Source organism: Barbus barbus (assembly GCF_936440315.1).
Source record: "Barbus barbus genome assembly, chromosome: 28".
Classification (NCBI taxonomy): Eukaryota; Metazoa; Chordata; class Actinopteri; order Cypriniformes; family Cyprinidae; genus Barbus; species Barbus barbus.
Window position 1 is genome coordinate 4,192,707 of NC_136756.1, and position 288,358 is coordinate 4,481,064.

Genomic DNA, 288,358 nt, shown 5'->3' on the forward strand with positions numbered 1-288,358 from the left:
CAAAAGCAGCCTCTGTTGCTGTGACAGAACAGGACGAGGATAGACAAGTGGATACCACTGACACATCTGGAGGTTCTGCAGCAGTTGCCGCCACCTCTGGAGGTTCCACAGTGGTAAACTCCGGACCCAGGGAGAGTTCAGTAACGGTCTCTGTGACTGCAACACGACAGCCTGAGAGTACATTGCTGGGCGCCACCACCATACAAGGAGCTGAAGCGAGCACCGCCACTTTAGGAGGTTCTGCAGCATGTGCCACCACCTCTGAAGAAGCTGCAGCGAGTGCCATCGCTTTGGAGAGCACAGCAGCGAGTGTCACTACCCCAAGAGGTTCTGCAGCATCAGCCGCCACCTCTGGAGACATCACAGTGGACGTCGCCACCACGGGCAATTCTATGGTGGTGTACGCAGCCCAAATGCAACAAAGCGATCCCCATCATGGCAAGAGTGTCGAACAGGGGAATTAGTACTGGAGCAGGAGGGTTAAAGTAAGTGGGTTTGGGGATACCAGCTGCGCGTGCAGGCACCAGCGGTGCATCCCTCACACTGGAAACCAGACTGGGAAATCGAAGCACTGACCTTAAATATCTGGGTGTGACGGACAGGACGTCACAAGACTCTGGACGATCAGCTGTGATGTGACATGGTTCTGGATGGTCGGCGGAGACGTGACTTGCCTTGTGAAGATTAATTGTGACGTAGTGTGACTCTGGATGACCAGCCGAGATTCTGGAAGATCAACGGAGATGTGGCTTGACTTGTGATGATCAACGGTGGCTTGGCTTGACTCACGAAGATCAACTGCGGCCTGGCTTGACTCACGACAATTGACTGTGACTTGACCTGGCTCTTTAACATCAGCCGTGACTTGACCTGGCTCTTTAACATCAGCCGTGACTTGACCTGGCTCTATAACATCAGCCGTGACTTGACCTGGCTCGTGGTTGGCAGCTGTGACAGAACGGGATGATGTTGTGTCCGCCATTTTGTGAGTGTGCTCTGGTGCGTGTGTGTGTTCACGGTGTGTGTGTGTTCACTGCTGTGTGTGTGCACGATGGATGGGTTAAATGCAGAGCACGAATTCCGAGTATGGGTCACCATACTTGGCTGTATGTCACTTCACTTCACTTCACTTAATGGGCTCATTTAATCCAAAACGAAAAATGTCTTTCAATACGACCTCATCAAAGGGTGCCTTGTTGGATATCTCACAGCATTGAGTGACGTACTCCTCAATAGATGAACTCCCTTGTCTCAGGTCGAGCAGCTGGTCCAATAGATCCATTCCTGGCCAGGGTTCCTTCCTGCTGGATCCTTGTGTGGCTGAGTATTCTGTAACGGGGCGAACAAGACGCGAGACATGCGGATCCATGTGCAAACTTTTATTTATAAATGTAGTCAAGACACAGGCAAACAGATATGGCACGGGCAAGACACAAGAGAGATCCTAGGGCAAGCGTGGGTCGACGATCGGCGAACAATATCCAATAGGGCAAGGCAGAGAGATAATCCAGGTACACAAGCAATAATCCAAACGAGGTGCAAATAGAGTCCGAACTGTAAGGCAAAGGGTTAATCCAGGAAACACGGGCAGATATCAAAATATCAATATCAGATATCAAAACACTAGAAATGGCAAGGCTATAAAAATCACTGAGAGGGCTCCGTAGAGTAGCTATCGCTAGGATATACAAACAATACTCGGCATCCAGCAAGAGGAAGTCCATGGCTTATAAAGCCTGAGTGATTATTGTGATCAGCTGTGTAATCAGTGAAAACAGCTGTGTGTCATCAGTGCAATGAATGATGGGGATTGTAGTGAAGTGCAAGAGTCCATGCAGTGAGTGGGTGACCTCTGCTGGTGATTAACCGAAAATGCGTGGACCAGATTCATGACAACAATATTAACAATATTTACAATATTTAATCTCTACAATATTTATCAGCTCTGAATATCACCTTCACTTATATTACACTAATTAAATATTGTTTATGTGAAATAAGGCCTGTTGATCTGTTGATTCCTTGTGAGGTTCACGGCAGCATGTAAAGTAGATATATTGTGCAATACTATGTCTATTTAAAAAGTATGAATAATAATATACACATCTTACATAGCATTTGTATATTATTATACACATCTAATATTAAATACTATAGTTCCAGCATCATGGTGAATGTTTCAGTCAGAGACAGGCAGGGTCACTCTTTCTTTCTTTCTTTCTTTCTTTCTCTCTTCCTATTTCTTGCTGTTTCTTTAATTTCATAAACAAACCATGGTTTTCTTTAAGCTCCCCACACAAACCCACAGGCTAGCCATTCTGTAAAAATCAGTAGACAGCTTGTTATTTTGCAATGACTTGTAAATGGTTGACGAATGCTCCACAAATACGAGAAACGTCAGAGATGGAAAAGGTTAATAGACAGTTGAGGTTTTCATGTTTTTGTATAATGAAATTCAATTGGCTTCAAATGTATTTGTGTAGTGCTTAACAAATCGCTCCAAAGCAGCTTTACAAAGAACAGAATAGTGCCGTATAAACCCCCCAGTGAGCAAAGCAAAAAGCCACGATGACAGGGAAAACTCCAGATCCTCTCAATCTGCATGCATGCATACTTTACATATTACAGACTGCTCAAGAAAACAACGACATGTAGCATAGACAGCGCACAACATAAACGTGATACATTATACACAATGACAGCACTTCAGTGAAGGTCTAGCTGATCTTTAGTGTTATAGCTGTGGTAAGATCTCTCTAGCTGTGTGATGTGAGATCACTCTGCACTCGTGGATGGTGGCAAAAAAGAAATGGTGGACTATGGCTAGGCTCTTTGTCTATTCACGTCTCTGAGCTTTTAGTGCTATTCACAGTCTTGCCATTAAAAGCAGAGTGTACTATGAAGATGTTTGCTCATGATTCATTGTATCCTTCTGTGGTCGAGGGCTAAACAAAGATGTCTGACCTCTTTTCACTCGAAATGTTTATGAATGCTTATTATTTGCAGTCAGTGTTGGGGGTAACGCATTGCAAGTAACGCGAGTTACGTAATAATATTACGTTTTTCAAGTAACTAGTAAAGTAACGCATTACTCTTTCATTTACAAGAAAATATGAGTTAATTTTTTCCCATTTATTGACTGACAGTGCGCTGTGAACATGCTGTTACTGTAGTTGTAGAGTAAACGCGAATGTGCATTAATTCATCCCACTCGCAAAAAACAGATTTAGTATTCATCAAAATTATTTAAAACAGTGAAATGCAAACTCAGAATATGACGCAAACCTGCAATAATTAAATATGTTAAACAACACAAATGTATCTAATCCTATTTTATTAACCAATATCTTTGCTGCTGACCTTTGATGATCCAGTTCGATCATACTAATAAGCAAAAATGACTTTAGATAAACTAACAATTGTGCTTCATTGTGTTTTTATTGCTGAGGAGTGTTGAACCTTCTTCTCCTGCGTTCTACATTACAGACGTGAATTTACTCTTCCTTCAGCCTGAGGTTTATTCATGACACTTTTTGGTGTGAAAGGGCTTTTACATTTGCTATAATTAGAACTTCTTGTATTAAAAACAAATCAAGCCCTGCTCATATTAAAGAGTAACGCAAAAGTAACGTAACGCATTACTTTCCATAAAAAGTAGCTAAGTAACGTAATTAGTTACTTTTTTAAGGAGTAACGCAATATTGTAATGCATTACTTTTAAAAGTATCTTTCCCCAACACTGGTAGCAGTTGTGAATTGTTTGCGCAGATCATTAAGGGGCATATGAATCCTGTAGATTTGTTTTATCAGCAAAACTTAATTACGAGTCTCCCAAGCAGCTTCACATTTCACCAATGTTTCATATGCATCAGCATCAGGACATAAACTGAATAAGTTATCTTGTTTTTATGATAAAACCAGAAGAATCAGAAACTACTGTCATGCTACCATTGCAAACACACAGCCGATTCTGTCTGCCACATGTTCATGTACTCTCTCACACACACACTGTCTGAAACAACAGCTTGCCTAACGTGAATGCAGATAATTTTGTGGAAGTGGAATGATTGGGCCTTTGTTATTCTTAGCCAACATTGATCTAGGGTCTTTCCTTAAGAAAGAGTGGAAGGGTTCATAAAGACAGACTCAGTGGTGTGACAGCTGGCTGCACATCTGTCTGTGTATGTTTCTGAATAGGGGCATTACATTAGGGTTTTGTCACTCTTAAAGCGATATTGAGCTTTACTGAAGGTAAGCTGATTTGACTGTAATGCAGTGCAAGCACGGAGGCTGTAATGACAGGATGAAAGGGATTTGAGAGAATCGAGAGCTTTTTGTTGAACATTCACCCACCCACAGACTGAAAGAAAGACAAACACACTCATCTTCATTTATGTGCACATCAAATAAGAGAAACAACTAGATTTGCTCTGCTGCGCAGCAAGTCATCGGCACAATGCTACAGGCTCCAGGGAGCTCTTAAATGATGGGAAGATGCTCTGGCTTGTTGCTAGGGCATTGCTAGGGCGCTCTCTGTGGTTGCTTGATGACTCGAGACAAATTAACAATAGGTTAATTTTTGCATATTAACCTCAAATTTACTGCAAGGCTGAGAAGGCCTCCTGGTTGGATGTATTTCTCACTGTTCTTAGAAGTGCAGAGGACGTTTATTATCCGTGTTTTTGGGAAATTCACTTTAAGTGACAGGGTAAGCCTGACATTTCAGATTCTGGTATGAATCATACTTAAAACTAATCCGTTTGAACAGTCTGAGTTCAGGTCTAAATGGGTGAAATATATGGGGAATCACGTTTATTCAATCAGGTGTGGTAGATTTATATCACAGAAGACTCAATGCTGCATGAATGAGGTTTCAGTGAGAAATGTGAAGTGGAGGCATGCTTATTTAGTTAAAGGTTAGAAGTTTCTAACATTATTGCTCTGTCTCTGAAATCCTTCAACCCTTTGTTTTGGGAAGTGAGATTACTTTTAATCTGGCTCTAGATAAAGCTGTCTGTCAGATGCACGAGAGACATCTTGAACTTGTTTTTGGACAAAATAATATTTGAGTAACAGCATTCTCACACAAACACATAAGCTTGTGAACGTGCAATGAAAACCACTATGACTTTACTTTTATTACCTTCTGGTTATTTTTCATTTGGAAAATGGTCAGCAAGCCCCACTATTCATCCAGACTTATGAAACATATGAAGGATGTAGTTGAGCCTCCTGAAAGCAAAGACATGAAAATAGTGAGCCTAAAAGCTCCCAACTCAACAGTCTAGGAGCAAGTCTAAAAAATTTGCATTTCACTTCTAATTTTAGGGGCCAGTTTTACTAAACAGGGCAAATTAGTGCAAGGACGTAATTTCAAAACAGCACTGATGGGCATGGAAATTTCTGCGGGTGATTTATTAACAGCAAGCAAAGTAAAGAACACAGAACATCTCATTTACATATTGACCAATGCAATATACCAAGTGCAGCACAAATTGATTGATTGCATCAGTCTGTCCCTGTCTGTTGTGCTGCTGAGAGGTTTGCGATTGTAGCGCCATTTTTTTATTGAATCTTTACCTTACTTTCACTCTCTGTTGTTTAAAGTGATAATATAGAACTTAATTCCCACCATATTTCTGGTATTATCTATCAAACTAATCTGATCGTTCGCTTTTAAAACGGCGAGTGCAGCGCTTTAGCATTCGTTAGCTTGTTACTCACGGTTCCATTCGCATTTCTAGTTGCGCCTATTATTGTTTATTATTCTTTCTCACTCCGTTTTTATTTCTCTCTTGCTCCGTTTTTCAAGAGTTCATCAAACAACAGTGGTAAATGTTAAGTCAAGTTAGTATCATTCATCAGTCACGGTGAGTAATGGCTTCTTCTCCTGCTATTGTTGTTTGCACCACATGCCATATGTACAGTTTATCTATCTCTGTCAGCAGCGAGGGATTCACATGTGATAAATGCAGGGAAATAGTTAGGCTGATAGTGGTGTTGAAATTCTGCAGCAAAGCGATGATATCTCAGATCATCTAGTCTTGTGTAAACTCCATATAGCTAAAACTGTACTCCTTGTTACAAGTATGGTAGAAACAATCACTTCTACCACAAAAGACTGGTTTGTAAGTAATCTTCCTGATTTATCTCAATTCCTCAGCATATCCAACAGCACAGAAAAACTTGATGATGGAACAGAAACTACGGACTCTCTCTTTTCTAGCACTTTAGATACAGTTGCTCCTTTACGCTTAAGGAAGATCAAAGAAAACAGTCTGACTCCGTGGTATAATGAGCACACTCACACCCTAAAGAGAGCAGCCCGGAAAATGGAGCGCAGCTGGAGGGAAACAAAACTAGAGGTATTTCGTATAGCCTGGCGGGAAAATACCCCATCCTACAGAAAAAGCATTAAAAACTGCTAGATCTGATTACTTTTCGTCTCTTCTAGAAGAAAACAAACATAACCCCTGGTATTTATTCAATACAGTCACTAAATTAACGAAAAATAAAGCATCAACAGGTGTTGGCTTTTCCCAAAAGCACAGCAGTCTTATGAATTGGTCTTGTTGTTGTGCTATTCGCGTGTAGTTGGACACTCAAACATTTTAGTTTACTCGCTTCATTCGCGTGTGAAATTGTAGTGTTTCAAGTCCAGGCAAGCATGAAGAGTCAGATTCCAGAAGTTACAATTCAAAGATTTATTGGCATCAGCGGTCAACAGCAAACAGCCAGCATGCCACATGGTTGCACATATTCAACTGTTCTTCTACACCTTTTATAGGTACCAACTTAGTAACCCATAGTGCCCTCTTCTGGTGAATCAATAATACAAGAACACAACATATTCCCCCATTAGAAAATCATACATTCCTCCTGAATCCAAAATTTAAAGTTAACACAGTTCCATATTATTCACACTAAAGCAAATATTAATGAACAGCTTAGCTATGCAGCATAACTGATTCTAAATATACACAATATGGAACAATGCACTACTTTAATACTAGTTACTTTTTAAAACCAAGTAACATAATCCTGCAGGCAACGTGGAGGTCGTCTTACATGTGCTGAACCTCTTCCAGGAGCAGTTGAAGGATCTGTAGAAAGAGGAACTTGAATAGGTGAGTTCGATTGTTCATTTTTAAGCAACACTCCAGAGGTAGATGAGAGACCCGTATGAAGTTCATTTTTAGTGGAACATTCTATAGGTGCCAAGGTAGAAGATAGCTGAGACGCATGCCACTTTTTCCCATCTGACAAGTGGTAAGTACATGAACCAATCTGACGAGTGATTTGCAAAGGTTTTGAGAATTTTGGATGTCCTTTTGAAACATGAACTGGACTCTATATACGCACCCAATCTCCCTGTTTGCAGTTAGGGGTACGAGCTCTTCGTCTAGAGTCTTTATATGCTTTCATTTTTTTGTGACAGGAATACTTTGACTCACAACACTTTTGCTGGTTACAGGAGGAGGATGGATGTTCAGCCATGTATGCATTTTCCTACCACAGAATAACTCAAATGGAGAGTCCAGTGGCAGCATGCGGAGTAGCATGGTAAACTTGAAGAAACTGCGTTAATATTGGATTCCATTGCTTTCCAGACACAATAGCAGTTTGAATAGAGCTCGAGCACACAATGAAATCTTTCAATGGCACCATTTGCAGCTGGATGATAGACTGATGTACATATATGCTGAATATCTCTTTTTCAGAAACTCCGCAAACTCCACTGACCGGAATTGACATCCATTGTCTGACACAAGGTACTGAGTATTTCCAAATCAACTAAAAACAGATGTCAAGAACTTAAACACATTTTGAGTTGTGATCGAGGAAGTAAATGCCACTTCAGGCCACTTACTATGGTAGTAAATCAGAGTTATCATATAACGACAATCCCAAGTAGCAGTTTCAAACGGGCCCACGATGTCAACAGCTACTTTTTCCCATAGGCCAGAAGGATAAGGTACAGGTTGCAGATGTGCAGCAGAAACAAGAACTGTCTTATAAGAAGAGACACAAACATGACAGTTCTTGACCTTTTCCTTGACCAAAGAATCAATACCTGGCCACCAGTAGAGCTCCCGAAGGTGCTGCTTTGTACGCACAATTCCTTGATGGCCATCATGTGCCAGATTCACCCAGATGTGCCGTAGTGAAACGGGAACAAGAAGATGTGATCCTCTGAATACAAAGTTCTTTTGAACACTCAGTTCATCCCTTACTTGAAAATAGGGACGTAGATCTTTATTAACAGCCATTGATGAAGAAGGTCATCCACGATCAATTTGTGCACGTAACATTCAATTCTGGACATGATGCAGAGGCAGAAGCAAACTCAGTTGGAGTTACAGCAGGCATCTCAGAAGACTGAGAAAAATGCAACAAATTCAGGTTCTGCATTAGAAAGATCCTCTTCAGTGGCTGGCAAAGGCAATCGAGACAGACAGTCAGCAGTATGATTTTGTGAACCAGACCTGTAAACGACTTCATAGTTCAAACATAAGAGTCGTGCTGCCCAGCCTGCAATTCTCATTCCTGCACGATCCGTTCCTTTGGGAGATAGAAGCACTGTTAAAGCTTGAGGATCAGTACGCAAGAACAATTTTCGACCCCATAGATAGATTCTCCATTTTTCAACAGCCCAGACACATGCTAAGGCTTCTTTTTCAACTGTTGAATACTTGCGTTCAGCAGTTGACAAAGTTCTGGAAGCAAATGCAACAATGCGCTCAGTTTTATCTTCATGAACTTGAGCCAGTACAGCACCTAGTCCATAATTTGATGCATCAGTTGAAACCACCATGGGCAAATTAGGATCAAATAAAGCCAATGCAGAACTTTTAAGCAGCAACTCTTTCACAGTGTTGAAACTTTTCTGAGCTTCTTCCGACCAACTGATGTCAACTCCTTTCCTGATACAAGCACGCAATGGTTCTACCACAGTGGCAAAACTTGGAATAAACTTGCTGTATCATGATATTGACCCAAGAAATGAACGAAGCTAATGTGCATCTGTAGGAACTGGTGCATGAAGCATTGCATTAATATGATCCTCGTTTGGATGAACACCTTATGCGGACACTGTATGGCCCAGAAAACAAACTGGTCTTACTCAATTGGCATTTTGGAGCATTCAATTGAAGTCCTGCACTCTGTAAGAGTTGAACAACTTTGTTGAGCATGCAATCATGTTTACTCTGTGTCCGGCCCCAGACAATGATATCATCAAGATAATGGGCCACATTTGTCAATCCTTGCAGTATGAAATGCAGAAGGTGCCGAAGCTAGGCCAAATGGTACACGGCAAAACCTAAATAGGCCTTCATGTGTTATAAATGCTGTCAAATCACAGCTTTCTTCGTGTAATGGAAGTTGGAAGTAAGCACTCTCCAAGTCAGTTGTAGAGAAAACAGTTGCTACACATAGCTTAGACAACAATTCATCAATATGTGGCAGAGGATAACTGTCCATAATCACAGCTTTACTTGCTTCTCGTAGATCTATGCACATGCGAATGCCTCCTGATTTTTTTCTGCACTACTACAATTGGTGAAACCCAAGGTGATGCATCAATTTTCTCAATAACACTTAGGTCAAGAAGACGTTGAAGTTCTTCAGAAACAGCATTCCGAACAGACAATGATAAACATCTGAGTTTTTGACGTACAGGTGCAACATTAGAAGAGGTCTTTACCTTATGCAGGAAACCCTTTGCACATCACAGTTTAGCCACAGGCACTGAAGCAGAAAGCCCCATCACATGTGCAGGAGGTTGAGCAGATTTCAGCAGAATAGAAGATCCTCCAAAATGAAGATGCGGGCCATTAATTAAATCCACTCCTAGAAGAGCAGTGCCAGACTCAACAATAAAAATTGAAGTCTCACAGTTAACATCATTCTTGGTGACAGTAACAGGTAAGCATCCAAGCACTGGTATTGAATCACGGAAATAAGTCACCAATTTAACAGAAGGAGGCAGCAAGGAGTCTTTCTTAAAGTATGTCTCGTACACATTTTGCAGAATGGAAACAGAGGACCCAGAATCCACTATCAGCTCCACAGGTACAGAAGCAGAAGTGATTGTAGCAGTACACTTAATCTTATCAGTTAGCACATTATGCATGTATAAAATTTGAAGTTCAGGCAATTCAATTTCATGTACGGAGCGTGTTTGTTGTGAACGACATATTCTTGAAAAATGTCCAATCTTTTGACAATTATGGCATTTTTCTGAAGCAGCAGGGCATCTAGAAATATTTGCAAGATGTTTTGTTGATCCACAACAATAACATGCACAAACTGATGAAGTCATCTTCGAAGATTTAGAAGTCTTAAAAGTCTTAGAGGAACCAGAAGGCTTTGTAGATGCAGAATATTTAGATTTATACTGACCAACAGCTGCCATAGTCTTTCCTTGTATTGCTTGCACAGGCACCCACTTCTGGTCTGATATGGTTTTAACTTGTTCACCAGCAGCTTCAATTTGAGTAGCAAGTATCAAGATTTGGTCCAAACTCACATGTGGCTGCTAAATCTCGGAGTGAGGTTACATACTGTAAGGCTGTTTTACTAGGTACTTGAGTTCGCTTTCTAAAAGCATGCCGTTCTGCAATTACATTCCGTCGAGAAACAAAGTATGCTTGCAAAACCTCAATAGCTTCCTCCTTCGACTCTCCTTGATTCGGCAAAGTATAAAATAATCTCTGACCTTCTGTGCCCAAACAATGAAGAAATAGAGCTCTCTTTTGTACAGCAGGCCATTCTTCTCCAGATGCATTAACGGCCAGTAAATAATTCTTGAACATCTTCAGCTAAACATCATAAGGTAATGCAGGCTCACCAGGACATGGCAGGAAAGGCGTAGGAAATGAAGCAACTGCAGCCATCTTTCATTCATAAAGGTAAAGTCCTCGTCGCCAATTTTGTAGTGTTTCAAGTCCAGGTAAGCATGAAGAGTCAGATTCCAGAAGTTACAATACAAAGATGTATTGGCATCAGCGGTCAACAGCCAGCATGCCACATCGTTGCATGCATTCAGCTGTTCTTCTACACCTTTTATAGGTACCAACTTAGTAACCCATAGTGCCCTCTTCTGGTGAATCAATAATACAAGAACACAACAGAAATTCGCTTCATTAGCGTGTGAAATTCATTTCACAACAGACGCGAATTCGCGTCAGGGAGGGGCTTCTGCCAGGCGGCTCCAGTCTCGTTGCGAAATGGCTGACATATAAATAACTATTTTTTACTATACTATTGTGAGTGTATTTGCAATAGGATATAACAGTTCCGGGTGTCCACATACAGCAACAAATTATTTTGTCCTCCATTGTTGTTTCGGATTTCTCCCTCCGCTTGCTACGTCATAACACGTCACTACTTGAGCAAGCTCCTGATTGGTTAACGCTGCGCGAATATCCGCCAAACTTCAGATTTGCCCTGGGCACGGACTGATTATAGGCCCCCCCTTGAAATCTCGGTCATTTTCAAAGGTCAAATATCAATGGATTCTATCTACACTAAGTGAAAACAGCAGTATTTTTAGCGATATGTTATTTACACTAAGTGCAAATAGCTATAGATTATATTTACACTATGTTAAAATAGCAGGATTTTCTGCTATTTATACTATTTGTTGCAAAATAGTGGCAATTATCTGCACTTCAGTATTGTATTACATTATAAGACAGTATGCAATAATAACGTATTGAGTGCAAATTATAATTTTAATTCAGATTATTAAATGGATGCCACTTTATTGATAATAAAGCCCTCCCTACACCTACCCTAACTCTACCCGATACTTTATTTTCAACTTTTTGGTTATTTCTTTAATTTTTATTAAAAATAAATGCCTTTACGATGTGATATGAGATTTGAAAAGGGAGAAATAAAGTTCGGCAAAAGGTCAATTTTGACGTCATAATTCAGACAGGGGCCGGTCCTCGGGCCTGTTTTAGGTTTCTCCTTATTTTTATATTTTAGACATCCATCAATTAGTGATGAAAAATATTGCCGCGCTGGTGGAAACAACACGAGACTGTGCTGCGACTGAGAGCAGCTCGATGGTGTTTAGTGTCCCGCAGCAGCAGCAGGTGCGCAAGTGACTTCAGCGCAGCTGAATAGTTCTGCGTTCAAATGCACGCAATAGGCTAAAGCTTGCTGCAAAGCCCCAGCAAACATAACCATGAATGTGTCCGCGTGAAATATTAAGGGGATATTTGAATTATTTACTAATTATTTATTTACATTTAGTCTGTGTCGCAAGGATGAAGTTGCTGATCCTGACTCGCCGTCTCTTCATTAGACGCGCATTTAGAGAGAAATGCATCTTTATTGATTATGATCAAGATTATAATAAAAGAGTTTTTGTTTTAAATTTTTTTATTTCGTTAAGTAGTAATTTAAAGCTTTCTATAGATATATTTATCATGTCTGTGAGGCATGTATTCCCTCAGCTTCAGTTCATTTTTGTGAAGCGCTCCTGTTCAAGACGGCAGAAAGCGCATCATGTTTGTTTTCTTTGTTTTATAAAAAGTTTTGTTGATATTGTGAGTGCCCACAAATAAAAGTAGACCCTTTACAGTTCCGAATGATGTATTACTCTTACCTTTATCAGAAAAAAAATTATGTCGTAGGCTATTTTAATTTGTTTCCACTGAAAACAATGCAAGTGTTTGCGCTGGTGCCTCTATGTCCTGCAGAACGCGCTTCAGCTTCCACTCTCCGCACAAACTTAGATGTAGGCTAGCGCACATTATTATTATAGCGCAGGTTTAACGTTTAAACATTGTTATATGCTTGAACTGTTTTAGTATATCAATAGATTTTATTTTAGGCAAGTCGTGATGATTTGAGAAGGCTAAATTGATCAAACATATAGGCTATGATCAGCTCACTGTCTGCTGCTGGCCGCTTGGTCGTTACTTTAAAAAAACATAAATTTAGGATTTATTACTATATTTAACGAACAAAAATGCTCCAAACCTTTCTCTAAATTAACTTAATAAAAAAAACGAAACGAAAAACGAAATATAATAATTTTGCCATTACATACAAAACTGAACTATTTTAATAGCCGAAACAGTAGTATAAACTGTTTTGGGAGAAGGGGAAAAAAAGACGGGCTCATGCCGGTAATTCTGATAAGCTGTCGGACGTGGGCCGGGCTAGGGCCTAAATTTGAGGCCCGTGCAGGACTCTAGTCTCTGGCTGCCAGCGAAGTTGAGCGAACGCAGATTTTAATTTAGCAGCTGATGATGTGCCGCACTGATTGATCTAATTACATCGGTGTGATCGCTTATTAAATATAAACAATATTAGTCGGCTATTTTGTTTTGTCTTTTGGATGCATTCAAAATCCACTTGCCTCAAAAATCTGAGGGGGCACGATAGAAATCGCGTTCTGGGAGTAGCGGTATTCGGCTGGGCCCCCCTCTGGTCCGTGCGTTAATCCGTCCCTGCCCATAACACATGATGTACTCATTACATCATGAGAATGGCATCTACTCTAATATTTGTCTGTTTCTATTCTGTTTCTCAGTCCGTGTCCGGATCAGATGGTGGATCGGCGCCGGGAGATGATGTATGTGGCACCTGATCGTCGACGGAGGCCAGACACCTGGATGAGCCCCGGGGACATATCCCCAGTCACCGTAGCCACCCGATCTGGTCCGTAACCAGCCCAGATGGTCACTGCAGTCACCAGATCCAGTCCGTATCCAGATCAGATGGTGGATCAGCACCCAGAGTTCGCGCAAGTTGAAAAATCTGAACTTTGGCAGATATTCGCGCAGTGTTAACCAATCAGGAGCTTGCTCTATTAGTGACGTGATTACGATGTAGCGAGCGGAGGGATAAATCAGAAACAACAATGGAGGACAAAATCATTTGTTGCTGTATGTGGACACCCGGAGCTGTTATATCCTATTGCAGCCTCCTGGAAGAAGCCCCTCCCTGATGCGAATTCGCGTCTGTTGTGAAATGAATTTCACACGTGAATGAAGCGAGTAAATTAAAATGATCAAGCGTCCAACTACGCGCGAATAGCGCAAGTTGTGTCTAGTGTGAACGCACTGTTAGAAAAAGTTTTTTTTTTACTTTCACTTTCTGTATGACTGAAGTTAAGACATTCACCGGCATAACTATTGCGCAAAGTTTGCATGCTGCTTTTGTGATATCCATTGGCTCGCCTTCATGGTTTAAAACAGAAATATTTCCAATATTGTGACGTAACTGCAACCCCCCATGCATATGTATCTTAAACGCAGGGATACATGAAAGAGGAATGAAATCGGTATGCCACGCTGTCTGAAACACGTCTCTATTCTTGTGCGCGCTGTACTGGCACACACCCGAAGCGCGCACAAGAATAGAGACGTGTTCAGAGCCGGCGCCAGGGCACCTCCATCAGGGGGGCACTTTAATTTCTAGGGGGGGGGGCACAAATCACGTTGTGTGTGTGTGTGTGTGGGGGGGGGGGTGTCAATCTGTGATCACGTGCAGTTGCTGATGCTCGCTAAAGCCTGCAATTGCTTTCTTATGTGCTGTTTTATCGGTAGGAATTCTTCCACGGCCTGGTAGTGGGTCGCGACCCGTTGGTTGGGGACCTCTGATCTAAACCAACAACATGTATGTTAGACCCTATTCCATCTAAACCACTAAAAGAGCTACTTGCAGAAGTCATAGATCCTCTTTTGGCTATTATTAATTCATCACTGTCATTAGGATATGTCCCCAAAACCTCCAATTTGGCTGTTATTAAGCCTCTCATTAAACTTGACCCCAAAGATCTAGTTAATTCCAGACAGATCTCAAATCTCCCTTTTCTGTCAAAGATACTAGAAAAGGTAGTATCCTTAAAATTATATTCCTTTTTAGAGAAAAATGGTTTCTGTGAGGAATTCCAGTCAGGATTTAGACCGTATCATAGCACTGAAACTGCTCTCATTAGAGTTACAAATGACCTGCTTCTATCATCTGATCGTGGTTGTATCTCTTTATTACTTCTACTGGATCTTAGCTCTGCGTTCTACGCTATCGACCACAACATTCTTTTAAATAGATTAGAACACTTTTTTGGCATTCGTGGAAGTGCCTTAGCATAGTTCAAATCGTACTTATCTGACCACCATCAGTTCGTAGCAGTGAATTAAAAGGTATCATATCGATCACAAGTGCAGTATGGAGCACCTCAAGGCTCACTACTAGGGCCGTTAATTTTCATGCTTTACATGTTACCCTTGGGAGATATTATCAGGAGACATGGTGTTAGCTTTCACTGTTATGCTGATGATACTCAGCTCTATATTTCTTCACGGCCTGGTGAAATACACCAAATTGAGAAACTAATGGAATGCATAGTCGATATAAAAAACTGGATGACAAGTAACTTCTTACTGCTAAATTCTGAAAAAACAGAGGTGTTAATTAACAGACCTAAAAACCCCACATGTAATAGACTAGAACACTATCTAACACTTGACGGCTGCTCTGTCAATTCTTCTTCATCAGTTAGGAACCTAGGTGTGCTGTTTGATAGCAATCTTTCATTTGAAAGCCATGTTTCTAGAATCTGTAAAACTGCGTTTTTTCATCTCAAAAACATCTAAATTGCGACCTATGCTCTCAATGTCAAATGCAGAAATGCTAATGCATGCGTTTATGACCTCAAGGTTAGACTATTGTAACGCTTTACTGATACTTTTAAGTGCTTTGACACAATCTGTATTGTTAAAAGCGCTATATAAATAAAGGTGACTTGACTTGACTACTGGGTGGTTGTTCTGCACGCTTGATCAACAAACTACAGCTGGTCCAAAATGCAGCAGCTAGAGTCCTTACTAGAACCAGGAAGTATGACCATATTAGCCCGGTTCTGTCAACACTGCACTGACTCCCTATCAAACATCCTATAGATTTTAAAATCTTGTTAATTTCTTATAGAGCCCTGAATGGCTTAGCTTCCAGCTCCCTCCTCTCCACCGGATCCCGTCTGTCCACCAGCTCCACCGGGCTCCCTCGTCCCTCCGGCTCCACCTTGGTCAGTCATCCTCCTACCTTCACCTCGGGACTACACTCCTTTGGCTGCGCCTCATCCCTTTGTCCCTCCGGCTCCGTTGGGCTCCTCCTTCCCTTCTGCTCCACCTCAGTCCTCTGTCGCTCTGGCTCCGCTGCGGCCATCCGGATCTCCGCCTGCACCTTGGTCGCCGAAGCCATCTGCTTCGCCTTGGACCTCCGGATCTTCGGCGTCACCCTGGCTCTTTGGCTCTCAGTCGCCGCCTCGGGCTCCACCTCCACCTGCTCCGCCGCCGCCGATTGGCTACCTGGAGTCATCAGCCTGCTTTCCACCATGACTCCTCCCTCTGTCGGCTCCACCGGGGGCCGCCATAAGGACTGCGGCCTGGGTTTTGTCTGGCTCCTCCTACTCCAGCTCTCTCCAGCCTCCGTCTTGGCTCCTCCCTCCGTCCACGCCTCCGTGGCCCTCGTCATGGCCATCCAAGCCCTCAGTCCTGCCATGGCCACCGGACCCCCTGATCCACCCTGGATCCCGGTCCTGCATTGGCCTCCAGGGCGCCCTACCCAGTAGAACTGTTGCGGTGCCAGACATGCCATCTGGGAGGGAGGAGTAATATTAGGAGTTTGGACTTTGGTTCTATATTTTTCTGGATTTTCTATCTGTTCCTGGGTTTCCTTATTTGTTTTTTTTCCTGTTTTCCTGGTAGTGGCTAATAGGGATCCAAATAAACAAATAAACTATGAATCTTTTAGGGGGAATTAAAGGGATAGTAAAATGTAGGTGACTTTGTTTCTTCAGTAGAACACAAACAAAGAGTTTTAACTCAAACCGTTGCAATCTGTCAGTCATATAATGATATAAGATATAAATATCGCTTTTTATTTTTCCTCTTTCCTACTACTTGTTTCACTTGTGTTTCAGTTTTTATAACCATTTCTTACTATGTGTAAGTCGTTGTTGTTGTTTTAAAACATGTGCTTGGCTCAGTGTTGATGTCTGTAAAGTTTGTTTATTCAGTTTTAGCTTTATTTAATTTTTGTTATTTTAGTACTTCATACTATATGGAAATTAAATAATATATATATATATATATATATATATGTATGTACATGTGTGTGGCTGTACATACACATGTAGTTGTTTTTTGGTGTTTGGCTTAGTGTTGTGTTAGAAGCATTATTATACTCATACCTTTTGTTGTTTTAATATTTTGAATTGCTTTTAGCTTTTTTTTTTCATTTAAATGTTTAGTATTGAAATGTTGTTGTATGTATTTGTCAATTTTAATTTCTTTATTTTCTTAAATTTGTGTGTATATAGTATTTACAGAGTTTTGACTTTTAGTTTGTTACTTTTTCTTATTTGTAAGTCGCTTTGGATAAAAGCGTCTGCTAAATGACTAAAAGTAAAAGTAAAGTATATAATGGCAGTCAGTGGGACCCACGGCTTTGAGTCAAAAAAACATGCACAGACAAAACGTGCTCTGGCATAGTAGCGTGGCGTGGAAGCGATCTGTCGCGTGTATACGTCACTGATTGTTTAGATCGCTTCCTCGCATGCGTCTACTATGCCAGAGCATGTTGATGCGTCACGCGCCGGCTGTTGTGAACGCGCTCAGGACAGTTGGACATTGCGGAGGTAAAAAAATTATATAAATACTGTTCAGTTTCTTGCACAGGCCGATTGTTTCATGTCTTAAGATCTCAATATATCGTCACGAGCCACAGGGTTTAATTTAAAAGTGTTTTTTTTTTTTCGCGCAAAGCCGTGAGTCTCATTGACCGCCATTATATGACTGACAGATTGCAACGGTTTGAGTTAAATCTCTACGTTTGTGTTCTACTGAAGAAACAAAGTCACCTACATCTTACTATCCCTTTAATTCCCCCTAAAATATTCATAGTTTATTTGGATCCCCATTAGCCACTACCAAGGTAGTGGTTATTCTTCCTGGGGTTCAATAAGTAAAAAAATACAAAGTTACATTAATCCATAACAATAAAAGTCAATTTAATATATAATTAATTTTTGCACTTTTGTTCTGATGGTGTTGTCAAGTAAACACAGACAAACAGAAAACCAATTCACCTTAGATATACTCCTCTTTTTAATTCTGATAGTCATGTATTCTGCCCTTGCCATCAGAGTGAATGTCTGCTGGCTCACATACTTACACTGTGATGAAGACTGAGAAGTGAGTAGACCAGCATGACTCACATCAAATCCATCGGCCAGCAGCTTTAACCATTACAGTATTGATCTCTTCTAGCCCTTGCCCACTGATTTAAGAGTCTTTTCTCCAGAGACGGCTCTCTTTGTTTTGAGAGTAACTTTAAAATCCCTCAGGGTAAGTGAATCACAAGGCAGTCTGAACCAAAGGGATCCTTATGTATACATTACCATCTGTCTTGTTTCTCTGAATATTGCTTAATCGGTTCCAAAACAAGGGTCAATGCTATGTATTTAAATGTGAAACCGCAAGGGACCTAACGTAGGGTCCTTGTTGATTTCTTGTTCATTGTTCATGCAGTGTTCATGACAATAATGATTTCCAGTCCAGAAAATTATGTGACTGTAAGTGTATGAAAATTGTTTTAGAAAGAACAAAATGTTAAAGAAGTTTCATGAATACTTGGCATGATTTTCTTCCAACTGTTGCATACTAGTTGCTGTGGACAATTAGGACAATTGTTATATTGCTCCCTGCTCTTAATGCATTGTTTACTTGATATTTTCAACCTTGTATGAGTCCATCAGTTGTCCTTAGTGTGAAAAGATGGATCTCAAAATCATTGTGAGGGGTTTGAATGTGCAGAATATGCTGGAAAACCAAGAAATGTGTAGCACAAGAATAGCATGTAACTGCTCAGCACCTAAACTTAACATATACCTTACTAACTGTTAATATGCTGCAAATGAGGAGTTTATTGAGGCAAAAGTCATATTTAATAGTAAGAATTGGATCTTAAAATCTTAGTACAGTTAGTCTGACTTATTTTGAACCAAATCAATTGGCAAAAAGTCAGACTAACTGAAATAAACCTGGCTTACTTGGTAAACTTGTTTTATGAAACAGACCCCTGCTTTGCCTGAGTTCTAGTTCCTTGTTTGTTTCCATGGATGTTAATTTGTTCCTCACCTGTTCCTAGTTCTGTTAATTATTTTGCTTGTGTATTTAAGGCCTGAGTTCCTTCTCTCCGTTGTTCGGTTTCGTAATATTATAAGTGGGTGCATTTCTCCTGTGAGTCTCCAGCATGTTTATTGTCAGATTGTGAAATACAGACTTGAAGTTTATTCTCCAATGACATGCACCACCATAATGTGACATTATTAAGATTGACTAGAAAAATATGCATTTATTTATTTATTTGTCCCTATTTGGTTTTTATTTAAAGGGATATTTCACCCCAAAATAAAAATTGGGTCCTTTACTCAACCTCATGTAATTCTAAACCTGCATGTCTTTCTTTTTTCTACGGAACACAAATTAAGATATTTTTGGATGAATTATCCCCCTTAAATTGTGTGAAACTTAGTTAGCAGTTCTAGAAGTGTCTGCATTCATCTACATCTGCAGAATGTACAATAATCAAATGTAGGGGTATTATGCACTGTGTGAGTAATTATCACATACTTTTCCCATCATCATGGAAACTCTAAGGCTTCACCCAGTTGCCTGCTTCTGCTATGAACTAAAAGTTTTGTATACATTTTTAGTGCCACCCAGTTTTATATCAAGCTGATGTAAAGCTGCTTTGACACACTTTGCATTGTTAAAAGCGCTATACAAATAATAGTGACTTGACTTGACTTGACTACTGGTCTTTCTTACCAAATTATTTTAATGTATTATCTTAATTATAAATTAGTTTGCAGTGCAAACAGTTAGACTTAGTTGACACTGCAGGTCTTAATGCTCAGATTGGATTTTTTGCACTATTGTGCACATTGTCATTTAAATGCGACTGCCATCAGTCTCATGTGTGAACCGTATACGGCCCTGAAGTGACCCGCATGCGCAGAAGAAGACGTGACGTCAGATGCAGCGCATTGTGTTTGCGGAAATAAAAATGGATGCTGCTTGTGTTAGTGTGTGTTTAGCAATTTTTAAGTTAATATGTAATCGGAGCCTAAGTAACGAAGTGATATTATCGTCTATTGTCTGCCATTGTGATTTTAATCTTGCCGCATCCTCCAGCGCAGAATTGTGACGTCTGTCGCATTTCAATGATGTAAAAATTGCATGAAATGCGACATGGGCGTTCAGACTGAAGTCGCATTGCAAAACATTGGATATATATATCCAATTTAGGACCACATATGAAAGTGGCCTGGGCCTGATTTGAAAAAATCGGATTTGTGCTGTACAGACTGTCATAAGAAAATCAGATATGGGTCACATTTGGGCAAAAAAGTCGTATTTGGGCCACTTTAGCCTGCAGTGTGAACTAAGTCTTATACTCTCTACTGCACTTTGTTATTCTTCTCGTTATTTCCCTACAGCAGGCAATAAACCAGAAGTTTCCATGCTTAAAAATAAGGTGGATAGAGAGTAATGTTGTTCCCTTTTTCATGATTTACCCTGGGGAAAGACTGCATTAAAAGACATTTAATGAAAACGGGATGAATAACCCCATTAAGACCGCAGGTGGCAGAGAAGATTGACATTGGTGCATTTCACTGTCTGTGCTCACATCAAGTGTTTCCTCATTCTGGGTGCGCTTAGAATAACACCCTGCCACCAAGGATTATCAGCGGTCACATTCAACCTTGTTTCCTTAAGATAAATCATGCCAGGTTCTTCAAACATTACTGGTTGTAATAGTTATAGTGCGTATCTGGTCACTGGCACGTGTTGTGTTTTGGGTGATAGCTCACAGCATGGGATAGTGGTGTGCTGATGCCACAAGTAGGCGGCTTCTCTAGCTTAACCAAGATATTCTTGGTCAACGGGATTCCTGCACTAGAAAGACCATGCTGAGCAACCTGCCTTACAAGCTGAAAGTTTATGGTCCACCAGCTAGACCAGCCGCTGACTAGCACTCAACAACATGAAGAAGCATGGGCCAAACTGGTAACATGACAAACTAGAACCTTAACACTGGTTACTTTTGGAAAAGACCATCTCTAATACTCATTATTTACATGTCAATACAAAATTATAGAATGGTATATAACTGTATATAATTTTGCATTGACGTGTAAATAATGAGCAAATCTATTAATTACTATTATTATTATTATTAATTCTTCTGAAGATCTGAATGTATTACTAGTGACATCCAAGACAACAGGTTCAAAGAGTCTTCTGGGGAACAGCGGTTCATTGTCTTTCATCTGAATCCATTTCTTAGGCTTTATTATTTCTTGGTATCCAGACAGACCCAAGCAAGGTTAAATCAGTTTCTGAATGGCTTGTGTCTGACAAACAAGGTTCTCCAGAGATTCCTTGGTTTCAGCTTATTTCTACAAAAGTTCAAATGAGACTATGGTCATCTAGCTGGTCCTCTCACTGCCCTCATGAAGTTCATAAAGTACTGAACCTGTTCCTGAGAACTATCCCACTAACAACGTGTCTTGATCTCACTTGTGCTTCATTCTCCACTTCATTTCCCTCACTGTTTTTTCAATTTCTCCTCTCCTGTTTTACACCCAGATCACTGTAGTGACTGTACCATACTGAGTCGTATTACTGTCACACAGACATACCAGAAAGTAAAGTTGATATTTTGTTGACTGTTCAAGCACTGTGGCTTAAGTGTCCAAATATGTTTTGGGACCAACAATATATTTGTGAAACAGACTGAAGTGATATTTTACCTTTTTTAGATGTAATAATTTTTTTATTTGGATATTTCTCCACCTGTAGAGGATTTGGGGTAACTTGTGGGTGCAGAGATGAGTCTTATAGATTTACAGTGAAATATTTTACAGAGCACCTTACAGAGAAATATCTCCACTGACATCCATTGCAGACCCAGTTGCAATCTTCTAAGGATGATAACAGTGCAAGTGCTGGAAACAAGCAGAGAGGTGAGCAGTACTACACAATCATTCCCAGAGTTCACTGAGAGTCCATCATGCCTTGTACACAAGCATCAGCACTTTGGATCAGCAAAACACAGATGAGTGCCAGTCTTCAACTCCAAATGAGAGTTTGATGTTCATATGCCATGATCACATCACTGTCTCTTCATTAGAAAGCTTCAAGTACTCTATGCATGTAGGCAATATTTGAGGGGCAGGAAGTGAGTATCTGGTGCTGGTTTATTGCTCATTAGTGAGAAGCTGCTCTGAAACATCGTCCACTGCGGAGGAATTTGCAGGTTACTGACAGATACAGCTCAATTGTTTAGGGTCACTGACTGTCACACTGCGCCTTAGGTTACATCTTTTTTAGCACAGACATACAGGTCCTTCTCAAAAAATTAGCATATTGTGATAAAGTTAATTATTTTCTGTAATGTACTGATAAACATTAGACTTTCATATATTTTAGATTCATTACAACACAACTGAAGTAGTTCAAGCCTTTTATTGTTTTAATATTGATGATTTTGGCATACAGCTCATGAAAACCCAAAATTCCTATCTCAAAAAATTAGCATATTTCATCCGACCAATAAAAGAATGACCATTATGTTCATTTATGCACTTAATACTTGGTCGGGAATCCTTTTGCAGAAATGACTGCTTCAATGCGGCGTGGCATGGAGGCAATCAGCCTGTGGCACTGCTGAGGTGTTATGGAGGCCCAGGATGCTTCGATAGCGGCCTTAAGCAGGGCACCCTTCCTGGGTGGGACTCATGGTAGAAACACATAAGTTGCTTTCATGTTTCCTAATGAATTAATTATTCCTCGGCTGGGATTGTGTAGAGCTCTTTGAAGCTGCACTGAAACTGCATTTTGGACTTTCAAATCATTGGCCACCATTGAAGTCCACTATAGGGAGAAAATTCCTGCAATGTTTTCCTCAAAAAACTTCATTTTTTTGTGACTTTCATGTTTTTTCTGGATCCTTTAAGTTACACCAGTGTTCTTCATTATTAATAAACATGTTCCACAAAGTTTGACAACATTCAAAATAAGCAGTATGTCCCTGAAAATGCCAGTCTGAGTCAAAATGTTGTCCAATGTTCCAAACAGGGTGCGTAACATTATTACTGCCATTTTGTAGTTGTTATATTTACTATTATGGAACAATGTTATTTAAAGTTTTCCATTCACATATGTAAATATATAAAAGCCTCCAGAGAAATATAGGACAGTCCAGTGACTGTAAGTGGGCATTGATTGGATCTGTTGAATTGATCCCTATACTGACCACTCACACATCCACATTCTTGAGCACTTAAGTGCTTTACAAATAAATGTAGAATTCTCACTCGAATTATAAAGTTATTCTGCATACATATCGCCAAATTTAAAAGAACAACAACACTTACAATGCATTAAAAAGCTTTGTTCTTTATTATTTCATGCAGTTTGATGTCTTACTACAATAGTATAATCCACTGATTAATTCAGGAATGTTTAGTGAGGAGGCAGGAAATCCATTCATCATTTCATTGGTGGACAGAACTATGGATCGGGCCCACAGCTAGCCATGTTTATAGATTAGTGTTGGTGCAGCTCAACATGAAGGGTGTTTTAATTGGCCGAGACTGATTGAGGACTTACCTAAATGACTGAGAGATGATTGGAATTAGACTGGGAATTCAGCAAACGTTGCAATGCCGTCAGTGCTGAAGGTCAGCTTCTTTCATTCTCCCTATTAGCTCATATCACGCCTCACCACTGATCGCAAAACAGTGAATTAACCGACCACAGCGCTCGCTTTAGCCTGGGGAGCATATTTCATTAAACTGTATCACAGTACTAACAAAGCCATCATACAGCCAATTTAGTCTCTTTGGAGCAATTCATTAGTGACTTTTCAACATGTTTCATTGAGAAAAAAAATGCAATAAAATTGTTGCTAACCAACACTTACAGAAGTGTTAATCAGCATATGTGAGATTAGCAGAAGGAAAAAGAAGGGTTTAAACCAGTTATATGCCAGTATAAGGCACTTGAGCAATCACTTATTTGGGACTCTTTAGTGGCATAAATGGTGACATGGTTAATTACGCCTTTCAATATGCACTATGTAGGAAGTTAAAAAATGTTCAACAAACCTGATATTTGACAGATTAATGTGACAAATGAAGTGTATTGTTATATTTTCAGCTCGGTTTTGGCTTAATTAGATCAGGTCTGTGTCTATAAGACTGCCAAAGCATGAGAAATTACATTGTCACTCCAAACATCTCTTTGTTTTGCTTTGTCTGCCTCTGATTATGAATGTGAATCTGAGATTTGAGATCTGAGAACTTTTTTTTCTCATTTTGGGAATAAAATGTTCAGTATGTGTGTTTCCCAGTATAAAACTTGCTTCTGATACTTATGGCAGTGTCCATACTAAACCTAAGTTTGAGAGAACAAAGACCACTAATTTAGAAACTATTTCAGTGAGACATCTACTTGAACAAAATGTTATTTTAAAGTTTTACAATAACAGCTGCAATTGATCATTCCCAATGGTATTGGAATGCCCTAACAAATAAATGCAATTATTACACCTAAATGAGAAGTAAAATATTTGGGTTGTGTTTTGGACAGTAATTTGACAGGAGAAAATATGGCTGCTTTAGCTCACTGAAAAAATTGTAATCTAATAAAATCGATTCGGCTTTCTATAACGGTATTTCAAAGAAATTAAAAAAATAAATTACAGACTGCTCAAAATAAATTTGGTGAAATAAAACAAACAGTAAACTATACTACTGTATTTGTCACATAAGCATTTAAAACCATAAATCATTTATCAGTGCGCCTGACAATCTAAGACAGAAACCAGTTACAGTATCAAAACTCACAGTTAGCCGAGCCAATTAAGAAGAGACAAAGGATGACCTTTTAAAATCAATGTTTGCTCACACTTTTTAATTGGCATGGAGTGACATGATTAATAGAATCCACTTGACCAATCGAAGGTATTCTGTCCTAAATCAAGATCTTTTGGGATGTATAACAATCAATCCTATTGTTAAATGCACTCTACAACTATAAATGAATGACATTTAACAATGAATGCGTATGAAATCAAAAATCTAATTAGAAATTTGCTGAGTACACTTCCCATTTATCTGACCCTTGTTTTGTGACTTCATATTCATTCGAATAAATATGTCTCTGCCTCAGACGGGTCGCTCATGCAAACAAAAACATGAAAGTCACCAGCTCCAGTCTGATTGACTGGCTGATGTTTAACTCCCTGCAAGGTGCTTAGCTTTAGCAAAGACTATAGAATACCCAAGATGTGTCACTCCTGTAGTTTTGAATGGAGGAAAAATGCAAGGCTCAATATGGCTGCTCAACCGCAGGAAGGCCTGCCTTCTGACTGAAAGAGCCAATGGCTAATCGGTAAAATCAGTGCATCACTGTAGCTGCAGTTAGAAGTCCCGGTTGCCATAGAAACAGTCAGCGCTCTGAGACGTGCGCTCAGGACTGAGCATGGCGCACTGGCTGGTCTAGCCTGAGAAATACGCTTTCTATAACGCTATTTGAGCAAAAGAAACAACATTTATGATACAGTTGTTGTCAGATTTCTTTAATCATAAGAGAAGACTTAAGAAAATAGTACAATAAATATTTGCTTGCATTGCCCATCCTAGCCTCAGTTCATGTTGTGGTTGTGTTGTGAAATGCTTTGTAAGAACATTGAAGTGAATTAAACAATTCAATACTCTATTCCTAAGATGATCCCTACACCTCTTGTTCATTTACTGTATATTGGCTTACTGTACCAGCAGAATTCAGACTTAAGTTAATTTCATCTTTCAATAACTTTCAGTTTATTTTCTTAAAATATGTGATCCAAAAAAAAAAAAAAAAGTTTGTGGACATTAAAAATTGGGGTAGGTTAAATCAATGTTTTTATAACATTATGTTTAAGGTGACAGTTCCATTACGCCTAGACATATTAATTAATTTTCTTTCTGTGATGTATGACTTTTCATTGTCTTGTAACTCGTGTTCTGTACACTCATTTCGGAATCAGAAATTGTTCGACATGATTTTCTTCACAACTCCTCTTTTCTGCAACCTATTCGCCAAGGCTGATTACAATCTTATTGTGGTGTTTTTTTATTATGATGTGCTAATTATTTCCTTATTTCTTTATTTTGATGTGCTCGGAGAAGGAAGTAGAAGTAGAACCATTGGCCTATAGATCACATGTGTCAAGCATCCCTTACGAAAAAGAAGTTTATTCAAGTGTGCTATCAGTATACTTCTTTTAAACTAAAAATAGGAAAGTATACTTTGTCTACTTTTCATGTACTTCTCAGAAACGGGCTTTATGTACTTCTTAGAAATATACTTAAAATGGCATTTAAGTATACCTGACTTATACTTAGAAAAAGTCTAAATATATTTAAGCTATACTTGTGCTCCTGGAATTCATGTTTTCATTGTTATATGGTAGGGAGCGCTAGTACACATCTTACAGAATTTCCATAAAAGTGAAGAAGAAACCGAAACAACAGATGGGTCCACATGTAATCTAACACGATCATCTGACATAAAACAGCATCAAATCTGTGTAATGTTATGGAATAAAATGTCACCAATGAAGAGGTAATAATGACTGTCAAGCTTTGGGGTGTAGATCGACTCCATCTACGTTTTGATTATCATTCTGAATCCAATTCATAGTATTTTTCAGCTTTTTGTTCAAAATGTTTATTTCTTTCTTTTTTTTATTTATGAAACTTACCCACATTCAAGTATTTAAAAGACGAATGCATGAAGCTAGAATAAAATGTTTTTGTTTACAAGCAGATACTCTGCATTATACCTATATTGGTATTTTGTATGTTCAGATATTCATAAAACAAAATATATACAAATTAATACATAAATAGGGACATAGTAGTATACTTAAAGTATGATGTAAAGTTCACTTTAAAAAAAAATCTTACGAGTATACTTGCAGTATAAAAACTACTAAGCTAGTAGTTTACTGAGACTATACTTCAAAGTGTACTAAAAATGCTACTACAAGTATTTAATTAGTAAAATATCAGTATACCTATAAGTTCACTTTTATTATAGATGCAGTCCAAGCTAAAAACTTTAATGTAAACTAGTTGTGTACTCAAAGTTTACTACTGTTATACTTAAAATATACTTAAAATTATAATTTTATATACTAGAAAGTGGGCCAATTTAGTCCCAAGGAGTATTGAAATAGTACACTTAAAAGTATACTACTAGTACGCTGATATTTGTATACTTACTACATAAAGTATACTTAAAAATATACTTAAACTTTACTTAAGTATACTTAATAAAATAAACTTGAAGTATACTACTTTTTGGTAAGGGATGTGATGCAACCATCTTTAACTCACATTTAATTTCTTGAGAAAGAAACATCTTTCATGCACTTAAGATTTACTGAACAGCTAGATGAAGGCTACAGGATTAAAAAATAAAGTAAACAAATCAATGGGGAAGTCATGGCCTAATGGTTAGAGTCGGACTCGTACTCCAAAGGTTGCGGGTTCGAGTCTCGGGCCGGCAGGGATTGTAGGTGGGGGGAGTGAATGTCCAGCGCTCTCTCCACCCTCAATACCACGACTGAGGTGCCCTTGAGCAAGGCACTGAACCCCCAACTGCTCCCCGGGCGCTGCAGCATAAATGGCTGCCCACTGCTCCGGGTGTGTGTTCACTACTGGTGTGTGTTCACTACTGGTGTGTGTTCACTGCTGTGTGTGTGCACGTTGGTTAGGTTAAATGCAGACATGAATTCCGAGTATGGGTCACCATACTTGGCAGTATGTCACTTCACTTCACTTCAATCCACTTAGTTTAACTAAGCGATAAAAGTGTTTGCTAAATGCATACTTGTAAATAAATGTAAAACGTGTCAACCAAAATGACTTAGAACTTAAGGGCTGATATTGTGATAATCACATCATATGTATTTTTACACTGGATATACTCCAACATGTGTCATGTGCAAGCAGACTTATTTGAATGTGTAAAAGCTATGTGTGTCTCAGCCAAACAGACGTTATAAAAACGTCCTGCATAAATGATCGCACGACAAAAAATTCAGTCACCTGGATACAGGAGGTGTGCACATTTCCTCTTTCTCCTCTCTCCCCTGCATCACAGTCTTAAATGTAAATGTCCATTAAGAAACAGCATAGCTGTGTTACAAAGTACTCTTATCTGTCATATGACTATTTCTGGAAAAATGTTAAGTGCTAAGATTCTCTATATTTCCGTAATGAATGTAGGCTACAACACTAAGCTATTGGTTCTGTTTGGAAACTCAAGGTTTGTTAGCACAGCTGCAGGAATCCTCTTTAGAGTGTTCAAAGTTTGCAGCAGGGCTCATGTGTTCACAAATGCTATGTAAATGAGGTTACGGCCTCGGACAGTGTGCCTCTGAGGTACCGTCGTCAAGTATGCTAATAAGAAACAAGCAGCATTTGGCCTCATTGGCATGCTGGTCATCGTGGTGTTGTCACAACTAGTATATGCGAGGGGGTCCTGACCTTTTCAGCCCACAGCCGCTGTAAACACGAACCGAATACTGAGGTAAACCTGGGCAAACTCTTTAGAAAAATGCAAAATAAGAAACTTAACGAGGTGATGTGGAGAGGCAAAGCCTAATAAAAGTAACAACACATAGAATTATCATGGAACAGACAAGGAAACACATCTTGATTTCAGTTACTTGTGTCATATCACACGTAACTAACTCTTCAGTAATGGACTTGCATTTTCAGTGTATATTTAAAAGTGTGGTTGTGTATCTGTGTGGGCCAGATCTTATTCTGGAAAGCCCAGGATGATTAGTATGTCTAAATAATTATAAGTCTCTCGTACCTTAATGAACCACTACAGGTCTGAAAGAACTGTTTGTCAGGAAAACTGTATGACAACCTATTGTTACACCTCCAGTGGATCTGTAAAGAGTCTTTGTGTTCTTTGTTGACTTAATACATGCATCTGGGAGCCCAGAGATGACTGTAACATGGGCTGAGTTGTAACATAATTAGTTTAACCACTTTAAACTTATGGAACCACTATCCCGAGGTGAAAGTTTTACACAGAAGTCTCTCCTTTTACATATTTAATGAAAAAATTACAGAAAATGGGACAGTGTGTGTGGCAACATTTGACACAGCTATAAAAGGGGACGCATATGCTGTCTGATGTGTTTTCTTTAAGTTGTAGCTTATGTTTTATTAATTTGTTCAATAAATTATCTTTTCCTCTCTCTGTTGTATCATGATTTCAGGGGGAAACAAAAAGATGTGTAAACATGGGAAAATCAGCATAACAAAGCTGATTGGTTCATGGCATCATAAGAACGAAGGGTCTCAAACCTCCATGACGGACTATCCAAAGAAAACCATGATAACCAGACAATCTCTCTTTCCCTGGTCTGTATTACCCTGTGAACCGGGGCCTCTTTTGGCTCTAAAATTTGTTTATAATTGAATTTACTTTGGTAACATATTTTGTATGCAACCCTGTTTCAGCATAATTAAAATTGGAACAGTCTGTAAGTTGACTGTATTTCTCAAACTCAATCATTCAACAAGCTGTTGTGAGAAAATTAATCAAAATTAATCATATGTTTTATTTAATTTATGCAAACCTCCATTTGGTCACAAACTAGTCCTTACGCAGTGATTGCTTAATTTAGGATTAATAACGTTCCTGCTACCCTTTCATTTTTAATTATTTATTTATTTATTTTTCATTTCTTAAGAAGGTATTAATGGTTCTGCTCTGTTCAGGGCATTTGGCGCTTTATTAGCTTACATTTGCAACTGTTTTATGTCACACCACGGTCTGTCCAGCAGAGGGACACTGAGAGCACAAGAATGTCTCAGGTTACGTATGTAACCATGGTGACCAGGCTCTGAATATGATGTGTAATCAGTCAAACAAGGGCGAGGCGTCACGGGCGGGGTGACGTCACGACCAGGAAGCATATAAGCACGTACGGCGGAGCCGGCTTCAGCTTCAAGTCATGAAGCAAGCGCTGGCAGGGATGCCGGAAGTGTGGCAACGCGACGCAGCGTCTCGTTCCCTTCAGGGAACCATGGTTACATACGTAACCTGAGACGTTCCCTTCCAGGAACTTCAAGCTGCGTCGAAACGCATATGGGAACGAGATACCAACGCCGCCAGACTGACAAGTCCCTGCCTGGTGTCAGGACGAAAGGACAGAGGAGCCGGGAGTGGCTCGGATGTCGAGGTCATAGAACCTAACGAAAGTCAAGGGCGTGGACCACCCAGCTGCGTTGCAGATGTCCTGCATGGAACACCTGCCCAGAAGGCCTTGGAGGCCGCCACACCTCGGGTTGAGTGCGCTCTGACTCCCACCGGCGGGGGGAGCTCAGAGGCCTCGTATGCCAAAGCCATGGTACCCACAATCCACCTACTAAGAGAGGGCTTCGTAGCAGGAAGACCCCTCCTAGGCGGACCATAGCACACGGGCAGCTGGTCCGACTTTCTCCAGAGGGAGGACCTGTAGATGTATGGGTCCAGTGCTCGCACTGGACACACACGGTTGTGCTTCTCCTGGTCTGGCTCCCCGAAGGGAGGAGGACAGAAGGCCTGCAGTACGACCGGCTGTGGAACGACCAACGGGACCTTCGGAACACTCGGAACATGCCCGTCTCACACTCGCCAGCCAGATCAGCCTGCGAGCCCTACGAGTGCAGCCGCCGCTCTGCCTCGGCAGCAGCGGGACCGGCACCGCGTGGGGAGCTCGCGAAGGCTCCCTTCTCGAAGAGAGCCCTCCGGGTGCGGAGACCGATTCTGCGTGCTCCGCACCCAGGCAGACCACGCACAAATCGTGTGTGTCCTCGCTCGTGATATAGCGAGGGCAAGGATGCACACACGACTCAAAACGTGGTCTGAAAGCTTCACCCCTGAGCTTGCCCTTGGCTTTGGCATGATACTGAATGCTTTCCACTTAAAACTAGGACAAACAACAGTAAATAAGACTGACACACACAGAGCGCTTCGCTGAATGACAAAAAGCTGAAGCCGGCTCCGCCGCACGTGCTTATATGCTTCCTGGTCGTGACGTCACCCCGCCCATGACGCCTCGCCCTTGTTTGACTGATTACACATCATATTCAGAGCCTGGTCACGCTGAATGCGTTCCCATATGCGTTTCGACGCAGCTCGAAGTTCCTGGAAGGGAACTTCCAAAGCTTCCTCCTGATTCCCTGTTGGTTGTTGGTTTAGTGATATCACCTGTGTCTGGCTGGTTAGAGTGTGTGTGTGTGTGTGTGTGTGTGTGTGTGTGTGTGTGTGTGTGTGTGTGCGTGTGCGTATATAAGGCATGCATTTGTTATAAGTATCAGAAGCATTTGTTTGTCTTGAAGTTCTTTTTTTAAAAAAGGTCTCTGGTGAATTCCTATTCTCTTGTGACCATGCTTGGATTACTTTGAAAGACTTTTATCCAGATTATTTGACCTGCTTTTTGACTTGAATTATTTTTTTAGTTATTGGACATGTTTTTCTGCATCAAGTCATTGTGGATCTGTACCCTTTTCAGCCCTTTTGATGCTTGACTTTTTGTGTTTATTCAAGAAGGACTGTTTCTTTTCCTCAAATCCTGTCTCTTGTGATTCTCTGAAAATTTGGGTCATCCCTGCTCTATAGTGTAGTGGTTAGTGCACTGAGCTTCCTGCAACACACCTTGGGTTCGAACCTTGGCAGTGACAGCAAGACTGATAGACTCTGCAGAGGTGGAACAGATCTGTGGAGCCATTAGCAAACAGGGAGTCTTGTTTGGATCACATGAGACACAGCTTCAGAGGCTGACAAATGCTGTGAACCAGATCGGGGAGTCTCTGCAACAACTCCAAGCATGCTTGCCTCAAGAACTTGTGGAATTACTAGCCCCAGACCCTCCACCACTAGTTGCACCAATGTTCCAGGAACCCAAGATCCCAGCTCCTCAGTGTTACGATGGGAAGCCTGGTTTCCTGACTCAAGTTTATCTTGTTTTTGAACTCCAACATTCTACCTTTGCATCTGAGAAGCAAGACGGCTACTAGACCTATGTCAGGGGGATCAATTCATGGTTATGCCATTATCCCTGGATGCCACAGCAATGGCTGCTCCGGGTATGTGTTCACAGTGTGTTGGTTCATTACTCACTGCCATGTGTGTGTACACTTGGATGGGTGAAATGCACAGCACAAATTCCAAATATGGGACACCTTACTTGGCCTCACGTCACATCCTTTCCTTTTCCTTTTGAATTCTGTAGTTACTCTGGCATCTGAGAGATGGGATGAGATGGGAAGCTCTTGTCTCAACCTTTGACTGTGGCCTTTCTGAGGATGTGAAGGATGAACTAGCCAGTAAAGACTGGGGTTCAAGTCTTGAAGAACTCCTAACCTTGGCCATCATATTGATAACCGTGTTCACTAAAGGAGAAGAGAATGTCACACTTTTTGCCCATCTTAGCCAACAGACAGATGAAGAACCAAAGTAGCTGGGAAGGAGAGATAGAAAGCCTAAGGAGAGATAGAGAGACATGAGACAGGGTTTTTGTTTCTAGGCCGCAAGGTTATTTTCGTAAACGAAAACTGAAACTTAAGAGTAAAACTATTGGTCAAAAAACATTTTTGTAAACTGAAATAAAATTAAAATTTCTAAATAAATGAAAAACTAAACGAAACTAACAAAAGTTACTGATAAACTAACAAAAATAAATTAATAATTAGCAAAAATAAATGATTGTGTTGGTGATTTAATAAGCTCTCATTCTGTGTTAGAAAATCGGTTCTGTGGTTGTTTAGGGAAATAGATGGCGCTTCATGCACGTGAGCTGCGTCCTAAGCGGCAATTCATAGAGAATGCATTTTTGCATTTAAAAAACAAGACGCGGGCTATGAAATGGGAAATAACGCTAAAATATGAAATGGGAAATAATAATAATTCACACCTTACAGCGCACGAACATTTAAAAGCGAGCCTGACGTGCGAGAACAACCTGAGAGTGAGTTAACAGACACAGAATTAAATTTTTTGGATGAGCTGACTTTAGTGAACAGTCATTTTGTCACACTTTGTGATTACTATGGTAACGTCTGCCTCGAGTCCATGACATGAGCACCGCCTTGACTGTATAAAACTCATCCAAAATGAGAGTAAAACTGGGATTGATTGCGTTGCTCATCTGAAGCACGTTAAGCATTCGTCCCCTGTACTTTAATTTGGGGACTTTCCAACATAAACACTATGGAAGCAGAATAATGACAATAGTTTTTGAAACAAAGCATGCTGAATTCCACAAATAAAAAAAAAGATGCATTGTAATTAACAGTGCTTGCGTTTTAATTCATTGTATTTCCAGGACTTGCATTTTTAGGTCCTGAAATTGAACATAGTTATAATAATAATAATAATAATAAACTTTATTTTCTATAGCGCCTTTAAATGAAGATCTCAAAGCACTTTACAACAACAGATAAAACCATACACAGTAAAAAAAAAAAAAAAAAAACACTACAAATAAAACAATATAAAAATAATACGTTACTCTTTTGAGTAATACAAATGTTTAATTAAAAGCTACCCTAAAAAAATGAGTTTTAAGGCGAGATTTAATAGTGCTAAGAGTTTTAGCTTGCCTTATCTCAATCGGTAAAGAATTACACAGTTTTGGAGCTAATGAAGAAAAAGCCCTATTGGCATTGGACGTAGTCTGGCAATATTTCTAAGATGAAAAAAAGATGTTTTAACAGTGCTCTGAACATGTGGTTCAAAACTTAGATTGGAATCGAAAATAACCCCCAAACTCTTTAGTTTTGTTTTAAACTCCATAATTGAACCATCAACGGACAAAGTAACCGACCCAGCTTTTTTTAAAACAAAGACAAAGTATTGAAATACTAATGTAACTTATATGATAGCAAAATATAATTTAAAATAAAGGTCATTCATGAGACAATGTTCTTTTTTCTTTTACACAGGACTTTAATAAGTTTAATGAATGTTTATGTACATTTAATAAATATACTATATGATTATAGGCAATCATTTATGTATACATTTCATTATTTAACAAACCTGTACATTCCTAAGTTATATTTATACATGTACAAATTCATAATTTCAAGTGTAGCTTGATATTTGTTTTTTGTATCATGTCTATGATCTTCGTTACTTGATTTATATTTGATAAATCTTTTTAAATCAAATACAAAATAATTAAAAATTTAAGTGTTTTATTTAAATAAGTACTAAAATGATATATACATTTATATAATAATTGATTTACCTTGCTAAAAGCGGCATCCACCTCCGACTTCCGGATATTAGCGGCAGCTGACGTCAGCTGCCAGTGGCAGCTACTTCCTGCTGCCAGCTGCCGATTTCTCGCTGAACCCCTACTGGACAAAAAGTCTTTTGTTAATGCAGAATCTTTTTTCTGTTAAAAGCAGTTGTTTATTTAAGCTGTGAATATTTCAATTCAAAATATTTCACACACATTTTCTTAATTAAAAATTCAATAATTCATATTCACCTTCCAGAATTCACTTCCAAAATATTCAGTCTGTTTAAAAATACAATGTATGATATTCGACAGGCAAATTTCGGTCATTTTATTTCACTTTCCAAATTCGCTACCACAAATTTAGTGGTTAAAATTCAGCAGAAAATTCAGCATTGCACATCCGGGACCCGCAGGAATAGCAGTAGAGCACCGATGCATGATCTCCAGCTGATGTCAGCCGCTCCCCAGCAGGTGGTGCAAGCGGCTGTTGATGAAGGACATATGTGGATCAAGTCATTCACTTACAAAAACTGATTTGCAGAAATGGAGCAAGTCCATAGTAAAAATTTTGATTATCGGGACCAGTATAAACATGTGGAAAGCTGATTGTTTGTATGTTTAATTAAACATCTTTGCTGTTTCCCGTAGCCTACATGTAAGCAGATTTCTCTACCGCAAAGGAGATTATAATGCTCTTTTACCCAGCGCTGAAGTACAGAAATAACATTACATCTCAGAAAGACATATATTGCTTTCGGTTGCTTAGTTTCTGTAACTTTGTATCATGGCTTGTGTGATGCTGTGCTGTAATACTGGGGTTCCCCTCTGTAGGATATCAGAGACTGAATCAGACAAAGTTAAGATGCGATAAGAGCATTGAAACATGAGGAGCTGGCATTCCACCGAGAAGCCCAGGACAATGTCATAAATCTGTCCAAATCCTGGCTCCAACTAGTCTGAAGCAAACTAACCAGCAAGCCTCTTTCACAGAATAGCTTACAACCTTGAGACAAAATAACACTTATTGATAATTCCAATTCAGGAAGGAGACAAGAGAAAATAATGAGCTACAGACTCTCTTGGGCAGGTCTCCACACATAGAAGACAGACCAAACCAAGATTCCTTTGTCTGAAGAACATGCCTTCGTTCTCCATAGAACTACACAAAGACTTTATTTTTCATATGCACATAAAATCATCCTAAAAGGACATTTCTATGCAGAACCCCATATTATGTTTTTAACCCACATATTAGACTATCCATGTTTTAATCACTCATTGTGTGTCTTGCTTTTAATAAGTATTGAATAGCTTAAGCCTTAAAGGGTAATATTCATGCTAGGTATGTATGAGTTTGAAAATTCATGCTTTAAATATTTATTCTAATCAATTCTTTGTCAAATGCATCATAGCCTTGTTATAGAAATCATGTTCAAAAGTATACTTTGCAAGAGCCCGTAAAGTTCGGACCTCTGACTGAACAGATAACATTGTTGCTTTATTGATCTGGTGGAGGAACAGAGCAACACCCCAAGCAAGGACAGTATCTAATTGGTCAAGATGTCCAGATGGGACGTTCTGAAAGCCGAGTTTAAAAACTCAGGACACCATCAAACTTTCTCTTACTCTCTTAGTCACTCTCTTACTCTTCTTCTCTTTTGCCACCGCATTTTGACGCTGCTCTTTGAGCGTGCTCTGGCCCACATGCCAGCTGCTACCATAATGAGAAGAAAGCCACCTAGTCTCATTACCTCCTTTTATTTTTATTTTTATTCTTTTACTTTAGTTTCTTTTCTTTCCGTGGAGTTTTGTGTTCTAATGTAAGTTTGCTACAAAGTCCAGCTCCGACTCCCTCTCAAAAACCGCGAACCTAGTATGGAGGGTTTTGAGACAGAAGTTTTTGCAGAATTTGCTTCAGACAATCGGCACACCCAGGGGCGTTTCCCAAAGCGTCTTAGCTTAGGCAGTGTTGAGTGAATCTATGAAAGAGAACAGCGCAGCACCGGACTTTGAACTTGCTTGCTATTGTGGATTATTAAAGACCATTTGCATCTATCTTTGCCTTCTTTGTGCATTGATCTCACCGTAGCGTGACAGATAACACCATATTGAGCAACTATAGACCATTGTCAAATCTTCCTTTTTATAGGCAAAATGATTGAAAAGTTAGTTTTTAACCAGCTGAACAAATACTTAAACTTAAACTTAAATAAATACCTGGACAATTTTCAGTCTGATTTCCGAGTGCATCACACCACAGAGACAGTGCTCATTAAGATAATAAATGATATTCACTTTAATTCTGATTCTGGCAAATTATCAGTGCTGGTACTACTAGATCTTAGTGCTGCATTTGACACTGTTGATCATAACATACTTCTAGAGAGACTGTAAAACTGGGTCGGGCTCTATGGGATGGTACTCAAATGGTTCAGGTCATTCTCAGAAGGGAGAGGTTATTATGTGAGAATAGGAGAGCATAAGTCTAAGTAGACGTCCATGACATGCTGAGTCCCACAAGGCTCAATTCTTGCACCGCTCTTGTTTAGCCTGTATATGCTCCCACTAAGTCAAATAATGGGAAAGACCCAAATTGCCTATCACAGTTATGCTGATGAGACCCAGATTTACCTAGCCTTATCTCCAAATGACTATAGCCCCATTGACTCCCTCTGCCAATGCATTGATGAAATTAACAGTTGGATATGCCAGAACTTTCTTCAGATAAACATGGAGAAAACTGAAGTCATTGCATTTGGAAATAAAGATGAAGTTCTCAAGGTGAAAGCATACCATGACTCTAGGGGTCAAACAACTAAAAATCAAGTCAAAAATCTTGGGGATGATTCTGGACACAGACCTTAGTTTCAGTAGTCATGTCAAAGCAGTAACTAAATCAGCATACTATCATCTCAAAAACATTGCAAGAATTAGATGTTTTGTTTCCAGTCAAGATTTGGAGAAACTTGTTCATGCCTTTATCACCAGCAGGGTGGACTATTGTAATGGTCTCCTCACCGGCCTTCCCAAGAAGACTATTAGACCAGTGCAGCTCATCCAGAACACTGCTGTCAGGATTCTGACTAGAACCAGAAAATATGAGCATATCACACCAGTCCTCAGGTCCTTACACTGGCTTCCAGTTATATTTAGGATTGATTTTAAAGTACTTTTACTCGTTTATAAATCACTCAATGGCCTAGGACCTAAATACACTGCAGATATGCTCATTGAATATAAACATAACAGACCACTCAGATCATTAGGATTGAGTCAGTTAGAAATACCAAGGGTTCACACAAAAAAAGCTATTATGCCGCCCGCAGTTGGAATCAGCTTCCAGAACAGATCAGATGTGCTAAACATTAGCCACATTTAAATCCAGTTTTTAAATTCCTTGTTTTATTGTTGTGATTATTTATTTAATGATTATTTTACTTCCTTTTATGTAAAGCACTTTGAATTATCATTGTGTGTGAAATGTGCTATATAAATGAACTTGCCTTCCTGCCTGCCTAATGTTGCAGCTGGTAAAGCTGTAGTAAACTGTAAGTTAATGTTATATACTTTACATTCTGCTTGGTCGGCTAATCTATAAAAAATATAAAAATGTATTTTTGGATAAAATTTTGTATTAATTACCTGAATTCTTAGATAGTCTGAGTTACAGGTTATTAATTTAATACAACCATATATATTTGGCACTTTATTGACAAAAAAACGACTTACTTTGCAAATGTTGGTCAGAAGTTAGTCAGTGAATGTTATCATCTTCTCCAGGAAGTCTCCGGGGATCTTGATGTTTATTGATCAATTCTTTGTTGTTAATAGGGAGAATCAAGGAAGCGATACGAGCACTGATTGGCCATAGCATACGATTCTTGGTTGCAGCCGGGAATGTGATTGGCTGTCATAACCAAGAATAACCACGATCTACAGGTGGCATGAAGAGCTTTCTATAACACACTCTGGGTTTGATATTTGATATAGCTAGAAAATGACAAACATAATACAAGTCAAACGTTTTGTTAACAGAAAAAAACAAACCTCAAATAATTGTTAATTATGTTTACGTAAAAATATAAATAATATATTAAATAATCATCTTAAATCTTAATCTTCTGTCACATCATCAGTAAACAATGCCACTGGAAGCCATGCATGCTCACACCATCTCACAGCTCCATGTTTCACAGATGATGCTGTGTGTTTTGATCATGAGCTTTTCCAAGCCTTCTCCAGACTTCTTTCTTCCCGTCATTCTGGTACAGGTTGTTCTTAATTTAAGCATCCAAAGAATGCTTTTCCAGAAGTGCTCTGGCTTTTTCAGATGTTTTTTAGAAGTCTAATCTGGGCTTGTTTGCAGCTTGTGGTGAAGCCTCTGTATTTAATCTGGTGAAGTCTTCTCTTCAGAATGTCCCAAACTGTTGATTTGGCTCCTAGTGTTCCTGCTCTCTCTCTCTGATGGATCTGCTTTGTTTTTGAAGCCTAACAGTCCTCTGTTTCTCTTGTATGGAGAGATCATTTGACCGCATGATGTGGTTCACAGCAACAGCTTCCAAATACAAACAATACACACAGAATCAACTCCAGACCTTTTAGCTGCTTAATTGATGTAGAAATAACGAAGGAATCTGTCCATGAAACAGCTTTTGAGTCAACTGTCCAATTACTTATGGTCCCTTGAAAAAGGGGTTAGGTACATATTAAAGAGTTGTAATTCCTTAACCTTTCCTCCAGTTTTGATGGGAATACCCTTAAATTAAGGCTCAGAGTCTGCACTTTAAGTCCATATTCATTATATAACTGTGACTTGAATATGTTTTGGTCAGCAGCTAAAATAACAGAAATTGTGCCTGTGTCCAAATAAATGGACCTGACTATAGTTTGAGGTAGACAAGCAACATTTTTTGAAGTATATGCTGACTGTTTTTTGATAATATTTCTTTTCCATCAATTTGAAGCTCTCTTATGTAATCTTTCTGTAAAAAGTGTGTCTGCGTGTCCATTGCTTCCTTTTGAAAATGAACAACAATAGTCAATAGTCAATCAATAGTCATGCAATGCTTAACTTTCCGTAATAAATATTTTCAAGCACAAGACTCAAATCTAAAACCTAACATATTTTCTCATTGCCTAAGCAAATCTTTAATGCAGCACTTATGCTCAGCAGATAAAAAAAAAGGGATGAGCACAGACAATCCTAGAAACTCAGGTGGATTTTAAAACCTCAGAAATGTTGGAAAATTTCTTGAAAAAATAAATAAACATGAGCAAACAATTTAAAAACATCAGTCTCTGTGTGTGTGTGTGTGTGTGTGTGTGTGTGTGTATGTGTGCTTGTGAGTCACTTTCACAGAGTGTCAGATGTCTTATAAACTGTCCCATTATGAGGCGATCACAGATTTGGATGTTGACTGTTAATTGCAGATTTTAGAGAGGAAGAGTTGAAATAAGATGTAGAATTGTCTAGGGTTAGCATAGACTCTCTTTGTGCGTGCTACAATTAGACTGTGAAGTGACAGACATTGTATAAGCTTCTGAGAGGCACTCAATTACGTTTCAAAAGCATGTGTGGATGCTTGACTGGGATTTCAGCCTAGTATGAAGACACTGAAGGGTTGAGTTACATAAACACAGCGCAAAGGCTGGATACATATGAGGCCTGATATGTGTGTGTGTGTGTGTGGTGAAGAGTGGACGAGGTGAGGAGAGCGCGGCAGAAGGCTTGACTCTCCAGTGATGTGCGGTGTGGTGCAGCCCGCTGCTCCCTGGGTACCCAGGTTTGCCTGAGCAGGCGGCCCAATCAGAGCCTCCCATTTGTGGGGATCGATGGCGCTCCGCACCCCTCATACTCACCCCCACCAGCCTCTCCTCCATTAAAGCCAAGTAGGCGGCAAGGAAACTGTAATTGGAGAGAGCCACAGGGAGCGTGTGTGTGTGTGTGTGTGTGTGTGTAGACTCAATAAGATAGAGAGCCATCCGTAAACACTAATGTTTTCCATTATGTGTCTGCTGTTGCAGAGAAAAACAGCCTGTTGTAGCCATGTGTGTGTGTGTGTGTGTTTAGATGTTCATGGATATGTGTATAATAAATTCTTGAGACAGGCTACAGAAGTGAAAATTGAAATGGAAGTTTGTGTAACAAGGAATTATTCTAGATTACATAAGTGGGCACCGCACAGAAATACAGGTGAACATCTACATTGCTTATTTTTGTTCACAAAATGCTTATCATTTGAATGTTTTAACACAGATACAAAATAATTTTTACTCTAATGGATAAACGAATAGAGAGCACAAGATAATTTTGTATGATATTTCTAACAACTAATAAGACATACTTAAATGAAATGAGTTATCTAAAATCTATGTGTGATGCTCTTTGTATAATGTGTTTGCTGGTGTTTGTAAATGTATTTGTTTGTCCAAGCAGTAGTAGCCAGGCAGTTTTTGTTGATCTCTCTCTCTCTCTCTTTCTCTCTTTCTATCCCTCTGTGTTTGCAGTGACATCTGTTTGAGTGTTTCTTTTCAGGCTTTTTAGGTTCAATAGTGGAGAGTGACACAGTTGTTTACTTGCTTTTAATGGACAGGTATGATACTTTCAGCTAAATTTTAACACAAACTAAGTGAAAGAACGAAAAACAGAAACCTGTTTACAGCTGAGCGAACAAAAAAACACACACAAAAAAGCAAAAATGGCACAGTTCTATTGAAGCATAGAGGTATAAAAGAGAAGAAAAGGATGGAGCAAAAATTCAGTGGAGACACTGGAAGGACATCCCTTGCATGCACTCCAGACCTCTAATTTACTATCTTAAGACTGAGTAATTACCAACTGACTGGTCTTATCAGTCAGGAAATACATTCGGCATGCTTTAATTTCATTTTGTGTCAAAGCAAAATATTTGTTATGAACAGTGACACACAACCATACTGTATCTTAATACTGTTGCCATCTTTCAAATATTGTGTTCAGATCATAATATTCGCTTGATTAGAGTACAGAGAATGTAGCAACTGCATTTTATTAACAAGCAACAAACAAATAGGCAAATATCATATAAATTCAACCTTATGGAGGAAACTTTGTCACCAATATGTATTTAGAAGGCAATAAGGTTGGTATGAGGATTACAACTTTATCTAATCATTGTCACAAAATAAATATTACTAACACATTAGAATATACTGTTCTCTCATTAATGAATAGCTACACAGGAATAAACAAGTAATGTAGTATGTAACATTCTAGTAACAACTATTAAGTAACAAGAAACTAAGAAATTATTAAGTAGCACTCAGCTGAATAAGTTAGTTCGCAATTAGCTAATCAGTAACTACTATTTTACTATATAACTACTATCATGCCTCCAGAGAACTACTAAGAAATTATATACTGTTTCAAAATTCATTTTTAAACTAATCAATAACTAATGCAGGACAAATTATTTTGGTTGTATCAACTGTTTTATTTAACATTTAACCACTTACAGTATAACAGTATATGTTAATAATTGGTACATTTTATCAGTCTTCTTATTATTTACTGACAATGGATCATTTTAAAGAAATGACCATAATCCTGCATTCCTCTGTACTTCACACTGTACTCTGTATTCAGCAGTAGTAATGACTTGTGTTACCAAATCCATCAGAGGTAATTACTATCCAAAACCTTACAAAAACCTCAAAAGCTTACAGTGACTTCAGTCATTACTAGGGAATTATCATGCTTTTCACTTTAGAATACTGTTCCAAATAATTAGTAATTGCTTCTGAAGGATTTGGTAATACTTGAGTAATTACTAGTGGGTTACCATGGCCACTTTAGAAGTAATTATGCAGTATTTGTTGTTAGGAAATAAATGAACTATTAAAATGTTAATATTGTAGCTCTCATTTGTTCCTGTGTAGTTATAAACATTTGGGAACACTTTAAAATACTGTGCTGTCATAAATGAATTTCACATGGTCCCCAGGACTGCCTGAGCACCTATTTTTAATTTATTGTATTAATGTGCAGATGAGGGCTTTAGGTGAGAACATCTCATTCCCGCGTACATGAAGACATAATAAGGGCCTGTTTGCTTTATTTATTCAAAATTCATACCAATTGTACTTTTAATATAATATAATTAAATATTTATTACGCCCCCCCCCCTCCCACACACACACACACACACTTCAAAATGCAGTTTAACCTGTCCAAGGTTCAAACATAAATACTTGTTCAGTGTCTTCATATATTGCAATGATGATACTGCCATCTTCTGGACAATTCTCTATTACCCCAGATTACAATAAACTTAAATGTTTGGGAATGTTTTTTTTTTTTACAATACTGAATGAAGAAAATACATTACAGAACTTAACAATGGGAATTGAATTGCCTTTTTCTGTAAAGCATGGATTCAACAAGCTTTTTTAAAATGAATTTTGTTACATCAGCAAGACATCATGTTATGATGTAAATCTTAAACAGCTGGGGATAAAATAAAATACCCATCTTACTGTCTCAACCATATAAATGCTCAAAGTTGACTTCAAACATGTCAGTGCATGGTAGTACTAAGGACATCATATTTTAATGTTTTTAAATTAGATATGAATTTGAATCAATATTGTTTAAATGAGTACTCCTGAGATCAAAATAGTTGCTGAAATGACCAAAGTTTGCAAAGTACATGGCACTGTGTCTTAAGCTATATAAACTCTGCAGAAACAGAAACATCCCTTTTTCTGAATATTGTATTTTAAAGACAATTTCAATAAAGATCATTTTTAAAGGTTTAAACAATGTTTCAATGTTTGTTCAACTAATGATAAACAATGAATGAATATGTATCTGTTGTTGTTAGGAAACTAACTGTTTACAGGAGGTAAAGTGAATCAACTTCGCTAAGAGCTTGATTGACAGGCGATCTGACCAATCAGAACTGGATATCATGCACCGCCGCTGCTATCCGCCATCTTGCCCAACAGCTATGGCCTGTCTCCATAGAGACACATGTTAAAACGGGGTAAAAAAAGATAGACTGAATTGAAACTTTCAACGACAGACACAGTGGGCGTGGCGTCAAGCCTCGGAGAGGTTTTTATTAAACAATATATTAAAATAAAGTGTCCAAAAGGGGGAAAAGTGTCCAAAATAAACAGGGATCTGGTGTCCTCGTCGTGCTGCGGGGCTGTGCAGGAGGGCAGTGTTCAGGAGGGAAGGGTCCAGGGAAGGGGCGGAGTCCGGTGGCCGCACGCGCTCCCCTCTCGGGGCCGGGAGCGAGTGGCGGCGGCGTCTCTTGCGCGGCTTCGTCCATCTTCGGGCATCCCGGCGCTTCTGGGGGATTCGGCGGCCCGGCATCCTGGCCCGTCAGCCGCCTAACGGGTGCGGCAGTCCTCCTCGACGCTCCCTTCCTGGACCCACGAGGACACCAGCGTGCATGCACGGGAAGAGACCGGTCTCACGAGGAGAGGCGCGTTCGGCATTTAACGGCGGCGGTGATGAGGCTCTATTCACGTCAGGTGCGCCTCATCACACGCCGCCAGCCCTGGCTGTTTCAGCGCCCCTCCTCTCTCACACACCCACTCCTGTCGGGAGCCTGGTGAAGGGCGGCGAATATGGGACGGGGTGGTGATGATGGACAGGGGGGAGGCAGCCGACTCGTCACATTCCCCCACCCCAAGCGACATCCCCGTCCTAGGGTCGCCGCCCACTCAGGAGTGCTACCTTCCTCAACCAGGCTCCAGCGGTCGGAGTGGGCGGGGCAGGGATTCCTCTCCGGGCAACGCTCCCTCTCGCACCGCGCCGGAACCGGGACAGAGAAACCGGGTATTAGTTGTCAGCCTCAACCAGCCACAGGGTAAATGACCAATAGAAAGAACGTCACTTACCCCTTCGGTGGCTGGGAGGCTGTCCCCGTCGTTCCTCTGTCCCCGTGCGGGTTCCACGGCTTTTTGCGAGCGAGAGGGGATGACGTCATCAGATGTTGCCCAACTGCGCTGTCTAGGCTCCGCCTGCCCGCATTCTCCACCACTGTGGCGGGAGGAGCCAACGACAGACACAGTGGGCGTGGCGTCAAGCCTCGGAGAGGTTTTTATTAAACAATATATTAAAATAAAGTGTCCAAAAGGGGGAAAAGTGTCCAAAATAAACAGGGATCTGGTGTCCTCGTCGTGCTGCGGGGCTGTGCAGGAGGGCAGTGTTCAGGAGGGAAGGGTCCAGGGAAGGGGCGGAGTCCGGTGGCCGCACGCGCTCCCCTCTCGGGGCCGGGAGCGAGTGGCGGCGGCGTCTCTTGCACGGCTTCGTCCATCTTCGGGCATCCCGGCGCTTCTGGGGGATTCGGCGGCCCGGCATCCTGGCCCGTTAGCCGCCTAACGGGTGCGGCAGTCCTCCTCGACGCTCCCTTCCTGGACCCACGAGGACACCAGCGTGCATGCACGGGAAGAGACCGGTCTCACGAGGAGAGGCGCGTTCGGCATTTAACGGCGGCGGTGATGAGGCTCTATTCACGTCAGGTGCGCCTCATCACACGCCGCCAGCCCTGGCTGTTTCAGCGCCCCTCCTCTCTCACACACCCACTCCTGTCGGGAGCCTGGTGAAGGGCGGCGAATATGGGACGGGGTGGTGATGATGGACAAGGGGGAGGCAGCCGACTCGTCACAATATCTAAATATAAATATGTGCAGAAGGTTAAGCTGTGCTGTTGTTGGTTTCCACAGTAACGGCAATAAGCTAAGGTATTCCTTTAAATACTTGTTTTGCGTACCAGAAAATCTGTCATGTTTGGCACTGTATGCATGGCTTGCAGCGCTTAGGTTAATATTGAGTGTTAAATTATAAAATAATATGTTAAAACATGTGCTCTTATCATTCTGTGGACAGAATCCTGTGAACTTCGTCCTGATCAGGAGCTTTATATGCACATGTGTGCTCATCTGTTTTCAATGCGTTAACCTCACACTGCTTCATGTCATCTTCCCACTCATTAAACTGACATTTGTGGCCAAGGTAATAAATGGCAATGTCTGTCATGTAAGATACATAAGACAGTGATTGAGGAAGACAAGAAGGACAGTTGATCATTCTCGCAAAGGCAAACCATGTTTAACAACAGCTGCAAAGGATTGTCTTCAGTTATGACTATCCCAGAGAGGAGAGAGATAATGCTATGGGGAATGCCTCTGCGTGACAGTGTCTGAAACGTGTGCAACTACTCCAATTTTGGTTGGTACCATGTCACTCATTGGACGGTGTACCGTGCAAGCTATAAAGGATACCTGCCACAAAGCAGTGTCAGCTTCTGATTGGCTGAAGCAACTAACCTGAGACGTTCCCATTCTAGGGAATCCCACTGCATCCAAAGATGACACTATGGGGGACAAAATACCCTCTGCACCAGATCAAAAAGTGCTGTCCTTATGTGAAACTGGCACAATCTTAGCGCCCAAGCGCTAGACTTTAGAATCTAATAAATGTGTCTGGGGAAGACCACCACACAGCTTCAAGAACATCTTGGAGGGAGACCCCTGACAATAAAGCTTTCGAAGTGGCTATACTCCTAGTAGAATGGGCTCTCACCAAGAGAGGGGAGGGCTTATTTGCATTTTATAGGCAACGGAAATCACCTCCATGACCCATTTACTAGAGGTCTACTTAGAAGCTGGAGACCCAAAGCATATCAATAACTGGTCTGACTTCTGCCATTTAGACATTCCCTAAACATAAATCTCAAGGTCCTTTAATGGGCATGGTAAGTTCAGTCGCTCTTTGTCCACCAGTGCATAAAGAGAATGATGGAAGGCCTACAGAATCATGGATCATTTGCTATACAAAGGTACCTTATGTGCATAGCCCAGTCTAGGGTGTAGAAATACTTTGACGCTTAGACTTAGGACTTAGGTCCGCCTGTGCCGTGAGGCCCATTGGGCGGAAAGTTTCCACCAACTTGATCGATCGGCCACAATGTTTTCAGCTTTTTTTTTTTTTCATGAAGGTACAATGCCAAGTTGTTCATGGTCGACCTTGTTTTCTCTTGCCGTGAGGTGGTTTCCACATAAGTGTGGTTCTTACGTGTCTAGAAGGTGGTCGACTTTGACGCTAACCAGGGGCAAACTTTAGGCAGGAGGAGGCAACAGACAGGGCCTGCAAATGTCCTACTCTTTTTAAAGAAGTGACAACCAGCAAGAACGCTATCTTGAAGGAAAAAGAAAATCTCTGAAACAGAGTCTAGAGGTGCCAGAGAGAGATTATCTAAAACCACAGCAAGATCCCAGGCCGAGACTCCAGTATTAGCTATAGGCCTCATCCTTCGAGTGCCACAAAGGAAACAGGTTACTAACTGATGTACTCCCAATGATCCATCACCTAACAGTGCATACAAGACAGCTATGGCCACTACGTGGACCAGAGATTCTCAGCTCTTGCACTAGAGGTCCATTTTCCTGCACAGTTTAGCTCCAACCTTAATCAAACACAGCTGAACAAGATAATTAAGGTACTCAGGATCACTAGAAAGTTACAGGCAGGTGAACTTGAACCTATAAATCTAAATGAGAAATGTATCACTGTAAATTGTATCAACATGAAAGCAATACCATTGTAGGTTTTACTAAGCATATGAAAGGTCACAGTAATGTTCCAAACTGCTGTTTTACCTGTGGTGTACCTGACTGTTCCCGTGCATTTACAAAATTTGCAGCTTTTAAGTCTCATCTATATAGAGACCATAAAGGTTATCAGAAGTCTCGTAAAGGTGCCAGATTTGACCAAATAGACACAACACTGATTTGCCAGATTGGATATTGTCATTTCACATGTACAACTCTGAATGACTTAATTAGGCATTTAAAAGGCCATATTGATGAGGGCAGGGAAATAAAATGCCCCTTTAAGAGTTGTGAGAGGACATTTAGTGTAAAATCCACATTTGCATCTCATATCTCAAGAACACACAAAAACAGTCCACCTGAGCTTCTAAATGAAGCTGTTTTTGCAAACCCACCACAACATGTGTGTCAGCCCTGTACATCTCAAGATGAGAGTGAGGGGCCTGAGCCATGTGAGGTCTTTGAAAGTGTAGATGAAGATTTTTTTCTGAAGAATTTGACTTTGTTTATTTGAAACTGCAAGCAAAGCTTCTTTTACCTTCATCTGTAATTCAGACCATCATTGAGGAAGTCCAAGGAATTCATGATCTGGCCCAGGCAAGCGTCTACTCAAATCTTAAGGACAAATTGTCAGAACTTGGGGTGTCTAGTGACGCAATAAGTAATGTTATTGAAGACCTCAAAAAGAATGACTTACTTAAGGCAGGCAATTTTATGTTGCGTACAGATCAATGTCACAAGACAGTCTTTAAAAATTCCTTCAATTACGTGGCGCCAATGCCTTTGTATTTGGGTACCAATGACTCTGGGAAAGAATGCTTTGCCCAGTACGTGCCTATAAAGGAAACTCTTAATGCCCTTTTTGAATCAGAGGATTTCAAAAAGCAATATGAACTTTCTCATTCTCGACTACCGAACAAAGATGTGTTTGAGGACATTTGGGATGGACATAATATTGCCAATAATGCCTCATTTAAAACAGACAAATCATCTATGGCCTTTATTCTCTATCAAGATGCTTTTGAGGTTGTAAATCCTTTAGGATCAGGTCGAAAAAAACACAAGATTTTGGCAGTATATTTGACACTTGGTGACATTTTACCATACAACAGGTCCAATGTTGATCAGATGCAGCTTGTTCTTCTCTACAGGGAACAAGATTTTAAGAATTTTGGACAGGATGTTGTTTTTAATCAATTGATTAAAGACCTAAAAGACCTAGAGGAGTGTGGCATTGCACTGAAGGATGGTAAAGTTATTAAAGGGACTCTGTGTGCAATAGCAGGAGACAATCTGGGGTCACACAGTATTGGTGGCTTCCAGGAGAACTTTAGCAGGAGTACTTTTTTTTGTAGATTTTGTGACATAGACAGACAGACATTTGAGTGTAGTCCATGGTCTGCTGGTTCAAAAAGAACAAAGCTGTCATATCAGCAGCACATTGAAGACCTAAGAGAAAGCAACAGAGAATCTGTGTGTGGAATAAAATTTGACTCCGTATTCAACCAGCTGCTTTACTTTCATATCTGCCAGCCTGGTCTCCCACCTTGTCTAGGTCATGACCTTTTTGAGGGTGTTGTTTCCTGTGACTTGGCATTATGCATCAACTACCTGGTAAACAAAGAGAAGCATTTCACATATGAAGAACTGAATAGAAGGATAAATCAGTTTACTTACCTTGGAAATGAAGCAGATGACAAACCTCCAGAGTTTTGTCCAAATAGTGATAAGTTAAGTGGGCATGCAGTGCAAAATTGGTGTCTGTTGAGAGTCCTCCCTTTGTTGATTGGAGACAGGATAAAAAAAAACAACCGAAAATAGTGTGTGGAAGTTGATTTTGCTCCTAAGAGAAATAGTTGTGCATGTGTGTTCACCAGCTATTACTCCTGACCAGATTGCTTATTTGGGTGTCCTCATCGAAGAATACATCCAGTCTAGAGTGGAGTTATTTCCAGAGTTTAACCTTAAACCAAAACACCACTATCTTTGTCACTATCCAGAGCTTATAATCCAATTTGGACCTCTGATCCGTCTTTGGACTCTGAGATTTGAAAGTAAGCACACTTACTTCAAACAGTGTGCAAGAAAATTGCACAACTTTAAAAACCTGTGTGCTACTTTAGCAGAGAGACATCAGCTCTTACAAGCATACTTTAGTGCTGGGACTCTTTTTCCACCTGTAGTTCAGGTGGGAAGAGGAGATGCATTTTATGCTGGTGACTACAATGAGAGCATTAAGGCAGCAACTTTAGCATTTAATTTCACTCATGACTCCATTGTAGCTGCAAATGAAGTCATCTACAAAGGCACCAAGTACAAAAAAAACATGTATGTTGCACTAAAACAAGACGAAGAAGGTCTACACATGGGTGAGATTAAACTGATTTTAATTCATTGTAATGATTCCGTCTACTTTGTTGTGAGGAGGCAGCAGGCTGTGGAGCTTGTTGATTTGGGTATCCATTTTCTAACAGAGACAGCTCAAGATTCAATCTACATGTGTGTAAAGCAAGAGAATCTCCTTGATTATTATCCATTGGCGCAGTACAAGATGAATGACATACCAGTGATTATTTTTCATCACTCTCTCCCAGATTTGTAGAAACATGTCCGCATTAGGGGAGGATGTACAAGATGCTGTGTTGGCAGTCCTACCTGGGCTGCAAGAGGAGAAACTACTGTCTCTCCTGAACAAGTTGGCAAGCATAGGAGTTGAGTCCAAATCTGACCTGCAGTTAGTTAAAGAGGACGATCTGCCTGATCACATCACGCTAATACAGTGTCGCCGCCTCCTCAATGCTTGGAATGTAGAAGGTATGTCATGGTCATCTTCCTCATCATTACTGTAGTACTTGACATAAAAGAGTAAAAAGAAGACTTCACTGACAATTTATAATTTTCTCACCTGTATACTGACTCAAACTCTTACAACTTTTGCTTTTTTTGTGAAACATTAACAAATACATTGATGGAGATGTGTGACTTTGTTCATACAATGTATGTCAATGTCGTCCAACACTTCCAAAAGGCGTCATAAAGATATGAGGGGGTATAATTAACGTTTTCTGATGTAATATTATCATTTTTGAGTAAAATGCAACTTTTATTCAGTATAAATCTTGACCTAAATGGTCTCATTGGCATGATTATGATTTGAAGTTTGATTACACGTCCTTGATTATGTTGGATTATGAATTATCTTCATGCTGCCATTACGTTCCTTTTTGGAGCCTGAGAGTTTAGGACCTTAAAGGGATCGTTCACCCATTAATGAAAATTCTGACATCATTTACTCATTTACATGAGTTTCTCTCTTCTGTTGAACACAAAAGATGATATTTTGAATAATGTTGGTAACCAGATAGTTGACAGTAGCCATTGACTTCCATAATAGGAAAACAAATACTATGTAAGTAAATGGCTACCGCCAACTGTCTGGTTACCAACATTATTCAAAATATCATCTTTTGAGTTCAACAGAAGAGAGAAACTCATACAGGTTTGGAACAACATGAGGGTGAGTAAATGATGTCAGAGTTTTCATTTTTTTTAGTGAACTGTCCCTTTAAGCAAGGACCCTACCGACTTGCATTGTATGGATGTAAACATCACAATTACAAAAAAATATGTGTTCTGCAGAAGACATTAAGTTGCATTTGAGACAACATAAGGGTAAATAATGAGAGAATCATTTTTGAATACTTTTTATCTTTGGTAACAACTTCAGTGTTAATTGTGTGTGGATGCTGAGTTGTATCAGGCTTTTTTTTTTTTTCTTCAGACCAAACAAGTTGTGTCAAAGTAACACCTCTAGAATCCACACAAATAGTCTTTGATACCACAATGAAGGACTTTCCATCATCAAATTCTAGTTCCTCTTCCACACCAAGTGTCTCAAGCACAGACAGTTCCAGTACAACTGTGGACTTAAGTGTATGGCCGGAAAACTTTGAAGTTCCCTGGAACAGGATGCCTTCTGGTATTAAAACAGCCATTGCGCTGGGAAAACGCCCCACAGCTAAAGATCGCAGAGAAATGATAAGAATTGTTGTGGATGAGATGAGACTGACAGAGTTAAATCCATCAAAATCACAGTGCTTGATTGTCGCGAAAAAGATCGTTAAACAGTATTCACAAAGCTTTGCTGATGTCCTGGTAGATGGCACAAGAATAGGGACTGGCTATGGATCTCTTTTGACTCAACTAAAAACAAGAGTGGAGCATGTTAATCGTGGCTGCTTGTTGTCAAGACGCAGGACACAGAAAAAGACCTCAAATTCATCAGGAGAAGACATTGCCCCAGGACCTGCAGACCAGTATGGTTGTGTGAGATGGCAGCCTGAGTGTCCGCAAGAAGAATCTGAGGAGAGTCTCCAAGAAAAACAAAAAGAAATGAAAGACCTCTACAGTACTGAGGGGCCAGCTGGGGCAGAGAGAGGACATCTCAGTCAGTTAATGAAGGCAACATACTACCTACAACGGAAATCCATCAATGCCTGCCCACCACCATCGATTGCTGATTTGAAAAATGACTGGCCTTATCTTTTCACGCCCAAAGAATTGTACAACCACTTTAAATCTCTTACAAACATAACCATTCTAGAGAAACTTGAGAAGTCTATGGAAGAAAAGGGAAAGATGATACTTCAGTTCTTCAGACAAATGCCAGCAGGGACTAATACAGATGAGATGCAACGCATACTTATGAAGTATGATGACAGTGGAGCATCCTGCTTAATCCCATGTGTGGTCCTTCTGCTTCTGTCACACTTCAAAGAAAAACCTGAAGCACTCTTTCTTCAGACCGATGTAAGTCATATACAGTGCTTTTCTATTATAACATTTTGTTGTGGGGTTATATTTTGTTCTCATATACTGCATTTAATTACATTTACAATTTTTTCCTTTTATTTTTTTTTTCTTGTAAATGTCAGCAACAGCAGCTGATGTGGAAAAAAGTTCTACACTTCCAGACTCTCCGAGACTGATTGTCTTAGGTACGTTCCAAAATCTTTAAATTACTTAATACATTTTGCCTGTTGTATTTCAGCATACATTTTTATAAAGTGTTTCTTATATTTATTATTTTTAGGTGAAATTCTCACTGCAACCCAGTGGATGCTGAGTATTGAGGGTCAAGTGGTTATGAATCCACACCCCAATTTTATGGCTGGATTTGCTGCTTTGTTTACAGCTTACTACAACTTTAATCTGGTGTACCAGCACGAGGTATCCTGCACACTTGAATTTGTTCAAAGTGTGGCGGGAGGAGCCAACGACAGACACAGTGGGCGTGGCGTCAAGCCTCGGAGAGGTTTTTATTAAACAATATATTAAAATAAAGTGTCCAAAGGGGGAAAAGTGTCCAAAATAAACAGGGATCTGGTGTCCTCGTCGTGCTGCGGGGCTGTGCAGGAGGGCAGTGTTCAGGAGGGAAGGGTCCAGGGAAGGGGCGGAGTCCGGTGGCCGCACGCGCTCCCCTCTCGGGGCCGGGAGCGAGTGGCGGCGGCGTCTCTTGCGCGGCTTCGTCCATCTTCGGGCATCCCGGCGCTTCTGGGGGATTCGGCGGCCCGGCATCCTGGCCCGTCAGCCGCCTAACGGGTGCGGCAGTCCTCCTCGACGCTCCCTTCCTGGACCCACGAGGACACCAGCGTGCATGCACGGGAAGAGACCGGTCTCACGAGGAGAGGCGCGTTCGGCATTTAACGGCGGCGGTGATGAGGCTCTATTCACGTCAGGTGCGCCTCATCACACGCCGCCAGCCCTGGCTGTTTCAGCGCCCCTCCTCTCTCACACACCCACTCCTGTCGGGAGCCTGGTGAAGGGCGGCGAATATGGGACGGGGTGGTGATGATGGACAGGGGGGAGGCAGCCGACTCGTCACATTCCCCCACCCCAAGCGACATCCCCGTCCTAGGGTCGCCGCCCACTCAGGAGTGCTACCTTCCTCAACCAGGCTCCAGCGGTCGGAGTGGGCGGGGCAGGGATTCCTCTCCGGGCAACGCTCCCTCTCGCACCGCGCCGGAACCGGGACAGAGAAACCGGGTATTAGTTGTCAGCCTCAACCAGCCACAGGGTAAATGACCAATAGAAAGAACGTCACTTACCCCTTCGGTGGCTGGGAGGCTGTCCCCGTCGTTCCTCTGTCCCCGTGCGGGTTCCACGGCTTTTTGCGAGCGAGAGGGGATGACGTCATCAGATGTTGCCCAACTGCGCTGTCTAGGCTCCGCCTGCCCGCATTCTCCACCACTGTGGCGGGAGGAGCCAACGACAGACACAGTGGGCGTGGCGTCAAGCCTCGGAGAGGTTTTTATTAAACAATATATTAAAATAAAGTGTCCAAAAGGGGGAAAAGTGTCCAAAATAAACAGGGATCTGGTGTCCTCGTCGTGCTGCGGGGCTGTGCAGGAGGGCAGTGTTCAGGAGGGAAGGGTCCAGGGAAGGGGCGGAGTCCGGTGGCCGCACGCGCTCCCCTCTCGGGGCCGGGAGCGAGTGGCGGCGGCGTCTCTTGCACGGCTTCGTCCATCTTCGGGCATCCCGGCGCTTCTGGGGGATTCGGCGGCCCGGCATCCTGGCCCGTTAGCCGCCTAACGGGTGCGGCAGTCCTCCTCGACGCTCCCTTCCTGGACCCACGAGGACACCAGCGTGCATGCACGGGAAGAGACCGGTCTCACGAGGAGAGGCGCGTTCGGCATTTAACGGCGGCGGTGATGAGGCTCTATTCACGTCAGGTGCGCCTCATCACACGCCGCCAGCCCTGGCTGTTTCAGCGCCCCTCCTCTCTCACACACCCACTCCTGTCGGGAGCCTGGTGAAGGGCGGCGAATATGGGACGGGGTGGTGATGATGGACAAGGGGGAGGCAGCCGACTCGTCACAATATCTAAATATAAATATGTGCAGAAGGTTAAGCTGTGCTGTTGTTGGTTTCCACAGTAACGGCAATAAGCTAAGGTATTCCTTTAAATACTTGTTTTGCGTACCAGAAAATCTGTCATGTTTGGCACTGTATGCATGGCTTGCAGCGCTTAGGTTAATATTGAGTGTTAAATTATAAAATAATATGTTAAAACATGTGCTCTTATCATTCTGTGGACAGAATCCTGTGAACTTCGTCCTGATCAGGAGCTTTATATGCACATGTGTGCTCATCTGTTTTCAATGCGTTAACCTCACACTGCTTCATGTCATCTTCCCACTCATTAAACTGACATTTGTGGCCAAGGTAATAAATGGCAATGTCTGTCATGTAAGATACATAAGACAGTGATTGAGGAAGACAAGAAGGACAGTTGATCATTCTCGCAAAGGCAAACCATGTTTAACAACAGCTGCAAAGGATTGTCTTCAGTTATGACTATCCCAGAGAGGAGAGAGATAATGCTATGGGGAATGCCTCTGCGTGACAGTGTCTGAAACGTGTGCAACTACTCCAATTTTGGTTGGTACCATGTCACTCATTGGACGGTGTACCGTGCAAGCTATAAAGGATACCTGCCACAAAGCAGTGTCAGCTTCTGATTGGCTGAAGCAACTAACCTGAGACGTTCCCATTCTAGGGAATCCCACTGCATCCAAAGATGACACTATGGGGGACAAAATACCCTCTGCACCAGATCAAAAAGTGCTGTCCTTATGTGAAACTGGCACAATCTTAGCGCCCAAGCGCTAGACTTTAGAATCTAATAAATGTGTCTGGGGAAGACCACCACACAGCTTCAAGAACATCTTGGAGGGAGACCCCTGACAATAAAGCTTTCGAAGTGGCTATACTCCTAGTAGAATGGGCTCTCACCAAGAGAGGGGAGGGCTTATTTGCATTTTATAGGCAACGGAAATCACCTCCATGACCCATTTACTAGAGGTCTACTTAGAAGCTGGAGACCCAAAGCATATCAATAACTGGTCTGACTTCTGCCATTTAGACATTCCCTAAACATAAATCTCAAGGTCCTTTAATGGGCATGGTAAGTTCAGTCGCTCTTTGTCCACCAGTGCATAAAGAGAATGATGGAAGGCCTACAGAATCATGGATCATTTGCTATACAAAGGTACCTTATGTGCATAGCCCAGTCTAGGGTGTAGAAATACTTTGACGCTTAGACTTAGGACTTAGGTCCGCCTGTGCCGTGAGGCCCATTGGGCGGAAAGTTTCCACCAACTTGATCGATCGGCCACAATGTTTTCAGCTTTTTTTTTTTTTCATGAAGGTACAATGCCAAGTTGTTCATGGTCGACCTTGTTTTCTCTTGCCGTGAGGTGGTTTCCACATAAGTGTGGTTCTTACGTGTCTAGAAGGTGGTCGACTTTGACGCTAACCAGGGGCAAACTTTAGGCAGGAGGAGGCAACAGACAGGGCCTGCAAATGTCCTACTCTTTTTAAAGAAGTGACAACCAGCAAGAACGCTATCTTGAAGGAAAAAGAAAATCTCTGAAACAGAGTCTAGAGGTGCCAGAGAGAGATTATCTAAAACCACAGCAAGATCCCAGGCCGAGACTCCAGTATTAGCTATAGGCCTCATCCTTCGAGTGCCACAAAGGAAACAGGTTACTAACTGATGTACTCCCAATGATCCATCACCTAACAGTGCATACAAGACAGCTATGGCCACTACGTGGACCAGAGATTCTCAGCTCTTGCACTAGAGGTCCATTTTCCTGCACAGTTTAGCTCCAACCTTAATCAAACACAGCTGAACAAGATAATTAAGGTACTCAGGATCACTAGAAAGTTACAGGCAGGTGAACTTGAACCTATAAATCTAAATGAGAAATGTATCACTGTAAATTGTATCAACATGAAAGCAATACCATTGTAGGTTTTACTAAGCATATGAAAGGTCACAGTAATGTTCCAAACTGCTGTTTTACCTGTGGTGTACCTGACTGTTCCCGTGCATTTACAAAATTTGCAGCTTTTAAGTCTCATCTATATAGAGACCATAAAGGTTATCAGAAGTCTCGTAAAGGTGCCAGATTTGACCAAATAGACACAACACTGATTTGCCAGATTGGATATTGTCATTTCACATGTACAACTCTGAATGACTTAATTAGGCATTTAAAAGGCCATATTGATGAGGGCAGGGAAATAAAATGCCCCTTTAAGAGTTGTGAGAGGACATTTAGTGTAAAATCCACATTTGCATCTCATATCTCAAGAACACACAAAAACAGTCCACCTGAGCTTCTAAATGAAGCTGTTTTTGCAAACCCACCACAACATGTGTGTCAGCCCTGTACATCTCAAGATGAGAGTGAGGGGCCTGAGCCATGTGAGGTCTTTGAAAGTGTAGATGAAGATTTTTTTCTGAAGAATTTGACTTTGTTTATTTGAAACTGCAAGCAAAGCTTCTTTTACCTTCATCTGTAATTCAGACCATCATTGAGGAAGTCCAAGGAATTCATGATCTGGCCCAGGCAAGCGTCTACTCAAATCTTAAGGACAAATTGTCAGAACTTGGGGTGTCTAGTGACGCAATAAGTAATGTTATTGAAGACCTCAAAAAGAATGACTTACTTAAGGCAGGCAATTTTATGTTGCGTACAGATCAATGTCACAAGACAGTCTTTAAAAATTCCTTCAATTACGTGGCGCCAATGCCTTTGTATTTGGGTACCAATGACTCTGGGAAAGAATGCTTTGCCCAGTACGTGCCTATAAAGGAAACTCTTAATGCCCTTTTTGAATCAGAGGATTTCAAAAAGCAATATGAACTTTCTCATTCTCGACTACCGAACAAAGATGTGTTTGAGGACATTTGGGATGGACATAATATTGCCAATAATGCCTCATTTAAAACAGACAAATCATCTATGGCCTTTATTCTCTATCAAGATGCTTTTGAGGTTGTAAATCCTTTAGGATCAGGTCGAAAAAAACACAAGATTTTGGCAGTATATTTGACACTTGGTGACATTTTACCATACAACAGGTCCAATGTTGATCAGATGCAGCTTGTTCTTCTCTACAGGGAACAAGATTTTAAGAATTTTGGACAGGATGTTGTTTTTAATCAATTGATTAAAGACCTAAAAGACCTAGAGGAGTGTGGCATTGCACTGAAGGATGGTAAAGTTATTAAAGGGACTCTGTGTGCAATAGCAGGAGACAATCTGGGGTCACACAGTATTGGTGGCTTCCAGGAGAACTTTAGCAGGAGTACTTTTTTTTGTAGATTTTGTGACATAGACAGACAGACATTTGAGTGTAGTCCATGGTCTGCTGGTTCAAAAAGAACAAAGCTGTCATATCAGCAGCACATTGAAGACCTAAGAGAAAGCAACAGAGAATCTGTGTGTGGAATAAAATTTGACTCCGTATTCAACCAGCTGCTTTACTTTCATATCTGCCAGCCTGGTCTCCCACCTTGTCTAGGTCATGACCTTTTTGAGGGTGTTGTTTCCTGTGACTTGGCATTATGCATCAACTACCTGGTAAACAAAGAGAAGCATTTCACATATGAAGAACTGAATAGAAGGATAAATCAGTTTACTTACCTTGGAAATGAAGCAGATGACAAACCTCCAGAGTTTTGTCCAAATAGTGATAAGTTAAGTGGGCATGCAGTGCAAAATTGGTGTCTGTTGAGAGTCCTCCCTTTGTTGATTGGAGACAGGATAAAAAAAAACAACCGAAAATAGTGTGTGGAAGTTGATTTTGCTCCTAAGAGAAATAGTTGTGCATGTGTGTTCACCAGCTATTACTCCTGACCAGATTGCTTATTTGGGTGTCCTCATCGAAGAATACATCCAGTCTAGAGTGGAGTTATTTCCAGAGTTTAACCTTAAACCAAAACACCACTATCTTTGTCACTATCCAGAGCTTATAATCCAATTTGGACCTCTGATCCGTCTTTGGACTCTGAGATTTGAAAGTAAGCACACTTACTTCAAACAGTGTGCAAGAAAATTGCACAACTTTAAAAACCTGTGTGCTACTTTAGCAGAGAGACATCAGCTCTTACAAGCATACTTTAGTGCTGGGACTCTTTTTCCACCTGTAGTTCAGGTGGGAAGAGGAGATGCATTTTATGCTGGTGACTACAATGAGAGCATTAAGGCAGCAACTTTAGCATTTAATTTCACTCATGACTCCATTGTAGCTGCAAATGAAGTCATCTACAAAGGCACCAAGTACAAAAAAAACATGTATGTTGCACTAAAACAAGACGAAGAAGGTCTACACATGGGTGAGATTAAACTGATTTTAATTCATTGTAATGATTCCGTCTACTTTGTTGTGAGGAGGCAGCAGGCTGTGGAGCTTGTTGATTTGGGTATCCATTTTCTAACAGAGACAGCTCAAGATTCAATCTACATGTGTGTAAAGCAAGAGAATCTCCTTGATTATTATCCATTGGCGCAGTACAAGATGAATGACATACCAGTGATTATTTTTCATCACTCTCTCCCAGATTTGTAGAAACATGTCCGCATTAGGGGAGGATGTACAAGATGCTGTGTTGGCAGTCCTACCTGGGCTGCAAGAGGAGAAACTACTGTCTCTCCTGAACAAGTTGGCAAGCATAGGAGTTGAGTCCAAATCTGACCTGCAGTTAGTTAAAGAGGACGATCTGCCTGATCACATCACGCTAATACAGTGTCGCCGCCTCCTCAATGCTTGGAATGTAGAAGGTATGTCATGGTCATCTTCCTCATCATTACTGTAGTACTTGACATAAAAGAGTAAAAAGAAGACTTCACTGACAATTTATAATTTTCTCACCTGTATACTGACTCAAACTCTTACAACTTTTGCTTTTTTTGTGAAACATTAACAAATACATTGATGGAGATGTGTGACTTTGTTCATACAATGTATGTCAATGTCGTCCAACACTTCCAAAAGGCGTCATAAAGATATGAGGGGGTATAATTAACGTTTTCTGATGTAATATTATCATTTTTGAGTAAAATGCAACTTTTATTCAGTATAAATCTTGACCTAAATGGTCTCATTGGCATGATTATGATTTGAAGTTTGATTACACGTCCTTGATTATGTTGGATTATGAATTATCTTCATGCTGCCATTACGTTCCTTTTTGGAGCCTGAGAGTTTAGGACCTTAAAGGGATCGTTCACCCATTAATGAAAATTCTGACATCATTTACTCATTTACATGAGTTTCTCTCTTCTGTTGAACACAAAAGATGATATTTTGAATAATGTTGGTAACCAGATAGTTGACAGTAGCCATTGACTTCCATAATAGGAAAACAAATACTATGTAAGTAAATGGCTACCGCCAACTGTCTGGTTACCAACATTATTCAAAATATCATCTTTTGAGTTCAACAGAAGAGAGAAACTCATACAGGTTTGGAACAACATGAGGGTGAGTAAATGATGTCAGAGTTTTCATTTTTTTTAGTGAACTGTCCCTTTAAGCAAGGACCCTACCGACTTGCATTGTATGGATGTAAACATCACAATTACAAAAAAATATGTGTTCTGCAGAAGACATTAAGTTGCATTTGAGACAACATAAGGGTAAATAATGAGAGAATCATTTTTGAATACTTTTTATCTTTGGTAACAACTTCAGTGTTAATTGTGTGTGGATGCTGAGTTGTATCAGGCTTTTTTTTTTTTTCTTCAGACCAAACAAGTTGTGTCAAAGTAACACCTCTAGAATCCACACAAATAGTCTTTGATACCACAATGAAGGACTTTCCATCATCAAATTCTAGTTCCTCTTCCACACCAAGTGTCTCAAGCACAGACAGTTCCAGTACAACTGTGGACTTAAGTGTATGGCCGGAAAACTTTGAAGTTCCCTGGAACAGGATGCCTTCTGGTATTAAAACAGCCATTGCGCTGGGAAAACGCCCCACAGCTAAAGATCGCAGAGAAATGATAAGAATTGTTGTGGATGAGATGAGACTGACAGAGTTAAATCCATCAAAATCACAGTGCTTGATTGTCGCGAAAAAGATCGTTAAACAGTATTCACAAAGCTTTGCTGATGTCCTGGTAGATGGCACAAGAATAGGGACTGGCTATGGATCTCTTTTGACTCAACTAAAAACAAGAGTGGAGCATGTTAATCGTGGCTGCTTGTTGTCAAGACGCAGGACACAGAAAAAGACCTCAAATTCATCAGGAGAAGACATTGCCCCAGGACCTGCAGACCAGTATGGTTGTGTGAGATGGCAGCCTGAGTGTCCGCAAGAAGAATCTGAGGAGAGTCTCCAAGAAAAACAAAAAGAAATGAAAGACCTCTACAGTACTGAGGGGCCAGCTGGGGCAGAGAGAGGACATCTCAGTCAGTTAATGAAGGCAACATACTACCTACAACGGAAATCCATCAATGCCTGCCCACCACCATCGATTGCTGATTTGAAAAATGACTGGCCTTATCTTTTCACGCCCAAAGAATTGTACAACCACTTTAAATCTCTTACAAACATAACCATTCTAGAGAAACTTGAGAAGTCTATGGAAGAAAAGGGAAAGATGATACTTCAGTTCTTCAGACAAATGCCAGCAGGGACTAATACAGATGAGATGCAACGCATACTTATGAAGTATGATGACAGTGGAGCATCCTGCTTAATCCCATGTGTGGTCCTTCTGCTTCTGTCACACTTCAAAGAAAAACCTGAAGCACTCTTTCTTCAGACCGATGTAAGTCATATACAGTGCTTTTCTATTATAACATTTTGTTGTGGGGTTATATTTTGTTCTCATATACTGCATTTAATTACATTTACAATTTTTTCCTTTTATTTTTTTTTTCTTGTAAATGTCAGCAACAGCAGCTGATGTGGAAAAAAGTTCTACACTTCCAGACTCTCCGAGACTGATTGTCTTAGGTACGTTCCAAAATCTTTAAATTACTTAATACATTTTGCCTGTTGTATTTCAGCATACATTTTTATAAAGTGTTTCTTATATTTATTATTTTTAGGTGAAATTCTCACTGCAACCCAGTGGATGCTGAGTATTGAGGGTCAAGTGGTTATGAATCCACACCCCAATTTTATGGCTGGATTTGCTGCTTTGTTTACAGCTTACTACAACTTTAATCTGGTGTACCAGCACGAGGTATCCTGCACACTTGAATTTGTTCAAAGTGTGGCGGGAGGAGCCAACGACAGACACAGTGGGCGTGGCGTCAAGCCTCGGAGAGGTTTTTATTAAACAATATATTAAAATAAAGTGTCCAAAGGGGGAAAAGTGTCCAAAATAAACAGGGATCTGGTGTCCTCGTCGTGCTGCGGGGCTGTGCAGGAGGGCAGTGTTCAGGAGGGAAGGGTCCAGGGAAGGGGCGGAGTCCGGTGGCCGCACGCGCTCCCCTCTCGGGGCCGGGAGCGAGTGGCGGCGGCGTCTCTTGCGCGGCTTCGTCCATCTTCGGGCATCCCGGCGCTTCTGGGGGATTCGGCGGCCCGGCATCCTGGCCCGTCAGCCGCCTAACGGGTGCGGCAGTCCTCCTCGACGCTCCCTTCCTGGACCCACGAGGACACCAGCGTGCATGCACGGGGGAGAGACCGGTCTCCCGAGGAGAGGCGTGTTTGGCATTTTACGGCGGCGGTGATGAGGCTCTATTCACGTCAGGTGCGCCTCATCACACGCCGCCAGCCCTGGCTGTTTCAGCGCCCCTCCTCTCTCACACACCCACTCCTGTCGGGAGCCTGGTGAAGGGCGGCGAATATGGGACGGGGTGGTGATGATGGACAGGGGGGAGGCAGCCGACTCGTCACATTCCCCCCCCCCAAGCGACATCCCCGTCCGAGGGTCGCCGCCCACGCAGGAGTGCTACCTTCCTCAACCAGGCTCCAGCGGTCGGAGTGGGCGGGGCAGGGATTCCTCTCCGGGCAACTCTCCCTCTCGCACCGCGCCGGAACCGGGACAGAGAAACCGGGTATTAGTTGTCAGCCTCAACCAGCCACAGGGTAAATGACCAATAGAAAGAACGTCACTTACCCCTTCGGTGGCTGGGAGGCTGTCCCCGTCGTTCCTCTGTCCCCGTGCGGGTTCCACGGCTTTTTGCGAGCGAGAGGGGATGACGTCATCAGATGTTGCCCAACTGCGCTGTCTAGGCTCCGCCTGCCCGCATTCTCCACCACTGTGGCGGGAGGAGCCAACGACAGACACAGTGGGCGTGGCGTCAAGCCTCGGAGAGGTTTTTATTAAACAATATATTAAAATAAAGTGTCCAAAGGGGGAAAAGTGTCCAAAATAAACAGGGATCTGGTGTCCTCGTCGTGCTGCGGGGCTGTGCAGGAGGGCAGTGTTCAGGAGGGAAGGGTCCAGGGAAGGGGCGGAGTCCGGTGGCCGCACGCGCTCCCCTCTCGGGGCCGGGAGCGAGTGGCGGCGGCGTCTCTTGCGCGGCTTCGTCCATCTTCTGGCATCCCGGCGCTTCTGGGGGATTCGGCGGCCCGGCATCCTGGCCCGTCAGCCGCCTAACGGGTGCGGCAGTCCTCCTCGACGCTCCCTTCCTGGACCCACGAGGACACCAGCGTGCATGCACGGGGGAGAGACCGGTCTCCCGAGGAGAGGCGCGTTCGGCATTTTACGGCGGCGGTGATGAGGCTCTATTCACGTCAGGTGCGCCTCATCACACGCCGCCAGCCCTGGCTGTTTCAGCGCCCCTCCTCTCTCACACACCCACTCCTGTCGGGAGCCTGGTGAAGGGCGGCGAATATGGGACGGGGTGGTGATGATGGACAGGGGGGAGGCAGCCGACTCGTCACAAAAGGTAACAGTTTACTTAAATATAAATGTGTATATGTTAAAGGATTTGTTCACCCAAAAATTTAATTTCTGTCATTAATTAACTACTGACATTCGTTCATTTTTGGAACACAAATTAAGATATTTTTGATGAAATACGTGAGGTTTCTGAACCACACATAGGCAGCAAAATCATTGCAACTTTCAAAGTCCAGAAAGGCAGTTAAGACATTGTTAAAATAGACCATGTGACTACAGTGGATCAACTTTAATGTTATGAAGCCACGATAATACTTGCAACAAAACCCCAAAATAACGACTTTATTCAACAATCTCTTCTCTTCTGTGTCAGTCTCTGACGCTGTTAATGTAGTAAACACAGTGCAGCGCTTCCAGGTTCTACGTTAGAACAAAAATATTCTCATCACTTCATAACATTAAGGTTGATTCACTGTAGTTACATGGACTATTTTAATGATGTTTTTACTACCTTTCTGGGATTTGAAAGTTGTAATGACGTTGTGGTCTATGTGTGGTTCAGAAACCTCTCTGATTTCATCAAAAACATCTTAATGTGTGTTCCTGAAAATGAATGAAGGTCAGTAGTTAATTAATGACAGATTAATGAGTAATTAATTACCGAAATGTCATTTTGAGGTGAACTAACCCTTTATAATACATTAGTAGTGCAGCGAATGCTTATTGTAAAGTGGTATATTTTCATTAGTCTGCACATGATCCTAAAGCTTCTGCTTGTGTTTTTCTGACTGATTTTTGTGCAGATGCTTTGTTGGAATCAACCCATCCACTGGTACCAAGACAGTCAAAAAAAGTGGAAAGGCCTCAGAGAAGAGGAACAATACAGTCAATCCTCATGTGTCTACTCTTCTCAGAAAGCTAATGGACTTTGAGTGGTTAAGCATGTAAGTTGTCAAATGTATAATTATTTAAAAAAAAAAACTACAGGAGGAGATGTCTATAAAATGACACTTAATTCTATATAATCTTGTTCAGTAAGATCTTGTTCTCCTGTTCAACTTAAAATGTAAAAAAGTACTTTACATTAAAGTTGTATTGTGTTGTTTAGCACAAACATTTATACAAAAAATAATTGAAAAAAAGCAGAAATGTGAGTTTTAACAGATGCGAGTTAACCATAATGCCATTCTGTTGATTGAGCTTAAAGGGACAGTTCACCCAAAAATGGAAATTCCGTCATCATTTTGTTTACTCATCCTCAATTTGTTCCAAACCTGTATGAGTTTCTTTCTTCTGCTGAACAGAAAAAGATATTTTGAAGAATGTCGGTAATCAAACAGTTGAGGGTAGCCATTTACTTTCAATTGTCTGGTTACCAAAATTCTTTAAAATATCATATTTTGTGTTCAACAGAAGAAAGAAACTCATACAGGTTTGGAACAAATTGAGGATGAGTAAACAAAATGATGACAGATTTTTCATTTTTGGATGAACTGTCCCTTTAACTTTTATTGAACCCAGAATCTTGCTTTTAAGTCATTTTAAGTCTACAAGTTATTTGTAGTCATTTTGTGACTGATTTTGAAAATATTTTTTGTACTTAAAAGTAAAATTGTTCTTATTCTTGTCTTGCAGTAATTATTTTAATAAATATTTTTCTACAACAGCTCTGACTTTGTGCTTGTTTTTTAAATGTTTATTTGAATGCATTTACATCAATATAATGGTAAATAATAGAGTACAGTTTACATTTAAAATGATTCTTTTCAGCTTTTTAAATGTAAAACTATTACAGCATCTTCTTGAATTTTGTGGGTATTTACAGGATTTTATTGCCAACTTTATTGCCAGGTAAATACTGTACTTTAGTGAAATTACAAAAAAATGCTGTAAAATATAATACAAGTTTAAATCAACCTTACTGTAAAAAAACTACAAATTACTGTATTTCATATACAACAATTAACTGTAAATTGCTTTACAGTATTAAACTGTAATTAATTTTACAGCAATTACCAACATTTTTACAGGATTTTATTGGCAACTTTTTTGCCAGTAAATTCCTGTAAATTCTACAGGACATTTTTTACAGTGTATCTAGAGGTAAAACCTTCACCTCAGGGTGGTGCTTTGGAACAGGGAGAGTTCTTAAATCAAGAAACCAGGGGGGTGGAAGGAGGAAAGAATGATTTGACAAGAGCTCAGCATAGTGACCCAGAATTGAGTTTGATGTTAAAATTGAAGACTCAGAAAGGTAACCAACAGGAAGTTATGAATGCCTACCCATCCCTTAAGAAGTACGCCTTAGTCTGGGAGCAGATAGAGGTTCAGGGGCAGAGGTTGGGGAGGGTGTTGCCTTCTAAAATTGGTCTGAGTGCAAAAACTCAAGTTATTATTCCACAGTCTATGGTGCCAGACATTTTGAGGTTGCTGCATAATATAACTACGGGAGGCCATTTGGGAGTGCAAAAGCTACAAGAAAAGGTGAGGGGTCGATTTTATTGGCCAGGATGGTATAAGGATGTGAAATGATGGTGTCAGGAATGTCCTGAATGTGTGGTTCATAAGCAAACGGTCTGGTTCCCCGGGCCCCTCTTATTGCGTCTGTAACATCTCGTCCTTATGAACGAAAGATGGACCATCGTAATCCTTGAACCACACAGGAGGTTTTCGTGTTCGTAGGGGACGGCCCCGCTCTGTAATAGATATAGCTGGCCCCCTCAGCAACAGTAGATCCAGCAGGTAAGGGAGGCTCTCTCACTATAACCGGAGACACAGGGGGGCAACAGATGTCCACAACTGGAGCTTCTGCCAAAGCAGAAGGCAGCTCAGCCTCAAAAAGCTGCGATGTTTGAGAGCCCCCGATAGCAGCCGACAGCCCAGGTGAAGCAGGATTGCCTGTGCTGGTTATTACACTTAGGGCATGTGATTGATGCTTGGAGTTTCTAATCAAGTGTGCTTTGCATGAGATGTCACCATATTTATAGTTTGCTGTGAATTTGGAATGATTATTTGGTTCCCTTTTAAATGTGTGTTCATGGTTTAATGAATTAATATGACCAGTATATGTAATCAGGATATTTAAGTGAGACAATGCCATATGGCTGCTATTGTTGCTAATAAAAAGTGTAATTCTTTGTAATTCTTGTTTTGGAGTGTGTTTTGTGTGCTCCTCCCGGACCAGACCGGGTTAGAATTAAAGGTGAAGTGAAGTGAAGAGAAGTGAAGTGAAGTGAAGTGAAATGAAGTGAAGTGACATACTGCCAAGTATGGTGACCCATACTCGGAATTCGTGCTCTGCATTTAACCCATCCAAAGTGCACACACACAGCAGTGAACACACACACACACACACACAGCAGTGAACACACACACACCGTGAACACACACCCGGAGCAGTGGGCAGCCATTTATGCTGCGGCGCCCAGGGAGCAGTTGGGGGTTCGGTGCCTTGCTCAAGGGCACCTCAGTCGTGGTATTGAGGATGGAGACAGCGCTGGACATTCACTCCCCCCACCTACAATCCCTGCCGGCCTGAGACTCGAACCCGCAACCTTTGTATTACGAGTCCGACTCTTTAACCATTGGGCCACGACTTCCCCAAGGTGGTGGCAGCTTAGGTCTTAATCCGCAATAAAGCTCGCCAGTGGCCCCTAGTGGTGGCTGAATTGATTACAATATATACTCCTTGTCGAAAGGGAACAATTGCAGCAAAAATGTCCATTGTTGCAACATCCAAACACAGACCACAATGTTGGCATAAATATGCATTAAGCATGTATAGAAAAGTCCTCCTACAAAACACAAAATGCCTCGAGTGGTTCATCTGCATTAAATCTAACATATTCGAGAAGCACAACAATCATCTTTTACAAATAAATAAACAAACATCTTACTTACAGTTGAGCATGAAACATAATGTTTCCCAACCAGGACTTTAGTTTATTTGACCAAGGAGATCGGATATGCTTCCATGGCGGTAGCCATGCTCCTTTACTCTACTGCTCGATTGCTTCTTTATCTAAGCACAGAGGTTAGCCACTACCCCTAGTGGTGAGGAGTGTATTAACTGCTTAAAAAAAACTAAGTAAAGAACAGTGTTAGGTAAATTGTTCCAGAGTTTGGGTGCTAAATAGGAAAAGGATCTGCCGCCCGCAGCCGATTTTGATATTCTAGGTATTATCAAACGGCCAGAGTTTTGAGCATGCAGTGGATGTGGAGGACTATAATGTAATAAGCGCTCGCTCAAGTACTGAGGAGTTAAGCCATTCAGGGCTTTATAAGTAATTAACAAGACACTAAACGAGGAAAGGAACAGGAAGTCCAAATAAGGGCATAAGGAAACACAGGGAGCACGTGGAGGGACGTTAATTTCCCCACCGACGGCGGCGGGCATGTGTTGGCCACGGGCGGCTGTCTTGCGTTGGCCGTGAATGGCGGCGGTCTTGACTAAGCTGTGGACGGCGGCTCTGAGCTGAGGAGGATGGAGCTGCTTCGGAGGCAGGGGGGATTTTTGGGGTTGGGCAGGTGGTAGGAGCCGTTGGAGAGGTATGCGGAGGTTCTCGGCGTGGGGTGAGCTGAGCTCAGGGATCGCAGGAGACAAAGAAAAACACAGAATGACAATTCAACAGCAGACCCCAGACACAGGAAACACAGGGCTTAAGAACTGGGAGGAAATTAGATAAAACACACACACCTGGAATTCAATGAACTAATAATGACACTAAATGAGGAAAGGAACAGGAAGTCCAAATAAGGGCATAAGGAAACACAGGGAGCACGTGGAAACACAAGACACAGGGAAACAATGTCTGACAGACCCAGGGTGGAACACCCTTTTCAGCAATTAAATAGTCAGACTGATAGCCCTGAAAACAACACACTGACATCTATAATGTACATAAGCATTAAACAAAAGAAGAGCATTTTAGTTAAACCCACAGAATAAAGTGTATAGACAAAGAGGCAGTGATCAACCATATCAAAAGCCTCAGAACGAACAATGAAAATTGCACCTGTGGCTTGGCCTTTTCGTAGCATGAAGACACATCATTAGTGAATTTTAGAAGAGCAGTGGTGATAGACAAGTTAGGTCTGAAAGCAGGCTGGAATGGGGATATTAAATAAATTAATATACTGTGATAATACTGTATGATAAAAAATACGTTTAGAAATGGCAATAGAACAGATAATAGAAATTTGGAAATAGTTATTCACATCAAATTCACCACATTTGAAAAGAGGTGTAATTCTTATACATTTCCATTTAAGGGAAATTGAACAGGTAGAAAGAGACAGGTTAAATAAATCTGCAAGGGAATGCATTAAAACACGTGTAGGAGATTTAACAAATTTAGCTTCCAGGCCATCTGGAGAGATAGATATACTATATATAGATATGATCTACTTAGGCTTACAATGCTTTTGGGAAACAGCCAAAATTAAAATCAAAACTTAAAAGGTGAAAATCATCTTGGCAACTGAACTAGAGCTGGGCAAACTAAAAACTAAAATCCTGTGCACATAGTGCCATCTAGTGTCCAGAAGAGTCAGTTCAGGCTGGAGTCTTACAGGCAGGTTGTAACAAAAACACTCTTTGTACTTGAAACTAATTTACACAGTTCAGGGACTTTGCTTTTCACAAAGGTCAAAACTATAATCCTAAAAAGAAATAGCAATGGACTTAACTGAAAGAAAGCATATTCATGTAGATTATACATTTGTAGTATTGATCTCTTTCTCTCTCTCTCTCTCTCTCTCTCTCTCGCTCTCTCTCTCTCACACACACACACACACACACACAAATGTACTATTGTCACTGGCCTACAGTCTTAGTGGGTTGACTGTTGGTTAGTGTCAGTCAGATCACCAGTATGATGCGTCTCCACCCTCAGTTTACTTCAAATGTTCAAGCTGCCATCATTGCACCAGAGAGAGGGAATGGCATTACTTACTGTATGTGAGTAACTTCTTGTGTTTTTCTTCTTCAGTATAATTGCCCTTATGGAAAATTAACAATGAATAATCATCATTACCTATTAGATTTTATTTTGGGCACTGCATTAGAAGTGTCACAATTTAATTTAAGGTCGGAATTGAATATGTAGGAATAATTGATGATGGGCTGTTGAATTACTCGAAAATAATGCACAAATAATGAGTTGGTAATGCAGGTGTGCATTATTTTCTAATAATTCAAGGGAGTCAATTATTCTGCCTGACTTTATATTAGGTGGCCTTAACTACTATGTCATTTGCTACGATATATTGTGCACTTACATGTATTCACATTGCACTTATATTTAAAAAAGAAATACCTGCATGTAATTACATTTATAATTACCCTGTTGACACATCCCTTACACCTACCCACCCTTAAACCTACCAAAACCACCAAACCTAAACCCCATACCTGTATCCCACCTAGCAACAACAGTGTTGTGCAATACAATATCAACACAGTAAATACAGTGTACTTATTTTTTGATGTAAGTACATAGTAGTTAAGGCCTCTTAATATAAAGTGGGACCAATTATTCTGCTTATACTATGGTTACGACACCTAAAATATTGTGCGAGAGGGAACGGGAGAAAGAGAGTATGTGCTTTCCGTACATAATAAAATGTAATTTTGTGGCAGAAACATGGAAATAATTTGTTATTTTTACTATATGCATTTGCTTGGTTGGTGTCATTGTTGGTTTCGGTTATTTTGCTGCAAGGACTTTTGAAATAATTGAAACTGTTTGACAAAGTGATATGGACATGTAATGCAGTTTAGACCTGCCTGGAAATACTTTAGCCGTGCGTTTCCCTGAAAATAATTGCACGTTTGTCAGCCAATCAGATTCAAGCATTCAGCAGACCTGTAGTATAAAAGCTAATATCATGCATCTAAAGTGGTCTGGCAGAAATATGTTTTGTGTTAAGTATCAATAATCAAAAAATCAAACAAATAATAATAACAAAAAAAAACAACAACTTTGCAATTGGTAGTTGTTCACAAAATGAAATTCAAGCATTATACAGGCCACTAAATGTGTAGATGCACAGACAGTCTCACAGAAGAAGAGCACGTGTAGGACAATCCATAAGTGCAGTACCACCCTCCTCTCCTCTCTAGAATGCACTGGATCTCTGCCTACAGAGGTGCTGTCACACTGCGCTCATTGATGTTATTCAGCTCCAAACAATGGCACTCTCACACAGCAGTGAATGGCTGATGCAATGCTCTGTGTGTGGGTTAGCTTTGGCCTACACTGACGGGACCGAAGGTTTCAGGGGATAGAAAATATCATTAGCTTAGTATAAAAAACTTACTACAAAAAACAAACAAACAAACACGCAGAAATTGTGCATTGCAAGATCTACTGTGTAAGTCTGAATGTGTTCTGAACATATCAGTGAACTGTTTTCTGCTTCACTCCTGTCTCTTTCTCAAAGTTTACCAGCACCTTAAAATGACCTCTTCTATATCGGACTGATGGTAAGTTCATTTTTCTCTCCTGCTCCATTTACTGTGAAATATAATCCCAATACAGAGATTTTTTTATCCAATATATTATGTTGCATTGTACCACATCAATTAAGAAGCATATTTTAAGGAGTTTGTCTTTTGTCTGACACATATAAGACATGAGATCCCTCAGTAATTTTAAACATTTACTAATACTAAACTAAACTACTTGTACATCTGCTTTTACGCTCAACTTAGTACAGCTCAGACGTTTGCGGTAACAGAAAAAAAAAAAAAAAAAAAAAAAAAAATATATATATATATATATATATATATATATATATATCTATATATATATATATATATTTTTTTTTTTTTTTTTTTTTTTTGTGAATCTCGGCTAATAAATAAAATGTGCTTGTTCTGGTCTTCTCATTAACAGTGCTCTTCATTTACTGATCATAAACAACCAGGGGTGCGTTTTTCAAAAGCATTGTTAGCTAACTATGGCCGTTAGCTCCATTGAACTCTATTGGTAGCGACGGAACTTGCGACCATCATTGCTTTTGGGAAGCTCACCCCAGACTGATACATTACAAATGCTGATGTGTCAGTGATAATGGCATTAAATTAATATTAAAGTCAAATTGGTTCAACATCACCTTTGCACCCGCCCGTTTTCGTGTTGAAACTATGCTGATCTCATTAATCCGAGAGCTGTTGATTCTACATCACTGTAGTTGAATCAGCATTGAAATCAATGGTAATGATAATGCTCATGTTGTATGTCACGTTAATGTTATGTTAATATAAATGTTAATCTCAGTTGTATTTTCAACATTCTTTAAACAAAACTGGTCTAGAATTGACATTGCTTTGTAACATTAATCGAGTTACATTACTACTGATTTATTGATTTCTATTTTGATCTATTGCTCACTATTACATTTTCATGCGGACACTCATTTTAAGTGGTGTTTAGGGAACTATATTGGTATCTAGAGCAAACTGAAAACATACATCACCAGAAACTAACGTGGCACACTTTTTAAAAATGGAAATATGTAAAAAAAATCTCAGTGCATGCAGTCCATTGATGGTACATTCCCTTAATAGACTAAAGCCCGGCTCACACTGTGCGATTTTGGCCACGATTTGTTCGTCTGAGACAAATTTTGAAAATCCTAAAATCCTAAAAGATTCCTATAATCCTAGGCTAAAATCGGTTGTCTAGATCGCTGGTTTGACATGTTCACCGACAGCCGATTAATGGCCGTTGCGATCATTTTTTTCCTCCGATTAAATTCTGGCAGTGTCAGAAGATTTCAGACACTTTCCTGCAGTGTGACATCTCCTACGACGACCGTCAAACCAAGAACCAATAGGAGCACTGAACTTGATGACGCAATTAGCGAGACAACTTCAAACCATTCATTATTTGTAAAAACTATATATGTACAAAGTAAAGTTTACTTAAAGTTTATTTATTAAGGGGCAGGATGTTTAAACTCGAATAACAAAATGACCTCAAGTTCGCTCTGTAGAACTGGAAGTCCATAAAGTCCTCTTTTGCCCAGCCATGACTTGCTCCACACACGTCGTCTATTTCGTGTTTTTTTTTTAACATTAAGGCATGTAATTAATAAAACTAACGCTACATGTTGCTGTTGTTTGCTAGCTACCATTATAGCGAGAGAATGCGGGTCACGTATTGATGACGTAAGACTCCGGACAAGTCTTCTTGAGTACGTCTGTTTTTGTCGCGTCTTGACTGTCGTACAGTCTGACATTAAGACAACTGAGATCCTACAGTCTGACATGGGGATCATGTTCGTACAGTGTGACAAGCAACAATCGCAAAAGACTATTAAAAATCGCACAGTGTGAGCCCAGCTTAAGCTGAGAACAAACCGCAAACTTTCTTTAAGGAGTCATATGAAGCGATTTCACGTTTTCCTTTCTCTTTGGAGTGTTACAAGCTGTTTGTGCACAGATAAGATCCCTGAAGTTGCAAAGACTAAAGTCTGAAAACCAAAGAGATATTCTTTATAAAATTTAAGACTCGTCCACGCCCCCCTAAAACGGCTCATTTAAACATGTCCCCACATGTCTACATCACGGTGTGGGAGGATTTGCATAACACCGCCCAAACGTATACACAATGAAAGAAGGTGTAACTATTATTCTCTCTGTAGTATTGTTGCTGCCGCCGGCACCATGTTCTGGAGACGCTGTGTTTCGTCGTGAAAGAGAAAGTACTTAGTTTGGGCTTCCAAAAGAGGACACAACTAGAAATCAGTGGTTAAGTTGTATTTACAACACTGTTACTTTATTTACTTACTTACTTTTAGTCATTTAGCAGACGCTTTTATCCAAAGCGACTTACAAATAAGAAAAAGTTACTAAAACTAATAGTTAACACTCTGTAAATACTCTACATTATTACATCTATGTTCCAGAACAGTTCAACCCAGATATTAGAGTGTGTGCAGTGCATTTTATGGAGGACTATTTCCTGATCCTGGAAGAGTAGCCTACAATGCTGGCTGCTCAAAGGCTGTTTCTATAAAGTGGGGCAATTCCAACTTTGCAAGGACAGTCTGGTGCTTCTGACTCACAGCCTGTAAGTATGTTTTCATATTTAAAGGATTTGTCGCTGTCTATTCAAATGCGAGTTTTGAGCAGTGTAGAGTAGTGCTCGTTGTTTGTCGTTTCTCTGATCACAAATGCAGACATGAAGTGTGTTCAACTTGAAGCGGCGCTGCACAGAATGATCAGTGTATGACATCAAAGTAAGGATCCATCTGCTCGTGGTACTTTGATGTCATACACTGATCATTCTGTGCAGCGCCGCTTCAAGTCAAACACACCTATGCAACGCGACGCGTTAAAAGACAGTATAAGTCATTAGAATCAGTAATTATGTCCCCTCTGGATGCAACAAATGCCTCGTTTATGATGGGTTTTATTGTTTTAGTCTCACCGCGCCGGGACACGGCATCACAGTACTAACATTTCTGTCACACGCTTGAGGTATTCGGCCAATCACAACGCACTGGATAGCTGGCCAACCAGAGCACTCCTCACTTCTCAGAACGATGAGCTTTATAAAAAACAACGCGTTTCAGAAAGGCGGAGCATAGAGGAGCAACAATAATGTACAGTACGTGTAAAATAATGTGTTTTTTTTAACCTTAAACCGCATAAACAGATTGCATTACACCAAATACACAAAATAATGTTCTTTTAGCAACCTCATATGACCCCTTTAACATGACCAGTTCTCTTTTACTTGTCTACATTTTGACCCACAGATCCAGTAATGATTTTAGACAAACTGAATGCCAGATATCTTGTAGTGTTTGTGGTTCAGTCTCAGTGGTTTATAACTCCTAATAAGAGCAGTGCATCACAACGGTTACACTGAATTAAAAAGTCAGGTCCCACTTTATATTAAGTGGACTTAACTACTATGTAATTACATTTAAAGTAATCATTTGATACAATGCACTTATTGTGTGCATACATGTTTTTACTTTGTACTTATATTTTTAAAAATACCTATATGTACTTACATCTGTAATTAAATTCTGTCATTACATTTATAATTACACTGTTGACCCATCCCTTACCACCAAACCTGTCCCTAACCTCACCCACATCCCACCTCATTACCAGCAAAAGAGTTTTGCAATACAATATAAACACAATTTACATTGTACTTATTTTTTGATGCAAGTACATAGAAATTAAGGCCACCTAATATAAAATGTGACCAAAAGTCACCCAGAATGCAGTAGTGGGCATGAATATGTGTGTGACCTCTGCAGCTATCATGAGGAGAGGAGGCGGTCTGCAGGAGCGCCAGCTGACAGCAGAAAGGCCAGAAGAGCTTTCTAGAGGAATACCACATCGTATTTGCACACACACACCTGTGGCGGCAGAGACGCTGCTCATCATCTCATCAGTCCTACACACCACCGAGCACACGCAACCAGTGAGTAACCTCTGTGTTTGTGTGTGTGTGTGTGTGTATGTGTGCGCGTGCATGTGTGTGTCTGTGTGTGTGTGTGTAGTGATTTTTTTTTTTCATAGAACATCCCCTTACCATTTACAATTTTACTATTTTGTGCATGAGCTGTCCAAAACAAACAATTTCAGACCTTTTTCCAAACCAGTTTTAGCAGTGAGATCAATAGATTCACCACGCTCTCCCAGCTAGTCCTGTGTTCAAAAATGACAAAGATTTGTCTGCACTATAAAAAAAGTATTTGTATTTAAATTAAAGTAGGAGACAAAAATCAACAGATGTTTCAGCTATCTGCCTCCATCAGTAACAATTCTGTTTTTCAATGATTATATAGAAAACGACAGACATCGGGTGATCATAATCAGTCCACATACTCCAGTTAAACATCTGAAACAAATTACTGGGAACAATAAAACATCAGGAAAAAAATTTATGATCTACAAATAAACGTTAAGTGATTTACAAAAATTCATTAAATTCTCAAATAGTTTGAATGAGATCCATGAATAAATAGTTTAATAATAATAATAAAAAAAGAAATAGAAACAAAGTGAAGTTTGTAAATAAATACATACGTACGTACATTTACGGTCACAAAAACAATTAATGTGTGACTCTCTTCCTGTACATTTGTGGATTTTGATCTATAAGACATGCACACAAACATAGGTAAACTCCACCCACTGTCTACACAAACCAATCAGACAACAGCTGTGATGAGATGACCAATCACAGCTGTCATGTTTTGTTTGAGGACAGACTCGTTTTGCACCCATGGCCTTGAAAATAACTGCATTTTGTGGGAACATATTCATTCAACTTGATCTGATCTGAAGTGCTGTTTGTGTGGTTAAAACAGCCTGTTTAATGCTTCTTTATGTTTTCATAAAAATCAGCAAATCATTTGTGTATCATAATCGATTTACTTTACTTTACTTACTTTTCTTTTGTCATTTAGCAGACGCTTTTGTCCAAAGCGACTTACAAATAAGAAAAAGTAACTAAAACTAAAAGTTACAACTCAATACTAGATACCCACATATTTAAGAAAATAAAGAAATTAAATAAATTTGACATGCATATAACAACATTTTCAATAATAAACATATAAATGAAAAAACTACAATAAAAAGCGATACTTCTATCCCTTGCCGGTGTCCCTGCCCGGTGGAGTCGCACGGTAGAGTTGATGGTCTTTACACTCTTCGGTCTTCACATGACGACTGCCGCGGTATAATAAACTTTTTTATACCAATCCAACAAATCACCATTTCAATTCCTGTTTATCAACTAAAAATGGCCAAGCAAGTGCACACACTGACAAGATACCATACAGTACGAGACCAAATGCCATTTCAGCACCTCTCAACACAGAACTTTATTTAGAATTAGGAAAGAATTCTAAACCCATATAGTTTTTTTTTTTAAGTTTAGTTTATTTGCCATTCTATACATGTAGGCACATGAGAACATATGCTTCTGTGAAGCCCAGAATTCCTGTTTAATAGCAGAATTATATTAATAGCGACCATAATCCTGAAGGGAGAGCAGAGAATCAGGAGTCCTGATGTGAAGAAAAGCTGATCATTGTGTCTGAGCACCAGAGGGCTCTCTGCAACACACACCACAGCCTCTTTCTCAGGAAAATGGGCTCTTATTATAGCAAGTATAAAGAGTTTTGTTATGCCACACTCTACTGTGTTTTGTTTTTTAGACACAAGTTGCTGCTGCATTAGGACATGGTGGTCTGGATCATTAATGATAAAACTCAGAGCTTACTTGTATTTAATTAATATGAGCTGCATCATTTATTAGAAGATCAAACTCAATGTTTTTTGTGAGCTCAGGTTTGATAACTGATACAATCTGGATGTTAAAGGGATATTTTACTGATATGACTGATATGAGTGTTTGTGTGAGTCCTGTGTTTTCTCACCTGAAGTGTATGAGGCTGTAGGAGTCCTGTTTGTCATGAATCAGATGAATGATGTTGACTTCACAGCAGACCTCTAGTGGACAGTCAGTGTGGCGTACTGTAAATACAGTGTGGATTACAGGAGAACTGCATGGGTTTATCGGCCCTTTAGTTCATGTTTGGACAGTATGTGTTTTTGATTAATTGTGCTGTGAGTATATGATTTGTCATTTATCAAAATAAAAACATATAGAGCCCACTTTATTGGTATTTTAATAATGTCGACTTATGCTAAACTTTATTCTTGTACACGCAGACATTGTGTTAAGCAGTATACATAATATATTGAAAGAAAAGTGTTTCTGTTGCTACATTAAAATGTCTGAAATGTCTGTGTATTTGACATAAACTGTCAGACATTCTCATCAGTTAAATCCAGCCACATATATTCACTTGCATCAGAAGCAATGACTGAAGTGCTGTTAGGAACAGTGATTGTTACGTGGAAGGAAATTATGACATTTTGCATTAGATAATGGCTTTTTAGAGGAAAACATTGCTTGGCAGATGTTTTTTTGATATCGCCAGCTTGTAGGAAAAGTAATATCTGGTTATTTGGAGTTGTGGCAGTGACCCACATGTGAGTCCTTCCTGTGGTTTTTTTCTATCTCATCCCAATACACACACAAATCCAAATCTGTTTTATGACCACACATATACACCCATGGAATATAATAGAGCAGACCTCTGGTCCAGACCTGATGTACTTTATTTCGCATGTGCATCAGTTAGTGTGAGACTAAATCATTCCTTGTTGTTTTGTTACATCATGACTAAACACAGTGTACTTCAGCTCACATTTAACTCTTTTTTTTTTCTTCATTTCTACATTTCTTCTCTCTTTTCATTTTTATTTTGCATTTATTTTGTCCTTCTGTCAGCATCTGATGCTGGTCTCTGTGGAAATGGAGCGATGTGTGATCAGGGGACAGTCTAAATGGACACAAGTGTCCGAGTCTGAACGAGTCAACAACATCCACACTGTTTGTTACGTTCAGAAGCTGTAAAGCTGTAGCATTGCTCGTATTGACTTTACTTTACAAAAGAAAGCTTCTAAAGGTGTTGTTAGACCTGAATGCGCCCTGTTGCATGCTGTTTTCGCCATGCTTCATAAAATGCAACTATAGCATTGATCATTGAAAGCGTGAGAAATATTCAGTTACAGAACCGCAGAGCACTTCCTGTTTCCTGTGTGAGATGCCACTAACAGCTATTGTTGGAGCTGCTCTCCTCTGCGTGTGATCTGTGTGTCTTATGACGAGCCAGTAAATCACTCATTGGTTTTTCTGTATGCATGAGTTTGTGCACATGTGTAAACTTTGAACTGCACATTTAATGAATATTCATGACTAATTATTTATGTAGGCCATCGCTCTCATCCAGGTCACATCATCTCTGTATATTTGACCCAAAAGCAGAGAGAGATTGTACTCGGTGTTCTTGCTTTGCTTTGAGGTCATCGAAGAAGGGTCATTCTGTGGCACTTCCCACAACATAGAGCTGGAAACTAAGGAAAGAAGCTGAAGAAAGAGGTCAACATAGTTTTGGCGATTGATCATCAGACTAAATACCCCCCCCCCCTGCAGGTGTTGGACTGAAGCAGCTAATATTAATTTCCACTGATGAGGGGCAGGACTGGGTTTCCATCCAAAGTTGCGAATTTAACTTATGCGCAAAATTGGAATATGGCATAAAACATTTGCGAACCAGCACTGTTTCCATCGAACGAGTCAAAGAGAACAAAATCGCCACTTCCTGGTAAACTGGCACTAAATAGCCTATAGAAAACTAGGATAAGCTACTGAATATAATATTTTTCATATGAAAAAGTAATTGCGCCTCAGAGCGAGCAGACGAAACATAATAAATGCAGTCATTGCTTTCGGAGGTGGATGCTGCTGTTTGTGAACACAGTCGTGTAAGACAATTATACAGAAATACTTTGATGACAGACTTTGCGCAGGCTTTTCAGAACGACCATAACAACATTTCAGATGCTGTGGAATGAGACCGGTCCGCTGCTAGTCAAGTTATCCCATCTCATAGCGCAAAGTCACATGACTTTTTTGATGCGCATGCAGGAAGTTATTCGCAAAATGCATTTCCATCCCCCATTATTCGCATTAAGCCTTTTTCGAACAAGTCAAAAACCACCTCAAGCAAGCGTAAAAGCTTTTTTGCAAATTAAGGGATTATTATTCGAAATGTGGTGTTTCCATCACTTGTTTCTCATGCAATACTTCAAAATGTGCATTAAAACAGGGTGATGGAGACTACTGATAGATTTCAGCTGGAGTCTTGGCTTTCCATGCCTTTTTGCACCTCCCTTTCTTCATGTGTTCAATACCATTTTATTACACATAACTTAATTTCTGAACTTATTTGTTTTGTTTTCTTTGTATGTATGGATTGCTTGGGATGTTACAGATATCTGGTGAAAATTTCAAGTCAACAGCACTTTTAGAAATATATTTACTGAGAAAAATGTTGACGTGTTCAATACTTATTTTACCCGCTGTACATCTCAAAAGCTTACAATGACCTCATCCGATATTAGAGTTGTCATGCTTTTCACTTTAGAATACTGATCCAAGTTATTAGTAGTTCCTTTTAGAATTTGGTCATATTTGAGTCATTACTAGTGGGTTATGATCTTCACTTTAGAATTAATTATACATTATGCATATTTCACATTAATTATAAACTTGGATACAGTAGTTCTTAGAAGTTCTCCAGAATATGAATAAAAATAATAGTTATTGATTGGCTAATAGTGAAGTACCAGTTTTAATTGAGCACTGTTACTTACTAAATCGTTAATCAGAGTTTCTTGTTAGGTAATAGTAGTTACTAGAATGTTAATAGTCGTTTGTAGCTGTGTAGTTATTCAATAACGATGGAAGAATATTATAAAGTGTTACCGTTTTTTCTGCTGCACAAACTGTGTTTTCTATCCTCTTACTCGAACCCTTCACCTAAACCTCCCCTCACACACAACTACAGGAGTTTGTTGAATGTAGAATGTTTTGGTTTACGAGGACACAGGAAGTGCAAACCTCATAAACCATGTTGATATTGCAATACTCATTATGTGATTCTACCCATAATCCTGATAAAGCATGTATTCAAGCGCACACTCAGATCACAGATACAATGGTTTTACACAGAAGTGATCCCACACCTTCCCCACTCCGCACTAAAGATTCACATCTGATATCAGTTCATATAAAGGGTGATTTTTATGAGCCGTTCAGATAGTGAGGACCATTCTGAGGAGTCACCGTCTGAACAGTGTTAGTAAGGAGTGTGATGGGCTCTCTGTGAGGAACTCATCTCCCTCTAGTGGCTGTTTGGTGTCCTTCACAGCTCACGGTTTGCCAGTGTCCTGCTGAAGACGTCTGTGTATGAGAGTGTGATGTCTGATTGATTTATCCATGAGGATGTGAAGGCATGTTTAAGGATTCAGTGACAGTATTGAGTGCATTATATTTTTGCTTTGTCCATGTGTCCAGCCTAGAAGTTTAAGTTAGTATTTTCAAATAATATCAGTGACTCCAAAACAGGAAGTGTTGACTGAAGTGTTTATGAAAGGTAGTCTACCTGACCTTTGCATTTATTCAAATATATATTGTGTATATTCATGTGGTGAGTAAGAGATCTGTATGAATCATTTTTAACCCTTTCATCCTTTATGGTATGTTGGATTGTTTTAGACACCCGTGTGAACTTAAACATCTGAATGCATCAGAAAAGTGAAGTTAGTTCGGAGAAAAGCTTGTGCAGCATTTGTGTGCACATGACATTTTGATATTTCTCTATACAATGCAATGACATTCAGACATTTTTAAGTGTGACTTCATTGTCTAAATACTAGCAGCCATTGCATTTCTTTAAAGAAATCATTGTTTCATCAGACGATATGTTTCCTTACCACTGGGATGCAGTGCTGTTTCTGTCAGTTTTGTTTTTAACTGCTCAAACCAGTTTGCCTCTTTTTTTACTGATCTTGTATGACTGTGGGTTAATTTTAGCTCAGGATGTTCTGTGGTCTGCTGAGAACAGTGTGTCTTTATGCTTAAAATACTCAAGTCTCTGAGATGAGACAGCAGAATATTCCATAACAAACTCTAGATCCAGACACACAAGACATTGTTTTGGTTTAATGATTAGGGAATGTGCCGTTTTCAGCTTCCTGGATTAAGATAACAGTAGAGCATGTCCAAAAACAAAACAAAAAACTGAATCATATGTTGCACTAAATGCCTTTTTTTTTTAACTAAAAGCCACTATTTTTAGAGCCACTGATTATGAGTACTGACTCAATCTGAGCCAGAGCTGTGGCAGTGGAAGTTTATAATCGTGTTTGTTTGTGTTGTGAATGAGCATATTTGAGTCATTAATGGATCCAATTTAGGGTGAAGACACTAACAAAGAGTGATGTTATGTAAGATGCACTCTGATAACCTTCTGTACAGAGAGAACTGACACATTCTGGATCTTTCTGGCCTGTCTTCAGTGTGCCTGGCAGCTTGGGACAATCGTCCAACTCCGGTGTGTGTGTGTGTCCTAGAGGCATTCAGAATGAACTGGTCCTGTCAGTGAGCAGGAACTCCAGGTGAATCCCAGCAGCTGGGTGACATCATCTCTTTTGTGAATAATGCATCTCTTTGTTATGCGAGGAATGTGGTTTGTGCGCGCGCATGTGTGCACACTTTCTCTCAGTCAGCTGTCGCTGTGAATCTGCATGTTTATAGAGTGAGGAATGTGTCTGTATTAATGTTGATTTAAACTGAAGCCAAGCGTCACTGTTGGTGCTGCTCATACTTAACCAGTGTTGTGGAGTAAGCTACATGTAACAGAATTACATTTATTTAATTTAATTTTACTTTATTTTAAGGTGTCCTTGTTACAGTGTAATTATACATTTAAGTACTGAGTAATATTAATTACTTAATGTACTTACTATATGGTAGGGTTAGGATTAGGGTTTGGTTTAGGGTTACTTGCATGCAATTACGAATAATTTATTGTTATTATAATTGTAAGCACATGTAATGTGTAACAAGGACACCTTAAAATAAAGTGTTACTCAAAATAAATGTAGCTGTAACTGAAAAATGTGTAGTTAGGTTACAATTACTTTTTGTAGTGATTGATTGATTGCAGTGACTGCTCTAAAATATGAGACACCAATGCTTCAGGAGTTTAGGACACAGAATAGGGCTCATCTTTCTTAGATAACTGTTTTATTTAAACAGTTATCTAAGGAAGTCGTGTTATCTGGGAACAGTTATCTGGGAAGTCGTGGCCTAATGGTTAGAGAGTAGGACTCGTAATCCAAAGGTTGCGGGTTCGAGTCTCGGGCCGGCAGGGATTGTAGGTGGGGGGAGTGAATGTCCAGCGCTCTCTCCACCCTCAATACCACGACTGAGGTGCCCTTGAGCAAGGCACCGAACCCCCAACTGCTCCCCGGGCACCGCAGCATAAATGGCTGCCCACTGCTCCGGGTGTGTGTTCACGGTGTGTGTGTGTGTGTTCACTGCTGTGTGTGTGCACTTTGGATGGGTAAATGCAGAGCACAAATTCCAAGTATGAGTCACCATACTTGGCCGTATGTCATGTCACTTTCACTTCTTTACTGTTTGGGTTTTATGTATATGCTTTATTTTCAAATTAATTTATTTGTTTTTTTGTTTGTTTTTTTGCCAAGGCATTGTTTCCTGTCATAGCTGTGCAAAGATTTGAAATCAAAAACAGTATCATTATCTATTAATGAGTATCTATTAAACTGGAACCCGAATTCTGGAAATTAAGGACATTTTTTTTTTTTTTTTTAATAAAATGAAAACTAAACGACTTTCAGATCACATGAGCCGATATTTTATACACAATAGAACATAGAGAACATAACAAATGTTTAAACTGAGAAATTTTATCCACAAAATGAGCTCATTTCAGATTTGATGCTTGATACAGGTCTCAAAAAAGTTGGGACGGTTCAACAAAGGGCTGAAAAAGCTATACATTTTGAAAAGATTCAGCTGGGAGAACATCTAGCAATTAATTAAGTTAATTGACATCAGGTCTGTAACATGATTAGCTATAAAATGGATGTCTTAGAGAGGCAGAGTCTCTCAGAACTAAAGATGGGCAGAGGCTCTCCGATCTGTGAAAGAGTGCCTAAAAAGATTGTGAAATACTTTAAAAACAATGTTCCTCAACTTCAAATTGCAAAGGCTTTGCAAATATCATCATCTACAGTGCATGACATCAAAAGATTCAGAAAAACTGGAGAAATCTCTGTGCGTAAGGGACAAGGCCGAAGTCCTTTGTTGGATGCCCATGGTCTTCGGGCCCTCAGACGACACTGCATCACTCATCGGCATGATTCAGTCATTGACAATACTAAATGGGCCCAGGAATACTTCCAGAAATCACTGTCGGTAAACACAATCTGCCATGCCATCTGCAGATGCCATCTAGAGCTCTATCATGAAAAAAGGAAGCCATATGTGAACATGGTCCTGAAGCGTCGTCGTGTCCTGTGTGGTAAGGCTCATTTAAAATTGACTATTTCAAAGTGGAAAAGTGTTCTATGGTCAGACAAGTGCAAATTTGACATTCTTGTTGACATTCACGAACGCTGTGGCTAAAGAGGAGGGAGACCTTCCAGCGTGTCATCAGCATTCAGTTCAAAAGCCAGCATCTCTGATGGTATGGGAGTACATAAGTGCATACGGTATGGGCAGCTTGTATGTTTTGGAAGACACTATGAATGCTGAAATGTATATAAAGATTTTAGAGCAACATATGTTCCCCTCCAGACGACGTCTATTTCAGGGAAGGCCTTGTGTATTTCAGCAGGACAATGCAAAACCACATACTGCCGCTATTACAACAGCATGGCTTCGTAGTAGAAGTCAAGTCAAGTCAAGTTTGCTTTATTGTCAATTCTTCCACATGTACGGCGCATACATACAGAGAATTGAAATTGCGTTACTCTCAGACCCTTGGTGCATACAGTTAACATTTAAAACACTGACAGTAGACGTTCAAATACAGATAAATACAGTTTAAACATATGTACATACAACTATACAGATATACAAATGAGGACATTGTAGAAAAATAAAGAAAGAGATAGATAAAGTGGCATAAGGCACATGGCAGAATAGATAGAGTGCAAACCAGTTAAATAAAACAAAACTGTGCAGATATATGTGTAGTGCAAGAAGAGCTTATCAGTCTGTTAAAGTGACAAGAGAACAGTCTTTTTATCAGACTATCAGAAGAGGTAGTTTGCAGTCAATGCTGGATGAGGTAGTGATCAGTCCATTGCTGCACAAGTGACAGGTGCTGATCACAGTTTTTAAGTGGGTGGGGGGAGCTGGGGGGGTCGTAGTATCAGTGTTCAGTGTTGCATGGGGTAAAAGGGGGGGGGGGGGGGGGGGCAAGGACGTGAGGGAGTTCAGCTTCCCGACAGCCTGATGTATGAAGCTGTCCTTCAGTCTGCTGGTCCTCGCCTGGAGACTCCGCAGTCTCCTCCCTGATGACAGCAGACTGAAGAAGCTGTGTGTTGGGTGGGATCACCTGCAATGCGGAGGGCTTTGCGGGTGAGACGGGTGCTGTAAATATCCTGGAGGGAGGGGAGAGAGACATCAACGATCTTCTCAGCTGCTCTCACTATGCGTTGAAGTGACTTGCGGCAGGATGCGTTGCAAGCACCATACCACACAGTGATGCAGCTAGTTAGGATGCTCTCGATGGTGCCTCTGTAGAAGGTGTACATGATGAGGGCCGGGGCTCTGGCTCTTCTAAGTTTGCGGAGGAAGTAGAGACGCTGCTGTGCTTTCTTGGCCAGTGCTACAGTGTTGTTAGTCCAGGAGAGGTCCTCTGTGATGTGCACACCCAGGAACTTGGTGCTGCTCTCTCTCTCCACAGTCGCACCATTGATGGTCAGAGGGGCATGCTGAGTGTGTACTCTCCTGAAGTCAACAACAATCTCCTTCGTCTTCTCCACATTCAGAGAGAGATTGTTGTCACTGCACCACCTGGCCAGGCGGCTCACCTCGCTCCTGTAGTTTGTCTCATCTATGTTGCTAATGAGACCCACCACAGTCGTGTCATCCGCAAACTTAATGAAAAGGTTGGAGTTGTGTGACGGTGTGCAGTCGTGGGTCAGCAGAGTGAAGAGGAAGGGGCTCAGCACACATCCTTGGGTACTTCTTCTGGACTGGAATGATGGTGGTAGCTTTGAAGCATGTGGGGACAACAGCCTGATTTAGTGAGATGTTGAAGATGTCTGTGAAGACATCAGTGAGTTCCACTGCACAGTCTCTCAGTACACGCCCAGGAATGTTGTCAGGACCCGGAGCTTTGCGTGTATTGATCCTGCTGAGGGATCTCCTCACACTGTCCGGGGACAGCGTCATCACCTGGTCGCCGGGAGGAGGTGGAGTCTTCTGTGCAGTGGTGCTGTTTTGTGCCTCAAAGCGAGCAAAGAAGGCATTCAGCTCGTTCAGCAGGGGGATGGTGCTGTCACAGGTCTGTGGTGGGGGCTTGTAGTCCGTAATGGTCTGTATCCCCTGCCACAGGCTCCGAGTGTCTCTGCTGTCACTGAAACGATGGGCTATCCTCCTGGAGTACTGTCTCTTGGCCTCTCTGATGCTGCGGGAAAGGTTGGCGTTCTGAGCCTTCAGAAGTCTGTAGACCTCCCCTGTCATCCACGGCTTCTGGTTGGCCCTGACAGTGATAGACTTTGTGACCGTTACATCATCAATGCACTTGGTGATGTAGGCAGTGACAGTCTCTGAATACTCTTGGAGGTCTGTAGTGTTGTTGTATGTGGCAGCCTGTTTAAACATATTCCAGTCAGTGGTGTCAAAAGTGCCTCTGACGACCCTTCCGGCCACACTTGTATCTGTTTGTGTATTGGGTGCTGAATTGACCTGCCTGCAGTCCGCATCATTAAATGAAAAACACATCAAAGACGACCACAAACTCTTCAGCAGCTGGAAACCTATATCAGGCAAGAATGGGACCAAATTCCAACACCAAAACTCCAGAAATTCATAACCTCGATGCCTAGACGTCTTCAAACTGTTTTGAAAAGAAGAGGAGATGCTACACCATGGTAAACATGCCCCCGTCCTAACTATTTTGAGACCTATAGTAGGCATCAAATTTGAAATGAGCTCATTTTGTGCATAAAGTTTTCTAATTTCTCAGTTTAAACATTAGTTATGTTATCTATGTTCTATTGTGAATAAAATATTGGCTCATAAGGTTTGAAATTCTTTTAGTTTTCATTTTATTCAAATTTAAAAAAACGTCCCAACATTTCCGGAATTCAGGTTGTATATCTTGTTATGATTTAACCTCAGAATGACCTATGAAGTAAAAAGAAGTGCTGAAGTCTGATTTTAAGGTGGCTGTGCGTTCAAATTGAATTATTATAATCTTAATTTAAGTGATGGAGGATTTTTGAAAGTCTGACAGTAATCAGTGTTGAGTGCTACAGTAAGGTTAACCCTGCCTGCTTTACAGGTTTTTAAAAAAAAACTGTTTAGAATTTTTTTTTTTAGAAATTTAAATTTAGAAAAGGATTAAAGCAGTAATCAAACGTAATCAGTTACATTACTTTAATAAAGTAGTTGAAATAGTTACAGTATACTTATTACATTTTAAAGGGGAAGTCGTGGCCTAATGGTTAGAGAGTCGGACTCGTAATCCAAAGGTTGCGGGTTCGAGTCTCGGGTTCGAGTCTCAGGCCGGCAGGAATTGTAGGTGGGGGGAGTGAATGTCCAGCGCTGTCTCCACCCTCAATACCACGACTGAGGTGCCCTTGAGCAAGGCACCGAACCCCCAACTGCTCCCCGGGCGCCGCAGCATAAATGGCTGCCCACTGCTCCAGGTGTGTGTTCACAGTGTGTGTGTGTGTGTTCACTGCTGTGTGTGTGTGTGTGTGTGTGTTCACTGCTGTGTGTGTGCACGATGGATGGGTTAAATGCAGAGCACGAATTCCGAGTATGGGTCACCATACTTGGCAGTATGTCACTTCACTTCACTTCACTTCACTTCACTTAAATAGGGTAACTTGTCATCTGTAAACGATTAATTTTCCAAAATAACCTTCCCAACACTGTAAACTTAGTGATTGGTAACTAATCTTGAACGTAAGTATTAAAATTAATACATGCTACAGACATGAAGGATCCCTCAAATCATGCAACTTGTTGAAAATCGCTGTGCTTTTAAAAGCGGTCTGGTTTATTGCTAAAGATCACAAAATAAAGAACCGAGATATGGAGGTTCAAAGCTAGTTGGAAGCATGTGCTGTGCTTCATTCACTGAAAACAGTACTCACTGCCTGAATGAGGCCTACTGTTATATAAGCCAGCTCTCGCCTAAACCACAGCTTTATCATGCTCTCTCGCTTCCATTGAGAGGAGTTTTGGCAGTTTCTTGTCTGCCCCTCTTATGCACCCCATTTCACTTCTGCACGCACACACACACACTCTCATACACACACACAAACACACACTCACACACTCTCTCTCCCTCACACACAGTAGTGTCAGGCAGCAGTTGTGTGGATCTGCAGTGTTCATGATCAGTTTGTATGCACTGAAGGCAAAGCCAGTCATTAGTCTGGACACAGTGGATGGTTATGATTGGTTTTAGGGTCTCTGTCTGTGATTGGTTGAGGTTGGTAGGTCACCATAATTCATTGGCTAAGCTCTTGAAGCCCTTTAAACCCGTGAATGAATTTCCTCATTAGTTGTCCAACAGTGTATTTCTGGCCAAAAGAGTCCCGTCGAGACAAAACCCTTCTCATGGGCTCTGGCTCTCTGCTTCTTTCTCAAACACAGTAACTGTTCACGCTGAGCTTTTGGGGTTTTCATTGCCTGTGCGAACTCCCAACACTTGCTTTCTCAACTCTGATGTTTCCACTGCAGCTCGACGGTGAGTTTTTCAGAGCGCTGTAAGAGCCCAGGCCCACACGGGCTGAATTACTCCTCATCGTCTTTGCTTTAAGAACATGAACACTTTATTTTCTCTGTTGTTCATCATGTTGTAATGGAACAGCACTGATGATCTGGACTCAAATCAAAACTCAACACACCCGAGTGAATGAACGCCTTGTGAATGTCTGCCGGCTCAATGATTTCTCCAATGGACATCATTCTCAACCTGATAACGCCAGACTCCTCTCCGTCCACCTCCCCAACCAACACCGTAAGTTCAGTGTGTGTGTGTGTGTTGTTAGAAAACTCCTACATTTGGCTGAATTACACTTATATTACACTTAAATATAAGTGTAATATTACTCTTTAAATGTGCATCAGTACTCTTATAGAGTTTTTGATATGTACATATTATAAGAAATCCGTATTTGACCTATTTTATGGTTTGTATGTTGGTTTGTTTTCGCTCAAAAGCCATGATTTGCAGTGCCGTCTCAAACCTGTATGACTGACTTTCTTCTGTGGACTGTTGTTTATCATGTTTAAGCTGCTTTTTTTCCATGAAAATGAATGGGGACTGAGCCTGATAAGACCCAAAGACAATAAAAACATCCTCCATATGACTTCTGAAGACATTTGATAACTTTGGGGAAAAACCAGAATAGACCAAAATAACAGACCAGTGTGTAATGCGTTGTTCACCGTAAACTGGCACATAAATCTCATTCATGTTCTCAGATTTAATATATATATATATATGTGGGGATTCAAGTTACATTTCCAAGTCATATACAGTCTTGGAATGACATACCAGTTTAAGTGAATGATGACAGAATTTGCGTTTCTTGGTAAGAAGAGTATCAGACACATTGGCATGAATCTGGTCAAAAGCTTATTAGAGACTTTCACAAATGCTGTTTTGACATAATTACTCATGAAAGGCCCTCTTGTAGTTCTTGACCCAAGATAACCAGGGATTTGTTGAGTTTCACAACAGTAAAACTAGTACTTCCAAAACTAGCACTTGTGTGCACTCAACAGTACAGTTAGATGTCTTTAGTTTGAAAGTATACAGTTTTAGCATGTGTTGTTCTTGTGTGTGTGTGTGTGAGTGTGTGTGTGTGTGTGTGTGTGTGTGTGCATGTTTATGTGGTTTATGAGGACACAAATTTGTATAATGACATGGGTATGACAGAGGTATTACAATATGAAGGTGGTTTATGAGGACACTGCCTATGTCCCCGTAATTCAAAAGGCTTAAAAACATACTAAATGGTGTTTTTTTGAAAATCTAAAAATGCAGAAAGTCTCCTGTGAGGGCTAAGTTTAGGTGTAGGGTTGGTGTAGGGCAATAGCACACACAGTTTGTTCAGTATAAAAACCATTACGCCTATGGAGAGTCCCCATAAACCACAAAAACCAACATGTGTGTGTGTGAGTGTGTGTGTGTGTCTGTATATGAGCTCAGGTTAACATGTTCAGTTATGTAATTGTCCACTGCTGATGAATAAGGCATTGTTAGTGGCTCCAGTCTCCCTTAAAGCAACAGTAAAGAGGATTTCCACTTTTCTGAAACTGGCCTTTGTGTAAATATGAAGGTATTTTACTGCCATAAAAAGAACAGAAATAGAAATGTAATATATATATATAATTGTTTATGATATGTTTATTGTGTAATTCAGTGTATTGCAAGTCCAAGTCCATTATAACCCCAGCTAACAGGGAACGCTCTCACAACTTTTTAAATGTTTGCTATTTTAATGTTATGACACAATGTTATTAAAGTAATGTTCATTTTCTTATAACCTTATTAATGTTTGATATACATTGTTATGCTGTTGAAAGAAAAGGTTCTCAGAACAACATTCTCAGAACGTCCTTATTTGTACTTGAATATTCTAACAAATGTTTTTGTAACCTTTCTAACATTCTGATCGCAACAAGAAAACTGGACATTTTAACTTTAATTGCGTTTTTGAAAACAGTTGGCAGCCACCACCAGCGTTTTTTTGTGGATTTTCACTAAAATGTCATGGCCCCCAGAATATTTTGTTGTATGAATATCTGATCATGCCATATATTAATCAGAGCCTCTACTTTAAAAAAAAATAAAAAAATCAGTTTTATTCTAGCTTCAAGCATTCTTTTGTTTTTGTTTTTTTTATTAATACTTGAATGTAGGTAGGTTTCATTAAAAAGTAAGATTTTGAGCAAAAAGCTGAGTAAATCACATTTTTATCTGGATGATATTCAGTAATATTATCAAAGCAAAGATGCAGATGTCTTCCATCAGTATCCCTAAGCTTGCACAGGCCTTTACCACTCTCTGGATCGATATTTCACTCTGTAACATTAGGCAACTTTCATTTATATGCGGTTAGTGTTGATGATTGCATTGTTTTTCATGTGTATGCTTACATATGAGATCGAAAATTGGGGAAGAAAATTTTACGAAAAATTCATGTAACTTTAAGTAACATTATAATCATGGCAAGAAAACTGGAAACAATGTTACCACAGTATCTGGGATGGACTCTTATGTCAGTCTTGTCATATAAGACTATTTGTTCATTTGTGAACGTGTGATGTCTTAAAATGCTGCCTATATATATATATATATATATATATACACACTGTGTTTGGTGTTTAGAGAGATTTCTTCCTTCAAGAGGTAATGTAATACAGCCCTGCATTGTCTTGTGTTTTGCTGGAAGCCCAGACCTGTGGCTCTGCTCGATTCCCTTGTGATATCTGATCAGGGGCATGTGGATCTGCTGTGTTAACTACATTTGTAAGGCAGCAAAAGCATTAGTCATCGCTTGATCAGACATTAGAATGAGGAAGACATTTGATTTATTGACATGAGTGATCAGATCACAAGTGAACAGGGGAATACACGTGATAGGCTAGTATTGCATTTTTGGTGAAATGCCAACCTGTCAATCAGTCACGTCACTGGTTCCAGGTCCAAAAGCTCTATCAGATGCCAAAAACAGTATTCATGATGTATCAGTTCGTTTTTGATCAAGAACCACCACTTAGACAGAAAGAGAGCGTCTGAGAAGCGACCTGATGTGAAGTTTGAGGGCAGGTTATGTCAGAATCACATGTCATGCCTACTTCTGTTTGAATTCTTAAACTTTTTGAAGTTTTTCTGCCGTGACCCTCACAAACTAAGTTCTTCCTCTGAAGCACTCACTGTGTCAGTCTCTGAAGCTGTTAACATGGCTTTGACTGGTAAAGACCTGTCCAGTCTTCCAGAAGTCACATGTATGCAGTCAGCATGACCGCAGAGGTTCTTCTTTCCCTATCTCCTTCCTTCAGATGTGAGTTTTTCTCGCACCACCCCCGACAGTCAGTTCCTGAATACACACCAGCAGGGCTTTAAGCCTGGTGCAGAACTCGTTTTTCTGGGCCTTTTCTGTGGTTTTGGAAAGTTTCAGGAACTAGCACAAGCCAACAAATTCTGGAGAAACGGAAGAAGTGTGAATCAGCAGAATTGAAACACTCATAACTGCTTGAATCACTGCTCCCTGCGTCACAATTCTGCAGATTCGACCAAAGCCAGCAGAAAAGCCAGCAGACCGTGTTGTTTTGGATAGTTAGGTGTGTTCTTGCTGTTGTATAAGAAGTGTGTTGCTGATGTGTTTTACATGTGGCCCAGGATTGCTGTTACATACTCTGTTAATAAAGGTGACTTGACTTAAATAGAGCACATTTAAGAGTGTGCTTCTGGAAGCAAAAAGCTTTTTTTTTTTTTTTTGCTTTATTATGACTATAAAATCTAAACCTTTCATGGCAGACCATCATCTCTGAGGGTTTTGGCATATGATTCCCTAGCTTCATAAAAAGTAATCCCCTACGGCCCTAACAGATACTAACCAGTCTATCAGTAGTTCTAGTTCTAGTGTCCTCTAAAACTCAGCAGTCCATGTGTTTATTTATTGGATAAGGAGCGATATATTCAGTGTAATAATGTTTAGTCAGCCAGACGTTATTGTAAAATCTTCTTCAGGGTTACACAAGACTTGATCATCCCTTTGGGTTTATTTTCTCATAATGACCGGCTGACTGTACAGTATTCCTTATATAATATAGTATGACTGTAATGCATATGAGCAACTGAATTGCTAAATGTTTACTGTTTGTTTGCCTGCGGTGGGCTTTGTGGCTCCAAACTGGCAGAACCGGTCAGTTGCTCTCTGTTTGTGGGTTTGTCCTTAATCACCCTTGAGACGCCGCCCGTCCTGACCGCTTTATCTCTGCCGATTACAGACCTCATAAACACCGTGAGCTGGATTTGTGCTGGACTGTAAACAGATAGTGTTGCCACAGACTAAGAAATCCGCTGCTGTCTGGTTAAACAAGTGCATTAAATCGTGGACTTGTGTCAATATAACCTTTATGCAACGCAACTTCATAATGTTGTTTTTAGGAAGTAGATTGTATAAGTACAGCTTATACTGTGGTGGGCTAATTCATAGTTAATAAAAAAAAGAAACAAAAGAAAGAAAATTGTCAAAATAGCAGATCTTTTTTTAACCATCCATGCCTTTTTTATTCCATTTTTATTCAAAGATTAAAAAAAAGAAATGTATTTGTATGTTTGGCCTGGTGTTCATGTGTTTCTACTTTAATATAATGACAACCTAAAAGCTTTATTTTTTTTTATTAATGGACATGAAAAAATTCTGAAAAATACACTGAGCTTAATTGGATTGACTTAAAAAAAAAAGTCAAATGAAAAAAATACAAATGTTTTTGGTTTATTTTGAACATGATCAAAAGTGATGTTGCTCATTTCTAGAATTGCATGCATTCTATTTAAACTGAATTGTTGAAATATCAGTGAATTCATTTTCCTGTAGCTATATTTTCCTGTATTGTATATCAGTCAATCTACTATTTCTATAATGAGCATACACTGTTTTAGCTGCTAAAATCCACTGTAAGCTAAATGTCATATATTTAGGGCAGAGTGGTATGAACAGGTCCGAATGATTCGTTGAATGAATGGATCTATGTTCAGTTCAGGCCAGAGCAGATGATTGGCACATGTTCATAGTTCAATTCAAGAATCAGTTCGAGCCATTCCCTGAAGAGTTTCGGGGTGACGTCATGTTTAAAGCTCCACGCGGCGGTGGGAGGAGCTTGAGAGCGAGGTCAGCTTTTCAAAACAACTTTGTGAAGTTCAGAGAGAGAGAAACCGGCAGAAAGTGTAAATGAAGAGGCGCTTGGAGGCGAGAGCTCGGTCTAATAATGCACTGGGAGCAGCTGCTGCGACAGAGGAACGGGAAGGTGAGTGGACGGATATATGAACCGGTCAATGTGTTTCTGGCTGAGATCATTGTGTCACTGGTGTGTCATTCTGCTTCATTGCACCCGTGTTCTGCAATGTTTCCCTTCACGTCCGCTTGACTCACGTTGAGGAACAATGTTCGCAGGCTTCCGATTTTCTCTGCACCGTCAATATAAAATGTAACTTTTTATCGGTATAAAAAAATACAATATTCCATTATCTTGTGGTGTGATACTTATCAGCCCATTAATTAATATTTATTCAAAAAGTTATAAATGTGGTTAAGGTGCTGTATTTAGTGTTGTTTAATGGGAGTTATTATAGCTCATATATGGGTCAGATTAAACACTGCTGTCAGACAGACCTAGACTATATGATCAGACTGTACTGACCTCAATACTCAGCTCATTCTGTCTGAACGGATTGATTAACCATGAGGTGGACACATACTGTACAGGCAGTCATGTAATATTCCAGTGTGAGATATGAGTGTCTGTGTCTTGATTTTCCCTGTAAGAAGTGTTAAACAAGTTCAGTTGTGATGAAATATTAAGACCAAGCAGTTTTCAGCAAATGTACTGTGAATGTGTACGTAATTAACAAAAACAAGGCACTTTAAATGTGCCTCTTAAAATGAAAGTGTGTGTGTGTGTGTGTGTGTGTGTGCGTGCGTGCGCGGTTTTGTGACAAATGAGGACATGTGTATAATGAGACGGGTATTAAAAGGTGAAGGTGACTTTTCAGGACATTGCCCCATGTCCCCACTTTTCAAAACGCTTATAAATCATACAGAGTGAGTTTCTGGGGGGAAAGTAGAAATGAACAGTCTCCTGTGAGGGCTAAGTTTAGGTGTAGGGAAATAGCACATACAGTTTGTACAGTATAAAAACCATTACACCTATGAGATGTGTGTGTGTGTGTGTGTGTGTGTGTGTGTGTGTTTGTGTACATGTTTATGCTACATTGTGGGGAACAAATGTCCCGACAAGCATAGTAAAAGCTGAAATTTGACATTGTGGGGGCCGGCCTGCGGTCCACACGAGGGAAACAATTCTTAAAAATAGATACTATATATATATAAATAGTATATATATATATATATATATATATATATATATATTTGGCCTGCGGTCCACACGAGGGAAACAATTCTTAAAAATAGATACTATATATATATAAATAGTATATATATATATATATATATATATATATATATTTCAAGTTGTCTGAAAGTGTAACAATGCAAACATGTTTTTTTTTGTAAGGGGTAGGTTTAGGGTTAGGGAATAGAAAATATTGTTTGGTCAGTATAAAAGTGATAGAAGTCTATGGAAAGCCCCCACAATTCACAGAAACCTAATGTGTGTGTGTGTGTGTGTGTGATTGAGATATTGACCTTTAATTGCCTCTGTCTGCAAGCATGCCAATTGCAGAAGCAGGCGATTGCTTCATTGTGTCAGCACAAAGTCACGGAAAGACCTATTTTCCAAGAAGTGACATGAGTTTTCTCTTGTTTGTCCCTCCCTCGGCCTGCTCCTGACCTGTTTCTCCAGATCGAGAGGCTGGAGGGCGGTCTGGCCCAGGCGTGCGGGGCTGATGGTTCGCTGCTGGGCTCGGAGGACGCCGGTCTCGACCCCCAGCGCACACGGCAGGCCATCGCACAGCTGCAGCAGAAGATCCTGAAGCTCACGGAGCAGCTGCGCATCGAGCAGGCGGCCCGCGACGAGAATGTGGCCGAATACCTCAAACTGGCCAGCAATGCCAGCGACAAACAGCAGAGCTCCCGCATCAAACAGGTACAACACCTGCTGACTGTCATCATCACCATGTCCACATGTGATCTAAAATCAAAAGAAGGGAACTACAAATGATTTTGAACATGAAAATGAAACTTATTTTTGTACCATTAATACATATACAGTGGAGGCCAAAATGATTAGAACACTAGTATGTTCAGCAGCTAAAAAATGGTTTGAAGTCAGTTATTTCTATCTTTTGCTGTAATGTGTCAGTAGGAAATATCAGTTTACATTTCCAAACATTCATTTAGCCATTAATTGAAGAAACAGAACAAACTGAGAAGAAGAACTGCGTCTCCAAGACGCTTCAAGAAACCTCCTGCAAAGCTACAGTGCTGTTAAAAGCTTTAGGCACTTGTGTAAAAATGCTGTCAAATGAGGATGCTGTCAGAAATAGATTTTCTTTATTAACTTCTATTAACTAAATGAAATCAACATTTGAAAGAAGATATTTTGAAAGAATCAACATTAAAGCAGCTTTTGTCCTCGGTGCACTTGAGCAGTTTCTCAGGAGCTTTACAGGAGGTTTCTTGAAGCGTCTTGGAGACACAGTTCTTCTGGATTTAGTCTGTTTCAGTTTGTTCTGTTTCTTCATGATCTGGATGATGATCAGATCAGATCTCAAAAATCTCACTGGATTATTACAATTAATGGCTAAATGAATGTTTCCTTCTGACACACTACAGCAACAGATATAAACAACTGACTTAAAACCAGTTTTTAGCTGCTGAAGCCCGATAAAAGCAATGCATTCTGGTTAGGAAATTTGTCCAACTTTGATTGGCACTGCAGCGACCTTACGATCACATATGCCATCAAAGTACCACAAGAGCAAAACGAGATCAGCCGCAGAGGTCAGGCACTGCAGTTGCTCAACTTCGGCTGCGAAAGCCTTAATGACGACCTTGATGATCTCTTTACTCCTTTGCAACCAGCAGATCTCGCCAGTTGGTGGCAGGCTAGTGTAGTTCATCTCCAGCTAGCCTATTTAGTGTGCTTAAACTCCGCCCCTACAAGCTCAGGCTCATCTGAGTGCCACGCCCACATCTCAGAATCAGAATGAGCTTTATTGGCCAAGTATGTTTACACATACAAGGAATTTGTTGTAGTGACAGAAGCTCCACAGTGCAACAGAAAGACAGCAACAGGACAGGACACAGGTAATAAAATAATAATATACAAATATCCAATAACAATAGAGCATCTATCTATTAGAGGGGCATGATTCTGGATAAAATGAGAATCATGTTTTTATAGTGATCAATAGAGATCACAATTCTGAACTAAACTAAATATTATTGCCACAGTCTATTTAAAGTGTTTAATTTTGAATAAATGATTAAACATTTTATTATATATGTATATTTAAAATATAATATATTTAATACACCAATTAGTAATATTAAAATGATGAAAAAGGGGTTTGAATGAATGACTCAATGACTCACTCATGAATACTTAATTTGTTTCATTACTGGATGATCAGTGTTTTTGAACAAATCTCATGACAAATACATTTTTTAACAGTCCCTTGTCTCCATCTAGTGGATTGAACAATGTAATAGACACAAATGCTCTAATGTTAATGTATGAGTTATATAAGCTTTCATCCCGGCATTTCTGTGCTAATATGAATAACTGTAAGCGAGAAATAACACTGTGTAGTTGAAAAGACTGTTTGTGAAGCAGTTTTTTACTCAAACATGGTAACTCTCTGCTCTCTCTGTGTCAGCGGCAGCACAAACACACATTTGAATGTTGCAGTATGTTTTTATTCATAGGTTTAATAGACACGAGCGAATCGTTGTCATTTAAAAATGGGATCACATTGGTGCTTGAATCTAGAACGCGATTTTTAAAAATGATTAATCGTGCAGCTGTACTACCTTTTCGGTTGTGTAGTCTGCATGGAGATCATTTCTGAAACGCAGCGAAACGCCAGTATAGGCGAGGATCTAAACGCCATTTTAAAATGAAAACACACTAGTGTAAACAGGGCCTTAATCTCCTTCCTCGCTCATGTCTTGATCTACTCCCTCCCTCGCTCTTCCACACACTTCTACATTGCCTCCATCCTCAGGTGTTTGAGAAGAAGAACCAGAAGTCTGCGACGAGCATTGCCCAGCTTCAGCGCAAGCTGGAGCATTACCACCGGCGTCTGCGCGAGGCGGAGCACAGCGGTGTGCAGCGGCAGCCCAAAGACGTGCTGCGCGACATGCAGCAGGGCCTGAGGGACGTGGGGGCCCGGGTCATCACGGGCCTCAGCGAGGGGGTGGTGGACAGCCTGCACTCAGCCGCCGGGGCTGTGGCCTCCAAACCGCGCGAGATCGCCTCGCTCATCCGCCACCGCTTCGGCAGCGCAGACAACATCAGTGTGCTGAGAGACGGGCCGGAGGAGCCTGAGGACGGAGCCGCCGCCGCCGCACACCTGCAGTCCAGCCCCAAGTTCGGCAGCGACGAGGACTGTTCCAGCGCCACCTCGGGATCCAACAGTGTGACGGGGGCCCCTGGGGGCCCACCCAGCTCCAGAGGGAACACGCTGGAGCGGGGCCACAGCGGTAGCCTGGACATGCTGATGCAGGAGCTGCAGGAGCTGCGAGACACGCAGACACGTCTGGAGGAGACGCTGGAGAGTGTGAGGAGCGGATATATGAAGGAGTGCAGGCTAGTGATGCAGGCGCTGCAGGAGGAGAGGTTCAGGTACACACACACAAATCACAGTACATACAGTCTAGAGCAGAGCTTCTCTTATAGGTTTGCTTCAGGACCTAAATCATACTGGACATGCAGTAGCAATCCAGCACTGCACCACAAAAATCAACCCTAATGTCCTTATAATCAAACAGACAAATGTATGCAGACTGTAAATATGAAATATGAAAATAAAAAGTGTGATGTGCTTGATTTTGAAAAAGAGTTAGACTATTGAAAGTACATGAAATAATTCAGTTCGGCACTCACTGTCTGACAGATAGCTTTCTGAGCACTTTTAGTACAGTAGTTTATTGCTGACATTATGTTTGGACTGTAGAGTTAGAATAGAACTGATGCTTTTGCCTATTTTCTCCTAAAGTTTTTTGGCCACAGGTGCCTGACATTAGGGGTATTCTGAATACATAGGCCTACATAAGTCAAGTCAAGTCACCATTATTTATATAACGCTTTTTACAATGCAGATTGTGTCTAAGCAGCTTTACAGTTTTAAACAGGGAAATGGTGTGTTGAAATATTGTGCCGTTCTCCTATGGCCAGACGAAACCAGCAGTTTAATTCTAGGCTGCAACAAAGGCAGATTGTGCAGAGAACTCATCTGGTTCCCGTGGACTATATTGCAATAAGAGCTTGCTCAAATACTGAGGTGCTAAACCATTCAGGGATTTATAGGTAATTAGCAAGATTTTAAAATGTATATGGTGTGTAATAGGGAGCCAGTGCAGTGTTGACAGAAACGGGCTAATGTGGTCATAATTCCTGGTTCTAGTAAGAGTTCTACATTTTTGACCAGCTGGAGTTTGTTTATTAAGCGTGCAGAACCACCACCCAATAAAGCATTACAATAATCTAACTTTGAGGTCATGAGCGCATGAATTAATGTTTTTGCTTTTGCTGTTGACAGCATAGGTCGTAATTTAGATATATTTTTGAGATGGAAGAATGAAGTTTTACAAATGCTAGAAATGTGGCTTTCAAAGGATAGATTGCTATCAAATAGCATGATAACTGATGACGAAGAATTAACAGAACAGCCATCAAGTATTAGACAGTGTTCTATGTTATTACATACAGAGGTTTTAGGTCCAATAATTAATACCACTGTTTTTTTTTTTTTAGAATTTAGCAGTAAGAAATTACTAGTCATCCAGTTTTGTATATCAACTATGCATTCCGTTAGTTTTGCAAATTGGTATGTTTCGTCAGGCCACGAAGAAATATAGAGCTGAGTATCATCAGCATAAGAGTAAAAGCTAACCCTGTGTTTCCTGATATTTCCCAAGGGTAACATGTAAAGTGTGAAAAGCAATGGTCCTAATACTGAGCCTTGAGGTACTCCATACTGCACTTGTGATCGATATGATACCTCTTCATCCACTGCTACGAACTGATGGCGGTCAGATAAGTACGATTTGAACCATGCTAATGCACTTCCACTAATGCCAACAAAGTGTTCTAGTCTATTAAAAAGAATGGTGTGGGTGATAGTGTCGAACGCAGCGCTAAGATCCAGTAGAACTAATAAAGAGATATAACCACTATCAGATGATAGAAGCATTTGTAACTCTATTGAGAGCAGTCTCAGTACTATGATACGGTCTAAATCCTGACTGGAATTCCTCACATATACTATTTATCTCTAAGAAGGAACATAGTTGTGATGATACTAACTTTTTCTAGTATCTTTGACAGAAAAGGGAGATTCGAGATTGGTTTGTAATTAATTCATTATTTGGGGCTAATTTGTGGTTTTATAATGAGAGGCCAGCCAGTTTGAAGATTTTTGGGACATATCCTAATGACAATGATGAATTAATAATATTCAGAAGAGGATCTATGACTTCTGTATGCACCTCTTTTAGTAGCTTAGATGGAATAGGGTCTGACATGTTTTTTGTTTAGATGATTCAAAAAGTTTATGCAATTCTTCCTTTCCTATAGAAGAGAATAAGTGGAATTGTTCCTCATCAGCTGATGTGATACTGTGGCTGACGGCTGCATGGTTAAAATTTTATCTCTAAAAGTATCGATCTTGGAACAAAAGTAATTCATAAAATCATTACTACTGTGCTATTGGGAAATGTTTGCACCTGCTGATGTTATATTTTTGTGCATTTAGCCACTGTATTGCATAAATACTTGGGGTTGTGTTTGTTTTCTTCTAAATTAGATCAGATCTAGCAGTTTTTAAGGCTTTTCTGTAGGAGAAAGTACTTTCCCACCAAGCTATACGAAATACCTCTAGTTTTATTTTCCTCCAGCTGCGCTCCATTTTCCGTGCTGCTCTCTTTAGGGTGCGAGTGTGCTCATTATACCACGGAGTCAGACTGTTTTCTTTGATCTTCCTTAAGCGTAAAGGAGCAACTGTATCTAAAGTGCTAGAAAAGAGAGAGCCCATAGTTTCTGTTACATCATCAAGTTTTTCTGCGCTGTTGGATATGCTAGAGTATGATTTAGACAATGAGTAGGTCCTGAAACATGTTGTCTAACCCCAATAGAGTTCAGAATGTCTATGAATGCTGATCCTAATGCATCTTTTTCATTATTGACATGGATATTAAAATCGCCAACAATTAAGACTTTATCTGCAGCCAGTACTAACTCAGATAGAAAGTCAACAAATTCTTTAATAAAGTCTGTATGGTGCCCTGGTGGCCTGTATACAGTAGCCAGTACAAACATCACAGGGGATTTATCAATAGCACGTGTTTATCTAGATAATGTTATACACAGCACCATAACTTCAAACGAGTTATACTTAAAGCCTGCCCTCCGAGAAATACTGAGAATATTGCTATAAATTGTAGCAACACCTCCCCCTTTACCTTTTGGACGTGGCTCATTTTTACAGCAGTAATCTTGGGGGTGTGGACTCATTTAAAGTAATGTATTCATCTGGTTTTAGCCATGTTTCTGTCAAACAGAGCAAATCTAGATTATCATCATTGATCAAATCATTTACAAAAAGTGCTTTTGTAGAAAGGGACCTGATATTAAGTACTAGAAATACTAGAGCACTTTCATCAGGTTTCTCAGTGGGTGCGTCACTGAGTGGGGAGAACCTGTTTGATGTTTTGATTGGAACGGAAGAGCGGTGTTTTGACCCACGACTAGGCCGCCTTACAGTCACCCAGTTGCCCTGCTGTGACCGGAACCGAACAATGTACAGGACTCCCTGAGCTAGTCACATCTAGAAATCTTCTCTGTCAGCCTAACTATTTCCCTGCATTTATCACATGTGAATCCCTCGCTGCTGACAGAGACAGATAAACTGTACATGTGGCAAGCAGTGCAGGTGACAATGCAAGGAGAAGCCATTACTCACCGTGATTGTAGAATAATTCTCACTCAACACAGTTGTTTGACGGACTCTGAAAAAATGGAGCGAGAAAGAAAAGTAATAGAGTGAGAAAGAGAGAAAAAATAAGTGGTATTAAATGCGAATGGGGATGCGATTGACCATTGTTAACTCGCTGCTAATGAGCAGCGCTAGCAGTTAAAATTAAAAGATTAAAGGCTGGGGGTGAGAGATACAATTTAAATTTTTAATCCTGCCATTTATATAAATCATTCAACCATGTCTGCGATACATACTATATAGCAAATGTGATCTGTGTGATTATACAGCTCTAATCTGCTAAATGCAACTAAAAGCAATTACTATATCAAGATATTAGAAACATTAATATCATTATTTCATGTAAAGCTGGTCTGAAACAATGTGTATTGTGAAAGCGCTACACAAATAGGTTTGACCTGAGTAAATCATGTACTGTCCATGTTAGTTATTCATCTAATATTTTGATTTGGCATTTTCCCTGCTCTTCATGACTGTATTAGAAACAGATTTGTGGGCCTGAAATAGACTCAGATTAGGCTTTTTCCTCTTAAATGGTAAACGTTTCAGAAGAAGAGAGAGAATGCGAGTTCACAGTGAGAGAAATGAATGGACAAACATATTTCTGCCCTAAATGTTCAGACTGCGGTCAAGCATTTTTTTCTGTTGGCTTGTAATAACGGAAGCACAGAAATAGCTGAAAACCATGCTGTCAAACTAATGGATCAGTGAAGTTTTGCGGTCGATAAAGGAATAGATCAAACAAATTGCATATATATATATATATATATATATATATATATATTTATACATGCATTAATCAGTGCTCATGCTTTAAGATTACATGGTCAAATCTGGCCTTTCTTGAATCTGAACAGGGGATTTCTGAGCCTGTATCATATTTTGTTGAATCTTACAGCTGTAATCACTAAGAATGGTTATTGTATGGAAAAGAGATTTGTGCCTTTGGAATGGTGTGAGGAGGGGATAAATGACAGAACTCTTGTTTTCTTCCATTAAGTGCATTTAAGCTGAGTGTTAAAGCTGTTTGAAACTCATCCATTAGTCAACAGTTTGTGGATTTGTCTCTGGACTCTTCAGACCAGTGAAGCTCCATCACACTTTGAGACGAATACGTGTACATGAATAAAGACTAAAACATCAACGAGGTCTCGTTCCCTCACATAAACACACTCTCCTGCAGAATCACGCTTGTGTTTGTCTAGCACAGGAAGTGACTGTGTTTCTTGTGTTGTGTTTCTATAGGTGTGAGCGCTTAGAGGAACAAGTCAACGATCTGACGGAGCTCCACCAGAATGAGATCCTGATCCTGAAGCAAGAGCTGGCCAGCATGGAGGAGAAGATCGCTTACCAGTCCAACGAGAGGGCCCGAGACCTGCAGGTGTGTGTCTGTGTGTGTGTTTAACATATGACCCCAGAGGTCAAATGGATACTAGCTAGACACTGCTTGACTTACACTAGCTAGTGGGTGTGAACTGCCACATAAATGTTTCTTCATCAGGTTTGTAGAAATGTGTCTCTGCATCACTGTCTCAGCAATGGATGCTCTGCAGTGAATGGGTGCCGTCAGAATGAGAGTCCAAACAGCTGATAAAAACATCACAATAATCCACACCACTCCAGTCCATCAGTTAACATCTGGAGAAAACAAAAGTTGAAACAAATCCATCATCAAGACGCTTTTAACTAAAATGCAATATAATAGTATTAAAAATATATAATCCATAATAACGCTTCCTCCAGAGCATCCATTGCTGAGACACTGATGCAGAGACACATTTCTACAAACCTGATGAAGAAACAAACTCATCCTAATCTTGGATGAACTGAGGGGAAGGGCATTTTCACCACATTTCATTTTTTGGGGTGAACTATTCCTACTTTTGTCAGTGAGTCCAAAGTGTTAGTGTGAGACTGACCTGCGGTGTGTGTGTGTGTGCATCAGGAGGCTCTGGAAGCGTGTCAGACGCGCATCTCTAAGATGGAGCTGCAGCAGCAGCAGCAGCAGGTGGTTCAGCTGGAGGGCCTGGAGAACGCCACGGCTCGTACCCTCATCGGCAAGCTCATCAACGTGCTGCTGGCCCTCATGGCTGTGCTGCTGGTCTTCGTCTCCACTGTCGCCAACTGCGTGGTCCCGCTGATGAAGACGCGCAGCCGCTCCGTCTCCTCGCTGCTGGTCTTCCTGCTGCTGGCCGTGCTCTGGAGGAACTGGGACGCTTTCTCAGGACACACCTCTCGCCTCCTGCACGTGCCTTGATGAGCCACGGGACAACTGCTGCTTTCAGACCATTTTGCACAGTGTTTCGAATGCCTTGGGTGCATTGCTCTTGAATGAGGTTAATATTAATATCATTTGTATTTCTAATATGATTTTAGTTGAATGTAGCATTCTGCATTAGCTCACACAAAAATGAAAATTCTGTCATCATTTCCTCAGTGTTGTGAGTAAACACTCTTATGCTGGTGTTTCTTGTTGAACACAAAGGGATACATTTCCAGCTCTTTTCATGCAACTCTTTGTGTGCAATGATAGTGATTCAACATTTGAATGAACAGAAACTGTGAACTGTTAGGGCATGGAAAAGAGCTGTTCTGTAACAACATCTTCTGTGTTCAGTGAAAGAACAGCATTGCATGTGTAATAGATAATGAACTTGAATGTTTGGATGACGCGCTCGCTCTGAATATTTTCAAGAAGTCAAAGGATGTTGGTTGTTTACTAGCATTATCTGATGTAAAACACTTTTAAATGAAGTATTAATTTATTGAATATTGCACCGCCTTACTGGACCTGTGACAAACAGCAGAGAAAGACACTGCTACTGCTTATTCATAATGTCTATAATATCAAAATACAGTATTTCTGATGTTGTGTTTGATATTATGATGGAGAGGGGTTTTTTTGGTGATCTGTAGGTTAGTTTGTCTACTGTAGTGGTGGATGGGGACTGTTCTTATGAATTGAGACCGCTGTGTGTGTTTGATCATGAGCTCGACTCAAGCTGACCAAATCTACTCACCCCTCGACTCATGTGTCGTTCAGATTCTTATGAATTATCACTCGTCTAACTGTACAATAATGTTTACTAGTTCTCAGTCATTTAATGATCCTCAGGGGAAAGTCCTCTGCTGAAGCCGTATTATGCTGCCTGTGTGTGTGTGTGTGTGTGTGTGTGTGTGAGAGAGAGAGATATTTTAAACCATTCTAGTGCCTTCACATCTCTTGATAACTTTTGTAATAAAGATCATTTCTGACTAGAGCTTTAGTGTGAATGAGCTTCATTCTAATACATAGAAATGTAACTTTAATTACAATTTAACATGTCAGTCTTCGTTTCAGCAAACTGAAGAAAGTTTCAGAAAACATTAAGTTATGAGAACACAAAATAGATGTAGGGATTTCCTTTTATTTTAACAGACTTCTATTTTATTATGCATAGAATAAAAGTAAAACTCTCTCACTAGCTGAGAATAACTGTCAGAAAAAAAAATGAATGGGCTTGTTGTATGATTATTTTGGCTTGTTACAGACAAGAGGGACAAATTATCAATGCTTTTTAAATGTAATTGTTTTATGATTATCTGTTGTCACATTTTTAAAACAATATAGATAAAAACGGGAACAATTAAGTCCCATTCAAATAAAGAGATTTTCCAGAAGGCCTGTGCATAGTCCACATAATGTCCATCTGCATTTAGGACAGCATCAGATCCAGACCGTCGCCAGCGAAGGACCTTCTGTTATCTCCATAGTCGTAGCGGATCTCTTCGCCGGTCTGAATGTCCCGTGTGGCCATGAAAAGTATGACCGGTTCATCCTCCACAAAGTGCAGTCTAGGACTGAGATTGGCGCGTTTGGCAGAGTGTTTAATTTGTCTGCCAAACATAGTTTTGTTTGGATGGCAGTCGCAGCGCTCCTCATGAGCGTCCAAACACATGCCCTGTCCATTCTCGTTGGTAAAGAAAAACAAATGTCCAGCTTGTGCCTCGTTGTTCTGATGGATCTCCAGTCCCTCATCCCTGGAGATCAGCCGGCCGTGGAAGTCACAGATCACCTCTCCGCAATCAAACGGCCTGATGGTGACCACACTGAGACCCTTGCCTTCTCTGTCCATCAGCTGCAGGCCTTTCCAGCACTGCCTGCGGATCATCTGACGGATTGATTTACTGTCTGTCGGTGCTTGGATGCTTCGTGGAGGCTTCCAGCCCTTCATAATTTCAGCAGCATCTGGCACATTCTCCATCCATCCCTGCTTCTCAATCCAGCTGTGTACTTTGCTCTTGGATGGCCGAGATGGCCCAAAGTTATCCGTAGAAACAAGATGATTACCTGTGCATGTGACTTCCAAAAGTGGGCGCTTATAGCAATGTGGAAGTCTTGATGGAAATTTTTTCACACCGTGACTAGGCTTTAGCATTTGTCTTGGCAAATAAATTTTAGACTGCGTGGTCAAAACATTTAGCTTATTCCAGGACAACAATGCTGAGATTCATTAGGCTCAAATTGTGGAAGTGTGGGTCAGGGAGCACACATAAATCATTTTCACACTTTTTGATAATATCTCATGTACTAGGAGCAAAGCAGAGGACCTACTACCGAGCCTTGTGGCACACCATACTTAACTTTTTTCTTTCAAGTGCACAAACATTTGAGAACAAAAAAAATATTATTTGGCATGCAGCTTTAGTTAATCTAATTAAAAAGTAAGTAAGGTGGTTGTTTTTAGTACAAACTATAATGTTGTGCACTAAATTCTAGTAAACAGATGATATAAAGATTATGACTTAAGTTACGAGTTTCAAGCAAGTGGCAGCCCCAAAATGCACATTATTTTAAGTAGTACGTCATGTGGGTTACAGATATCTTTCAAATAAAAACGTTTTGAAGTATACATTTGGGACACAAACGTGCCAAAGCTGATGTAATACTCAAATATAGAATATGAGTTTTGTATATCTGAATGAACAACTTACCGAGTACAAGACGCTGACGGAGTTTCTTTTGATTGGCGCACCAAAGCGAGAGGCAATGGCTCTCATATTTCCTTGAGATATGCATTCGTTCAGCTTTTTCTGGAGGCACTGCATGCACCGTTACTGGATGCGACATCTTCAGCAAGCAAAAAGCTGCGTTCGCATTCATCCATATGGGCTCAGGCTCTTCATCTGGACTAAAGAAACAAAGGCGCACATCTCAGTAAGGATACCTGAATGATTGAGAACAGGGTGCATAACATGCAATAAAGCAGCAGCAGGACTGGACTGAGGCTTCTCCTCAGTGTCTGTGCAGTAGGTGATGTACCTTAAGAGATTCTCCTCATTGGTCAAATCATAGTTTTGCATGGCAGTGTGTACAAAAGATCTGGCCATATTACTGGTGATGCCTGAGAGACAATACCTGCAAACCAGAATGAAAGATGGTTTTACAAATGAAGAAAAATAAATAAAGGTTTTTCTTTTCAGTGCACTCACTCATCATGCAGCTTCTTTAGATCTTCAGATGGATTGTCAATTGGATTTCCTGAAGAAGATACGAAGAATTTCTCAGTTTTATCTAAATGGCATCTTGTGTGCCTCCTCTGGATCGTCGCTGAACGCAGATATTCGTTGTAAATATCAAACCACTGCAAGATGGACAGAAGAGAATGTTGTGAGGTGCTGACAGATCCAAGCAGCTCCATTTTAATATAATTTATTATTAATCGTACCTCTTCCTCCTCCTCTGACAGGACAAAGAAGGCATTGCATTCTTTTACTTCCACCATGGTCCGTTCACCATTTCCCTCAATGTATGTCCTCTGCAGCCAATCAGAAACCTGCAAAAAAGACAAATAATCTCTCAGTCAGTCAGTAAAACGGACCAGATTTAACTGACCGTTTCACAACATTACCTACAACCATGTGGGTCAATGATGTCATTGGTTACAATGTCAAAAACACACAAAATTCTCTCAAAATGAAACATCTGACTTCTAAACATATTTTACATTTCTAATTTGAGTCTCTTAGTTATTTATCGTAAGTATGTGTGGACCATTTTATGTTTTATGTCACCTCACCTGTAGGACATTTCTTAACATTCATGCTATGCATTTGTCATTTGTTTTCAATTTCTGGTATAAGTGTGTAAGTCTATGTACAGGAGGTCATTGTCACTCACAGTCATATTTTTCACCACTTCTGGCTCTTGGAGGAACCACAGCATCACTAAGGCCTCCAGAAAATACAGCACCAGAAGCTCGTGTTCTCTCGTCATTTCTCCGATATCACCTATCATATCTTCAGCAATGACATTCAAGAAATCATCTTTGGCAGACTGCAAGATCCGCCAGCACTGGTCTGCTGAAAGAACCCTGTAGGAGACAAGTGAAGGAGATTAGCTCTGAGAAGAAGAGTGGGACTCATGAGATCCAGGATTTAACACTCAGAAACATGAATGAATGTGTGTGTGTGTGTGTGTGTGTGTACACTGGTGTTCTCTATGAGGACCAAATGTCCCCACAATAATGGTAATACCAGTAAATTTTGTCCTTGTGGGGACATTTTTTGGTCCCCATGAGGAAAGAAGCTTTTAAATCACACAGAATGAATGTAAACGTGCCTGTAGTTGTGTGAGTGCTAGGTTTAGATCTAGGGTTAGAGTAAGAGGATAGAAAATATGGGTTGTACAGTAGAAAAACCATTGCACCTATGGAGAGTCTACATGTGGTTCTTTTCCCCCTAGAACTAGCTGCCATCCAGTGCAATAAAAGACATTTCGCTAACAGATGGAAACACTGAACTAAAAGGGCTTGAAACGGTAAACATATACAATGTTGTTTACTAATCACTATTCATTTATTTCGTACAGTCCTTTCTTTAGGTTTGTGGTTTATCTGTAAAAAAATATTTTTTTAATAAAAATAGACTGCTGTATGTATGAACAGGGAGCTTTTCAATTATAGTGTTCAAACAAATATTACAAAGACCAGAAACCATACGTCATGTGATTTGAATCATTTGCTCTGGATTGTAGGAGTAGTCTGTAGTTTACCAATATTGTTTAATTCAAATGCTTTTAAATGACAATAAATGCCATGTTTTGTAATGGACTCAGATGTAATAAACCGTTTCAGTGGAAACTATCAAGACAACAAAAGTAAAGTGCTTACCTCCCAGAAGCCATTTCAACGTCCAAATATCTCCAAATGTGGATTTTCCAGAAAGAAGAGAAGTCTGAGAGTTTGTTGAGGTGTGTCAACAAACAAGTTGTACAGTTTTGCTCGTGTTGATGCTTCCATATTTTACAGGAAAACAAAAAAGTAAAATATGCTTTGAAAAGTATACATTAAGCTAAAGATTTGCAGTGTGATTCTCTTAGTAATGAGTAAAGATGACAGACTGATCAGAGCTATTAACGCTTCATCACCATTTCTCCTCCAGCATTAGATTGATATAGATGAACACAGTGATCCAGACCGGGGGTTAAGGTGCAAACTGCTGCTTCTCTGCTGATTATCTGTTACAGCACAACTCAAACATATGAAAGTGGACACATATGCACTTTAAATTGTACTGTAATAAAATGTAAAAAGAAACCTGGATATAATTAAATAAAGAGAGGAGGGAGATTGTGCAGGGATCAAATGCCCTGTGGATGGATTTCACTGGTGAGTAAGTTCAGGTATATTACACTGGGCTTTGAGTGCTGAATATGTAGTATGTAATATAAAGAACCTCATGATCCAGTAGCTTTAAACATTTTGCTTTCTTCTCGTGACTATCAGCTAGGGCTGAGGTTTAGGTTTGCGTAGTTTTGTTTGGTCTGAATCTTGATAAAGCATTAACCTTGAAAACAGTTCACTTGCTTCTATTTTAAATAAAACTTTAAGGAATAAGGAGTAGCATTTTTCCTTGGAATTAAAGATAAAAACTATAAAACTGAGTAATTAGAAACGCCCCAAAATAATACTTGAATTCAACACTTAATTATAATAACTCAGACACTTTACAGCCCTGTCTACCATTAAAACAGATTTTTGATTTTAATTTAATTTTAAAGGCACATGACCAAAACACATACACTCAGAATAGCTTTATGGAAATCATTGTCTTTGTCCTAAATGACCCTATCCTGCTGATAAAACACAGTAGAACATGTAATAGATTTAATGGTTGTAATGGGAACTGTATTGGTTTTAATGGAGACTATAATGGTGTCTACTGGTATGTGATGGATTCTGTTGGTGGGATGTTAAATCCTATTGGGAAAATGACCAAAACACACTACAAAAAGGAATTTTGTAATGGTTTTACTTGAAAAAGCTGGTTCATAATGGTATTTTAATGGAAACCACTGGAATTTCTGTGACGGTTTCTATTGTTTTTTTAGCAGGGTAAATGAGCACTTGTACCAGGAAGGTGTATGTCATTATGTTGTAAATAATTAACGAAAGTTTGACAACTCTCCGTGTTTAAACTTGACTAAAACACAGTTTATTATGTAAGTGACTAATGCTCCACATTATATATTGCTTTTAAATATACAGTGCTTACAAAGTTACTTTAAGAACAGTTCCGGTCTTAATTTAACATGATGGTATTTTAGAAAATAACCATCAAAAATCAACCTCCACTGTCTCTATGGTATAGGCTATCTGACATGTGAAAATAAATGTTTCATAACAATAATAAGGCTTATATAATAATGATAAGAATCCAATGGCCGTTACCGCTGAGAATAACAAAAATGACACGGGTAGAAGTGAAATATGGGATGATTTATTGTGGAAATGTGCCTATAGCTGTTCTGGAAATAATGTGGCAATGCAGATGATCTCACAAGTGCTAAAATAGACTGATTTATGCAAGATATGGTGTTTATTTTCTTCTGAAACGGGGCCTGTGTTGTCCAGGGTCCGTGATGAACTGATCTGATCGGTCTGGTCCAGCAGATGGAGATATTAGATCAGACAGACACAGAGACTCAAGGAATCTTTATCTGAGAAACACAATAACTTTACGATCTTCTGCTTTAGGCCTTTTTTCTTCTTCTTCTAAACATTCAAGTGAAAGCTGAGTGAATGTTATAATTAATCTAGATATTCTATAGTCATTATTCAACACGTACTATATTACAAATATGTCATAACTTTTCTTTGAGATTGATTTTAAATGCTCTTCGACAAGTTTTTTTTTATCCCTAAAGTTATTTATATTAATATTAATATTGTGACTTGTGTTACATTTCTTTAATGAGTCTTGATGTTTTGTCAGAGTTGCACAGCGCGCGCGTGATCGGACCGGAAGCAGCTGCTCCGCCGGAAGGTGTCTGTCTTCCTTTTACAGCACAGCTTGATTTCTCCGTCTGAACTCTGTCGGGGTTGATTCAGAGTCGTTTCCTGAACAGCATCATGTAGAAGAACTAACTTCAGCGAGTTTTATTCACTCAATCAGCAGTTCATCGTGAAAACGACATCGACTCTTAAAACTGCGATCTTTAGGCAAGTGTTTTCTAAAATAGGACTTGCAATGGTGATGCCCCCCCCCCCCCCCACCCCTATGATAAACTTGCACACCTTAGTTTGCGAGTGCAATAATCATGAAAAGATCCCGGTCTCCTCACATCCACCCGAGCACAATATCAGGAGTTTCTGTTTCTATTTATTTATCGCAGAAATGGACTTTGGCGTGCATATGATACGCAGTGGGAATGATTAGGGGCATGTATGCACGACAAAACTGTGTATTAATGCACGCCAACAAATCCTGTGCACGCGAAAATTGCGTATTATATGCACACCGATAATGTCCATTTCTGCGTATAAATAGCACGCCACATAAAAACAGAAGATGGCGCTATTAATACGCATTTTCATGAGACCGGGCACGTGAGAACACCCATATGAGGAGCACATCCTGTTGGTTGATTTATTTGCACTGAATCTCTGTTGAGTGTATTCGTGCCGCTGTTCAGGAATATCCGGGTCTGAGATGATGATCGGTGGCGCTGGGCGGAGCCTACATGAATATTCATGAGCTTCCTGTATCAGTGCAGTCCAGCATCATCCGCGCAGAAAGTTTCACTAATGTCATTATGCTTCAGCGACAGTGGCGATCTAGCTCATTTAGCCTTTGTTTTTCTTAGCTTTTGAAGTTTTGTTCATATGAGCACAATGTTTTGCTTGTTCAGCTGGTAATAACAGAGTGTAGTATCATTTCACATGATTTAAGCAGCTAAAGTAACGCCACACATTAATTTACACAGTTACTGCTATAAAGAAATGAAGTTATAATGCTGAATACATTAAAGACATCAAATGATTTGGTGTTAAGGTTTATGTAGAAATGTGTATGTGGACAAGACGTATAAAGTTAAAGACTTTAAATAGGGCCTTGACATCCCAGAACTTATATTGTTTAGATTGCATGTGACTCTAATTTAACTTTCGATCTTAAAGGAAAAAATCCAGTCTCTTATAGTGTAATAGAACAACAGACAAACCAGCAGTGTGCACCACTCATCTAGCCATTCACTCAATACAATACAATACAATACAGTACAGTACAATACAGTAGAGGAGGGGTAGGTTATATTGTCTTTTCTACACGTTTGTGATTAAAACTAGCACCAAAATAACCTGCTGTCTTTATTGTATTCATAAATGCTAAACAGCCACATAATGACTTTATCTTTTATCATCACACCATGTTTCTAACCATTTGTAACACTGTGTTAAGACTGTTTATATTGTAATTTAAATATATTACAAAAACATGACTTTATTACTAAAGTTGTGTTGATGTTATATAAGCTACCAACTGAGCAAACAATAAGAAACACCCCAGAATGATCACAACTGAAACGTTATTATGTCAACAACAGCAAAGATACATTTATATCAGTTATTAACAGTTTTAAATGTTGTCAAAATAAACTAGGTACACTCTTAAAACAGATGTGTTAAAAACAACACAACCTGTGTTATATCTTAACACACCCGTGTGTCTAGTTAAGGACAACACATTTTGTGTTACTTTTAACTCAACCAGTGTGTTATTCTTCTTTACACATTCAGTGTGTTAAAATATTTAACACACTAATGTGTCATTGATAACACAATTTGTGTCATAGATGTGCTATTTTTTTACCAGTTACAATGAATGCAATACAAAAAAACTACTTTTTTCTTTCAAATATATACATATTTATTAAAACTTCACTTCTGAATTTTCACAAAGGCAATATTCACATGTCATTTGAATTTCATAAAGATTTTTAAACAATTTTATATCTTGGATTTACAAAAAGGTTTTCTTTGTTAGAAATCATGTGAAGTGGTTTTACATCAGCAGCATTGCTTAAATTAATGACTTTATATTCATTTGTTCTTTGGACAGCATATGCATACAAGTGTGGGTGAAAATACAGTTGAGATAGAACTAAGAAAAACTACAACCCTTTCTTTTTCACATTGTGGAACTATGTGTAAAACGTCACCAAAGAGACGCTCTTCTCTTAAGTCACGGTTTAAAGCAATTACACAACCAGTTTGAAAAGTGTGACCGAACGCATTAACAGAGTGAGAAACGAGAACAGTGCTACATGTGTCAAGTTCATAGCCAAAGCTTGAGGATATCTGCTGTACAATTTGTGATTTCTAAAATGTGAGCCATCACAGTAATCACGCAATTTGTCGTCACTTTTGGTTGAATCCACAAAGAGCTTTTGCATTTGTTCATTGTCAAAAAGAAACTTCAGAGTATCAATAATAGATATGTACTGACATGTATCTGCTATTAACACTTGAGTTAATGTACCTTGCTTTCTTGCAGTATCACCTCTGTTTCCAAGGAAGATTTCTATTGGCTTGATGAAAGAGTGGTTTGCTGCAAAATATTTGGTCATTTTGTAGGGGGTATCAACTTCCTCAAACATGTCGTCCTCTTTCAAATTCATCCATCAAAGTCTGCAATTCATCACTGGGTATAGAGTAACGATTAAGCAGAGATGTGGTTTTCTCTTGCAAACAGTCCAGGGTTTCGCAGAGCAGTTCTTTTGTGCATGTGATGCTTCTTTGCACATCAGTCAGAGTACAATTTGAAGAGGAGTACATTTTTGCAACAAATGCTGCTGCACAGCTTTGGTAGTCAGAGGTGCTGCAAGTACTGGAGCCATCAAAATTAGTTTCTGGAATATCAACAGCAGCAGAGCAAGATGGAGCTGGAAAGTCCTCACTCGTGCTGGTGTCACGGTCTTGTTCTAAATGTAATGGGTTTGCAACCTGAGCATGCTCTCTATTGAGATGTTTAGTATAAGAATTGAAGTTATGGTATGTTCGTTGGCAATTGTTTTGACTACAAACAATTGTATAATCCTGTCCATCAGAAAGTGCATGGACATGCCTAAGATGAATTATGAGTTTCCGGACGTCTTTTGAAGTTGATTTTTTACACCTTGGACATATGTACATGGTGGTACAATTTAGGATAGTGCTTGAAGCTTCGAAATAAGCTCCACAACTTTGGATCTCTTCCCACCAGAGAAAGGAATGTCATATACATTTTCAAGGAAATTAAAGACCGATGCAAGTTGGACAGGATATTGTACATTGCAAACCCAATACGTTTTGAACAGCTTGTCAATGGCACACGTCAGACTGTTATCGTTGAGTGGAATGGTGACTTTGTCATTCTCGGCCACAATGATGTATTGCGCTGTAGAACTGCGGGCTCCTAAACAGACAATGTGGGGTTGATGGTTTTCCACCATTGTCTGGGAATGATCCAGGAGGCTGGAGATGCTGGTTCCAGCCTGTAAACATAAAAGTAAATTTTTTAAAAGCTATTATTAAAACAATTCAAGTGACTGAAGGTTTTCTTAAAGGGATAGTTCACCCAAAAATTTGAATTCTGTCAGTAATTACTCACCCTCATGTCGTTCCAAAACCGTAAGACCTTCTATTATCTTCGGAACACAAATTAAGATATTTTTTATGAAATCTGAGAACTGTCTGACTCTTCATAAACAGCAACAGAAACAAAACTGACACAAAACTGAAATGTTCCCAAATGCAGAAACGTAGAAAGGACATCAGTAAAATTGTCTGTGACATCAGTGATTCATCTGTAATTTTACAAATTCAACAACTTTTTCCTCCTCATTCCATCTGCTGCCTGTATGCCGCCATTGTGAAGAGAGTATCATGACGCATGTACTTGCTTCCGCTTGATGTAAACAAGGCATGCATTTGCTGTCCTCTGCTCATAAACAAAACACGACGAGTGCTTTGTTTACATGGACAGGAAAGCCTGTGCATACGTCGTGATACTCTCTCCAAAACTGCAGCACACCACGGCAGATGATAAAGAGAAGAGTTGTTGAATAAAGCTGTTATTTTTGTTTTCTTTGAGCACAAATGTATCATAGCTTCATATCAGCACAACTGAACCCCTGATGTCACATGGACTCTTTTACCTATATCCTACATTTCTGTGCTTGGGAACATTTCAGGTGTGTTGCTGTTTATGGAGGGTCCGAAAGCTTTTGAATTTCATCAAAAATATCTTAATTTGTGTTTGCAAAGTTGAATGAAGGTGTTACGGGTTTGGAACGACATGAGGGTGAATAATTACTGACTAAGTAATAAAACTTTTTTGGATGAACTATCTCTTTAATTCATTTGCATTCATTGAACTGAAGGCCAGGGATATTTTCTTATTTATGTTCAAAAGAAAATAGGAATGCACAATATTATCACTTCACTGTTTTGTATCACTGCATATCATTTGACAATGCACATACAGAATGATGTGTTTAGTGTGATAGCGTGCAGTGACAACAGCAGCAACAGCCTCCCTTTGGTACTAATGTTCATTCGGTAAGGCGTTTTTTTTTTTGTTTAGTGGCCGCTGTTGGTCTATTTATAACAAAATAAAAAGTAAAATGCACAAATAACCTTAAGATACTTAGCCAAAGTGAGCTAAAAAAATACTGACAAAAACCTAATATTGTGCATCCCTAAAAGAAAACAAAATGAAAACAGTATAGTTTTATGTAAATTAGAGAGTCATGTAATTAAGTAACATCACAAAGTGCTTGCACAGAAAACTAACAAACTAAAACAAACATATTAGGGCAATCAAGCTGCTTACCGGCTTAATGTCCAAGAGGTAAGAAAGGGCTGACTTTGTACTGCATTTGGCCCAACCTTTGCTCCTTCCGGACGCAGTGGGGGGCAGCAGTGTAGTAAGAATTTGAAGAGCTCTGTAACATGACTCTGTAGTATAATAAAAAAAATATATATATATATATATATAATGGCATTTTTCAAATGGCTGAAATAATGGCAGACTTTGATCTCCAACTTTGCCTTCAGAGAACTAGTAAAACTAATGGTGTCCACTGAAAGAAAAACAACGGTTTGACAGAACAAGCAAAGTAGCCTACCTTCACTCTCATTATCAGTTGGCATGACCAGAGGATCTTTCACTGTGGACATCTTTTGCAACTTCGGAACAATATTTCCTTCCCATTTTCGAAGAAAGAGGTCAGCCTTCCCAGGAAACATTTTTCCAAACTCAGTGTCAAGCTACAACATAGGATACAATACACAATTACAACACTACCGTGTTTTCTCAGTATGTTCACAAATGATCAAATCTAAGTTTATGCAATCATAACAGTAAAAACAAAAACTACTATACTTCAGTTTTATGATTTGAATTAAACTGATTGAAGTAAAAAATGGTGGAGCTTGATTTCAGTGCACCTTACAATCTCTAGCTTGCAGCAGACTAATGGTTGGAGGGGAGTGGTTAAAGGATGTTTAAAGGACTTTATTTTATACTTTATTTTAATTAAATTGCATAGAATTTTTCATCACAAGATTAGTAATGTGCACTAACAAAGTATATAAAAAAAACATTTTGAATTCATCTGGACTTTAAATGTTAATATTTAGCAGCCTTGTCCCTGTACTGACAAGTCTATTTATACCTAGCTAGAAGAAAAAAACACAAAACACAAGATGCAAAACACAAGATGTTCTTACCAAGTATGGCATGTCTACAAATCGAGGATATTGTTCAAAAATCTCTTGCACTGTTGGGGACGTGTTTGCAATCCATAACCTGCGATTACTGTATGTTTTCTCCATGCCCAATTTGATGGTATTGAGGTTTTCTGGAGATGGTTTCATCCTTTTGATCACAGTCATCCACTCCTGAGTGGAGTCCTCCTCCCCTTCAGCATATGTTATATCCAAAGTAAAAAAGGCAAAGAAAAACACCAATCTGTTATATACATATACTGATTACACATACATTCATAATGTAAAATGTAGTTAACAAACAGTGTTATAATGAATATTTATTACAAAAACAGCTAACAAAAGCTAGATAAACCTTCAAGATATAAACCTAAACACATCCTTTTTGAGATAAAGACATGCGAATGTCGAAGTCAATCAAATGTTAAACGTTACAGTAATACATCATAGTATTATTTAAAGACATTTAACAAGACATCAATACATTATGTTGTTTAATGAAAGAAAGGCGACGGATAGCAGTGAAAGTGATAGGAGTTAGCTGCTAGCTGCTACCGCTTTGTCAAACTCATTAACGACAATCCTGCCATGGCCGCAGCGTTTTATCGGACGTCATATAATTGGCAACAAATCAAGCAAAGAAAAACATAAAACTCGTTAAAAATAAGTTCTCTCCAGAAAGCGAGGAACAAACTTACCAAAATGTAAAGAAATAATAATGTGTGAAGCATTAACTATCTGACGCCGTTTTCGCCCTGTTCAACACCGCCTCTCGTGACTACTGAAAAGAGGCTGCTAACTAAACGCACATTTGACCGTCTAAAAAATTCACATTAAACATATATATGACAGTTTCTAATAATTAAAAATAATAAATCCAAATACCTGACATGTGCATCCAAGTCACCCATGGATGGAGATAGAGGCGCGAAATTGCTTAACGGCTTGCGGAGTGACGTAGCAGCAATGTGATTGGATGATAGTTAACACATGTTGTGTTGGACACACTGTGTTGTTTCTCTCTTTCTCTCTCTCTCTCTCTTTTACACATGATCAACTTAAAATTACACAAAATGTGTTAAAATAGCCATAACACAAAAAATGTGTTATTAATTAACACATCCTTTTTGAGAGTGTACATAAACACAAATGTTTGTTGGCTCAGTAAGTTGGAGTGTATCCTCAGACACATCAACAAATGAATAGGTGTAATAATTAAACATAACATACGACACAATCTACAAACTATTGTGCCTAAATTAACAGTAGCCTGAATACCGGCTGAACTTCATCACACTTTGAAGCATGTCTTATTCTGACACAGTCAATATTTTCAGTGGCGCTTTAACACGAAACAGGAAACTCATTAATATTCATGTAAGCTCCGCCCAGCGTCTCCGACACTGAATATTTCAGAACACCGGCGCTAGCTATAGGCAGAGCAGATGGTTGTCAAGGGCCTCGGGCCTCGGGGAGGGGCCTCCATAACTGTAACATCCCCTATAGGCCAGTCCACCAGTCAAGACCGGCAGGAATACTAGTCTAGTTGTTCATTGGATATTGTAGAACTGTCACTCATCTGCAATTAAACCAGTTAATGTTACAGTTTCAAAGCATCTTTCAGGTGCTGCGAAGTGTGAACTATGTGAAAGGCTAATCAGGCACGCAAAGAAGTATAGCTCCTAATGCAGGTGTGTGAGTTGTTGGCATATATTTGGAGTGATTGCAATATATTTTAAATATAAACTTGTTCTGTCCATCAGCGTAATGGAATCGATCACTGAGTGCTTTATTATGAGTTTAAAGGAGCGCGTGCAATGAATGACATGCCTACAAAAGTAAAAGCAGAGAAGTTTGTATTCAACACAAATTCAAAGTAAACACACTAGAACATCTTTTAATGGTTCAAATAAAGGATCTGCGGTGTATCGGCTGATGATTAGGATTACAGTGCTTTCAGTTTCAACTAAATCACTTGTTCTGCTTCGCAGCGATCATGTCGTTCTGTTCCACTTGATCTGTGTAGGCCTATATAGCTGTATGTCACATTTAGGGTAACAATGCAATACATAATATCATATTATTGATATGAATAATATGACAGTATCTGTCAATATTGATTAAATGGGAGCCCATGCCCAGCTATAGGAAATAAATAATAAAAGCACTTACTGAAGTGGTATTCTGGAACTGTGATTAAATTAAATACAACAGCATAATAATAATAATAATAACATCTTCATCAAACAAAAAAGAGATTACCTTAGATAAAGTTTGATGAATATGTACATACAGTACCGGTCAAAAGTTTGGAGCCATTACTATTGTTAATGTTTTTGAGAGAAATTTCTTCTGCTCATCAAGCCTGCATTTATTTGATCAAAAACTGTAATATTCAGCAAGGATGTGTTAAATAGATAAAGTGATAGTAAAGACTTGTATTGTTATAAAAGATTTATATTTCAATTTTTTAATAATCAAAAAATCCTGAAAAAACGTATCACAGATTATAAAATAAGCATTAAGCACTGTTTCTAACATGGATAATAAATCAGCATATTAGAATGAAAAATCAGTTTTGCATCACAGAAATATATGTTAAAGTATAGTAAAATAGACAATCATTATTTTAAATTGTAAAAATATTTCACAATATTATTTTTTTCTTCTATATTTTTGATCAAATAGGCTAAATCCAGGCTTGATGAGCATAAGAGATTTCTTTCAAAAACATTTAAAATAGCAATTTTCCACATTTTTGTACTGTATAAGTATAAATATACAACATTTAAAGTTAAATAAAAAGGTTAGGAATCATATTTGTTTCGGGGCCTCCACATGATTTTTGCCTAGGGCCTCCTAATGTCTAGAGCCGGCCCTGAGTGCATTGCACTAGTAGCCCTGTCCTCTGTTTGTCCAGGACTTCATGCTCAGAATGACATCATTTCATGTCATCTGTCAGCATACTCAAATGGAAACTGTTTATAAACTTTATTTCATTGTAAACATACTTAGTTTTTACAACCGTTAAACATAAAAAAAAAAAAAAAAGTTACTAATTTATTGGGATAGTTAATTGGGCCTGTCACTTATTCTGTTTGTGGTAATTGTGTATTAGAAATGCTTAGAAACGAGAGCCCCATACAGCCCTGCCACATGTGTGAGAGAATACAGTCTCAGAGAGCACAGTGGGTGGAGAGGCATGTTATGCATATAGTTTTTCATACTCAATTATTCTGAGTTCTGTGACCTGTGAAATATGTATGAGAGCACACACACACACACACACGCTGGAGTCTGTGAATGGTGTCGCGCACATATGGCAGCACTTGAGCTTGTCTTGCTCTGCCGTATGCTGTGGATCACAGGACTCAGGCTGGATCTGCGTGACTAATTGGAAAGATAAAGGAACATGAGGACCAGATGAAAGTTCAATAACTCACTTACACACAGACTGCTATGCTCTACTTACAATACAACCACACACTCTCAAAGCTGTCCTTTGACGATGTTAAAACATGTTTTAAGCCAAGCTTGAGAAGCTTTTAGAATCAAATAAACCCCAGAGGTTCTGTTTGACAGATGAACCTGGAAAGATACACACATGCTTGACTGTGTGAGTAAGCTCATCTCATTACACTTTATATCAGGATAATTATATTTTACACTGTAAAAAGTGATAAGTTGACTTAACTTAAAAAAATTGAGGAAACCCATGCCTTAAAATGATCAAGTAAATAATAATTTAAAAAATTAAGTTAAGTGAATTGTAAGGTTCAAATAACTTATTTTTAAGTCAGCTTATCACTTTTTACAGTGTATATATCTTAACTCAAACATCACCCAAACCTGCATAAAGCATCAGATTTAAATAGAAAAACATGATCTGGCCAATTCATGAGCCATTTAATGAGTTCCAGTACACTGGTCTGTGTTCAACAGGTTTCAGTATATTAGTGAAACTCACAAGTTTAGTCAAACCTGTACACACACACACACGCGCACACACACACACACACATATACACACACACACGCACACACACACAGACAGACAGACACACACGCACACACAGACGCACACACAGACGCACACACAGACAGACACACAGACAGACAGACACACACACACACACACACACACACACATACACACACACACACGCACACACACACACACACACACACACACACACAATAAAATCAGAAGCAGTTGTGATATCTGTGTTACAGCTGATTTGCAGTCATTTCTTGACAGTCGATCGTCTCTGTGACTGCTGTGCTTTTGCTGTACATTGAACATAACATTGAAATGGCAGTTTTACCATCAACTATATGCACTTCACAGGTGCTTGATTATTATCCATTATTGAAGAGCACAATTAAACCATGTGAAGCCCAAACAGAGAATATGTACGAATGATCCTTGACACCGCAAACAAATATCATGCAGTTTTCTTGTGGAGGATTTCTTTTTTTTGTTGTTGTTGGTGCTCATTAACAATATTACTTTTACTTTACTTTTACTTTTAGTCATTTAGCAGACGCTTTTATCCAAAGCGACTTACACAGAAAAAGTAAGTAAAACTAAAAGTTAATAACAATTTGCAATAAAATAACAAAGTTAACAATATTATAAGTATGCTGTTCTAATATAGCTAACAGTATTCTTTAAACTAACTCATCATAAATAGATCTGACCCTGGAGCACTAAAGCAGTCATCAGTAACACAGGTATATTTGTAGCAATAGCCAAAATTATACATTTCTCTTTTATGCCAAAAATCATTAGGATATTAAGATCATGTTCCATGAAGATATTTAGTCAATTTCCTACTGTAAATATATCAAAACTTCATTTTTGATTAGTAATATGCATTGCTAAGAACTTCATTTGAACAACTTTAAAGGAGATTTTCTCAATATTTAGATTTTTTTGCTCCCTCAGATTCCAGATTTTCTAATAGTTGTATCTCAGACAAATATTGTCCGATCCTAACAAACCATACATCAATGGAAAGATTATTTATTCAGATGATGTATAAATCTCTTTTTTTTTTAAATGACTTGTTTTGTGGTCCAGGGTCGCATATGATAATCAATTTAGTAGCCTGTTTCAACACTGTGTCATGCTGTTTCCCCGCTTTTTAGAATCAATTATATAGCGAGCAAAAGCCTTTCTGGAGCCCATAAACACTCTGTCATCCAGCTTCATGAGAGCGTCACCGCCCATCCAAACTCACTTCAGAGGAAGGACTTTTCAAACGGACTCAAGTTCTGATGAACACAGGCGCGTCGCGGTGAATTCTCTAAAGTAGCAGTAAAGTACCTAACATTTGCAACATATATTTTTCAGCTGATTAGCACACGTTACACGGCGAGGCAGCGGGTGTTTCCAGAGAGACGCGGATTTCTATAAGGAAGCGGAGGCTCGTCGTCACGTCATTCGTCAGGAAACGGTATTTCCTCCCGGTGAGCTGCGCTCTTTTCCGCTGGCTCAATGCGCCTCTCCGTCCAGAACCCGCGGAAGCCAGCCAGAAGGAAAAATGTCTCCTTCTCCAGCGGACAGACGCTCTCTGCGGCTCTTAGCGGCGGCTTTCGCCGTGTTCCTAACGGCTCTCCAAGCGCGCACGGCCAGCGCACTCCAGATCCAACAGGCGTTCGCATCTCCCAGCCGCACCAATAACTTCGTGGTGGACTCGGTGTCGCGGCGCGTTTACCTGGCCGCGGTCAACAGCCTGTACCAGCTGGACGCCACGCTCGCCAGGGAGGTGGAGACGCGCACGGGACCGGTGCTGGACAACCCGCTGTGCCACGCGCCGCAGCTGCCGCAGGCGACGTGCGAGTACCAGAAGACGCTCACCGACAACCACAACAAGCTGCTTGCGCTGGACCGCGCGCAGGGCGTGCTGCTGGCCTGCGGATCGGTGTTCCAGGGCTTCTGCGAGCTGCGCAGCATGGACAACGTGTCCCGGGTGGCCGTCCGGTTTCCGCAGGACGGCGCCACCGTGTTCCCCAGCATGCTCAACATCGCGGCCAACCACGAGAACGCGAGCACCGTGGGGCTCGTCTTCCGGAGTCACGGCGGCGCGGCGCGGCTGCTGGTGGCAGCGACCTACACGGGCGTGGGGAGCGAGTATTTCCCCAAGAATCACAGCAAAGAGGATCTGCGCTTCGAGAATACGCCCGAGATCGCCATCCGCTCGCTGGACACCGCGAACCTCGGCCGGCTCTTCACCTACGACATCAACCCCTCCGAGGACAACGTGTTTAAGATTAAGCAGGAGGTCAAGCAGAAGAACAAGCTCAGCTTTGTGCGCGCCTTCGTGCACAAGAGCTACTCGTACATCGCCATCAACAACGACGCGAACGCGGGTGTGAAGGAGAGCCAGCCCAACAGCATCCTGGCGCGCATCTGTCTGGACACGGACGCGCCGCGCAGGTCCGCGGAGAGCCGCAAGCTCACCGAGTCCTACATCCAGATGGGCCTCCAGTGCGGCTCCAGCGGGAACATCTACAGCCACCTGCTCTCCATCTACCCCGCGGACATCAGTAGCAGCGGCGGTGCGGAGCCCCATCTGTTCGGGGTGTTCGCCCAGGCTGGCGGCCGGGCGGCCGTGTGCGCCTTCCGCGTGCTGGAGGTGGAGGAGAGGATCCGTCAAGGCCGCCGCAACTGCTCCAGCGGGCCCAACAGCAACGTACAGGTGCTGGACAGCGTCATCCAGGGCTCCGGGGCCGAGTGCGAGCACAAAGGGGCCATCAAGGTGAGAGAGCGCGCTACAGGAGCCTCCGAGACTCAGTTATGATAACACGAAGATTAACGCCTGAGCACTGCGTCTGCTCTGAAAACACGCCGAAGTCACCGATTATGCTTGAATGCACATGAGCATAATTACGAGTATAATTTACGTGGAATATTTGCGCTTTTAAAAATTAATTGCAGAACCACTTCAAATTGTAAAAAAACAAACAAAAAAAAAACTGTAAGACTAAAAAGGGGACTAGAAATCGCGGCCAGTTCCAGCACATTAATTAAACCTTCATTTCTTATGGATTTGAACGTAAATGTCTTGACTGAATGGCCTTTAAATATCAAGGGTCAGTCAAAAAGTTCCTAAACTTAATAACTGCCCCAAAGGCCGTCAGGGACATCATGTGTTTCATTTGCCTCGCGTAATCGATATGATCAAGTTATTACCCGATCTCATGAATGTGCGTTTCAATGGCACGAATTTCTGATTCTATTTAGCGTACGCAGAAACGGACTTTGGCGTGCATATGATACGCAGCTGGTAGGTGTAGGGGTGGGGGGTAGGTGCGTATTATATGCACGCCAAAGTCCGTTTCTGCGTATAAATAGCACGTCAAATAAAAAATGATAATTCGTGCTGCTGATACGCATTTTCATGAGACCAGGCTTACGCTCAGACTGTAGTGTGGGGTTTTCTGAAACCCCTTCTGGAAAATGCAACTAAAACCAACTTCTGCACATTTTTATCTGGGTTATAAAACTAATTCTACAAAATTATAGTCGTATTTAAATCGCAGCCAGCATTTTTTTCTGTTAACTTTAAAACACTGTCTACATTTATCAAGTAAAACACAATTATTTTACATTTAGGAGGATATCGTAATAAGCTTAAAAGCTTTCATTTGTGCTTCATCTCAAATTTAGTTTAGTTCATCCTGTTTAACATGTTGAACTAATGAGTTATGAATGATCACTAATAGAGTAAAACAGAGCTGCCAGAGTTAAATGTGCTGAGACACTGATATTACACATTAATGTGAATGATTTCTGAAGTGGATGATGTGTAGAGCTGAACCGAAAGCTTTGTCCTGAATGTCTTTGTGTTTTTTGTTATTTAGTTAGTTCACTAGTGAGTGTGATTGTATTACAGCCTGATGATATACTGTGAACTCAAGACTGCGGTTAAGATCAACATATTCCAGCTAGTTTTAAATGTATGGCTGGCTGATACTGTACATGCACATCTGAGGTGAATTTCATGTAATATGAAAAATCTTTATTATTTTCAGCAAACGGCCATGAAGCAGATTCTGGAGCAGCTCGTTTCTGAAAACATGCTGTTTTTATTATGTGAATATGAAGTTTTATAAGAAGCACATGCACGTCTGGTGTTTATTCAGTGTAGCTGTTGTGCTGTTGTCTTTGTTCTCGTGCAGCTCTTTTTACGTTACTCAGTCTTTCTCATAAGGCCACGCTCAGGCCTCCTCGAGCCCTGCTTTGATTGGAGTCTAACACCATCACAGCACGACTGGGTTTGGGTTATGAGCAGCGTAACACTGCTCTGCTCAGTGTGTCTGATAGATTGCAGTCTGCAGGAGCGCAGGAGGTCACGGCGCTCAGGGGGAGAAACTCGTGAGAAAACTCCTCCGCCGAATTCTTTCTCTCCCCCGCTTGAGTTCCCGTCACCCTGCCATGAACCTCTCGCTCTGCTCAGAAAAACACACGTGTGAACGCGACTTTAATGAAGAACCCGTCGGATTCAACAATAGCTTCATCAGCGTGTTAGAGGTTAAAGACAGCTGCATTCTTCATCGGTTCTGATCATTCTCAGCATAATTGCTTGTTAGTGGGGTTAGATGTGGCAGGCACTGCTGTTGTTCATTTTTAGGGTTATGGATCTGAATAACCCCTGACCCTCAGTAATCAGACCCTTGCTACAGGCGGTTTCTGTGCAGTGCTGTTACTGTCTAAGCCACTTACAAAGCGTAGTGAACGGGTACGAACATCATGAAGAGCCATAGACATGAGGATACCACAGTTAATGTCACTCACTTCTGTGCATTCTGTGTTCCAGCTTCAGGAGGAGCAGCTGAACTGTGGGGCCGCTCACCTGCAGCACCCGCTGGCCCTGAGGAGGCCCCTGAGGGCCCGACCCATCTACGAGGCACCGGGCCTCAGCTCTATTGCCGTGGACAACGTCCACAACCGCACCGTCGTGTTCCTGGGGACCAGCAGGGGCCGGCTGCGAAAGGTGAGGCACACATGCATAATCAGTGTTATACCAAACACCAGAAATGTGTGAAGCTACACACTCAGCCGGGTCGTGGGAACATTAGGCAGTGATTTCAATGTCAAAAGTCAAAGTTTATTTATAAAGCACTTTTAAAAAACAACAAGCATTTGCCAAAGTGCTGTACAAGTGCACTCAGTGTAAACGCATAAAAACAAACATAAGACGTAAGACCAAACCCTTGTGTCAGGCTCAGCTCTACAGGAACACATTGAATCACAGTCTCTGTTCAACCACAATAAATACCTCTCGTTTCTTGCACAAAACTATCATAGACTGTGACCTACTGATGAAAAACAGTAAGAATGATTGCAGCCGGTGATTGAGAGGCTATCAGGAGTGGTCTGAAGTCTGTTGTTGAAGTCAGGGAATGTTTGATGTGCTTGGTAAAGTTGACATGAAACAGAAGTTGTGATCATCTTTTCTTCGCTGTTGTGATGGATATCTGAGTGAAATGGCTTGATTTTCTCCATTGGGATTGGATTGGATGGTTGTGGTTTGCTAATTGCTGTGATCTCCTGTGAGTGATAGGCTGCTGGAGGAATTATTGTTCAGTTATTGTGGATTATTGTCACATGTGACCCTGCAGCACAAAAGCAGTCATGAGTAGCACAGGTATATTTGTAGCAATAGACAACAATACATTGTATGAGTCACAATTATACATTTCTCTTTTATGACAAAAATCATTAGGATATTAAGATCATGTTCCATGAAGATATTTAGTAAATGTCCTACTGTAAATATATCAAAACTTAATTTTTGATTAGTAATATGCATTGCTAAGAACTTCATTTGAACAACTTTAAAGGAGATTTTCTCAATATTTAGATTTTTTTGCTCCCTCAGATTCCAGATTTTCAAATAGTTGTATCTCAGCCAGATATTGTCCTATCATAACAAACCATACATCAATGGAAAGATTATTTATTCAACTTTCAGATTATGTATCAATCTCAGTTTCCAGAAATGTACCCTTCTGACTGGTTTTGTGCTCCAGGGAGGGGAAGTTAATGTTTTGATTCAAGATTATAAAGACACGTTAATTTAAAACACACACACACACACACACACACACACACACACACACACACACACACACACACACACACACACACAAAGATGTGCATGGATAAATCAATATTCCTTTTAAAAATGAAAGTTTTACATTTTGATTTCATTGGGGACTTTAAGTCTGGCATCACACGTCACCATTTCTGAGTCCAAATGCTGTACGAGATCCTAAAAGCAAACAACAGACAGTGCTAAATAATATACACTCAACGCCAACAGATATTAAAGCTAACACAAATACCTGAATAAAAATGTAATAAACTTTCTAAATAACGGTGTGGATGATTAGTCAACTAGTCTACCATACTGACGCATCCCTAATATAACAGTACACCATATGAAGTCTCTTAAAGATGTGTGTTTCATAACTGCAATGCTGTGATGAGAGGATCTGCTGTGAAAACACACAGCATCCATGTTACAGCACATAGAAACACACCGCTTCAAATATTTGATCATATGCTCTTATGATCAGGGTGTTTGCCCTGAACACAAACCCTGTGTAAAGCATTCCTGGTGGTTCAGGCCACATGTCCTGCTGCTGTCTGTCTTCTTTTGTCTGTGTGTGTCTGTGTGTGTGTGTGTGTGTGTGTGTGTGTGTGTTTGTTGTGCTTCTTTAAACAGAGGGTCAGTTGTAAAGGGCTTCCAGCCGTATGAGATGAGCTCTGTTATCATGAGCCTCTTTCCCACTACAGGAACTAGTGTCCTCTCAGCGTCTGTTTACATGAAGCGCTCAGGTTTTGTGCTACTTAAAACTTGTTCTACTTTTGTGGTCTAGGGTCACATATATCAGAGCGCCCTGATATTAGAAGATGCCTAACTACACTGTAAAAAGTGATAAGTTGACTTAACTTAAAAAAATTGAGGAAACCCCTTGCCTTAAAATTATCAAGTAAATAATAATTAAAAAAATTATGTGAATTGCCAGGTTCACTTAACTTATTTTTTTTAAATTATTATTTACTTGATAATTTTAAGGCAAGGGGTTTCCTCAATTTTTTTAAGTTAAGTCAACTTATCACTTTTTACAGTGTATAGAGATATATATATAAGTACACATGAGTCAGTCAACAGAAATCATCTTTCTAGAGTCAGTTCTAAAATCAATGGATATTACACACTTTCTGTTTCCTGGAACTTTTTTGTGCAATTTAAGTAAATGTTCTGTTAAAGAAGTGTTTGTGTATATTCATCGTTTTTGTTTTAATCTCATCTGTCACTTCAGATAAAAGTATCTATGAAACGCATGAATGTAAGTGGCTTATTGCCATTATATCAGCCGTAGTCAGCTGCTCTTCAGATGGAGTGTGAGCATCAGTCTTTTAAAAAAGCCAGAAACCTAAACACACGTTTGCTTTTCAGCCATGAGGACTGTCCATTGACTGCTACTGTTTGTACGTATGATATTTAGTCCTGTCCTTTGCCTTTCTGCTTTTTAATGTTGTCAGTACATTAAAAAGCATTACATTTTTAATGTAAAGCATTATTTAGTGTGTTTATGGCTGCTGAATTCAGTCAGGGACGTTTGCTCCTCACACTGTAGGAGAAACATGAGCCACACAGTTACTCACTCTGGCTAAAGATTATTCATGTGCACACGGCCTTAGAAAACATCTGCGAGACTCAAACGTCTGAACAAAGGAGCTGTAATTAGGGCCAGATTCCAGGAAGGTGTGTCAGTTGCTCAGATCCTGCTCTTTGAGAGTGTTTCATTCACATAGATAAGGAGGATCTGGCTGCGGGGGTCTCGTGTGAAGAGCTCAGAAAAGGCTTTTTGTTTCCCTGCCAAAACACAGGGACGATGTCTGCTCACAAATGTGTGTTTGTGTGTGTGTGTGTGTGTGTGTTTGAGAGAGTGTAAACTAACACACCTACACCCAATCTACACAGCACTACTGATGGTGAGGCAGTGATAACGTTATTTATGGTGGTATAAACCATATATTATGGTGGTTTATACAGTTTATAGTTTTATATTGTATTGTTAATGATATATTGTTATTGGTACACTGTTGTTACACCATGTAATGTCACGGTACAGTAATATCATGGTGCGTTCTGGTAGTTTTACATGTTTATTTAGTGTTTATTTGTATAATGACACAGGTATGACACGGGTATTAAAAGGTGAGGGTGACTTTTCAGGACATTTCCCCATGTCCCCACTTTTCAAAACGCTTATAAATCATACAGAGTGAGTTTCTGGGGGGAAAGTAGAAATGAACAGTCTCCTGTGAGGGCCAAGTTTAGGTGTAGGGAAATAGCACATACAGTTTGTACAGTATAAAAACCATTACACCTATGAGATGTCCCCACTTTTCACAAAAACAAACGTGTGTGTGTGTGTGTGTTTGTGTGTGTGTGTGTGTGTCTGGGTGTGTGCGTGCGTGTGTGTGCACTTGTGCATGTGAGTGAGTGAGTGAGTGTGCGTGCGTGCGTGAGTGCGTGTGTGTGTCGTGTGGGTGGTTCGATGCTGCGGCTGATGGTTTCAGGAGTGTGTAATGTGATTTGGGACGGTGAGATAAGCTTATTTAGAGATCTGTGTTAGTAGCGTCTAATTCAGTTAGAGCTCAACCTCTGCTTACCCGTCTGTCTTTCTTTCGTTCTGTCTGTCTGTTAATCTGTTCATATATACAGTTCTAGCACTCACATTCATGTTTGTAGCAGCTGCACTGTACAGAATAAAGTAAGCTTTGTTTTAACTTCCACTGGCCTTTTAGTAAGGACACACACACACACAGTGTGTTAGGCTAAATCCACATTATTCTGGATTCATATCTTCTGAAATGAGACCAATATTTTTTTTAATCAAATGTAAATTTACGTTCCAGTCAGTTTAAAGCCAAGTATGAATCTTAGTGTTTTTAAGCATTTTAGTTTTATTACAGTATAATAGTTCAAGGCAGTAACAATTTAAACGCTTTATTTGTGGACTTATTTTCAGCAGATGTTTTTTTAATAATGAACTTTGAACTATTTTTGAATATTTCTGATCATCAGTTATGAAAGCTCTGTAAATATTGGAGATTTACCTTAAATTTCAGCAAGCTGATTACTCACTAACTCCCACAGATCATGTTTTCAGGTCTTTTCGAATCTTATTTTGACGTAACAAAGTGGTTATATCTAAGTGTGCGAGTTGTTTACTAACTTTTTAAAGTCAGTCTTCACATGAACACAAGAGGCTTGATTTAGCTGATCATAACCAGTCAAATCCAATCATATCACGATGGAGGCATTGCCTCCTGTCACGTGACGTTCCCCTATTCATTCTCAATTACCCCCCACTAAACCCAGCGCAGGCTTTAGGGGTCTGTTAAAACTCAATGGGCTGAGGGGAGGCACGACAGACGCAGACTCCTGCTGTAACTTCACCACCTGGACACTCTTTAGAAAGAGTTTTATTTTGTAGTATTGGTGTTGTTATATTTTTGTTTACTACAAATTTTTTTCTCATCTAATTTTTATGAAGAGACACTTTATGAGGAAACACTTAAATCATATTTGGTGCATATGATTTAAGCATTTTCAGACGTGTCATTGTGGATGAGCAACTTTTGGAAACACTTAAAAACACTAGTGTGGACGGACAACATAATCAAAACAAAAATATGATATGAAATCATGGACAGACAAGAACACACTCTTCATTCACTCCTCTCATAATGGTGTCTATTATGGCCATTTTTTACATAGAATATGTAGATTTTGAGGCCAGGAGTTGATTTTTAAAAGGGGTGTGTGGGATCCTTTTGCACTTTGAGCTAAAAAAACATACTCAAACTCTGTCCATTGTTTCATCCATCCAGACAGACAGCTCTTGAGTGCAGTCGAGGTGAATGCAGTGTGTGTATGTATGTGTGTGTGTGTCTGTCTGTCTGTCTGTGAGTGTGTGTGTGTCTGAAACTTGTCTACATTTGCAATTAGCACTTTGTCTCCGAAGGTTGATTTTGGCGATGATGAGAAATGTTTCACACCCACCGACTGTTCTCCTGCTCTTTTCTCAACATTCAGAAGATGCTAATTATGGTGAATTATGATACCATATTATTATCACACTCTTCCTCTCATCTGCTGCCTCCTCATTTAAAGCTAGGTGTCGTGGAGAGGCAGTGAGGAAGAACAGATCGCTCTGAAATAGAAACAGCACTGTGAGATACAGTATATACTGAACACAGTCGTGATACACCTTATACAGCAGCAGAAGCACATGTGACAGTCACATGCTGTCCAGTCATCATCATCATGGAAATAAAACTTTTTAGTTCAGTTAGTGTAGTGTTGTAATTTATCTGTCAACCCAATCAGATAATGAGTCAAGAGAAAGATGCGGCCCATTGGAAGTGGAGGGTCATGTGGTGTGTATTGCATTGCATGTGTTGAATCATGTGTTTCTCTACAGCTGTCTCTGCTGGCTAACCTGTCCGTGGCTAATCAGTGGTCACTAAAACTCGCAGCTAACGAACCCGTTCACCACATCATGACATTCGACCCAAGCGACCACAACTACCTGTACCTGATGACCACACACCACGTGAGTACTGCGACCTGCGAGAACCGAATGCATGCATAAATAATATCACTCAATATCAACAAGACAATATCAACATTCTAAGGATATTTTAAGCTGTTTGTGTCATGTGTGTGATCAGATGCTCTGTTTATCACGTTCAGCCGTGAGTGAGTTTGGCATGCGAGGTGATGAGAGAGCTGTGAAACTCAGCATATGACTGTGTGTTAGTCTGATGCTCACGAGCGTGTGTGTGTGTGTGTGTGTGTGCTCAGCTCCTGCGGGTCCAGGTGTCTGCGTGTGGACAGTACAGCTCCTGCAGCGAGTGTGTGAGCGCTGGCGATGCCCACTGCGGCTGGTGCACACTGGAGAGCAGGTAAAGCACTCGCTCTCGAACAGAGAAATAAAGCAATGATTTTCCAGGATCACGTCTTAATTAGCAGACTATATGGTACTCATGTGGTACTTTCTCATCATTTTTGAGCTCACATGCATCCATCTCCAACAGCATCTTTCATGTTTGAGAGCAGAAAGAAAGTCAAAGGTTTTTGGAGAAGCAGCCCTTTTGGGATTTAGTGACCGTCAAGCAAAGAATGACAAAATGGCATGAGTGGAATTTGTTGAGCTGAGTTTTTCAGAGCTTGAGATGTTTTGGGCTGGATTTCCTGTGGAGTTTATTTTTGTTCAAGGGTTTTCCTGAATGTCTGGAATTGACATCAAAAGTCACTGGGTGAAAGGCTCAGACGAAGCAGCGTAGATGTTCTCTGCTTCACTCAGTTCTAGCATCTATATGTGCTAATTGTTCTCATGATAGTGGCTCTTTCAGGGGAAAATGTCAAACTGCACTGAGAGACTTTTCATCCCATCTGTGCGAGAGAGAGTCTGCATACATGATAAGGCCAATACTCTATTTTATTGCAACTGCATTTTTTTAAATAAAAGTTTCTGTTGTAATTCGTATTTGATTAGTCAGCCTAACTAATTGGACGATTGGATTACAGTTGAAGAATTTCACATCCATTCAACAAAAAACAAAATATCTGTTCAGACTAAACTTTGTATCTGGATGTATCTGTAATTTCATCGCGGTCTCTTTAAGCTGCTCTTGTATCTTACTGTCCTCTCTGACTCTCTGTTTTCTCCGGCTGAGAGTCTGTCTGGACTCAACATCAGATCTGTATCTCATTGAGCAATAAAGTACAGTAGACAGACCTTCATGATGTTCAGGCCCTTTACTCCCTAACAGTCCCCATTATAAAAGGCGAGGAGCTCAGTTAATGATGTTTTATATGCGTGTTCAGTGGGTCTTTAGGAGCAAAAGTGGTCAATAATATATACAGTATGATGATTTCATCCAAAGTGTCATGGTGAGCGGTTCATTCTGTGGATACTGAAACCATGACCTTTACTACTGCTGTTTATGATTTATGGATTATAATTTCAGATTGAGCATGAAATCTTTTACTGAAATAGCTTGTATTGCTTTTAACATTCAACAAACGGAATATGATGTGTTTTTTTTATTAATGAATAATGCAATATATGAAAATAATAATTGGAAAATGTGTGAAATCTTGTGTATCCACAAGTCAGAGTTCACCAAACCTAAACTAACAGAAACCTGAGCTTATGTGTCTGTGTGTAAGTGTGTGTTTGATGTGTGTGTTGTGCCGCAGGTGTTCGGTTCAGAAGGACTGCTCCAGGGGGACTCTGGGCCGCTCGTGGATCAGCACAGGGGACGGAGTCCAGCAGTGTCCCTCCATGACCATCACACCCTCAGAGATCAGCCGCTTCGCTCACATGAGGGTACAACACACACACGTGCACACACACACGCTGTGGTCAGTGCTCACTTTATGAGCATGTTTGTGCACTGAACTGATTTGCATAATTCATTGCAAGCGAAACAACAGAGACAAACTGTGCAAATAAACAACACTATAAACGAGATGCAACCTATTCTTAGTCAACTCACAGACAACCAGCCCAGAGTTTGTGAAAGCATCTCAGCAGAACACTGACTCTGATCCTTCACTTCATCTGTAGCTCCTGCAGTACATCAGATTCTAGCTCAGATTGCAGGCTGTTCATTGTAAGTGTTACTCTTAAATGTGAAAGATCTTATGTGAAGGATATTTGAGGTAATTAGTTTCTGTCCTGGATGAATCTCTCGCTGCCAGAGGAAAGGACTCTTCAGCCCAAACAGGAAACAGGAAACAGACAGCAATGTCAGGAAGTCTGCCATCCTGACAACAATAGAGCTCAATGTGGCGTGTGATAGCAGAGATGAGTGTGTGAAGAGAGAGGAGTCCTGTTACTCTCAGAGTCTGCTGGCTTACAGTTACTGATGAATGTCAAGAAAAACAGTCTGGGTCATTTTTCACCCTAAAATCCAAAGAACAACAAGGTATTATATTTGTATAAACAAAATTAAGCTTTTTTGTTTCTAATTATTATTTAAGTTAAGCACACAGATTTCCTCTTCCTGTCTTCTGGTTTTGGGGTGAGCTGTGGCTGTGTGTTTTGTTTGGTTGACACTGATGCAGAGGCAGTGTGTGTGTGTGTGTGTGTGTGTGTGTGCCTGGTATTCACTATGTAAATCTGTAGTTTTTTGAAAATATAAAAAACCAGAAAGTTTCATGTGAGGTGTAGGGCGATAGAAAATACAGTTTGTAAGGTATAAAAACCATTATGCCTATGGAATGGCCCCAAAAAACATGGACACATGTCTTGACACACACACTCACACAACGTGTGTGTGAGTGTGTGTCAAGTCAAGTCACCATTATTTCTATAGTGTTTTTTACAATGCTGATTGTGTCAAAGCAGCTTTACAGTATTAAATAGGGAAATAGTTTTCCGTTCTCCTCCGGCCAGACAAAACCAGCAGTTTAATTCTAGGCTGCAGCAAAGTCAGATTGAGCAGAGGACTCTGGTTCCTGTGGTCTTGTGCTGAGGACCGTTTAGCAGATGAGGTCTTCGGAGGGAATCTGTCTCTGGGGCTCATCTAGTTGTCCTGGTCTCTGCTGACGTTCAGGGCTGTAGAGTTCATCTCTAGGTGCTGGTCCACCATCTGGGTTGGATACAGCCTGGATCTGGTGGCTACGGTAACCTCGGAATAAGAAAGAAACAGACTAATATTAGCGTCGATGCCATTTTTCTTACGATGTAACAAGTACATTAGATGTTATGGGAAGTGTTCCCATTCCGGATTACCTAATTAATGCTGCCTAACAATCCTTTAACAGATTTGAATATTACAAATGTCTTAGTGTGTTATGTGTAAGCCAGGTTAAACAGATGGGTTTTTAATCTAGATTTAAACTGACAGAGTGTGTCTGCCTCTCGAACTGTGTTAGGTAGATTGTTCCAGAGTTTGGGAGCTAAATAGGAAAAGGATCTGCCATCCGCAGTTGATTTTGATATTCTAGGTATCATCAAATCGCCAGAGTTTTGAGATCGTAGCAGACGCGAAGGAATATAATGCAATAAGAGCTTGCTCAAATACTGAGTATTAAATACTAAGTACACTGTCAAGTATTAGACAGTGTTCTAGGTTATTACATGCAGAGGATTTCAGTCCTATAATTAACACCTCTGTTTTTTCAGAAGTTAATTGTAAGAAATTACTCGTCATCCAGATTTTTATATCGCCTATGCATTCCATTTTTCAAATTGGTATGTTTCACCGGGCCACAAAGAAATATAGAGCTGAGTATCATCAGCATAACAGTTAAAGCTAACACCATGTCTCCTGATAATATCTCCCATGAGTAAAATGTAAAGTGTGAAAAGTAACGGTCCTAGTACTGAGCCTTGAGGTACTCCATACTGCACTTGTGATCGATATGATACCTCTTCATTCACTGCCAGGAATTGATGGCGGTCAGATAAGTACGATTTGATGTGATGTGTGTGTAGCATGTACAGTGGTAGCATGTGCTAATCATCTGCTCCTTTCAGCACGTGGGGATCCTGATCAATGGCAGTGTGCCGGATCTTCAGGGTCTGGAGGTGGAGTGTGATTATGGCGTGGGAATCACCACAAATGCCACTGTACATCTAGACTACGGCACAACACAAATCCAGACCTGCCCTCTGCCACCCCCACACATGTATCCCACAATCCCCTTCGGCACAGGTACATACACAAACAGAGCTTGCTCTGAATCTTTGCTAAATAATTCCAGCTGTATGTTATTGTATAAATGTACTGAATGTTTCTAAGGCTGTCAAAGGCAAAAAGCAGCCAGAAACACATAATGTGCGATCTTTGTCATGTATTTTGCTAGAAGATGCTGAGACATCATTAAAAGTTCAGCCCACAATATGTTTAGTGTCTTATATGTAGTGTAGAATGATTTGTCTGTGTTTAGATCATGTCACGATCCAGGTGAACATCAAGGTTAATGGTGTTCCTGTGGTTTCTGGAAATTTCACCATTTATGAGTGTGAACGAACAGGAGAAATCCACCTCAAAACTGCGTGAGTTAACACAGACACACTCTCTCACACACCCCACTGACTCTCTCTCTCTCTCACACACACACACACACGCACACACACACAGACACACACACACACTTGTATTCCTATCATTATGGGTTCATTCCATAGGTGTAATGGTTTTAATACTGTACAAACTGTATTTTCTATCCTCTTTCTTACTCTAACCCTACACCTAAACCTACCCCTCACACATTCTCAAAACACTTAATTCTGTGTGATTTATAAGCATTTTTCCTCATGGGGACATAAAAAATATCCACACAAGGTCAAAATCTACTGGCATTTTATATTACATAACTTTATGATGATATTTTGTTTTGGATAATCCTGTGACTGAAAGGTACTTCATCTCTTTTTTCTCTTTTTATTTGGAACTTGACAAGATTATTCATGAACTAGTGGATCTTAGTTTACATCTGTGAAGCGTACCATTATATTCCACACTAATCCATATTCTGTGGTGTAGTAAAGGAATAGTAAAGTCTGTGCCACATTTCTGCTGTCACAGCACACATGCTGTTATCATAAAGCACAGTCTTCAGATGGAAAGAGCGGTGTAAAAGTGCAGCGTGCCTGTCAGGTACGTGTCAGTTCATTTACATCTGCTCATCTGTGAAGGTGATAATAAGCTCAGGGCCACAGGAGAGGCAGCGCAATGTATAACTTCACATCTGTAACAGCATCTTCCGCATGTTAACATAGTTTAAATAATTTGCACCAGTCCACACTCTTCACACTGATCTATATATGACTCTCAAAGGCTAAACCGAGCCAGATTCTCCACCGCCAACACCCGAGTACAACCCACAACAGAGACTCTTAGAATGACAATCTCTGGTCAGATTTCAGATTTTTTACTTTACAAAATCATACTATTATAACACAAAGATTTATTTATGCAAAACACACACACACACACACACACACACACACACTCTCTCTCGCTCTCTCTCTCACACACACACACACACACACTGGGCAGCTATCCTTGTAGAGACTCTCCATAGGTGTAATGGTTTTTATAATGTACAAACTGTATTTTCTATCGCCTTACACCAACCCTACACCTAAACCTACCCCTTACAGGAAACTTTCTGCATTTTTAGATTTTCAAAAAACTTTATTCCGAATTATTTATAAGCTTGTTTCCTCATGGGGACCTAAAAAATGTCCACACAAGGTCAAAATTTACTTGTATTACTATCCTTGTGGGGATATTTGGACCCCATTATGTGATAAATACCAGGTACACACACAGAGACTCACTGATACACACACACACACTGTGGCCCCCCAGAGAGACTCTCAATCAGACATCAGTCACACCATCATGAGAGATACAGTCTCTGACCGCAGTAACACCCCACTGACTCTCTCTCTCACACACACACACACACACACACACACAGAGAGAGCAGTGCTGGAGTTTATCTTAAACAAACACAATGCCTCGTTCAGTCTGTGATAACGGTGTGATGAATGCTGGGGTAATTGTGTGGCTCCGCTGACGCTCATCAGTGTTTGTGAGGATGAGAAGACTCTCAGCACTGTTTCACACAGTTATTTCTGATCTCTGGTCTGTTTCACACGTGCACACGTTTACCGAGAGACGGTCAGTAAGCAGTCTTGCTTCAGTGCTTCAGACAGTTGTCTGTTTTTTTTCAAACACATGTAAAGTGTTGGGAAGGTTACTTTGGAAAAGTAATCAATTACAGATTACAAGTTACCCTATTTAAAATGTAATAAGTAACTATTTCAGTTACTTTATTCTAGCAATTTTTTTCAACTGATTAACAGTTGAAAACATTCAATAGAAAATAAGAAAAGTAATAAAGTAATCCAGCACAGCCACCACAAAATCAGACTGTGGCACCAATTTTTACTTTGAGACTGTTCTGAGGTTAAATGCAGATTTAAAATCATAAGCTATAGTTGAATAGCTATGATACTGTTTTTTTTTTTCTTTTTTAAATCCAATCTTTGCATAATTATGCAAACAATCTAACAATGCTCTGGGAAAAAAACAGTTAATCTTAAAAAAATTTAAGCATTACAGTTACATGTATTTAGTAATTAAATGACATAATTATTTTACATGTAACTAGTACTAGTTGAACACACTTCTGCAGTTCTAAAGCAGAGCTCTAATTTGTAAGGTTTAACAGGGGTGTGATATAAAAAATAATTAAGAAGCAATGCTGTAAGAACACATTTTTACCTCCACATGGACACATGGACTGCTTTCTCTTAGTTTTTTTTTTTGTTTTTTTTTACGATGACTAGGATCTGCTTCTCAGTACTTGTGTCACTCTTTCAGTGAGCACAACAGCAGCTGTGTGGCTGAACTGTGCATCGTTTATCATTGTTTTGACAAAATACATTCAGTGACATTTTTCAAATCACATGCATTCATTTCTCTCTCCGAAACACAAAAATTACCAAAACTCAGTGGACCTACAGGCAGCTTTGTGCCTTTACATATGTAAAATAAACTGCTGAAAGCCTAAACATAACACAAAATTGAATAAGACAGCATTTCTACAGCAATGCCATATTGAAATATATTCCATATGTAAACAATGAAATACTATCAAAACCATTCAGTGTAGCTGAACACCTGCTAAAGCTGTTTCTATACTGAGAAATAGTGAAAAATGTGCCCTTGAGATTGAAAAAGTTGTAAATGATGTTCAGAATGCTGCTATTCATCAAAAAGCCAGGTAACACAAGCTGATTTCATGATAGTGTGCAAATATTGTCCAAGTTGGCTATTTCATATGAATTCATGCACTCTGACTCATATATGTAAACACTGAGAGTGAAGGTGAACCCTGATGAGTGTGTGTGTGTGTGTGTGTGTGTGTGTGTGTGTGTGTGTGACCTGCAGGTGCACAAGCTGTCTGAGCACGGCCTGGCGCTGTTACTGGGACCCACGGCTCAATCTGTGTGTTTCCAGCAAAGAAAACATTTTGCACGACCTTCTGGAGGTGAGAGGCGCTGCGTCACACACTCACACCTGCTCATTACAGCACCATACACTGGGTTCACAAATATGTCACAAATATGATTTAAGTGTCATATGGGACAGAGATACAGTAGCTTCAGGTTTTAGAGAGCTTATCCCAAGGTAAGGCCAGAGAAGGCAGTATAGATTAATTTTCTGTCCAAACCCTCGAGCGGCGCCCATCCGCACCTCATTATAGATGTGACACATGAATAATGTGTCCTCAGCAGAGAACGCATTCCCAGCATGCACCATAGTGTAGAGCCATGTGGACCATGTGTAACCACACCAACCCAGGACCTCCACATCCAGCATCTTCACCTCCAAGATCGTCTGAGACCAGCCACCCGGACAGCTGCTGCAACAATCGGTTGTGAGGCCGGTTGGATGTACTTCCAAATTCTCTGAAACACCTTTGGAGACGGCTTATGGTAGAGAAATGAACATTCAATTCACGGGCAACAGCTCTGGTGAACATTCCTGCAGTCAGCATGCCAATTGCAAGCTCCCTCAAAACTTGCGACATCTGTGGCATTGTGCTGTGTGATAAAACTACACATTTAAGAGTGGCCTTTTATTGTGGCCAGCCTAAGGCACACCTGTGCAATAATCATGCGGTCTAATCAGCATCTTGATATGCCACACCTGTGAGGTGGATGGATTATCTCGGCAAAGGAAAAGTGCTCACTAACACAGATTTAGACAGATTTGTGAACAATATTTGAGAGAAATATGTGTTTTGTGTACATAGAAAAAGTCTTAGATCTTTGAGTTCAGCTCATGAAAAATGGGGACATTTATAATTTTGTTCAGTATATATATATATATATATATATATACTGTGGTGTAACTGCTGAAGAAACATCTCTAGTTGCCTAGATCTTGATATGCAACTATAGATGGCCATATGTAACCCTCATAACCATGAATTTTTCAGACGTTTAACAGTTTAGTTTCAATAATTGTTATGGCTGGAAAGAAGAGGAAGTTTAGAGACGTTAATGTTAAAGTTTGTTTATCAGCACAAAAGAATGATTTCAAAACAGCTGCATGTTTCTCTCATTTTGACCTTGAAAATAACACACATTGCTGAATTGTGCAGCGTAAAAAACAGACTGCTGGGAAATGTGGCGATTCAAGAGACATTTTGGTCGACACGTAGCAGAAAAAAAGAAGATTTTTTGTGTTTTTCTCATATGCTAACACTTCATCTTTTCATAAAAACACACTGAGGCGCAGAATGTGGTGTGATTGTGCTTGTACAGCCATAAATAACTGATGTTTGCATTTTAACTGTGCCCACCCTTCCTCTGGTGTTGACATGTTCCCTCATACACACACACACACACACACACACACATTGCAGACTGCTTGCATTCATAGGTCTCTAAATACCGCTCACTATTGTTTAGTTGAATCTCATTTGTTCTCACCTCTTGTTTCTGTCCCAGAATTCCTCGTCCTGTCCCAGGATGCTGGCCTATGATGTTCCTCCACTGCCCTCTGGAAGCACTCATGTCTTCTCCCTGGAGCTCAAGAACATAGAGCATGTAGGACTTGAGTGTCTATTCACACACACACACACACACACTCTTGCAGATGTGGTTTATGGGGACTCTCCATAGGCATAATGGTTTTTATACTGTACAGACTGTATTTTCTATCCTCTTACCCTAACCCTACACCTAACCCTAACACTCTTACACAACTACAGGCATTTGTTGAATTTCATAAAACACAGTTTAGTATGTTTTTAAGACTTTTGGTTTACTGGGACGCATGTTTACATTGTAGTACCAATGTCATTATGTACATTTGTGTCTTCATAAACCATATAAACCAGAACACACACACACACACACACAGACAGATGTGGCCCCTGTCAGGGCTCTGTCTCAGTATTGATGGGCTGTGGGTTGTGGCTCTTTTGACCCTGTTCACTCACTCTTCAAACAGTCTGTATAAAATAGCATGGTGTTTGAAGAGCCTGTGCTGAGTGGATGTTGTTTGTAAAGGCTGGAATACTCTACATCTGCAACGCAATCCAGGCAAACAAGAGAAAAACATGTTCACAGACGTTCACTCTGTATTCCCCAGTAGACTTCCACTGGAAGTGTGTTACTCTCAGAGTGTTTTGTGCCGATTCTTGCAAACTGAGGGATGACCCTGTTGAAAAAACAGCATGCTGGTTAGGTGTGTTTTGAAGCATGGCAGCTGGTTTGAGCTGGTTTAAGCTGGTCCTTATTTGGTCATGAGCTGGTTTAAGATGGTCCTAAGCTGGTCATGAGCTGGTTTGAGCTGGTCTAAGCATCTAGCTCCTTCTCAGGACCAGTTTAAACCAGCTCGAACCAGCTGTCATGCTTCAAAACACACCTAACTAGCATATGCTGGGTGTTTTTTCAACAGGGGAATGTGTTTTCTGTGGTAGATCAGCCGTTCCAATTGTGTTCTTCTGTGCATCAGAAATGAGGTAGGAATGACAAGACATGCTCTTCTGCAAGCTGTAGAGTAATGTAGTCACCTTTCACAGACCTGAAGTAGCCAGTAGTCCCAGATCAGGTCAGCAGGTCAGAAGCACACGTCTTTGATTGAGCTAACAGCTAAACGCTGAATCTCACACAGACTGTTGTGCTGTGGCTAATGAAGGCCTCGCAGCGCTTCCTCTCTGTGTGGGTCTGCATTATGGCTTCCAGATGTGTGTGTGCGGGTCTTCATCATGACGTCTGAGTGTATTCTGAGCACAGTGTGGGAATGACTCTAGAGGGGAAGAGGGGTTTCTGAGCTCTGTGCTGGAGGATCAGGAGTGTGATGTGATGGTGTGGTTTGTGAGGACACACTCAGAGATCTGTCTGATCTGATCTTGTGATGTTGTCTGCGCATGCCTTGAGTCCCTCGGGACGCTCTTTTGGGATTGGACATAGCTGTGGCTCCGCTCGTCACGCTCTGTGTGTGTGTGTGTGCAGGGCACGGAGCTGGACTGTGATTTGGGTGATGGGCAGCTGTACAGAGCGCAGTGGCTGGACGGGCTGGCAGTGAACTGCAGTGGGGTGACCGTAAGTTCATGTCTGATTGACTCGCTCTCACACCGACAGAGCAGCTCCAGTCTCATTCACTCCTTAACACATCATACAGCAGGTTTCCTCAACTGCATCTGTGATTTACGGATGAATAAAAGTGTGTCATTGGTTTGTGCAGCTAAAATCTACAATGTGGAGTGAGATATTACACCTGAATCTGCGGAGAAGAGGAACCAGCACATATATAGACAGTCCAAAGGCAATGACAGGTATCAGCTCACACACACACACACATACTGATAACAGATGGTTCGCTGGTGTCCTTAAGAATGTGTGAGAAATCCGTGTAGTAATCACATTAATGCTGAGCATGTGCCTCATCACCATCAGACTGTCTGCTGCTGACACTGACTCATCACAACACACACACACACACACACACACACACACACACATACACACACACTGTTTGAATGGGGGCATTCCATAGACTTCTATGGCTTTATATACAGCTAGCTACAAACCTTTTTTTCTGTTATAGTTTTTGTCAACATCAGCTAATCAACATCAAGATTTTAAGTTAAAAATGTATATGTAGGTATATTGTAATAAATGTTTTAAGAGTAGAATAAAAGATTTGTTTTATTTTAGAATAAAAATTTGATCAAAGTACATTTAACAAGAAAATACTATTTCAGTACTTCAAAGTTTGGCATGCAGTTTAATGTGTCAATTACCATTTCTTAGCTATTGTGAAATTTACTAGCACTTTCTGAATGAAAATTGTCTGCACCATTTTTTAGTGTTTGAGGGAATGTGTAAATTTTAAGTAGTGATTTTATATATTTTTTAGTTTTTCACCATTAATGTAATTACCTTTGTCTTCACTAGTTGACTTGAGTGGTCCTGCAGTGTGATGAATGAATGAACTCATTGTGTAATAATGTGTAATAATGCACATGTAATAACTGAATTTCATTCAAAGAGAAATTTCAGTACATGCTGTTTTTGTTCATTAATGGTTAAAGTTTTCATATGTGTTGTTTGAGAGTTCACTGCTTATTTCTTATATCAGTGACACAGTTGTTGACTGTTAGAGTGAGTAGTCCAGTGAGCAGCAGCGATGACGCTGGTGTTTTAACACAGATATGATCAAACACACAGACTGATCTGCAGGCCTGTAGTGTGTTGATGCCTGTGTCCCCAGTTCACCCGCAGGCTGCCCTGCCTGACCCTGACCGGGTTAAAGCACTGCTTCAGAGGACAGATGTGTAACGTGTGTGTGTGTGTGTGTGTGTGCAGTGGAGATGTACAGCTGCAGCGCGGGCAACAGCGACTGCTCTCAGTGTTGGGGCCGTCAGATGCAGGGCCACATGTGTGTCTGGTGTGATAACAGCTGTCAGCAGCAGGACCAGTGCCACGCCATCACCACACGCTGCCCGGACCCACACATACAGAAGGTACCGCACACACACACACACACACACACACACACACACGCACACACACACACACACACACACGCACACTCACACACACTCACACACACACACGCACACACGCACACGCACACACACACACGCACACACACACGCACACACACACACGCCCACACACGCACACACACACGCACACACACACACACACACATACACACACACGCACACTCACACACACTCACACACACACGCACACACGCACACACACACACACACACACGCACACACACACACGCACACACACACGCGCACACACACACGCACACACACACACGCACACACACACGCACACACACACACGCCCACACACGCACACACACACGCACACACACACACACACACACACGCACACACACACACACACACGCACACTCACACACTCACACACACTCACACACACACGCACACACACACACGCACACACGCACACTCACACACACTCACACACAGACGCACACACGCACACACACACACACACACGCACACACACACACGCACACACACACGCACACACACACACGCCCACACACGCACACACACACGCACACACACACACACACACGCACACACACACAACACCCTAACCAGGTTTCCATCCAAGGATTTTTTTGCGAAAAAATATTTAGCGCTTTAAAATATTTACAATATAGCTGATGGAAATGCCAATTATCGATTAAATTTCTCATGTGTCGACAAAATCTTTTTCCGTTTAACTTTAGCGCATAAATTCCATATCCATACTTCAAATGTTACAAAAATTTATTTGGAAACAGTTTTTGTCGAGAAAAGGAGCTTTAACGCAAATAAATGTGGAGTCACATGACAGAATTAGCCTATAGACAGCTCGTGTTCATGTGTTGCTCATGTTAAAGCACCTTTCCCTGTAGTTCAAAAGCATATTAAATCATATTCATATTATTCAAATGTATCTCAAATTATTTTACACATGGTAAGAAAAAGACGATACCTCTCAAACATACTTATCTTAGTTTGGTGTTAGCAGGCTAGCCTATGTTTACAGGATGATTATTAGTGTTTTTTACAGTGCACTGTTCAGGTTAAATAGCCTGTAGTGCTTTCAGCTTGACCACCATAACCCGTGATATTATGCCAAGCACAGTTGTTTTACATGAGCGTGAAGTACAAAAGTTTAAATTAATTCCTTTTGGCTTCTTAGCTTCTTATATTTTTTATTCTTGCTTTGTTCGGAGTTCTTTCTACCGTTAAATTAGTTGTGGAGTGAGGAGAAATAAAATATTTGTTTCATGTTTCTTCAATATTTTTGGCTGACAGTATTTTATTATGACATGAACAGGCTGTGTTTAACTGCGCGAGGCGCCGGCACGATCGCTTGTGTATTTTTATTGTTTTTTTTTTTCCTTGTAAAAGTGGAAACTTGCATTGTTGCAGTTTTTTTTTTTTTTTTTTTTTGTTAATTCATTAATTATTTAGAAAAATATATTTTGCATATGGGCCTGTTTCTGTTATGTATAATAGCTTATGTTTTCCTCCGTTCACAGAAGCAGGTCACGTTCATGTAGTTTATCCTGCTTTTTGCGAGTATAAAATGAATGAGATGATAAAATGAGTATATTTGTAATGGGTCAAGCCACCTATCAAATTAAATTTAATTTAATTGTAATTTAACAATCTTGTCGGTTAACGGTTAATATGACGGTCGGTTAGGAGAAATAAAATAACTGGAATGAACATTCATATTTCCTATAAACGTTAATCAGAAAAATGCTAATAATACAACTGCAACTGTTTATGATCATTGCTTGATCTATCTAGTCTATAACAAAGTACAAAAAAAAAAAAAACTTAATAAAACACTTAATAATAATTATTTTATGTAGGCCTATACAATTTAATATAGGCTTTTTTTGTTTGTTTGTTTCAAATGGATGAAGAACAGCTAGTCTAGCCTATAATTTACGCAAAAGGATAAATTATGCATGGAAACAACTCAAGGGCAATATTTTTTTGCGATACACCAAAACGTATGCGACAATTAGTTTTTTAGGGATGACGTCACGACGCACACCATTTTATCGGTGAAAGGCCAGTCGAATGGAAACAGGCTGTAGACAGCAAAGTTTTTTTTAACGCACATTTCTCTGTCGATAACAAAACAGCACACAATCTGGATGGAAACTTGGTTAGTAAGGTTAGACAGAGACTTTAACTCCTATTTCTCAGACGTTTCTTCTGTTGAGATAGCTCTCTCTAAATGAAAATCCGGTCATTGTTTATTCACCCTGACATTCTTCTGAAGCTGTACAAGCTTCTTTTGTTTTCTGGGCAGGAAACAAAGCATGCTACATTATTTAGACAAAGACAGGAGGTCCGTGGCTTTAGAACAACACCGATATGAATGGAACGGTTCCTTAAACTCCTCTAGAGTTTTAACAATGTGTTCAAGTCTGCTCAGATTCATCAATACGAAAGTGTGCAGAGAGAAGTTAGAGTCAGCTGTAAAATAAACATTTATCTTGTTATCTGAGCTGTGAGATCCATATTACTTCTGCAATAAATTGCTGTCTAATGTACTTTAGTCTTTTTTATGTTGGTGAGTTACGTGACACACATCAAATACACAGTTTTACATTTCCGCTGTATTAGTCTTTTATAATATTGTTCCACAACCAGCTAACGAGTTAGAAACACGGAAGGGATCAGTTTGGGTTTGACATAAACAAACATGATTTAATAAGACAGTATAAGAGGTAAATATGCTGTAGTGCTTTTCCCTGAGGATTGATCACCACACACACGTGAAACTTGAGCTTGTGTTGGCTTCCTTCATGTGTTACAGGAGTGCTCAGATAGCGTGTGTGTGTGAGCTCGGTAACTGTGGCTGTCCTAGCATTCCCTCAGGCTCATGTCTGCAGTTGAATGTGTTTAAGAACAGCGTGTGATTTGTGTGCTCTGCTCACACATTCTCTGTCTGTCTCTGTGTCTCGCTTCGCTGAGGGTGTAAATGAAGGGAGCAGCAGGTAAAATGAAGTGAAGCGGGACTCATTACACTCCGAGTGCTAATGATGCTCGCGGGACTGTTTACAGGCCGTCACAGATCTCACACATGCGTCTTTCCATATCCTACTTCAACGGCTTTCACTCTTTTTTAAGCAATACTGTCTTTGTGAGGAAACTTTTCAGTGCACCACTACCCAGAATTCCCTCTCCTCTGATAATATGACGGGCAGGACATTTCTTATTGAAACTAGTGGTCAACCGACACTTCTTTCTTGCTGATAACAATATCTCAAAATGAGATGAATTTAATGAACATGTATGTGATGCAATATTTAATTAAATATTTGCAAGCAAAATTTGTGGCTCTGACACATGACGAGTAGCTGAAAAACATGTTGTTGCTTCTGTAAACACCTCTATTTAACATTAAAAAGCAATGTCTAATGCCAACGATAGAGCAGCTTCTGCTTCTGTGGTTGAGTTGAGTAGTCCAGTCACGGTCCTCCTGTCAACAGCACAGGTTTGGCGCTGTTCATTTCAGATTCAGATTTATTCTTTATTGTCCCCAAGAAAGAGGAAACTTGTTTCCACAGACTGTACCCGAGCTGTAGTAGACAGAATACACACATAAGTGATACACACATATTTCCACCAAATACAAATCTCCAGAGTCAGTGCACATGATACACGTATACTGCACCAGATGTGCGTCAGCAGTCCTACACGCATAGTAGCACCAACAAAACTATATAACTTTTAAATTACACACTCCCCAGTTTCTGTGAATTTAACTTTCTAATAGCAGAGGGTACAAAACCTTCTATGAATGTCCGTGACATGATGGTCCAAATTAGTTTGTTGTCTAAGATAATGCCAAGGTACCTAAACAATTTCTACTGACTGGCCATTGATGAGTATTTCCATTTCCTTTTCCTGTTTGTCCCTCTTCAGCTCCTCCTGCCTCACTTCCTGTCGTCTCTCTCTGCTGACACTGCAGATGAAAGTGACCCAAAAAAAAACAAAAGTGTGTCTCTGTCATTCTTTCCTCTTTACTCACACTTCATTTATAAGCCACAGCACTGACCTGCACAGATACACAGAAACCTCATCTACTAAACAGCAACAATGTAGAGCAGTCGGTCACAACAAGCACATTTTCTGTGCATAAACTGGAATATTTGCATACTTTACAGCATCATTAATGTACATTTGATCTGCAGTGTTGGGAAGGTTACTTTGGAAATGTAACAGGTTACAGATTACAAGTTACCCTATCTGAAATCTAATAAATAGTGTAACTATTTCAATTGCTTTATTAAAGTAATGTAACTAATTACATTTGATAATTTTTTTGATTACTTTTTTAAATTTGTAACAAATGTTTTCAACTGTTGGTCATTTTCAAACAAGTAAAGCAGGCCGGGTTAAACTTACAGCTCAACACTGATTAATGACAGACTTTCAGAATCCTTCATCATTTTATTTAAGATTATAATAATGTGTGTGAAAATATTCAGATGTAAACCCCTTTGTAATTGCTAACATTCTCATAAGTGTGTGCGTGTGTGTGAGCGTGAGCGTGTGTGTGTGAGTGTGTGTCCGTGTGTGTGTGTGTGTGTGTTTTAGGTGTACAGATTGTTTATGAGTGAAGCTGTTTAGTCTGAAATCTGGATGACTTACCCAAACCTAATGAACATATAAACATGTTAGGTTTATGATAACTGCTCTGCCAGGATTTCAGAATAAACCGTGAGCTGATCTTCCCACTCACTCCTGCAGTGTCTCTTGCTCTCTTCTGTGAAACTGGCTGACCTGTAAGCGTGCTGGGCTGTTGGTTGTTTTCTCTGTTGATTTAGTGTCTCAGTCAGTGTGTGTTGTGTTGATGTGCAGGTCGAGCCGCTGTCGGGGCCGCTGACCGGCGGGACGCTGCTCACCGTGCAGGGCAGGAACCTCGGACACAGCACCACTCAGCTCAACGTCTCCATCGGCCATGTGCCCTGCAGAGTACTGCCACTATACTACACTGTCTCAGTCAGGTACAGGACACAGATCACACACTCACACCCTTCATTAGCTCCACGTGTGTGCACTGCATATCTACAGACACACACTACCTGCTGTTTAACCATGTTTAGACATTTCCTGCACTGAATGACAAATACATCACTGCACAGGGGTGCGTTTCCCAAAAGCATCGTTAGCTAACTATGGTTGTTAATTCCATTGAACTCTATTGGTAATGACGGAACTTGCGATCATAGCTGTTTTTGGGAAGCGCAACCCAGATCGTCATTTGGATGTGATTAACAGTTCAGACTGATATAATGTTGATTATAATGAGTTCATCTCCAAGTTGAAAAATCCAGCATATGCTGGTTAGGTATGTTTTGAAGCATGGCTGCTGGTTTGAGCTGGTCCTGTCATGAGCTGGTCCTAAACTGGTCATGAGCTGGTTTGAGCTGGTTCTTAGCTGGTCATGTGCTGGCCCTAAGCTGGTCCTGAGGAGGTTTAGGACCAGCTTAAACCAGCTCATGACCAGTTTAGGACCAGCTCAAATCAGCAGCCATGCTTTAAAACATACCTAACCAGCATATGCTGGATTTTTCAACAGGGCTGTGCTTCAGGTTTTACACTGGACACTGTTTATTGTGCAAAAGTACACAAAACTGATTAATTTAGCCTAAACTGTGATGTAGGCGGAAACCGTGTTTATCCTTGTTGCAGGTGAGCTATATTTAGTGTCATCTGGGTTGTTTTGTAATTGTATTTATGGTTTTTGGGGGCATCACATAGCTAATTATCCAAGCTTCACCAAATGACAGATGAGTTTATGGCTCGTGATCCAGCAGTTTGTGTGTGTGGCTACAGGTTGGTTTGTGAGACTGGTGCATCGTGGGAACAGACGAGCAATCATGTGACAGTGAGCGTGGCCGGGAACGCTGTGGGCGTTTCAAAGGACATCTTCTCCTTTGTGGTACGTGTAAATCTTTTGTTCTCTGATTTCCATTTCACACCCTCAGAGTGATGATCTTCTCCTGCATTCGCTCTTTTGTCTTCATCCTGATTTATTTTCCCATCACACCCTATACTGTGTGTTAGACCACCCTCTCATGAGGGATATCATGCTGATGCTGATGATACTGACAGATCTCTATACTTTCGCCAAACGTTTGGTTGCTGATTGAGAGGAGGGATGGCGCGCTCTCGAGATCAGCCGGATTCGCTGCAGTGGGACTCATGATGGGCTTTGCTTTGTTTTGTCTGAGGGAGTTTCTGGGCCAATGTCATTTTCACATGACATTGAGAGATACGGTGGCACATGTGGTTTGTTTTATAACTTAATGTGAAGGAACAGATTGTGATTTGGAGCCACTGAGCAGATCCACACTGAGTCTTCAGACTGATTTTAGCAGGAAACCTGTGGACTGGCGGCTGGTGGAAAATTTTCTAGACAGGGCGCCACATCCAACAATTTTAACATAAATCCCAGTATGATTTATTCCAGTATAACAAAAGGAAAAAATATTAAAACTTGAAAAATTAAAAAAAAAAAAAAAAAACAATTTCAAGATTAAGTTTGAGGATGATTCTCACAAAATTATATTTTCTGCAAGAATTTGTCCAAACAAATAAAAAAAATAATAATTTCCATAATTCGCAATTTATGTATACAGTGCAACAGCAAAAACTATGAGGGAAAAATAAATCTTACATTTGTTTAGATAATTTTCTATAACTACAAGTCAAGCTGAGTACAAAACAGAACCACACGGAGATGCCAACACACCAGTTGCCTTAATCTGACTGTATAGAAATAAATATGGATTCATTCAGAATTACTGAACAGAGCAAAACACAAATTAAAAAAGTCAAAGAAAACATTCTGAATTTGTCGAATGTGGTGATCTGAAGGCAGCTGGACATTATCAGTGAACAGTTCCTCTGTCAGAGTGAGTGTTGATATGTATATAAACACCACCGACCATCGCAAACTCCTATAAAAACACGCTTCTTCAGTGAGTGTCCATTATAAAACACTTGCCAGACATGCGATCATACTGAAATGTGCCCATGCAAAAAGCTATCAGAGAGCGCACAAACACGGTCCGTTTGTACATTAATAATAATGGATTTGTACGTCTAAAATCATACGATTGCTGCGTGTCACTGTAATTGTCTTTACCTCCATTACAATTGTCATCCATCTAAACTTTACTGGTTTGCTTTATTCAGCCCATACAGACTAGTCCTGACTTCATATTTCTTATTAATAGAGGTATGTTTGTTCCCACCAATCGCTGCACAAGTTAAGGTTACGTTCCCTCCCAGAACTCATAGAGATTGCACTCCAGTGCCTGCAGTTAAAAAAAAAAATCTTTGTATGGAAGTCTATGAGAACAGTCGGGGTGATTCTTGGCCAGAAAGAGATTGCCCAAAAAGGGACAGTACTCCACAAAATGACTCAACTCTGATTGGACTATATATACAGAGGCACAACAAACAGCATAGAATAGTGACAGCTGTGGCTGAATGTGATATAACTTTGGTGGTGCATCGCCCTGTCGCCCTAATGAAGACATCGCCCGTGCCTGAGGAATCTGGTGGAAAATTGGTAAATGTATTAAAGAGATCTGAGTATAGCCTGGGGACGATTGAGCTTAAACTGCTAGCTGTCCTTTGGACAGTAACTGGTTTTTAGCAGGTCAACCTGTCACCTTCTTACAAAACAGCTTGAGCACTTTCAGCCATTAGGAGCAGCTAGTTTCTTACTGGTCCAACATATTCAGTCAGCTTCAACCAGTTCATTCCTAGCTTGCATCAACAAGAAACCAGCCACCATGTTCCAAAACTCAGCTGGCAGCTCGAGGAAACTCACAACGGGTCAGACCCCAAGCTCCCCTAAAGACTAAAGACTCTGAGGCTACCCAAGACTGGTTTTGGTGTGAAATGGAGCTAGGACAGGGCTGGAAAACAGGATCAGAAATGGTTAAGAGGAAAGGCAGGAAGAGGGATGTGAATGTGGACTCCTCCAAAGCTCCTTCCTCAAACCTTTCACCGCTTCAGTCGCTGAGCTCAGGAAACATCTGGCTGAACAACACACACTCACACACACTTACGCTTTAATACGCTCCTCTTGACCCTCAGCTAGCCGCTAACCCCCCAGGATGTGATGTCATGTGGTCTGTGTGTGCTGTATATGTTCACATGTGTAGCGCTTACATTCACTCTACATGCCACATTACTTCTCAGTGACATGCTAGTTTAAACTAACCTTCCAGAACCGTTTATGTTTCTTGATGTGATCAAAGCTGCTGGTCTCTGACTTTATCAACACAGCTCGCACTGGTTAAAACATACTGAAATGTGCTCGCTAAGCTACAGCATTCAATATGAAAGCCTTCCTGATGGAAAATCCAGCTAAAGCCTGCTTGAAGTGAAATGTAACAGTGGGCTTGTAGCTGTTCCATGCTGGTTTAGTTGCTGGTAGATCTTCAGCCTGTCACAACAGCTGTATTTTGGAAAATAGTAGCTGATTTGTTGCTGCTCTGCCAGCTCTTTCCAGCGTGACGCTCAGTCAGATCTCAGACAGGATTGAACCATAGTTTATTTTTAACACTTTAAAGCAGGGATGCACGATATTATCAGAATTGATCAGAATCGGCCGATAATGGCTTAAAATGTAAACATCAGCATCGGCCAATTTGAAAACATTATGCAGATATGCCTTGCTGATAAGATGGATAGATCACATGTGCTCAGGGTGTTAAAGTGTGATAGTGACTTGTGTTTCTGAATAAATAAAGTGCTACCTATGTCATAAATTCCAAATTTAATATATACAGATTTAGTCATTAATATGTAATATATTTTTTCAAATGGATTATGAAAACATATACAATGTATGTACTCTTATTAAAAAACAATTTGTTTATAGTTTCCGCACAGGAGAGACTTGCTGTTTTAAAACAAAGCAAAATATATATCAGCATCGGCTAGTGGCCAAAATGATTTGAAAAATATCGGCAAAAATCTAATATCGTGCATCCCTACTTTAAAGAAGTTTTTGTTCTCTGTCCTCCATTTCACAGGAGCCCAGACTGCTGGAGTTCACGCCGCAGCAGGGTCCGCTCGCTGGAGGAACCAGACTCACCATCCATGGCCAGTTCCTGGACGCTGGATCCACAGTCAACGTCAAGATCAACGGGACTCAGAACTGCACCATCTCCATGTGAGCATGTGTTTGTGTTTTATTGATATATCACGCATATCTGCTGCTCATCACGTCTCTCGTATGCTTCCGCAGGCTGTCCAGTGAAGTCATTAAGTGTGTGATGCCTCCAGCCGAACTGGCCGTCGCTGAGAACGTCTCGGTGTGTGTGGTGTATGACGGCCGGCCGTGCCTCAGCACTTCACCCAGCTTCACATTCACCTACGAGAAAAACCCAACTATCAGTTACATCAGACCCAACAAAAGCTTCCTCAGGTACTGTATGTACACAGCCCCTGCTGAAAAAAACAGCATATGCTGGTTAGGTATGTTTTGAAGCATGGAAGCTAGTCCTGAGCTGGTTATAAGCTGGTTATCAGCTGGTCCTAAGCAACTAGCTCCTGCTAAATGTCCTTGCACACTGAGTCCGAAATTTTCGTATGCCAAAAATGCTGAAAATTTAACCTGGTCCTATGACGGACGAAAGTTTCGGAGGCAGTGTGCAAATGTAATTGACACAACGTGAGGTCATATTTATTTTTTTCCGTGCGAAAATTTCGGAAGACAATTTTGGACTCAGTGTGCAGTGACCTTAAGGACCAACTTAAACCAGTTCAAACCAGCTGCCATGCTTCAAAATATATCTAATCAACATATGCTGTTTTTCAACAGGAACATAAGTGAACGCACACAGGACAGCAATAGTCAAGTGCTGCTCTTTAGAAACATTTATAACATGGTCTGTCTGAATACTCAATTCTGATTGGCTGGCAGGTATGCATTAAAACCATTTAATGCACAAGTAGTTCCAAGTCAGTTTAATCACTGTTCCATATTAATGCGCTGCTTTAATTGCTGCACACAAACCCACACACATCGATCGCACAGAAACACACTCACACACACACACACACACACAGAGAGAAGGAGAGATAGGGGTTGAAGCTTGCAGATTGCGCTGCGCACATAAAGAAACTTGGCAGCACTGCTCTGTGACTTTTATTAATAAAACAGCCTAGATATTAGATCGCTACATTATATTCCTTAGCAACGAGGTGGTAAAAGCACTGTTTTTGAAGCAAGTAAACACAGCTTCATTATTTATAGAGATACACACAGCCGCAAGTCAAGTCACCTTTATTTCTATAGCGCTTTTAACAATACAGATTGTGTCAAAGCAGCTTTACAGTATCAAATAGTTCATCAGAATTCAGTGATGTCATCATTCAGCTCAGTTCAGTTCTAATAGTATCTGTGCAATCAAGTCGACGATATCACTGGAAATTAAGTATCCCCAACTGAGCAAGCTAGAGGAACCAAAACTCCATTATATAGAATGGAGAAAAATACTTTGGGGGGCCAGTTCTCCTGGCCAGTTGAACCAGCAGGTTGTTCCATGCTGCAGCAAAGTTAGGTTGTGCAGAGGACTCTAATTAATAAAAATAAATGCTCTAATTCATTCAAATAAATGTGATCTTACTGCATTATTTCATCTCTGATTCTGATTTGAAGCGGGCAGAATGCTAGAGCTAACGAGCTGTAACTGAAGAAATTATCCTTCCGGTCAAATATTGTGCTATGAACATTAACAGCTTTAACTTGTCAGTGCTGGCAAATGACCATGGTATAAGCAGCATAATGCACTATATTATGTCATGGATTAAAATCGTTTAATGCAGAGCTAGCCGTGCATTATCCCTTACATATTGCATACAGTGCACAATACTGCCTACATGCAGCAGAATCAGTAGTATGCTAGTATGCATACTACACAGAGCCTTCGTAATGTAATTGTGATGTGATGGTGTTGCAGCGGTGGTCGCAGTATCTCCGTCACCGGGTACGGCTTCAATCTGGTGCAGTCTGTCAGGATGGAGGTGTCTGGAGTCGGACAGACGGTCAGAAACAATGCTTTGTTCATAGGATAGAGATCAAAGTGCTGATGTGTGTGTGATATTTCAGTCTGTGTGCTCGTTCATACGAATGTCATTTCCGCAGAGCTGCTCCTGTGTGTCATCTACCCTGATCGTTTGTCAGTCTCCTGCCGCCAATCAATCCCAGCAGGCCATGGCTCGCTTCTACCTCAACGAGGTGCTGTACAGAGGAGAGGACTCGTCTCCATCAGGACGAGGGCTGGACGAGGACGAGGAGCCTCACGCTGATACCTTTCACTTTGACTACGTGGAGGATCCGCAGTTCTATACGGCCAACAAAGAGAAACTCATCAAACATCATCCTGGAGAGCCTCTTATCCTCATTATCAATGTGAGTGAGTGAGTGTGTGTCGATCATCCAGACCAGGCATCCTCAAATCTGGCCCACTCCTGCAGAGTTTAGTTCTAAGCCTAATCAAACACACCTGAGCTGCTAATCAGAGTCTTCAAGATCATTAGAGAATCACAGGTAGGTGAGTTTGATCAGGGTTGGAGCTAAACTCTGCAGCAGATTGGCCCTCCAGGGAAAGATCTGAGGAACCCTGATCTAGACCTAGATGGCATCTTAAAGGAATAATTCAAACAAAAATGAAAATATACAGTCCTTCTGGTGATTCTCTGATAGTGTAGATGAGTTTGTTTTTCATTGGAACAGATTTGGGGAAATTTCATCATTGCTCAGCAATGGATGCTCTGCAGTGAATGGGTGCCGTCAGAATGAGTCTGATAAAAACATCACAATAATCCACACCACTTCAGTCCATCAATTAACATCTTGAGAAGACAAAAGCTGAAACAAATCATTGAGCTGTTTTTAACTAAAATACGAGTTCATAATCCATAATAACTCATCCTCCAGTGAAAAAGTGTTCTGGTCTGAATCAGGAGAGAAATCTGCACAGATTTGGACTGGACTGGATTTTGACGTGAGAGACAATAGAAGATGCACTTTATCACTGGAGGAAGCGTTATTATGGATTATAGACTCGTATTTGAGTTAAAAACGTCTTAATGCTGGATTAGTTTGAGCTTTTGTCTTCTCCAGATGTTAACTGATGGACTGGAGTGGTGTGGATTATTGTGATGTTTTTATCAGCTGTTTGGACTCTCATTCTGACAGCACCCATTCACTGCAGAGCATCCATTGCTGAGACACTGATGCAAAGACACATTTCTACAAACCTGATGAAGAAACACACTCATCCTGATCTTGGATGGCCTACATCCATTTCCAGCAAATGTTCATTTTGGCTCAACTAATCTTTTAAAGGGGTCATATGATGCTATTTTAAAGATCATTATTTTGTGTATTTGTTGTAAAATAATATGTTGACATGCTGTAATGTTAAAAAAAAACATTACTTTTCAAATACTGTACATTCACGAGTTCGCCCTTGCGTATGATGAACAGATTCAAGGTTTATGCGTATTTGGCGTGCTGTCCGGGGAGAGGGCTCCGAGCTCTGTAAATTACTCCCGAACCCGGGGCACTCCCCCTGTCCGGGGAGAGGGGTCCGAGCTCGGCATTTAGCCCAGACCCAGAGCGCTCCCCCCGAGCTCCTCCCCACGCTGGAGTAGGAGCGGGCTGATGGTGAGGAGTTGGGGTGGAGGAGGGATGCTAAAAACTGTAGAGAGAATGAAGGTAAGATGGCTTGGTCTATTTATAGAAGTTCCCTCTCGGCTGATAGGATAGACTGAGTGATTGCTGATGGTGAATTGGCCGTGTTAATTATCTGCGCGTGCTCCTCCTGAAATTTGTTAATAAAACATCACTTCACGAGTTCGCCCTTGCGTATAATGAACAGAGTCAAGGTTTATGCGTATTTGGCGTGCTGTCCGGGGAGAGGGCTCCGAGCTCTGTAAATTACTCCCGAAACCGGGGCACTCCCCCTGTCCGGGGAGAGGGGTCCGAGCTCGGCATTTAGCCCAGACCCAGAGCGCTCCCCCCAAAGATGCGATTAGCACGGGACAGCAGCCGGAGTGGGGCATTGATAACCCCCCGAAATTTGCAAGGCTTCAAGATGGAGAGGCGCTGGACGTCGCTTGGAGTGGAATTGTTGCGGTGGTATCTGGAAAGAGAATGCATCTGAAAGAGAATGTGGCTTCCGCGGAAGCGGGCACTGCTGTGGCATCTGAAAGAGAATGTGGCTGCTGCGGAAGCGCCACGGCTGCGGCATCTGAAAAGAGAATGTGGCTTCTGCGGAAGCGGGCACTGCTGTGGCATCTGAAAAGAGAATGTGGCTTCCACGGAAGCGGGCACTGCTGCGGCATCTGAAAAGAGAATGTGGCTTCTGCGGAAACGGGCACTGTTGCGGCATCTGAAAAGGAATGTGGCTTCTGCGGAAGCGGGCACTGCTGTGGCATCTGAAAAGAGAATGTGGCTTCCGCGGAAGCGGGCACTGCTGCGGCATCTGAAAAGAGAATGTGGCTTCTGCGGAAACGGGCACTGCTGCGGCGTCTGAAAAGGAATGTGGCTTCTGCGGAAGCGGGCACTGTTGCGGCATCTGAAAAGAGAATGTGGCTTCTGCGGAAACGGGCACTGCTGCGGCGTCTGAAAAGGAATGTGGCTTCTGCGGAAGCTGGCACTGCTGTGGCATCTGAAAAGAGAATGTGGCTTCTGCAGAAGCAGGCACTGCTGCGGCGTCTGAAAAGGAATGTGGCTTCTGCAGAAGCAGGCACTGCTGCGGCGGTATCGAATGTTCCGGGCACTGCAACAGCAATATCGAATTGAGCAGGGCACTGCGGTGGCAGGATCAAATTAGCGGGACACTGCGGCGGCAGGATCAGATTATACGGGGCACTGCGGCAGCATTATCAAATGGGGCACTGCAGCAGCATTATCAAATGAGCAGGGCACTGCGGTGGCACTGGCAATATTGAATTACGCGGGGCACCCTAGCGGTGGTATTAAATGGGCAGGGCACTGCAGTGGCAGTATCAAATTTCACTAAACTGATCAGTGTTAGATGGCTTCCTTGTGAAAATTATTGGTCCTGATATAGCTCTTGAAGGCGTCCGATGACCATTGACCGAGAGCTTGAATCAGCTGTTGGATATGAATAGATGGTACTGGGTGAACCTGCTTGGAGGAAGGAACTTAGTAACGTGTCAAGGAGAGGTTTGAAGGATATGTGATAGGGATGCGAGTTGGCGATGGGTCCGCCTCCGGAGCCAGCACTTAGAATTTCTGTGAGAATCTGAGACTTGATGGTATTGGCATACGGGGTGGTTCTGGAGCTGCAACATTCAGTGGGGTGGGTAGTGGGACTGCAGTGAGTGAATGAAGTGTACTGGGGTTTAGATTGCAGAGAAGGGTTAAAAGGAAGATAGGGAGGGGCCGAAACCGTTTGCGGAGGCAGCCTCACGCACGGATTAGCCTTTGGTGCTTAGGGAAGCATGTAGGAGGAGGTAGAAGGAAATGAGGGAGAAGGCCAGTAAGCTTGCATTGCTGGCTGATGATGCCCTACTTGGATGTCTGTAGCAGGGGCTGCCTGCCGTTGATAGAAGGAAGGGAGTGCAAAGGATAGGAGTTTGGGAAGCTAAACCAGCGGCATTGCATGAGGTGCTGTAGTTGAAGGCGCCGCAGTGATTTATTGAGAAGAGGAGAGAGGCAATGCAGTGTGAGGAGCGGCCGAGTCTGGGGCGTAACCCATGCTTGCTGATGGCCTGCTGCGTCTTGAATCTCGAGGGGAGTCGGAACTTGATCTGGAAAAAGACAATGTTATTTGAAAGAAGTAGGGAGCTATGGGGGAAAGGAGCATGGGACACACCTGACAGCAGAGTAGGGCTGTCAGAAATGGCTGAAAAACAAAATTGAATTTCCCACCTAAATAATATCAATATTCGAGTTCTATTCAAATTTGAAAGGCATAATTTCAGTTAGGGGGAAAAGCTTTAGGCTTCTCTCCTGAGGCCACGGGAAGGTGCATAGAGCAAAATATTACTAATGCACGTTTATTAAAGCAATAAAACAACAGGACTATCTGTAAAAAGGTGCATAATCTTTATGAACCGAATATAAATCAAGTTGCTTAAACAATTGTGAACCAACAGCATCATGTATGCATGGTTTGATATAAGGAGACGAGAGCCAGTTAGACATTTACATGGCTTTCTAAACATGCTTCTCTCTTGCGAGTCTGAAAGTGAGGTCACTCTAGAAAATGTGCAAAATATGCATTCTGTGTGCCACTGATAAGGCTGCCTGACACGCCTAAAATTCGAATGCATCGTTTGTATTCGAATGAGGATTTTTATTTTGAACTAATTTATTTCGCAACCCTGCAGCAGAGGCAGCCTTACTTTTCAATAGGCCTCTGGGCTAGTGTCTGCCATGGGAGCTAGAGGCGACTGAAAAGCAAAAGGGGTCATTAGAAAAGCCCGAGATGTGAGGGCAAGCGAAGGCAGCCTCACGCTTCCTTCAGCTATTGTAGACCACGGGAGTGGGGTTTTTGACATCCTGAAAAGTCTGCGCAGCCTGCGGAGGCAGACTCACGCTAGCGTGCAATGGGAGCTGGAGGCCACTCAAAAGGAAAAGGATTTGGAGTAACGGGAGGAAAGGACTGAGGTGTGAGGGCATGTGTTGCAAGCATTTGTGCTCGTTTCAGCTTCTGCAGCTGTAGGCCGTGGAGGCTTGTGATATTCGGAGAAAAATAGCTGGAGAGCCTGTGCAGCCTGCACAGCTAGCGAAGGCAGACTCAAGCTAGCGTGTGCTGTGGGAGCTGGAGACCACTGAAAAAGAAGGAGGGGTTAGAAGTAGCAGGAGAAAATATGACGGCTTTTAACAACTTTTTAAAAAAGTTTTAAAATTATCAAAATACATGTTTTTCCTCTTAACCACATGGAAGGAAGAAAGTATTGAAACAGCTGGCCAGCCAAGCCATACATCGGTTGGTAGAGACTTGAAGAGGGGTGCCTAGTAGTATGCACAACACATGCAAAGTGGGTTGCATTTGTTCAATAATGGCATGAATGGTTCTTTATGATACACCTTAGCTGTTAGTTTGCACCTATAATTGTTCATTTAGGTACAATGATTTTCTAAGAATTAAGTTCAGACAATCTTTTACACCTTATCCGTCTATCGGAGTAATGTGCAATTTAAAATACATGTAAAATGCTAGTGAAAATGAATACAGAAAATAAATAATTTCCTTGCGTGATCTGCGCAGTTTGCGTCATGGTTACTGAAATGACATCAACGTCCATAATGTCATCACATCAACAAATGACTTGCCTTCACACAAAAGTTTGTTTGCAACACGGCCTGCGCCACTACCGGAGGCAGCGTCGCGCTGACTGCTACGAGAGCTGGAGGTCCGGCTACATACGGCACTGCGGCCGGAAGAACTGCGGAGAAAAGAAGAGCCGAGTGAGGTTTTGCTCGTTTGAGGCCTGCCACTGCGACCCAATGCTCTAGGAGAGCCGGGTCTTGTATGGGACGATGATGGTGGAGAGTGGGGCAAGATCGGGGCTTTGCTCGATCTATTGGCCGCCTTTGCGCCTGGAGTGGATTTAGGAGTGAGGTTGGCTGATTTGCAGTGTAACGAACGGATCGCACGTATCCGCTTGTTTGCCCTCTGCGAGAATGATTCGTCAGAATAAATCAGCGTTTGCTTCAGGCTTAAATACGGACTTCGATCGGAGGATATATTGGAATGACCGAATGAGACGAGGATGTCGGTTGAGGCGAGGTTAAACCTCGGCATTGTGGAGAGCGTGGCTGGTCGAGCAGAGCACCTGCTGCGATGAAGCCTGGTGCTCGGCGGTGGTGACTGACGGAAAGGGAGTGAGCCTAGAGCTTGCAGATTGCGATGGAGGATACGAAAATCTCCGGTCCAGGTTTTTCATTCTCCAGAAAAAGATGCGTCTGTGATATGATAGCAAAGGAAAAACCGAATGCTAAAAACTGTAGAGAGAATGAAGGTAAGATGGCTTGGTCTATTTATAGAAGTTCTCTCTCGGCTGATAGGATAAACTGAGTGATTGCTGATGGTGAATTGGCCGTGTTAATTATCTGCGCGTGCTCCTCCCGAAATTTGTTAATAAAACATCACTTATTGTAGGTCCTCTATGCCCCGTCTCTCTCAAACGAGCCATTTTCTACAAAGCCCCTCCTTCCAACAAGCGCAGTCTGCTCTGATTGGCCAGCTGGCACAGTGCATTGTGATTGGCCAAACACCACAAGCACGAGTCGGAAATGTAACGCCGCTTTCCATAATCGTGAGCTTTAGCTTTCAAAGTAAATATAATGTTGTTAGTTTTACCATCAGTTCAAGCCCAAGAGGGGAACAGAGTCACGTGACAGACACAGTGCTGAAGCTCGTATGTGTTTGCACACAAGCCGCGGTTAAGAGTGTGTGATGTGTGATGTGATGTGACCCTGTCTCTCTCACACACACAACATGTTACTCTACACTGCGCAAAACTCCGCATTTGAACAGTCAATAGCAAATACTTAAACTAATAACAAAGCATACTTACAGTCGCTGTTTCAGTTGCCAGATTGTCATAGTAAAGTCAGAATTTACCCTTTTTTTCAGAAATAGCCTTCGTGCACAGCCAGTCTTGTACTCTACTAGGTTCACAAAAAGGTCGTCCATAAAATGCGTTGCACAAATTCGAACATTTGTGTTGTGCTGTTCTGTTGTAAACAAATCTTAACCAATGGTTTCTAATTGCATCTACTTTCGGAAAGCCAAGTAAAGTGCTTTTGCTTTCACCTAGAAACACACAGCGTCTCCCTGACACGGCTGCATCAACACTACTGCGGTTACTGAAACCACTCCTTCTTTCTTTGTGTGAACTTTTGGGCGGCATTACGCAAATATTTCCACATCGTGACGTAGACATGTGAGGCGTGTTTGAACGAGGCGTTTTAGTCCGGGTCTGGATCTGCCTTCTCTTTTAGATAGAATAAATCCTTTTGTGGGAGACTTTGAGCTTTGTAACTCTGCAGATCTTATACATGCACAAACAGCTACATAACACACTAAAGAAAAGGAAAACAAGAAATCATATCATATGACCCCTTTAAGGCACCATTGATTCACCGCTGTGTTCTAGAAGGTAGTTAGTCTTCCTTGTTCATTAAACTTCATCTGTGAACCAATAATGGTTCATAATACCATTATTGCTTTACAGATAAAATTTAGTGAACAAATCCATACAAGACGGATGATGAATGCTGATTATAAATACACTAGGGCTGAGAATAATAGTAACGGTCTGCACCTATCCTACGGTCTGCAATGACAAGAGCAGCTGACCATTTCTCTATCACACACACACACACAGAGGTGTAAGTGTTGGGGAAGTCCAGATCTGTGTAGCGGGATGTTATGTATTTCTGAGGGTCAGACAGGAAGTACCTAACAGGCACAGAAGAGCCAGGGAGTTTTATTTTCATTTTCTCCTAAAGAATTGGAGAGGAAGCAAGGAAGGAAGGAAGGAAGGACAAAGATGTGAAGTCAGTGTCCCTGTGTTTGCTATCAAAGTATGTGGCTAATTATCACAGGATGTTTAGTTGTTCATATTTGAACATATTTATACGCTGTGTCCTAAACAGCTGTGATGAGCGATGTTCTGTCAATCACATGGTTTTTATTTCCACTGTGAAATACTGGACAGAGTCCTCATCACATACAGTATCTGTATATTTAAGATCATGAAACGTAACATGTTTGTGTGCTGGTGTGTCAGAAAGGGCTGAGCGAGCTGGACCTAACACTGCAGGAATACTCTGTGACGATTGGCTCAGACCTCTGTGCGATCACCTTCCACAACGAGCAGCTGTTCCACTGCACCATCAACAGATCCCTGAGCGCCAGCACCGGAGAACTGCCCGTCACCGTGAGTCCACACACACACACACACACACACACTCACTCACTCGCGCACACACACACACACACACTCACTCGTGCACACACAGACACACACACACAAGCACGCACTCACTCACTCACTCACTCGCGCACACACACAAACACACACACACACACTCACTCGTGCACACACTCGTGCACACACAGACACACACACACACACACACAAGCACGCACTCACTCAGTCACTCGCGCACACACACACACTCACTCACTCGTGCACACACACACACACACACGCTTACAGCTTGTTTCAAACGTGTTTTAAAACAATGCCCAAGAACTGCACAGAATCATAAAAGATAAAAACAAAAAAATATAGATTACAAAAAACAACAATCTTACAGAAGAATAAAACAGAAGAAGTGAATGACACTTCATAGCTTGTGTTTTCTGAAATACGTTTAAATGAGCTCTCTCAGTAACATTTACACACTCGTGATAACTTGAATGTTTCCCTCTGTATAAGTGCACTATTGCTTTAATATACTCAAACTTTAATATTACATATATATAGAATTTGTTTAATAAATTCTATAACAGAAATGAACATGAAGCATGTTTAAATGCATTGAGTATTGTTCAGTGTTCATGGTGATAATTATGTTACTGATGTTAACATATACAGATACTTATTGATTGTAAGTATCAGCACTGATGCTGATTTACACCGTTACACGTTTCAAAGAGGTTCATCTTCACGCCTCACTGTGACCTACAGACTGTGACTGAACCCTGAATGTCTTTATTTGTGCCTCACACGCAACACCACACACACACACACACACACCCTCATCACCCATATCAGTGCGCTGTATCTGACGCTAATCACGCTGCCAGCGTAACAAGACTCTATCTGCCAGATCACAGACCGCACTCCAAAACAAGACCACGCACTGGAATGTGCTGGTCAAGACACCAAAACAAGCGTTAATCAAGCCCTCATTTCACCAGTGAAATCCCCTGCTCTTTGTTTGGTCTGACTCTGAAAGAGCAGCAGCTATATTTAACACGCTGCGGTCTGAAGGCCGTGACACAGCTAATGGAGCAGAGAGAGCACTGAACGTCTGAAGAAACACAAGTCTTGAGGCCCAGTCAAGCATTCAGAGCGCTTTGTCATGAGGAACACTGTTTCATGGGAACGAGGGGATGGCTGTACTTATGCACTGTGTTTAGGCAAGATGTATAGACATGCATACTGCCAGTATTATTAACAGGACTAATGTGGGTTAGGAAGTGAGCATGCAAAATCTGCCATCATTTACTCACTGTCATTTCCATCCACGTCTATATGAAGACGCTATGGAGCACAAGTTTTTTAATTAACTTCTAAATTATACAATTTTTATTTGTTGTTCAAATATATCATTTACAAAGTGGCTGTCATAACTTGTTTCATAAAAAAATTATTTAAACATACATTAAATAATTAAAGGGGTCATTCGATGCAAAATTCACTTTTACATGTTGTTTGAACATAAATGTGTGTTGGCAGTGTTTGTACACATCCACCCTACAATGATAAAAATCCACTCAGTGTTTTTTTTTAATCCCTATAAATAATATCCCCTTTCTCAAATCAAGCTGTTCTCTGAACATGCACATTTGAGCGTCTTCTTTTCCTTTAAATAGCGGTTGGCAAATGTACTGGAAAGCAAATGTGACCTGTTCTGGCAAAATGAGTCGGAATGAGCAAATTTTCAAAAATGAGTTCTTTTTATTTTCACATTCTACATTAAAACTCCTTGAAAATGATATATGACTTGTTGGAATTGGACAAAAAGTGACTGAGCTACGGCGCTTGAAGGCAATAGAGTCAGCAAAGTTGATTTAGAGAAAAATTGAGTTAAAGTTTTCTGAAGATTCCAAAATCACCAAGCAACGTTGCATATTTTCCTCCAATTCTTTCCTTAATAATAATTACTATATTATTAATCACAATATAGCTATTTTTATTTTATCTTTGTTATTAAAAATAAGAACAATGGCCAAATAAACAGCAGTTAAATCAAGAGCTGCGAATGATTCCGTCTTTTCTTTTAATGTTTGATTAACTTTGAGACAGATCTATATTAAGACCTACTGTAATGCATACACATCAGATTTTCCCCCAACCATTAACTAAACATTCATGTAAGACATAACAGATTATGTTTGTGTGAATCTCGCCAAGAAATATTTAGCAATAATGTACTTTATAGGGAGATTGCACACTTGCGGAGAGCTTTGCAAATGTCAGTCAGCGTGATCGTTTTGTTTTCATCAGCATGGGTTTGAAAATCATATTTCACTGGTTTGGACTCATGTCATCACGAATTCGGTATGAATATTCACAAAGCTGGAATGCTGTGCTGTGCTTTGCAACAATAGACCTACAAGATGAGAAGCAGCAGCAGTTGCCCAGAAGTGAGTGGAGAAAAGGTACTCTGGACAGCATATCTACTCGGGTTGTTCCCCCTCCGTACAGATTGTGTTCCGCGTTCCTCTCGGTAAATCGCATTCCGGGCGGTCCCCCCAGTAGAAATCGCGATCGCGTTCCCCTCGGTGGAAATCGCATTTTCCTCCATCGTTGGGCCCTTGGAATTGTCCTAAACCAACCCCCCCCCCCCCCCCCCCCCCCCCCTTAACTGGTTTAATGAATTCATTTTTTGTGAAAACCTCAAATTCAACCAAAACTTACATTTTCACTTTTGCCTGTAGCTCAAAATTAGACGGTGTGCATTCACACCCATGTTGCCAGCACAGGTCACAAATACAGCCACCTACTGCACGTCACCAGCATTACAGCTGATGACTGAGAAGGATCTGGCTGAGAAGAGCCGATACCGATCAGTAAAAAAAAATGCTTGATCGGCTCGGGACAGCCCTACTTTGATTTGCTGGCGATCTTCACTTCCAGCATGGCTGTTCTTTCTACAGCACCATTCAGTCATAACAGATCCTTTTGCACTGAAAACCTGCTTTTATTTCATAATCATTTCATTGGATTATTGGATCATAGAGGTTTTGATTACTGGGAATACAAGTGATGAGCAGCATGTATCATAAAACTGACTCAAACACCATATCGGCACTGGCTATCTGTGAACAAAGCTCTGTAGAATGATCAGAAACAGAAGATATATTCCGTCTGGCATCGTGCGTGTGTGTGTGTGTTTGAGGAGCTCAGTGAGACGTGAGTTTGATGTTGTGTGTTGCAGGTGCGTGTGGGTCATTTCCAGAAGGTGATAGCGATGGTGCAGATGGGTGGAGGCAGCGAGCTGGCCATCGTCGTCTCCATCGTGGTGTGCTGTGTGCTGTTGCTGCTGTGCACTGTGGGTACGTCTATCCTCATACATCACTCATCAGACAGCACAGGTGTGGCGCTCCGCGTCAGAGCCCTGTACTCTCAGGTGATCTGTGGATCAGCTCAGATCTGCTGGAGATCACGATCATCTGAAAGAGAGAGTTTCAGATCAGCGCCTCACTCTGCTGGTGACTGTCATGTGCTTTGTACTGGTTTTTAATGCAAAAGAGAAGCATGTCCACTACTGATCTCTTGGACTGTTTGGAAGCTTTTGTGTGTGTGTGTGCGTGTTTCCAGCACGAATAACATCTGTCTGTGTGTGTGTGTGTTCAGCACTGGTGGTTTACTGCACTAAGAGCCGCAGGGCAGAGAGGTATTGGCAGAAGACTCTATTACAGATGGAGGAGATGGAGTCACAGATCCGCGAGGAGATACGCAAAGGTAACACACAGAAACACGCACACACAAGCGCACACGCAGACACACACACTCACGAGCACACACACACACACTCTCTCTCTCTCTCTCTCTCTCACTCTCTCACACGCACACACAGACACACACACACACTCTGCAGTGATGGACTGTCAGTTTTAATAGTTGTAATCCCAGCGGAGCAGCACACGTCTCTCACACACTCTTAAAGATCACGTGATGTGTGTGTGTTTATGTCCATGTGTGAGTCTGACAGCAGGAAATGATCACATACTCAGAGTGTGTCATAAATCAGTGTTATTACATTCGTCTGTCCTTTAGCCACCCTGTTCTCTTTTGAGTTGTGTAGACAAGATCTGGATAGATAGTTGATCCGTCTCTGTCTGCACACCTTCACATTGCTGCTGCTCCACATGGCTTTCTTTCTTCTAGTTAACTTAAAAATCAATATGCAATGAATAGTCTGCGGAGTAGCTTTTATGCAGAGTGGCTTTACATTGCATAAACATTTTATAGATATTTTTGGGAATGAAACCATTGGAACACACAATAACATGACCACAAAAATAACAGACTGAAACTGAAGGCATGACTGACCTGTCCTCCACAGCACAGCATTCATGCACACAAATATTCAGAGCGGGCACGATCGCTCACGTGACACTCAAATTCTTATCAAGTTTTTGCCCTTTATGGAGTTTCATGTTTATGTTTATGTTGTTTCTTCTGAGTCATGCCGGTTTGGTGCGACGTGAGTAACTGATGGCAGAGTTTGCAGCTTTATATGAACTGTTTGTGTATTTCTGGATATTATATTGTGCCCTGTGAAGACTTTAATCAGAACATCTGTACAGTAATGAAGTGTGATCATGTGAATCTGGGGTGAACAGCATGTCCAGTTAAAGCAGTAAACACACATGGGTTTGGGTTGAAGTGTGTGATTGTTCTTGTAGTTGGGGGTGTTTGGTGGTGAATGTGACTCAGAGGAGCTCAGCTTTCTGGACTGCAACATCTCACCATCACCAGCTCTCTCTCGCTCGCTGCTTCTCTTTTCCTCTTGTTTTATTCTTGGTTTCCTTGGTAATTGAATCCCTGAATATACACAAACATCCTGTGTTGAAACAATAAGAGGATGTCTCACTTCCTGTTATCCCAGCAGGACTTTCCCCACAGCACTGATCTGACATCAGCTCCACTTGTGTCCTGAAGACTGGAGACCAATGAGCAGCGCTGCTCTCAGATCAGTGGAAAACTGAAGACACACACACACACACACACACACACGCACAGACAGCGCTAGTTCCAGAATTAGTGTGTGACATTTCACCACAAATCACTGCTTCACATAGACTGTAGTGGTATATATGGTTTATGAGTATGAAATTATACAAATGTGTATAATGACATGGTTATTACAACATAAACATGGTTTATGAGGTTTACACTTCCTGTGTCTCTGTAAACCAAAAAGCTTAAAAAAAAAAAAACATACTAAATGCTGTAGTTTTATAGCATTTGCCTATAGTTTTGTGTGAGGGGTAGGTTTAGGGTAAGGGGATAGTAAATACAGTGTGTGTGTGTATGTGTGTGTGTGTGTTTGTCCAAAATCATTTAAAAACCAGCTGCTTCATATTAACACTATAAATCGTGATATTGTCACAGTGAATGAGAGTCTGAGCTGAAACTCAATCACTGTGAGAATGCCTGTATCCTCATTCAGATGGCAAAGTAAACATGTCTGTATACATGTCACATCCTCAACGGGAAAATCACTTCATGCATGAAATAAAGAGCAGGTTTTTGTGTAGGAGTTGATGTTAGTGGTTTGGTCCACTGTGTGATGACAGTCGTGTGTGTGTGTTTGTGTGTGTGTCAGGGTTTGCGGAGCTGCAGACTGATATGACGGATCTGACCAAAGAGCTGAACCGCACACAGGGAATCCCCTTCCTGGAGTACAAGCAGTTCGTCACTCGCACCTTCTTCCCCAAGGTCTGATCACTGCACACACATGTGCCATTACACATGTACACCAGGGCTAATAAACGTGCAGCAGGTCAAGCCATGAATTAAAGTTAAATGATGGAAAACATTAGATTCTCAGGAAACACTGAACTTAGTCACATTATTAGATGTTCACTCTGTTTGATGTGTGATAGATGCTCAGTGATGTTTGATCTTCAGAGTCAGTGTCTGCTGTTACTGTAAGCCTTAAAATATATATTTGGACACTTAAGTCACATTTAAATGCATGAATGCCTTGCATTATATATCAAACCAAGTGATGTTTATTTTAAAAAAAGAAGTACAGTCCGAGGATTCGTATAATTATTATACATCAGATATAATGGCATAGATATTGTTACACTTTCCATCATGTTGATAGTTCATGTGGTTCTCTACATAGACTTCATACATCCACTGAAATCCTTCAGTCATGCTAAATATCACTGTCAGAGCAACTGGTGAAGAGTCATTGCAAAAAATTATTGGAAGGACGACAGCAGTGAGGAAATCTCTAGCCACATTTCTTTAAACAGCACACTTGGTCTGATATTACTCTAGACAGGAAGCTCAGACTGTGCTTTAAGTGTCCAGAAGTGGCCATTTTCTTATTGAAGACACTGGATTTGAGTATTTGTCCATCAACCATAGTTGTTCAAATGATTTGTAGTTTATTAAAGAGTTAAAATCTCCAGCCAGGGCAGATACACGACTCTCCCTGTCCACTATTTTTGTTCTCTAGTGAAAACCGCAAATGTTGCAATTTTCCAGTCTTAATGTCTGCACAATACTGGGCACAAAGACAAGAAACTCCTGAATACTCCCTCCAACGCACTGACTGCGTTTAGGGGAATTCTGTTTGCTGCCAATAGACTTTTACTGTGGCCTCAAACACACCGCAGTCCTTCTCTTGCTCTGCCTGACATGGGATGGGAATCATAAGAAGCTCCATTAATGTGGAGAATGCTGCTGCTTTTGAGCGGTTAAGGAAAGTGAAGATGTGAACGAATGCTCCGGTTGACTGTGTGTGTGTTTGTGTAGTCAACATGGGACTGCACTACATCCTGCAGCATCTGGACAGACCAGGGACTTATGTGAGGATCCTGTTTGTAGACTTCAGCTCTGCTTTTAACACCATCATGCCATCACTCCTCCAGCCCAAACTAACTCAGCTCTCCGTGCCCACATCCGTCTGTCAGTGGATCACTAGCTTCCTGACATACACATCCAGCACCCGTACCATCAGCACTGGTGCCCCCCAGGGTTGTGTCCTCTCCCCACTGCTCTTCTCCCTCTACACCAACGATTGCACAGCTAAAGACCCCTCTGTCAAGCTCCTGAAGTTTGCAGACGACACCACACTGATCGGCCTCATCCAGGACAGTGACGAGTCTGCTTACAGACAGGAGGTTAAGGAGCTGGCTGTCTGGTGCAGTCTTAACAACCTGGAGCTTAACACGCTCAAAACAGTGGAGATGATCGTGGACTTCAGGAGATACCCCCCTGCTCTCCCCCCACTCACCATCATGAACAGCACTGTGACTGCAGTGGAGTCATTCAGATTCCTGGGCACCACCATCTCTCAGGACCTGAAGTGGGACATTCACATTGACTCCATTGTCAGGAAGGCCCAGCAGAGGTTGTACTTTCTTCGCCAGCTGAGGAAGTTCAACCTGCTACAGGAGCTGCTGAAACAGTTCTACTCTGCCATCATCGAATCCATCCTCTGCACCTCAATAACTGTCTGGTTCAGCTCAGCTACCAAATCTGACCTCAGAAGACTACAGAGGGTAGTCCGGAATGCTGAGCGAATCATTGGTACAACCCTCCCCACTCTCCAAGAACTGTACTTATCCAGAGTGAGCAAAAGGGCTGGTGAAAGCACTCTGGACCCCTCACATCCAGCACACTCCCTCTTTGAACTGTTACCGTCTGGTCGACGCTACAGAGCTCTGAGCACCAGAACGACCAGACACAGGAACAGTTTCTTCCCTCAGGCAATCCATCTCATGAACACTTGACAATAAACGTGGAACACACAACACTATTATACATTATTTACTTAACACACATACTTATTTACATTTCAAATTTGCACATATCATACCTGCACATACATAATTGTCTATATTATATATTGTGATTGTGCTATTTTGTACATTGTCTATTTTGTATATTTGTATATTCATCTTTTTATTATCTGTCCTGTCCTGTTGATGTCTTTCTGTTGCACTGTGGAGCTTCTGTCACTATAACAAATTCCTCCTATGAGCTTTATTGCCATGTTTACACATTCTCATTCTAGATGTGCTGTGACTACGAGAGGCGTCTGGTGCAGCCCATGTATGAGAACAATCCTCTCGGCCCGCGAGCTCTGTCTGAGATGCATCCTCTGCTCCAGGAATGGCAGGTGAGACATGCTACGATCAATGTCCAGAAACCTTCCTGAGCTCTCCTCTCGGCTCATTATACCACGGCTCATGTAGGTTGTGTGTGTTTGCAGTAAAGCACAGATTCAGCAGAGTCATCTCTAACAATAATACTGTGTTTTTGCGCAATACGCCATCTTCTGAGGAACTCTTGTTTCCTGTCAGCAGCCTTTCTTTGTTTTTTTAGATTTTAGCTGAGATTATTTTAGTGGGTCACTATGAGTTTCATAATGTTTAAAGAATTGTTGCACAGTTGGAAAATTATTGTTGTGATTCCCATGTGCAATTGTGAAACTGCGGCATTGTACAATGGGGTGTTTTGTAAGATGAAGAACTGATTTGTCAAAAAACACCATGGCTAAATTGCATGAACTAATGACTCATGCCAAAAATTATTCTTGAAAGAATGTATAAGGGCATCATGTACATGTTAATGCACTTTAAGACCCAATGCATGCACACATACACACCCTTTAGCAGTTTGAAAATCATACTGTATTATGTGTGTCTTCTCTCTATGTAAGTCATCTAACAGCGTGCGGCCCAACCTGGAGGAGGGAATCACGCAGTTTTCCACTCTTCTCAACAACAAACACTTCCTGGTCACCTTCGTTCACGCGCTGGAGCAGCAGAAAGACTTTGCCGTAAGAGACAGGTGAGTACAGACAAGCACAAAGAACAATAACAGGATCCAAGCACAGCCAAACGCTCCTGCGATAGTCTATAGACTACTGTTAATCTCCAACCCAGAAACCAATGCACAGATCTTAAGAGCATATAATGCAACATCAATAACGTTTATATCCTCTAAAGAAACCTTCAGTACAAGAACAGAGCTGTCAAATGGGCCCCAGAGAATCCATGAAAATCCAGGAGTCGTGGTGATTTTATGATCTGTTCCATCATAACCGAAGCAGGACTTGACTTGACGTGGATTTGTAAGAGTAATGATAGTGCAATAAAAGCATTGTAAGACAGACTTATGCACTCACCAAATTATACTTGCATTTCATTTAACACAGTTAATGTTGTGGTAGTTTAATGATTTATTTACTTTATTAAAAACAATTAAAACAATAATACATCAAATGGATAAATTCAAGAATAAATGAATTTGTAAGTAAAACAGATGCTGTTTACACTAAGGGAGGCACGGTTTGAGTGCAGCTTGTTCTGTTTAATAAGCAGCTCGCTAGGTTGAGAATTTGCAAGTGTTTAAAAGTGCAAATTTAATGGCGTTACAGTAACGGCCGACACTCTACACCAGAGGTCTCCAAACTTGATCCTGGAGGGCCGGTGTCCTGCAGTTTAGCTCCAACTTGGCTCAACACACCTGCCTGGAATTTTCAAGTATACCTAGTAACACCTTGATTAGCTGGTTCAGGTTTGTTTGATTAGGGTTGGAGCTAAACTCTGCAGGACACCGGCCCTCCAGAACTGAGCCTGGTGACCCCTGCTTTACACGGTTACAGCTCTGCATTTGACATCTCGTAAGTAGCACTTCAAGCACATCCTTATGCATTCATGTGTGTGCAGCTTCAGGAATTGCACTAAAATAACAAAATATTGCTCTTTCGATAGCTATTGGGAAACGAGGCGCAGATAATTTGTGACCCTGGACTACAAGACCAGTCATAAGTGTCAATTTTTGGAAATTGAGATTTATAAATCATATGAATAAGCTTTCCATTGATGTATGGTTTGTTAGGATAGGACAATATTTGTCTGAGATACAACTATTTGAAAATCTGGAATCTGATTTTCAAAAAATCTAAATATTGAGAAAATCTCCTTTAAAGTTCTCCAAATGAAGTTCTTAGCAATGCATATTGCTAATCAAAAATGAAGTTTTGATACATTTACAGTAGGGAATTTACTAAATATCTTCATGGAACATGATCTTTACTTAATGTTCTAATGATTTACAGTGTATTTTTGGCTATTGCTACAAATATACCCCAGTGACTTAAGACTGGTTTTGTGGTCCAGGGTCACATTTGGTCCTGGCTGAAATGTTGTAGTTCTCTGACTTTTGTTTCTTGGCAGTTGTTGACAGTAGTTACGCCCAGCGTTGCAGTAATTGATCAGTGCACCTAGATCAGATGTCTAGGGCCCGTGTTGTCTTGTGTGTCTGATTAGTGTTGGTGTCCGGTGAGGGAGCGCTTCCTCTGTGTGGAGTTATTCATCAGAAGGGCTCTCCCCGACTCTGTCCACTCCGCCGTCAGTGTGAATGTTCTCAATTACTGATGTGTCCGTGTGTCCAATATAGGTGCAATCTTGCCTCTCTGCTCACTATTGCCCTCCATGGTAAACTGGAGTACTACACGAGCATTATGAAAGAGTTGCTAGTGGATTTGATCGACGCTTCAGCCTCCAAAAACCCCAAACTGATGCTGCGCCGAACAGAGTCAGTGGTGGAGAAGATGCTCACCAACTGGATGTCCATCTGCATGTACAGCTACCTTAAGGTTTGTGAAGAGTTCAGCAGCTGATTTTACTGGCTGGCTTCAGTTCATCGACTGTATGAGCGAATTGGTAAGCGGTCGTTTCTCTCGCACCCTCAGGAGACGGTCGGCGAGCCGTTCTTCCTGCTGCTGTGCGCCATCAAGCAGCAGATCAACAAGGGCTCGATCGACGCCATCACGGGGAAGGCGCGCTACACGCTCAACGAGGAGTGGCTCCTTCGAGAAAACATCGAAGCCAAACCGCAGGTGAGCTTCAACACTCACGACTGACCTTTCTCTGTGAAATCACACTGATCTGACCTCTCATCTCCTCCGTCTGCTTTCCAGAACATCAACGTCTCTTTCCAAGGCTTTGGTATGGACTCGGTGAGCGTGCGAGTGATGAACACGGACACCATCTGTCAAGTGAAGGAGAAAATCCTAGAGGCCTTTTACAAGAACCTGCCCTTTTCGCAGTGGCCTCGAGAAGAGGATGTTGATCTGGGTAAAGAATCTGTGAGCATGGTGAAATAGAGTCGTTTCACGAGTTCACACTTACATATATTAGCACAAGTTACGTAATGCATATTTGGCGAGTATGGTAATACGTAGTTGGCGTGCTCTCCTGGGGAAGGGCTCTGAGCTCGGGAATGGCCCGAACCCAGAGTATCCCCCATGGTGTGGTGAGAACTTAGTGATATTGGTGGAGAAGGGGTGGTGGAGGGATGCTGATAGACCGTCGAATGAGTGGAGGTATGTCAGCTGTATTTATATCCATGAGTTGATTGACTTGATTGCGTGCCACTTGTGTTTAATTAGGCTAAATATCTGACGTGCTCCTCCCGAACTTTGTTAATAAAACATAATTTAGAGCAGACAGACTTGTTAAGCATTGCATCAGAAAAACTGAACAGGGTAGATATTACAAACTGAATTAACAAGCGAGGTATGATAATGAAAAGTTTAATTTTCATTTAAATGTGATTGACATGTGGCTGTTTTCATACAGCTCATGCTCCTCTGTGTTGTGTGAGATGTTGAGGAAAAACAAAAACTGAATTTGACTCAGAAGCTCATTTGACCGTTCAAATATGAGACCAGTCCTAACCGAGCTTCCATCCATCAATAAATGTGTCAATAAAACAACAAATCTGACTAGGAGTCACTACTCCTAATTTGTCTTTTTACTTTAATAATTATTATTTTATAATTAGCTATCCTAATTGAAAAATAATTAAAACCATATGCCATTGTTTTTGCTGAATTTTATTTTATTTTAAAGCTGCAGCCCGTAACTTTTATTTGGTTAAAAATTATCCAAAGTACATAACCAGCCAGTGTTCAGAACTATCTCCGGTAAGCTTGAAATAATGTTTTCTAATTTTAGTGGTACTGGTAGGTTTTCGCAGGAAATACAAGCATGCCGCCATTTGTCTTTGCATCACTGCGTCACGTCTGTAAACATAAATAAGTTGTCCCGGCTAGTAGGCTATATTGCATGACTTTTCTCACAGCAGGTGGAATAATTAAATTTATAATTTTGATGGGGTATTGTAAACAAGAAAGATTCCTATGACAATCATCAGTGACAACTGGAGATTCACCCATAGTCACCAGTAGTTTATAGATAACCTAATACACACTAAATACACATAGTCATGCAATGCTGATGAAGTTAACATTAACATTTTGAGAATAGAGTATAACTATAATAATTTGCACGGTTTGATGTGATTTTTAGAGTTAATCACCATTGCTAGCACGATTTATTGTAATTTTTTTCCCTCAGTTGGTCAGAACAAAAATGGCAGACATGTTACTTACTTGTTCAGATGACAATATCCGGTGAAAATTTTTATTTGGGTCATATATTCCAAGACGTAGAATCTGTGATTCTGAAGTACAGTGAATATCCACAGCAGTGCAGTGACTGACAGCCACACATACTCCTCAAAACATTAGATTCATCTGCGCTAGAGCCGTGCCGGTGCACAACTCATGTAAGGAAGATAATTCTGCAAATAACTGCAATTGCAGGTTTCAAACAGAGATGGCGACAAAGAGGCAAAACCTACAGAATGCAGCTTTAAATATATAAATGCATATTTTTTTCATATGAAAAAGCTGTGTATTCAAGTGTAATGTCAGTTTATGAAGCTTTTCTGAATGAAGTGTCAGGTTCAGACTCTTGTAGTGCTTGTCTTGGCTCACTGTGATTGGTCTGTCCCGATCAGAGTGGTTCCCAGAGGGCCGCAGCAGCAGAATCCTGCAGGATCTGGATGACACGTCTGTGATGGAGGACGGCAGAAAAAAACTCAACACCGTTTTCCACTATCAGGTGAGTGTGTGCATGTATGTGTTTAAAAACTCTCGGAAACGGGATTTTGGCAGAACTTGATAACCTACTTCTGTTTTACCCCTTCTCTGTTTGTTTGATTAATATTTTGTCTAATTTGATAATGCCATTAGCTGCCATTACTCTTGAGACAATTGCAACAAATTTTGACCATGTTTAAGTCCATTGCACTGAATTCAGCAGATTTTCCCCCAAATTAGTGCAGAATTAGCGCAAGAAACTGGCTAATTCACACAGAGTCAACATGGAACGCATTCAGGCCCATATCGAGCCTACATCGGCCCCGCCATGAAATACTGGCGGTGTGACCCCAAGACCCCTGTGCGCATCACCCTAATGACCTCTGACCTGTCTATTGCAGATCCCAGATGGAGCGTCACTGGCCATGAGCATGAAGGACAAGAGAGAGAACACATTGGGCCGAGGTGAGGATCACACCGACCTCACATACACACCATGTCCTACAAACTCAGTTACAAACTCCTGGTGCTACTTAAGTCTTTTCAATCAACTTTTTTTTCTGTTGACTCACAGTGAAAGATCTGGACACAGAGAAATATGTTCATCTGGTGAGTGGTGCGCTGATGTCTCTTTCATTTGTGTTCGTTCATCATCTGTGACATACTGATAATCAAGAATCATATTTGATCAGTGATCTGGATTGCTCAAACTAGCTGTTGTAAGCAGATCTTATCATGGTCACGACTCGCATAATCCAGCAGTTCTTCACTGGGTCTTATTTGCACTGTGGGGTTTGGCCTTCAGTTTCACAACTTCACAGCTGAGGGAAAAAAACAGGTTATGTAATTGCCATGATAAAACATTTTTTGGCAAAGCAACAGAGAATGATCTGAAAGATGATATCAGTTGGGTCTCTCAAACGGTGTTCATGGGAAATGATTAATAACTGGCCTAAAGCACTGATTGAATTAGAAAATAGCATGTGAGGAATTACAGCAAAAGCACTTCCCAGAACTGTGAGCAGAAGAGCAGTTACAGCTTAGGTCACTTAAGTCAGACTGTGTTATGCTGATAGTAGCAGTGGATATGCATGATCACTCTGAGCTGCTGGATTGATGATTTCTGGGTAACGGCTCGGTGCTGTGGTTTGCTGCAGGTGCTGCCTCACGATGAACTGACAGAGAGCAGGAAGTCCCACAGACACAGTCACAGGAAGAAGGTGTTACCTGAGATCTACCTGACACGCCTGCTCTCCACGAAGGTAACGCTCGACTCTGCTGTCTGTGCGATGCTCTGCAGATACAAACACTCACAAGATTCCAGAGCAATAACAGTAAGCATCAGTGCAGAATACCCTACTGTCCTCCTAAAGACTCGAAGGGTTGAGAAATGAGAAAAGGTTACTTTCACAATTCTTCTCCAGTCCCCACTCAGCACTCGATGAAACCGTAACATCCACTCAGAATGAGCTTTACTGCCAAATACACGGCAAACAGAAGCTTCCGGAATATAACAACAAGACACAAGCTATGTTTCCATCCAAAGATTAAAATTAAACGTATGCACAAAACTGCAATATCGCATAAAACATTTGAGAATAAAGCAGTTTCCATCCAATGAGAACGAAATAGTCACTTCCTGATAAACTGGCACTAAATATCACTAAGAAAACTAGAAGAAGCCACTAAATATAATAATTTTCACATGAAAATTACTTGCACCTTGAGCAGATGAAACACAATAAATGCAGTCATTGCTTTCGGAGGTGGATGGTGCTGTTTGGGAACGCAGTTGCGTAAGACAATTATACAGAAACACTTTGACGACAGACTTTGCTCAGGCTTTTCAGAACGACCAAAACAACACATAGATGCTGTGAACAAAATCAGTCCGCTGCTAGGCAAGTTATCCCATCTCATAGCGCAAAGTCACTTGAGTTTTTCAATGCGCATGATGGAATTTATTCGGTAAATCTGTTTCCATCTTAGTTATTGGATAAAAAGTTTATCCCACTCAGTTGTGCGCATAAGTTTTTTTATGCGCATTTTTAGAATTTATACTCATCTTGGCGTTTCCATCCAGCGGTTTTTTTTATGCAATATTCCAAAATGCAGATAAAAATAGATGGATGGAAACATAGCTACAGGCAGTAGAGGTAGAATGAAAATGTGATAAATGATAAAAAAGGTAAAACAAAAATACAGTACACTGCTATGTCTGGATATATGGCTCTGTGCAGAAGAGATGTCCCTGTCTCACAGTCTGAAGCAGGAACACAGGGGTAATTTAGTGCAGAAGTCACCCATGTCTAAAGATAGATCTCTCGTCTGTCCAGATGCAGCAGGATATAACGCAATCTCTACCGCATCAGCGTTTGCTCAGTCCGGCCACATGATCATGACATCGCAAACATGAGCTCATCAACACACTGCATGGTTCAGTAGATGTTGGGTAAAGATCATGAAGACAAATGATGATGGATTATGTGAATGTGTTTGTCTTGCACAGGGAACCCTGCAGAAGTTCCTGGACGATCTGTTTCAAGCCATCCTCAGCATTCCTCCAGAGAGACCACCGCTAGCTATCAAATACTTCTTTGACTTTCTAGAAGAACAGGCGGACAAGCGCGGCATAACTGACCCTGACACGTTACACATCTGGAAGACCAACAGGTATGGATACACTGAACCATGAGCCGTTTTAAACTTCCCGCTGTCATTCTGCACAGTCCATCGCTTCATGTTTCATGGAAATGTAATAACTTGCTCCACTGCTGTCAATTAATTGCTGATCACTAAGGTCGCTTACTGTTCAAGTCCTTGCAACCAAATGCTTGTCAGGCAGAGGCACTTTTAACCTTCCATTCAGATCCCTGTGGACAGCGCATTAAAGAACTTAAAGGGGTTTGCTGTTGACTACAGTGATCTACAGTGAGAATGATACGAGCTTCTCTGTGTGTCTCTCTGCAGTTTGCCTCTGCGCTTCTGGGTCAATATCCTGAAGAACCCTCAGTTTGTCTTTGATATCGATAAGACGGATCACATGGACGCGTGTCTGTCTGTCATCGCTCAGGCTTTCATTGACGCCTGCTCACTCTCTGACCTACAGCTGGGCAAAGTAAGAACACACACACACACACACACACACACATGTTGGGTTTCCATGATTTATGGGTTCATTCCATAGGCATAACATTTTTTTCTACTGTACAAACTGTATTGTCTGTCCTCTTTAACCCTACACCTAAACCTAGCCCTCACACACAACTACAGGCACTCAAAACACTTCATTCTGTGACTTTTATAAGCTTGTTTCCTCATGGGAACAAAAAATGTCCCCACATAGTCTAAAAAATCTACTGGTATTACTATCCGTGTGGGGATAATTGGTCGTCAAAATGTAAGGAATACCAATACACACACACACACACAAACACAAGCACATCTAATCACACTTTCTGTGTGTTTCTGTATGGCTGAATGAATATAAACATGTTTCTGGAAATGGCAGCATTCATCACAGGAGCTTCTCTTCATGTGACATCAGAAGAATAAAGTGAAGTAAACTCTTTAAATGAGCAGTGCAAGAGAATGAGGGAATGACCTGTGTGGTCAGATTCCCTCGTACTGTAGTTTCTGCCATTCATGTCTGAAGGTGTAGTCACCTTTTTGAGCAAAAACAGGTCCATTGTGTATTGTCACGTATGAAGCACAGCTCACACAGAAGTCACTTTCAAACCAAGCAGCTATCTGGTGGTCAGCGCAGCAAATTCATGTGACCTGAAACCCTCATTAAACCTGCATGGGGAAGCTTTTCGCCCTCATGCTGATCCAATAGGAATCACACAGATTCTATCGCATGCTGAATTTTGAGGTGTGAGCGCTTTTAAGGATTAAACCTGACAGGAAGTAGAGAGGAGAAATGTAGAGAAAAGGTCACATACATTTTCAGCTCAACCAGTCATCTAGTCTGAACTAAAAAAAGATTGCAGCAGGTTTGATTTGTATACATTTGCTGATAGTTAAGCATGCAGATGATACATCTCTAACTGATCTTAAAAGAGTCTTGATCATTAATGACACATTATAATCTCCCCCATCACAAACAAAACACTGGAAATCAGCGGAGCAAATCAAACAGCGTCGTACACATTCTGCATCTGATCGATTGCTTTCTTTATTACAGGATTCTCCCACCAATAAGCTGCTGTATGCCAAAGAGATCCCAGAGTATAAGAAGAGAGTGCAGTGTTACTACAAGCAGATTCAAGAGATGGCGCCGCTGAGTGAGCAGGAGATGAATGCTCACCTGGCCGAGGAGTCGCGGGTGAGCCGAGCGCACACTTCTGATTACCAGATGAGATAAACAATCACACAGTTGAGATTTGCTTTGTAGTATTGCATATATCGCTTTATGTGAGTGTACTGTATGCAAGATTGGATATACTTATAGTAGCTGTACACGTTCATAATTATTCATTCAAATCACTGCATTATATGCCAGAATGCAAAAATATCAAGTTCATATGAAATGTATACATTTGTATACTTACAAAGAATTTCTGAATGCTTTTTGCTATAGAGATACAGGAATGAGTTCAACACTAACCTGGCCGTAATGGAAGTCTACAAGTATGCCAAGAGATATCGCAATCAGGTGAGTCCTTCCTCCTGCCGTCTGTCCTCACATCTGCGGTGGCGTACTGTCCTGAGTGTGTGTGAGTGTGTGTAAGCGTGTGAGTGTGTAAGCGTATCTGAGTGTGAGCGTGTAAGCGTGTGTGAATGTGTGTGAGCGTGTGAGTGTGAGTGCAAGCATGTGTGAGTGTGTGTGAGCATGTGTTAGTGTAAACTTGTGTGTGTAAGTGTAAGAGTGAGCATATGTGAGTGTAAGCGTGTGTAAGAGTGAGTGTGTGTGAGCATGTGTGAGTATGTGTGAGTGTGTGTGAGCGTGTGTGAGCATATGTGAGCCTATGTGTGTGTGTGAGCATGTGTGAGTGTGCATGTGTGTGTATAAGCATGTCTGAGCGTGTGTGAGCATGTGTGAGTGTTAGCATGTCTGAGCGTGTGTGAGCATGTGTGAGTGTGTGTGAGCATGTGTGAGTGTAAGCATGTGTGAGTATGAGTGTGTGTGAGCATATGTGAGTATATGTGCGAGTGTAAGCATGTGTGTGTGTAAGCATGTGTGAGTGTAAGCATGTCTTAGCGTATGTGAGCATGTGTGTCTGAGCGTGTGTGAGCATGTGTGAGTGTAAGCATGTGTGAGTATGAGTGTGTGTGAGCATATGTGAGCATATGTGCAAGTGTAAGCATGTGTGTGTGAGCATGTGTGAGTGTGTGTGAGCATGTGTGAGTGTAAGCATGTGTGAGCATGTGTGTAAGCATGTGTGAGCGTGTGAGAGCATGTGTGAGCATGTTTGAGTGTAAGCATGTGTGAGTATGAGTGTGTGTGAGCATATGTGAGCGTGTGTGAGCATATGTGCGAGTGTAAGCATGTGTGAGTGTGTGTGAGCATGTGTGAGTGTGTGTGAGCATGTGTGAGTGTGTGTGATCATGTGTGAGCATGTGTGAGTGTAAGCATGTGTGAGCATGTGTGAGTGTAAGCATGTGTGAGCGTGTGAGAGCATGTGTGAGTGTGTGTGAGCATGTGTGAGTGTAAGCATGTGTGAGCATGTGTGTAAGCATGTGTGAGCGTGTGAGAGCATGTGTGAGCATGTTTGAGTGTAAGCATGTGTGAGTATGAGTGTGTGTGAGCATATGTGAGCGTGTGTGAGCATATGTGCGAGTGTAAGCATGTGTGAGTGTGAGTGTGTGTGAGCATGTGTGAGTGTGTGTGATCATGTGTGAGCATGTGTGAGTGTAAGCATGTGTGAGCATGTGTGAGTGTAAGCATGTGTGATCATGTGTGAGCATGTGTGAGTGTAAGCATGTGTGAGCATGTGTGAGCGTGTGAGAGCATGTGTGAGTGTGTGTGAGCATGTGTGAGTGTGTGTGATCATGTGTGAGCATGTGTGAGTGTAAGCATGTGTGAGCGTGTGAGCATGTGTGAGTGTAAGCATGTGTGAGTGTGTGTGTGTAAGAGTGAGCGTGTGAGTGGAAAGCGTGTGAGCGTGTGCGTTTCCGGCTCAGCGAGGAAAAACTGGTGGGTTCTTTTTTTGCTCTTATTGTCGGGCAATATTCATCCGAATCCAGGCCCAGAGAGGGTGCAGCTTCAAACTCCAGATGAATTCAAGTCAAGCAACGGATTACGTTTTTTTCATCTTAATGTACGCACTCTGGTAAATAAAATGAACTTGATAAGAATATGGGCCGATTCAACAAATTCCGATATTATTGTTCTCTCTGAGACATGGTTAAATAAATCAGTGCCGAATTCCATGGCACTTATTGAGGGATTTCATCGTTTTAGATCGGACCGTACAAAAAAAGGTGGTGGAGTTGCAGTTTATGTTAAGTCTAAACTAAACTGCACTTGTATTATTTCCATCAGCAAACCAAAATGCTTTGAACTTCTTGCAATTATATTACTTTTTAAAAATGGACCTGATATCGTCGTTGTGGGATGTTATCGCCCACCATCGGCATCAAGTGAAGCTATCGCTTCATTAATGGACTTTCTTAACGAGTGGACGAAATCAGAATTGATTTTCTTGGGGATTTAAATTGGGACTGGTCATAACATATGTCTGATCCATTCAGGGGCATTTGTGACTCTCTTTGTTTGGAGCCACTTATAAATCTGCCTACCCGGTTAAATCAGAAAGATCCAGCTAAATCCACTCTACTTGATGTAATTTTAACAAATGCTCCTCAGAGATTTACTGCAGTTGGAGTGTTTTGTAATGATGTCAGTGATCACCGTGCAATATATGTTTGAGAAATTGCAGGATTCCAAAGGGTAAATCACGTTTTATTTTCAAACGACAATTTAAATATTTTAATGAACAAGCTTTTTTGCAAGATATTTATAATAGTGATTTGCGCTTTGTTTTACAAATACCTGATGTTGACTTAGCATGAGAGTATTTTAGATCAACTTTTTTAGCTTTATGTGATAAACATGCACCTTATAAAAGATTTAGAATAAGTAATAGAGATAATCGATGGTTTAATGAGTCAATATCTTAACTTTTTTTAAAAAAGAGATGTTGCGTGGGCTTTAGCTAAGAAAACAAATAATCAATTGGACTGGGTTAATTACAGAACAATAAGAAATAATTGTACTAAATTGGTAAAAAACTCGTGATTATTATTTAAACATGTTAAATGAAAATTTGAATGATCCAAAGTTTTGGAAGTTTCTGGTTCAAAAACTTTTACCAGTCTGCCTGATTATTTGAAATTAAATAAGTGCGTAATTAGAGGAAACGAAAATATTGCGAATGCTTTTAATAGTCATTTTATCTCTGCTGGTTTATCTAAGGATTTAAAAAATTTAAAAGAACAAATTATAAAAACATCTAACATAGGTGCTATGGAAACCACATCATGTCTTTCGCCTTTACTCCAATTTTAGATATACAAGTTTATAAAGCATTATTAAATTCAGATTGTAAAAAATCAGCAGGGTTTGATAAAATAGAACCTTATTTTTTAAAAATTGCTGCAGCATTGATAACAGAGCCCCTCTCTTTTATTTTTAATTTAAGTTTAACCTCAAATGCTATTCCTCGTGCATGGAAATCAGCTATAGTTCTCCCTTGTTAAAAGGTGGCGACCCATCTGAATTAGATAATTATCGCCCAATTTCAAGGTTACCGGTGATGGCAAAAGTCTTTGAATCCTTTATAAATGAACAAGTAAAACAATTTTTAACTGAAAATGAAATTTTACATAAATTTCAGTCAGGCTTCAGATCCGGTCACAGTACTATAACAGCAGTCATATCGGTCATAAATTATAAATTGCTTGGATAGTAAACAGTATTGTGCAGCTTTATTTGTAGATCTTACCAAAGCATTTGACTCTGTAGATCATAGTTATGTTGCAAAAACTCAGGTGTGTGGGTTTTAGTGAGATGTCTTTAAGTTGGTTCTATAATTATTTATTAGACAGGACTCAATGTGAGTTAAAAATTATAAAAGGTGTCCCACAGGGATCCATCTTAGCACCCATTTTATTTTCAATATATATTAATGATTTGGGATGTGGGATAACCCCAGCTAAAATTCATTTGTACGCTGATGACACTGTTATTTATACAGTAGCACGTTCCTTGGACCAATCTATATATATTTTGCAAGAATCGTTTAGAACATTGCAAGTTTCATTGTCAAATTTAAAATTGGTATTAAATTCTAATAAAAGAAAATATATGCTTTTTACCAGACATGGCATTAAATCAGATTACTCTATTTTAAGTTTAGAGGGGGAGAGTATAGAAAGAGTTAGTTGTTATAAATATTTGGGTATATGGCTGGATGAAAAGCTGAGTTTTCAGGTACATATTGAAAATCTATTAAAAAAGCTTAGGCCAAAATTAGGTTTTTTGTATCGTTTAAAGAAATGTTTTCCCTTTGAAGCAAGGAAGAGAATTATACAAGGTTGTTTTGTTTCAGTGCTGGATTATGGTGATGTGATTTATATGCATGCAAGTTCTTCTATTTTAAAAAAGTCGGATTATGTATACCATGCTGCATTACGATTTGTGACGTGTGCTTCTTCTCACACTCATCATTGTACCTTGTATGAATTAGTGGGTTGGTCCTCTTTGTTTCAGAGGAGAAAAATACACTTGTTGTTTACAGCTAAGGCCTTGTTAGGTAAATTACCCTCTTATATATGTAGTCTTCTATCTTATTATACTTGTCATTATAGTACAAGATCGACTGATAGATTGCTTTTACATGTTCCTAGAGTTTACACAGAGTTTGGCAAAACTGCTTTCTCTTTTTATGCTCCTTTCTTATGGAATGAGACACAGAGTATTTTAATGTTGGAAAAACTTCCTTCGCTGAATACCTTTAAAAGTGTTTTATGGTCTAACTGTAAGGAAACGTGTAAATGTTTTAATTAAGAAATTAGTTTTTTTTTGTGTGTGTACGAGTTTGAATGTATATGTATACTGTTTTGTGTGAAACTTTTTGTGCTGCCATTTTGGCCAGGACTCCCTGGAAGAAGAGATTTGATATCTCAGTGGGACTATCCTGGTAAAATAAAGGAAATAATAATAATGTGTGAGTGTGTGTGTGTGTGTGTGTGTGTGAGCGTGTGTGAGTGTGTGAGAGCGTGTGTGAGCATGCCGGCAGCAGGATGCAGATGCCCCGGACCGATGTGAAGGTATATTCTTGAGCCGTGATTGAGCTCATTTCTGCTGACAGCTGTGCTCTGAATAGGGCTCATTTGACATGAAAGTGCAATCGCATGGGGGTTTACAAAACAATGCTGATTATTGTAAATGTGCCAAGCACTGCACGAGTGTGAAGGAGCCGGGTTGTGTTTGGATTCTCTTTCTTTCTTGGAAGTCAGAGAACTGTGAGAACTTTTTTAGCATTTCCAACTTCATTCCATTTCAGACATAAAGGTGAAGTACGCAGTTCCTGCCTAATGTCATCTAGCGGAACTACAAAAATAAAGCATATTTTCAAACAACCTTTCACTCATCACATCTTTATGTTGACTCTTATCCTTAGAGTATCTTACCATTTTATCTGGGGCTTGACAGTGAAGAGCTAACATGAGTTTATCCTGCCTGTCAAGAAGAAACTTTAAAAAAAAAAAGAAAGTTTGTCGGCTCGATTGAATCTCAAATGTTCCATCAAATTCCCCAAATCCAGTCTGTTACAGTAGCCATGCCCCAAACTCAGTGGTCACGCCCCAAATCCAGCCTGATACAGTAGCCACGTCCCAAATGCAACAATCTACAGTGGCCACGCCCCAGACTCAGTCTTTTACAGTAGCCACGCCCCAAACCCAGTCTGCTACAGTAGCCATGCCCAAATCCAGCCTGAGACAGTGGCCAAACCCCAAACTCATTGGCCACACACCAAATACAGTCTGTTATAGTAGCCACACCCCTGTATTTTAAAGCAATTTTAAACTAGAATATAGAAATGATTTTGTGATCTTTGGCTGTGATTAGTGCATCTCTGATGACTTAATGATTTACTTAATAAAAGTGACATCTTGAAAAAAAATTTAGTGTCAGCCCTATGTTACAAAATGTTCCATTAATGTGTTCAGTGAAAACAGTGTGAACAGACTCACAGAGACTCAAGCATGTTCGAATCCTGTCATAGGGGAAGTCGTGGCCTAATGGTTAGAGAGTCGGCCTTGTAATCCAAAAGTTGCAGGTTCGAGTCTCCGGCCGGCAGGAATTGTAGGTGGGGGGAGTGAATGTCCAGCGCTCTCTCCACCCTCAATACCACGACTCAGGTGCCCTTGAGCAAGGCACCGAACCCCCAACTGCTCCCCGGGCGCCGCAGCATAAATGCTGCCCACTGCTCTGGGTGTATGTTCACGGTGTGTGTGTGTGTTCACTGCTGTGTGTGTGTGTTCACTGCTGTGTGTGTGCACGTTGGATGGGTCAAATGCAGAGCACGAATTCCGAGTATGGGTCACCATACTTGGCTGAATGTCACTTCACTCACTCATAGTCCCATCTCCTCTAGTAACTGAATACCTTTGGAAAAGACATATAAACAAAGTATATCTTGATGTGTGTGTGTCTCAGGTGGTGAGCGCGCTGGACTCAAGCCCGACGGCTCGACGTACTCAGCTGCAGCACAAGTTTGAGCAGGTCATTGCGCTGATGGAAGACAACATCTACGAGTGCAGCAGTGAGGCTTGAGCCCACATTCTTTCCCCTGACCGTCACCTCAAAGGACAGAAGCCCTGACGTCCATATCTGATCAAAACTGTCCCACATTTACTGAATCAATATGGATAATCAAGCGAAGAATGAGGGGGAAACGTCTATAATGTTTCACCGCTTGTTCTTGCGGAGTTTGTTGGTTTTTGTTTGCTATAGTATTCAACTATTGACTTTGAACTAGGAGTTGGTTTAATTAATTGTGGACTCCAGGGTCCTGAGGCCCTGCGGTCATGTGACGCACTGACCCCACACTCGGGGAGAGCCAATTATGCACTGGATCATACAAGACCTTCTCCATAGCAATATTTATAGCTGTATGATGATTTCAGTGTTATGTGAATAACGTTTCTGATGGGATATTTGTGCCTGCGCTGTTCAACAGCAGTCCATTTTAATTCCGCGAGGCCTTGGACTTCGTCACTATATGATAAACATATAATAGGCTTGAATGAGACTGTTGCATTTGTATTCATTATTTTTATTTGAAGGGTTTCGGTCTTTCTTGAATAGGTCCAAACCAAAGCGTGTGCATAATTTTTGTAGATATTCTGCTGGAAATGTTGAATTTTTTTGGAGAAAGAGGGAAATTTTTATCAATAAAGACAAACTTTACTAAAACATTGTGCAACGTTCCCAGCTCTCTTTGTCACATCCACGCACATTTCAGTAAACATTTTTTGTTATACATGATCCTTTATTTCTGCTTTGCCTCAACATTTTGTAATCTGCAGGCAAATTCATGTCTTTGCACATTTACATATTCAATCATAATTCTTCGACAGACAACGTTTACATCTAAACGTTCAGAGAATTGTTCTGCTGGGTGTGTGGTGAATCTCCTGAGGTCTCCTCTAGCTTCAGCACTCAGTCTCATGTCTTATCAACATCAAACTTTATAAAGAAACAGCACATGGACTCAAAAGGTTAACCGGTAAAAACCAAAACTTTACAAAATCGTAACTGACCATAGCTAAATAGTCATCTAACAGCTGGAGTCTCAGGCAAAAGCAATGGAGCAGCTGTTGAGATAAAACCATAGAGATGCCATCAAGTTACTAAACACATGTAAATACACAATCACAAGCAGTACAAACATAGACTATAACTATAGAGATCTGAGGCCTCATTTATAAAGCGTGTGTACGCTCAGATTTGATCTAAAGAGTGTGTGTGTACGTTTAAATCCACACCAGCGCTCATTTTTATAAAAACGGTCTTTGACGTAGAAGAGTTCTATGAATCGCACGTACACATATCTGAGAAATGATCGTAAGATCAAATTTAGGATGGTTTCAGTGCAACATTTTATAAATGAGGCCCCAGGTTGGCCAGTTTTTACAAAACATGTAAGATTCAAGGACAGAAATGAGTAAAGTAGTAGATGTAGTTGTTGGCTAGATGAGCGGAAGCCGAGTAGATGTGGAGTGACATTTGGCCTGTCGGAGGCTGCTGGGTGGTTTTTTCCAGCTGTCGGTCAGGCGGGAGCCACCTGTCTGGACGAGACCACTGAGGACTGAGTCTTACTGGAGGCTGTCATGCTGGTCTCCTCCTCACCAAACGGGTTCTTTCCACAGCAGACCGTAGTGAGCATGCAGTTCCTGAACTGGACCAATGTAAACACATTCAGGATTATACGTCAGACGTCAGTTCCAGCCCTGCTTCAACAAACCTGCCTGCTGTAGCTACTCTGTTAGGTAAAATGGTAAGTAATAAGGCTATGAAGTTGAACTATTCGTGTATTAGCCATTAGCCTGCAAGCTTATTAGATGTCACATGACTTTTGATCATTTGGTAAGAACATGCAATAAAAATGTTGAGATCCACCCTACAACTTGTGACAGGCACAGCCATAATGTTCCCTCTTTTAGATTTTAATAATCAGTTTAGCCGGTTACTCTTAGTAGCTATACTGAAACTGTGACGGGCATGCAGTTTGTAATTTGGTGGATGGCACAGTGCTGTCTGCTCTCCTTCTCTTCAGTGTTGTTCATAATGTATGAGTGAGTTATTGAATTATTCACTCAAACCTTTTATTCAAAAACACTGATTCGTTCAGGAATGAAAGAGCACTTCTGTGTGTTGCTTGAATACTCACAACGGTTCGTTCTGCCGTGTCTTTCTTTAGAACTGTTCCATAGAACTGTTTTTAGTTAGTATACCTAGTACATGATTTAGAACGGTCTCACCTGTCTGTTGAGTATGATGTAGATGACAGGGTTGTAAAGCGCTGCACTCTTAGCAAAGAAAGCAGGTATCGTCATGACTACAGGACCAAACTCGGTCCCCTGATTAGCAAAGATGTACCAGGCCACGCTGGCATACGGCACCCAGCACACTAAGAATGCGATCACCATGATAACCACCATACGTGTCACTTCCCGTTCGGCCCTCTGGGTCGTCTCTGATTCCTGCTGCTGAGCAGCGGCCTGACGACAGAAAACACACGACAGAAAACAATGAGCACAATATGTGCTGTTCGTGGTCCTGGATGCTGATTGGTTCAGTGGTCCAGCGGTGTTGACAATATAGCTGCTCATCACTGCACAACTCTAGAGGTCAGCTATTAACCTGACATGTCAGGAAGTAGATCATGTGTTCTTTGTGCAGTAACTGCTTTAAAAAGCACTAAGTCTGTGCTTATTGGTTATATCTGAATTGTTCATTTAAAGGGATAGTTCACTCAAAAAGGAAAATTCTGCATTTTTTTGTCCATACAGTGGCCTGCTAACCAAAACTGTCTGGTTACCAACATTCTTCACAATATCTTCTGTGTTCTACAGAAAACAGAAATGCATGTGTGTGTGTGTGTGTGTGTGTGTGTCTTACCGCACGGACAGTGCAGAGAAGGCGACTGTAGCAGAAGAAGATGATGAGCAGTGGGATGGAGAAGTGAAGGATGAACATGTAGATAACAAACGAGGTGTTGTTGATCTCAGGTTTGGGAGTGTAGTAATCTATTCCACAGGAGCACTGCATTCCCTCTGGAATATACCTGCACACAGTCACATGACCAACAAACCTCCAGTCAGGACATCAGCATCAGTTCATGAGCTCATTGTCCTGTCACTGACTGCTCAGCTTCACACTTCACTGTTGTGGGGAATTCATTTGACAGATGAGTGGATAAAGCTGTGTGTTTTGCTGAAGACTGTGATGGGGTACCTGGACCAGCCCAGCAGGGGCGGCACGCAGCAGGTGAGGGCCATGACCCAGGTGAAGCCCACTCCCACGATGGCGTGCTTCTCTCCGAAACGAAACGTTGTCATTGGCTTACACACCACAATATAACGCTCGACAGCCAAAACCACCAGAGACCACAGCGCGATCTCACCTGACAAACACAGAGAAGCTCTCCATCACTTCAGTTCCACACTTGGTCTCCTCCTAGTCCACTTTAGAGATGGCAGAGAGGATATTTACATTTGAAGATGATATAAGCAGGTGAGATTTGCTATATTATACATATCACACAAAGCAATATGTACGTGTCGGTTATACATATAATAGTTGTGAGGTTAGTAATTCAAGTTTTGCAGTGATATTGGGGATTATGAAATCTGTATGGTTCTGGTTTCAATGTTTCAGTGTCATGATTTCAGTCAGAATGCAGAATTACTACAAACTTATGTAAGTGTGTGTGTGTGTGTGTGTGTGTATATATATATATATATATATATATATATATATATATATATATATGAATGACAGGATTTCTTTCCCTTTAAGAAACTGTAGGTGCAAGAACATTCCAAGTCATGCATGAATTGAGGATGTCACCAGCTAAGATGGTGTCCCTCCTCATATGTTATCAGGCTAGTCAACTGTTCGAGGTTGAGCTGCCTCCCCAAGATGTTGGGATCTATTAGGCAGGTGGCTCACTTTGTTGCCAAGTCTAGACAGTGGCATCAAGTGTGAGTAGCTCCCTTAATAAGCTGTCTTTAGTGCCGAGGATAGATAGGCCTCCTCTTGCTCTAGAGGGCCATCATGCTGAGGCCACCACTCTCTAGAGCTCTGCCTAGATAGCAGTAATGAGTTTTGTATGGCTCTCTGTGAGCCTCCTTGGAAAGCTGTCCTGACCATCGGATGTAGCTAGGCTTCCCCTCGCTATAGAGAGTCATCCTGCTGAGGCCTCTGCTTTCTAGAGCACCACTGGGATAACACTTTGAGTCTGTAAGCCTCCTTGGAAAGTCATCCCAAGTGTAGGGCGTAGTTAGAACTCCTCTCACTTTAGAGAGTCATTATGCAGAGGCCTCCATCCATAAACCTCACCCAGGCAATAGTGCCAATTTTGTAGGCTCTCTGTGAGCCTCCTTGATAGCTATCCTTAGCTTAGGGCATATGTGGACCTCTTGCTTTTAGAGAGTTGTCATGTTGAGGCCTTGGTCCTCACAGCACAAGTAGGCAGAAGTGCCAAGTTGTGAGGCTCTTTGTGATTCTCCTTGGTCACTGCCTTTAATTCTAGAGGATTCCTAAGTCACCTCTCGCTATAGAGAGTCGTCCTTTTAAGGCTTTCACTCCCTGGAGCTGCAACTAACTAGCAATTCTGAGTTGTTAGGCTTTCTGACGTTACCAGACCTTTGAGCACACCCGGTAAGGAAGGGAGGAAGGTGTAAAAGCCAGGACTTTCCTTGCATAGGGTGTAAAGCTTAGGGAGAGGCCATAGGGAATACTGTCAGTTCTGATGGTGCAGACCTAATAGGGGATTGCTGACTCCGGCAGCTAAGACCGTTGCATGCTTATTTGAGTGCATGTCACAGCCGATCTGCATGGCATAGTGAGTATTTGTTCCCCATAGAGGTCTTCTCAGATGCAGTGCGAGTTCCACTTGAAAGGGAAGGTCTCAGTTATGCATGTAACCATGGTTCCCTGAGAGGGGTCTGCCTGTTTATGTCTCCTTCAGACAAAGAAGTTGATGACATACGCATTCTTCTCTGACTGCACAGTACAAATAAAGTGTCAGTAATTAAGAAAATGTTCCTACACTGATTGAACTGTAAGATTAGACTAATCCAGGATTAAACTGGGAGATGCTGCTTTACGAAACAACAACAACAAAAGGTGTGAAGTCATAATCTCTCATAAAAATGACTAACACATTTGGATGGTTAATTTATTATTTTTATATTTATTGTTACTCTTACTGTAAAAACACTGTAAAACAATGATTTTAACCCTAACTCTAAAGACAATACAGCAAATACTACCCTAGTGAAAAATAAATATACTTAACATCAAATAAATGTATTTCAAATACATTTAAGTATATTACAAAATGCATTTACATATTTATGTACTTAATAAAATGTCCTGTAGTTGTACTTTTAGTATACTAAACTGGTATACAAGAAAATCTGCTAAATTGGAACAAAATGTTGTGCTTAATGCACTTTAATTGTGTGGAAGTAGCGCTGAAGTACAATTAAATATATGCTTATTATATTTGATTGTGCTAAAGTGGAACTATTGCTAGTATACGTCAGCTACACTTTAAGTATTTAGCATTTAAAGATCGATATTATTCAAAGATCATACAATCCTCATTAAAAGTGACATTAAAACACATTTTAGACTTGTGCATTGTGCACAAGTATATATAATAAAAATATCTAATTTAATCTATATTTTTATATCAGTAAGTTTTGAGTTATCTGTCAGTAAATATATTAATAGATTTTAACTATACTTAGTATGAAATAAATCTTTTTTTTTAATATATATATATATATATATATATATTTATTTAATTTTTTTTAACTATGGTACCTACATGTATACTTAGTTTTTGCATTATAGTAATGAGACTTGGTTGAAATGTGGATTATGATCTTGATAATATTATCACAATGCAAAATCCAAAAGAAAACAACTATATATACATATTTAACATTTTAAGGTCTAAAGAAATCTAACTTAAAATTTGTATTACTATACATTTGGAGGTAATACATTAATACACCTGTTATATTTAGAAAACAGTACTAACTACAAAAATAAATAAATGGATGATAAATAAAAACACTAAAAGAGAAGACATTAAGATTTGCATGAAAAATGTGAAACAAAATTTTCATGAAAATAATGCAAAAAAATAGGCTGTTTTTGAGTGAAAGGTGATCATGAAATATTTTTGTGAGAATCACCCAAATTTGACACCAGTCTTTATTACCACAGCAATACCCACACTATCTGATGAATGTAGCAGTGTTTGTCTGCAGAGGTGAAGCACTCACCGCCCAGCGTGGCAAAGAAGCCTTCGATGTTGCAGCCGGTGACCCCCAGGACAAAGTAGCCGTGCAGGGCGGTGTAGAGGGTGACGGTGAAGCCGCCCACCACCATGAACAGGTCGGCTACGGCCAGATTGAGCAGGATGTAGTTGAGCGGCATGCGCAGCTTCTTGTGCTGCACGGTGACGTAGAGCGTGAGGAAGTTGACGGGGAAGGTGGTGCTGATGAGGAAGAGCATGTACGCCGCCAGCAGAGAGTACTTCCAGGGCTCGGCCAGGTAGTACTGAGGCTCCTCAAACGGGCTGCGCACCAAACCTGTTTTGTTGGACATGGGCACGTAGAAGTTCGGACCTTCCGTTCCATTCATGTTTGGTTCACCGGTCAAGGGTCAAAATAGAGAAAGCAGACAGACGAGCTAAAGACAGTGAAACTTCTCCTCAGCAGAAAGCGACTGAGAGCGAGATCTGCTCCGCGGGACGCGAGCGCCTCTCTTATATGCCCCCCATGTGCTTAGATTAAGCACAGATGAGAGATTACAGTGAGGTGCTGCAATTTGGAGGCATGGAGTTACAGGCAGATTGGGGTCAGAGAGGCCTGATAATCCACAAGGTTAAACGGCCGTAGGACAACAGCAACAGAAACCAACCCCGTAACTTAATGAATATGTCTCTATAAGGGCCAATTCACAAATCCACAAGCATTTGGGCTCTATTTGGTCAGTGTTTTGTTTCCCAACATATGAAATCCATGTGCATGTCTGTTGGTGTTTGTTGTTTCATGGGTCTTTATCCAGAACTAGACCTCAGACAGCTGCTCTGATGAAGCCCAGCCACACACACTTCAACTTTATAACACATGATTACTTACACAATGACAAAAACAATAACAATTAGTACTGCTGAAATAATGCTGGATGGAAATAGAGAGCTAAAGTTCAGTGTGGGATAGAGTTCATTTCTTAACCATCATACAGTAACGTTTCAGAGGGATGACAACCTGTTACCTGCTCAGGTTTGAGCTACTGGTTTCCCACTGATGATGTCACTTCCTAAAGGAGGAGGAAACTGGCTTTTGTTAGTTGGGGCAGTTGTGGCCTAATGGATAGAGTTGGAATTGTAACCCGAAGGTTGTGGGTTCGAGTCTCAGGTCCGGCAGGGATTGCAGGCGGGGGAGTGAATAACCAGCACTCTCTCCATCTTCAATACCACGACTGAGGTGAGACCCTTGAGCAAGGCAACCCCCAATCAGTTACATCACTGTGCTTTTGGGCCTGATCCTTCTCACTGTTATCATTATTTGTGTGTAAATGTATGTCTCTAATTTAATGTTACCTATGTGTTTACAATGGGTTTTTTTTACCATGCAAATAATGCCATTTGAATCTGACTGTGGGAGATGGACTAGCCATTCGTTACAGAAGACAAGCAGTGTATGGATGATGGGAATATGAAAATGTTCTGCGTATTACTCACTTGTATGACAAAACTGGTATTGAGAGTGATGGTCACTCATGACGTCAAACACAAAATGTTAAGTGGATCAGATTTGGAATTTTTTTATTTATGTTCTGATTGCAAATAACACACTGCTATTACAAATGGAAATGTAATAGTGTTTTTCTATCTCTTAAAAAATCTGTTTAAAAATCTATTTACTTAGTTTTTTTACCGGTTTCATAAATGTGGACATCCCCAAAAGGAGGTTTTGTCAGGTTTAGCTAATTTCTTGGTACAAATGTGTCTCCAGAATAAGATAAGACTCTCACACAGACTGGACTTCTGTGGTCTTTCTAGTGCTTATGGTTGGCATCAGTTACACATTTTTTGTTGATGTTTCTAGTATCTCACCAGCTGTGTCTTGATGACCTCAAATAACACCTGAGCTTTACAGCAGCCACTTTTACAGGCAAAAATCACACACACCTACATGAAGCAATCAACACAAACACTTCAGCTCTACTGGCAGGAAAACATTACAACAATAAATGTTAGAGATGTAAATATTACTCTTTATTCTTTATTTATATTGTCTGAATCCAAGCAAACATGTTGAAGTGGACCGAGCCGTGCATGTGTGTGTGTGTGTGTGCGTTTATGTGTGTGTGTGTGTGTGTGCGTTTATGTGTGTTTGTTTGCAAGTGTGTGTTTATGTGTGTGTGTGTGTGATAAGGTGCATGTATGTCCTCACATGTACAAACGCTGTAATCAGCTTTAGCAGCTGATCCGGCTGATCCTATCAGAGCGCGGCGCTGAGCTGGCATTTACTGACGCGTTTCTAGCTGATCCTACTGACACAGGTGAAGTGATGGTCTGGCGCTAGCTGTGCTAGCTGGGCTCGTCGATGGGTCTGCGGCAGTACGGACAGCAGTTGTGTTGAAGAACCAGCAGCTCGTAGTCCTCACTGTGAAACATCTGTGAAACACACAGCACAGTCCAGTCAGACACCAGCAGCAGAGAGAGCCGAGCGCGTGATCCGAGCATGTTTACCTGGAAGCAAGAGGGGCACATGGTGATGCTGACGTCCGGCAGCAGAGAGCGGTAGTACTGCCAGCTGAGCGGTTTGGGCCAACGCTTGATCAGAACATCTCGTCTGGACATGGACCTCAGCACAGCACGATTCACCATCACCGGCACGAACGCACGGCCGCCCTGCTGTGAACACCAGCACAACACACTCACACACACATCTCACACAGCACTTCAGTGACCAGGAAACCCTCTCACCTCAAAGCTGAGTTTAGCTGTGAACGGGTCGTCCTCGGGGTCTTCAGTCCCATCATCCAGCCTCAGACACTGGGATTCTGACACACAGACACACAAACACACACACAGACAGACATACACACACACACACACAGACAGACATACACACACACACACACACACACACAAACACAAACACGCAGACAGACACGCGAACACAGACACACACACACAGACAGACAGACAGACACGCACAGACACACACAGACAGACAGACAGACAGACACACACACACACAGACACACACACAAAGACAGACACGCACAGACAGACACGCAGACACGCGAACACAGACACAGACAGACAGACACACACACAGACAGACACGCAGACAGACACGCGAACACAGACAGACACGCGAACACAGACACAGACAGACAGACAGACACACAGACACACACACACACACAGAGACACACACACACACACACACACACACACACACACACAGACACGCAGACAGACACGCACAGACACGCAGACAGACACGCGAACACAGACAGCCAGACACACACACACACACACACACACACACACACACACAGACAGACACGCGAACACAGACACACACACACACACACACACACACACAGACAGACAGACAGACAGACAGACAGACAGACAGACAGGCGAACACAGACACAGACACACAGACAGACAGACAGACAGACAGACAGGCAAACACAGACACAGACACACAGACAGACAGACAGACAGACAGACAGACAGACACACACACACACACAGACAGACAGAGTTAAGCACACTGCACTGTATGTCCTCTGGCTGCTCTGTTTGATTTCAGTGATCAGCAGCCCAGAGAGCCCAAACATGGTAGGACACGCTTCTTAGTTTAGGTTCTAGGTCTCTAATCAAACATACACTTTCACTAATATCTAACATCAGGGGTGGTTCTAGGGCAAGTGGCCAAGACACAATGTATGTATCAGAATACACGGGAAACACTTCAAATAAAATACAAGCTATGTTGAAAAGCTGAATTTTGCTAAGTGGCTTAATTTTTTTTTCAAAGTGACAAGTATAATTAATTATAATTTACACTTACAACCTGCATGATAAATTATTAGGGCCTATGAGATTAATGTTTTAAATGAGTGCAGAAATATGAAATCGTTGAAAAAATAGAATGATACTTTTAAAAATGAGACTAAAATTGCCAGTAGGTGGCAGCAAGCCACTGTCTAGATGACAGTTAAGTCGTTTATTCAATCGATTCATTCAAAACAGCTGATTAATACAGGAACAAAGTAAGAAACTGTTTTCATGAATGGGTCAGTGAATCGCTGATTCAAAAAATTCATGCAACATGGCTTTGCTTAGAACCATTTTCGCAAAATAGAGCAAACATATTTTCTCTACTATATCACTTAGTATTAGCTTATTGTTCATTGAATTTTGTTGTCTGATACTTATAAAAGTCTGCCACAGACTATTCTAAATGCTAACCAATCAGTTCATATAATCGCTCTAAATGTGTGAGTCCTAGAGAGTCTGCGCATATAATACATGACTAAAAATCTATATTTGTTGTTATACAGTAACAATGAACTAATTCTGAAAGATGGTGAGATCAGCATTATGAATTCATACAGCAAGCAACAGATATCTGAAGCAGTTGCATTTTGCTGTTGAAGTGCTGGTTTAATAAAAATGATTGCATGCAAACTCAGTCTTGAAGCGCACAAGACACGGTAATAAAAACATTTGCTTAGCCCACCCTTAGAATGTGCCTCAATCTAGACAACATGGTTTTCCAGCAAAGGTTTTCTGTGATGTTCTTGAACTCTTTTAAGAACATTATTCAGATTCATATTAAATGACTGTATGCTGGCCATTGGCTTGAAAATGGTCATTGAACAGTTCTGTACACAGAAGCGCATCTGAATTTGACACACAACTGGCTCCAATTAGTCCACAATCTCCCCAGTATTTCCTCTGCGTGTGAATGGATATGTAGTGTGAATGTGAATAAGTGTGACGCTACCGCTGCTGCTTATCTCCTGCCAGCTGCTGTTTCTCTCCACACGAGGCACTTCCAGGTCAATGAGAGACACAGCCTCCTCATCGGAGATATCCTCCTCCAGATAGAACTCCACCAGCGGCAGAACCTCTGAACACACAACAGGTCTGAACTCTAACACTGATCGGCTGAAATTCATGAGGCATTACCACAGTACTGTGTCGATGATACGCCAGTTTCATGTAAAGATGAAAAACCAATGCCAAGATACTGGCTGACTGTCTTCATTCTCCAGAAACACACTACTGAAGTGGCTTATGGTTTCTGAGTCTGGAGATGATTTGACTAACACTGTGGTGAGGTTTGCAAACAAGATACACAGATTAGTGCAAACTACTGAAAAGATATGAAGCAAATCTTTCTGCAAGACATATAGGCAGAGTAAGTGTAAGATGATTTATTTAAAATTTCATATGATTTTTGGCCATTTCATTAGTTTGTGCAGTCACCGATGCAACAATACTTCAATCTGCTTCACATTTGACGTAAACACACTATATGGACAATAGTACTGAGACACCTTTTCAGGTGTTTCAATCAGAACCACTGTAATGGGTGTAAAATCAAGCACTAGCCATGCAGTTTTTACAAACGTGTGAAAACAATGGCTTTGCTGATTCCAGAGCTTCCACTGGTAATAATATCAGGACAGAAACAGTGCATGAGCTTCATGAAAGGGTTTCCGTGTCTGAGCAGCTGCGTGAAGTCTCACATCTCCGAGCGTGGGATGGACTGGAGTAAAGCAGCAGATACTGGACTCTGGAGCAGAGGAACCCTGATCTGTGGAGCCACCAATCACACAGACTGACGGGCGAGTCCGGGTTTGATGGATGCCAACTCCATAGTAACATCAAGAACACTGGGTTTTTTTCTAGGCTTGATTGTGTTTATGGGGTGCAGTCTAACATGTGTTAATGCTTCGTTTAAAAAAAAAAAAGCAGTGTTTTTCCCATAATTTACCTTTATTCTACAATAATGTTTTTGTTATCCTACAAAAACAGCTCGTAAGAACTACAAAGAGCTTCCTCCCGGGTCGGTGACATCACAAACCCTGAAATGTACATAAACCCCACCCCCGGGAACATGCAACAACCCCGCCCCCCTTTGTCACCGACCCGGGAGGAAGCTCTTTGTAGTTCTTACGAGCTGTTTTTGTAGGCATTAATCTGCCATAATTTAAAAAGACGATCATTCCATTTGCATTGAACTTTCAGCATCATAACTTTTGCAGATATTGTTTATGCTCAAACAGCAACATTACACACTAACTAACTAACGTTACAAAAAAAAAAAATCACAATCAACCACCCCTTTAAAGTCTCTGCTGATGTAACGGTCAGGTTTCCCAGTACTGTTGTCCAGATAGAGTACATCAACATGCTGCAAAGACACATCACCACTTCATTACTGACAGCCTTGACCTGATTTGTTGATGCATTACATGTTAATGGTACTGAATGTCAAAAAGCTTTTACTAAATGTTAATCTGCATAGGCTGAAGATGATCTGAAGAAGCTGTAGAATGAATCTAAAAGAAACCAGCAGGTGTGTAGAACATGGTGTTTGAACACACGCTAAAGGCTTGAATACACGACATGGCTTGTTTAAAGGAACAAAACCATGCATTCCTGATTTTTCAGCAACTAATGCAGATGATGCCCAGTTTCTGATTGACAGGTGCGTGAGGCACTCACCATAAGAGGAGGCAGAGTATATGAAGGGCTGTCTGCAGTTGATGCAGGAGTTGCCCTGGTTATTCAGCAGCGGGTTGTTGGTGGAGCAGCGGTAACACATCGGGATCAAGTCCTGCAGGAAACACAGCCAGTGAGCAACAGGCATGCATCTGAGAAGAGCTGTAAGACAGGCCCGAGTCACACACCTCGCTGTCACGGTAGGGTTTGGAGCGCACCGTCAGGCAGCTGAGCTCCATGCTGTCCTGATAGCGGGACGGGATCTTCAGGCCCTGCAGCTTCTCAAAGGCGTGCCGTGCTACTTTATACGCTCCCAGGAGTTTACTCTGCTTCGCCAGAGCGTACAGCGTGTCCCTGATCCACAAGTCAAGGACCCAACAACAAGCACACTGCAGCACAAGCCATCTTATTCTTCAGCAGCCACAAATTCAGCACAGCCATGATCAGTGACAAAAATTATGTCAGGAATGATGACAAGGAAATCTTTTAAAAGTGTTATATTGGAATTCACATCTGCTTTAGGTATGCTTCCAGTATAAGTGTTAAATGTAAAGCAAAAGCCAAAATTACCAATCTGTCACACTTAAATGATCCAAACACATCTCTGTGGCAAAACAAACGAAAGGGCATTAAAGGTTGTACTGGTTGTTGTTTTCATGTAGTTACACTGAAAGGAGGCAGGTGCCTTCAAGCATCAAAAAGAAGGCAAAAGCACCATAAAAGTCTGATGTAATCCTTCTGAATTCATGCAACACCTTTGTGTGAGCTAAAGGATGAAACAAAACAGTGTGTCTGTGACATTTGATAATACTGCTGATGTACAGTAGATGTCTGGCCAGCTTTGTGAGCAGAGCCGGTGAGCCATGAGAGGTGCTGCTCCTGCTTCACACACACTCACGAGTCACAACACATCCACCGTCCTTTTGAAGAGAGTTACCTGTGTGTTTGAGTACAGTATGTAGAGACAGATCAGATCATACACATACTTCCAGTGTTTGGATATTCTCTCTCTCTCACACACACACACACACACGGCAATGGTCACATCTCACATGAACTCTGTCAACACTTCAGCCCAACTCAACTCTAATTTGTGTCCCTGGACCACAAAACCAGTCTTAAGTGTCAATTTTTGGAAATTGAGATTTATGCATCATCTGAAGCTGAATAAATCATCTTTCCATTGATGTATGGTTTGTTAGGATAGGGCAATATTTGTCTGAGATACAACTATTTGAAAATCTGGAATCTGAGGGAGCAAAAAAATCTAAATATTGAGAAAATCACCTTTAAAGTTGTTCAAATTAAGTTCTTAGCAATGCATATTACTAATCAAAAATAACGTTTTGATATATTTACGGTAGGAAATTTACTAAATATCTTCATGGAACATGATCTTTACTTAATTTATTTTTGGCATAAAAGAAAAATGGTCACATATATGATGCCCGAGAGTGTGTGCAGCGAGTGAAGGATACACTTTGGAGATGCCCACAGGAACTTCTCTAGTCAGGTTGTGGAAGAGAAAGCGGGAGATGTTGAAGAGAATCTCTGGCATGTTGGAGCTGAAGGGCTCTGACTGAAAAACACAAACATGAAGAATGAATCAGAGCGCAGTATCAGTGGTCTCTGATATATTCACATGTATCTCAGCGGCCCCAGTTTTGAAACACATGTTCTACATGTATAAGTGTCATGCACTGGACGTCTCTCGAGTTCTTAAAGCAGCAGACATTGGGGTTTCCCTTTTAAAGACATACTCACCTTACACTATCCAGAGAAACCAACGTTTTATTATTTTCATCTGGAATATAATGCAAGGAATGCAACAAGTGATTTATCATAAGATGGCAATAAACACGAGAAGAGTCTGTTGAACAAGGTTTCAGTCATCATTCAAAATAGGAAAAGCTTGGACAGGAAGAGATAAAGAATATTACGAGAGAATAGAATAGAATAGAATTTGTGTTATTTATGAGGAGGTTATTAAACAGGTAACACTTTATTTTGATAGTCCACTTGAGACAGTCTACTAACTACAAGTAACTTTTTAACTACATGCCAACTACATGTCTACTAACTCTCAGAGTGGATTGTTAGGGTAGGTTTAGGGTTAGTAAAAAAAAATCATTAATACAGTAAGAGTCACTGCACGTATTTTATTCATTAATATTAACTGTAGTTTGCCTTATTCTCAATAGTCCCTTCAGTGATAAAGACTGAGCTGTAGGTCACAGACGTGCTCTCGTGTCATGTTTCGGAGTTCAGTGACGCTGGCAGCTTCTGTAATGTACTGGATCTCACATTTCTATATTAATTATTTCTCAAGGCCCCTGACATGGAGATGAGCAGCTGATATTACTCATGAACAGCAGCTAACGTCTCGTACTTACCATGTAGCGATGGACAGAATGATAGACGTGATACAGCTCAGCCAAGTGCTGGAAACTGTGAAACTTCTTCAGCATCTCCTCCTTCTTCTCAGAGTTATCTAGAGAAGATATACATTCACATTCTTCCAAACATATCTCAGTGGCTTTATCAAGCATCTCAGACCTTTTCTTTTCATCAAAGTAAAGCAAAGAATCCAGCATGAGCTCATAGAGACCTCTGGCGATGTCGAGGCACTGCATGGACAGCATCCAGTAGTAGTACGAGGCATCATTAAACCTGCTCTCCACCACGGCATTATGGGTAAGCTGCTCCAGCACTCGCACGGCCTCCGCCTGCCGCCCGGCTTTGTGGAAGGCTGAACAATATCAAAAGGGTGCCATCAAATGACCAGCTTCAAAAACGAGAATAATACATGACACTATACATGTGTGAATGAGTTTAGTATTGTGCCTGATCAGAGCCACACAAGAGCCAAATTGAGAATCTGAACTGAAACTGATTGTATAACATAAACAATAACTGAGAACACTTATACTTCTATGCTTTTGAGCAGGGGAATATTTCTTCCTCAAAGCCAAAAGCTAGTTAAAATATTTTGTCCTGCAGTCTGATCCACCAATCAGTAAAGATGCTTTTCCCATGGAAGCAGAATTCACAGCAATTGTTGAACACTCCAAGAGTTAAGAATGACACACATACACACACACACACACACGCACGCACGCACACGCACACACTCATGTTGGTTTTTGTGGTTTATGGGGACTCTCCATAGGCGTAATGGTTTTTATACTGAACAAACTGTGTGTGCTATTGCCCTACACCAACCCTACACCTAAACTTAGCCCTCACAGGAGACTTTGTGCATTTTTAGATTTTCAAAAAAAACACCATTTAGTATGTTTTTTTAAGCCTTTTGAATTACGGGAACATAGGCAGAGTCCTCATAAACCACCTTCATATTGTAATACCTCTGTCATACCCATGTCATTATACAAATTTGTGTCCTCATAAACCACATAAACACTCACACACACACACACACACACACACACACACACGCTGCATGTGAAGGGTGTGTTTGACTGACCTCTCTGGGCCTCCTCGAAGCGGTCATGCTCGGCCAGCCACTGGGCATAGGGCACATAGACGTCGTCTCTGAACTGAGAGTGTTTCTCCACTAAAGAGAAAGCCTGAAACAAGCAGCAGAATGTGTAGATAAGATAATCACACACACACTGGTATTCCTAGCATTATGGGTTCATTCCATAGGTGTAATGGTTTTTCTGCTGTACATACTGTATTTTCTATCCTCTTACTCTAAACCTACACCTCACACACAACTACATGCACATTTACATTCTCAAAACACTTCATTCGGTGTGATTTATAAGCTTGTTTCCATTTGGTCCTCATAGCGTAGTGAATACCAAGTACACACGTACACACACACACACACACGTACCTCATCCCAGTGTCTAGTGTCCACATGAAGCAGCACCAGCGCCTTCAGATCGCCCATTTTATTATAAACCTCAGCAGCATAACCGTGATGATTTAACTTCTTAAAGAACATGGCACATCTGGACAGCGGCTCCCGCTCTGCTTTATCCAGCTTACGGGCCAAATCTATCAACCTACAGACAGACAGAGAGAGAGAGAGAGAGACAGAGGACGATGATTTATGTCAGCCATTGTGCTGTCTGTATGTGCATATGTCATAGTGCACATTAGCATCTTGTTAAGCAGATTTTCTTTTCCGTTTTTATATTTATCGTTAGGGAACAGGAGATCAGGACATGATGTAAGCCTTCCATATCTGACCATGACTCAAAACATCTTTGGAAGATGTCTGCTAACCATCAGGCCATATCATCAACATGCTGCTGTGACCATTTCAGTTTAACACCACTGGAATAAACCACCGTTTACTGTAATATCTACAATCACTAAAGCCCAGAGTGTGTGTGTGTGAGTGTGTCCATCATATAATGGCAGCATGCGTGTGTGTGGCTCACATGTCCATCCAGCCGTGTTCTCCGATGATCTCGATGGCTTTCATGTGTTCTCCTGCAGTCAGGTACATGTCCGCAGCCGCTCGAGGCTCCTTACTGTTCTTGGCCCAGTCGGCCTGCTTCTTCATCAGCAGCTTAGTGTCCTTGGGGTCTGCTGAGCCCAGGAAGTCCTTCAATACAAACACATCATAGTACACTGATCACATCTGCAGTAGTTACAGATAGCTAATGTAAACCGGGTCTGTGTATTCCCAAGTCAATATGTGTGGACTAGCATTTTTAATGTATTAAAAAAACACATAAAAAACACAACTCATACAGTGACTTAAATACACCTCTTTATACTAAAACATCATGAAGAAGACATCAAACACACACACACACACACACACACACACCTTGGCATACTCAAACATGCGCAGGTCTGTGTACATGCTGAGCGCTCGGCTGTCATGGCCGGTTTTCCTGTAGAGTTTAGCAGCCTCGTGGAACTTGCCCTGATATGCATAGACATCAGCCAGGAAGAGCTGGTTATTACTCTCACCCCTCTTCTTCCTCTCCTGCACAAAACACACATACAGTAAGACACACAGATGTAGTGTTTCACGACCATTACCACACACACCAGCATACAAAACTCTACACAAACAATTATACAACTGAAATATGTCGGCTTTCCATGTTTTATGGAGACTTTTCATACAACCCGAATTCAGGAATTGTTAGGATGTTTTTTTAAATTTGAATAAAATGAAAACTAAAAGACTTTCAAATCACATGAGCCAATATTTTAGTCACAATAAAACATAGAAAACATAAATATGTAAACTGAGAAATTGTACAATTTTATTTTACTAGGTTTCAAAAAAGTTGGCACGGAGCAACAAAGGGCTGAAAAAGCAAGAAATTTAGAAAATATTCAGCTGGGAGAACATCTAGCAACTAATGAAGTTAATTGACATCAGGTCTGTAACATGATTAGCTATAAAAGGGATGTCTTGAGCCCGATTCGGACGGTAATTGTTTTTCATATGGACGTCTGTAAAAATACATTTACATATCACCTCAGTGATAAAACTCATGGATTTGGACAGCGATTTATTCACAGTGGAGGAGTGAGTTCAGTGATCCTGCGAACATAATAAATGTGTTATTATTCCAATCACATTTTATAATGTATAATCCTATTTATTATTTAATTATTTAAATCTCCTGTTTAAAAATAAAAAATACGCTCTATAGTCGTATATAATTATACGCGATATATATCATGGAGTGAATAACCAACAATCTCTCCCCCTTCAATACCACGACTGAGGTGAGACCCTTGAGCAAGGCACTGAACCCCCAACTGCTCCCCGGGTGCCGCGGCATTGGCTGCCCACTGCTCCGGGTGTATGTTCACTACTGTGTGTACACTTGGATGGGTTAAATGCACAAATTCCGAGTATGGGTCACCATACTTGGCCACACACCATTTTCCTTCCTTTTCCTTCCTTAAATACTATCCAGCATTTCAGAAATAAATATGTATGCAAATTACACAGAAGTACAACAGTTACCATACGGTGTTCGGGAGTGTTCAAAAAGGGTTTAAACGCTGAATTTTGAATCGATTTCTTCTTGTAAACTCATAGATGTGGATTCGGACGGCAATTTAATTACCACACGACCTTGGTGTTTGTCAAAAAACAGTAGGTAACTCAGCCTGGGATTTTTACGGAGGTAGTGAGAGAAAAACACCGACGTCCTGGATTCAGACGGCAATTAAATCACCAGCTACCCCCTGTATATGGTGAAAATCACTTACGTACCCCTGAGAAACAATCGGGCTACCGTCCGAATCGGGCTTTAGAGAGGCAGAGTCTCTCAGAAGTAAAGATGAGCAGAGGCTCTCCAATCTGTGAAAGAGTGCGTAAAAAGATTGTGGAATACTTTAAAAACAATGTTCCTCAACATCAAATTGCAAAGGCTTTGCAAATCTAATCATCTACAGTGCATAACATCATTAAAAGATTAATAGAAACTGGAGAAATCTCTGTGTGTAAGGGACAAGGCCGAAGACCTTTGTTGGATGCCCGTGGTCTTCAGGCCCTCAGACGACACTGCATCACTCATCGGCATGATTCTGTCATTGATATTACTAAATGGGCTCAGGAATACTTCCAGAAACCACTGTCGGTAAACACAATCCACCGTGCCATCTGCAGATGCCAACTAAAGCTCTATCATGCAAAAAGGAAGCCATATGTGAACATGGTCCAGAAGTGCCTTTGTGTCCTGTGGGCCAAGGCTCATTTAAAATAGAAAAGTGTTCTATGGATAGACAAGTCCAAATTTGACATTCTTGTTGGAAATCACAAACGCCGTGTCTTCCGGGCTAAAGAGGAGGGAGACCTTCCAGCGTGTCATCAGTGTTCAGTTCAAAAGCCAGCATCTCTGATGGTATGGGGGAGCATAAGTGCATACGGTATGGGCAGCTTGTATGTTTTGGAAGACACAATGAATGCTGAAAAGTATATAAAGGTTTTAGAGCAACATATGCTCCCCTCCAGACAACGTCTATTTCAGGGAAGGCCTTGTGTATTTCAGCAGGACAATGCAAAACCACATACTGATTTTCTTCCGGCTTTGCTACTGTTCGGACGCTCTTGCACTTGCTCTGCGCTTTGCTCCCTATTTTTGCACTTTTCTCAGATCTCTCTAAGATTTTAACTTCAGCAGATCAGCACAGTGCTCAGACAACACATTTTTTGGGGAAAATTAAGATTCTTTCCCAGCAGTTTACATTCCAGAGACGGAAAAACACAGCGGTCTACATCCAAACAGACGAGAGAAAATGCCTCCCGTGGAATCTACTTGCTGCAGAAACTGTCACAGACTTCTACAAAGGATTGTGGTTCTTGAAACAAAGTTACTTGCTGGACTTCCAAATCAGGTGGAACACACAGCAGATGGTCATCACGGACCCCCTCAGCATACAGCCGGTAAGTCTGTCATGAGTCCGGGCCCTGCACTTCTCCCTGTCGCCACCAGAGGTCAGCATCTCCCTTCCTCCCGGACTCATCTCATGTAAATACATACACCTGTCACATCACACACACCTGTCCCACTCATTACACCCACAGCTGTTCCCAATTGCCACGGACTATTTATGCACCACACTCCCGCTTCTCTGCCTGGCTAAATTAATTGTTATTTGTGATTTCATGTGTATGTTTGGGAAAGGTAGTTGTTTTGTTTTTTGTGCCGTGTTAGCCTTATTGTTTCAATTAAAGAGCACCTTCCCTGCACTTGGACCCTGACTCCGTCTTTTCGCGGCGCTTCTTCGCCGTTCCGTGACAGAGTCCTGTGAATCTAGTGAATCTCAACAGTTTATACATGTAGAGGAAAAAGCCGAAATAGATCGACAGACAAATAGATGGCACAAACAGGGAGCGAGACCCAAAGGCAATCGAGACATCAGATTATCACGAGTATCTCGTATTGCTGCCGTAGCATCCTCTACCCCAGATACGGCTATGACAAGACTTGTAAACACTGGTATCCTACCACCCCCAATACATCTTGAGAACAGATTTGAAGCATTAATGAATGTGGGTGAGGAATCCGCAAATGTGACTAAACACGGATCGAATCAGCCAACAGATAACATTGCTACTAACACGCGCTCAAGGTCGAGCAGGCCGCGGCTTTCAGCTCAGAGCACAGCCGAGCCCAGGACTCTGATAGTGGGTGACGCTATTATCAGAAACATCAGTTGCAGGACTACAACTACATACAGCTTTCCTCAAGCAACCGTCTCTGATGTGAACAAAGAACTTCGGAACATTCTGATGAAGCACAAGACTGCAAATCGAGTCATCATCCATGTGGGGAAGAATGATATTCGGAAGGAGCAGTCAGAACTCCTTAAGAAGGATTTCAGTGAACTCTTTGAAACTCTTCAAAGTCTTGAAGTCCAGTCGTTCATTAGTGGACCACTCCCAGCAAGGGGAACTAACATGTTTTCACGGTTGCTTGGGCTAAATACATGGCTTCAAAGAACCTGCAGTATAAAAGGAGTCAACTTCATCGACAACTTCAATCTTTTCTGGGGCCACAGACAACTGTTTAAACTGGATGGCCTCCACCTAAACAGACTCGGTGCAAGAGTGCTAAAAGACGATATCTATTTCTCCCTCCGTCATCCTTCAGCGGTATGTGCCAATCTACTCGGCCTGAATGGCACACACACACCTGGACAGAATATGAGTGACCACAGGACTTCATGTCAGCTTTTGAGTCAACATGTGGTTGACAAATCCCACAAGGACACGGATAACACCACGCAGCCACAACAAGCACTGCTCATGGACATCCCAGCTGAGCCCTGCCCACAGAGCTCATCACATGCAGACTGTGACGTATTACAACAGCTCTAAGACTCAGCACCCAAGGACGACTTTCTGGAAAACAGCCAGGGAAGCCAGAACGACATCTCACAGTCACCGGAAACACCAGAGCCAAAGCCCTGCTCACCACACTTTCCCTCTCTCCAGCATCCCCACTTCTAAGCTTCTCACAGAAAATGGAGGAACTGGTGTATGCTGGGACCAAACTCTCCCACTCTTTCGCTGCAAGCCCCCAGATATCAACTAAAAAACGGCGGGCCCCACAACCACCAAAAACTGCAGGCCCAGCTCACCCTCCTCCTCCTGCGAGAGCTCTCCGGCCGCTGCCACAACGTCAGGGCCCAAACTCCTCTCCATCTGGTGTAGGTGAACCAAAAACAACTGATAACAGCTCTCAGTGATATGTGTCGGGTCCCCGCTATATTACCCACAAGATTCACAAATGTTTACAGAAAAAGCGGGAACCCAGCATGCCTATTTCTGTTTTATCACGTGATAGAAAGTCTAAGGCCTCCTCAAGCCGTACGACATCTCATCCATTGTTATTAAGGATGTAGCACTATCTGATCACTTCTGTATTTTCTTTGATATATTGATCTGTCACCACTGAATCTAGATCTGTCTCTATCAGTAAGAGATGCATTAACGAGAACACAAGTGCGCTATTTATGAAGGCAATGTCATTAACACCAAGCATTTCTGCAGACTCTGTTAATCTTCTCCTGGAGTCATTTAACTCAAAAATTAAGAATGTTATTGATGATATTGCCCCGATAAAGGTCAGCAAGAAGACAGGGAAACAGAAATCAATTTGGAGAAAATCAACAGCATTTCAGAGCATGAAAAGACAATGCAGAAAAGCTGAGCGGATGTGGCGGAAGACGAAACTCGAAATTCACTATAGCATCTATAAAGACAGCCTTCATGCTTTCAATGTGGAACTAGCCACAGCTAGACAGACTTTCTTTTCAAACCTTATAAACAGTAACTTAAACAACACTCGCACTCTTTTTGCGACTGTTGAGAGACTGACAAACCCCCCCCAAGTCAGATTCCCAGTGAAATGCTCTCCGACAGCAAATGCAATGACTTTGCTTCCTTCTTTTCTGAGAAGATCAATAATATCAGGAAGGAGATTGGCACATCCTCAAGTTATGCAGAGGTCACACAGATTCGACCGCAATTTCAAAAAGAAGTGACTATGTGTGTTTTTAAAAAAATTGATAAAATTTTGGAAGAAATAGTACAGCACCTTAAATCTTCAACCTGCTATCTTGACACACTTCCCACATCCTTTTTCAAAAATGTGCTTAACTGTTTAGAAGCTGATGGTGAACGCCTCACTTCTTTCTGGGACTTTTCCAAACTCCCTCAAAACTGCAGTTGTTAAGCCCTTTCTGAAAAAGCGCAATCTTGATAACACCATGTTGAGCAACTATAGACCCATATCAAATCTTCCTTTCATAGGTAAGATTATTGAAAAGGTAGTTTTTAATCAGCTGAACAACTACTTACAGTCAAATGGATATCTGGACAATTTTCAATCTGGTTTCCGAGCACATCACAGCACAGAGACAGCACTCATTAAGATAATAAATGATATTCGCCTCAATTCTGATTCTGGCAAAATATCAGTGCTGGTACTACTAGATCTTAGTGCTGCGTTTGACACTGTCGATCATAACATACTCTTAGAGAGACTGGAAAACTGGGTCGGGCTTTCTGGGATGGCACTCAAATGGTTCAGATCATACTTAGAAGGGAGAGGTTATTATGTGAGTATAGGAGAGCATAAGTCTAAGTGGACGGCCATGACATGTGGAGTCCCACAAGGCTCAATTCTTGCACCGCTCTTGTTTAGCCTGTATATGCTCCCACTAAGTCAGATAATGATGAAGAACCAAATTGCCTATCACAGCTATGCTGATGATACCCAGATTTACCTATCCTTATCTCCAAATGACTACAGCCCCATTGACACCCCCTGCCAATGCATTGATGAAATTAACAGTTGGATGTGCCAGAACTTTCTTTAGTTAAACAAGGAGAAAACTGAAGTCATTGCATTTGGAAACAAAGATGAAGTTCTCAAGGTGAATGCATACCTTGACTCTAGGGGTCAAACAACTAAAAATCAAGTCAGAAATCTTGGGGTGATTCTGGAGACAGACCTTAGTTTCAGTAGTCATGTCAAAGCAGTAACTAAATCAGCATGCTATCATCTCAAAAACATTGCAAGAATAACTATAACAAGATAAACAATAACCCCCCCGAGGCGACGGATCAAGAAACACTGCGGGAAACGCGCTGGGATTCGAGACAGACTCAGGAAAAGTAATCCTCCTCTTCCGAGCATTCTGCTCACAAATGTCCAATCCTTGGAGAATAAGATGGGCGATTTTAGAGCAAGGATAAGTTTCCAACAGGACATAAGGGAATGCAACATCCTTTGTTTGTCTGAAACATGGCTTACGCCCTCGGTCCCAGACATTGCTGTAATGCAGAGTGAGAACTTTTTTGTTTTTCGGATGGACAGAACAGCAGAGGCCGGTAAATCCAGGGGTGGAGGAGTGTGTTTCATGATCAACAAGAAATGGTGTGACCCCAGGAATCTCTCCATTCTGTCGCGTTCCTGCTCGCCTCATCTGGAACATCTTTCCATTATTTGCCGCCCATTTTATCTGCCCCAGGAGTTTTCATCGATCATTGTTACTGATGTTTACATTCCACCACAGGCAGACACCGGCTTGGCTTTGTCTAAACTTCACGATGTGCTCAGCGGCTACATCAACAAACATCCTGACGCTGCCTTTATTATTGCAGTGGACAGAACAATCCGTGCTGCGGTTAACAAACGCACTGCCGCTTACAATGAGGCTCTTCTGACCGGGAATATGAGCGAGTACAAAGCATCGTGCTATGCTCTCCGACGCGCAGTAAGAGCCGCCAAACACCGATACAGAGATAGAATTGAGTCTCATTTCCAGCTCAATGACTCTTGACGGATGTGGCAGGGACTGAGGACCATCTGTGCCTTCGGAAACAAATCCTCCGCAGAGGTAAGAGCAGATCCGTTGCTGGCCGACGAGTTAAACATCTTCTACGGCCGCTTCGATTGCAACGGCGGCAGCGCGACTCTGCTGACCAGCGCGTCAGGAAGCAGCAGGCAGAGCAGCGATAATCCTGTAATCACCGTGTCGAAGGATGAGGTTCGGAGGGCGCTAAAGAAAGTGAACGTCAGGAAAGCAGCTGGACCTGATGGGATAACCGACCGTGTTCTGAGGTCCTGCGCTGATCAGCTAGCTGGTTTGTTCACTTCCATCTTTAATGAGTCCCTTGCTACCTCCGTGGTTCCCATCTCATTTAAAAAATCTGTCATTATCCCTGTGCCAAAGAACAATAAACCATCTTGCCTGAATGACTATCGCCCAGTTGCCCTCACATCAATAGTCATGAAGGTTTTTGAGAGACTTGTAAAGAGCCACATCTGCTCCTCCATCCCTGTTACCTTGGACCCTCTCCAGTTTGCCTATCGCCCAAATAGATCTACTGACAATGCCATCTCTCACGTCCTCCACTCTTCCCTCACACACATGGACAGCAACAATGGGAATTATGTAAGGCTGCTATTCATTGACTATAGCTGAGCTTTCAATACTATAGTCCCCATCGAGCTAGCTTCTAAACTCACGGACCTCGGCCTAAACTCCTCACTCTGTGACTGGATTCAAGACTTCCTCACTGGCAGACCTCAAGTGGTGAAAGTTGGCCAGTTCACCTCAAACTCCATCACCCTGAACGTAGGAGCCCCACAGGGCTGTGTCCTGAGTCCCCTGCTTTACTCTCTCTACACGCATGACTGCGTGTCCTCTCACAGCTCCACATCTATTATCAAATTCGCTGATGATACTGTGGTTCTGGGCCTCATTTCCAACAATGATGAGACCGTATACTTGGATGAGGTAGAGAGACTCACATCATGGTGCCAGGACAACTGTCTCTTTTTGAATGTGAGGAAAACTAAAGAGCTGATCATGGACTTTAGGAAGAGACAGCAGCATCCCTACACTCCTCTTATGATCAGTGGGACCCCTGTGGAGAGGGTGAGTAGCTTCAAGTACCTCGGTGAACCTGACTTGGACTACACACATCCAAACACAGGTTAAGAAAGCCAGGCAAAGACTGTACCATCTGCGACAGCTGAGTAAATTCAGGGTCTCACCAGCAATCCTGAAAACTTTCTATTCAGGGACCATAGAAAGTGTATTGACTCAGTGCATCTCAGTGTGGTATGGTAACAGCTCCAATCAGGACTGCAAAGCACTACAGAGAGTTGTGCACTTAGCTGAGCGCATCTCAGGGTCTGCTCTCCCCTCTCTGCAGGACATCTACCTCAAACGCTGCAAAAATAGAGCTGTCAAAATCATTAAGGACTCAAATCACCCTGGTAACCGTCTATTCACTTTGCTACCATCTGGCAAGCACTTCCGTAGCCTGATGGCAAAAACTGAGAGACTTAGGATGAGCTTCTTCCCCCAGGCCATCAGGCTCCTAAACTCTGTGTCATAACATCTCATGACTCCATGTAAATATCACTATATCAATAAGTTATTCATAATTTTTTTTCTACCTCGTATTGCTGCTATGTAAATACCCTGTACAACTTTTTGCACACTACTTCTATATTGCTATTGTGACAAATAAAAATCTTGAATCTATGTTCTATTGTGAATAATATATTGGCTCATGTGATTTGAAATTTATTTAGTTTTAATTTTATTCAAATTTAAAAAACAACCCAACATTTCCGGATTTCGGGTTGTAGATATGATTTTTATCCTGTAAAAACTGCATATTTTCTCCCCCATCTCTAACCCTACCCCTCACAGAAAACATTTTCAAAGAGACATCGTCTAGTATGATTTATAAACTAATAGGGACTAACTAATTTTCCTAATGGGGACCAAAAATTGCTTTTCAGGTTTTACTAGCAGGTTATAGTATTAACACAAAAAGCCCATGAATATAAAATAAATGTAGTCAATTTATTAGTCCATTTATTATACATGAACAGATCCAAATTTTTGTGTTTATGTCACATGGAGTCTCATATATCGGTATATGTGCAGTGGCTGATCAGTTTGGATGTGTGTGTACTAGAGGTCGACCGAAATGGGTTTTTCTCTGGCCGATGCCGATATTTACAAATCAGGGCAGCCAATGGTTGATATATGATGCCAATGTTTTGGCCGATATGTTTGGCCGATTTCCTTTCTGTCTTTTTTTTTTTTTTCCTTCATCTCAGGGATGTTCTTTTTTCAGTAATTTATCAAAATATTTAAAAAAGGTTTGCTGCATGGTTAAAATATGCTGTGCATATAAAAAATTGCATTTTTTAGAGAGAGAGAGAGAGAGAGAGAGAGAGAGAGAGAGAGAGAGAGAGAGAGAAAGAGAGAAAAGGCACGTACAAGTCGCATTTTATTATTTCATTCAGAAATAGGCCTAATGCAGACGCGAAATGTTTACAAACATTATAATAAACACTGTAAACATAGCTAGGCTATTTTAGTTCCCCTCACTCCACAACAAATTCTTTCAATTAACAGTATTTAGAAAAGAACAAGAATTAAAAATATAAGAAGCTAGCTATAAACGACAAGCCAAAACAAATTCATTTAGGCTAAAACAAAACTGAATCCAACGTTGGGTGTCTCATTCGACACAAAATCAAATGTTTCCGTATTCGCGATGTATTTGAATGCCAAAATATTATTTATTATGTACAGGACAGGTGCATCTCAATAAATTAGAATGTTGTGAAAAAGTTCATTTTTTTCTTGTAAGTTATTTCAAAAAGTGAAACTTTTAGAAATAGAAATAGAAAAGTTAAACTTTTAGAAACTTTTAGAAATATTTTAGATTCATTGCCTGACCTGAACCCCATAGAGAATCTATGGGGTATTGTCAAGAAGAAGATGAGAGACACCAGATCCAACAATGCAGATGACCTGAAGGCCGCTATCAAAGCAACCTGAGCTTCCATACCACCTCAGCAATGCCACAAACTGATCACCTCCATGCCACGCCAAATTGAGGCAGTAATTAAAGCAAAATGAGCCTCTACCAAGTATTGAGTGCATATACCGTAAATGAACATACTTTCCAGAAGGCCAACAATTCACTAAATTTTTTTTAATAAAAATTTTACTTCTTACTACTTTTTTATAAAAATCTTACGAAGTATTCTAATTTGTTGAGATAGTGAATTGGTGGGTTTTTGTTAAATGTGAGCCTAAATCATCACAATTAAAAGAACCAAAGACGTAAACTACTTCAGTCTGTGTGCATTGAATTTATTTAATACACGAGTTTCACAATTTGAGTTGAATTACTGAAATAAATGAACTTTTCCATGACATTCTAATTTGAGATGCACCTCTACTTCACAGAATTACTGAATTTCACAGAAAATTTATTTTGTATAAACAAAGAACTGTATTTCTTTAGTCAATTATTAAAGTATTACATGTTAAACGGGCTAATTTATTCAATTTTAAGTATTTGGGATTTTAAGAACAAGTGGAAAATGTGCTGAATGTTTCATTTCATCCAAGTGAAATTAGCAAGCAGTTAGACTTAATTTACATTCGTTTCAAACGCGGAGCCAGGCGCGAGTGGACACAGGTTGTGCGTGTGCGTCAGGCGAGTATAAAAGAGCATTACGAGACCGGCTGCGTGTTGTTGACACTTTTCCTTCGTCAAAGCAGAGACCAGGAGACGTTGGGATATCTTTCAAGCAGAAGTTACTCTTTATTGAGAATTCGCTGTGCGTCGCTGTAGTCATCCAAGTCTGACTATATCTCAGCACAGTAGAGTTTATACCTTTCGAGGGGGAGGGATACATAGAGGTGGAGACAATCTAAACAAAGCATGCAAATGCAGTACAGGAATCATGAAATAATATGCTCTGGATCAGAGTAATATCGCGTCCACATCGCAGTCTTTGCAATTAGCAAATCGCAACGTCTCAAATCGTGATTGCGATTCGATTTCGATTAATCGCACAGCCCTACCAGGTAGTTCTCTCTTCAAAAAGTTAGCAGGCAGAGGGGGACATCACAGGGTTATCCCTTGTGCCAGTGGAATGGCAATCTGCTTACCGCACGAGGCAGCATCACGTGTTGCTTGCAGACGCGCCTGTATATTAATCGGCCTAATTTGCAGCACAATTGGCGATGCCGATTAAAAAATACCAAAAATTGGCCGATCAATCGGCCGGCCGATCAATCGGTCGACCTCTAGTGTGTACAGTGATTTGAGAGCTTGGACAAAGAGGAATCTTTTCAGTGAAAATAAGTTAATTTTGTGTCTCTTTATTTTATTATTTCAGAAGAATATAGCGAGTAAGTTGCATGGACTGCTTTTGGTATTTTTTTTGTTCTTTCTGCAGGATGACGGCCCCTGAACATTATACTGCACAGAAAATTTGGCTGAAACTTTTGCTATTAAAACATCTTGTATTGTGTTGAATAAAAGAATCACAATCCGGCTTGGAATAAGTGACGAGCAGTGTGTGTGTGTGTCTGTGTGTGTGATAAGGGTGGCTTGTTTTCTGGGAAGGAAAGTTTGTGTTGTTCAGAAATTATTTTGATGTCTGCAGTTATCAATGGATAGAATGAACTATTGAATTTCTGAGGCCTACGGGTGGATAAGACTCTGTGTGTGTGTGTGTGTAAGCAGTAGTGATCGCCCGATATTGATTTTTTTATAACCGATACCGATACCAATTATTGGCATGTTTATGTGCCCGATAACCGATATGCAGAACCGATATTTATTTACTGTTATAAAGCAAATAAATGACTGCGTGAAGCAAGTCCATACTTCACTTTGGTTTTTCCTCCTTTCAGTTATCTTAACAAAATTTTTTTTGAGAATTAGCAGTCTTTCATGCAGGGCTCTAGACTCATTCTTCCCACTGATCTCACTTTTGCTACTAACTTTCTCAGTTGGTCGCACGAGCACATAATTTGGTTGCAATTTGTTTTTGCACATTTGAACATTTGATTAATCAATGCATGCTGATTAACTTTTATCATAGTTTATAGTTATATGGTAACGAAAGTGTCCAACATTCAACTCATTCTTTTTCATCTGTATTATTTGTGATTTAAATTTTGTGAACAGGAATTCCTTTTTTCGTGCGCTTTCACTTTCAAATTTGTGATCTTGGTGTCACATTTTACAAGAAATGATAATTGTGTTTTGTTTATATCTATACACCTTTCATTTTTTAAGACTAAAACAAAAGATGGATTCATTGTTATTCTTAATTAAAATGCACAACAACAATAAAACAGTACGTTAAAATGACAAACTAGCTTCCATAACATTTATTAACAAAAAGGAATAAGACGAGGCATGGCACAGGACACATCACGTGCTGTCTTATATACCAAGTATATTACAGAATGTTTAGCAAACTCTGAGGAAGAAAATAAATATTAATATATATATATATTTTTTAATTAAGGAAAGCCTCCATAGCATAACGTGAGGTAAACAGCAAAGATAACAAGCTTCTCAGAACGAAAACAAAAAGAAAAGTAAAACTAATCTAAATCTATACTAAATCTATCCTAGAATGATTTTTTTATTATTATTTAAAATCACCTATAATGCAGAAAATGACCTCTAATTTAAGAATCAGATGAGATGTAACATGAGGCATGTGTGTGTTGGAGAATGTCTTACTTCAATGCTGTTGATGAGCTCCAGATAGCGCAGATCTCGAACCCTGATGAACGCCTGTTGAGAGTGACAAAAAGACAAATACTGTACATCCTGAAACATTTTAAAAACAGGATGACAGAGGAAAGCAGTGGGTGCGTGCCTCACTTTCTTGGCGGTGTAAAAATCGAGTCCCTCCAGAGCCTCTGTGGCCAGATCCCTCCAGTCATTATCCGTCACACCCAGACAGGCGATCTGATAGGCCTCCTGAAACATGCGCCGCTCCAGGTACTGATACATCGGAGCAGACTGTAGAGATCAACCAGAATGACAGTCAGCTAAAGCAGAAGTATAACGTGGTCCACGTATGTCCAAGAGGACGAAAAGGAATGGATGTGACAAAGTTACTGAGTAACTTCACCACTGACACCATAAACTGGCACCTGTATTAGACGTCATCAAGTTATAATTAGTGATCGACCGATATTGATTTTTTATAACCGATACCAATACCAATTATTTGCATGTTTATGTGCCCGATAACCGATATGCAGAACCGATATTTATTTACTGTTATAAAGTAAATAAATGAATGCATGAAGTAAGTACATACTTCACTTTGGTTTTTCCTCCTTTCAGTCATCGTAACAAAACATATTTTGAGAATTAGCAGTCTTTCATGCAGGGCTCTAGACTCATTCTTCCCACTGATCTCACTTTTGCGACTAACTTTCTCAGTTGGTCGCACGAGCACATAATTTGGTTGCAATTAGTTTTTTTGTTTTTTGTTTTTGCACATTTGATTAATCAATGCATGCTGATTAACTTTTATCATAGTTTATAGTTATATGGTAACGAAAGTGTCCAACATTCAACTAGTTATTTTTCATCTGTATTATTTGTGATTTAAATTGTGAACAGGAATTCCTTTTTTCGTGCGCTTTTTACTTTCAAATTTGTGATCTTGGTGTCACATTTTACAAGAAAAGATAATTGTTTGTTTTGCTTATATCTACACCTTTCATTTTTTAAGACTAAAACAAAAGATGGATTCATTGTTATTCTTAATTAAAAAGCACAACAACAATAAAACAGTACGTTGACAATGACAAACTAGCTTACATAACATTTATCAACAAAAACGAATAAGACGAGGCATGGCACATGACACATCACATGCTGTACTATATACAGAGTATATTACAGAATGTCTAGCAAACTCTGAGGAAGCATATCATTTTTTTTTTTTTTTTTTTTTTTTAAATTAAGGAAAGCATCCATAGCGTAACGTGAGGTAAACAGCAAAGATAACAAGCTTCTCAAAATGAAAACTAAAAGAAAAGTCAAACTAAACTGGCTGTAGCTGACAGGACTTGCATGTTTTTTCTACAAGAACACCAGCATGTTCACCTTCTCTGGTTTAAGAAGCGGTCTTTTACTTTAGTTTGAACACAAAATCCTCCGTTGCGCTCCAGCCGCGAAGGGCACCTTTGCGCTCGTGCTGACGCGGCGAGTATAAACCAGGCTCTACTGAAGCGCTCGCGCTGAAAGCACCTCTCTTCACGTGATCAGTGAAATCTGACTCCTGCTATAATGTGCTGCGGCTGGCAGCGCGCGCTGTATGAAGCAGACGCTTTGGAGCAGCGCAGACCAGGCACTCGTACAAATGCGACCACGTCAAATTTGAACTCGCAAAACATTACCATTTTGGTCGCAGTCTACAGCCCTGTCATGTTAAATTTTATCTTCGTATTACAACAATAAAAAACATTTTATTTATAAAAAACTTTAGCAGCAACACTAATATTAGCAGTAAGCAAAATAAACGTAGAATGTCTAATGTTTTAAAATGGAGAAAATAAATAAAGGAGTCATATCAACTTCATTTTTAACTACAGTTTTAGTAGGTTTATAAGCAGTTTAATAGGCTAAAGAGTGAAGAATAATTCACTGGATAATGTTAATTCACGGAATAATATTCTCTGGAATATTGGAATATAACAAGCATTGTATTTTATTGCATTTCTCAACTGGCATGCTCTAAATTATGCTGCTGACAGCACGGTTTATCTATGCATTTACACAGAACTATAGGCTACTCAAACTGCCATCGATTGCAGAGAATTTCCATAGAGTTGTATTAATTTAGATGTTTATAAACGAAATAATGGTTATATAGTAAGTGTTAACACAATTTAGGGCACTTCAAAAAAGTGAATCTTGTTAAAAGTTACATGCAGTGGCCGTGCTGAGCATTTCTTGAGCATCAACCGCTGAGTGAACTGCAATATGAAAGCGGCTTCACGAGACTAATGATGAGCATATAGACAACAGAGAGAGAATTAAATTCAGTGCTTTTATTTCCAACATGCAATCATTCATGGCTGTATTATTTAATTAATGCAAAGTTACGTCTTTATTGGGAGAGGACTTGATGGATTATCTACGTGACTCCGACTTCACGAGACTAATAGACTACAGAGAGAGAATTCAATTCAATGCTTTTATTTCCAACATGCGCTAGTTCATGGCTGTGTTATTTCAGGCAAAGTTATATCTTTATAGGGACAGGGCTTGACAGAGTGTCTTATTTATCATATTTCTTAGAGCCAAGTTGCATAAACTATATATCAGGCATTTATGTAATACATCTAATTTGTGCATTAATGACTGTAATATTAAATAGTTTACCAACTACAGCAAATCAAGTACCTGCACGCCGTTGTTGTCTCCCCTCCCCTCATATGCGCTGCAATTGCGATCCTGCGCGCAATTCTCAAAAGGTCCACAAGATGACGGTGTTTATCGGTGAATCCGATATTACAAAACCGATATCCGATTATGGAAAAATGCTTAAATATCGGGAAGATATCGGTAAATCGATATATCGGTCGATTTCTAGTTCTAATTGTCTGAAGAAAGACGTTTCAGGCATGCCAGAAGCAGTTCCTTCTTAGAAAACAGGTTACATAACCTGAGACGTTCCCTTTTGGATCAACCTCAATGCTGTCATTACGTTGATGCTCTGGGAACGTCAATACGAACGCCACCAGAATGAGAAAAGACCTCTGTCCGACAAGGCTGTGTAACACTGGCACAAACACATGCAGAGGCAGAAAGGACCTGGGTTCCTGGGGTTAAATCCATATCCAGACTGTAAAACCTGATGAATGTGTGAAGAGAGGACCAGCCTGCTGCAGCACAAACATCTTGTAAGGGTGCACCCTTGGATAGTGCCTTACAAGGTGCTATACTCCTGGTGGAGTGGGCTCTGACTCCTAGAGGCAGAATGCGTGCCTAATAGGCCTGTATAGAACTGTATTCTAATAGGAAAGGTGCTGTTAGGTGACTGCATTACCTCTGTTGTGACCACCAAAGCAAACCAATTAAATAGCTGAGTGGACATATGCCACTGGACATAATAGGTGAAGCCTTTCTTGCTCCGGAGATTCATGTGGCAGAGGGAAAAAGGCTTGAAGTGTGACCACTGGCTGGTTGCAGAAAGCAACTTGGTAATGTAGTCTGGTCTAGGGTATGGTGGAATAGCTTTGATCCATCAGTATGTACATGGCTAGTCAAAACATCTGCCTCATACACTGTAAGCATACCGGGGAATAGCCCTGCTGAAACGCACTCCTGCAAGAGCTCCAGGACTTTACCAACTGGGTTCACAAAGTGCTGCCATTTTTCCTCGTGGAGGGAGATCTCAAACGCAAAGTCTCAACAACCTCAGTTGAGAGAGCAGAATCTCTGAGCTGGTGCCCCTCAGGGGCCAGAGCCAAAGTTTCCAGATCTCCGGCCAGTGGTGAGAGATCGATCCCTGCACTCGAGACAGAAGTTCTTTCCAGACAGGAATCTCTCAGGGAATGCCATTGAGGAGAGACGCTAGATCGGAGAAGCAGACTCAGGCTGGCCACAACGGAGCTACACACAACAGGCTGTAGAAGCCAACTCTCTTTCAGAAAGGGTACACTCTCTATGAGCCCTCTATGCACCCATCGAGATACATTTGGCAGAAGCTGCCACGCTGCCATATGAAAAAGGCATCAATAACTGCAGACAAACTCTTGCTCCTCATTTAGCCATTCTAAATTAAACTTGGCCACTTTAAGCAACTCTTCAAAACTGATGGATTGAGAAAGTTGTTTTGATAAAACACATGCCTCATGTCTACCAGCATCCAGCTCCTCAGTGCTAGATGCAGACAGCATTAGACCCTCATCCCGATCAGACGAAATCACAAAGCAAGCTTCTGAATCTGGAATGGGACCCTCTGAGTTGAGAAGGAGGGCAAGAGACAGATACCCATCTCAAACTCCACCTCGGTCAACTCAACCTGCAATGCATGATCGATGCCACCGCGCTGCCTCAACAGATCCAGGACCTGAGCCATGAGGTGCAGTCAGCCCTCTCAAGGACTGACCGCTAGAGCCCTGCAAGGGCCTAAAATATAGGCCCTAGCCCGAGACACTCAGGCCCTAGCCCGGCCCGTGCCCGACAGCTTATCAGAATTACCAGCCCGAGTCCGACCCGAGCCCGTCTTTTTTTCCCCCTTCTCCCAAAACAGCTTAGACTGTTTCAGCAATTAAAATACTTCAGTTTTGTATGAAATGGCAAATTGATTGTATTTCATTTCGTTATTTAAAGTTAATTTAGAAAAACGTTGAGCATTTTTTTTTTTTGTTAAATGTAAGTTTTTTTGTTTTTTAAAGTAACGACCAAGCGGCCAGCGGCAGACAGTGAGTTGATCATAGCCTATGTTTGATATATTTAGCCTTCTCAAATTATCACGACTTGTCTAAAATTAAATCTATTGTTATAAAACAGCTCCACAATGTTAGTTAAAGGCTTAACCTAGGTTAATGTGCACTGATGCATATCCAGTCGTTTGTGCAGAGAGTGCAAGAGTGAAACATTTCAAATACGCTATCATTTTTGCTCATAAGAGTAATAGGCTTCATTGTTCGGAACTGTAAAGGGCCTACTTTTATTTGTACGCACTCAAAATATCAACAAAGCATGCAATAAAGACATTAAATAAAGGGGAAAAAATCAGTTTCGGTTTTGAGCAGGAGCGCTTCTGAAAAACTCTAAAGGCGCATCCATGAGGAGACGGCGAGTCAGGATCATAATCAAATGCATGGATGATCCAAAATGCAGATTCGCTCCAAATTCTCCCTGATGCTCTGCACAGTCAACGGTCACATGTATGCTAATGCGTGCGAATATGCGTTGCGTATTGCGTAGGCGATGTGTAATATTTATAATATAATCAGTATTTCATACAGTCGCCATGTGTTCTCTGCACGTAATATGGGCACAATTAAAGGAGAGAAGCTAAATGAGGCCGAGTCCGACCGGAGCCTGATCTGTAAAAAAAATAAAATAAAAAAAAGGCCCTGAATGGACTGAGCGTGTCGGGCCCCGTCGGGCTTGCAGACCTCTACTGACCGCTCCCATACAGATGACACACATCTCACGCGAGTCGTCCCCTATAGCCTCGTCCAGACTGTCAGCCCAAATTTTTTGCATATCCGGATGGAATCTGATTTGAATAACTGCCTGTCCACACAGCATACCACAACTGTTCAGATCCGATTTGTGTGTCCATAAGCGCTCTTTCGTTTTTACGGAATGTGTGTTGGTTTCTATGGCAATGCCATTGCGTTATTATGCTTATGCTAAAAACAAAAGTAACAGCAATACAGTTTGCAATACAGATGGTGTCTTACGACATGACAACATGTTGCTGCCGCGGTTGCGCTGTATTATTATATTTCATCTTGTGAGGCAGCGGCAGAAACGCAGGAAGCTGTAATGTACGGCTTTATTCCGTGCTGCTGTCTCTGCTACTTTCAAAACTCAAAGAGGTACGTATACTAGCAGTATATTGTGCTTTTCGACTTGCACTTCACAACGACACAAGCTTGTTTCTGAAAAGATGTTCAGCATGTTTTCTGCAAAAACGTCTGACGTGTTTGCGTTTTACGTGGCGTGAGGACGTGAAAAAGCTACACTAAATCCAATCTGACCAGTCAGACTGAAAGGGACTTTCAGGAATGCGATTCGAATAGGATTCCAAACCACATGCGAATGCAGCTCGAAACGGATTTGTACAAATAGGATTACATGTAGTTTGTTGCCGTTCAGATCTAAATATGATCGGATTTCAATCGGATTTGCACAAAAATCGGATTTGGGCTGACAGTCTGAACAAGGATTATGATAAAATGTGGGCAAGGCGTCACACAGTTCCTATACAGGATGTGCTGTTCTAAGCACACACAAATTTCACATGCTGTCAGCAGACAAACAGCTTCCTGAAGACATGTAATACAGGTGCCTTTTTGTGGTCTGTGATGTGTTGCGCTACAGCACCCAACCTAATGTTTTTAACTCTTTCCCCACCAAACTCAGAATTTTTTTAGTTATTCATGAACAATGGCCGTTTCTCAATATGCGTTCTTCAGTGATCTTGCGTCCTTGTTTTCTTGTTCTACGTCATCATCAACCATCTAAGACGACAAGTCCTCTGGCAAGTTCCCAAATGTGTTCTTGATATCGAGGATGCATCGAGTACAGACTTGAGAGAATCGAGCCGTTAGAAATCCCAGAAGACACTGCAGGCGGCCGCTCTCGCAAATACTTGACGGCTCTTGAAAGAAAACATTTATCGTTTTGTTTTGCTTAATTTTAATAAAGTGGTAAGACCCAGAGAAAGTCTGCAGTATTTTTATTGGCATATTAAAATGAATCTTAACATAGTAATAGTTAAACATATAATGCTGTAAAATAATACGATATACAATTATATGAAAACAATAGGCTATCTATAATAGTATGAAAAGTTTTAATAAGTTATGACATTTGGTTGTAATGTCATGTTCTATTTATTGTTCATTGGCCGCTGCTAATGCTGAGATAATGCGGTCAGTTAAGCAAGAATGCTGTACATCTCAATTCTCACAAGGATGCGTTCTGTCCTCGCGTCCTTCAGAGTTCGTTCTTCCAAAGAAGCCTGGCAAGACCGGTCTCCACGAGAACACAAGTCCGTTCTCTGCGTTCTTGGAATTGAGAAATGAATGAGTCTAGAACATGCCAATCAAAAACACAGGCGAGGAAGACACAGAAACGAGCGATCTCATATGTAAGCATATGCATATGAAAAACAATGCGATCATCAACACTAACCGCATATAAATGAAAGCTGCCTAATGTTACAGAGTGAAATATCGATCCAGAGAGTGGTAAAGGCCTGTGCAAGCTTAGGGATACTGATGGAAGCCATCTACTGCATCTTTGCTGTGATAATATTACTGAATATGATTCAGATGTAGTATTTGATAAAGCGTTTTGCTTAAAATGTTGCTTATGAAGCCTACCTACATTCAAGAGTTGATGAAAAAAGAATGCTTGAATCTAGAATACAACTGATTTTTTTTGTTTAAAAGTAGAGGGCCTGATCTTTATTTTGATGTATTGCATGTTCAGAGATTCATGCAACAAAATATTCTGGGGTCCATGAAATTTTAGTGAAAATCATCAAAAACACTGGGGGTGGCTGCCAACTGTTTTAAAAAACGCTGGCAGAGAAAGAGTTAAACACACACTTGAGACACTGGCTATGCAGAAGCATTCCCACATAATGCAGTGTTGAGTTCCATTTAAAAAGGGAATTAGGAATAGCAATACATTCAAATTATATGTATAATTCAAAGTGTCCGCGTTATAGACTTGAGAACAGCGCTTTATCATATGGCACAACAGCACTTTGGGTGACCGGAGTTTGAGTCCTGGCTCTGTCCTATCAAAAGAAGGCCAAAGGCCAAAAAATTAAACTAAAATAAATTATACATGACAAACAAAACTTTCAAGAACATCTTCAGGGTTTACAACAGATTAAATCTGGTGTTCATTAGCGATTCAAGATGACGGCGCGATCAGACGCAGCGGCTGCACCGGGTCCCAAAGACGGTGCTTTTATGTCTTTTAATGTCGTCTGTTCGTCTCCAAATAGTGTCAGTTTACCGCTAACTCATAAGGAAATCACCCCAGAACTCATCTATGATCGCCAAAGTCTTTTGGATATCAGCAACGCATACAAACAACAACTCTCGTCGGCGGCTACTGAGAAGCTACGAGTTTACTGCTGGAGCCGGACTTCGAGACCACGGCCTCGCCTACTGACGCTACCCACACAAGGCAGCGTCGCAAGCGGTGTGAGAGAGGACAGAAGCGCGGAGGTATACGAGCTAGGCTAAGAGCCAACCCCACAAGACCGGCTCTTCCAACACTCATGCTCTCAAACATTCGCTCTCTGGAAAACAAACTGGACTTAATTCAACTCAGTCGGTCTACACAGCATGAGGCAAGGGATTGTTGTGTGTTTGTTTTCACCGAATCATGGCTAAACGACAACATCCCGGACTCCGCCATTCAGCAGCACGGGCTAACCAACTTCCGAGCAGATAAAGATTCATCACTGTCTGGTAAGACACGCGGAGGTGGCTTGTGTGAGTATATCAACAAAGACTGGTGGAACAATGCTGTGGTATTATCAAAACACTGTTCATCGCTGGTGGAGTTTGTTTGTGAAATGTCGACTGTTCTATCTGCCGCGGGAGTTCACGGTCATTGTTATTGTCACAGTCTACATCCCCCCGTGTGCAAACGCTAAAGACGCTCTTCGTGAACTGTACAGCGCCATCAGTGAACAACAAACAAATAACCCCGACGGCTTTTTCATCATAGCCGGTGACTTCAACCACGCAAACTTAAAGACAAGTTTTACCAAAGTTCTACCAACATGTGAACTTTGCAACAAGGGGAAACAACACACTGGACTTTGTTTACACAACAGTAAAGAACTCTTACAAGGCTGTACCCCGCTCCCACCTCGGGTACTCAGACCACATCACTGTTATGCTAATCCCAGCATATAGACCACTTCTCAAACTCGCCAAACCGGTTCAAAAGCAGATCACCGTATGGCCAGACAATGCCACCTCAGCACTGCAGGACTGCTTCCAGGACACAGAACGTGTTTCATTTTCCACTGGAACATGTTTAAAGAGGCAGCCACCTACAACAACCACACAGACCTGCATGAGTACACTGAAACTGTGACTGCTTACATCAAAAAGTGCACTGATGATGTGACAGTCACCAAGACCATCACCACACGTGCAATCCAGAAGCCATGGATGACAGCAGAGGTTCGTGGGCTGCTAAAGACCAGAGATGAAGCATTCAGATCAGGAGATAAAGCAGCCCTCAAAACAGCAAGAGCCAGTCTGTCCTGTGGCATCAAAAATGAAAAACGGTCATATGCTCAAAAAAATCAACAACCACTTCACAGACAGCAGAGACACACGGAGCCTGTGGCAAGCCATTCAGACCATCACTGACTACAAGCCCCCGCCACAGGCCTGTGATGAGGACACATCCCTCCCCGATGCACTCAACCACTTTTATTCACGGTTTGAAATGCAGAATGACACACCTGCACAAAAACTGCCCACACCTCCCAACGACCGGGCGCTCTGTCTGTCTCCAGCCGACGTAAGGAAGACCCTATCTAGGATTAACCCACGCAAGGCTGCGGGTCCTGACAACATACCTGGCTGTGTTCTGAGAGACTGTGCTGCACAGCTGACAGATGTCCTAACAGATATCTTCAACACCTCGCTGAGCCAGGCAGTCGTCCCCACGTGTTTCAAATCCACAACAATCATACCGGTACCAAAGAAATCACCTGTGTCCTGTCTCAATGACTACCGTCCCATAGCACTGACTCCAATCATGATGAAGTGCTTTGAGAGGCTAGTCATGCATAACATCAAAACCAGCCTCCCCAACACACTCGACCCACACTGCTGACCCACGACTGCACTGCCAAGTTCAGCTCCAACCACATCATCAAGTTTGCTGATGACACAACAGTGGTAGGTCTCATCAGCAACAACAATGATACGTACTACAGAGAGGAAGTGGCACAGCTGGCTGAATGGTGTGGCACTAAAAATCTGTCCCTCAATGTGGAGAAGACAAAGGAGGTTGTGATGGACTTCAGGAGAAACTCCGTTGACCACCCCCCACTGACCATCGACAGCTCGACTGTGGAGAGAGTCAGCAGCACTAAATTCCTGGGGATGCACATCACAGAGGATCTCACCTGGACTACCAACACCATGTCACTCTCCAAAAAGGCACAACAGCGCCTCTGAAAAGAGCAAGTCTCCCTCTACCCATCCTCACCACATTCTACAGAGGCACCATTGAGAGTGCGCTGACCAGCTGCATCACTGTCTGGTACGGGAACTGCAGTGCTGCTGACCGCAAGACCCTCCAGCGGACAGTGAACACAGCTGCAAAGATCATCGGTGCCCCTCTCCCCTCCATCCTGGACATTTTCCTTACACGATGCTCCAGTAAAACCAACAGCATCGTGAAGGATCCCTCCCACAGTCTCTTCCAGCTCCTACCATCAGGAAGACGGTACCGGAGCATCAGAGCCCGCTTCTTGTGCAATTGGAAGTGTGCTACACACAGATGAGTGGGCCTGTACAAACCACCTGTAGTAACACACTCTCCTCTATGTGCACTATGGACACTTTACACACACTGCTGCGTGTACACAATCCCACAAAAGACTCAGCAATATATGTATGTTTACACTCATGCTCTACAAATCATCCTGCACTGTTCCCCAACCAGCTGCTTGACTCAAAATGTCTCTCTTTGCACATGTACAGTATTTGTGAAGCATTCGTATAGTTTGTATTTTTATCCCTTATTCTTTTAGTTTGTATAGGGTAAATACTTATATATAGTGTACTTATAGTTAAATCTGTCAGTAGGTTAGTTGTGTATAGGTTTATAGTGTTTTTTACTTCATTGTTGTATGTCTGTATTTATGTAGCACCGTGGTCCTGCGAGGCACAACATTTCGTTCCACTGTATGTCCCCACATGTAGCGGAATGACAATAAAGCTCAACTTTACTTGATTAATGTTTGACATTCCCCCATAACAGAAATAAAGGGTGAAGCTGATTTAGCAGAGCTTCATGTATCATCCTATCACTTCCCTCTAGTTTAAAAGTTAAGTTATGGTAAAGGTTTGGGTCAGGGGTACAACATTTTGTTCCAACAAAACATGTTAACCAGGAACATACCATTTACTCCACAACATCAGGAGGTGCGAAATGTCTTTACAACTGGATTAGATTTTGAATATTAGAAATATTTAAAAGAAAAATGTGATTGTAGTTTCTCAGCCCTGTTAACAGGCCTACTGCCAATGATTTTCGTTAATCATCCCATGTGGATTCTGTTTACACACAGATCACCCGTTACCAAGATCATTCTCCATTATTTCCCAATCAATGGGAGACTGAAACTGTTTCTCACACCTGAGGCACTTCCACTGCGGCCATGGAGTAGACGTGAAGGCAGAAGATCTTGGATCCGTTGTAACCCACGACAAAGCCCTGCAGTTTCTGCTGGTGCACTGGGAAGTTACTGGCTTTGATGTTCAGATATCCACTGCCAGAGAAACACAGCATGTCCTCACACTGCGTGTTCCACGCCACGCTGTTGGCATTGGGCTCCTACAGAATCAGGAAACACAGGGACACCGGTCAGAGCAGGAGGTGCCGCAGTGCATGTGAAAGCATCAGAGCTCATGTACAGGTTCAGACTGAAGCTCATCACGTGAGGCACTGAGATGCAAACAGGTAAGGAGGAAAAAGGTGAGAACAATGAACAAATCGGGGGCATGCTCCACGCAGAATTTATTTTAAAGACATTTGTTTTACATGCTCATTTGTAGTTACTTTATATAGTATTTTTTAAATATTTTTATTAACTTATACGTCCAAAACTGTACATTTTCACACACACAAAACTCATCTTGTTGGAACATTTTACAAAAATCAAGATTGAATATATTTGGTCAAAATCCCTTGTTATAAAAGATTAAGTGCTATGCAGGCTATTTAAGACAATATTGGCTGATTAGACGGCAATGCTGACCTAAAATGTAAAACGTTTGCCATCTCTCTTCATTGCTCCCACATCTCTGACCTCAAATCCATAAAATATTACCCTTTTTACACAGTGTTTGAAGTAAAGAGTAAAGAAAATACTATACCAGACTTACTAGTAGTTGCCAAGTGGTTCTCAGTCTTACTTTTCCAAGAGTAAGACTTACACCCCCCCCCCCCCCCCCCCCCCCCCCATCCTCCCCTTGTAAAAACAGTTTCTCACTGGTTCTAAGCAAATCTCATAGTCATAGGTGACCTATTTTGATCTGAAAAAGTGAGTTGTCACTGAAGGTGTGGAGTTTGCATCTATGAAGGCCTGACCTGGAAGAGCAGCTCCTTGGTGTGAATGTCGTAGACGAGGCAGGTGTTGTGTTCGTCCACCACAGCGAGCTTGCTGCGAGACGTGCTCATGTCCAGACAGCGCACTGACGTGTTCTGCTTCAGCAGCGTGATGGCAAACGGGTTGTCCACGAAGATCTTCAGGATCTACACACACAAAACACTTTGAGGGCCATTACAAACTGAACTATATACACTGCTGAGACGTAAGAAAAGAAGTGGCATACATGTAGCACTACACAGAAAAAAAAAATGCATTACACAATAGCAATAACTATGACTTCAAGATCACATACAGCTCCATTTTTGAGCCCCACTAGAAGCCCCTCTCGTCCAGGTGGGCCGCCGATCACTTTGATGTAGCGAATGAGAGACTCCATCAGCCACTCCTTCTCTTTGACGGACGTGAAGGACAAACACTGCAGTCTCTTTTCCTACACACACACACACACACAGACAGACAGAGGACAGGTTATATGTAAATCATTTCTCACTTTCTTTTTTAATCACTCAACATATTTATATATAGTGGCCCCAAAATACATCCTCACAGCTAGGTCACACTTACAAAATGACTGAATAGCAGTGCATTCAATATCAAAACACCCAAGCAAGTGGCATTTATTTGAAAGAAAGCAAACATTAAAGGAAACAAATCTTACATAAAGAAGCAATGAATCAATAGATATATAGGAACAGTTTTACTAACAGCTTGCACCAGCACAAACCATCTTTTGGTGTTAAAATAGTAGTGTCAGGATTTACTAAAGACACGCAGTGAAGAATTAGTGCTGAAAAGATGAGGACACAGATATTTGTACCTGACCTTACTGAATATACATTTATAGGAGTTTCCCTTTCAGACGCAATATTTATGGGGGGAGATTATTCAAATGAATCACGCAACGAGATTTACTAACGTTTGCGCTCCTCAAATTACTGGTATTTGTGGCATTATTTAACATCCCAAAAAAAAGCATGTCTTAAAGCAGGCGGTAATTTGCGCTGCTCTCGGTAGATTGCGCTGGTCATTATGGAAATGATCGGCTGTGTCTGTTCTTTAATGTGTGTATTGCCAGTAAATCACATGCAGAATTTTCCCTCCCATCGGCGCTTTTATGGTATTGCGCTCTAATGCTAATATGTGATCAGGGTTAACGTGGTGAACTCCTACATGTACATTTATGCATATGGCAGACACTTTTATACATATATAATTAAAGGAGTCATATGATGCGATTTCAAGTTGTCCTTTCTCTTTGGAGTGTTACAAGCTGATTGTGTTCAGATCAGATCCCTGAAGTTGCAAAGACTAAAGTCTCAAAACCAAATTGATATTCTTTATAAAAGTTAAGACTCTGCCACGCCCCCCTAAAACATGCCCCCACATGTCTACGTCAAGATGTGGGAAGATGCAGACATGGTAATGTTTGTAAAAAGGTAAAAAAACAGTATTAGTCATTAGATTCTGTAATCATGTCCCCCCTGGATGCAACAAATGACTCGTTTATGATGGGTTTTATTGTTTTAGTCTCACCGCGCCGGGACACGGCATCACAGTACTGTGAGGGTCACACGCTTAAGGTATTCGGCCAATCACAACGCACTGGATAGCTGGCCAATCAGAGCACTCCTCACTTCTCAGAACGATGAGCTTTGTAAAAAAACTACGCGTTTCAGAAAGGCGGAGCATAGAGGAGCAACAATAATGTACAGTACGTGTAAAATAATGTGTTTTTTTAACCTTAAACCGCATAAACAGATTGCATTACACCAAATACACAAAATAATGTTCTTCTAGCAACCTCATATGACCCCTTTAAAACATCTGATCAGTTCACGCATCCCTGTGAATTGAATCCATGACCTTGCTGTTGTTAGCGCCACGCTCCTGAAATGATGTAGCTGATGATCTGTGGTTAATCTGCTACAACACCTGCGTGAGCTTCATGAAATAACAATCAATGCCAGAGCTGGGGCCGAATTACACCGCTCGTTTCTCTCTTAAAATTCATTACAGCTCAGAAGTTTGCTGTTGAGTTCTTAAGATTAGAAATATTGTGCAACATCTGTTTCACAGAATACAACATACAGTCAAGGTTCAGGCAGAGAAACAAAGAATCAGCGACTCCAAAAGACTCTGCGTGGCGTCTGCGACGAGGGGAGTGTGTGATGTGGCTTCATTCTCGTTAATGGGCCTGTGCATTATGAGCCGTCACTGCTTCAAATGTCATGTCAACTACACATTTACACCGGAATGTATAGTTTAAGACTTCAATGTCATCAAAAAATATTAATTACATTGAACCTTAAAAAAAAAATCAAGTGTAATTCTACATGTGCTGTATCATTCAAGCGCTTTTGCAGCTGATCAAATGTAATCTGCAATACTGTGAGTGATGGGAAATGGGCTTTTTAGGTGACAACAAACACCTCACTAGCATTTTCACGTGAAGAAACAGACTGTGGCTTTTTTCAGCTAGACGTTGTAAGCACATTTTAAAAGTCTACTAAAACGATGCACTTGGATCACAAATGTGTTTGATTTTCCCTTGCAAAATATGTTTAGTTTATCATCACCAAGCAACAGATGTAGTTTAGACTCACTCCTGTTACTGAACTCTATACATCAACTGAAAGCAAGTCTTACTAAGTCTACTAAGGGGAATGGTGTGTAAAACTGGGGCTCAGCTTCACTACTGGTGGGCTGGTCAGTTATCTGGCTGTCTGTCCTGGACTGACACTGAACAAAGACGTTTGTTTTCCTCCTCCTTACTAAAGGGCCATTTGGAAGTGATAAAGTCGCTGAGGAACTGATAGTGATCAAGGCCTGCTGGTTGAGATGTTTAGACATGGAGGGTCTGCCAAGCGTCAGAAGAGAGCAGCTGTAGTTTAGCATGTGCTTTAGTTACATGTTGAAGGATTTATCTAGGCTTTGCTCTTTCTCTATCATGCTGGACAATCAGGCCAGACTTATGAAACTTTTAAGATGGTAAATGTTGTCCTTTTTGATCAGTTTATGCTTCTGATGCAGAGACTGAGATTCTGCCTAACACTTGTGTGTGTTTATGACTTTATAATGACAGGAGGATGAGAAAATTAGAAAATTTCTTTAACTGTAGTTCTCTGCAGGGGATCACTCTGGATAAAAGCGTCAAGGAGAATAAATGACTAAATACATGAAACAAATCACACTACAACACACAAACTGATGGACAGAAGGCACTTTGAGCGGCTCGTCTAGACAAAACCCTTTCTGTGTGTATTTTTGGAGTGTGGAGTGTGAATGAGCTGCTTCATATCACAAGAGACAGGCCAACATCTGACCCCACCGCAAAACACAGCCTCTCAGTCATCCTACAGCTCTGTGTTTGATCACGCTTCAGATAACACTGCATGACCACACATCTTTCATATGAGATCATGCACACACTGTATGCATCTGAATAAAGCCCATTCTTAGAACCACTGAGATGTTTTCCATTGGGACACTTTCACTTGGTCACATAACTGAAATGCAAAAGAGCACATGGTCATCACTTTAATACGGTAAAAATAATGTACAGTGGAGGCCAAATTGATTAGAACACTAGTGTTTTCAGCAGGTCAAAATGGTTTTAAGTCAGTTATTTGTATCTTTTACTGTAGTGTGTCAGTAGGAAATATCAGTTTACATTTCCAAACATTCATTTAGCCATTAATTGTAGTACTACTACTAGTGTTCTTACTAGTGTTCTAATCATTTTGGCCAGCGCTGTAAATTATTTGAGTTATAAAGTATTCACAAACAATGGTAGGGTTTGTTGTTCTGCATTTATTTTTGCAGATTTCAGTGAAAAACGGTGATGTCAGAATCAGGCACGGGCTGATCTCAAACACAAGAGCCTTCTGGACAGCCACACGTCCACTGCAGACTTATGAGAATCATTATGCCATATTAACAGATAAAAAATAAACCGTTGTGTCTCTGCTGGAGAACTATTACATATGAACCTGGACAGTCTAGAATCATTCATGGGATGTTGATCGTGAAATCAAGACGTCACGTTAGAGTCTGACGAGAGCAGAATTAAAAAACAGAACAAGAACCTGAAAACTTGGCAGGAGCTTTAGCCACAGAAAGCCACTGATGCCAGTGTCACAGCAAAAATACCACATTACAAAACAGCACTGACGGACCAGAATGCGAAGAAACCTCCAGACAAACACTTTTCTTGAAGATTCTCTCTCAAAAAGTTTACCACGCTCATTAAAAAAATCATTATTTGTCGCTTTGACAGACTGGCTTGTGAATTTTCTGTCATGCTCTGCTTTTATCCATCAGCCATTTATTGTAATGTATCTTTTAGGAATACAGATTTGCCCGTGTTATGGAGCATCACTCGCTGATGCACAGATGTCTGGATGCATACGGGTTTACTCTGGCTCTTTACCTGACACAGAATGATGTGCTGTGAGCAGACGACGAGCAGGTTGCACTCGAAGCGCTTGCAGATCTTCTCTTTGACGCGGTAATGCATGTCGGAGGAGTCGTCGGAGAGCAGCTCGTAGATCAGGATCTTCTCGGGAAGCTGGATGGCCAGTCGGCTGCGGTAGATGGCGATCTTCTTCACCAACTCACGGCATTTGATCCGTACTGTGAGGGAAAGTTGGGGAAAAATCAAGAACATTCAGATAAAGACACACAGGCGGATCAAACTGAAGGCTATCGCTAGGGATTCTGGGCCTGTGACTGTACACACAGTATCTGAGGTTTACATGTGTGTGTCCAGGGGCCGCGAGGAGACCCTGCAATAATAAAAAGATCTAACTAAATGCATTTTTAGGGATGTCAAAGTTAGCACTTTAATATAAACATCTTGTCTTTTAAAACAAATTTACTGAATTTAGTAAGAAAAAAGTTAAAATTAAATCTGCATATGCAGAGTCCTCATCTCTCTTTCCTTACACACATATGATTAAAGATATTTTGTATTTTAACTGTCTCCTCGCCACTATCACCATTAGCATATAGTGTACTAATTAATTTACAGATGGAGACTAAACCTAGAGGAACATGCAGTTACACACATGCTGGAGTAATGGCTAACACTTTCAGAAGTGAAAGATGTTCTCTTGAGTTTGAGAGCAGCATGTTTGAATATGATGATTTTCTGGTCACCTTTCTGCTCGGTGATGAGGTGCTGTACGATGACGTCGGTCATGCTGTCTCTGTAGGCGTAGCGGTCCTTATACAAGCCGTGGACCGTGCTGAAGATCAGCTGGAAGAAGGCGATGGTGCCGTCCTGACAGCCTAAAACCTGCACAACACCACAGAGAGCCACAGCTTCAACCACCACAAACACCCATCAAAGAGCTCCTAACCGTACTAATTAAAGAATGCAAACCAAAACACAGGAAGTCTGACATTTGTTTGATCGCTCTCCTTTTTGCAATGATGTTCTAATGTCTGTGAAAGACTGGTGACTGGTTTATAAGACACAGTTTGAGAGAAAAACAGAGCTGTGATATATAACCCAATATGTGAGGTGATTTTCACATAACTAATTAACTCAGTCACACATCTGCGCTCTGATTAGATATGCACTGTAAGAGTTTACACCTTTAATCTCTCCTTCTATTAATAAACAATAGCTTTAAATAGAGGCGAGTGATGAATCTCACAAACATATTTCACCCCTCAATCAAAGAAGAAACGATCGATTCAATGGAAAAAATTGTCTATTTAGGACCATTAGGGGTTATTTCTTCCCCTGACTAATTCTCATAACTTTAAGGCAACAAAAAATATTATTATATATTATATGAAATATTATTTGCACAGTAATATATTAAAACAAATTTTGTAAAGATTGTAATGACAATAATCACTATTATTTGAATTTTTTTTTTTTTTGACTTTTGAGAGGTGGACTAGACATATTTTTGTGAGATTCACAGGCTTTTCTTTAATGATTTAACACCATTGCATCAGGTTTTGAAACGACTTGAAACGGTTACTTTTCGGCTTAACTTGATGTTTTCATTTTGAAAGAACATGTAGCTCATGTGGAACCACTGTCTGTGATAGCACTCCTAGCACACCTAACGGCCCTCGCGAATGAATAATCCATGAATAACTCTGACCACATAGTTGGAGTCTGGCTTGACTCGGCAGGTCCAAACCCAGGAGCTCTGCTCCCCGATGGTCCCCAGCCGGACCCCGTCTTTAGTGTAGAGCGAGGCCTGTTTGTCGGAGCCGCCCATCACGATGTACTCGCCCTTAGAGAAGAAGCTTACGCAGCAGGGGTCAAAGCTCAGCGGCCGGTCCTTCCCGATCTGCAGAAGCAAGGGAACATACTGCTTTCACATAACATGCCACACCACTCACTGCCATTAAACACTATCATCTAACAGCAACTCTGAAACGCTGTGCTAACCTTCTGTGCTTATTAGAAACAAAACAGCCAAATATTTAAAATAAACACTTATTTTGACAAAAGGGTTCTGTGCCAGCAGCTGAAGTCCTGTCGTCATCTGAAATAATGGGGGATCACATAAAAATGTGGTGATATTCCTAGCTTTATGCTATGAGTCTGACAGGTGAAACTGCACTTCAGCTCTGATGCAGATCTTCACAACTCTGTCTACAGATGCAGCCTTAGCATCAGGAAGTGTGGGAACTCTGGTTCTTGAACCTTCCACAGACACTTATTATCACACACACACCATTCACAAAAACAACAATGTTCACCATCAGCCCCCTTCACTCTCAATAAACTACAATTTCTGTCTGCATCAGTGGAGCAGCTCGAGATCACAGGCGAGCTTCTCGCTGGATAGAAGCGTCTGCTAAAAAGAAGAAACGCAAATGTACTTTTTAACCACTTGGCTCTATTGTAGTATGCAACAATTAATTCAGTTCCCAATTATGAATGCATTGCTGTCTCGTGTCTGGTCTCTGACATCTCAGCCGCTGCAGTATTTGGCCAAAACCATGCCGCACTGGTTTTCTTTAGCGAGCATCTCCTCGTCAGTGCTGTTCCCTGTAAAGAGCTGCAGCGTTCAGAACAGCGGCCGCTTTACGAGCTCTGTGAACTGCAGAGTAATGAAGGCAGCATGTTTGTTCAGACAGCACCTGGAGGCGACTACATTACAGCTGCATAATGAGCACTGCATATTTTCATTTAATTACTACACTTCCCATGCTCACCTGTGTGTGTGTGTGTGTGTGTGCATAATGTTTTCCAGCAGAGCTCAGATGACGTCTTCTATAAAACATGATCACTTTCACTCAGCTCCATGTATTTATAGAGAACGCATGGAAAACACTCCTGCTCATCTGAGATGAGAGGTTAATGGACTATGTCCCAGTCCCAGTCGTGATGGATAGTCCGTGTGGAGTATTTTGCAGATATGATGGTGTCAGCGTTTCATGGTCCTGACGCTTTGGAGAAACACAGATCTGTCCTGTGACAGTTTGACTTCTGAAGCAGGAGATTAGACGAGTAAAGGCAAAGATCAGGCAGCATTCATCACATTACACTGCTGATACTGACTTAGAATTATGATTAACTAAACAAGAGCTGCTTCAGGCTGGAATACACTACACGACTGATTCGCAGTCTGGACAAGTCATTACAGGTTTACTGTGTGAAACCTAACGTCAAATCAAACTCTAGTCCAAGTCAAGACTCAAATCCCTGTTTGTAACAGTTTTCTCTACGCTCACTTTACACAGGTCAGTTTAGTAAATCTTGAAAAGTGTTTAGTATCTTGTTGTTCAGTATATCACTTCTCAGGTTCAAGATGCTGGTCACTTCAAAACTTACATGCAACATGAAGTCAGTGTATTTTGTTGTAAACATACTGTCTGTAACTCAGACTTAATAGAACCAGCAAAATTCAGATTTTACCATGACATCTCAACCATGAGCTCACTGACATATTTACATATTATCCACACCCGCTGAGCATTATGCGTCAGGCGGTATAGTGGATGACAGCAGATGTGAAGGGATGGGATTATTCAGTGACAGTTTGAAGACGAGGTTTGCTGATCAGGAACAGAAATCCAACAATACTGATAAAGAGAACTTTGAAAACAACAGACAGTATACCTGGGGCATTTCCTCTGAGCAGGCAGTGCCTCTTCAAAATATTGGATGAGAAAAAATGTGTAGTACAAAAATATAACACAAATATTACAAAATAAACCATAAAAAAGTGTATTGACTGTTTTTTCTAAAGAGACAGTGTCCAGCAGGTGAAGTTACAGCAGGAGTCTGCGTCTGTCGTGCCTCCCCTCAGCCCATTGAGTTTTAACAGACCCCTAAAGCCTGCGCTGGGTTTAGTGGGGGTAATTGAGAATGAATAGGGGAACGCCACGTGACAGGAGGCAATATGATTGGATTTGACTGGTTATGTTCGGCTGTGATTGGTTCATGCGATAAATCCCGCCTCTTGTGTTGCATTGAGTTATTATTTTGGAATAAATGTAAAATGCTTAAAAAAAACTAACTTAATGACATTCATACTTGGCTTAAATAAAAAGAATATTGATTACATTGTTAATGTAAAAATATAAAATAGATTGTGTTTTCTTTTTCTGCTAGTGTAAGTAATCTTTAAGAAAATGAGACTGGGACATGATTTATTTGATTAAAAAAATGTAAAGGACTTTGCCTCCTTATTTCAGAACACCACTGTAATAGACAGTATCAAAATCCAAACGAACAAAGAAATGGGCCTATGAGTGTTAGTGTTCAGCTGCTTGATCAGTGAGCACTTCTCAGTGTTTGGTGAATGTCAACACTAAATCTCTCTTTGGCATGAGTTTGACATGATCATTTGTATTGTCACGGCATAATAAAAACATATTCCACACACACACACCCACCTGTTTCCCACTGAGCTGGTAGAACGACAGCCTCTGTCCCCAATCAGCCACTGCTAAGATATCGTTGTGTTCATCCCTGAAACACACACACACACACACACACACACACTCAAGAACACTGAGGAGCATCCGTCCTGTCCTGTGTGCTTTACCTGAGATCATCTGCTGCTCAGACTCTATCATCATCCATCAGCTATATCTCCTACTGACTGAGGAGAGGGTGCTCATATGCAAACCCAGAATGCAACAAGCTGCGCTTCAAAGACACACTGATATAAACATGCATACGTGTATGTAAACCATTGCATGTCTGTGAAAGTGCTAATTATTTCATTCGGAGATGGGAACTGCCAGCTTTACGCATTACTGCACCTGTAATTCAGCTTTTTATACCCATTTTTATCAAATGACAGTAGGTGTGAATTCACACTCTGACAGCTCTAGACTGTGAACGGGAGTCAAAAAGCATATATATATATATACTTGTTATTGTTTAAATGTGATGTGACATGTGAGATGACACACTGCTGTTCCTGCACTCTGATTACACCGGTAAAACACTGTGTTTGTAGGGTGAAGTTTGGGGAAGAGGAGGATTTCAGTTCCAGAAGGACTGACAATCTGCTTCCAGCACCTTTAGAGAAAAGCTGCGGCGTGAAGACTGTGTGCTGTTCTCATGCCGGAGCTAGACTCTGATGTCAGGGACGTGACACAGATCAGATTAAACCCAGCCGAAGCAGTTCATCTCAGCGCTCGTAACACACACCATCTCTACTAGCGCGTCAGAGCTGAGGCCAAACGCATCCCATCACTAGGGGTGCCACCCGTCCCTTAAAATTAAAGGTAAAATGATGCGTCCCATATCAAATCAATACGGACGTGATTTGTCCCATATTTTACAAAGGCCAACACATATTTGCATGCGCTAAACCTGCGCGGTTTAAACCATCTAGAGCTCAAACCTGCCCTCTGAACACCAGACTCTCCAGATGAAGGATGAATGGGAAAGTTATCAGCGGCTCTGTCCAGTGACTAATGATGAACACACAGTTCGCAGAGAAGCATTCAGTTGCTCACGGTGAACTGTCTGACTAAAACGGATAGTTCACCCAAAAATGAACATTTTATCATCGTTTACAAACCCACAAGTTGTTCCAAACCTGTATAAATGTATTTCTTGTGTTGAACATAAAGAAGGTACTTTGAAGAATGTGGGTAACCAAACCAAACTGTTTCTGGCCCCCAATGACTCTGACAGTATTTTTTCTCTACTATAAAAGTTACTCAGGACCAGCAGCTGTTTAGTTGCCCACGTTCTTCAAAGTATCTTCTTTTGTGTTCAACAGAAGAAAGAACGTTATGCAGATTTAGAGCAACCTGGGTAAATTATGACAGAATTTTCATTTTTGGGTGAACCATACCTTTAAAGTGACAGACACATCCATGCTTCTAAACGTCTAGTTTTATTAAAATTTGGATAGTGTGTTAATTTAATATTCCACACATTATCAGAGCTTGGTAGACATAATTATTATATTTTAGACATGATAAGACAGATGAATTAATAGAGTTCAGAGAGGCTTTAGGTTAACTTTTTCTCAGGCGTGAGAGCTAACAGCACAGATAGAGACAGTGGAGCAACTGAGCCCCCTGCTGTCTGATGTGCTCTCAGGGCTTTCCCCACGAACATCACAGACAAACACAGCACAGAAGGTATGATCACTGTATTCTGACACACTCTAAGTCTGAATGAGACCCAATCAGATCACAAACCATCAAAGCAAGAGTCACTGATTTTTGTCTTAAAATTTGGCAACTAGCTGATATCAACAAAGTTTAAGTAGTTTTTTCCATATATGTTATATACATTTGTCATTTTCATTTAGTTTATGACCAAAACACACAACAAAACAACTAAAACTTTAACCAAAAATTAAAATGAAAACAGAATGTACACAAATAAACACTATAGGCAAAAACTATTAACAAAAACTAGAAGAGCATCTCAATGATGGCAAAATAACACTTTGTTGCTGCTATAATTAGTTATAGCAATTTAGATAACTTAAATATTCAACTGAAGTTAAATGACCTTATAATCTCAGGTCAAGCAGGAACACTTACTTGGACGGGTTCCAGGCAATGGACCAGATGGGCGAGGAGGAGCCACCCGGACGCTCGATCTTCACCTTCTCCTCTCCGTTCTTGTTCCTGACGCTCACCACTCCATTCATCATCCCCAGAGCCAAGTACTGGCCGTCATTAGTCCACCTGAGACCACCAGCAGACACGTCACACATCACACAGCCCTTGACCGCAGCACATGCACAGAGACCTGTCAAACTCACCCACAGCACGTGATCTTACTGCTGACTTTATGTTTGGAGACAGACTTCTGCTCCGGAGACCACAGACCTGCAACCCAAAGCAGACACCGCAGCCGCGTTTCTCACACAAACAGCGTTCTGACTGCACTACATTCACTCACATTCATACACGACTTATCAAAGCGGAGTCTGCCATTAGGTCAGAAATCTGCTTCCTCTGGATATTAGCATGTGTTTTCTGTAATCCACTCACTGCTGTTCTGCTATTACAGCATCATGTGTCTGAAACATCACTGATTGTGAACTCTCGTAACTCTGTGTTTGACTCACTCTGTGTGTGGTTCAGTGATCCGATCCCATATTCAGCCGCTGGATCACCAGAAACACATCTTAATACCAGGTGCTACAGGACACTTTAAAGCAATAGTTCACCCAAAAATGACAATTTGCAAAAAGTACACTCTTCCTACTAAAACTGCATTCTTCCATCTTAGAAACACTGGCAAACGAGACATTTTACCTGTTTCTGATGCAGAAAAGCTAGTTCATGCATTCATGACCTATAGACTGGGCTATTGTAATGCACTATAAATGGGGGAGTCGTGGCCTAATGGTTAGAGAGTTGGACTTGTAATCCAAAGGTTGCGGGTTCGAGTCTCGGGCCGGCAGGGATTGTAGGTGGGGGGAGTGAATGTCCAGCGCTCTCTCCACCCTCAATACCACGACTGAGGTGCCCTTGAGCAAGGCACCGAACCCCCAACTGCTCCCCGGGCGCTGCAGCATAAAATGGCTGCCCACTGCTCCGGGTGTGTGTTCACGGTGTGTGTGTGTGTGTTCACTGCTGTGTGTGTGTGCACGTTGGATGGGTTAAATGCAGAGCACGAATTCCGAGTATGGGTCACCATACTTGGCTGAATGTCACTTCACTTCTCTTCACTGCTAGCTGCATGTCCTGCATCTTCAATGAACAAGCTACAGTTTAATTTGTCATTGATGTGAATGGTAGTGAATGGGTTTGTGAATGCTGAGACACACACACACTCACCGAAGTCTCCTGAGGAGCACGAGGCCAGCTGGTGTGTGACGGGGTTGTAAGCCACACACTGGATTGAATCGTTGTGACTAAGAGACAGGACACACACAAACACAGCTGTCAGTGAAGTCTGGTCTGACGGACAGCAGCACGGCATGATGGGACCTGTGACTAAACCAAACACTAAGATAATAAACCTCATTATAAGTATATGATTATTATAAGCACAGAAGCTCACGTGTATTTGAGGATGCCCTCCAGTTTGGAGGTCCAGATGATGATGCTTTTATCTGCGGAACCGGACGCGAAGCGTTTGCCTGCGGGACAGAGATGAGGACAGTCACACACACACACACACACACACACACACACACACACGTGAAGCTCTCACAATTAATCAGATACAGGACGATATCATTACCATCTTTAGCGTAAGCCACACAGTACACCGTGTCTTTGTGTCCCTTCAGCGGCTGAATCAGCGTGCCATCAGCTGTGTCGTACACCTGCACACACACACAAACACACACACACACACACACACAAGCTTACTTAGCTATCTAAATGGGGACATTCTATAGGCGTATGGCGTAATGTACAAACTGTATATTCTATTGCCCTACACCTAAACTTAGCCCTCACAGGAGACTGCATTTCTACAATTTCAAAAAAACTTTGTTTAGTTTTTTTTAAACCCATTTTACAAACAACACGCTCACACACAAACACACACACAGTGAGTGGTGTGTGCGTGAGGAGTGAGTGGTGTGCGTGAGGAGTGAGTGGTGTGTGTGAGGAGTGTGTGTGTGTGAGGTGTGCGTGAGGAATGCGTGAGGTGTGTGTGTGAGTGTGGTGTGTGTGTGTGTGTGTGGTGTGTGTGAGGAGTGTGTGAGGGGTTACCAGAACTCTGTTTCCTGCCGCCACGATGAGCTGAGAGCCGTCAGGTCTGAACGCGAGGTCATAGATGCTGCAGGGAGAATGAGACACGACCATCACACACACTTCACACACACACACTACACACTGCAGCGAGCCCCATCAGTGATGTCGGACTCAACATGCTGCGTTATCAATATAACAGCGACAGAAACGGGCAGAAATCACTTGTATCTCTCAAGATGGGTCATCGATGCTTATATTGTTTACATAGCAACGGTTGCTAACCACATCTATACCGCTCTGCAGTTAACGTTTTGAGAAAGCATGAAGCGCCTCACCACTGCTCAACCTTATCCCGGTCGTGTACTTTATCTATCCATGTGGGAACTGCCCTCATTGTGGAAAAAACAGTGTTTTTTTTTCTGGAAAGCGGATGAATTCAACAGGTCCGCACTGAGAGCGACGCAAACCGCAGCAGGAAACACAACACGGAGATCAGCTGATGCCTTGTCAAAATAAAAGTCCTTGCACGTTAGACCAAGTTTAAAGTCCCCCAGAGTGGCTTGATATTGTTTGGATTTCTTTCGTGACTGCCTTGATTTATTATTATTATTATTTGTGTTGTTTCGTGTATTTGTCTCGTGATTGGCTTGTTTAATATGGAATGCTTACTGTGACTGCATTAAAATAATTCTCATGGTGATGCCTGTAGTTTGAAGTGAGTGTGCTTTATTTTGGTGTATCAGCTCTATCAGCACTGTTTGTCTATTTGTCACTGTTTGTAATATTGTTACTGTTTGCTATGATGCTAAAAATTTAGCTTTGATCACAGAAATAAATTATATATAATCTATATTACTTTTTGCAGTAACTAGTAGTGTAACTAATTACTAATCAGATTTCAGTGATAATATTACAGTTACTATCCATAAAACAGCTTAGTTACTTTTGATGCCTCAACCCCGCTGATTTAAAATCTAACAATCAAATAATTTCTAGATTTATGTTCATATTTTTCATGACTAGCACATGCCTGTGATGTCTCCAGTGCAGCAGGCAAGCTTGGAATATAGACATGCTTTCATTCAGCACATAGAAATATTGCACTATATTGATTTTGTCAAGAAAAAAGATGATCTGAACACTGTCGTGTAAGTTGTGGCTTTACTCTGGCATTACATCCCTCTGATCAGCATGGGCTACATTATATTACTATAATTAAACATCTTTTTGGAAAATTAGTTTCTTACAAACTTATGTGATTTGATAAAATACATAATGAAATGTAATCATATATGGGTAACGGAGAAATTACAATTAGCGCAAGCTGCACATGACAGTTAATGAGATTAATACAACACTTCTACCTGAATGTCACTGTTAATCACTATTGAGTGTTTGTAATCACTTCTGACTGCGATCCAATGTGCATTTTGGTCAAATAATGAGGCAGAAATATATTGTTAGTAACATTCTAGAAGAATTCTATGTGGAAGATGCACCGTTACAACTTCTGTGGGGCGTGAAGAAAAAGTAATGTAACTAATTACTGTTGCCAGAAAGTAATAAGTAAAGTAACAATATTACTTTTGAAAGGAGTAACTAGTAATGAGTAGTATATTACATTCATTGAGTAACTAGCCCAATGTGCTCAGCTGAAGCACTGAAGCAGCAGCTAGTCTGGAGTCTCTGCTAAGGCCATGTGTTTCTGAAATCATATTCATAATAACTGACAGTCTGTCTGTGCGTCTGTAACAGCGCTGCTAACCGCTTTCCTTCACCAGACACCTGTACTAAAGCTGTGTTTACCGCTGAGAAACATTGATCAGATGAGGTTCACGTTCCTCCGTCACAAACTCTCTGTACAATGGAAGAGAAATGCTTTATTTAGCAGTGCCCTCCTGATTGTGTAATGCTGTAAACAAACGTAGCACACTACATAGAGAATGGAAAATATAAGCCATATATCCCTCGCTGCATTGTTTGCTCCTGGCATCAGAGCTGCAGACCTGCATATTATTATTATTAATATTATTATTATTATGTTGACAACAGCTGAGTAGAATTTTTTCAGGTTTCTTTGATGGATAGAAAGAGCAGCATTTATCTGAAATAGAAATCTTTTGCAACATTATAAATGTCTTTATCATCACTTTTGATCAATTTAAAGCATCCTTGCTAAATAAAAGTATTCATTTATATACATTCTTTCCCCAAAAAAATTATACTGACTCCAAGCTTTTGAATGGTATAGTGTATAATGAGCTTTTTATTTCAGATGAATGCTGATCTTTGGATCTTTCTATTCATCAAAGAATCCTGAAAAAAATTTACTCAACTGTTGTCAACATAATAATAATAATAATAAATGTTTCTTGAGCAGCAAATCAGCATATTAGAATGATTTCTGAAGGATCGTGTGATACTGAAGACTGTGTATGTCTGACTAACACAATGAGGAACAGATAACACACTGACACACAATAACACTATGATCCGGACACACTGACCAGGTCACACGACTGAGATGCCTTCATCTGGTGGATATCTGAAGGCAGTATAGATCAAGACCCCACTCTGTGTGCGAGTATGTGACGGCTGAGCTAAAAGTGGCATCAGACATGCATAATGAAAGCAACAATGAATAATGCACCACAGATCTTGAAAATAAAGTGAAGGAAACAAGGACGTTCAATCTGTGAACTCTGTATGAACAAGCAAGTGTGTTCCATAACAAAGATGGCATCAGTCACTGCATATGTGTGTAGTCTAAATGCATAAATAATGTTTATTTTTTAATCAATTTGATTATGCACTTATGCAGAAAGAGAGCCTGCCCACACTCTCTTATTATTGGCTGTAATAAGTGATTGATTGTGCATATTTCAGTTTTTAGCTTAAATAAAGTAAATGTTTCATAGGCCATATATATATATATATTAAATACCTGACTTCAGACTACTCAATGCCACTTTGTTCAATCCTGAAATTGTTACGTGTATGTGTCTTCTCAGTTTCCTGTTTGCCCTTATTTGGTTTTGTTCCGGTTCTTCTCATTAGTTCTTCATTAGTTAATCATCGTTAAGTCTAATCACCTGTGTTCATCTTGTTTGCTTATTAGTTTGTATGTCTTTATAAGCCTTTAGTTTCTTGAGTTTCATTGTCCTGTCTTAATTGTAACCCTTGTTTGGTCTCTGACATTTGCTCGTCATCATTAAAATTACTTTTGTTGAATTCCCGATTCCTGTGTTCCTTGGGGAGACGTCACATTACAGAAGACAGGACCCACAAAGAGGATGCTTACGGCTGAGGACAAGCTGTGGGGTTTGCGGCAGACTGGCCGGAAGCTGGAGCGGTATGTGGAGGATTTTATTAAGCTTGTTTACCAGCTGGCCTGACGCCGCTTTGGGTGCATGTTTTCAGCTGGGGCTGGACAGCGAGACGATCCGTTGTGAACTTCCTGTTTATGATTGAACTAATCAATCTAATTTTATTTCTAAACGGATCTAATGTCGAAGTAGAAGTAAAGGAAGAATTCCAGTCTCGCTGCCCAGTCCCTTCTGAGACACACCACATCCCGCCAGCTCACCCCACGCCAGGAACCTCCACATGCCGCGCCAATGGTCCAAACAGCCTGCCTAGCCACAGTCATCCCCATATCATTCTCAGCACCACCATCGTCCTCAGCTCAGAGCCTCCTCCTGCAGCCACCGCAAACCCACCGCCATACACGGCCATCTCAAGCCCGCCGTCGTTTGAGGCCACCTCAAGCCTGCCACCGCCATCCACGGGGAAGCTAAGCCCGCCATTCGCAGGTGAATCAAGGTCACCGTCTGCGGCACATACAAGCCCTTTGGCTCCAGCCCTGGAGCTTCTGGATGTGGCTCTAACCCCTGAATTCTCAGCTCCTGTTCTCTCCCCAGAGCCAGCTCCTCGCATGAGCCCTCCTTCGTCTCCGCTGGTCCCGTCCAGCTCTCCGCTGGTCCCGTCCAGCTCTCCGCTGGTCCCGTCCAGCTCTCCGCTGGTCCCGTCCAGCTCTCCGCTGGTCCCGTCCAGCTCTCCTTCGTCTCCGCTGGTCCCGTCCAGCTCTGCTTCGTCTCCGCTGGTCCCGTCCAGCTCTGCTTCGTCTCCGCTGGTCCCGTCCAGCTCTGCTTCGTCTCCGCTGGTCCCGTCCAGCTCTGCTTCGTCTCCGCTGGTCCCGTCCAGCTCTCCTTCGTCTCCGCTGGTCCCGTCCAGCTCTCCTTCGTCTCCGCTGGTCCCGTCCAGCTCTGCTTCGTCTCCGCTGGTCCCGTCCAGCTCTGCTTCGTCTCCGCTGGTCCCGTCCAGCTCTGCTTCGTCTCCGCTGGTCCCGTCCAGCTCTGCTTCGTCTCCGCTGGTCCCGTCCAGCTCTGCTTCGTCTCCGCTGGTCCCGTCCAGCTCTCCGTCGCCTCCGCTGGTCCCATCCAGCTTTGCTTTGTCTCCGCTGGTCCCGTCCAGCTCTCCGTCGTCTCCTACGTCAGGTTTCAGGTAAATGTCTGGCTTCAACAATTTACCATCAACTCTGAGGAAGCATATTGAGGTAGCAAAGCTGCGTTTTCCCCCCAAAAAACGTTTATTCATTATTCTTTGTTTTGATAAAGCCATTAGCTGTGTAATATATTGGCTGAATGCACAAGATTGAGTGCAAATAAAATCAGTGATAAAAATGTAAATATAATTATTTTTGTGGGAATTTTTTTAAATTGTTACATATCTCCAAAAAAGTGTTTAAATGAACATTGTATATTTACTTAATTGTAATTCATGTTTAGTGACGTTCTTACCAGGTAGTAGATGAGTTGTATTAATAATATGTCATTATATGACGCATTGAGTAGGAATTTGGACTCTTTTTAATCTTAATAATTACATGATTTGCTCATTAATTCGTATAATTAGTCACAAATAATTATGTAGCAATATTTGCTGTGAAAGCCCCCACAAAAAATGCCCCAAATAAACAATTAAAAGATTAACGATCCTTTTAGACCAGTGACGTAGACAACACAAAAAAGTGGCCTTTCAAAAAGTTAACGTTGTATGTTTTAAATATGACTCTCCTCATTAATTCAACCCATTCTTGCATTGTCTGGAATATGTTTCTAACCTTTGCATCACATTGTTATTAAAAGTCATATTTCACCCCAAAATTAAGATTCTCATGTCGTCCCAGATGTTTATGACTTTGTCTCTTCAGATGAACACAAGCAAAGGCTTTTAGTCCAGATAATGCATGGGGACAGAACCACTTCAGAAAGCACACAAAGTGAACACGACGGTCAAGATTAAAATCTTAGTATTTGTCATTTTCATTGTTTCACTTAAGAAGACACTGATTCATTAACAGTGGTTGTATGAGTTACTGTCATATTAACTTTGTGTAGTTTCTGAAGTGTCGTTTTTGGACGTCCCGAACTTGATATACGAAAAAAGATGATTTAGTTTAGATGATTTAGATCTTAGTTTGTGTTCATCCATGAAAGCCATATATATATATATATATATATATATATATATATATATATATATATATATACACAGGTCCTTTTAAAAAAATTAGCATATTGTGATAAAGTTCATTATTTTCTGTAATGTACTGATAAACATTAGACTTTCATATATTTTAGATTCATTACAACACAACTGAAGTAGTTCAAGCCTTTTATTGTTTTAATATTGATGATTTTGGCATACAGCTCATGAAAACCCAAAATTCCTATCTCAAAAAATTAGCATATCATGAAAAGGTTCTCTAAACGAGCTATTAACCTAATCATCTGAATCAACTAATTAACTCTAAACACCTGCAAAAGATTCCTGAGGCTTTTAAAAACTCCCAGCTTGGTTCATTACTCAAAACCGCAATCATGGGTAAGACTGCCGACCTGACTGCTGTCCAGAAGGCCATCATTGACACCCTCAAGCAAGAGGGTAAGACACAGAAAGAAGTTTCTGAACGAATAGGCTGTTCCCAGAGTGCTGTATCAAGGCACCTCAGTGGGAAGTCTGTGGGAAGGAAAAAGTGTGGCAGAAAACGCAGCACAACGAGAAGAGGTGACCGGACCCTGAGGAAGATTGTGGAGAAGGACCGATTCCAGACCTTGGGGGACCTGCGGAAGCAGTGGACTGAGTCTGGAGTAGAAACCTCCAGAGCCACCGTGTACAGGCGTGTGCAGGAAATGGGCTACAGGTGCCGCATTCCCCAGGTCAAGCCACTTTTGAACCAGAAACAGCGGCAGAAGCGCCTGACCTGGGCTACAGAGAAGCAGCACTGGACTGTTGCTCAGTGGTCCAAAGTACTTTTTTCGGATGAAAGCAAATTTTGCTTGTCATTCGGAAATCAAGGTGCCAGAGTCTGGAGGAAGACTGGGGAGAGGGAAATGCCAAAATGCCTGAAGTCCAGTGTCAAGTACCCACAGTCAGTGATGCTGGTGTTGGTCCACTGTGTTTTATCAAGGGCAGGGTCAATGCAGCTAGCTATCAGGAGATTTTGGAGCACTTCATGCTTCCATCTGCTGAAAAGCTTTATGGAGATGAAGATTTCATTTTTCAGCACGACCTGGCACCTGCTCACAGTGCCAAAACCACTGGTAAATGGTTTACTGACCATGGTATTACTGTGCTCAATTGGCCTGCCAACTCTCCTGACCTGAACCCCATAGAGAATCTGTGGGATATTGTGAAGAGAAAGTTGAGAGACGCAAGACCCAACACTCTGGATGAGCTTAAGGCCGCTATCGAAGCATCCTGGGCCTCCATAACACCTCAGCAGTGCCACAGGATGATTGACTCCATGCCACGCCGCATTGAAGCAGTCATTTCGGCAAAAGGATTCCCGACCAAGTATTGAGTGCATAACTGAACATAATTATTTGAAGGTTGACTTTTTTTTTTTTTGTATTAAAAACACTTTTCTTTTATTGGTCGGATGAAATATGCTAATTTTTTGCGTTTTCATGAGCTGTATGCCAAAATCATCAATATTAAAACAATAAAAGGCTTGAACTACTTCAGTTGTGTTGTAATGAATCTAAAATATATGAAAGTCTAATGTTTATCAGTACATTACAGAAAATAATGAACTTTATCACAATATGCTAATTTTTTGAAAAGGACCTGTATATATTTAATTAACTGCAGGATTATTAGTTACTCCTAAATATAATGTAGAAACTAAAATTTTCTGTAAAGCTGCTTTGCAACGATTTGTTCAAGCGCTATACAAATCAATTTGAATTGAAAAACCTGTATTTTTCTCCCTTTAACAAAACTTCTGCATGTCTTTCAGAAAAAAGTACTTCTACTTTTTTAATAGGCTACTTGAGTACAATTTAAAGTTGTACTTTTTTGCTTTTACTCAAGTATGATTTTGGCCAGATACTTTTACTTTTAATTGAGTAAAATTTGAGTACTTTTTACACCTCTGTCTATAAGCATACGTACTATACTTTTTTTAGTATAAGTCTGAATAGTGTGTTCACAATGAACTTTCCAACAAAAAAAAAACCTTTAAACCCGGATAATGATGACATGCTGAGATCCTCCCATCGACATCAGGTGAGACTCTGAGTCTGTTCTCACTGTGATTACAGCTCAACCTGACATGCACACCGCTCACCGATAAGCACTGAGTTCATGAATTTCCCCTAGGCTATATAACGATAAAGCGAACTGTTGGGAACCGAGAACCAGTAATTAAAGAGAAACCAGCAGGAACTCAGCGGTGTCTCAGTCGCACACCTGAGGATCCAGGAGCGGCTGCGGAGGAGGGATGGAGCCGCGGGAGAGCGCGCTGTGGCGGGGCACCTCGGGCCGGCTGCCGCTGGAGCTGAGCGGCGGAGCGCAGAGCGGACACTTCGCCTGGGTCCGGCCGCGGAGGCCCGGCGCTCGCTGGGACATACTGCTGGAGGTGGAGAGTCTGAGCGTGTCTGGACTGACCCTCGGTGACCTGCTCGATCTGCTGGACCACTGCGAGGATCCTATCAGAATCAAAACCGCCGGAGCAGGTGACTTCCAACACGGCCCTCTTTACATTCTTATACTCTATCAGGGAGGTGAAATTAGTTGCATTTTATTATCCCCGTTAACACAACTGACTTATTATGTAATCTGCATGCTTTTTAAAGAACTAATCTGAACCGTGGGAACCTCTGAGCTTGATGCAGCACAAGTGAGGGAGGGATGATATCGAACAGATTCACCTTTTCTTTTCTTAAATAGCCAATAGTTGTAGAAAACATAGACCTGCAGAATTCTGGTCCAACCCTAATCCAGCACACATGAAGCAGTTAATCAAGGGTTTTCCTGATTTATTTGAGCTCATTCTGGGAATTTAATTGTGAAGTGTACTGTATCGTGCTGAACACACACCACACTTGTACTTAGTGTAGGCCTATAAGTATATTAAGTATATAGACTGGACTTGCAGATAATATTAATTAAATAAATGCTCTTGAGTGTACTTTCATGACAGTTTCCTAACACACAGAAGCACACTTTTACATAGTGGACCTTGTAATAATTATTAAGTGTTGATTAAATAATTATTAAATTATATTAATAAATTAAAAGTTTTACTTTAAACACATAAGTTTTAATACTGTTTGTCATGCTTTAAAGTATGCTTATTTTGATGTGTTACTAACATGTTAAAGTATAGATCTCACATATAGGTCTTAATTTTAACTGTAGTGTATTATTATTCAATATTGCATTTAAAATTAATATTTAAAATGCACTAAACCGCAACTTCATCACAAATGTGTAATTAAAGATAGATTTTCATACATGACATAAAAGAACAGAAATGACATTAAACAACAACAGAAAAGTGTTGATTTTTGAAATCGAGTTGAGTAATTATGAAATTACCTTCATTACATTGGTTGATCTTTTTGATGGATTTATGAAGGGGGTAAAGAGAGAGTTTTTGGTGAACTCATCTTTACTGTGTTTACTTTACTCATCTTCATGTTCTTCCAAACCTGTATGTGTTTCTTTTATTCTGCTTGTCATAAAATAAGATATTTGAAAGAAACAGTTGCAGACAGTTGCTGTAGCCATTGACTTATTTTTTTCCCCTCCATAGTATGGAAGTCAGTTTAGAACAGCATGAAGATTAAATAAATGATGACAGAATTTTCATTTTTGGGTGAACTATCCCTTCACGTCCTACTTAAGCGGGTAAACAAGCTCTTTAAATTTCAATTTATTACATTTAATATACATGTAAACCTATAATATTTTTTTTTTATTTGAAAATAACTTGCAAATACCCAAAATCATTACATTCAGTTTGTGCTGACCACAGCCATGTGCAGAGATTAGCAGACGAGAACTGAACATCAACTTTAGCTGTGATTAAAACAACAGCTTTTCATGAGTTGAAACGCAGCAAGATGAGCCATCTTGACATTATTAGTCAGCCTTACATCACATCACACGCCCTCATGAACACACACACACACACACACACACACACACACACACACAGAAGCTGTAGCTGTATCTGAGCAGGGCTGTGTTCATCTGTGGACAATCATTGACCGGGTTATGTAACACTGCCTCATTATTCCACACCTCTCTCTCACACAGATCTCTGGGAAAAGAGGTGTGTCTCTGAGGATCCAAACATTAAAGCAGACACTGTGTTTGGCTTTAATCTAATGAGTGCCACATAGTGTTTACATATACAGTGCCCTCCAAAAGTATTGGAACAGTGAAGACAAAATTGCTCTGTTGGCTGTGGAGTCAAGACATTTGCAAATATGATTAAAAGATGAATATGAGACAAAAATACAGAATGTCACATTTTATTATTGGGTGATTCAACACATAGATGTGTTACCAGCTAAGAAGTTCAGCACTTTTAGAGTTTCATCCCTCTATCTGATGTGAGTATAAGTATTGGGACAGTTGCCTCACAGGTCTTTCTAAGTGATCAGCTGTGTCCTGTTGCATTAATTCTTCAGATATTAAAAGCAGGGAATGTGTCGTATCAGTTATATCCATTACTTCTGTATTCTGAATCCTGCAATCGACGATGACACACACAAACCAGGATGAAGACGAGGGAGCTGACTTTGAGAGAAAAGCAAGCAATTTGGATGCTAAAAGAAAAGAGGAAGTCAATTAGAACTCTAGCAAAAACAAAGGGCATGGAGAAATCAAGAGTTTGGAAACCATCAGCAACCAACAACTACCTGATCGGCTGAGAAAACAACAGTAGTTGATGACAGACAAATCATAAAAGCTGTGAAAATGAACCCTAAAAGACGTGTCTGTAAAATCACCAACAACTTCCAGAAAGCTGGGGTGATGCTCTGACAATCTACTGTCCTCAGGAGACTTTGACACAGAATTACAGATGCTACACAGCAAGATGCAAACCTCTGACCAGCACCAAAAATAGAAAGGCAAGATTAGAACTGTGTTTATGGACCGATGAGACATTTACATTACATTTATTCATTTAGCTGACGCTTTTATCCAAAGCGACTTACAATTGCTATATATGTCAGAGGTCGCACGCCTCTGGAGCAACTAGGGGTTAAGTGTCTTGCTCAGAGACACATTGGTGTCTCACAGTGGATTCGAACCCGGGTCTCTCACACCAAAGGCATGTGTCTTATCCACTGCACCACCCACATCACATCACCACCCACAAAGAGACAAAGATAAACCTTTATCTAAGTGATGGGAAAGCAAAAATGTGGAGGAAAAAGGGAACTGCAATGATCCCAAGCATACAGCCTCATCTGTAAAGCATGGTGGAGGTGGTGTCATGGCATGGGGATGCATGGCTGTCTCTGGAACAGGCCCTCTCAACTTTACTGATGACTTAATGTATGATGACAGTAGAAGAATGAACTTGGAAGGGTACAAAACCATCTTGCCTACCAATATTCAAGAAAATGTCACCAGATTCATTGGGAAGTGCTTCATATTGCATCAGGACAATGACCCAAAACACCCTGCCATTTCAGCCAAGGAATGTATAAGGGCAAAGAAATGGAAAGTCTTAGATTGCCCAAGTCAATCTCCAGATTTAAATCAGATTGAACATGAATTTCAGCAGCTGAAGAGGAGAGTAAAGGCAGAAACTCCCCAAAACAAGCAACAATTGGAATTGGCTGCATTAAAGGCTGGGAAAAGTATTTCAAAGGATGAGAGCAAGAGTCTGGTGATGTCTATGGGTCACAGACTCACTGCTGTGATTGTGTGCAAGGGATCTGCAACTAAATAATAGCTTTTAATCTTTTATATCTGCCTTATGTTCAACTGTCCCAATACTTATGCTCACATCAATGAGTGGGATGAACTCTAAAAGTGCTGTTCTTTTTATTTGGTAAAACATGTATGTGTTGAAACGGCTAATAATAAAATGTGACATTCTGTAGTTTTGTCTCATATTCATCTTTTAATCATATTTGCAAATGTCTTGACTCCAAAGCCAACAGAGCAATTTTGTCTTTACTGCTCCAATACTTATGGAGGGCACTATAAATCCAGTGCAGCCCATCCCATCATTCCCATGTCTGTCTGTCTGTCCGTCCGTCCATCCATCCATCCATCGGACATGCTAGCAATAGGTTACAGTTTTTCTCAATTTCTTTGGCACATTTTCCCAAACAGTCTTAACATTCGCTAAACTGTGAGTGCAAATGTCACAACTGTTTGCTGGAACTTCAGAACTTTATTGCATGTCTGCAAAATGTAGTTACTCACCCAAAACATTTCATTCATGCTTCAAAACCTAGTTATCATGTCAGCAATTTGGCCAAAGCCACCAAAATATAAAGTATTTTTGTCATCGTGTGAGCGACACTGGTCAAAGTGTTTAGTTGTATTTTCACCATGACCGTCAACCATCAAAATTAAGGTCTTATAAAAAAAAAAAAAAAAAAGTCAATAGTACATAGAAAAAAAAGTATATGAACATTTGTATTTCTACAGTACATTTATTTTTGTACGAATGTATTACATGTCGTGTAACAGTGTTAGTGTTACCTGATGTAAACTATGGCAACAGTTTGGATGACAGTTACTTACTGAAATGCAGAAGGCTGTACTTCTTATGTATGTCACATTTCCTTTCAAAAGTACAAATTTACACATTACTGTATGTGGGATATTGATTGAAAGAGTTTCAAAATGTTTGAATTATTGAGGATATGGTTGATCTCCCAATTTTTAGCTGCACCCTTCAGCCATTGTTAGGCCATGATTGACAACATTATTTCATCTGATATGCACCTCTGTCCTTGGACTCTTCTGCCTCTTCCTCTGTACACTTCCATGCATCCTTACTCCTCTTCTTCCTCTCGGCTGTTGTCCCTGATCATTTTCTGGATCTTCATCCATCGTCAGAATTTGTAACTCTTGTGTTGTCCTCTGTCTATATATGCTTTCCAGTTGATGAGATGCACCTTTGAGATATTTCAGAGAACTGGTTTATAATTGGTTGATCTATATTCTCTTCATTAGTGAGAGTCAAGATTCACCTGCACAATTCATGGCCAATTTACAAAAAGTCTAATAGAAATATGTAGAAAATATGCTTGACAAATTATGACAACTGGATCAACCATTTTGCATTTAATGACTTATACGATGAACTAAGGACTAGATGTTTTGAAGGGAAGGACTATAGCACAGAAAACTATATAATACACTTTGAGCAACATGATATTAGCAACTGATAATGTAGGAAACCGCAGACAAATGTACACAATCAGTTGCATGAATGTACCAAAGCCATCGCAACTTGTTCAGAAGAACGAGAAACTGCTTTTATGATGTGCTCAAGTGACTAGATGATGTGGAGGTTGAACAAGTAGTTTTGAGAATTTTATTTCTGATCTGAGAAATGCACCAAAGCCTCTGAGAAACACTGTAAATGTTATAATCATTTTAACAACAACAAAAAAATGCTAAAATATAATAGCAACATGCTTAAACATGCTAGCAACATTCTAAATAATGCTAACAACCTGTTAAGACATGTTAGCAATCTGCTAAAGCATTCTGGTAAAATTACAGTAAAAAGCATAATAACATGTAGGGTTGCCAGCCCCCTGTATGTGGTTTATGAACGCTCCTGGATTTGCTTCAACACGTTTAAAAATGATTGGGGATTTAGCAGGTGCTTGAAAAGTACTTGGATCAGCTGGAAAAAAAGAATATATTTTATTTTAAATTTGATTGATTTTAGCAGTGCCTCTGTGGGCGACACTTTGAGAAGAAATCCTGTGTACAAATAGAAGTACATATATAAACAGAAATGTTTTCATGCATTTAAATACATATTTTCCACTATCTTTTATAGGATTCTTTTCAGATTTGTGTGGTATTCAGTAATAGAAATTATAAAAAAAGAGTCTGGTTTCATAATCCTTGTAGAAATTAATTAACCAGCACTTAAAAGGTTAGTTCAGCCAAAAATAAAAGTTCTGTCATTAATTACTCACCCTCATGTCGTTCCAAATCCGTAAGACCTTTGTTAATCTTCAGAACACAAATTTAGATATTTGTGATGAAATCCGAGAGCTTTCTGATCCTCTATAGACAACGCAACTGAAATGTTCCCAGACCCAGAAACGTAGCAAGGACATCAGTAAAATAGCCCATGTGACATCAGTGGTTCAACCATAATTTTACAAAGCTACAAGAATACTTTTAATAACGACATTATTCAATGATTTCTTCTCTTCAGTGTCAGTCTGATGTCCGTACTGTGTTTCTGGGTCTGGGAACATTTTAGTTACATTGCTTTCTATAGAGGGTCAGAAAGCTCTCGGATTTCATCAGAAATATCTTAATTTTTGTCTTGAAGATGAAAGAAGGTCTTACAGGCTTGAAACGACATGAGGGTGAGCAATTTTCATTTTTGGGTGAACTATCCCTTTAATGTCAAGACACAGTGTTTTTGTAATGCTGCAGTAAGCCAGTAGAGAGCAGCAGACACACACACGAACTCACTGTGATTGACAGCATGAAATGTGTTACCATGGCAACAGTGTTTGTGATGACCATTGAAAGACAGAGTGCAGTGCTGAGCTGCAACACACACACACACACACACTGGTGTTCCTATCATTATGGGTTCATTCCATGAGTCTTACAGCAGTGCTCTGCTGCGACTGACGGTCACTGTATACAGCGTTCACACTCAGCTCTGCTTCATATCAGCTCATAAGCACAGTTAAACAGGCCTCTGCTTAGCATGCTTAGGTTTGGCTGTTGGACTTGAAGATGCCATTGAAAGATCTTGTGTTCTGAGTTAGTTTGAAGTGTGTTTTGATGAGGTGATGCAGCACCGCTCCTCCTGTCGCCGGCTCTTCAGGGGCCCGTATGGAGGACCGCAGAGACGTGATGTTGCATTTAGCAGCCGGTTGCTAGGTTCTAGTCTCCAGATGCATGCACACAGAAACCTGAAGCAGTTCAGAAGTGCTATTTTAGAGGATCTAGGATTATGTGTTTCTCATGCAGTTTCTCAGGAGCTTTCTTGAAGCGTCTTGGAGACCCAGTTCTTCTGGATTTAGTCTCAGTTTGTTCTGTTTCTTCATGTCATTCCAGACAGATCTCAAAAATTTCACTGGATTATTACAATTAATGGCTAAAATTCTGTGTTTTACGATTAATGTAAACTTATCATCAAAAATGGTGTCTAATGAAATGAATGAATACAACTTTAAAAATGTTATATAATTTTTTAAATTAAAATAAAATTGTACTAATTAAACATTTGTTTTTATTTATAAAAAAATATTTATGCAGAACTGCATAAATTAAAACAGATGAAAAATATATTGGTTGTGTCCTTGATTCTGATTGGTCAGCAGCTGTGACTGCTTCACCCAATGGTTCAGTGTATCACTGCATTAGTAACACAATCAATACAGCATCAAAACTGTTCCATGTATTATGTATTTCAGCAAAGTTAACTTTATTATTAATGTAATGAAGTATGAGTGACCCCTGCTGGCTCTGTTGCATCATTCACCTTTCATTTTGAGGCCTTCTCCTCGAGCGGGAGATCTGTTGATATGCTGAGGGAACATTACTGTATTTATTAGTTTTCTGTTTCAGGTATGATTTTCTGTGTCCATCAGTTTACACTGCAATGACGCTTGTGAAATGGTCAGTTTTAAACTAAAAAGACAGAAAACATTTTCTCACACTGAGAGATAAGCAGATGGTTGTCGTAAGGTTAAATGGTAGTGGATGAGAAGAGTTCCTATTCGCTGTTTTATTTGAGCTCCATAAGATAAGGCATGTTACAGCCAGAGCTGCAACCACTGATCTAACTTTAAATATCACTGGACGCGTCAGAGCGTCCATTTCAAATCATTTCAGCTTTGTGTCAGTGTGTCATAAAAAGGAGGTGGAGATTGACACGGTGTAATGATTATACTTTAGTAGATCAGCTCACAATAGACAGCAGTTACACTGTATTTGCAGAAATTTCAAGTAAATATTAATGCATAATGTGCATTGATGGCTACGTTGACTATATTACAGTACTGTTCATAAGCGTAGCTGCTTTGTTTCCAGCAGTAAGTATCGCTGCTGTCCCATAAGCGCCACCTGCTGGCAGAGAGTGCATTCTCACTCATGTAGTTTATTTAGCATCATTTCACAAAGCTAAAGTCAGACCGTTCTGTGTTTGCTTCAAATACATTTTCTGTATAAGGTGCATTTTTTGCTGGGAAATGTGGACATCCTGATATTTCTTAAAATATAACAATGATAATCAAAGCTAGGAAAGAGCACATGCAAAGCCTTAGTTTATGTGAAGAGATTTCTTTTATTTGTATTATACATTTATTTATTCGATTTTTGTTTATTAAATATATATATTTTTTATTTAAAAAATAAATGTGCAGAATTTTGTCTGAGCAATAATGAAATGTGTCTTTGGTTTATGGCTGTGATGGGAAATGCAAGCTATTAACAAAAAAAACAACTTCATGTGTCAAAAATGTCAACATATGACAGAAAACGTCTCAGGTTACCTATGTAACCATGGCTCCCTGAAGGAGACGTTTTGGGAACGCCTTCAGCGTGACCATGCTCTGAATATCAGGTGTAATCAGTCCGAAGGAGGGTGAGGCATCACGGGCGGGGTGACGTCACGACCAGGAAGCATAAAAGCACGTGCGGCAGAGCCGGCGTCAGCTTCAAGTCATGAAGCAAGCGCGGGCAGGGATGCCGGAAATGTGGCTATGAGACGCAGTGTCTCGTTCCCTTCAGGGAACCATGGTTACATGCGTAACCTGAGACGTTCCCTTCCAGGAACTTCGAGCTGCGTCCGGAGACGCTTTGGGAACGAGATACCAACGCCGCCAGACTGACAAGTCCCTGCCTGGTGTCAGGACGAGAGGACGGATGAGCCTGGCGTGGCTCGGATGTCTAGGTTATAGAACCTGGCGAAAGTCAGGGGCGTGAACCACCCAGCAGCGTTGCAGATGTCCTGAACCGGGGCACCTGCCCAGAGGGCCTTGGAGGCCGCCACACCTCGGGTCGGGTGCGCTCTGACTCCCAGCGGCGGGGGACGCTCAGAGGCCTCGTATGCCAGAAAGATGGCATCCACTATCCACCTGTTAAGAGTGGGCTTCGTAGCAGGAAGACCCCTTTTAGGGGGACCATAGCAAACAAGCAGTTGGTCCGATTTCCTCCACAGGGATGACCTGTGGATGTACGTGCCCAGTGCTCGCACTGGACACATACAATTGTGCTTCTCCTGGTCTGACTCCCTAAAGGGAGGAGGATAGAAGTCCGAGAGTACGACTGGCTGTGGCACGACCGATGGGACCTTAGGTACATACCCCACGCGGGGGTAGAGAAATACTTTCGCCATGCCGGGCGCAAAGTCAATAGAGGCCGTAGACAGGGCCTGAAGGTCACTCACCCTCCTCAGAGAGGTGATAGCCAGCAAGAAAGTGGTCTTAATGGTGAGGAGTCTCTCAGTTATCTCCTCAATAGGCTCGAGTGGAGGCTCGGTGCCCTGCACAGAGCCTCCAGAACCACAGCCAGGTCCCACGTGGGGACGCTGGAGCGTACCGGCGGCCTCAGACTCAGCGCACCGCGGAGGAAACGTGTAACTAGGGGGTGTCTACCCACTCTCTGGCCACTAATAGGGGCGTGGTATGACGAAATAGCTGCCACGTAGACCTTAATAGTGGAGTGGGTTAACCCTGCGGAGAAAACGGGCCTGCAGGAACTCCAGTACTGTACCAACTGGGCAGTTGACTGGGTCGAGCTGGCGGTCCCCGCACCAAGAAGTGAAGAGCCTCCACTTCAAGGCGTACGGTTTTCTCGTGGAGGGAGCTTTGGATTGGAGGATGGTCTCGACAACCTCGGTTGACAGACCGGAAGCTATGAGCTGTGCCCCCTCAGAGGCCACACCCACAGCTTCCACAACTCCGGGCGAGGGTGTACAATGGTGCCCCTGGCCTGTGAGAGGAGATCTCTCCTGACTGGAACCCGCCACGGGGTGCCGTCGAGGAGAGAAATCAGGTCCGAGAACCATACTCGGCCCGGCCAGAACGGTGCTACTAACAGTAGACTGACCTCGTCCCGGCGCACTCTCGCCAGAACTCCCGGGAGCAGAGCGATCGGGGGAAAAGCGTACAGACGAAGCCTCGGCCAAGTCTGTACCATAGCGTCCAGTCCCAGAGGAGCTGGAGGAGCTAGAGAGAACAAGAGGGGACATTGTGCTGACTCGAGTCGCAAAGAGGTCCACCTGTGCCTGGCCAAAAACTCTCCAAATCTGCTTCACCACCTCGGGGTGAAGCATCCATTCCCCGGGCCTCGGCCCCTGTCTCGACAGGACGTCTGCTCCCACATTGAGATGCCCAGGAATGTGCACAGCTCTCAGTGATAGGAGCTTGCCCTGGGACCACACAAGGATCTGGTGTGCTAGCTTGTACAAGGGGCGCGACCGCAGACCTCCTTGGTGGTTGATGTAAGAGACCACTGCTGTGCTGTCAGTGTGCACCAGCACGTGGTGATCTCTTAGGTCTGGGAGGAAGTGCTTGAGTGCACGGAACACAGCTAGGATCTCTAGCCAGTTGATATGCCACGTCACGTGGCGACCACTCCACAGACCGCGGGCAGGGTGGCCACTCATGACCGCACCCCAACCGGTGAGGGAGGCGTCCGTCGCAAGCGGCACGCGGCGACAAGGAGCTCCCAGCACCGGGCCCTGAGACAAGAACCAAGGTTTCCTCCACATGTCTAAGGCACGAATACAGCGGCGTGACACTTTGACAGCGCGGAGCGGGTTTCCACTCAGGGAGACCCCCTTGGTCTTGAGCCACCACTGTAGGGGTCTCATGTACAGCAGGCCAAACGGGATCACCATAAGCCCAAGCAGCCTCTGCCACTGCTTGACAGTGAGTGACTGGCCCTCTCGCACTCTCATTACTGCCGTGAGGATCGACTCGATCCGAACAGGGGACAACCGAGCCTGCATCGTGGTCGAATCCCACACCACGCCTAGATAAGTGGTTCTCTGAACTGGAGAAAGCACACTTTTCTTGGCGTTTAGTCTTAACCCCAAGTCTTTCATGTGGGCGAGAACGACATCTCGATGCCGAATCACCAACCGCTCTGATCGAGCGAGGATCAACCAATCGTCGATATAATTAAGTATGTGGATGCGCTGCAGTCGCAACGGGACCAGTGCCGCATCCACACACTTGGTGAAAGTGCGGGGTGAGAGTGCTAGGCCGAAGGGAAGAACCCGATACTGGTACGCTTTGCCCCCGAAAGCGAACCTCAGGAACTTCCTGTGAGAAGGAAGGATGGAGACATGGAAATAGGCGTCTTTGAGATCTATCGTGACAAACCAGTTCTCGGACCTGATTTGAGACACAACCAGCTTGACAGTAAGCATCTTGAACTTCAGTTTTCTGACTGAGCGGTTCAGTAGACGCAAATCCAGTATGGGCCTCAGCCCTCCATCCTTCTTTGGAACAATGAAGTATCGGCTGTAGAAGCCGGTCTGGGTGCCGTGAGGAGGAACCAACTCGATGGCTTCCTTCCTTAGCAAAGTAACGACTTCCTGTTCCAGAACCAGAGCCTGCTCGGGGCGGACCGCAGTCATAACAACCCCGTTGAACGGCGGGGGTGGCCCGCCGAACTGAATGCGATATCCATTCGCTATGGTTTGCAGGACCCAACGAGACCCATTCGGCAGTCGCTGCCAGGCTGCCAAATGATCTACTAAGGGAATCAGTCTCTCGAGACTGACCTCTGGTGTAATAGAGGCTGCTGAGGCGAGTTTCTCAGCTCCGCTGCGCTCACGGGTGGAAAGACCTGAGATGAACACTCGCTGGGACCAGCTGCGCCCTGGAACAGCGGCAGGGTTGGCAGACAAGTCCCTGGAGGGCACTGAGGTGAGGCGGTCACCGTGTGCCGCGGTGTAAGCCGCTCCACCCCAGTAGGGGTCACCCTCCACGGTCCTGGGGCTCGCCCGTCAGGACCTTTTTGCTGAGGACCTCTTGGCTGAAATGACAGCCCTCAGATCTGCCTTCAGCCGCGAAGTCCCCGTCACAGAGTGCCGCTGGTCTCGGCTTCTCTGTGGGGGAGCACGAGAAGCGACGCTTTGCTTTTGCGCATCCCTGCGCGAGGAGCTGGTATGCGGAGAACGCTGCGCCCGCCCAGCAGCCCCCTGCCGCATACCCTCTGCCCACTTAAAAAAGATGTTGTACGCAGAGGCTTAGTGGGCAGCGCAGGAGCCTTCAAAAACAACGCCGTCGAGGGAGACAGATAGCTCGCAAGCGTCTGCTCGACCGGCGGCATTGTGCTGTACCCGCGCTCATTCAATTCCCTAATGCTGCCATAATAATCAGCGGAGGGAATGAATGGTCGGGACAAAAAAGGTTTCACCCACGATCTCGACACCTCGTTGTGGAGATTGGGGAAAACGGAAGGCTCCTGTGTAGAGGTGGCGGCCGCGAGCGCAGAAAACGCTTATCCAAACGGCTAGTCTGCGGCTCAGATGCTCTCTTGGGGGACCAGCTGATGTCAAGCTTGGCCACTGCCCGAGTAACCACCTCTAAAAGCTCCTCACACTGGTGCGAAAGAGGCGGCGAAACCTCGTCACATCAACCTCCTCGGAGGAAGAAAGACACAGCGTCGAGCCCTCGTCTCGGGGGGAAGAAACCACTTCCAAACGAGAGACGGGGCGCCAGATCTGGCGGATACGGGAGGAGATAAGGACATACCCATCTCACTCTCACCAGCCAGATCAGCCTGTGAGCCCCATGAGTGCAGCCGCCGCTCTGCCTCGGCAGAAACAGGACCGAAACCGCGCAGAGAGCTTGTGAAGGCTCCCTCCTCGAAGAGAGCCCTCCGGGTGCGGAGTGTAATCAGCGGCAGCCGCTCGCAATGAGGGCAACCGGCTCCCTCGAGAGCCGATTTCGCGTGCTCCACAGCCAGGCAGACTACGCACAGATCGTGTGTGTCCCCACTCGTGATATAGCGAGGGCAAGGACGAACACATGACCTGAAATGTAGTCTGAAACTTTCGCCGCTTAAATTATTCATACTGGGGCGAACGAGGCGGCGAAACCTCGTGAAAACTCGTCACATCAACCTCCTCGGAGGAAGAGAGACGAAGCGTTGAGCCCTCGTCTCGGGGGGAAGAGACCGCTTCCAAACCGAGAGACGGGGCGCCAGATCTGCGAGCCCCACGAGTGCAGCCGCCGCTCTGCCTCGGCAGAAGCGGGACCAACACTGCATGGAGAGCTCGTGAAGGCTCCCTCCTCGAAGAGAGCCCTCCGGGTGCGGAGTGTAAGCAGCGAACGCCGCTCGTAATGAGGGCAACCGGCTCCCTCGAGAGCCGATTTCGCGTGCTCTGCACCCAGGCAGAACACACACAGATCGTGTGTGTCCCCACTCATAATATAGCGAGGGCAGGGATGAACACACAACCTGAAACGCGATCTGGAATCGCCCTTGCATTTGGATTTAGGCATCTTTTTATTTTTTGAAAGACAGACAACACCAAATAAGACTGACACACACACAGAGCACTTTGCTGAATGACAAAAAGCTGACGCCGGCTACGCCGCACGTGCTTTTATGCTTCCTGGTCAAAGCGTCTCCGGACGCAGCTTGAAGTTCCTGGAAGGGAACTAGATTTTTCTGAAACTATCCTCATCCATCCTCTGCTGTGGGATAATAGACGGGATCATTATGGTTTGCTGACTTCTGTGAGTGACAGGCTGCTGGAGGATTATTGAGCATTACGGTCATTTTATAGAGATGTTGTTGCATGAAAGGAAGTTCATGTTTTTTATTTTTATTTTATTTATTTATTTTGCATGGATGAATAATTTGTAATAAACCCTGTAATATTCCATAAAACAGTAACTGTCAATTTTGCATTGATTAGTGTGTGTGTGTTTTCAGGTGGCAGACTGAAGAAGGACTTGAGTTATTTCTTGAGTCAGCGCTTTCAGAAGGGCTCGGCAGATCAGCGGCTGCAGGAGAGCATCAGACACAACCTGCAACGCTACAGCGCTCCCTGTGAGTCCAGCAGAAACACTAAACACACACCAGAAACATCCGCTAGAAACTCTGAGCTGTTGCTGTGAGATTAAACTTTTCATTCACACCCTTAGACAGGACAGAAAATACAGGAACGCTAGTAGCTGAGATCAACTGACATCATTTCTAAGATAGCTTCAGTTTTTCACTCCAGTAATTGTAGAAACACCACATATATGGGTCCGAACAGCTCCTACAATCACAGCATTAGACAGAGCAAACTTTCCTTCCGGCTGAGCTTTGTCAGACTCCTGCCATCATTGAACACAGAGAAACTAATGGAGCGGAAATCCTAAAAGAGTAACTGCACTTGTGTTGGTGTGTAAAAATGATTCCCATTTATCTGTCATATGAATGAAACATACAGTATAGAGATCTTTGCATTAAAACATCCATGTAGATCAGGGGTCTCCAACCTTTTTTACACCACAGACCAGCTTTGTTTAGAAAATATTCTCTCTCTCTCTCTCTCTCTCTCTCTCTCTCTATATATATATATATATATATATATATATATATATATATAGTATATACATACAGGGGTTTCTCAGATATGAACAGATGCAATATACAAAACACATATTGTATAGTAATTGCACATTTTGTTTATGATTGACGTACAGTAGCTCAGTGAGGTCTAAAGCAGGTGACCGGCGTCCACTAGGGGGCCTCAGAAAACCTATTGATGGGGACCTATTGATCTAATCACTATCCTGAGAAACTGTTTGCTGTTCTTGGGTACTTGGGTAAATAAGCTACAATACAAATGACATCTGTTGTTTGTGTAAGCAGCCGGTTTGTCTTTGTCATCTCTTTAGGATCAAGTTGTATTCTGTCGGGCATTTCATGTCTGTAAACAGCGGGATACAGTAGCACAGAAATTAATGGTAAGAACTGATGAAACGAGCGTGTGAAAGCTGACTGTTGTTCCAGAAGGGCTGCTGGAGATCAGGAGCGCTGTGATTCGGAGCAGGCCGTGCACAGATTAAAAAGCTTGTCCTGTTTGATTGTTGTTCTGCTGTGTGTCTGCTGCCATGTGACGCTAAATCCGGTAAACTGCTTCAATCCTCCGGGTTTGAGGATTATAATGATTCTCTGAATGGGATATATTGGAAAGGGACTCCGCTGTGTTCACATGAAGAGACACAGAGTCACATCCCATCTAATGAACACAAGAGTGTGAACGCACACAGCAAACACCCGCTCACACCGAGGACACAAACTATAGATCCACTACACAACCTCTTTATATATTACCATTATATAGATATATTTTAGGTCTCTTAACTGCACCCCAAATATAAACATAAAAACTATCATAGAGAGTATAAAAAGAGTATGTAAAATGTAACATTCAAAATCTTTCAATATACCACTAAATGTATATTTTTGAGTCTGTAATCCCATTCCTACCACTAAACCTAATCATATCCATTTATTACTAATATATACAGTATAAAGAAAAGTGTGACAGACTGTGATCACCATCATTATTTATTGCAGTGTCACAGTAGTCCTGGTAGATGCTGGTGTGATGCCGTCACAGTCTTCTCTGCTCAATAGCTCTATTGTAGATCTATTAGTAAAATCTGTTGATTTTAGCAATCTTTGTTAAAAATCTGGTGACAGTTCAAAAATGGGAAAAAAAAATATTTTTTTTTGTCCAAAGTTTGCATGCATGTAACTCAAAAAGTATTAAAGTTATCTTAATGCACTTTTAGATTTCTGGTCTTACCAAACTTTCCTTCTGTCATCTTAATTTTTAAGGCCCTGTATGGTTCAGTTCCAGAGATACAGGGATCTAAATATGGCTCCAAGATTAAATTGTTAAATTGTTCTCATTTTCAGAGGTCAAAAACCAAACGTGGGTCATTTTGCAAAAATGTGATGCTTGTATCTTTTAAAAGGAAATGTCTGAAGAACAAATAATGTTGAAACTAGAAATATATCTTGTTTCCTTCTGTCAAAAAACTGCATTGAACAGACTTGTCTGAGTGCCACAAATATTCTTTCCTAAAGTTTGTGTATCTATAACTCAAGAATAATTAAATATATCGCAATATGATTTTAGATTCTAGTTCCTGAACTTTTCTTTTGGAATCTTCAATTTCAAGGCCCTGTATCATTCAGTCCATAATAAAATGTGACATGAAATAAAATCCATGTGCTTTCTTCTGAGGTGAATATATCTAACTGTCATTCTGAGCGCCATGACCAGGGTTCCAGTCCGGAGAATCAACTCAGTGAAGAAAGTACACAGATACTTTTCAGGGGATTTCTAGGCATTGTTTTTTTCATGTCACGTTTTATTAATCTTGATTTTTCACAACTTGTGTGCCTTTCCTGGCTGAGTCAGAGTGAACAGCGCTAATAGAGTTTCATGAATGAGTCCAGTGGCCAAGTCAAAAATCAGTTCACTCTTTTTAACCCCCAAAAATCCTAAACGTTCTCAATTATCTAGCCGTTTTCATTTTCTGAGCTGTATGATGTCATATTTCCCAAGCCCCACCCACGGCCCTGACGGAATATCCCATATTAGCATATCTCTGCCCTCAGCCAGTTGTACACTTCCTCTGTGCTCGAGCAGCTGATGTAGTTACCCTGACGTGAAGCTGAAGAGAAGCGCAAGCCTGTGGTTTAATTTTCTCCCGACACCAGAGCCACTGAGGACACAGAGGATTAGTTTTGTTTTTGATGGTCATGCGCAGGGGCGTCATGCACTCATTATTGTTGGGGTGGGGGGATCTCGTCATGCTTGTCATGTGACACACAGCAGCTAGGATAGCACTGTATAACTGATATAGGCTTAGGTTTGATTTATTTCTTCCTTTTTATTCAAAATATTCCCAAACGTGTCAACTATATCATGAAATATATCGATTCTCAAATATCTGTAATATGGATGTCAATTTTCGATCATTTCCATGATCAGTCATCGTTTAAAATAACAATCAATTAATCAAGCTTAATACTGCAAAATGCGTCTATTGCAGTATATTCACCTGCTGACAGGATGAGCAAATGCCGCTCAAAACGCAGGCTTTCTTACCCAAATTAAAGGGGGTTTAGTCTAAATAAAAGCTAGTAGCAGGTCTGTAAAATGAATAGATGTGATTATGATCATTTGATAAAATGAAGAGAACGCACCGTAGTACAGATAATTTTAGACCTCAGTTTCAGACCTCGTCACGGAGACTGCTGAACATGCCTCTTTAAATGGTTTCATTGTACTTGTTGTATTTTAAAACACAATCGCAATGTTTACAATTGACTTTTAAAATAAAATGGTCCCACACGTAACTGCAGTTTGTGGGGCTGAGGACCGCTTCTATCGGCGCTGCTACGGAAAACACTGCTGTTCACATGAAACATTTTAATGCAAGTATGACACATGGGTTAGCAGGCAAACTATGCATTTGCATTCATGCTGTTCGATACTAGTGCATTTAAAGCCATACGCGGCTTTATGTTCTGTTCTGCCGGTTGGTCACGAGTTTTCAGGAATTTAATTTATTTAATATTTATCGTTTCTTTTCCTACATTCTCGCCATCTCACGCTCTAATTTCGGAGGTTTATTTGATTGTCGTTCACTTTTAATCACTATTTTCACATCTCTTATTGTGGTTAACATGCGGGGGGCAAATGAAAGATTTTGTGGCCATGAATTAAGAATTCGTTCCTATGACTTAATTCATTCCCTTTAGTTAAATCATGGGTTTTCTAAGGAACAAATTAATGAAACATAGACAGTGCCCATAAATTATTAAGTTGAACGTAGATACGAAGTAAATTATGAATTATAGCCTATATATAGACCTGTCCTGCTCGTGTCCCGCAGCCCTGTAGAAGCCCAGAGCCCGGTATGAAACAATTGTATCTAGGGAAATTATAATTAGGGGTTCAAGCACGAAGTGCTGAAACCCTATTGTAATGGTTAGGATTTTTAATTTTTTTTTTATTATTATTATTCTCCGGTAAAACTGATCGTGCAGACCAAACCGTAAGGCATAGAGCTGAAACTTGGTCAGAACGTAGTAGTAGAAATTTCGACTCACTGTTGCAATGGGGCCCCATAACGTTTCGAAAGTCGAGGGCCAATTTTACTAAATAGTCTATAACTCGTGAACGAAATTACATATCTTCACCACACTTGGTACACAAACATAGCAGCTCAATCTTTGGTCAAATAAAAAAAATTGAGCAGATCTGCCACTTGGGGGCGCTATAAGATTGACAAAACTATAACTGGGTAAGCGTTAGTCCGATCGACATGAAATTTGGTATGAAGTGTCTTTGTCTGAAGTGGCACAAATAACTATGAGGACATTCGCGTATCTCAAAAAACATTGCCGCCATTGGCAAAAAAAATTAAGCACCTCTTTGACAAGGTTAACGAAGGTCGATTGGAACGAAACTCGGGAATGTTTGAGTCATGGGCCTAAAGGTCTGTAAGAATTTTGAAAGAAATTGGCCACTAGTTGGCGCTATCGAGATTTTTGGCTCTGTAATCACGTGGTGTTTTACATATCCACACAATATGCATATAATTTGATAGATCTCCTCATAATGAGCAACTTTGACTCAAGAACCATTGCTGTTAATCAAATTGTTCATTAATTATTTAGAAATATGTAAAAAATCTACTTTTGCAAACTAGTCCCTGGTTTTTCGGTCAATCTCGATCAAACCACTGCAGTAATAATCTCCGGACTCTGTAGATAAATAATTATCGAAAAATTTTTGAATTTTGTCCTTTGCTTAGCTATAATTGGCTCATTTAAAAAGGGGGTGTGGCCACACATACCCAAAAGCCTATAAAACCTAAACAAAAACTTGAAACTTTACGAAAGTTGGTGAAAACATGTGTCTGATGACTGTTAACAAGCATAAAAAGTTTCATGGAGATTGGACCATAGGTGGTGCTATAACAGTAAAAAAAGCCTTAAAAACACAATATTTCAAATGTACATGAACGTAACTGTAAAAAAAAAAGTGAATATATTCCCACATACACTAGTTATTCATATCTTGTGATAGACCACCTCATTCTGAACAACTTTGTCTCTAGGATCAATGCTATCAATCAAAGTGTTATTTAAATATTCTCAATTATGTTCAAAACCTACTTTTGTGAACTAGTCCTAGGTTTTTCACTCAATCGGAATTAAACCACTGCAGAAATGTTCTCTGGACAGTGTTCATCAATAATTATCAAAACAATTTTGAAATTTCAACTTACTTTCGCAATGGGACCCCAAAACGTTTAAAAGTCGCGGGTCAATTTTACGAAAAAGGCTACAACTCGTGAACAACATGAGATATCTTCACCAAACTCAGTACAAATGTGTATGAGCACAAACTTTGGTCAAATAAAAAAAACACGCAGATCTACCACTTGGTGGCGCTATAATATCGAAAAAAACCTATAACTGGGTAACTATTGGTCCAATCGACTTGAAATTTGGTATGCTGTGTCTTTGTCCAAACTGGCACAAATTGCTATGAGGACATTTGCGTATCTAAAAAAAACATGACCGCCATTTTCCAAATAATTTTAAGCACATATTTGACAAGGTTAACAGAGGTCGATTGAAACGAAACGAACCAGGTTACGTATGTAACCCAGGTTCCCTGAAGGGAACGATAGCTGCGTCGGAAGACGCTATGGGAACGCCTTCAGCGTCATTCCGCTCTGAACATCCTATGTCATCAGTCCAATAGAAGGGCGACGCGTCACGGGCGGGGTGACGTCACGACCAGGAAGTATATAAGCATGTCATGAAGCAAGCGCTGGCATGGATGCCGGAAGTATGGCTTCGAGACGCAGCTCTCGTTCCCTTCAGGGAACCTGGGTTACATACGTAACCTGGTTCGTTCCCTTCCAGGAACGTCGAGCTGCGTTGGAAGACACTATGGGAACTCTATGCCCACGCCGCCAGACTGACAAGTCCCTGCCTGATGTCAGGACGAGAGAACAGAGGAGCCTGGAGTGGCTCGAATGTCGAGGTCATAGAACCTGGCGAATGTCAGGGGCGTGGACCACCCAGCAGCGTCGCAGATGTCTTGGATAGAGACACCTGCCCAAAGGGCCTTGGAGGCCGCCATACCTCTGGTTGAGTTCGCTCTGACTCCCAACGGATGGGCAAGCCCAGAGGCCTCGTAAGCAAGATTGACATCATCCACAATCCACCTACTAAGAGTGGGCTTCGTAGCAGGAACCGGACCAAAGCACACCAGCAACTAGTCCGACTTTCTCCACAGGGCAGCTCTGTGGATGTATGCACCCAGTGCTCGCACTGGACACACACAGTGGTGCTTTTCCTGGTCGGGCTCCCTGAAGGGAGGAGGACAGAAGGCCTGAAGTACGACCGGCTGTGGTACGACCGTCGGAACTTTAGGTACATACCCCACACAGGGATAGAGAAAAACTTTCGCCGAACCGGGCGCAAAGTCAATATGAGAAGGGGCCGAAGATAGGGCCTGAAGGACACCCACCCTCCTCAGAGAGGTGATGGCCAACAGGAAGACGGTCTTAATCGTGAGGAGTCTGTCTGTTATCTCCTCTATAGGCTCAAACGGCACCCTACTCAGAGCCTCTAGTACCACAGCTAGGTCCCATGTGGGGACACGTGATCGTACCGGAGGCCTCAGCCTCAGCGCACCGCGGAGGAAACGTGTAACTAGGGGGTGTCTACCCACTGAGTGGCCAACGATAAGGGCGTGGTACGAAGAGATAGCTGCCACGTAGACCTTAACAGTGGAGTGAGTTAACCCTGCGGAGAAACGGGCCTGCAGGAACTCCAGAACTGTACCAACTGGGCAGTTGACTGGGTCAAGCTGGCGATCTCCGCACCAAGAAGTGAAGAGCTTCCACTTCAAGGCGTGCAGTTTCCTCGTGGAGGGAGCTCTGGATTGAAGGAGGGTCTCGACAACCTCGGTTGATAGACCGGAAGCTATGAGTTGTGCCCCCTCAGAGGCCATACCCACAGCTTCCATAGCTTCGGCCGGGGGTGCACGATGGCGCCCCCGGCTTGTGAGAGGAGATCTCTCCTGATCGGCACCGGCCACGGGGTGCCGTCGAGGAGAGAAATCAGGTCCGAGAACCATACTCTGCCTGGCCAGAACGGTGCTACTAACAGTAGACTGACCGCGTCCCGGCGCACTCTCGCCAGAACTCCCGGGAGCAGAGCGATCGGGGGGAAGGCGTACAGATGGAGCCTCGGCCACGTCTGTACCATAGCGTCCAGCCCCAGAGGAGCTGGAGGAGCTAGAGAGAACCAGAGGGGACATTGCGCTGACTCTCGAGTGGCGAAGAGATCCACCTGTGCCTGGCCAAAAACCTTCCAAATCTGCTTCACCACACCTGGGTGAAGCATCCATTCCCCGGGCCTCAGCCCCTGCCTCGACAGAACGTCTGCTCCCACATTGAGATGCCCAGGAATGTGCACAGCTCTCAGTGATCGGAGCTTGCCCTGCGACCACACAAGGATCTGGTGTGCCAGCTTGTACAAGGGGCGCGAACGCAGACCTCCTTGGTGGTTGATATAATAGACCACCGTTGTGCTGTCGGTGCGCACCAGCACGTGTTGATCTATTAGGTCTGGGAGGAAGTGCCTGAGCGTACGGAACACAGCTAGGATCTCTAGCTTGTTGATATGCCACGTCAGATGGCAACCACTCCACAGACCGCGGGCAGGGTGGCCACTCATGACCGCACCCCAACCGGTGAGGGAAGCGTCCGTCGCTAGCGAGACGCGGCGACAAGGAGCTCCCAGCACCGGGCCCTGGGACAAGAACCGAGGGTCCCTCCACATGTCTAAGGCACGGACACAACGGCGTGACACTTTGACAGTGCGGAGCGAGTCTCCCCTCAGGGAGACCCCCTTGGTCTTGAGCCACCACTGTAGGGGCCTCATGTACAGCAGGCCAGAAGGAATCACGCTGGACGCAGCTGCCATGAGCCTAAGCAGTCTCTGAAACTGCTTGACAGTGAATGGCTGGCCTTCTCGCACTCTCTTGACTGCCGTGCGGATCGACTCGATCCGAGCAGGGGTCAAACAAGCCTGCATCGTGGTCGAATCCCACACTATGTCTAGATAAGTGGTTCTCTGAACTGGAGAAAGCACACTCTTCTTGGCGTTTAGTCTTAACCCCAACTCTTTCAGGTGGGCGAGAACGACATCTCGATGCCGAACCGCCAACTGCTCTGATTGAGCGAGAATCAACCAATCGTCGATATAATTGAGTATGCGGATGCCCTGCAGTCGCAACGAGACCAGTGCCGCATCCACACACTTGGTGAAAGTGCGGGGTGAGAGTGCTAGGCCGAAAGGAAGAACCCAATACTGATACGCTTTGCCCCCAAAAGCGAACCTCAGGAACTTCCTGTGAGAGGGAAGGATGGATATATGGAAATAGGCATCTTTGAGATCTATCGTGACAAACCAGTCCTCGGACCTGATTTGAGACACAATCTGCCTGATAGTGAGCATCTTGAACTTCAGCTTTCTGACTGAGCGGTTCAGGACGCGCAAATCCAATATGGGCCTCAGCCCCCCATCCTTCTTTGGAACAATGAAGTACCGGCTGTAGAAGCCAGCGTGGACTTCGTGAGGCGGAACCAACTCGATGGCTTCCTTCCTCAGCAAAGTACCGACCTCTTGTTCCATGACCAGAGCCTGCTCGGGGCGGACCGTGGTCACGCAAACCCCGTTGAATGGCGGAGGTGGCCCATCGAACTGGATGGCGTAACCAATCTCTACCGTCCGCAGGACCCAAAGAGACACGTGTGGCAGGTGCTGCCAGGCTGCCAAGTGATCTACTAAGGGAATCAGTCTCTCGAGACTGACCTCTGGTGTTAGAGAAGCAGCCAGACCGCTGTCTCAACACGGCGTACCGGGACGAGACGCGTAATCTGGCGGCTGAGGCGAGTTTCTCAGGCCCGCTAATGTCACAGGCGGAGTAACCTGAGAGCAACACTCGCTGGGACCTGCTGTGCCCTGGAACTGCAGGGTTGACCGACAAATCCCCGGAGGACACCGAGGGGAGACGGTCACCGTGTGCCGCGATGCAAGCCGCTCCACCCCAGTAGGGGTCGCCCTCCGTAGTCCTGGGGCTCGCCCGTCAGGACTTCTTCGTCGAGGACCTCTTGGCCGCCAAGACATCCCTCAGGTCTGCCTTCGGCTTCGAGGCCCCCGATGCAGAGCGTCGCTGCCCTCGGCTCCGCCGCGGGGGAGCACGAGAGGCGACGCTCTGTTTCTGCGCAGCCCTGTGTGAGGAGCTGGTATGCGGAGGGGACTGCTCCCGCCCAGCAGCCCCAAGAGTTAGAGAGCGGCGGGGGAGAAACCGCTGAAACGCCTCCGATTGCTTGCGAGCCTCCTGGAATCTGTTGACGACCGAACTCACAGAGTCGCCAAACAGACCAGAAGGCTGAAGTGGGGCGTCCATGAGGCAGACCCTGTCTTTCTCCTTTATCTCTGACAGGGTCAGCCACAAATGCCTCTCCGTCGCCACCATAGCTGCCATGGAGCGGCCGATGGCACGGGCCGACTCCTTGGTGGCGCGGAGGGCAAGATCAGCGGTTCTCCTAAGCTCTGAAATATCTTCTGACCTAATATCACCGCCCTCATCTAACTCTCTCAGCAGTTCGGCCTGGTATGCCTGTAACACTGCCATAGTGTGCAGACACGCACCGGCCTGACCTGCTGCCGCATACCCCCTGCCCACTAGGGATGATGTGGTGCGCAGAGGCTTAGTGGGCAGGGTAGGAGCCTTCAGAGCTGACACCCCCGCGGGTGACAGATAGCTCGCGAGCATCTGTTCGACCCGGGGCATCGCTCTGTACCCGCGCGCGTCCAGCTCCCGCACATTACCGTAGTAATGAGACACGGGGACGAACGGGCGGGACGAGAATGGTTTAGCCCACGATCTCGACACCTCGGTGTGGAGATCGGGGAAAAACGGGAGGCTCCTACAAAGAGGTGGCCACAGGAACTTTCTCGGGGGGCCAACTGATGTCTAGTTTGGCCACTGCCCGTGTAGCCACCTCTAAAAGCTCCTCATACTGGGGCGGAGGCGGCGAACCCTCGTCAACGCTCGCCGTCCCAACCTCCTCGGAGGAAGAGAGACGAAGCGTCGAGTCCTCATCTCGGGAGGAAGGAACTGCTTCCCCGAGAGACGGGACACCAGATCTGGCGGATACGGGAGGAGATAGTTGTAGCGGTGTGTTTTCTGCGTTGTGTAGAAATCAAGGACGAAATACAGGAATTCTTGCCTTCATGTTCTCGTTTATTCTGGATAACACAAACGAACATGCATGAGGACTCGTGCAGCATATAAACCAGCGTGCGGCAGCAATGCACGACGCGCTGTGACTTCTCATACAGACTGGGCCATATACTTTCACAAAAACTCATTTTGAGAACATAACAATAAAACATGTACCTGGATAACACAAACGAACATGCATGAGGACTCGTGCAGTATATAAACCAGCGTGCGGCAGCAATGCACGACGCTGAGAAAGAGAGAATATTACACATAATACAAAAATAATAATAAATCAACGAAACACCTGAGTGTGCATCACAGAGGGATTTAAATCACAATCATACAAATATAATCATGTGAATTCATCTGTTACATGAAATAAGGCCTTAATTGAATCCCTGCAAAAACGTGTGCGACCTACCGCTGTGACTTCTCATACAGACTGGGAAGCAGCAAAGTGCGCCAACCCCCCAAGTCAGCATGGCGGCAGGAAACGCCAAATATGGTCATGGCAAGTGGAATCACAAAATCCTTTCTTACACACCTGCTACATTCCCCCCTGCTGACTTCAACTTGCACATGACAAAACAAAACAAAACAAAAAAATGTACAGCATAAAATATCAAAATGCTACAAAGTCCCCTAAGAAAAAAATAACAGGTACATGTAACCAATTTTGAAAGAACAAAAAGGGAAGTAAGGGGGGGGTAATCTGTACCATAGTACCAAAAGATAATACTGTATGTCACATGAAACACTAAATACTCCAGTCGTAAGACCATTCTTTTCAGAATTAGAAATGTAAGAGGGTTGCAAATCCTCTAAACACCCACAGGAATAACATGCCTGTTACACATTACATACATTCAGTGATCATTTTTGCACAGCATTCCATAAGATCTTATCCACTTTTGGATCACCCTGAAATACTCTTCCTCAAGAGGTACCATAAATCACAGATATTTGAAACGTATCACAAATTTAATCCTCAAAAGATAATAATTTTGATACACCGAATCACTACAACCCAGACAAAACCTTCTGATGCATATTCTGAATCAGTCTAATGACTGGTTTAACCACCCTCCCACATCTGGTTCTGACTGTCAGTGACCCACCCTGACCGCAAGGTGCTTTGGGACATTGCTGCAAATGGTCAGTGGCTAAAGCATCAGTATGTACACCATCAGCCTGAACCATGTTCTTGTCATCGCCAGATTCGTCAGAAGTCAAAGACCTGCAGGCAGTCTTAATTGTCAGTCTACTGTTGTCTGCATCATGTGGTACAGTCAGGGAAGGAGGCTGGTCATCTACACTTAACTGGACAGAATCAGACTCAGATGGGCCAGCATCTTGGGAAACTGGGAGCTCAGACACCCACGACACAGTTCTTCCGTCCAATTCATCGACAGGTAAACTCAGCTCTACGTTTTCATTCACAGACAGACTTGATCTGCTTGAAGCGACACTCTCACAAGTTTCAACATCGGACACTTCGTTTCGTAGAGGCAGGAAGTTCACTGGCATAATGAGATTTCTATGAACAACTTTCTCAGTACCAGTCACATCGTTTCTGATTCTGAAGGTATGAACTTCACTGTTCATTCCGGTCACAATGTAGATATGACTCTCCCATCTATCAGCAGTTTTCTTCTTGCCACGCTCTCCCTTATTGGCCAGGAGTACTCTGTCGCCAACGTTCACTGGAGCACCTTTGGCTTCTTATTGTACAGGTTTGCTTGCCTCTGCTGTTGTTTTGAAGCAGAGCATTGGGCCAGTTTCATAGCCTGTGAAAGATCTTCTCTGAAAGACTGCACATATTGATTATAGTCAACCACCTGTTCATCAAGCAGTGCAGAGTCAAACAGCATGTCGATGGGCAACCTAGGAGTTCTTCCAAACATCAGCTGGAATGGAGGAAAACCAGTTGTCTCATGAATTGTTGCATTATAACAGAAGGTGAGCGACTTCAACATCTGAGGCCATCTGTGCTTAGCTTTAGGTGGTAGAGCACGAATCATGTTGCCCAGTGTGCGGTTGAATCTCTCCACTGCGCCGTTACCCATAGGGTGGTAAGGAGTTGTATGGGATTTCTGAACACCAGCAAGCTGAAGCATTTCAGAAATTAATCTGCTTTCAAAACAGGCACCTTGATCTGAATGTACTCGCTCCGGAAAACCATAGATGCAGAAAAAGTTGTCCCACAGCTGTTTCGCAACCGCCTTCGCTGATTGGTTAGGACAGAGGTAAGCCTGTGAAAGCTTGGTAAAATGGTCTGTCACGACTAAGACATCTAGAGACTTATTAGATGAGTCTTCGGCAGACCAAAAATCTACGCAAACCAGCTCAAGAGGTCTTGATGTCCTGATACTCTCAAGCGGAGCTCTTGCGTCAGGCTCTGGTGACTTACTGACAACACATCTTCTGCAACATCGAACATACTCTTTCACCTCTTTTTCCATCCCTTGCCAGTAGAACCGACGTCTGGTGAGGTAAAGCGTCCTGCGTTGACCCTGGTGTCCAGCTTCATCATGTACTCCCTTAAGCACTTTATTTCGAAGGGCAGACGGTACAATAAACTGAAAAGTCTTATTCTTTGTGATGACATCCTTGGATACACGGTATAATAAGCCTACCCTCACTGACAGTTTGTTCCAGTGTCTCAGAAACCGAAGTACACTAGGCGATTCCTTGCTCCGCTCCCGCCTAGATGGCCTACGCTTGCGCTCCACAAAATGAAACACTCTGCTCAGAACAGGATCAGCATGTTGTAATTCCATCAGCTCCTGCCTTGACAGTACTGGATGCTCCAATAGCTGAGATGGAATTATTGACTCAATTAACTGCGGCAGCAGGTAAGCATATGGTCGAACATGATTGTCCTGTTGCCTACTGCAGTTTAAAATGGCCGAAACATCCTCCTGAGTGACAAAAGAGTTCTTATGGAAAGCAACATGATTTACTTCAAAATCCGAACTGGGCTTGTCTTGTGCTTGATTCTCGAAAGGGTGACATGACCAGCGGAACACATCTTGGACCTTCTCTGGGTTCACCACTTGAGACTCCTCCAAAAGAGCACCATAGGGCACTCTGGTAAGTCGACGGAACACACTGGGTCGCACAAACGGTTCACGGCTAAGGGCATCTGCAACTACATTCTTAGGCCCAGGAATGTATTTGATGTCAAAATTATATGGAGCAAGCTTTGCGACCCATCTTTGTTCGCACGCATCCAACTTGGGCTTCGTAAGAATGTAGGTCAGAGGGTTATTGTCCGTCCACACAGAGAACCGCTGACCCCTGAGCCAGTGACTAAATTTCTCACAGACTGCCCATTTGAGGGCAAAAAACTCCAACCTATGTGCTGGATATTTTGATTGGGCATAATTTAATGACTTGCTAGCAAAGGCTATGGGGCGAGCGACTTCATCCTCGGCCACCTGAGAAAGCACCGCCCCAAGTCCATTACTAGAAGCGTCAACAGACAGCAGAAAGGGTTTATCAAAATCTGGGTGAGCCAAAACAACCCTTTTTAGCAAAGCTTGTTTCAGGGCATAAAAGGCATCTCTACATTCCTGTGTCCAGTCCAATGATGTAAGCTTTCTGCCTGCCGTTGTACGCTTCTGGCCTTTGGCATGCCTCGGTTTCCTCATGCCTGATGTCAATGCAAAGAGGGGTCTGCCAATGCGAGAACAGCCTTCGATATACTGCTGGTAGAAAACCACCATGCCCAAGAATGACCTTATTTTTGTCTGTGACGGAACATCAGAACCATCTTCCATAAGATCCTGTTCAGTGATGTCAACAATAGCTCTGACCTTTTCAGGGTCTGTAGCAACACCCTCACTACTCACGATGTGTCCAAGGAACTTGACGGAAGGTTTCATGAAATGACATTTCTTTTGAGACAGTTTCAAATTGTGAGCCTGAAGTCTCTGGAAAACCATCTCTAATCGTTCCAAAGCAAGCTGTTCATCAGGGGCGAAAACGAGGATGTCATCAAGGTAACACAACATGCTTGTGAAGTTCTGATCACCAAATATATTCATCATCATCCTCATGAACGTCGCAGGGCTATTGCATAGCCCCTGAGGAAGCCTGTTATACTCGTAGAGACCAAATGGCGTAGTGAAAGCAGTGAATCTCTTGTCATCCTCATGCACCTCCACATTATAATAACCCGATGTTAAGTCCATTGTGGAAAAGAATGCGTTACCACCCAAAGCTGCAAGTGCATCCGCTTGGTGTGGGAGAGGGTGTGCATCTTTAACGGTGCGTGCATTTAACCAGCGGAAGTCCGTGCACAGCCTCAGATCACCATTCCTCTTCCAGACTAGCACCAGAGGTGACGCATAATCACTCGCTGACTTTCTGATTATGTCACGCTCTTCCATGTCATCCAGGGCCTCACGCAGTTTCTCATAGTGTGAGGGTGACAATCTTCTGTATGGGAGTCTGAAAGGTTTAGTATCACTTAGGCAGATTCTATGAACAAAGCCTTTTGCCTTGCCACAGTCTAGTCCATGACGTGAAAATATTGACTCATACTTAACCAACAGATCAACCAACTTCCCTCTCCAGTAAGGTGTCAAAGAGTTTGAGTCAGTGTCGATATCTTGGAGCCCCAGGCTAGACAGCGATGAGCTAGCAAGACCATGCAGCATGCAGTGTAGTCTCTCCATTCCGCACAGTTTACTGCTGCAATTTTCCAGTCCTTCAGTGTTCACTTCATTACACTGCTGATCTTTCAGCTGTTGAACTGACATGTCAAGACAGTCAACATCAAAGTCTTCAAGCGCCATGCAGGTGTAAACATCAGCTAGCTTGCAGTTTCGTCTTAGACAGATAGGCTTGTTCGAAGGGTTGATAACTTTAACTGGAGTGCTGCCATCACCCCATAAAGACACTACTATCCTGCCCACTAACACATTTCTTGGTGCAGTGCGCGCTGTGCTAGGCTCCACAACGACTGTACTGCCCGCAGAAAGGGTTTTGTCACTGAACAACTTTCCCCACACTATATGTTCTTTCATGGGCTCCAAAGTGACAGCATGCTTCAGTTTTACAGTGCCTACTTTTGTAGGGGGATCCGCTCCTTTCCATGACTCAACATTGCTCAAGAGTTGCATCAAAGCACTTGTATCAGGATCTTTGCCTCGTGAGTCAAATACCTTCCCCCAGAAATCACTGGATACTTTCATGTCATGAATGAGATGTTTTATGACATTACTTCCCAAAATTAGGTCAGCATTCTGCCCATCAACAATTAAGGCAGGTACAGAGAAGGAGCAGTTGAATACTTTCATCTGGACGTCACATACTCCCAGTGGGCTTGTTCTTTGACCACCACAGCCAATCAGTGTGAGCATTGTTGGGGCTACATCCCCTGAGGAAAGTACTTTTGCTTCAATGAGTTTGGACAGGGCTTGACAACTAATAGTACAGGCCATAGACCCACTGTCGAGCATTCCTCGAAGCAAAATATCCTGTACCAAGACATCAGTAAAGAACAAGTCATCATTGGTGTTAAGTCTTTGCACATTTTGAAAAATCACTCTCGTTTTGTCATCAACATTATTGCAAAAGTCAGAATAAACAGATTCCCAGTCAATATCCTCACTGTCAGGGGACATTACACTTGGCCCTCCACTAGTCCCCTCCTCATGTGGGCCATCTAGTTTCCCAGCTCATCAGAGTCAGGACTACCCTGTTGAACTTGTGGTTTGTTGGCAGTCCCTGCAGAACAAGCTGATGCTCTGTGGCCAGAGGCATGACAGTTAAAGCACAGACGGTTTATTCGACAGTGTGAAATAGTATCATGACTTGCATCACCACATAATTCGCATGCCGCATTTTGTTTAGGCACAACACTCCTTCCTTTATGCTGAGGTCTGAACACTCTTGTTGTCTGCTGACAAGATCCTTGATCCAAAACTCGTTCCAAAAGACTGATGATTCGACTCAAGGACTGATCCTGAGTAGACTGCTCAGTCACGTAGGGTGGAGATACCCCAACAGCAGCTGTCTCTAAACCACGACTGTGAGAACACAAAACGTCCGTTGACTGAGCATGACATGCGATGCCATTCACATATGCATTAGACTTGCGTTGTTGAAACTTATCCTCCCTTTGATACTCATCCAGTCTAACCTGCACATCAGCTGCAGTCCATTCATGCAGCGGCTTACACTTAAATATAAGAGACAGTTCTGGATCGGGACAATTCCGGATGAACATTACAGTAACTTCACGAAAGGGGTCATCTAGAGTTTTACCCTGTCTCTTCAGTCCTTCCCCAGCAATGTCAATAGCATTGTGCAGCCTAATCCAGTAGTCGAAAGGTTTCTCATTTTGCAAAGGCAAAGTGGCGTAAAAATCTGCCAAAGGCATGCACGAATACACTGCATCACTACAATGTTGTTTGAGCAGGTCAAAAACTGGCTTTGGACCCTTACTAAGGTCGATCAATGGGTTACTTCTCAGTCCAACCTTCACCACATCACGTGCTCTGCCCTGTAACTTAGTCAGCACTTCATCAGCTTGGTCCTTCAGCGGCACTTCACGTTTTCTCAAATACACTGCTACTGTTTCCACCCACTCATCCACAGAAATCTTCTCCTCCCTATCACCTCTGAAATATGGAGGTTCTTTAATATCATGCTTAACAATCAAGCTAACTTTTGACAGTTCACTCATATTGAAAGTTGAGTCACTTTGTTTGTTTTGGCCAAACCCCCCTGATTCAAGACAGGTAACAATGTTCTGGCCAATGCTACTGCCTATCTGTTTCACAATGTCATTAATCAGGCTCACGGGTACAGCGTTTAAATCAGATAAATGCACAGAATCATCAGAGACTGCACGAGACTGAGACACAGTAGGTGTCTGCACATCAACACTTCTTGTGTGAATAGGGGTTGAGAAAAGTGGACCAATTTGATCAGCTCTATCCATCTTTGCATGGGCAAACCTCAGTACCCCTCTCCCTCGTCCCATACCGCTCTGACTATTAGAACCCTCCATATCAGAATCAACTAAGTCACAATATTTCTTGCAATTGACAATTTTTTTTTTTTTTTTTTTTTTTTTTTTATCTACAATGTAATTCAGAATTTAAGTACTCACACTTCAAAATAGAATTTAAAGTCCTTTGAAAAATTAATTCAATTCAAGAATCAAAATATTTCAGTCCACTAAATATACCAGAAGTTTTCACGAATCAGGAATATCTCAGTTCACAGTTCATTTTCTAAAATGGCGAACCTCTCATCCACTCAGTCACGTTTCTGCGATGCACTTGTTGGCCTATCACCCCGGTCACGCCTCCACTCGCGTGTTGCATCATTCCCACGAAGAGCGAAGCCACTGTCACGGCACCAGTTGTAGCGGTGTGTTTTCTGCGTTGTGTAGAAATCAAGGACGAAATACAGGAATTCTTGCCTTCATGTTCTCGTTTATTCTGGATAACACAAACGAACATGCATGAGGACTCGTGCAGCATATAAACCAGCGTGCGGCAGCAATGCACGACGCGCTGTGACTTCTCATACAGACTGGGCCATATACTTTCACAAAAACTCATTTTGAGAACATAACAATAAAACATGTACCTGGATAACACAAACGAACATGCATGAGGACTCGTGCAGCATATAAACCAGCGTGCGGCAGCAATGCACGACGCTGAGAAAGAGAGAATATTACACATAATACAAAAATAATAATAAATCAACGAAACACCTGAGTGTGCATCACAGAGGGATTTAAATCACAATCATACAAATATAATCATGTGAATTCATCTGTTACATGAAATAAGGCCTTAATTGAATCCCTGCAAAAACGTGTGCGACCTACCGCTGTGACTTCTCATACAGACTGGGAAGCAGCAAAGTGCGCCAACCCCCCAAGTCAGCATGGCGGCAGGAAACGCCAAATATGGTCATGGCAAGGGGAATCACAAAATCCTTTCTTACACACCTGCTACATAGGGACATGCCCGTCTCACTCTCGCCAGCCAGATCAGCCTGTGAGCCCCACGAGTACAGCCGCCGCTCTGCAGAAGCCTCCTCGAAGAGAGCCCTCCGGGTGCGGAGTGTGCGCAGCGAGAGCCGCTCACAATGCGGGCAGTCGGCTCCCTCAAGAGCCGCTGCCGCATGCTCCGCACCCAGGCAGACCACGCACAGACTATGTGTGTCCTCCCCAGTAATGTAGCGCGGGCAAGGACTTGCACACAATCTGAAGCGCGATCTGGAATCGCCCCCTGTCTTGGTCTTACTCTTTGGCACGTCTTAGCTTCAAAAAGGACAGACAACACTAAATAAGACTCACAAACAGAGAATTGGACTGACAACATACAGAGAGCTTGCTGAATGACAGAAAGCTGACGCGGGCTCCGCTGCATGTGCTTATATACTTCCTGGTCGTGACGTCACCCCGCCCGTGACGCGTCACCCTTCTATTGGACTGATGACATAGGATGTTCAGAGCGGAATGACGCTGAAGGCGTTCCCATAGCGTCTTCCGATGCAGCTCGACGTTCCTGGAAGGGAACTCATTGGGCATGTTCAAATCATGGCCCTAAAGGTCTGTAAGAATTTTGAAAGAAATCGGCCACTAGTTGGCACTAACGAGTTTTATGGCTCTTTAATCACGTGGTGTTTCACACATCCACAGAATATGCATATCGTTTGATAGACCTCCTCATATTGAACAACTTTGCCTCAAGAACCATTGCTGCCAATCAAATCGTTCTAAAAGTATTCACAAATATGTTTAAAACCTACTTTTGCAAACTAGTCCCTGGTTTTTCGCTCAATCTCGATCAAACCACTGCAGTGCAATTCTCTGGACTCTCTAGATAAATTATTATAAATTTTTTTTGAATTTTGTCCTTTGCTTAGCTACAATGGGCTCATTTAATAAGGGGGTGTGGCCACATATACCCAAACGCCTATAAAACCTAAACAAAAAATCAAAACTTTACGAAACTTGGTGAAAACATGTGACATATGACTCTTAACAACTATGCAAAGTTTCATGGAGATCGGACCATAGGTGACGCTATAACAGTTAAAAAAGCCTTTAAAAACACAATATTTATATAGAAAATGACCTCAAATTGTAGAACATGGGAACATGTAGAACAGTGGACCATAGGTGGCGCTATAAAAGTGAAAACGGCCTCTAAAACACAGTATAATGACCTCAAATTGCAATACAATGTTCATAATATTCACTTATACACTATATCTTCGTATAATACGATAGATCTTCTCATTCTGATCAACTTTGCCTCTCTAGGTCAATAATTATCATAAAAAGTTGAACATGTGCATTTGCACAACTATAAATCGGTCATTTTCTAATATGTTCTTTACATAGTGTACCCAAAGGCCCATGAATCCTAAAAGGAAGCCATCATCAATTCTCAAAACTGTGTAAAATTATGCATAATTTCATTCTAAACAAGCATGCAAAATTTGAAGAGAGATTGGGTAAAAAATAACACTATAATAATTATAAAAGTTAAAAACAATGTGTTGTATGAGACATTGCAATTTATAACCACTAGATGGCAGCGGAAGACTACTAATGGACTTCAACTAACTCAGTGGTTCTCAAACCTGTCCTGGAGTACCCCCAGCCCTGCACATTTTGGCCGTTTCTCAATATGCGTACTTGTCTGTACTTGTGTTCTTGTGGACTTGTGAAACGTCATCAGTCGCTGCCCAAGTACTGTTCCAATTCAAAGTTCACATCTAGCTAAGTCCAGTTCAAATCCCCGGCTGTGTTCTTGATCCGCCCCTTTTACTGAGGTATGCATCGAGAGGTGACTTGTGCGGACTTGATACGGGCCATAACCCAGAATTCAGTTCGTCCTCCCGTCCTCGAGAGTTCGTTCTTCTGAGTCGAACTTGGCAAGTCCAAACTCGAAAGGACGGAAGTCCAGACTCTGCGAACTTGGTATTGAGAAACGGCCTTTGTGTCTCCCTCGTCCATCACACCTGATTAAACTCATCAGCTCATTAGTGGAGACTGCAAGACCTGAAGTGCGTTTATCAGATATAGATATGCTTAGATATTATAAAATCACTGTTATAACATTTGAAATCACATTTAGTCAAAGTTTATCATTTTGTTCATACAGACATATCACAGGTTTCCACGGGGTCTTAAAAAGTCTTAAATTTAGTTGTATCAAACTTAAGGCCTTAAAAATTCTTAAATTGTACAAGAAAGACTTAATTATGATTTCAAGAGGTTTTAAATTTGGAGACGGAAAGTCCAGGATTGGGATATGGCTGAGGTGAAGTGACATACTGCCAAGTTTGGTGACCCATACTCGGAATTCGTGCTCTGCATTTAACCCATCCAACATGCACACACACACACACCGTGAACACACACCCGGAGCAGTGGGCAGCCATTTATGCTGCAGCGCCCGGGGAGCAGTTGTGGGTTCGGTGCCTTGCTCAAGGGCACCTCAGTCGTGGTATTGAGGGTGGAGAGAGCGCTGGACATTCACTCCCCCCACCTACAATTCCTGCCGGCCCGAGACTCAAACCCACATCCTTTGGATTACGAGTCCGACTCTCTAACCATTAGGCCACGACTTCCCCTCCTGAATCCCCTCCAATCGTCACGATTGAACTAAAAGGCTAGGATTTCATTAAAAAAGTCCGGTGCTGCACTGCTTTGTGTATCAGAGGTTAAACTAGTGCCGTACGAGTTTCACTGCACCATTCAGACTATTACAATACATTTAGAATGATCACATAATTTAAGATATGGGGGCAGAACATGTATAGCCTTTATTTAAGGTATATCATTTCATATAGTTAATATCACACGAAGAGTGCCAGTCTTTTCTTAAAAAATCAGCATGATTACAAATGTGATTTTGATTTTATGCAACAGTTCAATAAACAAGAAGTTAATATTAATAGACTTACATTTTAAACACCATATTTCCTGCTTTTTCTCTATTTCTACAACAAAATTAATTCCAAACACAGCCACAGCACTGTTTTGTGTCTCTGAGCAACATGATGGTGATTTGTTCCTGACGGAATCAATTGTTTAAATGATTCGGTTCAATCGCAATGACTCCCTTATTAACGCAGACTTACTGTCACCTATTGGCCATTTTAAAATCACATTAAAGTATCTTCATTTTTTTTATTTTTTTTATAATTTCGAACATCAGTTTTCAGTGTTTTATGTTTCAAATATCAAAACATCATGTATGCATTTGTAACTGTAGGTTAGCATTCTATGTCCCTCTGAGCTGCATTAAACAGTGTGTAAATGCATCTAAATTCCACTTAATATGCATTGCAAAGATACATTTTCTTGATACTGATTTCATCTCCTTGGTAACAGTCCAAATGCAAGAATTTGACTCAAAAGATGATGCACACCTTTTAGAAAAAATGGCTTAAAAAGGTAAAAATGCCCATAAAACTTGTTGGAAAAGACTAATTTATATCACTGCCGTGAACTGACCACACAGAATATGAAGAATATAAAAAAAAAAAAAATTCAGGAGTCAGTTGTCCACAGTAATCTTTAAAATACCAGCACAATAACACACTCAGCAAAATATTTTCTAATTATCGTTATCGATAAAATCCCTGAAAATATCAAGATTCTTTTCAATTTCGCACACCCCTAATTCATGTTATTTAATTTATATAATTTATTGATAATAATTGTTAAAATCAATATTATTAATACTTCTGACTTATCCATTTTCTTAAAAATGGTTTAAAGGCTGAAATGTAAAGTTTATCATTTTATAAAACATTTTGTTTTTGTGAAAACTTGTATCTGAATACTTTTGGCAGGCGTTTTACAGTTTAATATGGTACTATAGACATTGCCCTACCCCGCTTATATGGTATTAATATTATTTGTGCAGGTCTTAAAAACGGTCTTAAAAAGTCTTAAATTTGAGCTTAAAAATTCTGCAGAAACCCTGTAGCTATCAGTTTTTTTTACAATTATGCCAGATTATGATTACAGTTAAACCTGAAAATGACAAATAAACTCTTAAAAAGAGAAGACTTGCAATAAGTATTGTCACTTATCATTTATTTCAAATATATATCTCTGCAACAAAATGTGTGTACCTGTATGTCTGTGTGTGTGTGTGTAAATATGCTTATAGAGTGTTAACATACTAGTTAAATCATTTAATGTCTCTCTGTCTGTGTGTGTGTGTGTGTGTGTGTGTGTGTGTTGTGTGTCTGTGAGCCTATTCTCCATTTTGGAGGTGTTTAACTGTCAGCCATACATCCAGGTTGGCCAAGACCACCTTAAGTGCTTGAACCCTGGTTATTGCTGCTTGCAGCTATATTTAAACATGAATTAGTTACTATATTTTAATTCAGTTTTTTTCTGTTTTAATGTACTTTTAAAGTTTGGATCACATTAAAAGAGTAATTTGTACATTAGTAAATTATTTTCTCAAAAGATCCAGCCCCGTCACTAGCCGGGTTTCCATCCAAAGTTGCGAATTTACTTTGTGCGCAAAATTAGAATATCACCTAAAACATTTGAATTAGCACCGTTTCCATCCAACGAATCAAAGAGAACAAAATGGTCACTTCCTGATAAACTGGCACTAAATAAGAAAAGTAGGAGAATCCACTGAATGTACAAACCCGATTCCAAAAAAGTTGGGACACTGTACAAATTGTGAATAAAAACAGAATGCAATGATGTGGAAGTTTCAAATTTCAATATTTTATTCAGAATACAACATATATGACATATCAAATGTTTAAACTGAGAAAATGTATAATTTTAAGGGAAAAATAAGTTTATTTTAAATTTCATGGCATCAACACATCTCAAAAAAGTTGGGACAAGGCCATGTTTACCACTGTGTGGCATCCCCTCTTCTTTTTATAACAGTCTGCAAACGTCTGCGGACTGAGGAGACAAGTTGCTCAAGTTTAGGAATAGGAATGTTGTCCCATTCTTGTCTAATACAGGCTTCTAGTTGCTCAACTGTCTTAGGTCTTCTTTGATCTTCCTCTTTATGATGCGCCAAATCTTTTCTATGGGTGAAAGATCTGGACTGCAGGCTGGCCATTTCAGTATCCGGATCCTCCTTCTACGCAGCCATGATGTTGTAATTGATGCAGTATGTGGTCTGGCATTATCATGTTGGAAAATGCAAGGTCTTCCCTGAAAGAGATAACGTCTGGATGGGAGCATATGTTGTTTTAGAACTTGGAAATACCTTTCAGCATTGATGGTGCCTTTCCAGATGTGTAAGCTGCCCATGCCACACGCACTCATGCAACCCCATACCATCAGAGATGCAGGATTCTGAACGGAGCGCTGATAACAACTTGGGTTGTCCTTGTCCTCTTTAGTCCGGATGACATGGCGTCCCAATTTTCCAAAAAGAACTTCAAATTTTGATTCGTCGGACCACAGAACAGTTTTCCACTTTGCCACAGTCCATTTTAAATAAGCCTTGGCCCAGAGAAAACGCCTGTGGTTCTGGATCATGTTTAGATATGGCTTCTTTTTTGACCTATAGAGTTTTAGCCGGCAACGGCGAATGGCACGGTGGATTGTGTTCACCGACTATGTTTTCTGGAAGTATTCCTGAGCCCATGTTGTGATTTCCATTACAGTAGCATTCCTGTATGTGATGCAGTGCCGTCTAAGGGCCCGAAGATCACGGGCATCCAGTATGGTTTTCTGGCCTTCACCCTTACGCACAGAGATTGTTCCAGATTCTCTGAATCTTTGGATGATATTATGCACTGTAGATGATGATAACTTCAAACTCTTTGCAATTTTTCTCTGAGAAACTCCTTTCTGATATTGCTCCACTATTTTTCGCCGCAGCATTGGGGGAATTGGTGATCCTCTTGCCATCTTGACTTCTGAGAGACACTGCCACTCTGAGAGGCTCTTTTTATACCCAATCATGTTGCCAATTGACCTAATAAGTTGCAAATTGGTCCTCCAGCTGTTCCTTATATGTACATTTAACTTTTCCGGCCTCTTATTGCTACCTGTCCCAACATTTTTGGAATGTGTAGCTCTCATGAAATCCAAAATGAGCCAATATTTGGCATGACATTTCAAAATGTCTCACTTTCAACATTTGATATGTTATCTATATTCTATTGTGAATAAAATATAAGTTTATGAGATTTGTAAATTATTGCATTCCTTTTTATTCGTAATTTGTACAGTGTCCCAACTTTTTTAGAATCGGGTTTGTAATAATTTTCACATATAATAAATTACTTGTGATTCAGAGAGAGCAGCCGAAACAATACATGCGGTCATTTGTTTCGGAGGCGGATGCCAGTTGTTTGGGAACGCAGTCTTGTAAGACAATTCTTTGAGGCAATTATACAAAAATACTTTGACTGCAGACTTTGCTCAGACATTTTAGAATGACCATAACAACATTTCAGATGCTGTGCAATGAGATCAGTCTGCTAGTTAGTCAAGTTATCCCGTCCAATAACGCAGTCACATGACTTTTTTGGTGCGTGTGGAGGAATTAATTCGCAAAATGCGTTTCCATCTTCCATTATTTGCATTAACCCTTTTTTGCACAATTCAAAAACCATCTTTTTAAAATCTTTTTTTGCGACTTAAGGGATTTTTTTTTAATTTTGGTGTTTCAATCACTCGTTTCTGAAGCGATACTTCAAAGTGTGCATAAAAACAGGGTGATGGAAACATAGCTACTCACAGCCACTTGCACGTGTTTTGCGCATGCACCCCAAAATTAAACTGCTTAATCGACCATCGATAGCTTTAATTGATTGCATCTCTTATCGACAATTAATCGATCGTCGATTAGTCGTTGACATCCCTAATGTGTAAGTAAATGTATTTTGCGCCTTTATAGATTATGTTAGCTGATCTATAATGGGCGATGGGCAAAGCAGCCTAATAGTGTAATCTACGGTGCCCAGGAGGGATTGTCTTCGGCTCACTTAATTTTGTTGTGGCCACGACATATTAACTTGTGGGAACTTGATATTATGTCGTGGCCTCGAGATGCTATGTTGAGGGAATTACATATTTTTCTCATGGCTACGAGTTTAATGTGTAAACAAATCTACATGACCACAGCAACCCGGAATTTTCAGGGATTCATTAATATATATATTTTTAAATTAAGAAATTATTATATTAATTATTTAAAAAAATTATAAAATTATATGCATAATTAAATTATTATATTGACCATAGGCTACTGGACTGTAGGCAATGGCACGCCATGTAACCAGCATTTGAATTAAGTTTATCACAAATAGGTTAAATGTTACACGAAGTACATAAAATAAAATCGACCTACAAGAAAACATTTTTTATCCATCCCACAGTTTAGCTGTGTGTGTCCATTAACTGATCGTCTTTTTCCATAACATTTGTATATTTTTATTATTATTATTATTAGCCTATTATTATATTTTATATTCTTTCCCCTTCATTTCGATCTCTTTACATAATGTTCTGACCAGTTTTGTAAGCCTGTAAATGCTGGACATAAAGCTTTGATTATGCTGACTGGAATTTATAGCCTATTGGAAATGCAATTTAAAGGTTGAATTTAATATATATTCCTTTTCTTTTTTTTCTGTGAAATAATAATTATTAATATTATAGCCTACTGCCTATAGTGTTTTGTTGAGGAATAAATCATTCACACGCTCATTTATCATCATGCACGGGCATAAACAGCCTACAATCATAAAGTATTGGCATAATTGTCAGGCATTTACAGTATTTGCAAAATATATGGTAGCAAATAGCATAATTATACAGAACGTTAATTAGGTAAAGCGATACACGAATTGAAAGGGGAAATAATAAAATATGATATTTATATGAAATGAATAGAAAATATAGCCCTAGCAAGTTAATATAACCTAATAATAATAATATATTAATATTATTATAATATTATTCAGCTTTTTTTGTCTTTTGGAAGCTGCATTCAAAATCCACTTGGCTCAAAAATCTGAGGGGACCCGTGCCCCATCGGCTTGAATGGTCATGATGCCTCTGGTAATGCGCCACTGAA

General features: G+C 41.4%; 4 protein-coding genes across 5 annotated transcripts; 2 read left to right on the top strand and 2 right to left on the bottom strand.

The window, feature by feature from the left end:
- Positions 1-87,281: 87,281 nt before the first annotated feature.
- Positions 87,282-103,926, top strand: tmcc1a (transmembrane and coiled-coil domain family 1a; the record flags this gene model as incomplete). 2 transcript variants are annotated; one of them, XM_079383356.1, is made up of 5 exons in its annotated part: positions 87,282-87,371; positions 93,953-94,195; positions 96,279-96,898; positions 101,514-101,649; positions 102,214-103,527. In XM_079383356.1, 5 exons carry the CDS (start codon positions 87,282-87,284, stop codon positions 102,523-102,525), a joined length of 1,401 nt encoding a protein of 466 aa, XP_079239482.1. In that variant the 3' UTR covers positions 102,526-103,527. The 2 variants fall into 2 exon arrangements, with proteins under 2 accessions (XP_079239482.1, XP_079239481.1); XM_079383355.1 differs by lacking the exon at positions 87,282-87,371 and adding an exon at positions 92,256-92,398 and having other exon boundaries at positions 102,214-103,926.
- Positions 103,927-120,537: 16,611 nt separating this feature from the next.
- Positions 120,538-185,301, top strand: LOC306848229 (plexin-D1-like). The gene is made up of 36 exons (XM_079382646.1): positions 120,538-122,060; positions 124,122-124,298; positions 129,814-129,945; positions 130,197-130,297; positions 131,598-131,727; positions 133,885-134,062; positions 134,298-134,406; positions 137,318-137,417; positions 138,886-138,984; positions 140,398-140,487; positions 140,630-140,720; positions 141,754-141,911; positions 146,820-146,965; positions 147,798-147,903; positions 151,019-151,158; positions 151,234-151,413; positions 152,951-153,035; positions 153,136-153,402; positions 160,773-160,922; positions 164,158-164,275; positions 164,577-164,684; positions 166,555-166,667; positions 168,985-169,089; positions 169,633-169,763; positions 171,378-171,576; positions 171,673-171,819; positions 171,901-172,057; positions 173,787-173,890; positions 174,270-174,333; positions 174,443-174,477; positions 175,026-175,130; positions 176,378-176,541; positions 176,839-176,986; positions 178,055-178,195; positions 178,451-178,525; positions 184,538-185,301. Exons 1-36 carry the CDS (start codon positions 120,843-120,845, stop codon positions 184,652-184,654), a joined length of 5,688 nt encoding a protein of 1,895 aa, XP_079238772.1. The 5' UTR covers positions 120,538-120,842; the 3' UTR covers positions 184,655-185,301.
- Positions 185,302-185,360: 59 nt separating this feature from the next.
- On the bottom strand, positions 185,361-191,364 carry LOC306848743 (rhodopsin-like). The gene is made up of 5 exons (XM_079383485.1): positions 190,909-191,364; positions 187,841-188,009; positions 187,505-187,670; positions 186,865-187,104; positions 185,361-186,281 (listed from the first exon to the last, which is right to left on the bottom strand). Exons 1-5 carry the CDS (start codon positions 191,267-191,269, stop codon positions 186,153-186,155), a joined length of 1,065 nt encoding a protein of 354 aa, XP_079239611.1. The 5' UTR covers positions 191,270-191,364; the 3' UTR covers positions 185,361-186,152.
- Positions 191,365-192,434: 1,070 nt separating this feature from the next.
- ift122 (intraflagellar transport 122 homolog (Chlamydomonas)) lies at positions 192,435-240,925 on the bottom strand. Its single transcript, XM_079382856.1, has 29 exons — positions 240,769-240,925; positions 240,452-240,518; positions 239,973-240,057; positions 239,790-239,868; positions 239,564-239,640; positions 238,540-238,606; positions 238,316-238,462; positions 236,192-236,267; positions 233,440-233,631; positions 232,475-232,613; positions 231,747-231,949; positions 227,610-227,747; positions 227,296-227,460; positions 226,342-226,539; positions 215,098-215,238; positions 214,954-215,007; positions 202,204-202,365; positions 201,809-201,975; positions 201,256-201,427; positions 200,881-200,983; positions 200,005-200,145; positions 199,790-199,887; positions 198,875-198,975; positions 197,585-197,750; positions 197,400-197,511; positions 195,670-195,795; positions 193,626-193,702; positions 193,389-193,553; positions 192,435-193,313 (listed from the first exon to the last, which is right to left on the bottom strand). Exons 1-29 carry the CDS (start codon positions 240,825-240,827, stop codon positions 193,227-193,229), a joined length of 3,564 nt encoding a protein of 1,187 aa, XP_079238982.1. The 5' UTR covers positions 240,828-240,925; the 3' UTR covers positions 192,435-193,226.
- Positions 240,926-288,358: the final 47,433 nt, after the last annotated feature.

What these genes read in the sequence shown, in the direction of transcription:
- ift122 (XM_079382856.1), bottom strand. Translation starts at nt 240,827, where the DNA reads ATGAGGGCAGTTCCCACATGGATAGATAAAGTACACGACCGGGATAAG. An exon ending in TGTGGCTTACGCTAAAGATG is followed by an intron (nt 239,869 to 239,972) that starts GTAATGATATCG and finishes TCTGTCCCGCAG; the next exon opens with GCAAACGCTTCGCGTCCGGT. An exon ending in TGGGGCTCAAAAATGGAGCT is followed by an intron (nt 227,461 to 227,609) that starts GTATGTGATCTT and finishes TTGTGTGTGTAG; the next exon opens with ATCCTGAAGATCTTCGTGGA.
- LOC306848229 (XM_079382646.1), top strand. Translation starts at nt 120,843, where the DNA reads ATGTCTCCTTCTCCAGCGGACAGACGCTCTCTGCGGCTCTTAGCGGCG. An exon ending in TGTCTGGAGTCGGACAGACG is followed by an intron (nt 153,036 to 153,135) that starts GTCAGAAACAAT and finishes TCATTTCCGCAG; the next exon opens with AGCTGCTCCTGTGTGTCATC. An exon ending in ACATCGAAGCCAAACCGCAG is followed by an intron (nt 171,820 to 171,900) that starts GTGAGCTTCAAC and finishes TCTGCTTTCCAG; the next exon opens with AACATCAACGTCTCTTTCCA.
- LOC306848743 (XM_079383485.1), bottom strand. Translation starts at nt 191,269, where the DNA reads ATGAATGGAACGGAAGGTCCGAACTTCTACGTGCCCATGTCCAACAAA. An exon ending in CTTCTTTGCCACGCTGGGCG is followed by an intron (nt 188,010 to 190,908) that starts GTGAGTGCTTCA and finishes TGTGTTTGTCAG; the next exon opens with GTGAGATCGCGCTGTGGTCT. An exon ending in ACATCATACTCAACAGACAG is followed by an intron (nt 186,282 to 186,864) that starts GTGAGACCGTTC and finishes ACATTGGTCCAG; the next exon opens with TTCAGGAACTGCATGCTCAC.